Raw genomic sequence first — 288,358 nt, 5'->3', positions numbered from 1 at the left:
TTCTTCTGGAACTTCTAAAGTGCAATTGGTGAAAGCAGAGCCCAGGGAAATATGAAGTGATGATGTAGAAGGAAGTGCTTTTTGCAACTTGCTTTTTCTGTGTTTTCTTCCTCTATTTAAGACAGTTGTTTCAAACTATTACTCTGGATACTAGTTTAATTTTTTTTTTAACTTCTCAGTGGTTCTGGAAGCTCAATAGCCTCAGTGGCAGTATGGTGCTTGTTCCATCTGTGACAAATAAGTGGAGGGTTCTTAGTTCAGTGAAATGCATCGAGCAACAGTGATCCACATGTGGGCCTCAGGTTTAGCTAACACAGCAGGAATTTGTGCTGAATGCCTGTATGTATGGGAACAAATGCATTGGTAAGTGACCATGTGCATTTTAAATGCTGTGTAGATTTATGACCACTAGCAGTCTCCTATTTATTTAGAAGGGAAAGGGAGAATGTTATTTTGAAAGTCTGAAATGGGAATACCTACATCCATTTCAGTTGTTGAATTGCTGATATTTTTGATTGAGACTCTTTTGTTAATAATAGCAAGGATGTATTATCCTAAATACACACAGATCATTTAATCTTTCTTTCATGTGACTTTTTTAAAATGAGGTAGTTTAACTGCATTTCTTAGCTGGGATTTTATTTGGTTTATTTGTTCAGTACCTTGAAGAACCTTGTGAAAGCTGCAAGTTAAGTGTAAAGTTAATAGCATTGTTTCAGAAAAGTCATGAACGTGCTATAGTGATCCTTTTGTGGTGGTGAAATGAGCAGTTCTTTTCGACACACCAAAAAGGTATATGTATTAGGTCTCAAGGAACTTTTTAGCTGCATAACAACTGGCCTTCAAAGGTTTCACATTTGTTTTCCTGTGCCAAGTGTGTATGGGAGAAGCCTTACAAGGTCAAGAGAAAATAAGCAAAAGTCAAAGACAGACTTGTAAGACAAATAGTAACATCTGGTAAATGACTTCCTTCTACATTTGTAGAACTCTTGTTTACTGCAGTGAATGTGAAATGTTTTTCTTTGCAGGATTATAGGTTTAAAGTCTATCAGTCTGGGAATAAAGTTTGTACAGGTTTATAATATTACTAATACACAGTAAGAAATTGCAAGTGTACTTGCATTTAAAACCTGTACATAGTACAAAAAAATTTCAACAAACAGTGATGCTAAGGGGTTAGAAAATAAGTAGACTTTCTTTTTGTACTTTTTGAGTGATATTTCAAATAATTCTAGTGGCTTATACTAGTGCATGAAATACTGTAATTGTGCCCTCTGTCAACTGACTATCATCGTAAACCCATCTTTGTGCTAATTAAAGGCCCATGTTCTCAGTCAAAGAATCAAGGAAGCTAAACACTGCTAGTAATCCAGGCTGAGGACATTGCACAAATTAAGTTTTATATGTCCCTTATGGCATGGGATTCCCAAAAGGGGAAAAGTCTGCTGAAGAAAGGTAGGCGAAAGTGGCATAGATACGTGGTTTGGTGAATTTCTGTGATAGCTTCCAGCTGATTACACACTGTCATCCCTCCTGACAGAATCTTCAAGAAATGGTCATGCAGACCTTAAATTTTATGGGAGGTATCTTCACAGTTGAATGCTTTGCTTCTGGGGGGCACGGGGAGTAGAGATTGTGTAATTTTTGATGGGTATAGGAAACAAACAACTGTCCCCTTCTCCCTCTCCCTGTCTTCTTCTAAGACTCAAATTTTGCAGAAGTTAAAAAAAAATCAGGGACAGCTGGGCTCCTCAAACAGAAGTTGCAAAGTTTGTTCAGTGTAGGAATACTTCAGTGAGTTCATGTAATCATTTAAAGTTTTATTCTCTGGTAATTAATATTCTTGTGGTATTTTGCATTGCTTGGACTTTGTTCAATACTAAATAGTTTACCTAGAACAACAGGAGTTGTCCCCTCCTAGATCAGGACACTTGCATCAAAGGAAACAGAAAAAAGTCCATGAGACTAGCTGATTCGGAGACTAAAATCAGTGTTGTATTTGGCCTCAAATGCATTGTGGAAACTTCTCTGTAGCTTTTAAATAGTTATAGCTGTGATATTAACTGAAGTCTCTAAGGCTTGGTAAACAAATATTTGCTTGCAGAAAACAGAAAAGGGTGTTGAAATAGACAAGAGAGGTTTTCATGTAAAGGTCTTTCTGTAGAATTGTGTGTAGATATGCTTCTAGAGGAGTTCCAAACCCCATTATTGTAACTTAGCAAATATGTGTGCCTGGTATCAAATCCTGCTTGCATCACTTGAAAAATCATGTTGGTTTCTAGAGAACAGAATGTGGCTGTGTTGTCAAAATTCTTTATCTGCAGATTATTTTTCTAGTTAGTTTTCATGCTAATATACCCACTTGGCTGCATTGACTTGAATACAATCTCTCCTGATTTAAACTTGTGTTGTGGAACCTGGCCCTTTGCATTTATATTTATAATGTAGTCTGTTTATTGTCTTTGATAAAAACAGGAGAACTCAGTCTGCTTGAAAGTCAGGGTGAATTGTTCAGTTGTCCTTGTAATGAGGGACAGTTGTATTTTGCTATCATCTTTGATTAATGTGCTCTTCACCACTACATGACTTCCCTATGGATTTCACCAGCCACATGTCAGCAAGTGTAAGAGCCAATTTCTTGCCCTTTTCAAGTCAGGCCAGGGGGAGGTCTTGGGAGCAGAGAACCATAATGGACCATGAAAGTCTGAGAGTAATTATTTCTAGCTAATCAAATACAATAAATAGCAGGAAGCAAGGTTTGTTTATGGAACAGATGTCTACTAAGAAACCTACAGTTATTTTATTTACTACTTCCAGAAAAGATCAATGGAAAATGAACAAAATCAAAGCTCTGAACTATTTGAAAATAAGGACACTTTAAAAATTAGTCAGAAGGGAGAAAAATCTCTCGTGTATTTAAAAAATGCAAGCTCATTGTTTCATATCTGCTTTCTAATGGCATCTTTATACATATATATATATATATTTTTTTTTCCTTAGGTGATAATGTTATGAAAACAATAAGGAAGATGAGAAGTGCATATTTCAAGTTGAGTCAATTTTAATTTATTTTGAAAGGTCATAGTTAATGAAGTTTTAAGGTGTAGAGTAAGGCAAATTATTTATAGTCTGGATTCAGGCCAGTGCAGTGCTATACCAGCCCCTGGGTAGCTTAAGGGGAAATTTCACCTTAAGCAGGAAAGAACTTTATTTCTCTGCATAGAAGAAAGCTGCCCAAAGCTACCCCACTTCAGGGAATATAGAGCATTATCTTCCTAGATACTCTTATCATTTCCCACTGTATTACCATCTTTTTCTCTTTGGGGATGCTGGAGGGGACAATTCGTCCGTGATGTTGCAGTAGAAAGTGTCCCATCCATTTGTGTAACTGCTCATTCCCTGAGTAGACTTTGTGTGGATTGTTCTGAGTATCCACCTGTCCTTTACCTCTGTCACACTATGGGTCTGCACCCGGCATCAACTGTAATCAAATGCAGGCTACTTAGGTTGTGAGCAAAATTGAAGCTCAGACTTTTATTACAAAGAGCAAAACAATACTAATTTTATTATGAAAAATGTGCCATTTATTTGTAATTATATATTTGGTGTGTATTGTGTATTTATTTGGTGGGCTGCATTAGGAGTGTTGCCAGCAATTTGAGGAAGGTGATGCTTTCCCTCTACTCAGCACCAGTGAGATCACACCTGCAGTTCTATTAATATGTGCAGAGAGCTACTGCAGAGAGTCCAGCAAAGGGCCACTAAGACTAGGGGACTCTCACATGAGGAGAGGCAGAGAGAGCTGGGACCACGCAGTTCAGAGAAGGCTCAGGGGGATTCTTACATACAAATACCTGAGAGTGCGAAGAGCATCAAGCCATGCTCTTTTCAGTGGTACACAGTGCCAGGACATGAGACAGTGTTTCCAAACTGAAACACAGTAGATGCTGTCTGAACAGCAGAAAACACTTTTTATTGTTGCTTATAGACAGCAGTGTTATGGAGTCTCCCACCTTGTAGATTCTCAAAAGCCATCTGGTTGTGGTCCTGGGCAGCTGACTCTAGATGGCCATGCTTGTGCAGTGTGGTTAGAGCAGATGACCTCCAGAGGTCTCTTCCAACCTCAACCATTCTGTGATTCTGCAAAGGGTACTTAAGCCACATATATCAAATAACACATTTTCACATTTCTTAGAGCTCAGTGCTTCTTAGAAATCTAAATAGAGCCACACTGCACAGTCCCTAGAATAGGAGAGTCTCCCCTGCTAATCAAAAGAGCTGTTTTTCTCATTTCTTCTGTTACCGTCTGTTCACACTAGACAATCCGTATTAATAAAGACTGAGCTCAGAAAATATTTGACAGAAATCTCCACCAACCAGTCAATCATAGCCTGAAATAAATATTGAAGAACACTAGAATGTCTTGGCCCAACTATCAGACATATCTGGATGCACGGGACCATTTTTTCAAAGGTTCATTGTGCATAACTGTGATTCTGACATATGAATACTGTCTGCCCAGTTTATTAAAGAAAATAAAAGTAAAGCCAACTGCTTATTTTACTTGCAGGTCACTTCCTGATTATGCAGTTCTTGGAGATAAATTCTATGAAGTATTGAATGGTGCCTCTTGTATTTTAAATTAATTCAAGAAAGCATACAGTTATTTATGACATTATAATTACATACAAAGGAAAAGAGGGAAATTTTACTTTAAGTGAAAAAAAGCTGGCCAAGAAAAAAGATTGTGTATGAGCAATTGAAATGGCCTAAAAAACCTCAAATATTTTATTAACAACAAATTAGGGCTTCAGAAAAACATGTATTTTCTAAACCAAAGTTGGTTGAGCATTTTCTACATAGCTGTTTGGTAAGGTTTCTGTTATGCTTCAAATGTGTGGATTTATCTCTGATAATTGTGTCATGAATTTTACTCCCCCATCAATGTTGATCTGATCTGATGTGATGGGAAGGTGGAAGTAATTTTAAAATTTTTCTTTAGTGTCATACCATGTTCTGCATCTGTCTGTGTTAAATGAAAGTATACTGCTCTGCTGGTGGTAAATATTTGTGTTTGTATTTGAGGTGTTTCCCCTGATCTTCTAGAACCTATTGGATTAGATCCTCAGGAAACACGAACCATTACAGTTATATTGGATTTGACCTATGAGTGTTTGTTGGTTTTTGTTTTTTGTTTTTTTTTCCCGCATTACAGCATTTAAGAGTTAATATTACATTCTAGTTTTTTGTTTAAATGGAATTTCAGCAAAATCCTTACTTCAAGGCCTCTCTATAGTAAGCTGCAAGGGAAATGGACCTGTATGTATGCCAGTCTACTCTTCTTTGGACACTGGCTTACTTCCTTACAGTGCACCAGGAAAAATATATGTTAAAAAAAAAATAGTTGCACAAATAATTCAAGAGATATCCATGATGTCACTGCTTTTCCAAAGAAGTAGTATGTAAGTGCCTTACTTTTGCCTAACATTAAGAACAGATGTCTTCTTTGGAAACTGTTGAATAAGAAATTGCACTGGACCCTAAATAACCTTGACAATCTTTAGCCATAATAATTGCAAATATTGTAGCCCTTGGAAATAAGATTAAGGAGAGTTTCTGTCCTCTCTCCCTCACTTGCACAGGCATGCAGAGCTGGGACAGAATTTGCCCATTGGTTCTTCTGTTGCTGGCAGACAAAAAGATAAATTAGTGTTGCAATCTGCCTTTCTCTTTACTTTTTTAAAAGTTTGCTTGAAAGACTAAGCCTAAGATCAAGAGCTTTGCAGATGTATCAAGAATTAATTACCCTTGTGTAAGCCACGCATCGCGTGCCAAACAGCCTACATCCCAGCTGAGGTGATGAGTACAGAGGCAAACTCTGACAGGGAGTATGTCATGGGAGTAGCAAATGTATGTTCAGAAACTAGGAACAAGTATTGGGAATGACTTTTTACAGGGAAGACAAAAGAAGATTAGGGATTCAAAAAAAAAAGTGACCGAGATGTCCACAAAAATGAAAGCTGACTAGTCTGACAAGTCTTGGTTTTTAGTTCTGTTGGTTGTATAGCTAGACCCTAATGGGTCTGTGGTGTTTTTTTTTTTGTTTGGGGTTTTTTTGCTGTCTTTTTAGCTTTCCATTGTTAGTACGAGACCAAGGTATTCTCCTATGCAGTAATTCCTTTGAGTTTTTCCTACTTTTCTGTCTTTTAATCATAGTGAAGAATCCAAACCTTTTGATATGATCCCCTATCATAGGTGAGGATTAGCTAGGGTGAGGGGAATTACCCACTCCATGCTAGACAAGACTGGCGTACAGTTAAGGGAAAACATATATGGAGTTCTTTGTTTCAACTTTTTCTCCATGTGCTACAGACCCTTCTGGAAAATAATGCTTTCTTCTGGGAAGACCATTTTGAGTTCTTATTCATCCAGTGTCAAATTCAGTTTAGCCTCATTAGGAACAAAAGGCGTTGCAGCCTGTGGACAGACTCAAAGAATGTTTGGGTCATGACAGATGAAGTTATCACAGAGGACAGGGATATTAAGCCCTGATTTAGTTTGTAAAACTGTTTTAAGCTGTGTTTAAGCTCTTCATGGTCTGTACCAGAAATTATTTAGAAGTCTTATATTTTTGTGTGTGCAGAAGAGTTGGGCCAGACCAAAATCCTGTGCCTGAAACCTTACTATCAAAACTTCTGCATCAGACTGTAAATCAAAACTGCATGGGTCACACCTGCCTATGCCCTTGAATAAGAGCAACCAGCACTGCAGTATAATAGTCTTTGAAAATGCCAACTAAAATATCTAGGAAATAAAAGACAATGTGAGTTATCTAATTATAAGGCAGACCCTCCAAATAATGAAATGTTATACATCATCAAGAGTACTACTAAGAAAAAGACAGAGGACATTTCTTTCCTGCTATATAAAAATTTGGTTTTGCTCAGATCTTAAATGCCCTATTGTTTCTTTGTCTCTAAAAGGACAGACTGGAGTTAAAGGAGGTACAGAGAAAGGAAAATAGGATGGTTAAGAGCATGGGGCTGCAGCATAACAAAGAGACTGAAAATGCTTGGGACTACAAAGTATGTGGAGGAGAAGGCTGAGAAAGGTGGAATGGATTTTTAGAAACTTATGAAGAAGATGGATCAAATGCAGTCTGTTATTCACCAAATTCTGTATTAATAGAACTAGCAGGGCTACATAATAAAACTAGTAGAGGGTTGATTTAAAATAAAAGAAATTACTTTGCTCACTACATAATTATGGTACGTGCTGCTATAGCAGATGGTGGAAGCAGACAATGTCAATAGTTTAAAAACTTAGATGAAACCATCAATTGAACATGCATAAATAGGTCCTGAAGGGATTAGGCAGGAGGATTCTGTAACAACACCAGTACGGCTCTTGAAGGGGAGAGACAGAATACTCAGCTAGATGAAGTCCACTAGGGTGTCTCTTAGATTTTTGTGGCTTTAAGTCTGTCCCGTATGTTGTCTGGTGAAACTGAAGGCTAAAGACTTTTTTTTTTTTTTTTAATTCTTTGGGTTGGCTCTTCCATCTTTTGTTCTGTACTACATCAGTCTGTAGGAGAGTATTTTTTTTGTCTGTAGGTCAGCCATTTCAGCTTCATGGAACAGAAAGTTATAGTGTTGGGACTTTTTTGTGTGTGGCTCTTTTTTGTTTCTTTAAGACTTCAAATGGTGCTTGGAGTTATGTACAATTACACATAGAGTGGGAAAAGGTGGTACAACTGTGTTGTGCAATTACTTTCGTTTTGGAAAATAGTTTGCAACTACTTATGATTACACTTGATACTGAAAATAATCTATAAAAGAATTCTGGGAAATTTTCACAACTTACTATAATTGTGTGGTATTCAGTAATGGCTTCGTTTTGTTAACTTTGCTATTCTTAATTTGTATACTTTAGTTTTTTGATATCTTGATGGGGTGAGCTGCTACGTCTGACTAAAATTGTCAGAGCTGGTCCCTTTTGGGCGTAACTAAAATAATTTCATTTTAGATTTGAGTCTTTTACTCTGTTTTGAGGAAGGTTGTTATTGTATCATTTTTGGTGGAAGACAGAATTACTTCTCCCTTTTCTTGTTGTTCCTTCATTTGAGTAGAATGTTACTTCCAAGCTTGAGAACATCGAGTTTGTTTCTTTGCAAGCCAAATGACTTAAGACTGTTAACACAGTTAGGTTAAACAGCCTTTCAGATCCCTCTTTTGGCTTTGATGGACAGTCATACCTTTACTATGCTTTCTGCTGTCTGTGAAAGAACTTGAGAAACATCAATTAATGTGAGCCATTTATACACTCCAACAAAAGTTTTCAAGGAAATAATTATTTTGCTAGAACTTGTGATTTTTGCGGGTCAACAAACACTTTCTTGGTTCTCTAAATATCAGCTTAAAACCAATATGGCAAACAAATAATAGCACAAAGAGCTTGGCAATATTTCTGCACCAGAATGTCCATGATGGTATTTCTGTATTATATCTTTCAGCATGAATTACAAGAGTGGGCACAGTCTAAATCACATCTAAATCACATATCCTGGGGTGGACAGTTTCATTGTGCTGTTTTCCCACCTCTGTCTCTCTTATCCTCCCCTGGAAGTAGGACAGGCCTTTCCAGACTAGCCTGGGAGAGGAATAGGCAGGAGGAAGGCTTTACTCCACCTTATTTCAGACACAAACATTAGCTCTCCACCTTTTGCCCAATCAAATGCCAGTTTGTCTGAATTAAGCGGGTCCCAAGCAAGGAGTGGGCAATAGACCCATACTGAGGTGTAGGATCTGACAGTACGGGAGAAGATAAAAGGCTTGGATCCCTGTGTCCCAGTGATGCTTCACATGCCCTCTACAACAAAGTCCTTCTGGAGAGGTCACAGACCCCTTTGTAGCCCTTCCCAGTGAAACCAAATTCTCTCAAGCAAGAGATTTGTAAGAGAAGGAAAAGCCCTATGCCCATCTGCAGATACCTAAATCCTTTTGCACTTACTGTTTTTACAGATACCGCAATAGCTGGCATAATCACAAAACAAATTTGTATTTTTTGTCAGTAATGCAGAAGATTCCAGTGGTGTCACCTAATGCTACCACAGTCATTATCACTAAGGTAATTACTGGCTTTCCAGCCAAACTTATCTCACTCTTCAGGAGTTTCTGGGGAAGTGGGGATGGCAGAGCTGGTCTTTGACAACCTGCACCTGGGAGTGCATGTACACCCTTTTATGTCTTATTGCACAGCGATACCAGCCAAATACTTTCTTTGTGTGTCAGGAAAAGGTGCAGTGATGGGAGCTGGCTGCCAGTATTTGACAAGAGAGTGGTTCAGGGAGAGAATTGGATGGTTAGTTGAAGCTAAGATGTTAAAAGATGTATACCTAGGGCTCTATTTGATGTGGCTATGATGAAAGAAATCAATTACCTTTGCGCTGCTAATGGATCACAGAGTCAGGTCTCGGGCAAAGTTTTACAAAGCCTAGGTTGTAGTGTTTCTTACCATTGAAAAGATTTTGAATTAATGTTTGGAAGGGAGAAAAGTATAGAAACTTTTTTGCCAAATTCCTGTGTGAGTTGTTGTGGTTTGTTTTGTTTTGTTTTGTGGTTTGTTTTGTTTTGTTTGCTTGTTTGTTTTTTGTTTGTTTGGTTGGTTGGTTGTTTTTTTTTTTTTGTTTGGTTTGGTTTTAGTTCTCAAAGCTTTTAGAGACTCAGAGTGGCAACCTGTTTTTCTTGACTTCTGGCAATGTTGTCTGACTTGGCAAATGACTCTGCAGACCTTTAGTCTCTTTTTGTGCTCACTTATGGCCAGGACCTCTTGCTCTTACAAAGACTTGTGTGGGTCAAAATGGCTTAAGGCTGCTTCAGTTATGAGCTTCACAAACAAAAGTTAGCTTTGCTACAGCTACAATGCCAGAAAACAAACACACATACACTTAAAATCCAATGAAAGTCAGGCAAAGTCTTTCTAGGGTTTTTTAGTTCAATCACAACAGCCATACTTAACTAGGGAGTCTAGAGAACAAGTGAAGAGTAGAAAGAAGAGTCCTGCCTGCCTTTCATGTAGAAAAACCTGACTTCATCCTTTTCAAGGCAACGGAATGTCAAGTCAGGTTGTGTTGCCTAAGGCTGCTATGCAGTGAGGGGATTTAAAGGTAACCTCTGCATACAGAAAAAGGAAGTCCCTTAATTCATTCAATATTTTATCAGAAATCTCTTAATGCTGGCCTTATTCCTAAAGGTAAACATCTCAGAGGCTTTTCAAAGTCTGTATTTCATTATTTAATAATCTGTTTTCAGTTACACAACTCCCTAGGTCTGAGCTTCTAAGTCCACAGGCTGGAAATACCAGCAGTCCAGGAACTGTTAAATAATTAAGCCATTGGTGCCTGTAAGTGTCAGAGCCTGAATCAATTGTATTTTATTTTCACTAACTGTTGGGGAAAAAAGGTGCTGTGAAGAAAGATCAGTAGCTCTTTCTAAGAACAGTATGACTTCCATCTACAATGGCATTGTTCAAAACGATAAGATTTTTTTTGTTTAGAATGTAGGATTTACAGGAGAATATTTAGCAGTGAGGCTGTACATGTGTGGCTTTTTGCGTAGAGGAGTTTCACCTATATGTAATAGTGTTTTTCTGTCTTCTGGTCTCACTGGAAATACCCACCTTCATTCAGAGACTAAATACACTTTTCCAGGACTTCTGTATGGCAAGGTTTCTTAAAGAATTCCTGGGAAGAGCCATTGACTGGAAAATAACAGGATAGCGTTTGGCTGTGGAAGTAGGTTTGTGTGCATAAGTGCTTGTTCTTGTGCTTGTGTGTACGTGCATATACATGTGCACAAGCAAATGGGGGAAGTGCCTCTGAAGGCAACTGAAGGCCAAATATTTGGACTACCTGTTTTGACATCACAGTCAGACACTGATGTGGAAGTGGGATCATTTTGAACGCATGGGATATGACGGACTGCTCTCTAATTCCATGCAGATGGAGGCAGGTCTGTCTGCTGATGAAGTTTCTCATCCATGAGTGATATGTCATGATTTTTTTTTATCAGAGAAAGAAGATGAGATTACTTTTATCACAGTACCATTTACCTTGGAGGAGGACATAGTGGCACATTCATGGATATAGTGTAAGAGAATAAGAGTTCAAGGGGGGATAGCAGAGGGCTTTTGTGAGCATCAATTAACCCACACTCCCTCAATTTAGTCCAGCCAGAAAACAATTGAGTAAGCACCATAATTCAGTACAGAACCAGATTACTTTCTTCTGTAGACAGTTTGAATTGAGTTGATATGTGGAGTGAGATGGTTAGACAGAAATGGGGGGGGGGGGGTGTGGAAATGAAATTTTGATTAAATTCTTTGGGATGTGAGTGTGTTTTCCTTGTACTGCTAAATGGAATTCTGGACTTAGCAATGCAGAAAAACAAAACAAAACAAAACACCACAAAAAAACAACCAAAACCAACCAAACAAAAAAAGGGTAACAAACCCAAACAAAAAAGCACCACCACAAAACAAATAGTACAAGGCAGGAAACGCATATGGACTGTCTTGAATACTGGTTTTTGTTTTGTTACCTTTCTGTATCCATCATCAAACATACTTACTATTAAGCTGAGATCTAGAAATAAGTGGTTAGAATTAATGTATCTTTTTCATTGCTCTGTTTGTTTACTTTGGCTTTCTGATATATTTTGGGACTCTTGTGATCTGTAATGGGAAATCTCTCTGCATTCCCTTTGGAGTTTATTTGCTATGTTTACAAGCTTAGATTATATTGATGTTGTTACTAAGGACAATCTAGCTTTTTGAGATGCAGGAAGCTTTAACAACTTTATACGTACATACAAGCATTACAGTAGAAAAAAAAATTAAATTATTTGCTTTCAAACCACTCATAAATTATGAAATATGGGACTTAGGCTCCCCCTACAACCTCTTTAAGATCCTTCTGTCTTCTGCATGTTCATTATAAAATACTTGATAATATTAGCTATCAGCATGAAAATATTTTTTCTGGTAATGTTGAGGAGAACAAATTGCCTCAAACATCTAAATCTTACCAAAAAAATTGAGCTGACTTTACAAATCACCAAAAATTTTAAAATTTCTTTCCTCTTGTCTGGGATTGACTGCACTTATTTGCTGCCTTGATTTCAACATCACATTGACATCTTGTTGTGATTAGCTGCAAAAAGAATGTGGAGATATTAATGATTAGTCAATATCCTGTGAATTAAGCAGGCTGTGACTATTTTTTGCCATTGAGTAATGGTGAACAGCAGGCTTGAAAAAAATTAACCAGCTGTTTATGAATAAGTCAATCAAAAAGAGTTTCTCTTACTATGAAAACATCCCAATTCTTCAATAGCTACAGTTTAATTAGAAAGGAATTTTTTCCAACTGGTTAATGATAGTTGAAAACATGAGTACTGATGCTAAAAAACTTCCTTTCATGGCATCCTCTTGATTATTTTCTAAAAATCAAATCTCTACTTTATGCTTTATTTTTAATGAAAGTTTAGAAATATTAATATTAGGAAGTCAAAACTTTTATTTATGTAAAATGCACCAAACACCCCCTTATATTTCCGTTTGCTTTCCAGGACATGGGGTATCTTATCTGATGGTCATACTAACCTTATCTGTGCTAGAAAGGGAAAGAAGTGAAGCTTCTAAAATGTAGCTTAAATCTGCTTAAATCTCAAATTAATATTTTCATACACAAGCTAGTAAAGAATCTTCTGCCATCACTTCTGTCTTATGGCCCAAGACTATTTTATTATTTCTTGTTGTTTGGTTTGATTTTGCTTTTTTTTTTTTTTTTTTTAATCTTTACCACTAGGATTTGAGAAAATTGCTGTAATGTAATTGTACTATTTTCCAGTATAATGACACTATTGTTTTGAGTCACTACACTTGCTTCAGTGCAGTGGGCACGTTTCTTTGCAGCAGTTTGCAATCTAAACATGAAATTGTTTTGCTGCTTTTTTTTTTTTTTTCCCTCCATGCAGTACTGTAGCAGCAATAGAGATAAACCAAGTGCATGACACAGCAAGTAACTTTTGGTTCTGAAGGACCTAATTGATTTATTAATATGAAAGTACATGTATGGTATTTACCTCAAACTGAGAGGATTCCGGATCTAATGCAATGCCATGTTGTATCAGAGCACTGTTTTAGAGTGCAGAAGTATTGTTATGTGTCTTGTGGTTTTTTTAAAGTCCTTTTAGTTTTATAGAATGACATTATATTCTTTAGTTCTTCAGATGTCCTCTCTGACCTTAGAGTTTGTATTTTAAAACACTAACCAGACAAATGACAGGATGGAAGCTTATGACATACTGATTTTGAGACTAGTACATAAATATTTTGTTCTTTAAATAACACAGATGTTTTCCAATTTGTGTTTTATAATTACCAGAGTGTTATCTCCAGCCACCTCACTAAAATAAAACAATACCTTGTATGCATTGTATTGTTAACCACAGCAGATGACTAATTTTAATGACATTTTGTATTTTTGTGAGAGGAGCAGAAACATTAGTGTGAAGAATGAAAGATTATTTAAAATAGTAATAAGATATTTAATCAGCAACCTCAAATCACCGCAGAATTGCCACAGGGAAAGCACATATACAGGTAGTTATCATAGAGTTGCTAAATGGAGGTGGCTTGTCAAATTTTCTGCCCTGTTCTTGCTTACTCTGTGGCAAATGTGATGCAACTTGCCTCCCTTTTTCTCTTCATTTGGTGATAAAAGGACATTTATAGCAGCAACAAAAGAAGCTGATGCCATGTTTCTGTCAATAGGTAAATTCAGTATTACTTGGGGAATGCATGTCCCTGAAGAACAGAAGGAATAAATATCTCATCTTGAAGGAATATTCTTAGAATAAACACATATATAAATATGAATGATGTAATGCACATTATTCTTTAGAATTAAGATTTCCCTTTGGAGATAGTAGGCAATTAAATGTCAAATTTTATGCAGAAATTGAACCAAGCTGGTAATAGATTTTTCTCTCCGTTGGAACAACTCTCATTTCCTTTTTAAAAATCCAGTTGATTAAGCTGGTTTAGGTGTCACAAAAGGGCTTGGAGAAACAGCTGTTAGGTCCCTGCATTAATCCTGAAAACTTTGGTATTGTTGGCTTACTGTAAAGCACAGAAAGACATACTCTCATGTGTCTGCCCACAAAATTAATCTTAACATGACACTGCAGCTTGCTTTAGGGGCCACTCTTAACATAAAGCAGTTTAAGGAATCCATCAGTTGCACTTAGAATTTCACTGTATCTCTAAAGAAATGGGAATGAAAATCAAATGCAGTTTTTAATGCTTCTTAAAGTGAAAATGTATTGAATTTCATTACTTGGGACCTTGTTGTTTTAAACCGCTTATTTATGACTTTATTATTGTATAATTATTCCATTTGCATATATTACTTATTTAATTGCTATATTTACATTTTATCTATTTCAATTATCTGATAATTAATATTAATCCTTATTAAGAAAAGTAATTGGCTATTGATCATTAACTTTCAATATACTATGAATTTCCAACAACACCTATGCATTTTCAAGACGCCATACTTTATTGGTAATGAATCTGATATTTCATTTAATAATTCTGTTGTGTCCCACTCAGGATTTTTTGTTTATTCATAACAAAGGTTTTCCACTGTACAAAACTTTTCCTTAACTACAGTTTGAATATTTTAACACTTGCTACTGTAAATACTGCTATATAACCTTTCCTCTGAAATCCAGCTGATGGTCCAATGAAAAACTGTAGGAAAGTTTTACCCTTATACTGTCTTGCTCAGAATGAATGTCTTGGGAAAGGACATTAAATGCAAAATTTAGCTCTTAAACCTTTTGCTTTTTTCCAGTTTTATTAAGGAGCAGAGTTCTTTTAAACTTATTATTCCAAAGGCAGACAAATGAAAGAAGATTTGAAGAGATCTAATTAAATTGCGCTTTACAAAAACACCTTTGTGGAAAATGTGGCCTTTCTGGCTTTAAGCTATGGATGACCAAATTCCATGTTAAGGTTTCAGAGAAGGACAGAACAATTGATTGTGTTTTTTGTTTTTTAGTTCATTGTTTAAGTCTCTTGTACCTTGGCCAGGACAATAGATTCCAGTTGTTAAGATTTTGTTCTTTTTTTTCTTGCTGTCCAGAATAACCAGCAAACTGCTAGAACACATTTGAATGCATAGCATTTGAAGATCAGAGAGAAAAATCATAGGTGTATGTAAGGAAAGAAGTGGATTATATAAACAGGAAAGAAAGAGGAAATGGGTGGTTTAGCACATCTCTTTTTCCAAGACATATGGAACGTATGGTGTCTGCTGGTGTTGCAGAGACTGCAATCAGGGACCATTGGGCAGGAATGGAACCCCAGTAGAGTGCACATTTTGTATGTGGTGCTACTGACCCCCAGCTCTTCAAGGTGAGATACTGCTGGCCAGATTCTCTTCTCAGGTGGGCTTATGCAGAAGAGCTCCTCTGCTGGAACAACTCAGGTGGAAGGTACAGCACTTCTGAAAATTCTCAACCATCTTAGCGTGCCTATTCTGGAAATTTAAAGCTCAATTAGTGTGAACATTTGACTCAAATTTAAATTTAAACTAACACCTTCTCTAAACATAGTAGAGCTGTGAGGAGAGCAACTGCTCTGAGCCAATGCTGCACTTCAGATACTGCAAGAAATTTATCAGTATAGATGGTAAGGAAGCACTAAGGGTATATTATGTCTTAAACAGGGTACATTGTCCTAAACCGAGTGCAAGGATATTCTGAACCTTGTCCTGCATTTACAATGTGTGGAACTAATCCTGATGAAGTCTAAGCAAACTGTTTGGATTTTTATTCTAGTAATGTGGCAGTGAAGAGGTTTTTTGTTGTTGTTGTTGTTGTTAGGCATTTTAACTCTGTTAACCTATACTATGATAAACAGCAAATACTGTCAGCATCTTTATAGCACATTTACTTTTGTTCAGTTGACGCTTTTTTTGGAAAATAAATGGAAATATAAATGACGGCCTACAGCATTCCCTTTTGCATTAGTTTGAATGAATTAAGCAGGTTATAGAATTATGTTTTCTTATGGCTTTTTTCTTGAGATAAAATTATTGGTTTTGCCAGATCTTTGACTTCTTTTGTGTGAGGCATGGGATCTCTGCAAATCCACATTACCTCAGGGAGAGTTTAAAGAATTCACTAGTTCCTAGAGGGTCCATTGCTGGGTCTGGCCAATGGTAGACATAAGAGGAATGCAAATTACTTCCATTATACAATTTTAATAAATGTGATTCAAAGATGACTGTTCCTGCAGCTTGTCCAACAGAAAAGACAAATAAGCTCAAGCTAACTGCTGAACAAAAATGCCAGTAGCTGTGATGAAATATAATTAATTTTGGGCAGGAAATGATAAACATGACCTGAAGGAAAAGAAAACTTTAGGCAATGTAATTAGTGGGGGGGGGTGGGGTGGCGGGGGGTGGTGCGGAATTCCCATTAATATTATGAGCTATTGGCTGAACAGGAAACTCCCAAGTGTAAGAAATCAGGTTCAAATTTGCAGTTGTTGGAAAACAAGATAGAAGTGCAGACAGGAATGATGCAGCAAGTCTTGTAAAAGCTAAGGGTCTTCAGTAAAAGTCAGTTTCTATGGTTCTAAATGTTTATCCAGAGAAAATTCAGAAAAATTATTTGATTTCTTTTCACATACAGAAGAGTGCTATTGACAGCCTTAACAAGGCAGCCGCTCACTGTTGCAGTAATGTTTTTGCCAGAAAGGATTACTAAACACATTTCTGCTTTCCCATGCTTGAAGATGATCTTCAGTTTGAGAGCTATTAATTTGTGCTTCTGGGCCAAATCCCAAGCTCAGGGTGATTTGTATAGCCTTATACCTTTCAGTTTGTCTCATCTGCTCTTTCCTCTTCCTCTAGTTTTATAATGTAGTTCCTCTTCTTGATTTCTTTCTTACAAAATATTTCTTACCCTCAAGTCCATGTGAAATGGTTGTGAATAATATCTTGATTGTCTCATTTCTGCTATGCAAGAGACCCTGTGTCTAGGACACAAAACTTTATCACCCAGCATTTCTACATCTCCATTCAGTGAGCCTTCCCTTCCTTAGTGCCACAGTGTGTGTATGTATGTATATGTATATATATATTTGTTTTTCTTTCTCTCTATTCAGACCACGTAAGACCATGTCACTTTCCATAGGGTTAATGCTAGTTATGGGGTCACTGTTTTTCGTGCTTCAGTCTGTAGCTGCAGTGCTCTGCAGGGAGGCATGGCATGCTTTCCATCACTCTGCTAGCCTTAGATCATATGATGGAAAACAGTATCCCAAGGTGGATCCTTGAATGCCGGAGGTAACAATATTTTTAAAGTTAATTTAGTCATTTACCATTTTCCTATTCCTCATCTCATAAGATTTTTATTTTAATTATGGAAGATAGCACAGTCATGTTGTTATCACCGAATTCTAGTAAAATTAATTCTGTGTGTTCAATTTAAACCAGTCTTAACTGTCTACTGGCAGTGAGGTCTACATCTATTGATGTATACTATTTGAACCAGTAACAGACTCTGCAGAACTTAATCCTGCGGTATGTCATAATTTCTGATGTATGTAGATTACAATTCAAAGTTGTTTTGTTGTTTTTTACAAGTTTGTTTCTCACAATATAGAATAAAGTTTGCTGAAATTCAGAGGACATATGCAGTTAAAACCACTAAGTATATTATTTGCTATTTTAGGTTCTTGTTTTTGTCACTATAACTAGTGACTAAGGTCAAATGGGCAGAGACTGGGATTTACAGGAGCTATTATCAATGAGTGGGAGCAGGGTTGCATTGCTATGCTCAGATACATAGCAACGAATAAATTATTTCAAGCAGCACACAAAATATTAGACATGAGTGAAAGCAGAGGTGTGGCCTTTTCTCTGGTTGCCAAACCAGAGAGTCCACCGTTGTGGACTGATGAAAGGAATGTGCTGCAGAGGTGAGACTGGACTTAATGAGACAGCTTCTCTGTGACACTTAGAAAGTTATGACAAGAGAAGAGACAGGGAGCATCTACTGTCTCCATTTCAAGTTTGCTCCTACAACTGCTAAATGAAAGTCTGTGCCTGGGACCTGAGGTTGCATCACTGGGTTCACATGATCCTTCTTGACCCTAGTGTACACCAGGAGTCATTTGCACCATTTATCAATTTTTTCAAAATAAAAGGTTTTTTTAAAGTACAATTGATATGTGAAGGAACCCTATATGTGGGCATGTGCAAGTGGGTGTGACCCTTGAAGGGGAAGACAGTACTGTCAGTGCCAGGCTGACCCAAAGGATCCCATAGGAGCAGCCCACAAGTAACTCCTGGGGTATCCATTAACTCTTCTCCTTCTCTTGCTGGTCTTGTTTCCTGAGCCAAGACCATCCTGCTAAGTGTGGCGCACTGTGCTGTACAGCTGTGTCCTTGCTTTTATGAGTCTGGCAGGAGGATCGCGTTACTTTCTCACCTCTTGTGTTTAGCTTAGGAACCTAGTTTGAGGTGATTACTGATGTCTGCTGAGCCCGATACTCACTCAGATTATCAAAAAACAAAAAAAAGAGTTTTTGAGTGACATCTGAAATTCCAGCTATATAAGATTTTAGAGCTAGAGACTATCTCTTCTGATCCTGTGAGAAGAGACTTTGTATTTAAATGTTGAATATTGGATTAAATATTAAGGACTTGATTCTTCATTGCATTGCACTGGTGTTATTCTAGGATCAGTATCCTATCTGCATTTTAAATGTTAAACTTCTGTCAGGATGGAGGTTGATATTGGGCCTCTGACATTGGGCTCCCATGCTGTTTTTTATGTCACAAGTAATGTCAATTGCCAGAAATGGTGACTAGCAGCAGCAAGAGATTCTGCAATATTCACTTTAATTGTATTCTGTACTTTCAGATGTAATTTACAGTTTTAAAGTGTTGAAAAATGTGTGTCCTGACATGAGTGCTCAGTATCCTGTAGCAAGCCACTGGGAACAGGAAAGATTTTCTTTCAAAATTCAACAAAAACAGTCCCTTACTGTGTGACAGAAACAAGCTGCACCAAACCTGCCAATGATTTGGCATGTTTTTCTAAATTCAAACTGGGCTGAAGTCTAAAGTTTGCAGTAGGGATTCAAACCCTGCAGGGAAACACCAAAGGCTCAAGCCTTTCTCCTAGCATCCATCATGGTGCCAGGTAGGGAACCAAATGAGTAGCAAAACACTCTCTGTGCTAAAATAGCATAACAAATGGCTTCAGGGCACACACAGAGAGGCTGATCCACAGTATTAATTAGCCTAAAAGCAATTAGCAAAATATTGCTAAAAAATCATAAGTGGCACTATTGAGAGAGAGCTGGATGAGTTTTTGAAAAACTGTGTGTAGTAACTGTGAATTTGACGCACATTAGGAGGCTTCAGTGACAAGCAAACCAGTTTTGACTGGAAGAGAGAAACATTGTATAAAATATAATTTCCAGTAGAAACTAAAGACTCTGAATGTAAAGTAAATTTTTCCAGCAAGAAATGCAAGATGGAGAAGAAAAGGACATTACTAGAATTAGTCATGTTAATTGCAGTTAACACTTCCTTGAATTTAACTGTGTTTTTCTAGGTGGAAACTCTCATGATGTGAATCATTCATTTTTCAAATGTGCTCATTATTCAAAAGTTTTGGACAAATATTTATGAGATTAGATTGCAGCACATGGATCATTCATGAATAGCCTATTCTTAGTTTTACTTCCCACATTCAATATTTAGTATGACATCCTAAGGTATGTGATACATCATATGTCTTAAAATATTTTTCAGTTTCTCACTATATTTCTGCACTTGACCAACAGGAAATGAAGAACATGTTCATCGTAACTTTACTAAGCACAATGTGACTGGAGGGCCAAGGCATTACTGACATTCTAATATTTTTTTTCTTGCTTCATAGAATTTGTGAGGTGTTAAGATGGTTAGGACTTCCTATGGGGACTTAAGCTCCTAAATCACTCCAGACTCTTCAGAAATACATTTTCTCTAAAAAGATACTGCTTGGTGTATGCTGTCACCATAGGTCAAGATAGAAAGCTATAGTAGGCAGTATTCTCCAGCAGCAATGAGAGTTCTCCCTTTCTCTACTGATGTTATTCTTGTCTGATGTTTTCAGCAATATCCTTTAACAAGATTTACTATTGTCCTCCAGTGTATAGTTACATCCTCTGGCACATTGGTCCTGTGTAGTTCTGGTTTTGTGACTCTTTTCTTCCTCAATATAACTGCTTGAAATGAAGATTGTCTGGTTTAAATTTCTAGTTCAATCATAGTTTTCCTTCTGCAAATCTAGTTATTAGTATCATGTGTCCCTTTTTTCCTGATCAGTTTTTCCTCCTTCATCTTTCTGCGATTACTTAAAGAGTAGACACCTGAGTTTTTGCAGCAGGTAATTTCCCAGAAATACTGACTTTGAAATCTGTATTACTGTGGTATGTATGGGTCCTACCTAGGTGACATCCAGGTCAGACTCTCTTGAGACATAGACTTTGTGTAAGACTGAAGACAGTTTATCATCTCAATAAATGTGTTGGTGTAAATGGAATATGCAATGAGTTTATCCAAGCTGTCCTTGGGTGCTCATCCAGCCAGGAACAAACACAGAAGTTGAACATCAGCATACAGTTAATTTAATTTAGATTAATTTTGAAATAACTATATGTATTTTACTAACTCAAATGGAAAAAAAAATCTCAACAGAGACATGGCAAGAGATCACAATCTGCTTGTAGGTATTCTTTGAGCTGGAAAGAAGCACAACTCAACTGCTTTGTGAGTTGGTCACACAGCTCTACCTATGACATAATTTAGTGCTGGAAAAGCTTTTCCCATACCAAATGGCATGATGCAGGTGCAAAGTGCTGCTTATGCTAAAGAGGAAATGCCCTATGCTTAGGTTTTGATTGGATCTGACCCAGCTGATTCTTTATCTCATGCTTGTTCTTTTTGTTAATCATCTTTCCCAATTTAAATAACTTTTCAAAAACTTCTCTAGAATTACAAAATTTGGCTCATTTTTTTTGTTTCTTGCTAAAACATTATCCAGATCCTCAACTTTGCACATTAAAAATTCACCTTCAAGAAGAGAAGATAAAGATGCAGGTACTTCTGCTGACCTGCACATACTTACACCCAAATTACATTTGCCTAAGGACACTTATGGAAAATGTCACTGACTAGTATGAAAAGAGCAAATGTACTGCCCAATTATTTTGTATAAACTGGATTGAATGGAGAGAGAAGGGTCTTAGCAAAAATTTTAAAAATCTAGAAATCTTCGTGCAGCTACCAAAGAAGCACTTAATTCAGTGAAATGGTAGTATATGTTGTGAAGCCAAGTGCCAAGGCTCTATTGAAGAATCCAGGAGTGAACAGATGGGTGTGTGCATACAGTAACTTCAGTCAGAAGAAAGCCTGAAGCTTTTTTATCCTGCTGCTGCTGTTCAAAAGACACCTGTGATATGTCTGAAGGAGATACCTTTGCTGAAGATTATACTTTGCAGTATTGTCATTCTTCAGGTGCTTAAAATGCTGTTCGTGAAAGACAAGCAGTTGGCTGCTTGGTTTTGTGACAGAAGTATCCACGGATAAACCAAAATGCCTACTTGCTTTTGTTCTTCATTTACAGTTAGAGCGGAAAAGGGTGAGAGATTCTTGCTGTTGGAAGGGATTTTATTTTTTGTAGAAAACTCATGTTATTGTTGGTCAGAAAATGCCAAGTCTGTTGTTTGTTTGTTTGTGGTGGTGGTGTTTTTTTCATTAGTACCGAAATTTATTGTTGCTTGAGTTACTTGTCTTTTTGCATTAGTAATCCTATATTTGTATACCACATACTAAATCTGTCCTTTTTGGTGGCACATTGTGGAGATGTGTAGTAGCAGATATATGAATGAGGTTCATGCTCCTGGTTTTGAGAAAAGGCATATGAGGATCTGGAAACAGCTGAGTATTAAATTAATTGAAAATTAGATTCTGAATATTCATAGGGAGCAAGTTGCTAAAAAATGGTAAGATACCAAACAGAAGCTCAAGATCATATAAATATATTAGATCTGATATGTTTTATGCATTCTCAAAGATTACAAGAATCAGGAGAAAAATATTTCTGAATTTACTCAAATCTAACATGATTATCAGATTTGCAACACAGAACAATAAAGAGGAAGGCAAGTAGTTAATGGCAAGATAAGGGCCAGGAAAGAAAAAAAGGAATATTTGTAACATTTTCTGTTTCTCCTATCAAAGTTTTCCTTTGAGAGTCATCAGACTAAAGAACAATAGTCATTCCTCAGCTCTACATATATATCTGTGATAATTAAACATTTCCTTGCTGCCTGCTTCTTCTCTTCAGGACACCCTCTGCTGTGAAATACATTGATGGGATAATACATGATTCCAGTAGTGCAATTTTAAGAGGTCAGTAAAATAGGACTAAGAAGAAATTGCATGTGCAGGAAAAAAAAGGAAATCAAGTTATAGTGATTGTGTAGACATAAGTAGTTAGCTTGTATAGCTTGTATCAATATCAAATATGGTAAAAGAGCTTTAAGAGGGAGACAGTAGACACAAATTTCAAGATGGATATGGAGAAAAACAGTACCTGGTGGAGATGCCTAATCTAGGTCCTGGAAGTGAGTGCACTGATTGAACACAGCATTCTGCCAGCCAACCCTTCTGACAGGTGCTGGAAAGTGGGTCTGGGGAGTGTTAAATTCAGAGGGGTTTCAGTTAGTTACATTGGCCGATTTGCTTGGGGCCTGCTAGGTAAAATAGATCTGGCACTTCTAGAACAACATTAGAGACAGCTAAAAAATTTGTCAATTAAATTGTGAATCAATGTCTTTTAATTGTATTTGTGTAAAAAAACAAGAAAACAAAAAACCCAACAACAACAACAACAAAACCAAACAACAACAAAAAACCAAAACCAACGAAACAAAAAAAATGTTCTGGCCCCCTAATATAATCCACTTTTCTCAAATGGTTTTATAGCCTTAGGAGTAGCCATTTATTTTCATTCAAGCAATAGAAGTGGTGATGGTCATCTGATGTTTGATGGGTCTTACTGAAAGCAATTTTATTTACAATTTTTTTTTTTTTCTGGGAAGTAGCAGAATTCCTTAAGTAGCAGCTGTTTACTTTCCATGCAAAGTCTGGAAAGCTATGATGTACTCAAATGCTTTGACTTTGTTACATGTTATAAACGCTCAAACTACCCTGTTTCCTTGAAGATAAGACCTACCCTGAAAATAAGCTCTAGCATGATTTTTCAGGATTTTGGGATGAAAGACCAAGTATAGAGCTGTGGGTGAAGTGGGGTTGTAAATATGCTGTGAAAGAAACTGGCTGTCTGCAAGTAGACGTCTCCCTTCGGAAATTCTTCATGTGGGGGTGGGCTATGGGGCTTCCTATTTGGCTTAGTCATTGCCTTGGGTCAGGGTTGGGGTTGGTAAAGGCAGAACCTAGAACTGCAGTTGGATTTGGGCTGCAAAGGAGCTGTCAAAGGAAGGAGCAGGCTGGAGAAGGATTTCTTTTGCAAGAATATGTGGGACTTCACGTGGATTTTACCAGTTAACATCTGGAGTTCCATTCTAACGTATATTATTCTATGATTATGTGTTGACTCTGGGAAACAATGTGAAATGAAACACAGAAAATATCTATGGTTGTGGTTCAGGTTTCAAAAACAGAAAATTCAGGATTATTCCCCCATGTTCTCCTCAACACGAAAGAGTCTGATGCAGCACTGCATTGGCTACTATCCAGTCTAGTTGGGAGGTAAATTGTAATCCTCCTCCCAGAATCCAGTCTTTACTGCCAATGCCCCTGACCCTTCTTCTCCTGAGAGCTGAAGTCAGCCAAGTGGAACCACAAGCCCTGTGAGACACTGACATTCATAAACCAGTCCTCCCACTCTTCTACCTCAACATTTTCCGCTTGGTTGCTGAATTTCTTTCTTGACCCAAACAACTCCAGGCTAGACAAGTCTTTGCTGTGGCAAACCATCTAACCCCTTTGGGTGTGGAGAAGACAAAATGTATTTCCTAGCTTCAGCTTGCAAACACATGAGTCTTCATCATACCAAAAATTCAGCTGTTGATTCTAAACATGTGGTGCTTCCATCACATATGGGAGAAAGTGCTTGGGAACTGGGAATGCCATGTTTTGAATGGCTGACTGTCCCTTCTTGGGAAGGTGCTTTGGGAGACCGTTGACAGGTAATTTTCTGGGCCCGTTCAAGTAGTTAATCCGGCATGTCAGACCTACCAGATGCTGATTTGTCAGCCAAACTTACTGCTATCATTGTGTGAGAATCCCCTTAGAAAACATCTTCTCGTAAGTTCACAGCTCTCTGTATAAACCAAGAAGTGTGTGTAAATAAGGGTCAAGTCATAGCATAAAATATTTTATTAAGTGCTAAGTGCTGAATTTGTAAGTGTTGCACAATTCAAGGGCCAATTTAAACAACATGGAATTAAGCTGAGCTGTTTACCTTCCTAACACTGCTTGCTATAGCATAATAAATGATGGGGATGTAAGCCAAGGAAGGCGACTGGAGGAATGTTTTGTTTAGACTACTGCAACAGCCAATTCAACATCATGGTAGGAATGCAGTAGGTTAGGAGTGAGCTGAACTGACAGACCTACTTCTCTCTCTGGAGCCTCCAGCCCTCTCAAGTCTCTAGAGAGCTTTCATTACATTATATTTTGTTTCATTGACAGCAGGACCAGCAACTTCAGAAGAGCACAAAGAACAAAGCAAATTTAGCTTACGAAAACACTTGTATCTAATTCAGTGAGAAACAAGCTCCGAGAACATTTTACTTCAGGCCTAAGGAGTCTTGTGATTGGAGAACTGTGATAAGAAAAAGGACTGTGATGCTACACAGAACAATGTACCCTTCTCCCAGAACCTGGCTACCTTTTTCATCATGTCAGAAGGTCACTTTCATACACTTTTCAAGCTCTTTATTACTCCTTTGAAACGACTAATATAGAGTTGACAAAACTGAATTTTCTTGCTATTTCTGATACGCTTGTATCCAGAAGTTTCCCTGCCTTTTAGTTGAGAATTATGCAGATTAAATGAGTTTTGGTATAACTCTATGTAATAAAAATGTGAGTATTTGGCCATAGTTTTTGTAACTCATAACATAGTTCAAATAATCTGTGTCAAAAGGAAGGTTAGGGTGAAGAAGTTGTATCTGAAATATTGAGCCATTTTGCAGGTGAGTATTTACCAAGAGAAAGAATGAGGAAAGACTTTATTCTCATGTTTTACTACTGATTACTATTAAGTATAAGCTTCTCCCAAGTTATGTGTTTATACCTATATGTATTCATCACTCACTTTGCTAATCCTATTTTAATTATTAATTGATGGTGGTAGGTTTAGCTAAAATGAATATGAAAAGATTGCTTATACATGTTTCCATTAATTCTTCTAAGAATATGGCCCGAGTTAATTTTTGAAAATGAGATTTGAAGACAACAAAAAAATTTATTCAAGATGTCTGACTCTTTCTTTTTGGGGGTCATAGCAGAGTTATAGAAGAGAAAACAGTGACCTTACAAATCTCTGGTGAAAAATATGTAATAAAAATGAACTGGTAAGTTCTTGATGTATATTCTTCCTGGTGCTACTGCAGAATACACTGGGACAGTGGTAATTTTGCTTTTCACTTAATTTAGGACTTCTTGTAAAGCTCATTTTCAATAATCCCTACAAATAGAAAATAAAATAGTTCTTATGGTTGAAGATTTACTTAGAAGTTAAAAAGTTGCTTTGAATGTATTTATGGGTTCTTTTAATTTTTTTTCATCATGTGTCACTTATTCACCACAGTTTTAACCAATTTATAGCTTTTGTGTTTCACAGACTGACCAAGAAGAAACAACAACAACAAAAAAACCCACACAAAAAACAGCAATAACACCTATAAGCAATGCCATCAAGTACTGCAGTGTAGTCCAGTAACTAATATAGTTATGTTAGCATTTGATGAGTAACATACACTTATAATAACTTGTGTTAGGGTATGATTTTATATTATTTATGTCCATGCAAACAATGGAACCATGAGGAGTTTCACCCTTTGCTGAAAGCTTGAAATTATAACTGATCCTGTTGATGTAGCATTTTCTGTCTTCGAGGATATGTATGCTGATAAATGTCTGAGAAGGTCATAGCAACAAAATACTGGGTATGCATTTTTATAGCGTCTGAAATGTTTTAAAAAGGAAACAAATTTTCATGGTGTTTTGAATTATTGTTTACAAATATGCTGTGATCTCTTTGTGGCTGAATTCAAAGCTTAATATTTTTTTTGAAGTCTTTCAATACTGCCTGATTGTCATCCGACTTCCAAAAGTGGTCCAGTATTTTTCTTCTGTGCTTGTGCATGTACTTAAACTAGAAGAGCTCTGACATTTCAGTACAAAACTGGACTAATAAGCAGCATTTGGAGTTGTTAGACAAAGCAGTACCATTGTGAGTGCTGAACAATTGTGAATCAGCTTGTTCTGGAACCTCTGCATCCAATCTAACCAATGTAGCACAAATTTGAAAGCCTTTTATTTAGTTTTTGATAAATTATAAATCAAGATTTGGTAGATGTCATTGTGAAAGTAATTGTTATAGAATTAAGAAAACCCATAATGATTTCTGGTACTCACAGCATAAAAATCTGTATTTGCTGAATAAATTACTGTATGACTTTTGCTACTCCCTAGTATGAAAGTATTTTAAAAAAACATGCTTAATACAACATACACATCTATGCCCAGCTGCCATGTTTACTTTGTTAACATTAACAAAGCTGGATAAATACTTAAGCTAGAGCTGATTAGTTTATTCATGGAGGATTTTGTGTTGATTTCCGGTATCGATTGGATAACAGAAAGTAGAATTTCCTTGCTACCATAAGGGATCACTGGGCTTTATCTTTATTGTATTTTAGGCCTGTTTCCTTTCACATCAGCTATGAACACAGACGTTCTGCACCTTTTATTCCCTTCTCTTATTTGCAACCTACCTCCTGGTCCAGACCCCAGAACTAAACTGTTTGGCTGTTTTTCTACCACATACTCACATTGTTATTTGACTAGTGTGGTTCTTTCCTTGATTTTATGCTTTAGATATTCATTATTGATGTCAAATAACTTTGCTCTTAAACTATGATGCGCACTTTGACATAGGAGAAAGTAGAATTCAGTGCAGGAGGAAAGGTGTTCAGTGGAATAAATCAGCAGGGATTTCTAGGATGTGGTACAAAAGCTGAAGGTTGTGAGTCTTCATGAAATGCAATCTCATGAAGCACATTAAATGACACCAAACCTTGCCAAATGGGAGAACACAATAAAGGCTTTTTTTGTCTGTCCTGAATGATGTAAAAATGATTTGATATTGCTCTAATGAGAAAAAGAAAAGAAAAAGGAGAAGCTGATGTAACATAATTCCTTCCAGATGGTAGACTCATAGTGTAGCAGATTATCTTTCTGTATAATACTATGTGATTTTTGCCTTTGAGATTTCCATTGAAGTCCAGCTGCATTATCAGTTTGTCAAGAATACTGAAGTCTTTCTAACTTATTTATTCTGAGTGATGTATCTGCTCATAAGTTTCTGAGATAAAGTTTTGCCTGACACTTTCTATGGCTGGTCTCAGCTACAACGTCCAGTCTTCAAAACAGCTGAGCATAATTTGCTTAACTTTTTCTGAAGTTAAGCAAAGTTATAATCTTCATGTACTCCAAATGACACTTCTATGCTTTCGTAACTCCCACAGCTGTTATAAATCTTGAAGTAGGATTGTTTCATCATCCTGAAACTGGAGTGAAAAACAAGCTGAAATTCAGGAATATGGGTTCATTATTTTAAAAGTTGACATTTGCAAATGCACAATAGAATGTCCTCTTTTTCATTTCTGGTTAACAGAATAATTTAATGTTTTGCACATCAACAAATAGCATATTAATTAAGACCAGCTGAGGTGTACAGGCAGATTGAAGTAGAGATTTATCAAGGCTTTAATTCAACATTCTTAAACTAAGTGTGCTTTAACTTAGGGTATGTTAACTGCAAATATGTTATTCAAAGGACAGTTTGTTTTTTAAATGGCATTATTCATTTTTTATGTGTTTTTTTTTTTTTTTTTAAACAGATATCTTTCTTATGTGTGAGTCAAGAAAATGAGAAGTGATAAAGAGGATTAACTGGGTGACAGTCAAGTACAGTGTACATGTTCTTATTCAGGATTAAAATAGCTTTATTCAGTTTATCATCATAAACTTCCACAATTAATTTGGATAAACACACACATGCAGAGCAGTTTAATGTCATTCTACTAATCCATTTTAGAAGTTTGTTGAGATTGTTTTCCAGAATGTATATGTACAAAAATATCTTAATTTGAAAGAAATTAGAGAACTATATGGAGCAATTAACCTTTTTTGCACTTCCATCATTTTGTCTATGTGGTAACATGAAATTTAATTGGTATCTCTGCCTCTTGGTGTAGCTCTATCATTTTTCTTGGTTGTTTATCTCTAGGAAAGACAGTATCTTTATGGAGAGAGCTGCAGGGAAATCTGACACCAGGATAGCATTGATCACTGCCTTATGGTTGCGAATACTGTGGGTAAAAAAAGAGCTGTTAGATACGTGTCTAATGAGAAAGCAGTAGCAGTGAGATTGGCCAAAGTGATATTTACAGTTCTCGAGAAAATTTGAGAGGTACATTAAAAAGATCAAGTCCAGAGTTTACCCAGGTTCTGAGGCTGGGTCTGCATGGGAGCTGGAGCCTTCACCAGAGGAAGACAGCCTTGACTGAGTTCATCTAGTATGCATGGCACATTGCTACATTGTGACTTTGTGACTTTTAATGACTCTAAAACCACCTCATCACTTGAGGAAGGAATATGCTGGAGTTTGCCTTCACTGAGCTTGACAAGGTGATGGGAGGGATAGATCTCCCTTACATGAAAACACTTGTCAATTGTATCAAATTTGGCAAGAAAAGCACCAGTGTCACCTTGAGAAAAATGTAACTCAACTGACATTGAATGTGTATGTGTATACTACATGTTGCAACACAGCCTAATTTCATGTGATATATGTGTATACACTCTATTTTGCCTATTTTCTTATTCCATGGTGCTCTCTCAGAGCTATATCTTCACTAATTAAAACCAATGGCAGTTTCTTCTCAATTCCTGGTTTAAGTAAGAAACGAAGGCAAATTCTGTGTGTGGTGTTGTATAGCTTCTGAATGTTGCCTGTTTAAGTAGGTAACTACAGAATTCTCTGACGTGTTGTTCAGATTAGTAAACAAACAAACAAAATGGAATGCTTCAGCCAACAGTTTTTGTGATGTTTTAGGATTCCATTTATACTGTTAATCAGCCAGCCGTGGTTCAAAGGATTATATTTAAATAACAGTTATCTGTCCTCGTAAGCACATTATAACAACTGTACTCCTGACGTTTAACACTTCTTTGGTAATATCACAGTAAGGATGCTTTTCTGTTGAATATGATCCTGTTAAAAGCTTCACGATATATGAAAGCTAAAATAACGGGTGCTAATAGCCATACCCTTCACAGGTGCAACAGAACTTGAACAAGATTGATCCTTTATCTAACCCATGCAGAAAACCCCTATTGCACTCCTTCTTAGAATTTTCTAGAAAAAATGTATGCAAAATTAACTCCCTTAAGAAGTAAATGGGATGTATAAAATGGGTCCAGCTCAAAACTGGACCCTTCCTGAGCAGCAAAGTTAAAATGCAGTGTTTGATTCATTTTACTCGGCTGCTGTTACTTATAGTTGGTTGTGGGTTTTTGTTTGCTTGTGTTTGTGGGTTGATTTGTTTGGTTGGGGTTTTTTTTGTTTTGTGTTTTTTGTTTGGGTTTTTTAACAGATTTTTTTTTTTTTTTTGTACTAAAGCATCATTTTATTTGTCACTAAAATTGTCTGTTTATTTTTTATGTTACCACCACTTGTTTCTTTACTTTGGGGGTTTAACTAAATTCTATATTTATAGAGATGTGCTGATCACTTGTAGCCCTCATTGAAAGAAGCTGCAGTTGGCACATGCTTGATACCTGCCTGATACCTCTTTCAATCTGCACAAGAAAGAGGTGAAGAGCTCCTGGGGTTCATGGGTTAAAACTCTTAGAATGAAAAGCATGACAAAGTTGCCAGTTTTACAGGGCGTAAATTGTTTTTCATACTTCCCTTCATCCAGCTATTGCAGACTGAGCGTATCTGTCAAATGCTGCTCTTGACCTCGTGTCTGAGAAATCTTCTGCTTTTGACGTATTTTCCTGTGGGAGCGGCAGCTGTTAGTGCTTGTGCTTTGGCAGCATGTGATCAGAAAGTTTTAGTTGCTTCCTAACAGCTTGAAAATGTGACTGACTAGAGATGCTGCTTGTTTTTGCCTGTATTCTTTCTTCTGTGAGATATTCTGGGTATTTTTGAGTTGTACTGAAAGTGACCCCCCCGATACTGCAAAGTGCTCTATTTTGCTCAGTTGCTAAAGGGTATCTAAAGATGAATTAGAGTATAGAAATCCCCATTTGGAAATGCTATTGAGAAGTAAAAATTAAAAGAAGAATTCTGCTCTTCTTTAATACTGCTATATTAGTTTGAATCTGGACAGGAAAGAAGTGCACAGTAAGCCAAGGTGTGATTTTATACAGCATAAGCAACCCCGTCAGAATTTGCTGTCTGGGTATTTGTATCCAGTGATTATACAAATTAGATTACTACAAGCATTCAGAGACTGGAAATTTTTACTCTGTGGGAGAAAAACTACAGTGTATTAACAATGACTGTGACAATTCACATCCTTGCCTAGTAAACCTTAATTTGAAAGTCACCATCAACATTGCCATTACCTGCTGTGGTTGTATGTCAAGAAATTCAGACAGGAGAAGTCATTATAGCTGGCAGCCAGTTGATTATTTTACAGGTTTTTAGGATTAGCTGTTTATTTAATAAGGATGTTGTGAGAAAGTTCTATGGTATGGGAATGTTTTGTCATCTAGGGAAGATTTTTTAAAGCTACAGGCTGCACCAGGGGTGGAAGGGTCTTTATTACGTGGCTGCTGTCTAGCCAGACTTAAAAATGAGACATATTTGCTTACAGGACTGGAGTTTATCATGCAGAAAGAGTAATTAAATTTGAATTGTGTCAGCCAACTACCTTAAAATTAAGAGAAGTCAATGAATGTTTCTCCAAGGAGAAAGAAGAATGAAATTTTTATTTATAATTATACTCAGTGTCCAAGATAAATGCTTCACACCACTCAAATCTGTTGCAAAGGGAGGAAAAAAATCCTAAACAAAGCATCTTCCATACTTCTCTTTATGTTTAAAATTTCTTAAGCTCGTTATTCCTTATGGAAATCAGAGGGAAACAGACACTACTGTACTATACTATTCTAAGGGCCCTCAATAACTGGGTGCAACTGAAGAGGCTCAGTTAAAAATGCACTTACTACAGACTTCCTGGTTTTATTTTAATTTCGAAACTGTTTAGCAATAGGAGATCAGAAAATATTTGCACTGAAACCTTGACTTGCAGCTAATCTGGAAGTACTTGCATGAACCATTTGTAGAATGTCACACAACACAAACTAAGGTGGTCCTTTGCTAAGAAAACAAAACATAAGATTCTTGTTAGTGTTAAAAGTTGTTAGAGGTGAAGCTAGCAGAGGTGGCTGTCATTAAGGTTACCTAACATGTTCCTTTATGAGACCTTTAAAATGGTAGCTTATAACTTGAAAAAATTGGACTTGAATTCTCCATGACTAGTATCAGCCTTAGGCTAATTTTTTTGGAAAAGGTTTGGTAGTCAATGAGTTTAAGGCAAAACATGTTGTTCAATCAATGGTTAAAAAAAATATAACCATCTTTTTGAGAAGCTGGACAGCCCGGGGCCAGGAATATGTTTAAATATGACTGTATCACAGGCCTCTGAAATTTTCCTGTTGTACAATCTATGGGTGTTTGGCAGCAATAGTCCCTGAAGACTCCATTTGTGCTGGCTGTATGCTAGACCCCAGGGTGTTTGGGGTGAACAAGAGTTTTTCTACCTCCAAATCTACCTATGGCTCCTGTGGTTTATCTATTCTCCCTTCCTAGTGTCTCTGTGGCTCTATTTTATTTGTACTGGACCGAGCAGCGCTGGTGTTAGGAAAGCCAGATAAGGAAATTTGTATTAATGAAGCTGGATAATTATGGCACTTTGGATATCAGGTTTTACTTCCAGTGATACAAGGTAGAGGTCTGTAGGTTTTTGGAATGAGAAACATCAAGATTTGGAAATGGTCCAAATGTGGGTTCTGTTAAAAAAAAAAAAAAAAAAAAAAAAAAAAAAGCAACCTCAAAGCTTAAAGACTAAAGTGACTTTTTGAGCAACTTTGTGAAAAGAATGAAGAGGATGTTCTGTTCAGTTTGAAGGCACAGTGTCACAATGTCACAACAAAGTACAATTGGATGGGGCCGATTAGTACATGAAAGAAGGAACAAATTTTTAAGCCATTGGTGTGGGTAAAGAGAAGGTAAAGAAACTTTTCTCAGTCTGTTGGCCCTTCAGCCCTACATTAAAGAGGTTGCTGTACTTTATACAAATGCTCAACTAGATAAAACAAGCAGCTAGTAGGCCTGCGAGACTCCCTTTTCAAAAGACACCTTTTATACCTTTTACTTCCACAACACAGATTTTAAGAGAGGCTTATCAGGTACTTGGAAGAGATACCTATTGTGGTAGATGAGAAGATAAACTACAACAAGCTCAGAAAAATGCCTTAACTACTTCTGCTTGGAGGCTGAGAGATTATACCGGACAAGGTGGATTCTTGATCTGAAATAATATGGCCATTCATATATTCGAAGATGTCACAGATGGCATTTTTTGGAGCCTAGGATCATTTTTGTTCTGCACAATATTAAGGTTCAGGGGCTTTAGGAAGGAGGGGAGAAGACAATTTTAAATTTTCCAGAGCTGTGAACAGAGCTCAGCTGAGATATTTAACAGAGATTCAGCGATCTTCCCGAGAGCTGTTTGCTGACTCTTGGGTTACCTTCCTGCACAGCTTGGCATTTCTCTGTTGCACAGTTACATTTGCTGACTGTAACCGGTTGGATTACTTGTTTATTCCACTAGGTAATCTCCCATATAGCATATAAATTGCCCTATGTCATGTCTCGATTCATGCCCCTAAAAGATAAATTAGGTTTTCTATTTTAAAAGGTGAGTTTTCTTTCTGAAAATTAAAGTATTTTTTCCAGCCATTTCACAGGCTCAGGAAAAAAAAAAAAAAAAAATCTGTGTATTGTTTAGAACTTAGTAGTTGCAAGTAAATTATGGGAAAATGGCACGATTTTCAGATTTGTTTTGTAAAAAGACTGTAATAATTTCATATTAGATGGGAATGCTGATAGTTTAGGAAATAATATGTATTTACTTCATATTTTTTTGTAATGGTATCTCCCTTTTAAATAATTGTTATATTGATACTCTTTCATTTTGTTTCACTTCCTGGAGTTGTGGAATGATAGAGATCAACTGCAGGACAACAACAGACAATTGTCCCTCCAGCTTCCTCTTTCCTTGTAAAGAAAAAGGCAGGCAGGCAAAGAACTGACCTGGTGCTACGTATTGTGAATGATGTAACAGGGAAGAAACTGTTGTAGTAGTTAACTCAGGAGATGAAGTTCAGTCACAAGCAGATTGCTAATGCCCATTTTCAAGAAAGCTTGTGGTTTCAAGAACGTAACAGAAGGACAGAAAGTATCCTGAGAAGGGAATCTGAGTATTTTTGTTCAGCCTGAGTAAAATCACTGACATAAAAAAATGCTTTCCTAATTGTTACCATTGCTCTGGCCAAAAATCAATTAGACTTATCGAAGATTCTGGTGAAACTTTCCTCTCGTGAGTACAACAGGTGTTCTGTATACTAGGTATCTCCAAAAATTTTGCATCTAAGAATTCTGGCCAAGGATAAAGCATAATTTTACCAGACTAATAGGAACACTTAATTAAAATCTATATAGAAGACTTAAGAAAGAAATCCCTGAAAGTAAATATGGCAAGAAACTCTATTTAGGTCTTAGAAATCATTCAGTCTGAAGAGAAAAAAATTACAAATTTCTATGTCTCTTAATTATCAGTTTCCTTATGTCATCCGTAAAATTGAAATTGTTTCCAGTCTTAAACTACATCTCAAGTATTTGATCATATATCTGCACTTTGAAATGTTATTTGATTTGGAATTGTTATGATTGATTTTGGAATTGTTATGAAGGGAGAAACATGTTCAATTAAATGTCTATTCATTTTTCTGAGTCAAAATTTAAAACAGGAGATAGTCTGAGAAAATGTTTTACTCTGGGTTTTTCTTATGATGAAGTTGCTGTAAACTTCAGATGAACCAGAATTCGCAGGAAATGATGTGACAAAACATTCATAGGTAGTTTAGTTATTCTATCCACTTTAACTAATTTAGATTAAACCGAAGAAATTAAATCCTCAGAGGTAACCATTCATGTAATTTTAATTCAAAATAGGTACATTAGTGCAATTTCCAGCCAAGCAGTGTAAGCACAATAGTGTTTTACAGCTTTCATTTATTTAAAAGCTGTTTAAACATATTAAAACATTTTAGAGGTATTTAAAAGATAATCCATTAGTCATCCTCTAAAGCATGGCTGTCAAACTCATTTTTTACTGGGCGGGGGGGCGCATCAGCCTTGCAGTTGCCTTCAAAGGGCCAAATATAATTTTAGGACTGTATAACATTTACCTAGATGGTAATTCCTTGATCTCCGCACAGCCAGCCTCTTTTTTTCCTCCACAGAGAAACATTTCATTTACTACTAGGTTCTTATTAAAGCTACTGCATTGCCCCTGCTTCAGTTGAGGGAGGTGATTGCTGCCACCTGGGCTCAGGATTTATCATGGCAGAAGCACCTTTTCTCCTCCTGCAGGGACAGAGCTTGCAAGGTGCACACTCTCTCTTCAGCCAACTGATTTTTCTCCATAATAGGTAATTTATGTTTAGAAACATCTTTGTAATCTAGTAAATCTCACAAGACTGCCTAACAGCATATTCCTTTCTCCTCAAGTGTTTTTCAGTTTTGTGATTGGGGTGTTTGTTTAAATTCCCAAATAATTTGGGTTAAGTTCCCCAGTCTTGTAGGGTTTTTTTTTCAGCCTGCATTTCTTCTGGTTGGGGATGTGTTAAAAGGGAAAGCATAGAAATTTTACTGAGAATAAAATGGTCTATTCAAGTCTCCTCATCTTGTTGCATTCCAGGAGAAGATAGAATCTGTCTTTGGTGTTTATGTATTTTGGATGATTTTGCTGACGACTTTTGTTTAAAATTGGGCTTGAAATTAGGCATGGAAGCTTTCTGGATGGCAGAAAGTAAAGAGGTTATGTTCTATACTTAAAAAAATTATAATATTCTGCTTGAACCTTGAGAAGTTAGAAGAATACAGAATTATTATAGAATGGATCTCATTTTCAGTGGCGTTGCCTGTTAGGGTGTGACATCCTTTCAACTGAAAAAGAAAAGAAGCTGTATGACCTAAGAGAGAAAGGAAATAGTATTAGAACACTAAATTTAGAGTTTTCTTTAAAAGCTTGCAAAATAGAACTTTCTTATGTGTTGCAAGTACAGGAACATATTTTTGTTGTGTGATGACTGAAGGGTGTATACAAGTAGTGCTTCCACATCTGATTTTCCATCAGAAGCATGCAGGTGTGTTGTATTAAGTGATAGTACAGGTGCATTGAGGACAAAATATCAGCCACTGCAGTGACAGTTTTTGTGTATATTGGGTATGGGTTTTGTGCATGCAAATGGACATACCCATATGTTTTTCATGTGTTAACTCTGGCCTTCATCATCTTACAAATATGTTTCAAAATATTGCTAAATTTCATGCAGTTAAAAAGAACAAAGCACTAAAGACAATAATTTCATGCTTTGCACAGTATAAACAAAAAAATCCCAGAACTTTCCAGGCAGGGGAAGGGAGTGTGTCATATTAATCTATAAAAGTCAGACAAAAGGACTTTGCTTGGAAAAGAAATGCAGAATGTTTTTAATTAACATTTTGCTTCAGGTCATGCCATGTTCTTTCAGTTAGGACTTTGGTGTATGAAAGACTGTCTCTTCTTAAATGTCTTTAGTCCTTTAAAGGGAAAGAGCTGATCATTTTCCAGAGGTGGTGGAATGGGTTATTTTCAGTGTCTTTAGTATGGGGGAGTGCATATGTTCTGAACATCACTGGGAAGAATCAGGACTGAGAAAATTTAAGTGTTTTTCTTAAACTCTCTATTTTTCTTTCAGTTCAGCTCTCTTCTTGTTTTCTTTAGAATATTTTTCCATTGTAAAATGCAGGCATAAAGAATTTCACTTGATGCTCTAATCACTGCTTTTCTTTAAGTTTCAGTATATCTATTTAATAGTTTGTCTGCAACATTTTACTGGAATGGGAATAAGTTTCTGTGTGTTGTCTTTCAGTGTATGTCTTAAACTACCTGTATCTTAGAGTTTTAGAGTTTGCAAACGCGTTACTCCTTTCTCATTATGACAACATTTTTTTTAACAGTAATGTGTTTGTGTGTGCATGTGCTCTGCAACAGGCCCCTTTTGTTTCTAACTTCCTAGTTCTGGGTGAAATAATGCACTGAAATAAACAGAAACGCTTGCTGAGGAACTCTCCAAGAGCTCCGTGACAATTTCTCCTTAGGTCCAAGCTATAGCCTGCTTCCAGCTGATACACACAGAATGAGCACCATAGTTCCCATCTTGACTGCTGAAACCAAAGCTGAACAAGCAAGAATGATAAACTAGCATACCTCCATAACTAAAGAAGGCCTACCAAAAAAAAAAAAAGTAGAAACCTGATTAATCTTTTGCGCATCCACCACAAGCAATTTTTTAAATGCTGCTAACAAAGATGCTCTATGCTGCCAATCCGTGGGCATCACCATTCCTAATTTTTAGTAGTAAGGCCCATGTTTGGGTGAAAATAACATCTAAACCAGAGGAATGCTGCATGATCTCAGCCATGGGATCATATAAATATCAACTGAGGTCTTTAGTTATGTACAGTATCTATAAAATAGCTAGTCATGCCTTAGTTCTGAATTTTGCACAACTGGAATAGCACTGATGTTCCAAAAATTACTTTATAGACTGTAGATTAGCAGCAGTGTGGGATTTTTTAAAATATTACTTGATTTGCAAACTTAGCCATAAAAATTTCAGAAATTCCGGATTCAGAATTGCCCTTGCTATCTCAGTTTGCAACTTTATGTATTAATCCTACTCTCCTTCTGAGACAAACATCTTGTAGAGAAAATTCATGTGTAGTCCTCTAATCAGACAATATCACAACGTATTTGTATAAGGACATATGGGTAATTGTAAAGCTACTATTTCACAGCTTTTGGCTTAACCTCATAGACAGTGAAAATTATTTTTAGAAATAGTCTTTGAGCTGCTAGGTATTTTAGAAGAGCAAAAAAATTATCCTTGGCACTCTTGATTTTGTCATGCTGCAGCTGCTGCCCCAGCAGTGGTGTGAATCTAGTTCCTTTCCATAGTTAGGGCCATCTCTTTCTTTTGAGACATTACCAGCATCTTTTTGTAGAATGCATGTGGCAGGAGGAGATTGTTTTAGGCACATCCCTCATCTCCAAAAATGGTGTCTTCCACTCATCCTTTGCAAGCAACTTCAAATGCTTAATGAAAATAATGTTAGACCTTCTCAGGCAAAGGTCAGAGGAAGCTTTTAAGACTGAAAAATTTAGCCTAAATGTAGGGTTTGCTATGAGATACCAAAATAAGTGAAAGAAGAAAATAGTCAGAATGTACCTTTGAGTGCATTGGTTTCAGCTTTGGTGCTGGGCATAAAGCTTTCTAAATACTTTAACTTATTAACAGTGGAAAGTGGACAAAGTTTGGTTTTGATGGAAAAGATCTTATATATGTGAATATAAACCATGTTAACTCTTGCAGCCTGTTATATTCAGTTGTCACAGTCTGACACAATCTAATAAACCTGTCATAATACTTTACATTGTTATATTTACAAACCAACATACTAATGGCAAAGTCATTTGATTTTTGAAAATACTGTCTAGAAGTGCCTGCATTATTCGCTACTCAATAGTTGTGAGCTCCTTGATAAAACTTGGTGTCCTGTGCATTTCCTTCAGCTCTGGTAATTGCATTTAAACAGCAATGGGCAGAATGACTATGTTGTTGCTCTCTGAGTACTTGGCTGTTTACAGGCATTTGCCATCTAGGTTAGATACTATTTAATTTTTGCCTGTAGGATACTGTACTTAATTGCAAATGAGACTCAGACATTAAATCAATTTGCTGAAAGTATTTTATACATTCTAGCTGTTAGGAAATGTAATATATTATTGGTGTCACATCTTAACTCCTAGGCTGAGGCAAGTATATTTAATTCTGAGAATTAAGATGGCTGCTAACAATGCACAGTGTTACGGTTTCAAATCTCTATATATTCACTTCCAGTCTGTTTTTAATTCATTTCATGCCCAAGTCAGCTGTTTTATCTGTGCTATAGGAGATGTCATTACGCATACAAAGCTTCAGTGTGTTTTATGCGGTTTTCTAAACAAGTTGGATACATTTGAGTTGATGTATCTATCTATACAAAGAAAATCTGTTGGGATTCCTTTAGTTTTTCTATTAAGAAGCACCTTGAGGGTGACAATTGCATTTGGGTCTCTTGTGTTAATTTGGTTGAAAAATGGAGGAGGTGGAAGACAGAAGGATGGAGTTAACTGCAGAACCAAATGTGTAATGGAACTGGACTCCATTAGGAGAGGGGTGAAAAGAGCTGCTAAGGGGTGCTTTTCTGATTTACTACAGTAGCCTCAAGATCTAGTCCAAAGGGTGACAGACTGCAGAGTTTAGCTTGCTAGAAAGAGGTGAGATCAGGCCCATCACTGGGAACTAATACTCTCAAGAGACATGGCAAGCACAGCTTGACCCAAACAAGTTGCAGTCCCTGCACTGGGAGAGCTTTGACCTGCAGGGAAGCTAATCCCTGGAGATGCTGGCATTGCATAAAAATGCTTTGAACCGAACTCAGCACAAAGAATCTGCACATCTCTAATTGAAACAGCCTTTTGTTGTAATGAAAAGAAAGCTGCAGAAGGGATGGTAAATGATTAAGAATCCTTTGATTTAGAACCCACTATTGCCTTGCTAGTGTTATACAAAGAACATTGTGCACTCAAAGTCCATTTGAAATTTAGTCAAATGTTGCAGTAATAACTAACTGCCAGGAGCTTCTCCAGACCTCTACTGTTTCTTAGTAAGGCATGTTTCACAGTGCAACTTATCTATCTTTTTTTTTTCCCTTAATTTACAATTTCTGTATTTCCTGCTCTCAAATATTTTCATTCTAATCAAATGATTGTTTTACTTAATATCCTTAAATCATGAATTTGGATTTTTTTTGAGATGTAATAATTTTCCAGGTTCTTTAAAATCACTGCTTTTCAGCTTTAATAATTGCTTCCAGGCTCTTTAGAAATAAATAAATGCTGGACTCCTCCATTTGATGCATTAATACATCATTTATCATGAGATGTAATCCATACTATTATTTCTAGTCTTCTGCTTTTATCTTTCTAAATACTGCTTGATCTCAAGTTTTATGACACTGTAAATTAGCTCAAGAGTACACAACTGAACCTTATGAAGACATTCAGATCTGTTTACAAAAACATCTAGTACCTGTGGCTTTTGAAAACAATTAGGGAACTAGATATGTGTTTTTCTCCTTCAAGTTCTGTATAAACATTTGCATGTGTATGTTTGTTTCTATGTGTGTAAGAAATATGCTTACCAGTTTTATGAGAGAAAAGGTTAAATACATTAGAAATACTGCAGAAAATCTGTTTCAAATTTCTCTTATGTTGCTGCAGTTTTCTACAATAACAATTAGAGGGTTTTTGCTGAACCAAAACCACAGGTCGAGTGAAGTGGAATTTAGGGACAGATTTAACTGGTTCTTCTCTCTACAAACTACTTCAGGATGTCCAGCTTAAGCAAAAGGAATGAGAACTCCAAAAGGGACACTTCATGGCCTATTTGTCTTTTCAGGATTTTTTTTTTTTTCTCTAAATTATTTCTGTCTTTGAGTTCTAGCTTTTCTTGAATGCTGTGCGAATGTAAAATGTAACTAGGCCTTGAGTCACTCCTGGACATGTTTTGTTTGTGTACAAGCTGATCCCAGCAGCCAAACTTAAATAAACTACTGCAAGACCCCTGTCTGTCTTACCCAGTCTCCCAGCTTCAGAGATTTTCCAGAGCTTTGCTGATCCTTTTCAGCCTCCCTGTATCTTCTGAAGACACTAAACAAGAGATAGCAGGGCTGCAGCAAGCAAACGTGGAGAAGAAACAGCAGCCAAGGATTATATTGTAAAGATGCAGTATTTTTCTATGTATATGAGGTCTGCAAGGTGTTGGCATCTCTGCAGATCCTCTTGAGCATAACAGAATATAGTCTGAATACGATACATTACCTTTTTCTCCAAGCTTCTTAAATTCCATGATGACTACAGAAATACTTGCAGGGAGAAGGATTTTCAGGAATATCTTTATCCACTATTTCCATTTGAGTTTTGGTTTTAACATCTAAGATGCTCTTACTAGAAAATGTATACTTAGTTTGTTTTGTGGTTTTTGTTTCCTTTAGTCATCTGATGAGATTTTACAAAATCCACCTGGAACTCAATTAGAGGTCTCAAATGTAGAAGGCTGAATTGACCCATGAAAGATCTGTATTCATAAGGATATAATCATGTAAAAGATAAGTCATGCCTGAAAATGTTGGCTCCCACAAGTAAGGAACCCTTTATTGTAATACCATGTCGTTTTTACAGTATTTGAGCTACAGCTAGAATAGATTGGATCAGATCCCAGTGTGGGATCCTTGCAGCTGGCTGACTGTTGATGTGACTTGTTATCACTGGGGAGATCTGGGTTGGAAAAGTGAATGTGAAGTATTTTTACTAGAGCTGTCTCCTGGTAGTGTGAAAATGTAGCACCTGTATGTTTGTATACAAATATCTGTACCTGAGTTCATATGCTATTCCTTTTGTTTGAAAAGGACTGGTTTGTATTAATACTATTTTGTTGCAACTGTCATTGCACAAAGGGGCTTTTCGTGCTGGGTCATAACAGCAAGAGTAGATCACACAAGACAGGAGAGGTATCCCTGTTCTGCTAAGCATGGTAATGTCTTGACTAGAATAGTGTGTCAGGTTTGGGGTTTTGCCTTTCAAGTAGAGGTGGGCCCATTAGAGGGATTCCAGATGAGGGCAACAAAAATGGTCACAAGTCTAGAAACCATGAGCTCCAGGAAAAAAAAAAAAAAAAAAAAAGGAGTTGAAAGTGCTTAGTGTAGAGAAGACTGGGATTGCCAATGTAGTCACTGGTTATTATTAATGAAAGGCTATTGCAGTGAATTTCCCATGTTTGCATGGGGTAGGAGGACAATAAATCCTATGGGCTGAAACTGCAGCAAAGAAGAATTGGATTAGACTTCAGGAAACCTAACAGAGTGGTGAATCACTGGATTGAACAGCCCTGCAAAGTGTCTGTCATGGGAGGCCTTTGAGAACAGATTAAGTAACAGCTGGTCAGGAATGACATAGGTATAACTGATGTTGCCTCATGACAAAGAGACAGTCCAGGAGACCTTGTAGAGGCCTTTTTCAATCCTATGATTTCTCTGAGGACCCAATTTTATTAAATGGCAGGTACTTTTGCAACATGACACAGACTGAATGTTGGCCCCTATTGTTTGCACGTTTGGTGCATTTTTAGAGCATAGTTTTCCAGGAGAATGTGGCTTATTATTGACCAGCAACTGGCACTGCCTCTTAATGGCTTGTGAGAGAGATGCTGCTAACCAAAGGGAACAGGAGATTCTCTAATACCCTGCTTGTGTGCAGCTGTAACACTCCAGGCTTCAAAGCAGAAGGAAGCTAAAGCACTCTGTATTCAGGTATTAAATACATCTGTCTAATAAAAGTTGACTGGAAACACATTTCAGAGGGTCCAGACTCTTCTGTTGGAACTGGTGGTTATCAAACCATCAGTCTGGTTGCCCAGTTAATATATGCCTACTTCAGTTTATCTGAATTTAAGTCTTTTCAGAGAACACTGCTTCTCTATCAGTCTTTTTAGTATTAGTGCTGTTTTCTAACCAAATAAGGAAGATTTAATGACTGTGTGTGCCTGCCAAACTTTAGCTTTTTGGAGTTGCAAATAAAAGGCAGGATGCTATCTGTTTTTATGAGGTCTTTCTGTTATTTCTAAAATCCTCAGCCAGCCAAGAACCCCTCACTTATCCTCCTGTTCTAATCCTGCTGTGTAAACAAAAGGCAGACACAGTCTTGGTTCTAACTCAGCTAGAAAACAAAGCAGCTCAATGTATAAATGTAACTTGCAGATGGGCCTGTTTTTGAGAAATGTGTATTTAAATTGTGTTACTGTCCTCTACAGTTTGAGGAACACCTGAAGAAATGTTACTTTCTCAAATATATTTAAATTTGTTTTACAGGAGATCCTAGAGGCCTCACAAGTAGGATTTCATTGTGCCAGATGTTAAGCAGTGGCTATGCTGAAGAATTTGTTTACTTTAACAGCAGATGAAAAGTTGTCTAAGAAATACTGAGGATTACAGTGAAAAGAATATGATTATGTATACAAATGCTTATTTGAAATAGAGTCATATTTATAAAAGTGATAAGATAAAAACCAACCAAACAAAACTTCACCTCTGATTTGTTTGTTGTGGCCTACTCTAGCATAAGAGGCACCCCAACATTAATTCCTACTAAGTGAATGAGCACATAGGTGTTTGTAAATCTCTTATTTTCAGATGAAAACTCTTGTGTGCTGTTCTAAGGGCTGAGGCTTTCCCTAATTTATCAGCTTGTTTAAATCTAGGGCTTTTAAAAATAGGTTAATGACTTCACAGTACAATTTATAAAGCCTTTAATTTCCTCAAAATATTCTTTCTTAAATTGGTTCTTCCTCAGGCCCTGAAATGTTGTAGACACTGGGATGAAAACTTGAGCAAGTCAGAGGTAAAATTTCCATTTTGCCCTATCAGTATTCAAAATTACAGAAGTTACACTGAGATTTCTGATCTCATTTAAGAAAATAAAGTCTTCCTTTTTGCAGTGAACCTATCTGTGAAGTACCAAGAGAATTACTAGCAGAGTGTCTAGGGAGGCAGGTTATTATTCGTCTGTTCTAAATTGATTTGATTACAAATTGTATTAAGAACATGAGAAAATATTTTATGTCTTGGTTATGTATAGATAGTGTATTGTTGTGATTTCCTCTGTTCCTTGGGTGAATTTAAAGTAACATATCTTTTTGTAGACATTTAATATAGAAGGGTAGAGTTACATTTGTTTTGCTTTCGTCTACAAGTGACAGTCATACTGATTTAAAAACCTGGATATTGCAAAGTTCCTTGTTACTATAAATTTGTAAATGAATGGTAGGTACAGTCTCATAAAACTAAGTAACAAGGTTGTATGAAAAATGTAAAGCAATAAAATAATTAAGCAGCGTCTTGGAAAAAGGTCGTAAAGGTAACTGAAAACAAGGCTTATAAATGAGGTTGATTCCTAAAGTGAGAAAACAAACTTTAAGGTAAACACTACCTTTATTTCAAATTAAGCCAAATAGAACACTATATGAATAGTGAAAATAAGCACATGATATTTTAAAATTATCTAAAATCAATGGAAATAATCAACATCTGAGAAACTTCAAAAAATTTTATGACATAATATTTGTCAGTGATCAGTAAACCTATTTAGTACTTTGTGATTTGATGAGGTTCCAGAAGCTGAACAATTTCAATAGTCCCTGAAATCTTAGAGACAAATATTTTTCGTTGGATCTGTTTTTTGCTCTTCGGTAAGACTTCTAGATGAGTAGCAGTTCAGACTTCAATATAGTTACTTGCTAGGCTTTCTTCTTAAAGGCAAAGAAAGTAATCTTTGGCTGAAGTAAAGCACTATTACTTTGTAACAATGTTAATGCTATTTCACTTAATGCCAGCAAAGGATTTCTAAATTCGTGGATGTTAAAATAAAATATCAAACAAATCTAAAAATAGTTTTAAATCGTTGTCAAACAATAATAGTAGACTGAGATCCACAAAAAAGAAAAAAAAAAACCAAACTAGTTTGGAGGTTGGTTGCTGCCAAGCTGCTTGCATTCAGAAATCAGTAGATAATACACAATAATTATATTTAAGTGGAGGGAGGGTTGTGTTTTTCCCCATGCTGCTTAATACTTGAATGAAACAAACAAACAAAAAACCCCCCACAAAACAACCAAACAAAAAACCAAACCAAAACAAAAAAAAAAAAAACAAACAAGAAACCACTGAAAAGGGAAAAGTAGGCGAGTAGATCAAGCTACTGGCTAAAACTGGTAAGGGAACTTGGCTTTTAAGTGCTGGACTAATTGCATCCATTCCTCAAGAAAAATGGAACCTGACTGTGCAAATGTGAAGATGGACAAAAATCAGGACAAAATGAATCCAAAATATCAATAAACCTATTAAGAGGCATGTGAGAAACCAATCGATAGGGCAGGCAGTAGGGCACAGCTGGTGAACAGTCAGTCCACTTTATTATCATCAGTAGCCCATGGGGAAAATTCAGCCTGTTGGTTTGAGAGCATGAAAGAAAAAGATTAGCTCTAAGAAGGAAAAAAAAAAAAAAAGTACATTCTAAATTCATTGTTTTCAGGGCAAGGTATGCTACTTGTCTTACATCAGAAATAAATTAATGTCTTACAAGTATCTGGTGCTGATTTAAGAGGGTTGTTTATCATGTGCACCAAAATTGAGAAGGGGATGATGGTAATCTTAAGGTAGACTGTTCAGAAGTCAAATGGCTGAGTTCTGGTCCTCTTCAGTTTGAGTGGCAAACATCCAAAAACTACAAAGAAGAAATGGGTCAGCACTTAGCACTGCAGAGCTTATTACCCACTTTGTTTTGTTTCTTTTTTAAATTTGTTCATGCAGCAACATTTTTGGTTTCTTTGTTATTGCAGTCTTAGCAAATTCATAGAGGTCAGTATGCAGAGCTGTGAATTTATTCTAAAGCCTTTGCAGAAATAATTGTGGGGACAAACACACTGATGGGGCTTTTACTCAAACAGTAGTGGTTTGAAGAGGTCCTTCACTTGATGGCTGACTTAAGCTTTGGCTTTCTGGGATATCCCTTTCTCTGTCGTGAGCTCTAGTAATGCTAGAGCTATGACATTACTGTTCCAAGATGCAAAGCTCTCCCTGTGCAAACTGTACTGCCATACATATTTGCTGTTTTCTTTTGTACTATGCTGAAGGTCTTTCAACACCTGTCTTCAACCTCATTAACTGCTCTGATATAGCAAAATGTGATATGCTTGAATTCTCCTACCTGGGCCACTGAGCAGAAGCCAAAGTCAACTTTCTAAAAAAGCAGTGTGCAAAACCAAGTCTGCTTCATTGCTGTGTTCATTCTAGTCAGTGTAGTGAGGTCAAGTTCTTCAAAATCTGGTTAATCCTCTATAATAAGGAGATAAACAGTCTGTGGTTTGCAGCGAGAAGATATTTGCTCTTTCATCTGTTAGAAGTTATGTTCATTTTAATTCCTTGTATCTCCTGCTTACTCCCGCACCCTTCAACTATAACTGCTCATTGTGTCTCAGACGCCCTTAAGTCATATTGGCTAGTGTGTTATTCCTAGGCCTGAGATACTGGATTTTGACCTGACATAGCTTTGCTGTCATCTTGGGTAAAATCCTGTGTTTGCCAATTCGGGTGTGTAACTTGGCTATAATAAAATTTTAAAATTGTTTTTATTGGTGACCATTTACACCTCTTGCTGAAGAAATGCTTGGGACAAACCTATCTGCATCGGCTCTGCAATGTGCTGATTACTGCTAAGTGTGCTCTACTCTTGGAATTATTCTAACCAGAAATGTCATGAATGATGTACTTAATACTGCATGAAGGTGTAAGAACAGCATTATCACCATAATCAAAGTACTGTCTTCCAGGTCAATGGTTGGTTTCTGAGCATAGGCTTTTTTTTTCCCCCCTTGCTTTTAAACTTTAGCATAATGTTTCTTGTTACTTAACCATAGTATGTCACTCCAGATATAGTTTCATTTTCAGCCTCAGCTCAGGTGTGTGTTTTCTTTTTTTTTCCTCCAGAGTTTTGTTGTTTGTCCCATAGTTTGATTGCTCCTTAGCAATTATATTTAAGTGGAGGGAGGGTTGTGTTTTTCCCCATGCTGCTTATGAATATTTTGCTGCATCTCTAGTTGGCACCTGGATGAGAGCCTTTCTGCTAGCTTTGCACGTGTCTGTCTTTTAAAAGTTAATGGAAGGTAGGGAGTATTTAAGACTATCTTAATCCAACATCTGCATCTTTTCTACCAGTCATGATTCAGTTTTATGTCTCTGATTCAGTCTGAGCAGCACTAGATTCCACTGCTTAATTTATTCCAGATTTTGCTTTTAATATTAACATTTTTAATTTGTATACTAGTGGCAATCAGGATAATCTGGCATATTCTATTTTTTTAACCACAGAAAGAACGATCATATTGGATGACTAGGTTTTATTGTCCCTTTCCGTATTTTTGCTCATTTGTCTCCCTTAGGAGAAATCCCCAGTTCTTTGGTTCCTTCTTTCTTTGACAATATTTAAAGCCACTTGTTGCAAATACAGTTTTTTGGAATGCCTTTTTTTTTTTTTTTTTTTTTTTTTTTCCTTTTATGCATTGTTATGTTAAATCCTGAAATAAGAGTTTCAGGTGACTTCATACTTTTCAATTCTTAGCAAGATTTATTTTACTTTACTAAATTTAAAATAGGTCTTATTTCAAAAGGAAAAATATCTAAGCTCTATGAATATCAGAATAAGGCACTCTGAGAATTAATCTAGGTCATCAAAATAATATTTTATTTAAATTTATTAACTTTTAAGAAAACGTTTCTGAAGTCAAATACAACTTATTGACCGAATGTGATTTTGAAATTTTCTGATGGTTCTTGTGCCTAACCAATAAAAGAAAGAACTCCAGATGTTTTTGGCTTGTATCTTAGTTCCTGTTGTTGTTGTTGTTTTTAAGTCAAGGTATTGACCTTGGTAATAAGATGTCAACAGCTGACAAGTCTAGAGGTATGAAAACTTCAGAGTGCAAATCACGCTGGACTTTCAGATCATATCCCAGTTATGCTTTTGTGTCAGTTCTTGCAGCTTTAAAGAAAATGTTAGGGCGCTTTTTGTTTCTGACTTCGTATTTCTGTGATTATTAGTGCAGAATCTACTTTTCTAGGACAGTTTTTCTGTAGAGAAAACTAGTGTCTCCGTCTTGTTTTGTCTTTCAAGCTTGGTTTCCAGGGTTCTCTGTTCTGATAAAGTTCATTTCCCACAACTTGGAATCCATAAGTCCCACAGGACTTTATAGCAACATTAGTAAAAGCATGAACTCAGTTTCTCATTACCAAAGTACTACAGTGAGATCTGTGTCTCAGCTCCCTCAAACCAATTCATTATTTAATCCACAGTAATTTTTAACCTCTCTCCCACCTCACCATTTTCCTGAGATACCTAGATTTTTGCCTGGCTTTAACTTTCACAGTATGTCCAAGATCAGCTAAAGGTTAAAGCGTTCTGTGCTGACAGGACACCCAATATGTCAAATGCAGCTTTGGTTGTTCTGATATACATCCTGCTGGCGAAAGCTGCTAAACATAGTTGAGCTTATCACAGTCCTAGCAAAGGGAGTGTGGCATTCCTGTGATAGGAAGCCAGCACTGGGCACTTCAGATGTGCCATTCATCACTCTCCTTTACAGGGACTGAACTGCCATTCCTGTGTTTATCAGCTAAAATAAATTTTGAAAAGGTGTCTGCCACATAAAATCATTGTAATTGTTTGGCCCAATAACTGCTGAAGTTATCGTGTGCTAACTGGTTAGACGACACTGCAGCAGAAGAGGCAAAACAGGGCTACAGTAATGCAGATAATTAATAGAATTCGTTTGTGTGAAGCTGGACAGCTCTAGCACTGCATGTCACAGTGACCCGTTTTCATTTGGTGAAGTCAAAATTAACCTTGAAACAGAAGGTCCTGCTGAATGTTCAAAACAACAACAAACCTGGGGAGAGCCAGAAGCTTTGAATGATGATAATTCTCTCCATTTCCTATTTAAATCAAAAAAGGGTTTGAAGGCATCTTAGATCATAACAGAATCAGCACCCTGTGGGTGATACAGACTCTGAATGCCAAACCAAAAGCATAACTAACATATTGCTCTGTGATTTTTTTTTTTTCTTTTTCTTTTTTTAAGCATTAGGAGTCTTGGACACACAAGGAGGCAGTTTTGCTTCTTCATTTCAATTAATTTGGTGCTGAATTTGCACTTTTTAAAGCCACAGGCAGTGTAAATGGCAATGGCTACTGTTGCCTGGGGCTTGTCCTGAGGCCCTGCAAGGGCCAGAAAACACACAGCCTGAGTGGTTCAAATGCAGATGCCACTTGGAAAGTGGTGCTGTGAGACTCCATGCAGGGCAATGTTACATAGTTTTGTATTGCAGATGCATAAGTGCAGATTTGTGACAGTGGTTTCACAAATAGGTTTGAACAAAGCCTATTCAAGTCAGACCTGACTTCCTTCAATATTTATCTTGAATCTTAATGACAAGTAGAAATTATCCCATGAGTGTTGTGTGTTTTTTTTTTTTTTTTTACACTGATTCCTGCTTTTCCTATGTTGGTAAATAGCATGAGAGCAACCTAGCTGAAAAGCAGAAATGTGCATGTTTAAACACTGCTTACTGAAAGAAACACATATCTCACAACAAATACTATTTACAATAAATTAGTTGTCCAGCTGCACTATTGTACTTCTGATACACCTCTGCTGGAACCCAGACACTTAAATTTAATTAGCTTTTAATTTTTTTTTTTTTTAATCTGATGAACTAAATTTTTTATGAGTTTCTTCTAGATATAGTTTGTACTTTAGGGGTAAAAATGTAGAAAAAGCTCTCTTTATAATTACCTCCTTTTCTTGAGAGAATCCCTGCTTCACAGAAAGAGGACATAGATTCACACAGAAGAAAAGAGAAAAACAGAAGATTAATCAATATCTAAATTTGTCTTGACTCTTTTCAGCTTCTCAGCAGAGAGGAACTGCTGTGGAGGTGAATGCCCTCCCCTGGGAAAGGGACTTGGCTGCCTCTTGCACAGGGGCTGGCTCCGTTCTAGCCACAGGAGAGGTCCTGGTGCCAGCTACAGAGGTCACTGCTCATTTGCCCTCTGGCTCAAAATGGAAAAAAGGAAACATAGCCAGAGAAGGCAAAAATAAAAAAAAGCACAAAGGAGAGGAGGCAGTGTAAGGCCAAAGGCAAAAATGTGTGTTATTATGGGTATATTGGAGAGGAAATAGCTAGAAAAAGAAATCTGACAAATGGGACAGGACTGGTGGTCCTGGCAACCAGGATGTTGACAAGCCACCCTTAAGCAGGAAAATATCAGAAGGGACAGAGAGTGGTAAAAGGGGGAAAACACAAGGGCAATGGAAATCTTGTACTTGGATGATTATCGATTATCCACCTATTGTATCACAATGTGAACAGCGTTACAGAGAGGGAATATAATATTGTTTCTGGGTCTCACAATACAATATGGCATCCTTAGGCTGTTCTAGCCGGGGTAAGGGAAGCTCGGTTGAAACTAAGTTGCGAAGAGTTTGTTGGTTTGGGGGAATTAAAAAAAAAAAAAAAAAAAAAAAAAAAAAAAAAAAAGCCTAGATGTACGTTTAGTATTGAATGAATCTCAAGAACCTGGAGTTGAGGCTGTAAGATTGTGGAATGCGGTGTGTTCTTAGCAAGCCATTAGTACAGCTCCTGGTGCCCAGCTTTGAGACTGAAGGAAAAATGAATGCCCTGAGAAAGCAAAGAAGTGGATTAGAAATAAATCAGAAAGGAGAAGTAGCAGTAGGTGGAGTGAGATGGGAAAATGCATATTTGTGTGCTTGGGAGACTTAAGCAAATACCATTACTGAGGTCTGTCAGATCAGCCTTTGCCACTTTTATTCTGATTGTGAAGAATAAAAGCCTGGCTGCCTGTTATTGTCTGCCAATGTCCAACCCCTGAAGTTCTCTAGGTGGACAAGTTCTACAAGCATCAGCTCTATGAACAAACTAAGCTTGTTAGTATGGGCTGAATATCTACCTTGGGATGTATTGCACTGCATGTTAGCAGTGTCTGTTCCTTCTGTTGACTCCAAAAGGAATCAAGGTGACCAGCTCAGATGTGAAATTCTTGCACTGCAGATATCTCAAGATATGCTCATATGTCCCAAATTTCATCCATAGCATATTTGACTGTACTCAAATGTTATGGCAGGCAGCCAAATCCATGGGTGCCTAATAAAAATACATGTGTATAACCAGGAGTGGCTAGAAAAAAAGGGTGGGTGTTGAGGGGGTAACTTGCACACTCTGCAGTCAGCCTTTGTTGGCCACTGGTAAAGTGCCTGCCCAGGGCATAAAAATGAAAAATGAACAGCTTCTAGGTGGCATTCATGTTCACTGAAATTAAACTTCTAGAGAGACTTTAGGTTTAAGTGGCGTATGCCTGAGTGTTTGTGGTTGCTTTTTAAGCTGTCTGGCAGTATTGAGCGCTTGGGGAAAAAGACTAGGTGTGCTATTCTGAAATGAAAGAAGTGAGATTGAGGCAAAGTCATGCTGATTTCCCTACCAGCAATACTGACTGGTAATTACTGGTGATTGTTTTTCTGTCTTTTTATAATCTTGTTGGTTCTGCCAGTGTGGTTGTGCTGTGAACCAGATCGGGGAACAGAATTAATCTTAAAGAAAGATTTATGGGGGAGTGGAAGGGAGAAATGTTATATATTATTATCAAGGCAGGTCAGCTCTCCAATCTGGCTTATAAAATGGGCATCCAAATAGCTGTGCAATAGTGATCAGTGGTGTTGGGAGGAGGAGAAAGTGGGATGCACAGGGCAAAGGCCTCTTCAGCTGATATTGCTGGCCAGCGAATGTCTTGTGAAAGCCAGCCTTAACTCAAATGTGTTTCTTCCGAGGTAAAAGTGGCTTTAAAAGTACTTGGCCCCATCTGGTTCCCAGGTATCCTTCCTGCCCCCTAGGCTTTCTCTGATGGTGCACCAACAATAGATGTTAGTATGGCCACATGATGAGCAGATGGGAACTGATCTGGAAAAAAATGCTTTTCTTGTAAAAATGAAGTTAACTGTGTTCTAGGCAATGGACAGAAATAGGAACATGATCTGTGACAGAGCTTGCACAGACATTTGTACTAGAGACAGCTAAAACTTGATAAGCTGAACTCTACCCACCACATCTGTTGCCCAGCCTGGAGGGTCATGTGTGCACTGTGAATAGATCCAGGGGGATAGGAAAGGAAGAACTACAGAACTAGTAGAAATAGAGGTTTCCCATCATACAGAAATCTCTCAAAATAGGTTAGTCAATCCTTGCTGTGCAGGTGTCATGAGGATGATCTTCGAGAGACCCATGAAGGTAAGAGAGAAAATACAAGGAGTTTAAGACATGTGATGAGTAGGAACACAGCTTCTTTCTTCTCTGGTGAAGAGCTAGTGGCAGTGCTGACTACAGAACTGTTCTGTACCTAGGATGGCTCAAGAACTTGTTTTCTGTGGGATTTATCACTGCAGTAGCCCTTCAGGGTGAAAAATAGATGAGACTGGTGTATTTTGAAATGCAAGATAAGTGTGCCTTTAAAAGGGTGAGAGGGAATTTTCATCTCTGCTTCTGTACACTGGCTTATGTTAATTATTATAAAACATATCAAATATAATCAAATCTGTGTATAAACAGACTGCCCTTTAAAAAGGAAACAAAGCTAAAAAAAAATCTGTAAAGGATTGAAATTCATACCATTTTCTAAGCCTACAACTGCAGACTCATCTGAATGTAAGCTGTGGTGTGTTGTTTACTTAGTGCTTTTTATTGCAAACTAACTGTTGTGGAAAAAAATGACCTCCATAAACTTAGACCAGAATCAGCCCAGCAAATGGACAAATATCCATCATGTGAATGGGTGGAAAGCCATCTTATATGACAAGCTGTCTGGTGCTCACAAAGCCTTGATGCTTTCTGTCTGAGGGGTGAAGAAGGGAAGGGACTCTATCTAAATAAGAATCAAGCACTTTGCACAGCTTGCTAACTTGCCTGTAAAAAGACACCATTTGCTATTTTGTGTCCCTAAGACTCCTTATGTGTTCTTAAGAAGCCAACAGTCTTTTCAGCCTTATTCAGTTTGTTTCTGTCTTGTGAAGAAGTCTATTGATTCCTCCTAATTATGAAAATGATGGATTTTTTTTTTTTTTTCGTATTTCTCAAGCTGTGTTAGACTCTGAAAATAACTAAGCAAGATTGCTTAATGGTGCAGGGGAAGAAGCTCTGTCTGTATGTTGAGCTAACCAAAAATGATGTGGATAAGACTAGCACAGTACTGAATGCTAACAAATCCTAAGGGCAGGATTAGATTATCTGTACTTGTAGCAAGTTCATGTCTTTCTGCAAAGTACTATATTCTGTTTCCAGAGAGGGAAGCAGGAACAAAATATGCAAGGTTTTTCTTCTGAAATGGGCTTGTGAACTTTAAAAAATTACGAGTGTGTTACTTCTAATGTAGTCCTATGCCATTCTTCCATGACTTGAATGAATTTTATTTGCTAGCAGCTAAATCTAGATTCTGCGGCTTGTTCAGACTTGCCTGATTAATGGAACTAAACATGCCAAACTAAGTCTTTTCGTGCAATATACTTAAGATATCCAAAACTATAAATGGGGTACAAGTGTCCACAAGAAATTCTGTTAGGATTCTCTATCAGTATCTTTCCCTCGGGCATACCCTGGTATTCATTCAGTGTTAGTTTGAGGATATATTAGAAAAGGCTGGATTCTATAATTCTGTGATTTATATCCTCCCCCACACCCTTTGTATTAGATTGATGATTGACAAATGTGTAAAATGGGATATTGAGCATTCATCTGTGTTCCACTTCTCTGCTTTGCTCTATATATGCTTAGGAGAAGTCAACAGTATTTTTCTAGAGCCTATCAGCTACTCATTTTTGGGGGGTGTGTGTTACCGTAAGTCAACAGATACCTGGTAAAATATGTAACATTTTGGGGAGTAAAAGCCTGTAAAGATATTTGTAAAAGTTTTCTGGATGTTCACACTTTTGTGCAGTTTCTACTAGTCCATAATTGTCATTGTATTGCTTAATTCTTGAGGTGGTTATTTAAAACAAACAAAACAACAATAACAACAAAAATCCCAACTCTTTGCTTTTTCTGTAAGAGAACTGTATTCTCATTGAGAAATTTTGAACTCCAATAATCATAAAACTTAGAAAAATCATTGCTGCTTACTGTCATAGTATCCTCTCATAGGGAATAAGAGCAAAGCCTGAATCTTGGACCTTCCAGCCATCAGTTCAAGTCTTTGCTGTTCAAATTTGCTGACAGATGATCTTTAGTTCAGCTAGAAGAGGATGTTACATATGCTGTTTGTAACAACTTCTGCAAGGCATTGCTTGGAAAAAAAAAAAAAAAAGTTCAATGGAGATCAGACTCTTGGGTTCTGGCCATGGCTCTGCAAGAAAAAATATGACTTAAAGGTAAGGAAAGAGATAATCAATGAATGTTCAGAAGCAGTGTCAATGGAAAGGTGGACCTTGGTCTAAAGACCTGATACAAAATCAGAGAATTTTGACAGAACCATATAATCAAGATCAATAGTCATGTGAAGGTTTGTGGGTTTTTCTCTTGTGTAGTAGTAAGAATGAACCACACCCTGCTATGAATAGCTCTGTTTCTGCTTATAAACATTTTCAAAGATGAAAGTAATAAAGAAATGAGAATCTGTTCTGAAAGCATACAATTTTGAAAGTCTGAAGTGGTTAGGAGAGCTGTTTCAATATAATGCTCTTTTTCATGAAAGAAACCTCATTGTAACCTTTACAGCTTTAGGGCAGAATTCTCTACATTGTTGACTTTGGCATCAGTTTTCTGATTTTTGGCATTCCTAACAATAGTTTAAAATACTAAATTGAACTGAAAACAGACTTTGCTCTTAGTTGTGGAGATTTCCAGTGTATAGATCTATACAAAGTATTCAAAGATGAGAAATTATTTCATTATTTCTGAAGGATGTATTTAATTGTTTCTTTCAGTCAGAAAAGCCTGATGTTCAGTCCACTTCCTGTATTTCTGTTTCCAAAAGGCTCTGAGAAGATGCAAACTGAGATTCCTGTGTTCTCTTCTACCTTGCTTAGAAAGATGCAGCTATTTTGGATGAGAATATTAAATATTGAAGATTGAGTGGATTTTACGTCTCAAAGTGGTGAATATTTTTCTGACAAAGGTGTCAAAATTCTCAGAATATATTTTCTTTTGTTAGAGGATATTTCCTGCATATCTCTCCTACTTTTCCCTCTGACTGTTCCAGTGAAAAAGGAATTTCACAAACCAACAAAACCAAACCAAAACAAATAAACAAACCCAAAACCTTGCCATAAATTCACTGAAGCTTACTTTGAACCTAGAAGGCAAGAAAATGCAAGTCGTAATGAAGCATTTGAAGCACTTGCCTAATTTGAACACGAGCTATAACTTTTTTCCTCACAAGGACACTCCCTTGCTCAAAGTTAGGGACTGGGCTTTAAGTATTCTTGCTGGGTTGCGTCTCTAGTAAACCATGTTCCAGTTGCTGTCTCTTATTTATGAGTACGTGTAACTCAGTAACATTCTTTTTCCTTTAGCAGAATACTTACGAGAGCCAAATGAACTGGTTTTAAATCCTGAACATTAAAGAAGGCTTTAAAGGAGAAAGTGATTTCCTGTTCCCACCCCTCTCCTGGAGATAAAGTAGCATCATCTTTTATCCAATCTGGTTAGGCATGACCATGAATGCTCTAGCATGGTGAGGAATGTGATACATAAGGAATGTTTGCAATAAACCAAACTATTCAATGCAGTCACTCCATCAAATTGATACAGTCTGTCTCTGTTAACAAACCCATAGCACCGCATAACATCCTACTGGTACTCATATACTATGGCATATGCTGTTATTACTGTTATACGATAACTAGTCAAAATTGCCATATTTTTTCATTAACTGGGAAAAAGCACGTTCATTCCATCAGTTTTCCATTAATATTTCTATTTTGGAACATGTTTAGTTGTTTTTCTTTACACTATCAGAAAAAACACTTTTATGTGTTATAGAAGGCAGGGCCAAGGGAGGCTTTTACTGCTGTCTTCACTACCTAATGGGAATTTATAGAGAAGGCAGAGCCAGGCACTTAATGATGTTCACAGTGAAAGACCAAGAGAAATTAACATACGTCACATGAAGAAAAATTCTGATTGTGTTCTGTTTCATTGCAAATGTATCAGTATATCAAATGAATCCCACCACCAGTCTATTTCCAAAAGGGTTTGTCTTCATGCTCTGTAACTATACAGTCTACACTATTTATACAGTCCTAAAATTACATTTATACATTCCTAAAATTCTATTCGGCCCTTTGAAGGCAACCGCAAGGCTGATGTGGCCCGCAGTGAAAATGATTTTGACACATCTGGTCTAGAAGTTATCGATTTTTTTAATGTGCCAGTTTAACTGTTGTATATCAGGAAGAAAAATCTAAGTCTGCTTCTTAATCTAGGATGTGTGAACATCAAGTTGTAGGGAGAGCATGCCTAAAGAAAACTGTACAGTTAAATCCTGAATGTCCTGTGCATGACTGATTAAAGTTGTTTTCATCACCCTGAAAACTGGTTTGTTCTCTTCTGGCACGAAGAGGGAAAACAGCTCAAATTGAGAAGATAAGTAAGTTGTTACATGGTCAGTGTGGGGACTGTGGCTTTGACTCTGAACATAAACTTTTTCCTCATTGCTTGAAGCTCTAAGGCCACTGTAGCTGTTTCAAATGGAAACCATGTGTACGAGGTTAAGGAGGCAGCTTCTACTCTGATAGGCTAATTTGTGGGTGTGTGGTGGTGTCTGATGTCAACCAAAGTTGCACATATATATTGCAGAGTGGGAGTGGTTGGGTTTTGTTTTTCCCCTGTTCTTTGGGTGTGAGAAAACAGCTTATGTTGTTGCTTGCTGTACAAAATTATGTGTTTGGGGTACAGAAGGGTTCTTTTTGCCATTCCACCTCAGTGCCAATAGCTGGAAAAACCTTGCTTTATGTCTGCAATAGACTTCTATGAGGTTCTTTGGCATGAAGAAAATTAGGGCCATCAGTGCTTAGAAGACAAATTCCTGAAGGTGTATACCTATGCTTCCCTTTGTGTCTGCCCTGATTAATAAGCTATACCTAGCACAAGACAGCTACTAACCAGTGCAAGTAGATCTGAAACTTGCCTAAAACTTGATTCCTGCAAGCACCTCATAAATATAGCTTTAAAAATTCTTTTTAAATGGGTCAGTTGATGACTCACAGATTTGAGCACTGTGGTCTCCAGGGAGGGAGCAGCAGAGCACTCCTTCATGTAAGGGACAAAATGTGAGCAGGGTGGTTATCCCACCTTGTATTTTAAGAACATTAAACAGAATACAATTGGCTCCTAGTTGAAGTATAATCTTGAAGTATTTGTTTTCACTGGCTCTCATCTCATTTTGACTGCCAACTATGGAAGGTCGATTGATTTCCCTGTGAAGTTTATGGCCAGCTGTTTGAGAGGTAAATAGTTTTTAAAGTCTTAACAATACTGATGGGGATTCACTCCTTAGCTCTGAGAGAAGAAAATGTCAGCAGTGGCAAAGAGCATTATCATGGAACTGCAGTTTTCCCAGGCAGAATTTCTAGTAAGATTATGGCCCTAACTCGCAAGGTAACCAATGAGAATTACTTGTAGTGCTCTACTACACAAATGCAGTGTTACTATTTTATACTCTAATTGCCGCAATAAGGCAAGTTAAGGGACAGAGTTCCAAAAGTTTGTGAGTTCACACAAACGTGTATGTAATATTAACCAAAATTTGCATGTATACTTAATGTGCAAGTAGGTTATCTGGTTACTAGTGCCCACTTAAATGTCTAACTGTACCACAGATAACCTGGAAAACCAGAAGTACAGCCTGGAACCCCCAAATCCCAGGTTTTAGTGGTTAGGAGTTTGTTTAGCACAAGTTTTGAACTTGGAGGCTTTTAATAGCCATTTAAAGATACATTTGTGTAATAGTGGAGGGGGAAGAACCAGTTGTAGAAAAACAGTTGATTGTTTATTAAAGTTAGTTGTTTTGAAATCATTAATGGGTCAGTGGCAGTCATTGATGTTCCTCAAGAAAATATTAGCATTTCTAGTAAAAGGAGGGTTAGGTTATTTACCTCGAAAGTAAAACACAGAGGTTGAAAAGATCAACTAGATCCCCACAATCTAAAGATTTGCTTCTGTATTTTTTTTCACTAAAAGGTGTTGTCAGGAGCCCAATTAGATGGAAGTGATACATTAATGCTCAGAGTTATGAGTTACATGAACACTTCTTACTTTCAGCAGTATTCACTGTACTCATTGGTTGTTTATATTGTGATAAGGCCTGGAGACTATGTGTATTAGACACATGGAACTATGTTACTGCTCTTGGGATTAGGAAGGAATGAGAAGTAGCAGATGTCCAGGACAAATACATGTGTCAGAATATTGAATGATATAAGAATAAGAAAAAATACTGTGATAACAGCATCTTACTGCATTAGGATGAAACACCACAGTTGACCCCTGACTACGCAATGGCACTAGTGTCCCTAATGGAAGCTACAAGATGGGGTTTGAAACAAAACATAGACAACCTTGCAGCATTGACTCCAGTAAAAGTGCTGCGAGAGAAGACATGAGCATACTTTGTGGACAGATGTAGAATTACATCAACATTGGTAGTGAGTCTTTGTCAGGTGTCACAGCACAACTTGCCAGCTGGTTCTTAAAGCATATTTACTTTGTGTTGTCTTGGTTGAGACTGCCTGTAGGAAAAGATGTTTACATAGGAAAAAACAAACTGGCTTTTAAAAAGTGCTACTGGTAGCATTGTATATGCACTTTAACAAGCTGTCCCCTGCATATGGTTTATCTTCACAGCTTTGTTCAGCACAGACATACAGAAAGAGAGAAAACAGACCATACTGTTAGTATCAATTGTTGTACTTCTTGTGAAAGGGAAAAATACAAAAGCATACACAGAAAGCTGATGGAAAAATGATCTCTTGGAAGCTGGAATTTTTTGTGTGTTCTGGGATGGGTGTCTTTGTTTTTTGCTGGAGTTAATAGATCTTTTCCTCTTGTAGCTATGCTAACCATCTAGAAATGTTACTTTCAAAGGTGGCTTTTTCTTTTAAATTCAGGGTTTGTTCTGTTTAGATAGGCTACTGGTATAATCCTCTTTTGTCCTTTTAGTATATCTGCTGATTATATTGAATGAAGGAAAAATATTCCATGTCTATATCCATAAAAAGGAGTACCAAAAATTAGAATCTTAGAAGAGAAATAAACCCTTGTCTCCGAAGTTTCCTCTTCAGTGAGACGAAGATATGTGAACTGGGTTATCAAAGTGTTATGCATTATGCCCTGAATGATATACTGCAAATTGAAATACAGAATAGATTTACTTGGGAGTTTTGGCTTTGTTTGAAGAGTTCATGTGTATTGTTTATCCCTTTAACACATCTTCAGATTATTTTTACTTTGAAACTGTAATTGTATAAACATTTTTCTAAACATATGGTATTTGGTTGTTCTCTCTATCTAGGAAGACTTGATTTATGCTACCTTTCTCTTTGCTGTTATGTTGAAATTAGAATTGTACTATGGGGAAATTAGCAGACTGAAAATTGCAGTAGCAGAACATTTGTATATTTAATGCAGTGGTCTTTCCTTGGGGGCTTTCTGACCAAGGTAGGTGGCCTAATAAATTCAGGCTGGACATGTGTGTATGACTGGACAGTCTGCATTACATGCCTCTTTAACTGTATGGCAAAAGCAAGGCTTCAGTTTAGTCTCATCCATATCACCTTTTTTTTTTTTTTTTTTTTTTTTGACTTATTTATCTGTTTAGGTTTCTTCTCAAGAACAGTCTTTTACTTGTGAAAGTAAATAAGAATCTCTGATAGCAGATGTGATGGGAGGTAAGATGAGCTACAAACTGGACTAAATTTAGGATGACCAGTAAGAGAATAGAACTGAGGATTCTTCTTGCTCATCAGGTAAATTTTCTCACTGCTGGTCTGTTCTCTGTGTGATGATCTGGCCCTTGACAAGATCAATTGTTCAGGTTGTTGTATGCTTTAGATGTGCTCTGTGCACAATGAGTGGTACAGACCCTTTGCAGATTTAAGCAGCATTCCAGCTGATGTCTGTGTCTGACCACTCTGGGTGTGTACACAAAACACAGGTGTGACATCTGGGAGCTCTCAGGTCACAGAGGACAGTGCCTGCTCAGTGCAGGACAGTCCTGAGCAGGGGAATGGAGTTTGGTGTCCCAGCACTATCTATTGTAACCATAATCCTTGTTAGCAATGATATTTAGAAAGACTTTATCCATTGCATGTAAGCATTGTTTGCTGCATGCACTAAGCTTTTTTTTGTTGGATATCACTAGGAACATACATATGTAGATCGGAACATAATTTGTCTGCTCCTGGAAAACTCTCATAGTGAAAGTAATGTAAGTTTTCCTTGTTTCTGCCTATGCAATGATTGCCACCCCAGTGGGGACATCTGGAGTAAACAAAGGTCGAGTTTGGTCCTAAGTATACAGTCCAAAGTATTTGGCTAAATTGCTTGTGTATGTTATGAATTTATTAGCTTACCCAATGGTATTAACTGACTATAATGCAGTTAAAATTTCATGTCTAATAACTGTCAAGTGACTAAGTGGTTTTCATTAGCATAAATGCTCAGCTTTTTGCATTTGTGTCAGAGAACCTCAAACCACTTTGAGACAGCTTGTATGATAGCTCAGCCTCTCACACAAATGACTTATTCCCTTTTCCCACCTCTCCAATATACTGTTAAATTACAATATTTTAATGCAACTGCTCTATGTGCTTGCTTGCTCTGATTCTCTCCATCAATAGCTTTAATTTTTGAAATGCCACAATTATAAGCATTTTCTCTATGATAAAGCTGAAGAAGTGAGCCTCGAGGAACTGAGAAAATTAGGGTTTTTTTTCTGTATAGTAGAAATCTGCCCTTCAGTTTTCTTGAAGTGAAATGTACCTATTTATATAAATAATGTTAGGCATGGAGTGAGGGAACAGTGCACCATTTTTATTGCACATATTATAGTTGATTTTATATAGTTACTAAAAGGCTTTCTGTTGATATAAACAGTGTATTTGCTTCAAATAATTGTTTTCAGAGTCTGAGCTGTAAATTATTTATAATTATTATTTCTGGCAATATACGTATGCAGTCATATGGGATGCTGCATTAGAAGCAAGACACCAAACTGTGACCAGATTATGCAATAGGTAGGAAAGTGAGAATTACAATATAAATAAGTGATGACTTTACAGTTTACTTCAGTTATATTTGTCAATATTATGCAAGCAAATGAAACTGTAAGATCTTTGTAGTCAATAACTAAAGTGTTGCAGTGATTAAAAAAATACTATTTAAAATACTGATAATGATATTTAATCTGTCCAAAGTATGGGCCATCCCTAGAGTATTTGAGTATGTTTCATGGAGTTTTGCATCCTGTTTGCAGATGAGCGTGAGAGACATAAGCTTTTTGTGACACATGCTTGAATAATCAGTTCCCTTGAGGCTGCACATGAGGATAGGGTGCTGATCTGTGCCTTTGTATTGAACATTAGTGTTGAAACTGGAAGACAGAACAATTACTCCACTATATTAGACCTACTCAGTGAAAGACCAGCACTTTCAGAAACATTGCAAAACGGGTGAAGTGTGAACGGAGAGAAAAGTGATGTTAGTAATAATACTGTAGAAGGGAGTACATGAACTAGGGGATGTCACATAACTCCATCAGAGCCAGAGGTGGTTAGACCTGTAAATAACTTGCTCAGTAGAAATGTGTTTGCCTCTAACTTCTACCACTTGGAGATAATAGTTCACAGTAAATGTCCTATGTTCAGCCCTATAACCTCCTGCTGACACAAATGAAAATGCTTCCTCTGAGCAAAAACACCAAAGCATGCCCTCGCTTACTGAATATTTACAGAAAGGTGCTGTTGAAAAATGAAATTAAGAAAGAAATAAAAGCATTTATAGAGGAATTTTTAGCATTGTGGCTTGAAACTTAGCAACAATTTGGAAAATGTACCATACGAGACCCTAGAAGGGTTGCTCATGGGTGAAAATATTAATGTAGTAGCTGGAGTTTCAGCCCAGGAAAGAAGCACATTACTATTTATTCATACATTAAAACCAGATGAGTGAATGCCCACTAATGCAGCTGTTTACAGCTCTGCTACAGGCTATGGTTAGACCTGAAAGAGCAAATGGGAGTGACCCCTTTGAAATGTGAAGAGGAAGTACAAAATGGAAGAAATGTTGTTGACTTTACCTTTTGATTTGTTCTTTGCTTAAAGGAAGATGTATCAGGTTCCCTTTCTATGTATACATTTCTAAGCAAGAACTTATTTTTTAACTAATGAGGATAAAATTTGCATTTTGAAATCTCTAGGAATTTAGTAGCTGAACTTTATAGTCATAAAGGGACATAATAAATCAACTCTTGGGTAATTCAGAAATTCTGTGTTTTGAACAAACAGGGCCCATTCTTCACATCTACTGACAAAGGTCCTTAGCAGAGGTACCGAGCAAAAGTCCTCTTCTTAAGACTGTCTTCCCCTGCCCCCAAACACACCAGGGTGCATTCATGAGAGCATTTCAAAGTGCAATCAGGAATAAAATAACACTTGTCAAAATGAACAAAAATACATTTTGTTACATATTAGCCTGGGTGGTTTTCTTGGTTTTGTTTGTTCCGTTTGTGGTTTTGTTTTGGTTTTGGTTTTTTCCTAATGTACCTGCTCACTTAAAGGTTGATTTACAAAATTTGTGTGGCTCACAGCAGGACTTAGAATCTCTACATCCAGTTAGAGGGTTTTCTGAAGCAGAGCGCTTCAGAAAGGAGAATTTTTTTTTTTAATCTTAAAAATCAATGCCACAATATGGCCCAGGGTTTTCAAATCTAAATTTTCAACGGGTTGCATTTTTTTTCTGTTCTGTTGGTTCTTAAATGATGGAATTTTTGTACCACAAAGCATGCATAAATTAAAATTTGGATGTGGAAACATGCTTGTGCTGTATGATGTGTGCAATAGTGTTTTTGGAAACAACATTCTTTCACTCGAGTCAAATTTGCAAGTCTTGCCTCTTGGTATGGACCAGTTCACTTCCTGCACTCCAGCTCTCAGATGGTGTAAAGCTGGGGGTTGGATTTTTTATTTTTATTTTTTAAAGTAAGCCATAAGAAAATTGATACCATATGATGTAAAGACTTTTCAGCAGGTTAAATATGCTTATTTCTTTTAAACAGAGATGGATTGAGGATAACATATGTTTCAGATTTCAAGTAATACCATCCTTGCTGTGTCATAGCTGAAATGGTTCCATCCATCCCATTATGTGAAGTTACTTTATTTCTTGACAAGAAAACATTAAGTACAAGACAAATGGGGGCAGGGAGAATTGAAACTGTGTGAAATGCTTAACCTTCCACCACAGTTCAACAAAGTCTGGGGTTTTTTCTTGCTTGTTTGGTTGGGGTTTTTTTTGTGCATTTTGTTTTTTGGTTTTGTTTTGGTTTTTTTTAAGACTTTGGCAAACTGCCTAGATTTTGTAAGGCTACTCATGTTTTGTAAACCCCTGAAGATCACAGTGTTTCTGGCTCGAGACCAAAATCATGTTGAGCCACAGCTGAAAAAAACCTTTCAACCATGTTGAGTAAACAGTTCAACAAACAGCTATTGGTCATGATGCTCTTAAATGTTCTATGTGAGCTGGCTGCCACATCTCAAAGATGAAGAGCGTTCATAAATACATAATTTGACTTCAAAAGCTTCCAGAAATCATGGTGGCAGTCAGTGGCAGGCAGAATATGGTGTCCATTATTTCCATTGAAATTGTGTGATGGGAAAAGGAACAAAAAATGATGAATTCACTAACTGCACAGTACTGCTTCTTAAAATTCAGCTACATAAATCATAATGAAAAAACTGAAGCAAAAGCTTCTCTGTATAACAAGATTTCTGATTCTAACACCATAGAACACAAGTTCATACTTAGGAGCCTAGAAGATTTCATGACTCAAAGAAAAATACTTCATTCTGAGAAATGGTCCAGTGATTTGGCACTACTGATGAAATCTGGTTGGAGAACAGTTAAGAATGTCAACAACAGCCTTTTAACTGGTTGGTTGATTTGCGTGCAGTTTGTTTTTGTGGGGGGGTGGGGGGTGTTTGTTCGCTCCCCTCCCCTCGCTATAGTGCTATCATCCTGTCTCTGAGTGGCTAGGTCGTTGTCAGCACCAGAGTTTCTTAGTGTGATTTCCAGAAAAGCTGAGGCAAGGCTTTAGTGCACAAACAATATCTTTAATTGCAACAACCGATATCACTTGGGAAAAATAACTTATTGGACAAAGGGCTTCAGTGCCCAAAGTTTTGTATATATTTTTTTTTCCGATGGCGTTAGTTTCGCTAATGCGAAGATACTGTTCTTCCTCTCGCTGTGATATCTCCAGACCATCACAGCTGTAATGGTACTTGCATTTAGATGATTCATTTATAAATAAAAATCATGCAATCTTTAGTGCTTGAGGGCAACCAGGGGCCATGAAGACTGCTCAATATCTGATCATCAGATGGGTGTTTTGACATTTATGCAATGAATTTACATAGAATACTTCAAGATACCAAGAAATGGATGGTTGACAGTTTTACAAGCTGTAGTGATGCACCTCAGATTCATGTATGTAGTTGTATAAGTAGCTGCAATCTTATAACTGGCTGCTATTTTTCCTACTGAGGAAGAAATTTGACTCCTTACAAGAATAGGAGTTGCCAGCTCCTTACTTTTCAATGAAACCTGAAATTAGTTCAGCATGCTTAAATATCTAGCCTTGGACTATAGCTCACATTTGGGACCATCCCTATTTTGGCTTTACTTTTGAGACAGTAATTTTATGAATGGATTGATCCTCTGTGCTCTGGAAATCACTGGAACTCTCCAACAATCTCTCTTTTATTAAAAATACAGCATCTTTTCCATAGAAGAACAACTTCATGCCTTATTAAAATGAAGAAGAATGGGGATTTGTTAACTTTTTGAACTTTTAAAAAGTTCATGTTTAGTTCACATTTCAGGATAATATTTGAGATGGCTTATGTTCAACGCAATCTTTTATGAGGCTAGAACATCATGGACCCATTCGTTTATATCTTGCACAAGGAATACGAAGTCATAACACTGGGGCAAATAACAATTAACAAGTAGGGAATGGATGAGAGTATCCTGCTTGGAAATGCAAGTGCCTACTTAAAGGTTTTGATTACTATGCTGACTACTTTTCAATTTTATTGTAAGCTTAGATTTCTTGACAGATTTATTGCAACTGGAAGTAAAATTGTCAGATTTTTTCCTGCAGCACTAGTGTAAGGTATTTTGTTATACTGCCAGGAACTTCAAAGAATCATTTGGTCTGTTTAGGTTCAAACAGGCAGCATACTTGAGGCAAATGCTGTGAAAGTTAAAGGGGATGTTCAACCAGTTACATTTGAGTGAACACAATAAAAATTAAATGAACATTAAGAAGCTTACAAAACTTCTGAGTTTTATTCATCACATGGAAAATTTGCGAATTATATGTATAACGAAGTGAGGTATTTTATGGTGTAACATTTACACATCTTGAGTACCAGAAGTATTTGGTCTTCAGATTCAGCAAAATGGTCTTGAATCCTGCTGCTGTAATGCTGTAATACCTACAGTGTCATAGGCTGTTACTTACAAACCACGTCACAGGATGAATGTTTGTTATTAGCAGAAGTTTCACAGACCAGTTTCACCATCCATTTTCTGGTCCACTCAAATTTAACATTTATATTTTGCCCACAGGCTAGAAAGCTAAATTTGTGTCAGATATTACTATTTTAGCTGTTATAGTTCAAAACAATCACTTTATTTTAGGAAGAACCTGGAAAAATTAATGGAAGAAGGAAAATGTAATTTTTTATGTTTAAAAAAATAACTCTAATAGGTGATTTATACTGTACAACAAGTATAATGTAGTTTCAATTTCATAGCAAATAGTTGAAGATATACTTGAAAAAGTACGTTGCTTTTATAGTAAGTTATTATGGTGGTCATGCCAACATCAAAGTTCTTTGCTTGATTTTAACTTTTCTGTGGAGTGCAGTCAAAGGTTGTTTTCCTGGATAGCCTCCGTATCTGTTGTGATTGCGGGTAATAGTTATGATACCCGATGACGTTATAGGAAAATAATAAGTGTATGAAAACTGGTTATACGTGTTGTCGAAGTTGTGCTGCGTTGGTCACTTCTACATAGTGTTTGAAGTTAAGTAAAATATTTTGTACTGGAGTGTCTCAACTTCATACATACGTAGTGGCAAAAGTAAATTTTAAGAGTCTGCAGCCTTTTCTGCCTTAAGTAGTATGGATTAAAGCTGCTAGCATATGTGCCCAGAAGACGTGTACAGTTTACCACATTGTATCAATAAGTTTTGATCACGAGTGACTTAACATACGTACATATTTAAAGTTCAGGGCAGGTGAGGTAATTAATTTGTGGACATTAATGTAACTGTTGCACTCTGGAAAGCCTTTTAAACTCACTCTGTCCTTGTTTCCATAACAACCTCTGACACTTCCTGAGACTTTCTTCTTTTGGGCTGATGCTTCTCATGTTTCATTTGACCTCTTCGGTTTTTTGGATGAAGAAAATGGAGGAAATGGAATGTAAATGTGTCATCATGTGTATGTTCGTTGCCCTCCTTCTCCCTCCTGGCCCCTGCCTTTTTAATGCATGCATGCGTAGGAGGAACGAAGAAAAAGCTATAGTTCCCTTTACTTTACTTGCTTTCATTTCCTTTCCCAATGTGGAGGCAGAGATTGCAAGCAATACAAATACTCTATCTTTCATTGGGGTTTTATGTTGAAGTTTAAGGGTTTGAGGTCTGGTGTTTGTGTTGGGGCGGGGGCAGTGGGTTCTTTTTTCTTTTTTTTTTTCCTTCCCCCCCTCCCCCCAAAAAAAACCAAGTTATGAAATATTGCCTTTGTAGGAAACACATGTCTGAATCAATCCATCCTTAGTCATCAAAGTCTCATGCAAGAAAGTGTGTCTAACACTAGGAACATTCTTAAACAGTTTGCTCAAATCTTGTTGAATTGCAGGTTGTATTAATTTTGATACAAACGTCACTCTGTGTTTGATCAGGCAGCCAGCCAATTTTATTGTTTTAAGAGTCTTCATATACCTAAAGACATAGGAAAAAATAAAAGGAGTATTTACCAAAAACTGGGCTAGCAGTAGATCTCATGAGATCACAGTGGAGGCAGGCTGTGCTGTACCTGCATCATTCCTGACAACACTTCTCCCATCTGTTCTTGAAATGTCAGAAGCTTTTTAGGTAAACTGTTCCAGAACGTCACTAATTCTGCCATTAAAAAGGAGGCACTTTTTTGTATGTCTGGGTAAGTCTACTGTTTGTTTTCTGTTTGCCTTGGACACAGTGAACGAATTTGATGTTTTTCTTTGTTGCAGCAGCTTGTCTGTTGTTGAAGATTGTTATCTTATTCTTGCTAAGATGCACACTCGATATTCAAAGATTTTTCCAGGTAGTATTTTCAGTAGTTCCTAACTTCCATCTTTGGTCCTTCAGGAAGGATGATGGCCTTCTTCCAAACAAGTAAATGCAGGAAATGGATCAAAAAGTACTTTCAATAACAAAATAGAACAATCTAAGATACCTGCCATCCAGTTAGGTAGGGAGGCTGCCGGCTGGCAGCTGGGTAGGCCAGGGAATGAAGTCTGGGTCCTAACCCTAGGATTATATGCCAGCTGACCATGGAAGAAGTCTAAGAAAGCAAAAATAAACTCAGTAACCAATATCAGTTAAACAGAATTGAACTGTACATAAAATCTTGTAAGGCTTCAGCAATTGTAGCTATTTATTTTAGAAAATAAATAAACTATGTAATAGAAAAAGTAGTCTGAACATGTGTTTTCTATGTAGTAAAGGGGACTCTAAATATGCAAACTAATGCTGGGCCCCAAAACTTTTGGCAAAGCTCCTTTACCAGGTAAAGGCATGTGCATGCAAGCGTGCTGTAGCTAAAGTGGCTACTTCCAGTTCACTTTGTATGAATTTTTAGTTCATAGCCTTAAATTCTTCAGGATAGTAAGCTTTCTTTTACTGATCTGATAAGATACTGAAGTCTAAAACAAAGCACCAAATGTATCTAGGGGTATTCCACACTGTGAAATCTAGTGTGTTCATTGACAATATGACTGGCAAGCAGCTTGATGCTAGGAGGAAAAAAAAAATCCTTGAATATAGTTAATCTGTACAACACACTTGGCTTCCATAGAGCTGTATTGATTCATGCTCTCTGAGAATTTATTGAAGAGAGATTAAGCGTCAGTTTAAAAAAAAAAACAAAACAAAACAAAACCAAAACAACTACTAAGCTGGCTTTCAAAAAGGGCATTTTTTAGTAAATAGTAAATTATAGCTGCTTAGAAGTTCCTCATAATTGTGTGGGGAATAGAGGAAAGTTTTATTTTTCATTAGACTACCTTATCTTTCTTAGTTTCCCATGCCCTTTGGGGGAGATTAATATTTTCATTTCCAGGAATTCTTGTTTCAGACTTCTATCATGTATTTGGAACTGATCTTAGACCAGCAGAAGTCAGGAGTAACAGTCTAATTCAAGTCTTTCAATGCTTAGGTAGAATTATTTTTTTGAAAGTCTATCAGCAGGGGCCCTAGGGGATTAGAGCTCAAGAAGGAGTTGTTTCGTTAACAGAATGCTAGAAGAAACTGTGAAGTAAAGAATTAATTCTTGCAGTAGACAACATTAAACCTGCCTCACTTCAGTAGCACATCAACCCATGTGGAGAGGAATTCTTACAGTCAAGGTAATTCTGTTGGGCGTATGGTCATCCAGTAAGACGCTGACCATTGCCTCTTCATACATGAACCGTTTCTTGGTAATTTCTGTGTTCACTGGTAATGTGTCAGTTCCTGTGTGTATGTTTTAAAACTTGCAAACTTACATGTATCTGTGAAAGTGTGGGATTCTTTTTGTATGAGGGTGAAAATCCTAGGATAAACTGTGATGTGGAAGGAGTATTATTGACTGCAAAGAAAAACATAGCTAGTTAAAATTAAACTGTTTCTGTAATTTAAAGAAAAATAAGTCTTATACTCTCCTTTTCCTCTTTACTAAGATGTACATACAGCCTCATAAAGCATGTGAGATGAAGTTTCAGTTCAATCGGAAGTCTCTACTGCAATCTGTAGGAACTATGTTGATTTTACTCAAAAATAAATATGCTTCTTTAATCTCAAAAATATAAAAAACCATCAACTCATGACTTGTCTGTTTTTACTGGAGATTCCTCTGGGTGACTGGAAAAAGTTGTTCCGAGTTTACGAAAGAATAACATGTAGAGAAAGCCAAATTAATGCTAGAGGACAGTTTAGAACTGTTGAGGACAGATGTTTAGTGTATTCTCTGGGTCAGTTTGGGGAAAAATATGCTGCTGTGGCCCACTCAAGTTCTGTTGATAGTAACAGTTATCTGACTTGTTTCTGGATAAACTGAAAAGCATCATATCAGTTAACAGTAATAGTGGTATTAAAAATTTGTCTATTTAGTCATGATGATTAGTCTGTGGGCAATCAGAAATTGAAGGAAAAAAAAATCCCTGGAGCCCTGTGTCTCTTTAAAACAGATTAAAGAAAATAAAGATGTTCTTACTAGTTCTTTATCTGGACAGACAAAGCCCCATGAAAATGTTGCAAATAATCTCCTTTAAGGTTGCTTTCTTAGGCCCTGCTCTAATGTGAGTTGTACTGAAATTGGGAATTTTCAGCCCCCAGATGGTTTAGATTTAGGAAAGTGTGAAGTGTGCCACCTTCCAGGACAACAAGGTTTGTAATGTCCCTATATGTAGTTCAACATCACATCCTATACCTTTCTCTTAATAAGGGTCAGGTGTGAATGATCTGAACCATTATAGAACTGTGAGGAAGTCAGTAAGATTTTTGTGTGAAAAGAGAGATGAAACAGTTCTCATTATAGTTGCTGTACAAACAGGTCAGAGAGAAGGGTCTGTAGGTGGAGGTGTTTTAGCAGCTCAGAAGCCAGTTGTCTTAAGCTCCTCAAGAAGCACTCTGTAGAGTGCCAAAAATATATTTGGCTAAAGTTCCAGCAGCTGCAGAGCACTGTTGGGATGTCACGGGTTTTACAGAGGCTGGGAAATCAGGAGACTTAGAGCCAACAAAGATGAGGCATTTCTGCTCCCAACAAATGTGCTGGGGAGCTGCAGCTGTTGGCAAATCAGGCAATCTGCTAGAGCTCAGTAGTTCAATCAGGGAGCTATGTGCAGAGCTGATAAAGTGATTCAGTCTGGACAGTGGTGTCTGTGTAGATTATGCAAGTGCTTAATATTCAAATGGAGAAACTGCTTCCCAGTGCTGGACTCTGTATGTGGAAGCAGTGTATGGTGCTAGGCAGGCTGTTCTGAGGTAATTCTTCAATGTTCTGGTGTGTGGCCTGCAAATTGCTGCATTTTCCATATGGGAAGAGGGTGGCTAGAAAGCAGTACCTGACCAAAAGTCAAACTGCAAGGAATCATCACATCAGCATTTAAAAATAAATAGATAATAATGCCTTTTTAACACCAGAAAGTATAGACTAAAAGACAGACTACAGGTCAATTATCAAGAGAACGTATACGGAGATACATGCATATACCCATAGTCACGATGCCAAGCCTCTGGCATGCTGGCTTAGGGAGAGAAGGAGAAATCCCTCTATTATCACTAGTTGCTGCCCCACCTCCCCTAGCAAGCCTAAAGTCTACCAGCATCTAACAGCTGTAGAGTACTGATCCCCCAGGCTAGCATGAGCTAGTCCAAGTTCTACCAATATGTCTTGAAATACTGTGTCTTTCTAAAACTTCCTTCCACAAGTCTTTCCATGCCTGCTTGAAACCTTCTTACTAACAGTTCTTGGAAGACACAGAATTACAGCAGTAAAGAGCTTAATATTGTCTGACTGAACTTCTGACAATGCATAAACTGCAATTGCACCTTGTAGACCAAATGCACACCTGATCAAAAACTGTAATGGAAACAGTGGTGCAGCCCCTATTCAAAAGTAATGGGTATCCAATTCATCTGGGGGGAGGAAACATTGCAGGCAAGAGATGTCTTGTTATTGCCTCAAATTTAATAGCTTGCACAACTGTGCAAGAAGATAGTAGAACCCAAACAAACACCACCAAATAACCCTGCTGAAGGTGTATCTAATCCTCCATGATAAAATGTATCATGTAATGATCTAATTAAGCTGCAAGTTCTCCTTCTTAGCCTGGGAAATCCTGAATCTCCTATAGGATGGTGCTGCATAATCTAAATACCTTGGTTGCAAAAACCTTCTGTCTTTAGGGCTGTCTGCATTGACTTAACCAGTTCTTTTAGTTTTCCTTAGAGAAATGCTTCTTTGATGAACACGTCAACTTCAAACTGAAGCAAAGCACTCTCTAGGCTGTTGTTGACTCCTGCAGTGTGGACTGCCTGGATAAATGTCTTCTGCTGTAGACAAGGAAATACAGACTTTGCATTAGACTTGGAAGACCCAAGGAGACTCCTTGTTGATTTTACAATATAGCGTGTAGTCACCACATTTGTTCTTGAATTTGACACTCGACATATCGACCACTACCAATAAGTGAAATAACTGTAAGAAGCTGGTATTTATGGTAATACTCTGCTCTAAGCAACAGCCTCCTTTGTTGTGGAACACGGACCTCTGCAAAAGCAGTTTGCTCACAACTACTCTCTGAAACAGCAGCTTATTCCGAATACACACCTCCAAATGCTACAGGCAATCCATACTGAGATATTTCAGGAGGAAATGCCATACGTGAAGAAATACCCTTCTCTCTCCACATAGTCACTCTGATGTAGGGATGCCCTATGGAAACCATAGTAAGTGTTTCCTGCTGATGCTGCAGTGCGAAGCTGCTTTCTCACCGGATGATGTTTTAATACCCAGAAATATTTGCAACTGTGGGAATGCTGTGGATTTCCATTGACTCAAATTCTAGGAAAGGGACCTTGTAAGTGATTAATTTATATAACCAGAAAATATAGTTTTAAAAGGATAAGACTGCTCATAGCCGTGTATTCTTACTCTTACCTGTGCTTAGTACAGTGTCTGCTCTGTACTCCAAAGTGTATAAATAGACTCCTGTTATCACAAAGCCTGGCAAACCTTCTGGTCATATCAGTACTGGTGTGGCTTACTCCTTAGTAAGCTAGCTCAATGTGTTTTTATTATTTAACAGACATTGTCAACCATTTCATTAGCAGTGTTACAGCTGTCCTCTAAAGAACCATCTACACATTTTCACAGAAGTTTTATAGCCTTATTTCAGAGCCAGTGATAAATAAATCTGTTCTCAAACTTAGAAATACCAAGAGCCAAGGATCACAGTTTATCAAATCTCCAAAATAAACAAGGCATGTGTCAAACTTGCCTATCCATTGGCAAGGGGCTGCCATGAACACTAGTGTCTGATTGTTGATAAGAGAATGTGGATGTTGTAAAGTGTTGACTGATACAGCACTCAAGGGAATAGAAAAGGGAAAGTTGTGGAAGAAGCAAAAATGTGTCAGCTGATATTCCAGTAGGATTTTTTTTTTCTGGTTATGTGAAGATATCCTTCTGACAGATTGCAGGGAAAGCTAGCTCACAAACTTTTGGTGAAATTACTTTTAGGAGTTTCATTCTAGTTAGTTTTGTGTTGTTACTCTGTGGTGATGAACAGTTTTGTGAGCAAGGCTTTTTTAAAGTCCATGCCAGGTCTGGTTCCCTTGGCTTTGATTTTCCTGATTATGGGTGCTTTTCACCTTTGAAAAGGTATACCCTTGCTATCTTAATTAGAACATCCAAGAGCTGATGTAACTAAATTGATAGATACTTTGGTCTTTGGTTTGTTCTTTACTCTGTCACTTATGAGTAAATAAGGACAATTGTATTTTAAATGGAGGATTTTTCCTTATTTCTTTATTATTTGTTTGGTTTGAGTACCTGTGCATCTTAAGGCTTGTCTTTTCATTCTTCTACTTCCTGTCTAAGAACTGGACTTCTTGTTCTTATAGCTTATGTCAGCTACTCATTCTGTTGCTAGTAAATCAGCCAGGATCATTTCCAGTAACAGAGGCTGTGTGTCACAAGGCACTAGCACTGGTATCCCACAGTTATAAATAGATTCTTGCATAGACCTCAGAAGGGTAAGCAGACATTCAAGATTACTGCAGCCATATAGGAGAAGAATAACAACTTTAAAAACTAATGCCAGGACTCAGTGTTCAGTTATTCAGAGGGCTGGTTTTTTTTTCCCTCAAAGGGCTTGGCTTGTGTAATTTTTTATTGTTGTTTTTTTTGTTTTGTTTTGTTTAAGTTTTGTTTTCCTCTGTTACGTGCACAAACTGTTACAATCCTGCATGTGCTTTAATGGAACCTTTCCTTTTCCTCCTAAAAACTAATAACAACACTATTATGTTTATTTCTGGTTTTCATTTTGCTGTGTTCTTTTCATAGCTTCTATCCACACATATGCACAGCTCTGTGAAAGCCTCCCTGTATTCTGTGTATAAGAAATCTGCTAGTTGAGTCTTCAGTCAGAAGGACTCATCAAGTATTTGAAAATATTTTGCCTGGCCCTCCTTAAGTGTAAGAGTTTCTGGTAGTATATAAAGAATGTGTGTACTGCTTTTAAGAAAAGGAGTTGTGTAGTCAAAAAATGGTACTACTCACTGTGATGTAGATGCGAAGCCTCAGCAAATAGAGTTAGTTGTGGATAGGCCCTGTAATATGTTCTATAGTGGATGTTTTTTTCCAAATACATTATACACAGTTTTCTGAAACTCTTTCTTCTCCCTCCTTGCCATCTGATAGAATAGAGTGAGCCAGGTGGGTGTCTGTAAAAATTTCACTGAGGTTTTTTGACTTGGGGATTTGATAGACAACTTTTGGTGAATCTTTGTGTGGTACTTTGAACTGTTTCCTTAATCTGCAGCTCTCTGTGCTGCATCTTTGCTGGAGGTTTCCTCCCCTGAAGCTGAGTTAAAGAAGCCTTTGAGTCTCAGCCCAGCATTTTAGCTTTAAATGTCGATGAAAAAGTGTGCATTCCCTTGTAAATCAGATTTGGGAGTGACAGGTTTGGAAAGATGCAAACCAGGGCTAGTAGGAATGTGTGGATAGAGCTTAAACCACCACAGCCATATTTGCCTTTTACTAAAGCCTATGATGGTATAAGCCTCCTAAACTTTGCTCTGGTACAAACCCCAAAAGAAGCAGAAGCCTCACTGTCTGTATGGATGACAAATAAACACAGGGCGCATGTGGTCACAAATAAAAGTTTGGTTTCAGCTAAAGAACCTTCCTGTGTAACACTAACCAACGACTTGATCTTGTGTACTGATGGATACATTACATTGAATGAATCCTCAAGAGGTTCTTGGCAGGTACATACTATTTCCTGGTTTTCAAAGGTCATTCAAGTAGGACTACATTTTAGTGAAATATAATTTCTTTTTAGAAATGTTGAGTTGACTTGTATGGACATAATAAAGCATCTGGGGTACAAAATAGAGCAGAATTAATTTCATCTCCTTGTGTAGCTTGTGTAAGTTTTGAAGGGCTAGAGTATGAAGTGGCAGCAATTATGCCTGTTTTGCTCAGCACTCCTGCTTGTAAGTCTCTGTTTTCAACTGAGTGTTGTGTGCCAGGTTTTAACTATCTGGCCTTGGCATTTCCATAGCATGTTTCCCCAGTGTGTGTCAGTTGAATGATGCTTTCCAGAAACAGCTTTCTGAGATAGGAAGGGGAAAAATATTTTTTGCCCTCGTTTTCAGAAAATATATCATAGCCTCTTCATTAGGAAGCTCTTGGTTTGTTTTTGTTTTTTTCTAGTTGTTGATTGGTTGTTTTTTGTTGTGCTTTTTGTTGTGTTGTGTTGTTTGGGTTTGGGTTTTTTTAGATCTGACAGAGGAGTTGTCGTGGTCTCAAGGATTTCACTTATTTTTTCGGAACTGGAGGGGAAAAAAAAAAAGTATGCTGACTGGAGACTTATTAGAGGTTTTTTACGTTAAATTGGCATCTATGGCCAAAACAGGATGCTTTAAAACCTTGTGTCTGTGTGTCTGTCCCTCAGCTCCCCTGCTTTACATAAATGAGGAGTCCCATGTAAAGTAACTTTCAATTGTATCGAACGAGCGATTACAAAATCTCAATACCAAGGTATCTCTCCCTAGAGAACCTCTGTGAGTGTGTGTGTGTCCCGCTCCCATTCCGGCGGGAGGGCCGAGCCCCGTGAGCAGCCACCGCGCTGTCCGGGCGGCGGGCGGCAGCGCTCCAGCCGCCCGCTAGATGGTGCCGCCGCTCTTCGGCAGCGCCGCCCGCCCCGGAGGAGCTCCAAACACCTTTCCCTCTGTCCCAGCACCCTCCTGGGAGCAAACAAGAACCCAGAAAATTAGGATGATTCAAGTTAATCTTGCATTTCTTATTAGTCCAGCCCAAATCTTTGACAGATCTTTGTGCTGCCAGTGGCTCTGAGGTAACACATCAGCTTATGGTTACATCTTTTCCCAAACTGGTACAAAAAGCGTTATGCTCTGATTCAACTTTTTGAGAGTTTGTCTCTTCCCTATAAATTCTCAAAAACTACATATGTGAGATTATCTATAGCATATTGCCCTCAAAAATCTGGATTAACAAAGGATCACTAAGGCTACGAAATCAGGCACATGTTAAATTTAATATTGCCCATGCACCCTGTGTTTTCTCATTCCTACAGAAGTAGCAGTATGTGGTGTTTACATATACAAACACACACCACTTATTTTTATGTCAACATCTTCTTTCATCCTCAGCTCTGATGGTCTTTACTTCATCAGCATTCAATGTTTTATTTTATCTTCATTGAAAAAGATGCGATATACTAATTTTATTCTGTTATGATGACTGAATTAGTAACTTCTTTGTGGATTTACAGTATCCATATAAAATCAAGCAGTGTTACTGAACAACCTGGACTGTGTTGTGAGACAAAGTTAAATATTGCCAAACTGCTATTAATTTTGGTGCTCACGGTGAGATGTCTTGAAAATGCTTTTCAAAGCATACTGTATTAGATATTTAGAAAACCATCATAATCTGTTACAGTTTGGCTGAAACTGTGAGTACTCAGTAAACTTGGCCAGATGTTTTACATGGGACACGTAAAAAGTGACAGAATTAAGTGACCACCCCATTAGTGAAGGTTTCTGTTTGGAGTCCTGCCTCATGTTATGTACAGAGGCAGACACAGAGTCTCATTCTTCAGGCAGCATTCAACTGTCTTGACCCTAAGAATATACTTTTTTCTCCCTCCAGTGAACCCCTTAACTTTCCACTCATTTTCTGCATTATTTAGACAAGAAACAACTACAACAAAAACAACAGAAAAAGAAATGGGACAAAAATTCTTTACTTGCAAGCATAATATTATTTCTAATGTTTTTGTATGGTTCCTCAGATTTTTAGAGAAGAAACTGAAAACACCAAACTATATTTTGTGGAATCATAACAACACCCACAGGGGTCACCAGCAAGGTGGCAGTCTTTGGACACATCTGACAACCATCTGCTACTCAAACTAACTGTGTCATTGACAGCAGTGACAGAGAGTTATCTGAGGAAGAAAGTATATGCATCCTGTGGATTCCCTAACCTATTTCCCATACCATCCAAGTTCCTGGGAAAAGAATCTTGGCCAGCTGACCAGATCCTCAAAGACTGAACCTTTCTGTCCTTGTCTGATTATTCCTCATTTCCCTGCTTCAACCTTCTACCTCATCCTTCTCCCCACCACTGCATTTTGTCCCAATATTCTTCTTCCTTTAATTCTTCATCTCACTTCTTTTTATTGTTCATAGCTATCTCGGCGCTCTCTCTCCAGTTTCCTGGCTCGTTCTTGGTTCAGTTCTCTCTGGTTTGCTGTCTTCTCAGCCCAGTATTCTTCAGTACCTACAAGTATCCTGTTGCTTCCTGATATCACATTCTTACTCTGAGTAGTGCCACTCTGCCTCTCTTCTCACAGTTCTCATTTCTTCCGCTTCCAGTTTGCCTCATCCTATCCTGCACAACAGGCTTCATGCTGAGTTTTGGAGCCCTTGCCCATGGGGTGTTTTCCTGAATGTGACCTCCCTCCAAGCCAAGTTATTGTCCTGCCTGTTTCTAGGTTGGGTAGATTTTCTTTTCAGATCTGATGAACTATACAGCCTTTCTTCAGTGTACTCTTTCCTGAAATAAGTTCTCGGAGAAGATACCTATGTAGCTGTTAAATGAGAAGGGAGTGCGATCGAGGACTGTCTTACATTCTGTCTCAAATTTTATAGTCAAATCATCTTGATTGTATTATAAGGAGGCAGAAAACGGACAGCACATCTTACCAGCTCAGTCACCTCAGTGCTAGGTGTCACAGAATCACAGGGATTAAGTCCATGGGGGATGATCAAATCATATTGTTTGAACTCTTGCATGCTATGAGCCCTTATATTTTACTCTCTCAATATATATATAGCATCTGATAAGTTGAATTTTGACACTGAGATGATCACAGTTCCTTAAACAAGAATTGGAAAGCCTGAGGAAAAATGCACATGTGCAGACACACTCAGATGATAAACAATGTGAATTACTGCCTTTGTCGATATGATGGTGTTTTTCTGAGAGCTGACACGATGGCAGAGTGTAATACAATTATAAACTGGATAAACAGGTGATGTATTAGTACATACATGACACCTTCTGTCACACTTCTTGCTGCAGTATTTTCTTTTGAACTATTTTGTTCTAGTCCATCAAGATACAAGATATGAAAATTCTACTACTACTTTGAGTAGTTGTGTGGTTTTTTTATACCAGCAGAAATGAGGAGTAAACTTAATTCTCATTAAGCTGAATTTTATTTCCTCCTTTCCTAAATAGAGTTGAGTGCCATTTAAATACACTATTGTAAACCTACAGGAAACAAATGTTGAAGACATAAAGTGAAAATGCATGAAAGTTAAGGATTGTGAGTGATTGTGTGTGAGTTAACATTACTATTTCTTGTCTATTGGAAGAGCACCTGGAGACCCCAATTGTGATCAGCTCCCCACTGTGTATTGTATATACACATAATAGCTTTTGATATGCAGGAGGTCTGATAAGAAGGTGTTCTAGTCTTGTCTGGCCTTAGCCTATGAATAATAGAAGATATTTGCTGCCCAGTATTTACAATGAAAATAGACCTGGCAGATGGTGAAGAAACATGGAGGTACTCTCAATTCCCTCTTTACAGGTGGATAACTGAGAAATTGATAACCAACTTGCCCAGCATCACAGATAAAGCTGAGTTAGTACCAAGAATTAGACTAAGCACAAAACAAATGGCTTGGCCACAAGCCTGGCCTTTCTTTTGCAGTCTCTAGTAGTTAACAGAGTGATTGATGCAGAAGGTGGGTACTGTTTCCAGCTCCTCTTTAGTTCTTTTGAGGAAGTAATGCTATTCTGAAGCAATCTTTGCTGTCTCCACCTGAAATGGATGCACCAAGACCCAGCCTTTGGACTGACTGTAAAAGTGCTGGAGCAGGACTTTGCAATTCTTTCTGTACATGCTTAAGGAGGGCAGGAAATAATCTCATGCCAAGCAACTGTTTCACTGTAAAGAAGATGGATTAATAAGTGCATTTAGCAAGTCAAATAAGCTCATTTTATCAGTGATGTTTTAGGTGTAAATTCGCATCAGGAGCTCATGCTTCATTCAGGTCCCTGCCCTTTCGACTGCGTGTGTCGAAATTTTAAGTCTTTGCAAGTCCATACTCAGCCCTGGCCAATTTCTATGTGTACCTATATTCATCTACATTAGAAGTCCCTAGATACCTAAAGCTCTGGATCAGACTATGATCTGAACTGCCTCAAATGGGACAGTACTGGAAAGATGCCTCTCTAAGGATTCTCACAACTCATAAAGTTAGGGTTTCTCTGCCTGTCCCATCTCTGGTGTTCTGTCTTCTGTTCTTAAGAGTAGGCTCTGTAAAATACGTGAGAGGGAAACAAATGTTAGTTTTCTCTTCAGCTTCTCAGTGGTTGTGATGTTTGCTTAGGAAAGCTGAGGTTTGAGCTGACTGAAGTTTAGACCTGTGTTCCAGAAGAAGGCTCTGCTCGCTAAGCTATGGCTCTCTGGGCTGGGACCATGCTCACTTCCCTTAATGTCTCACAAAATATGGTGGGTTTCCTGCACATTATGCTGGGCTTTTTTTTTTTAATCTTATTCCAAAGTATCTACACTTCTCCACATACCAGCATAAGGAACACAGCAGCATTTCACAGGGATGACCAAGTACCTACTGCTGCACCAGCAGTTGCAACAGCTTACTCCTGATCACTGAACTCATACTGGTAGCCTAACTTGCCCAAATTCAAAATGGTCTAACTGAAAACTGGTGGCTTCACTTTTGCTGATTTTTCTAAAGTTTCTTTCCTGGTCAGTGGAGAGAAACTGGTGAGTGCTCTTAAGTACTTTCCAAGGATCAGAGAGAGCACAGGGGGGAGTGCTGATTTCCCACTGGCTTGTGCAGAGAATTTCCTGTGCCTCAGGTTCCAAAATGTTAACTGGAAATAATACACCCTTACACGAGGAAAGGCAGAAAAGAGGAATATTTGTTATTCTTCTACACATATGGAAATCCAGAAAATCGGCTGGAGAGATGAGTGCTTTTACAATAGCTGTACTAAACCCAAATGTTTTTAGGTACTTCACATTCTTTTCCTGCTGTAGAGGAAGAGAGCTGCTGCTTTTTCTTGTTTCAAATCCTAATCTTATGTGATGCAAGTCTAACTCATGCTTTACAGCAAAAATTTCCGATGTAGTGAGAGCGACGGTGAAACCTTCCAGTAATTCCTCATTTGCTTTGTCTGGGCCTAATTGCATTTGTTACAGCCTGAATTGGATGCAGTCTCTTCAGCTGTTTTTCCTTCTGTGTACTTACGACCTTTTTAGTGTTTGATTTTCAAATCCCTGGGAATCCTGAAAAAGTGACAAAGGTTACTTACATGCAGTTAGTGATAGATGGTTAAAGGCTACAAGTGAGTGTCCAAGCTCTGCCTGCCCCAGATTATAGAAGTTAACCAAGGTAAAAACTTCTTTCACAGTTTCTCTTAAACCATGTGTTCTCTCACATTTAAACGACAGAAAAATCTCTTTGTATGGCAATACCAATGGAGTCACAATCAGGACCTCAAATGAACAAATACCTCAACTTGCAGTTTTGAGTAACCTTGGATTTTTTTTTTTCCTGCCCTGTTCTCAGCCAAAATACTGGACTTATTTGCAATGCTTATTTGCAATTTTTTATTCAAGGCAGATATGAAATGTTGTTTTGCCCAAACAAAAATGGATATATTTTCTCAGCCCATGTACTCAACAAATGCTAGTCTAAATGGATAATAAATTTAGGGATTCCTTGTTTGTAAAGAAAATATTAATACTGAAAATAATTAAAATCCATGTGGAAATCACCTTTCATTTTACATGCAAAGGTGAATGTGTATTGTGCTAAACTACTTGTCATTTGATTAAAAGTATATTTTTCTGTGTTTTTCAGTGTCCATGTGTATAGAGGTTTTGCATATATAACTGGTTGCATGCTGATTCTCAAGGATGTAGATAAAAAGAAGAATAATTTGAAGAATACAAAGATATAGTTACAGTATGTACAGGTTTACATACATATTATATATATTTGATACATTAACTCCTGCATAAGACACAAATGAGTCAACCTCTGTGAAGATGGCAATAGTTTGGAGCAGCGATTTAAGGTTCACATACTGTTGTTCTTCAGTCCTATGGAATGTCTTTGGGAAAACATTGTACATAATTCAACTGACTTGTATAGATTCAATTGGACATAGCCTGTGCATCATATATCCACATGCTTGGATGTCAAGGAAATGTGGGTGGCAGATTAGCATTCCATTAAACTTAATGTCTTTTTTTGGAAAAAAAAACATAAAAACTTCTTCATCCACATAAAGCTTAACTTACTTTGACTACATATTTTTGCTTTCAAAAACTGGGGATGCAATTCAGAACCCGACAATTTGAGGAGTGTTAAGTGGTTTTCAAGGTTGTGTGATGTCGAGGTTTTCAAGATTGTCTGGTTGTACTTAAACTGTTTTGTTCAGGGCGGGGTGGGGGGGAAGTACAGAAACATTATTAGGCATGTATTCCATTTCCAGAAGAGGGGGGGAAAAAAAGGGGAAATCTATTATTTAAGAGAGAAATACAGCCAGTGTGATAAAAGTGCCTTCCCACGTCTTCTGGCCAGGTGCTACGTGCATATAAATGTTTCACGTTAAGCTTTAAGATCAAGGAAGAGTCTGTGGGGAGCCTTGTTTCCTGGAGATCTGCTTGCTAGAGCAGCTCCCAAGTACTGACTTCCCATCTTTTATTTGGTTATTAAGGATGAAAGACTACATCATTTTCTGGAATAGCAGTTCCTTGCATACCATTATCTTTGTCCACAGCTATGAAACATGCATTTCCATAAGTTCATGTGGATACTTAGCCTAACTTTGTTTAGCCACTATCACTGCTGCTTTATATATGTTTAATTCAAAGGATGACCTTTATATGCTATCATAGAGTGAACAAAAGATACATGGTTTCATTGGTTGAGAAACTATTTTTTTAAATAGAGCTGAGTACAATGGGTCTCCAGCCTATGTAATGCAGGGTATTCTCTGTTACTGCTGAAAAGGAAACTTTGAAAGTCTAATTTTCTGACACTATTCACTCTGGGCATTATGTGTATGTATATGTAGACTTACATGTGCAAATTGCTAGCATGAAGTTTTACACTCTATCAAATATATACAATATCCATATATATTAAAAAAGTGATTGATATCCATTTGTACTCACTTTGCATCAGCAAATCATCCATAGGATTAGAAATTTCAGCACTTATTTATTTATCACAGTGACCTTGTATAAATATTCCTTTCACAAAGTCAAGTCTTTTTTAAAAGAAGTCTGACAAGATTGACACAGATGTTTAAAATATCTATATAACAAGCTTAGCAAATAATTTTTTTGCTTGGAAAAAAATCATGGTTTAACTACTGTATTTTGTTATTTTGCTAAATTTATATTTCTGGTAAAATGCTATCAACATGAATGCTTTTGAAATTTGAATAAAGCACTTGCAGTAACCTTTTATTGAAAAAAAAAAGTAATAAACAATTTAAGATAAGGTTTTGCCAAATATTAAGTTATTACTAATATTAAATAGCAGAAGTTATGCTCAAGCAAATGTAATGTGTCACTGTAAGAAGGTAAAAGGTAATAACCTTTATACAGAGATATCAAGGAAAGCACAATAGATGTAGCAATTTAGAATGAAACAAAGCTGTGCAAAACCAAACAAAACCTTGTAATTTACGAAGGGTGGGGTTGTTGTTTTTTTCTTGGGGGCAAAGGGTCCAGTCTAGATCTTTCTCTTCCTCTATCCTGCCTGCTTCTATGTCTTGCTCTTTAAAGTGTTTGAAGGTGCTTCTGTTTCATGAGGATGCCTGAAAACCAGTGTCACAGAGTTGCTTGGGAAAAAGCTAATAATGGCAATCTACTGTCTGGGGAGTTTATGCATGAGCATTTTCTCTGACGTAGTACTCATATCAAATATACATTTAACAAGGACTGATCTATATTCTTTACTCTTCAGGTGTTGCTAGTAAATCTATGTCCTGCTGACTCTAGGGAAGAGTAATTGTGTTGCTCAAAACAAGACACATGTCTGGTATTGTGTGGAAAAGGGAAACATATTTTTGCATATACTCATGTTTTGTTTGTGGGACCAAGAACTCCATATGTGTGTATATGTATATATATATATGTATATGTCCAAGTACATCTACATATAAAACTCGTACTTCTAACTCTTCTGATGTATGAATGCTACTGTCTTTCTCTGAGACATACAAACTGATTTCTAATATGTGTGCCCCTTTAAACATCAAGAACATTTTAAGGAAAGGAACATTCATTTGCAAGTAAACATAAATCAGAAATGATAATTTCAAATATATTATATTTTTACATTAAATCACTTTAGCTTTAATTCCCTCTTGTTTGCTGTTTCCAAACCTTCCTGTGACTGTGTTTTTTTTCACTAGCCTTACAGAAAGGGTAATCCAGCTTTCTGAAAACAGAAGGCAACCTTTTGCGCTGTATAAACATGATTAAGAGGTATTTCCATGTGGTTGTATGAAGGTAACAGGAGGAAAAGAGAGCAAGCACAACTCTTTATTGTCTTCATAAAAAAAACAAGACTAAACCACAAGGCTTTGATAATTTGCTATCTGGTAGCGGTATATAATTTTGAAATGCTTTGGTGAGAGTTTCTATAAAAAGCTATTTACATCAGATAAAGATTTATTTTCAGAACCTTGTCTTGCTTTACCTTTCACATTGTATAATGTGTACAGAGAAGACATTATTTTGCTTTAAAAATTGATTATAAGTGGGTTTGTTTTAAGTTGCTGTTTAAAAAAGTTAACATCTGGAGAAGTTTGATTCCTAATTTCTGTGGTGGAAAATCTAAGACTTGGCCAACTAAACTGTACTGGCTATTACCAGCTTTACCAATCCTGTTCTGTTTCTCCATGCGCTCTTATTTATGCCTCTTTCACAGGAAAGAAAATGGTCTCCACAAGAAGTTGCCTTAAGATGGAAAAAATGGGAAAAACTTCCAAGCAGTTGAAGTTAAAGATGTGATTTCAATTAATTTAGTTTAGAGGATAAACACAGATAAAAACACAGTAAACAGGAGACTAATAGCCTTGGCAGAGAAAGGAGGCAGATAATCTGCATCGTCCGTTGCTCTAGCAGCTCTTTGTTGAAATAGGTACTGAAGTTTGAATACTGTTTTTTAGAATAGTTCAGTTAACGAGAGTTTCTGGAAACAGTCTAGGAGTTCAAACAGTCGAGATCTTTTCTCACAGATTTCTCAGACCTGGAAGTAAATATAAGCCATCTGACGTGAACAGAAATGAACGCTGTTATGCTTATGCTCCTAATTTGGCAAAACGCTTGAATATTTTCCTACATCTAAGGATGTGTTTGAAGATTGCATTGGAGAACACATATGAGCTTATGAATACCTTCGTTGAGAAGAATGGCGCATTCCAAGAGTTGTGTTATAAGGGATCTTAAATTGAAGTCTCTGTTATCCTCCACTTCCATATATCTTGTTGGCTTTGTGTGGACAGTTAGCGTGTCAGAAAAGCTAGTGGTAATAAGCACTTTCTGTAGAGTATGCCTTTGATGCATTATTTCGGTGCAGTAAGATTTTGTTTGTTTGTTTGTTTGTTTGTTTTGTTTTTTTTTTTTTTTTTTTTACTTCAATGCTCTCTTAACTAGTTTGTGGCCTGGCATGAACTGAATATTTGGTGGGCAATTCTGAACTAGGCTTCCATAACACAGCCGTCTGTGATTACAGAATGGTTGAACTGGTGACCAATGTAAAGACCTATGTCCTCATGTTACTTATCATTTGCCTTCATATTTTTCCTTTCCTCTGCATGTATTATCTTTCTAATTTCCCAGGTTTCTTCTGCTTTTTCTTTGGGAAGCTTTTCTATTCACTGTGGATATTTAACGTTTTCCATTTTTCTCAGACTTTTATTAACATTAACAGATGTATCAAAGGGAAAGTAAATATTTGTTTCTAGTAATTCCTTATTATTAGTAAACCCTTGTCGTTTTCTTGTTCCTGATTCCATGCTTTTGATTCCATCCTCTTTTCTCTCTGTCCCATATTCTATCATATAACATTTATTTTCCTTCTCTACTTCTCCTCTTTCTTAATTTACCTTTTAATTGTTCCCATAGGGTTTTTTTTCTTCCTCCAAAATAAGGAGTAGTTCTATTTCTCTTTTTCTGGTTCATTCAAACCTGAAAAGGAATTTTTTCCTTTCTTTTTTTTAGGCTCTTTCTCCACTCTTAGGATTATAGAGGCATGAGGTAGAGCCTTGTACTTCCGAGAGAGAATATCTAATTGCTGCCATTTGCTCACCATGAGGAACAAGGACCTACACTCAAAAATAAATAAATAAATAAATTATATATATATAAAATCCAAAGGGAAGAATCCTAGAGAAGCCCCCTTGAGAGATGAAACCCACCTTCTCTGATGTGAAAAACACATAATTTACAGCATTTCTAACAGATCACAATTGCTGTAAGGTAAGCCTCACTTATTGATAATCTAAGTAGTTTTATCTGTTTGTAACTATGAATTTCAAAGCTGTGTACTGAAAGGGAAAGCGAAGTTTTAAAAGTAGAGTGCCTGCTTAGAACGTGGACTCTGACATACACAGAGCTTGACTTCAGTCTGCTGCGTTTTCGTGCTTTCCCTGCAAATCGAAGCACTTGGTCATTAACACAGTGAGTCACAGTAATGTGTTATGATCTGATCTGGCATTTATAAGGAAATAGAGTGTCTCGCCTTGGATACCTCTCCTCCAGGTCATTTGTCCTAGTGATAAAGAGAGTGCTTGCTCCCAAGGGAGAGGAAAGCAGCCCATTATGTCAGCTCGCACCCTGGAAAGGCTACCGATTTCAGTGCATCTGTTTGTGATGTGCTCTCTAAACGGGGTCAGTGTTATAACTGGGAGGAGGGAGCAGTTTCAAGTGAGTGAGTGCTCTGAGAAATGGTATAACTGGCTCTGTCAAAGATAAACACAAAATATAGACAAGCTGGCTTATTTTATGTTCACTTAAAAAAAAATTATTTGTTTTTTGGATCATTGATTTATATGTCAGACAGATGAAAAGCAAAATTTCTATGATGCCTTTATCATTATTCTGACTGCTTTTAAGTTAAGGACTGATAAAGAATGCCAACTTCTGACATTACTAGAACAGCCCTATCAGCTTTAATTTTCTTTTGTTTTCTTGTTGTCAAAGAAAGGCCATTAGAGAGAAATTACGATCTCAAACTGGTTAATCTAGTGATGTGCTTTTTTTCCATAAATTGCCGTAGCTAGATTATAAAGCATTATATAATCTCATTGAGAAGCAAGCTACAGAAAGTAGAAATTGCAAATATCAAACATCGTTAGTCTTTAGACCAGAGATTCTCAAACTACTGGATGACCATGGGTGAGTGGTCCACAGCTGAACCATTGTGTCATATGGCACAGTTACATGTATGAACCCATTTATTCTGTTTGACTGTAGTTTTGTGTGCACAGTTTTCTCAGCATGTTAGAGACCGCTAGAGTGTGCTCAATTATAAGCCTGATAGGAAGCGCACATAGTGGTGCATAGGGAGTGTTCAAGGTTGCTGAAAGTTTATTTTTTCCACTAAATTAGGGAGCTAGTGCTCTTGTCATTATAGATCAATGTTAATTGACCTCATACCATTAGCATCAGCATAGTTACAGCACAGAGTTTATACAGAAAGCTGGAGAATTTAAAACTGGGACGTTTCATTTTGACCCGTCTGAGATCTGAGTGTGTAAGCTGCAGTTTCACACTCTGGGTGGGAGTAGCTGTGCAGATTTTGAAGATTTAATGCAAAAGTTTGTTGCCTTGTATTACAGACAAGCTCCAATATGTTCTGTTTCAAACCAGGTTTTAGGTTTTCTCTCTTTCTTCTCTTTTCTCTGTTCTTCTCCTTTCTACCAATTTACTAGTTTGACGAATGTTCAGCCTCTGTGTTTTCTATAAAACATAATGGACAGCTAATAATACTTTGCATCTCTTTAGCCTAGCATATGCGATGTTTTCAAAACCCATATAAACATGAGCTGAATCAACCATCGCCCGGTCAAGTAGGCCAGTATTATTCATGTATTTTGACAGATAAACTGAACTAGAAAACAAGATCAGTCAGTTTTCTTGTGACCACAAGACTGTGCAAAAGCCAAGAAGAGAACATTTGTCTTCTGACACCTATTTTCATGCTCAAGCATACAATGACTTTTTCATATATTAATATTTATATTATTATAATTATGATTAAAGGATAATGATTAACACTCTTTTGGGAATAGATAATATGACTTCTTTATTTTTATGTTGGAAGCTTTCAATGTAATAAATAATCCTGAGTATGTTATAAAAGGATTGAAACAGAGTACGCTAAAAAAAATCCTCCCTGCAGCTCAGCAGGAGGTTAATACAAATATATAAGGCGATATGTGAAGTGAAAGAGAAAAATAAAGAATTGGAGAGAGAGGTGAAAAGATGCTGATGAAATCAGAAATAAAAATCATGTTTCCTGTCACAGTATGTAAAGACTCTGCTGTCAGTCTTGTCTATTTTTGATGCATAACAGTAAGGGAATAGAAATATTCTGTATGTTTCACTATTGCAATATGATAAAGTTGTATATCAGTGTGTATCACAGCATATATCTCTGTGTTATATGTGAATAGAAAATATTTGGGGAGAAATTCTTCATTTACTAGTGAATAGTAGCATCTCTATAGAAAGAAAGAGCCCGAAAATAACAATGCCATGCAGAGAGTTATTGTAAACTAAATCACCTTTTTTCTTTTTTTCTTTTTTTCTTTTTTTCCTTGAAGTGTATGTGTTTGCAGTATACTATTTCAAGACTTTGGTATCACAGAATAACTGTTAGTGTTTAGTCACTTTCTGCACCAATGATTCCATCTGCTGGGAATTCAATTGATTTTTCACATCTTGGTGTAAGAAGGCCCAGACTGTGCCCTATTGCCTGTGAGTGTGTGGTGGCACCACAGCAGTGAGGGATGTCAAGGCAAATGCTTTTAGGACAAGAGCAATGATGATGGAATACTACAGAGGGCTTTAAGGTTTCATGGAACCTTTTTCTTATCTGAGTGGATCAAAATGTGGATTTCATATAGTAAGAGACTTTGTCGTGTAGGATCTTGCTACCTTATTATTTTTTTTTTAAGTGTGTGTTACTGTTCCTTAGTTTGAAGCAATGTTTCTTTTCCTTTACATTTGGATTGTCAACTCTTTAAGCATGAAATTAATTAATATTATTTTCCTAATCCTATTAAAAGATACTCCTGAAAAGTATCTCTCTCCTGGGAAGGAGTAGAAGGTTAGGGATAGATGTGGAAGCAAGGAAAGTGATGCTATGAGATTTTACCTGCTTGTGCATTGTGCCACAAGGGAGTATATTCGTATTAACTGTACTTAATTGCTATCAGGGCTATTAAAACTTTTGAACAGACTGAAAAGAATAATAGACTCTCCCTAGGCCCTTGCTGCTCTCCTCTGCACCTCTCCGACCTTATAGTTTCCTAAATGAAACAGTAACAGGCAGAGGCCACTGGGACAGAAGTGACAAAAACTGTGGGTAGAGAGCTATAGTAATGGAATATGAAGGCATATTGCAAGGATGGGGGGTGAATTACTTATTGGATTTCCACTAATGGTAGATGTAATGCCTATGCTGCACACATGATAAAGTATAATACTTGTAAACATTGCTTGCATTTATATGCTGTCCCTGTAAAATCAACCCTCATTTCTGTTTAGTTCGTTTGAAGCTCATGAGAACCGGACTCTGCCTTTAGAGAAAGTGACAAATTGAGATGTGATGCTCTTGTGAAGATATGACAGTGTTTGGTCTCTGTGATGTGTGTAGGAATTACGTTTCTTCCCTCAAATACGGGACTCCAGTTAATTTACAGGAAAGATCTTCCTAGGTTGAGGACAGACATGACTCGTAAAAGGAGCTCTAAACTAGGAAGCTGGGAAAGGATGCTGGTAAAACTTCTTAACTACTTAAGTCTGCTACAGACAAGAAAAAAGCAAGAGTCATAGTTGCATGGGGATGAAATGAAGAAAAAGTGACATTGGCATGCTGTCACTTTTTTCTGAAATGTATTTTCCAATAAAGTCAGGTCTCAGATATCCTTACAAGTGAATGAAGGTAGATTTTTTTTTTTTAAACCAAATAATCAAGTAAAACAGCAAAAAAATAATGATGTGTTACGCTTAGTTTCACTGAACAGCAAGATATAAAGGGGTTGGACATAAAAACGAAACTTCGAGTAGATTCAATTTTGTTCAGTTCTCTTTCTGAGAAAAGTAAAAGATAAATCTGTACTTCTGGGGCCCCAGGCAAACTGAGAAACTGAGGATATTTAGTGAGCACTGGGAAGCTTACATATTTGAACATGGAGGAGGCATATAATAACTTTGAACCAAATAAGTTTTAGCAGCAAGCAAGATGACTTAAGTAGGAAGGAGTACAGATCTCCTTGGAATCATAATCTTAAACTATGTGTTATAAGTAAGAAGAGAATCCATAAGGGATGTGAAGGGGATTGGTTAGGAAGAAGAATTATGCCCTGGAGGTTAAAAGATATAGAACTGAAGCAAGAATGGCCAAAAGCTGTTTTAAACCAGACTTTACTATTCATTTCAGTTCTCTGCAGAGCTCTTCAGCTTTGCAAACAAAAATTGAACAAGGAAGAAAAATTCTCATCCTGTGTCTTCTCCAAGGAGCACACTAAGTAGATGCATGTGTGATGGCTTTAAACAACTCATCAGGAAAACTCACCTGATACACCTGAGATCACTTGAGAAGTGCTAAAAGAGGAGTTATAGTCCCACTACTTTCCTCTTGCTTTCTCCCTCTGCCAGAATCTGTGTATTTTGTACGGACCTCTTCAGGGAGCTTGTTGTATTTGCTAATAGAATATCAATAAACAAAGCTCAACTCTGGCTTGCCACTCACAAATTTCTCTGCAGCATATCTTTCATTCATTCTTGTCCCTTCTATGTCAGAGAGAATATTTCAGGTTCACCAATAACCTTCTTGAAGCTGAGAAGATTTTGGCTGACCAGTATGCATGTTTGTGTTTGCAGCTGGGAGAGAGCTAAACAGTTTGCTTAGGCTAAATGGGACTTGTATGTGGCATTACACTTAGTGCAGTGATAAAGAGGAAAAGTCTCCCAGAAAAAGGCAAGAGAAGAGCAGACTTATGTCTGTAGGACTGCTACCTCTTTTACTGTCCCATTTGAAAGGTATGTAATAAATTCAGAAGGAAGTTACGGTACCAAAAGAAAGATAGTAAATGGCCTCAGAGTTAGTGAAGATGAGCTCAGTTCCATAGAAATAATTTCAGTATCAGTGTTAAGAAAATAAGTGGTCATTTGACATCTCTATGGCTTTTAGTCATCCGTCTATAGAATGGGATTAATAATTTTTCTGCTGGTGGAGGTTGTCTATGTGAAAATACATGCATTCTTGCTGTGAAGCAGCATAAAACTAGAGACACAGATATACATATTTTTATTCTTAGTGAAGGAATGTGCAGTGTGTGTGAGAATAAGGTCTGGAATGACCCATTCACTGAACAGTATTTAATATGTAAACATTTGCTGAATAAGGCAGTGATTTCATAGGAAGAAAAAAAAAAAAAGAAGTGATAAATGACATTTAGGATTGTGCTCTACTGGTGTTTCACAGAGAAATTGAAGGTTGTAAGAGTAACCTTAAGACCAGTGTTTATTTTTTTTTTTAAAAAGTATTTTTGTCAGTTGGAGAGCAATGGACTTTGCAAACTTTATATACTGCAGACTTATTTTACTGTATCATATATGTGTCCACACATATGGAGAGAGATGGAATTGTATTATATATGTGTGTACCATAAAAAATATATTACTGTTAGGGCAGGAGTAACCTTGTCTTACAGACTCTTAGCCAAGTGGGTATGGCTCAATAAATTAGCTTTCTACCAGTGAAATAATCCCAGAAAGCAGTCAAAGAAACTATCCATAGACCGAGATTAACCTTTTACTTAAACAAAGAAAATTTTGCATGGAACTTCAGAATTCATGGAAGTCTGAGAAATGAATGCTATGGGGATTGGCAAGTTACTGACAGTTTAGGACCTGGGTTTATCTCCTGCCACAAAATCCTCCAGGAACACCCAGCAAGAGTTCCAGACAGAGATGATGCTACTGGATGTGGAAATGTATGCACAACCCTGTCCTTGCTTGTTCATGCACAAAAACACATTTGTGGGAGGATGCAGGAGGGAAGCTGACAGGTAAACTTGATTACTGACCGTTAATAGCATTTCACTGCTAAAATTCCTGATTACTGTTCCAAGGAGAGAAACTTAAGACTGAAATACTCTGTTTTACAAGCATACATATCACTTAGTGTGCTGTGTCAGCATGTAACTGTACCGTTCAGTCCACCAAGGACTGGGGAGCAAGAGTGGTTCAAACTACAGTCAGTCTTTACTCAAAGCTAAACTGGACTCAATGTAAAATTGTTGAAGTGAAGCCTGGAGGTGCCACATGGTACACTGCTGGTGCTGGGTGGTTTTTGTATCCACAGGGTGCTTCTGAGTGTGAGTCAATGGATATGAGCAGAGATAATTGTTGCTGCAATCACTCTGAGACACTAATAAGCACTTTGCCAATGCAAGTATTCATTTAAAATGTCAATCTTTATGCTACAGTATTTGTATGAGCATCTCATATTGTAATTCTAGTTGAGGGAAAACAGTAAAGTTAAAAGGCTGCAGGCTTTGATAAACAAGGAGCAAAAAGAGAAGGTTCCACTATATTATGTATTATTTCTATAACATTGTACAACAGTATCTTCATGTTTGCCTTATACGCTCTGCTGGGTGTACACCTCAAGGTTACAGCATGATTGTAAATTCTTTTAAGAAAGACACAGCACTTCAGTGGCTCACTGGCTTCCTTCGGTGATATAAGCACAGTTTCTTCTGCACTGATTCTTTTGTCTGTAATGTATCTTTTGTTGCTCACCTAAAAGGAATAGTGGATTAAAGTGAAATAAATCTGCAGAATGTGCTTTGTAAACAGTATTATTTCAGCAATACTACTCATAACACTGAAGCACAGAGTTAGGGATTTGGTTTTCTTTGTTTCTTGTGTTTAAATTTTGTTTTTAACACAAATTAAGAGCTTTTGAGATGATCATGCAAATATCATAGATATCACAGCACATCTGCAGTTCATCCCTTCCATAGCTCCTGTTCCTCTGAGGTTCATACAAAATTTGACTGTTCCCCCTCCCCCCGCCCTTTATTTTCTACCTTTAAATATTGCAAATCAAACAGTCAAAACATCCAAAACATATCATTTCTTTGAATCTCCTAGAGGACTCCCTACTGTGCTTTCTGAATTTTTAAGCTTTTCAGCATCTCATGTGACAGCAAGTTTTCTTCCAATGGACACGTGCAATGTGCAGTCTGTCAGTTTTTTCCCAACTCTCTTGCTCAGAGAGAACTTCAGCACTTGCCATATCAACTTATTTTTGATAGCTAGAAGTATTCAGGTCCTTCTCCATGAATCCTGCAACCATACGTTTTGCACTGGAAGAATAAATGCAAATTATGGTAGCCCCTTGATTAATCTTTCCCCATGTTCAGCGTTGCTTGAAGGCTGGAGTCGCTAAGGCGCGGTATGTGTCAGTCTTGCTCTCTGTGCTCCCTCTAGTGATCCAACCTCGTAGAACATTTGCTTCTGAGGGAGGAGAGCTGGAATTTCCCAGGTGGCTCACAAAACGTTTAATGAAGTGTGTAGCACAACCATTTCATTACAACATATTGTGTACTTTTGCCTTTAATAACTGCATTCCTCATCCAAGAAGCCTCTATAGCTTTCCAAAATGAATTACAGTGGTATTATTTTTCTGAGATTATGTTTTTCCATGACAAGAATAGCACTTTACTAAACTATTGTATTTATTAGCAACCTGTTACCCTCTGACACTACTGTCATTTTCATCAGCCTTGATAAAGCAAGCATCATTTAAAATCTCTTTTAAAATTATTAAACCAGCTTTATAGGTTTCTTTCATTTTTTTTCTTTTCTTTTTTTTTTTTTTTCTTCTCATTTTTCCTTAAACTGTGCATGAAGTAGGGAAATAAGACTCTAAAAATTCAGAAATTTTATTCTCATTTGATGGCAGTTGAAAAGACAGACTAGCCTGAGGGTGAAACAATTTTCCATGGTGGGACAGAGGAATTGTACTGTCCTGATGAAGAACACACTGACTTAGAAGGTGTTCTCCATCTACAAGCTGAAGTGTGCTATTTCTAGGTGGGTACCACTTCAGAGGAGCTTTTGCTCTTCCTGAAAGTTTAGAGGCACTGAATCTGTAAAAACCAAGGCACATACACAATTTTTTGCTTTATTCTTCCTTCTTTGCTTCTGCACATGCTGATAATCTACTGCATTTTCTTTGTCCACTGAGGATGTGAAGATACGTATCAAGGTTGTATATAGATAGGGTGGAAGATGTGGTGCTTACTTTCTACATAACAGGTGAATTTTACCCTGTGAGAAGGAAATAATGATAGTGTAAGGGAATTTATTCCTTGAAAAAATTAGTTTCCACTGACACCTCTTAGCTAAGCTGAGGAATTAAGAGGCAAAGTGATTGAACTGCCTTTTGATCCAGAAGTTGTCCTTCTGAAATACACTCTTATTCATTGGAGAAATCATGTGTGACCTAGTTGCTGTGGACAAGGATAGGATGCAAACTCCTTCCAAAGAGGTCCTTTCAACATGAATGTTCAATCCCTTGTAATAAGTGTCATTATTAAAAGCTTAATCCATTGTGTGATTCAGAGGAGCTAGAGCAAATAATTTAATTTCTCATGTATTTGCATAAAACTATTAGAACAAAAATAGATTTTCTTTTATTTATTTATTTGTTTGTTTATTTATTTATTTATCTTAAGTGTGGCTATATTTCCCGTATCAGTATTCTGTTCTTGGAGCATCACAGAATTGGGTGTTGTGTTCCGTTCTTGACAGATATTTGAACGTAGGCACAGCAGTGGCTGCAGTTACAGCTCAGCTTCCCTTGTTCATAGTGTGAATATCATCTTATTAATTACAGCCAAATTCTGCTCTTTTTGAACAAACTTCATCTTCTCATGAACTTCAGCAAATGCTGAGACTGTGTATAGCAGCCCCCAGTCACTTGTCACTGTCAACATTTTAATAAGTATTTGCTTATTCATGAAGTACGGTATACGACCAGCATCCAGTTTTTCTTGGTATTTCTCAAATCAATGGGTACAGGCCTGAGCCTTTAATTTGTCAGCAACCTGGCCATTTAAATGAACTGTGCCTTGGACAGCAGATTGGAGAGCTGTTCACATGGAGTTTTATTTGATGTACACAGTGACTATGATAGGTTCAAGACGTATTAATCTGTGCATGCAGAGTGAATCTTACTGGCCTGGAAGAAAAAAAAAAAAAAAAGTGGTATGTAATTATTTCATTAGCAACCAGCAATTATACACAGAAACCAGTCTATAGTAAAAGCAATCTGCAATTACCCTGACAGCAAACTTTGACTACTGCCATTATTCATAAATATTTCCACACTTTTTGCCAAAGTCTCGTTTAATTAATTCCTTTAGTTGAAGGAAAAAAAAAAATCTTAGAAAATTTCCTGTCATGGAGAATCAAGGAATTATGGCAAGCAAATAGCGAATGCCCCTGCCTGACTCCAAGAAAACCTGGTAGACTGGATTCCTTCTGCAAGCCAGAGACAAGGGATATGAAAGTAGTGAAAGATTCCAAGTCTACCAAAAGGTGTGAAGTTGCTGAGTGGATTGTTCATATCAGCTAGAGATGAGTTTCTCTAGAGATGAGCAGGCAGGAACTACAACAAACAGCAGCTTCTCCTCATGGAGGGCTGGAGGTAACAGGGCTGAAAAATATTTCCGTAAACTTTCAATAAAGATGACAGTGTAGGTAAGATCTGTACACACGCTTTGCTTGACTGCTTTGTAAAAGGAAAAAAAAAAAGGCTCACGAGTAGCAAATACAGCCAGCCCAGAAAACAAGAAAACTGCACTGCAGAAATCCGCCTGGAGGCTCTGGGATTCATCAAGGGGTTGATGGAGAGGAAACCTGATCCAGAAGGAGGGCGTACTAGCAGAACCAAAAGGGATCCAAGCATATTTTCCCTGTAATCACAACACAGCTATTCAAGGCTAATTTTCAAATTCCTTCTGTAGATATAATTCTATTTTGGAAAAAAAATATATATATTTTTTTTGTTTTCCTTTCCCCTATATTAAATAGGGCAATAGCTACTTTGTCCACACTCCTGTTTGATCCAGGCAGTAGTTTGATATTTTTTATTCAGTTTTTAGCAGCCTGAATGCTTTGCCAAAAGTGGTTGCCACTCCTCTGGAAATCATAAAGCAACTAATCCTAAATTTTCTTCCCTCATTTGTGAGACGAGTCCAGAGAAGTTTTAGTGGAAGCTGAATTTGTTGAGAATGCGCAACCAATGCTTCCATGTATTCGAAGTAAGATAAAGGCAAATTTCTGTTTTAATGTAAATGTAACCTTGCCTCCACCCCTCCCCGCAAACCCCCAAACTGGCAAAGAATAACACAACAGAGAGGTTGATCTTAAGAGTTACATCAGTCAAATGGTGCTCCAAAGCAAGGGAGCAGCTCAAATACAATTTTAGCACCTCTACCTTTCAGAACTCAGTTGGATGTAATGTCTACATCAAGGAACTGACAGAATGAAGCTAACTGGTGTGAAAAAAACCTACTCCTTCTGAAGAAGCTTCTAAATACCCATTGTCTAAATCTATTGATAAGCAGGGATGCATTATTAATGAAGCCTGCAGCCTGCCTAGTGCTGCTCAGATGGTTCAAGCATTTAGTAGGAAATATTTCTGTGAAGTGCTGCACGGAATAATGACAGTGTCTGTCTTAAATCGAACAAATGACTGTAGCAAGCTCTGGGGAGGCTCAGAGCAAGCAGATGCTTTCCAAGTGAAAGGCAGTGGGGTACCACCTGCTGTAGGCAGGCAGGAACAGTCCACTAAATATTGACTTGTTAATAATTCAAGACAACAGGAACCCCTAGCTCTTCAGGCGTGGCACTGCCCCTTCATCATGTGGCTTTTCATCACCCTAATGAGCTACTTGGAGAATCAGACACTGAAGTGTCTTGCAGTTATTCCCCAAAGACTAGGACTCAAGCTGCCATAATTCTGAATAAGAAGTTGTCGGCAGTGCACAAAATCAAGAGACTTTTAAAATTGTCAGGATCAGTGCTCTAGCTAAATATTGCTGTTTGCTACAGATTGCTGTGTAGTGACTCATCTGTGGTTTGTACAGCTCCTGGTGCAGAATGGCTGTCTTTTAGGACATTTCTCTGGCTATATAATTGATATTCCAGTATATTTCAGGTGTATTGTTAGTTTTATTTGCAACAAAGAAAAGAGCTCTATGAAAATCTACGAGAGATTACTTGCAAGTGGAATTCTCAATTAATACTTTCTAAAAAGGATCTGTTTTTTGTGATTAGAATGTGTTTGGGACACTCCCCAATTCCTACCTTCATCATGGATGGTAAATCAGCATTTGCCAATGAATACTCTTTGATTGAAATAATTGCAATGACACTACATATTGACAATGTTCAAAAGTTAGCAAATCTTCTATACAGACTTTATTGACTTCCTGTTACACTGTCAACTCTAGCAGTTTGCCCTGCTTGACGCTGCAGCTTCACAATGAAATGTGGCGGCTCCTGTATTAGCAAGTGATTGTTGCTGTTGCTTCTCTTTCAAGATGCAACCTTAACAGAACTTTCCCATTCATTCCCCATTTTTTGATGTAAGATATTTTTCTTCCCCAAACATATAAGCTCTTATTTATTTTGGAATGATAAAGTAATATTCTATTATGAGATGTTTCTTGTTTGCATGATTTTCCCAGCTGTCAAACAGCTGAGTTATCACTCAGATACCTGACCTCTTGGCAAACTTCATTAGGGTATTTTGCTGCACTTAATCAAGCTGATTAGGACTTCACTCTGTGAATGATCTTAATTCCAAATGGGATTTAGAGGACTGTTCATAAAGCAAGTGACTATCTATACTGAGGAACTTCAACTTACAGCAAATTCCTTAGTGCTGCTATGATGAGGGTGCTTCCTTCATGCCACAACCACTGAAAGTATCTTGTGACTTTCCAGCACTGAACACAAAGCTTTATTTAAAAGAGCCATGAGTGTGCATGACTTTCTCAGTTGTGCTGTCGAGCTTCTGCTTACAGCCTTCCAAGTGTTTGGGCATCTATATGCACTGATAGTGTTTGGTTTTGTCAGGGCTTAGAAAATTACCTGTGCTACCTTACTAAGCTAATTGAAGTTGCTCATGTGTCTCTGCAAAATTTACAATTGGTGTTCTGGTTTTGTTTGGGTTTTTTTGTTTGGTAGGGTTTTGGGGTTTGTTTGTTTGTTTTGAGGGGTTTGGGGTTTTTTTTTGGGGGGGGGGAGGGGAGGGGAAGGTGTTTGGTTTTTATTTGGTTTGGTTTTGTGTGTGTTGGGGCTTTTTTCCTGTCATTCATATTATTAGAATGTCTTGGCAATCTCTGCTGTTCGTTCAGTGGTGGCTGGTCCTTACTCGACCAGCTGGAAGTGATATGCATTAAATCACTCTGTAAAGAAGACCCAGGAATTTAAAACTGCAAACTGCAGTCTTTTCCCAGGTATTATTTTTCTTGAGAAGGTTAGTAGGACAGAAAATGTCTTCTAATTTCTGTATAGGATGGGAATTTATAGGATTTATTTCAAGTAAAACTAATAGCTATCCAGGAAAGTAGTCTTTAATGCATTTCTATTTCCTCTGGTTTATATTGAGGCTGTAGTAGTTTACTTCTGTTTGCATCATTTATATAATTCTTTTGATTCTCTTATCTGCTTCTCAGCTACAGCTGTTGCACAAGTAACTGTGATATTTTCCATGCATCATAAATGATATAGGGAGATGAGAAAAGTCTACTCTGTAAATTTGCCAAAACAGCTGGAGATCATGGTAAGGCTCTGTTGCCCCCACCCCTCTTTTGAGATGGTGAGTAGACAGGTGTCTTCAGCACCATTGATCCATATACTGGTGTCAAATACTCACCTGCAGCTCTTGGAGTGTTACAGCACTGGCTGGCCTGGATTGTTTCCCTGACTTGCTCAGCATCTCTCTCTGAATGAGGACATCAGTGTTAGCAGTGCTCTCTGTTGTCCTTACAGCCATAGATTCAGCTGTTTTTGTGACACTGAGGCATGTATTACCCTTTCTGATTCTCCCCAAACACAACTGCTGCTGCTACACAGAATGGCAGCTTTTTATACACAAACGAGAAGGAATATGAGCTTTTATTGAAGTATTTTTTTTCTTAGATAAAAGCTTATTTTATGACAAGTCAACTGTCTGGTCAGACATTATTGCTAGAGAGTGTAATTTCTTCTGCAGCTTAAAAATCTCATTATCCTGACTGCCAGAAGATAGCCCATTAGCATTTCATTGTAACTTCTAATTTGTTGACTGCAACAGGTTTGGGGCCTCTGCTTAAAGTTATTTGGTAAGGAAAAACAAAGAAGCAGATGATCGTTGATTATTCAGCCTTTTCCTCCAGTGAGTGGTTTTGCTGTGTGTACAAAACCATATGGAGGAGTTTGAATCTGAACACGTTTGTACCTATAGTATTGTAAGAAGAAACCTATCAGCCTTAGCGGCTGATCTAGGATGGTTATCTCATCTAAAGTTGTCCTTTCATATGCTTTCCAAATTGTTAAAGAACAGACATCTCATATTGCCCTTTCATAGAAATTAGTTCTGGGACAAACTTGAATTGCCAGAGCATTGGCCTGCCAGAGTGTTTGTCCCAGATGTTTCTTTCTCCATTTTGCTAGTGGAGATGGCTGGTTCTTCCTAAAACGAGGCATGTTCCCTGGTATGACTTCAGGTAAGACAAAGACAAAAAATGTCAAAACTTCTAATAAACAAATACATACAAAAACAGAGCCAGATACGTATTTATATTAGGTAGATAGCTGTAAAACTTGTAGATACTGGCAGATGATAATGCTTATGCTTACATATTTTCTTGCCTGTTCATTTTTCATGCAGAATATGGAGGTCTGATTCAAATATTTTGGAGGTGACCTCAGGTGCATATATTTTGCAATTTTTAAATTATTTTATATTTGAGGAAACCAAGCAATTAAAAGCCAGGATCAAGACTTAGACTACAACACAATATAATTAGCAGTAGGTCACAGAATTGTGTAAGAAAGTGAGCTGAGTCTAGTTGATAGCTTTCCTAGCAGTTAATTTTCTTGGTGGGAACAGGTCCTGCCTTCCTATTCTCATTGTTCCTCAAACCTGAGCCAACAGGTAGGAATTATAGCCCAGTAGTAGGCTGCAATATGCCTATTTTTTTTGTCCCACTATCTTTCTTCTCTCCTGATGAGAAGTTGTGTTTGTCATAGGAGCAATGATGAATAATTTTGTGGGCTTTATGGACAAATTGCATATTTATATTCAGCAGTGTTTCATACAAAAAGAGAGGTAAAATAGTTTATATTCAAGTATAGGAGACTGAGATAAAGATTGCCTGCCTGACGTACTCTGAGAGCACATAGAAGGGCCCCCCAAAGGAGATTACAGCCTTGGACCAGCCTTGCTGAGATGAGAGACCATCTGTCAGCATAAGTTGTGCCGTTGAGTTGTGCCACTGAATGTTTTTACCTTATGCTAATAAACACAGTATGGATAAAATACAGGTGAGGAGCTGTATGGTCTACCACAAACTAACAGCATTCATTATTGGCAAAACTGAGTATGTGAGCAATATGAACGTACATCTGGTTGCTATAACACAAAGCTTGTGTTTGTATACACTAATGAGAAGGTAAAGTGAACCACCTGGCACCTGCAATCAGCTGTCTGAATACACTCTACTTTGCAGAAAAGACAGCGAACAAAACTGGGTAAGAAATTTTTTAACTCAGGAACTGAAAATTTGGTCCCCAATTTTATTTTCTAATCAGTTACTTTCAAAGTATATGACTACGAAGTGGCAACTACATATTTGTCTTGCCTACAATGGTGTTACTAAACATTGATTGCTTTTCTGCTTTCTAAATTAAATGGTGTAGTAAACAGTCATCTGGTTTTCTCAAAATATTATCAGATCCTGAGATGCCAACAGAATATGTGACACTGTTGAGGAGTTATATGTGTGCACTTTGCATGTTTCAATATGCTTCACTAGTAGAAGAAATAAATTGCAGAATTCCTTACCAACACTGCCAAGTAGACAGGATTTAAGGAGGAGAACATAATAGTGTTATTCAAGAGTGCCTTTGATCATGGGAAGCTTAAGCTTTTGAAATATCTTGCAACTGGCTAGCTTAGAATGAAATTTTTAAAGGCTGCAAGAACCTTAAAGCCTTCAAAGGTATGCTTTCTGTCAAAAATCACTGTGATTGCTCTCCTATGTGAGGCTTTGCTAACAGAAGAAATACTTGCCTTGTATGTCAACATTAGCATATCGGACTGCCAGAAGTACTGCAGTAAATTGGTCCTAAATGCCCATTGAGCTCTGTAGCCATTGGCCTGGTAGACCTGGCAGGGCCCCACCAGCACAGCTACCAGGCAAGTGTGTTGAGGTAGATGCTGCAAGGGTCTGGAGGTCAGCATGGTGGGCAGACAGGACTTCTGTTTGGAATCAGAAGTTGCGTAGCCAGGAGTAGCAGGGACATAACTAAGGCCAAAATAGGCATTTCTTACAATGTTTCACTGTGTTTTTAACAAAGTAGGAAATAAAGTCCTCATTTGCCAGTAACTTTAATATGATCCGAAATAACCTCAAAAAATCTCATCTCCATCAAAACATCGAGGAACCCCAGCACTCTCTTCCCGGTGCTAAAAGGGAACCAAATAAAGTATGCTTTTTTAGTAATTCAGACTTTTTCTGTGATTAAAATGGTAAGTAGTTTTCCTCTATAAAACCAATTTGCCTTTATCTGTAGTTATTCATATGAATGCAGCTTTGACAAAGAAGAAAAAAATTGTTGAGAGTTCTGCATTCTGGTAGTACATGAGATTGCATCTCTGTCAGCAACACTTGCTGCTCTATTGCAGGCTACATCTGTCAGTCCTTTTCAAAAGTCTCCATTTTGCCTTTCCTCATGTCACTGTTTATTTTTTTTCTCCTCTGAAGACAGAATAGTGCTGTAGAATGCAATAGGTTAGTTAGAAAGGCATCTATTCAGTACCAACTCTAAAGCTGATCCCATTTTTCTTTAATTGAATACCTCAACCCTCCAACTGCAAAACCAAAAATATTCTCAAAACTTAGGCCCTTAGATATGCAAATGCTTGTGCTGATTTTTGCAATTAGGTTTGGGGTTTTTTAACTGGAAAATAGACCAGCTGTTCTATTAGGACAGCTGAAAGAACAGTCCATCCTGTTGCTGTTGCCCATCTCCTTCTAGTCCTACAACTGATTTGTTCTATGGCTTTGGACGTGTCCCTTCCCTTCTCAGAGTTCCAGGTGTAGGGCCTCATTTAAGTTATTTTCATTGAATGAATTATATAAGCTTAAATGCACACTAAGATGATAATCTGATTTGCTGACTGTGAAGAAATGAATCACTAAGTGTTTTACATAGGGTTGCTGTAAGAACTCCTTAGGAGAATGTTTTGAAAGGATGTTCTAGGTGTGCTAAATAGTTTTGTATCATGATCAGAACTTATTATATCTTATAGACAAATGTGCAATATCATACATCTGGATCTATACCAACCACTCATGCTTGGTATCTATCAGAATGCTTTTCTTTTTCTATTAAATATATTATTTAAGTTTGCATGTGGGAATAATTTTTCAAATGTGAGTTTTCTAACCAGGAAAGAAATAACCTTGCTTAGTGGTACAACAGTGTAACCATATGGCACAGCATCCTTCGGAATGTCAGACAGCAGTGTCACACAGCACAAGAGTGGCTCCATCCCCATGGACATTGTTTTAACAACTGCCTGTTTCACACTAATTTCACTGAGGGCAAGATTATCTTTTTATTTAAGCTTTTCCCAATATTCTTTTTTTTTGGTGGGAGCTCCTCAGATTTGGCAGGGTGAAACAGCTAGACTACTTCTAAGGTATAATGCCTGGATTTTAGCATGTAGCTTTGTGAGTAATCCAAATTCCTGGTCTGATGTCATCAGCCCCAACTTTCCCCTTCCTTTCCCCACCCCCCTTTTTTTTCTTTCTTAATTAATATTAGATATGCAAATACTGACATTTTATTTGGACTAGCCAGATCTAGGTCATACAAAGAATAAAATGTCAGACCCAATTCAGTCACCACGTGATCTAAGTAACTTTAATAGACACTAGCAATATCATGGACCAGGAAAATAATATCCAGAATTCCTGACCAATGCAGATACAACCATGTATGCAGACAGTTGCAGTCTCAATTAAGTTAGAATCTTTATGTTCAAATTCACCTGGTTTTCATATTTGTTAAACAATAAGTGCTCCTGGATGCTATTCATATAAGCAAAATGAAGCAAGGAAGGTTATGTAGACCAAAACTCTTGGTACCTAGATGTTGTCTGTGAGAACCTTCACAGGATTGAAGGTCTTGGCTTGTGCAGCTTTGCGAGAGTGTAAAATGAGGAAAACATGTGAGACACCACTGAACCCACAAATAGATGGACCTTCAGATTTTTTCTAGCATTATGTGTAGGCTGGAAGGCATGTATGGATATGAACTATAAAGAGAGCAGAAAGCTATTTCCACAAAAGTATCTGTCAAGGGAGCAAGAGTGGGGAGTATGATATAGTATGTCATACAGAATGCATTAGCTTTCTCCATAGATAAATAAGTTTTGTCATCAGCGGTGTTACACCTGTGATGGTCTGAAGACAGAAATGAGGCAAGGCTTGTAGGAAAAGGTATAACAGTATCTTCCATTAGGTCTGCAATACCGTTTGAAAATACAGAGCAGCTTTCAGGTGTATCGACCTCTTCCTCACATGTTCTTTACTTCTATAATGCACAGCTGCTGTCTAGTGGGGAAGATCCTTTCTAGTGAGACCAGCTTGAATACGATAGAGGAGAAAAAAAAAAAAGACTGGATGGGGCAGGGGATTTCCATGGTAAAGGAAGCTGAAGCTCTGTATTTTGAAAAATTATATAAACTGGGATTTATACTTTATTAAAAATCCTTTTTTTTCAACTTAAAAATCTTTGGAGATATCTCTTTACAGTGACTGTGTAGTTTAGTGGAGTTGATTAGACATTCTATTACCTCATAACCATTTTATGTTTTGGATTGGGAAATGCTATTTCCTGCTCCAAAAAATTGCTGTTATCTTTTTCAATTATTAACAAATCACTGCCTTACTATCACCTTCCTGCTCTGGTTTTTAGACAGGGCCTTAGTTGCAAACTATGGTATAACGCAGAGGAAAACTTGCTGGCTCATAAAAACAACTGAAGTATTTTTTTCATGGTACGAGTGGGAATATATTCTTATTCTGAACACATATCAGTTTTGATATATTATTCCTGAGATCACATTATGTTCATTCTCTCCTCTTTTATTTTTTTGTTCAGATTTTGCTCAGGACCATCACTTCATTGCAACATTCAGAAGTGACTGGATGTTTCTCTCATTGAACTGTTCTGTCTAAATGGTCTATTTTTAATACTATCCTTCCTTTCATTAGCAATTTTAGGTGCTTGATACTACATTTCTTTAATAAAATGTTGAGGAAAAAAGGCAAAGGCAATTGGTCAGTAAGAACACAGCCATGGTATTTAACCTGATTCCATGTTCCATTAGAAAATATTTTTACCAGAAAAAGGCCTCTTACTCCTTTTTTCCCCATCTTCCTTTTAAAGAACTAGTGCATTTTTAAGTATATCTTAAATAAGTTTGTAATTTTGGCATCTTAAGGTGCCAGAGCAGAGAAATGAGCCATAAATGAGAAACATCAAAAGTAACTTAGAGAGAAATTTTTTTTAATATTAAAGCGATGAATCACAGGCCAAATTAACAAGTAAAGGAATCTGCCTATAATGAAATCTTTTTTTCTAACATAACACTTCATTATAAAGGGAGTTTTTCTATAATAGTAGCAAGTGTAATTACATTTTTATATATAATTAGGACATTATTATCATTTCACCATATCAAAGTTCATTATAAGACATCTCCAATGCATTTTTCATAGAGCAAAAATAAAAAGTGAACAGGAGTCCTTCAATTAAACTCGTATAAGGACATCCACAGAGACTGAAGGAAGCTGATCAAACAGCTTAGCCCAAAAGGGACCAGGTAGAAACTCATTGCTTCTCTGGCACAGGAAAGTTGCATTTTTCTATATCCTACTTGGTATTAATTACACTTTTCACCCTTCTCATATTCCACTACATTGTCTGGGACACAAAAATGCTTTTAAAGTTTTAATCCACCAGAACTGAACATAGAGGATATGAAATCTCTTTATTCCATGGATTTGGGTTGTGAGACCTCCTTTACCTTCTTGAGCATGTTCCTGTTATGCCCAGAAAGATACAGCCAGGTCAGCAGGAGGACTGGCAGATGGAATCCATGTAAGGTGATCCATTTTCTAGATTAGTCTGAAAGTTGTTTGGGTTTTTTGTTGTTGTTTTGGTTTGGTTTGTTCGTTTTTTCCCTAATTTGAGAAACAATTTCACCCTTTCCTCTTTAAAAAAACCCTTTCTTCCTGAGTAGGGTGAGGATTATGGAACTACTGAGAATTGGTACAAGTGCTATCAAATATAAATCATGTTGATTGTTGTTTTGTCTATTTCTTGAGCACTGATAAAACTATGCATAGTTTGATTATGCTTCACTTACTATCCTAATCCTGAAGGGGTTCATTATCTGATGCACTCATACATGTAAATCCCTGTATGCCCTTCTGATTGCCAGAAAAGGTATATCCTCTGCCTTTTATAAAATGTGTGTGAAAGTTCTCTGCTAGAGCCATAGGATGAACAGCGTTTAATTCTGAGTTAGTGTAAGGCTGAGTGTATTACATGCCATTAATCTGTTGGTCTAGAAACAGGACATAAGTAGGTTAAATCACAAACACAATAGGAAATGGAGTATTTCTAGTGCCTTAAAAACCTTAGTCAGTATTTCTAGTGCCTTCTAAAAACCTTAGTCATTTGTGAAGCTGGGAATAAATAATAAGGAGATCCCGAAAATGTGGCTTTAGACACCGCACATGTACATGTCTTCTGGGATTCAGAAAGGGGACTACTGCAGGATGTTGGACCGTGGTATCTAGTGTTTGTCAACGTACATGCATTCCTTCTCTGAGAATGCAAATATGATATATAATCTTAAGTAGTATATGAGAACAGCTGGATAACTTGAGGACCAATACAAACCTGTGAAATTGATTATGAAAAACAGAACTGCTTCATTTGGGTAATGCCTACTCTCGAGGCTGAAAGCACCTCATCTTGGTGACTAGGTTTGGGAAGTGGGAATTGCCTCCTTCAAGGCAGTTCAGAATAGCACAAGAGGTGCTTTCTACAGAAGGAACACACATTAAAAAAAAAAAGGGGGGGGGGGGGGTGCTGCCTCATACACTCCAGGCTACTTCTACGTTAGAAAAAATTCAAGCCTGTATTGAAAGTGTTCTAAGGGAGGGTGCTATTTCCAGAAGACAGCCCAAAAAAAACTCAAGCAAAAATCACCCCTTTGTTTAAACACTGTATTCCTGGGTGATAAAAGCAGAGATTTGTTAGAGTAGCTTGTGGCTACACAGATGACCTCTGCTGCCAAAGCATCACCTGCTTTGGACAAAGCTTGCACTTCACCACATTGTTCCCTGACACACCTGTGCTGGCAGAAGGCTCAGGGATGGGCAAGAGGGAAATGTGTGTAAGCCCTACCTTCCCAGGAAAACAAAAATGTCTTGCTAGCACTCTGTTCTAGGGATGATCCATATTCAGTATTTTTCTATCAGCAACAAGTAGTTGTCTCAGGTTAATTTCTGCATGTGGTCTGAAGATAATGCCTGGCTAGGTAAGAATTGTGGTGACCCTGAGTCTGACTGCTTTTGAAACATTTGGTGATTGCTAGAACATAGTAGATTGATTGCTTACTCAAATTGGAGGTTTGCAGAGAGCTGACTCTAGTGATTGGCATTTGATTTTTGCTCATCTCAAATGATAGCTCTTGCTGTGAAACAATGCATTTCAGTCCTGTATTTTGGAGATCTCTTCACCTTCTGATCTGCAGGCTGTTGTAACACCTCACTGTGATCTGTATTATGAGGCCTTACCACGTTTTACCTAGAAATACCAAAAAAAAACCCTGTTACTTTCTGGTCTCTATTGCTGCGTAGAACACCGCTGACAATTACTTAGCTTGACGTTCCTGGAATGACTTTCAGAATAGTCTACATGGTTTTTGTGACCACCTGTGTGTCAGGGTCTAAAACATCACCCAAGTGGCACACATCAGGCACGGGGTGTTTCTTCACACTGCAGAGGTTTTAAGTAGAATAACATCACGTGCTGCCAACAGCCCTGACCACCTAAAGAAAGGTGACAGGCAAATGCATCAGTCCCACAGGACTGAAAACAAGCTCATTCCTTTTTTAGAACAATAGTATAACACAGGTATAACATGCCTGAATTAAATGAGATAGATGTTTTTATGTGTCATGTCTTTCTCTTTTCCCTCCTAGCAACTTCCATTAATTATTTGCATTTAGCTTGAGATTATCTCCTGCTTGCTTGTTTTCCTGTCCTCACTTCCTCTGAAATTCAAACCCTTCTATATAACCATCTACATTATTCTCCCAGACCTTGCCAAATATCACCAGGATTTTTGTTCTGTCAGGACAAAAGTTAAACTATAGTTCAGTGGTTACAAAATGGGCTGGTATTTCCCAGGGTTCTGCCAGATCTTCTATAGGACACAAGCATTGCTAGAAGATTTAAAACAGAAAACTACAACTGGAGCTAAAAGTTCTAATCTCAGGTCTGTTACAAATACAACAGGCCTGTGAGTTTCATTACAAATAATTGCATTTACTTTAATAGCTTCTTCATTCCTGAAGGGAAAGAGAGCAACAGCATTCAGGGGGTTTATGTTGTATCTTACACTTTCACAGAGGTGGACTTTTCTGCTCAAGTGAAGTCCTTATGAAATCACTGGGCCCTGCTGGAGCAGCTGGGCTCCTCCCCAGCTTCACTGGGATCTGTGAGACAAGATGCAAGGGAGAAAAGACAAGGCAAGGATGGGACAACAAAATCTGCAGACCACCCATGTGCATATGTAGGCAACTGTGAAATGTAACTGCAACTCTCCACTAACCTCACAGTTGTCTTTGGGGCCTTCTGAAAACATTGCAGCACAAATGACTTTTAAAGCAGGTCTGCAAGGAAACAAATGTGGGGATCTCAGCTCCAAGTTATGTTGCATCATTTAGTCTGGCACAGGTACTGCTCAAGCTCACTGTTAACCTTTTTAATTCTTGCTGCTATTTAAAAAATAGGGAGACTCAGTTCCTTATTTTCCAAGCCAGCAAAGACAAAACCATGAATATATTACCTGCTGCGTGAATAAGATTTGGATGATTTAGGAAATTAAAAACCAGTCAAGTAGATATGCTGTATTTACTGACAGACTTCTTTTAACTGCTCAAAAAAAAGTAAAGCATGTCATTTCATCTTTGCAGCACAAATCAGGTGAATCACCATTTTTAATGTAACATTGCATATACAGAGTCAGAAGTTACATGGATTTCATATTATATTAATTACAAGGATCTTATTTATTTTGCTGTGCTCACAACCAAGAAAAAAACGGTGATGTGGAAAACTCCCAAGCTTCCTAAACTCCTGCTCTGCCTTCTCTCCACAGCACTCTTTACCTTGCAGAGCACCTCAGTCCTTTGGAAAACAAACAAACAAATTAGAGAGAAGACAAGGCCATAAAAATGATTTGGTATAGAGCAAAAATGTGTGAAACCAACCACAGGATGAGGAAGATGAGACTTGTGTAACATTATATTTCTTTATTTCTGAGAGAGTATGCAACAGCAGTTCAGGATATCTCTATGAAGTCTTCACAATGGGATGAGAAGAGGCTCTCCCTGCAGTCTGGGCAGCTGAAGCCAAACAATAACATCACTGTAATGCTGATCCTGACTGCAGGGCCTGTTGCCTCTGGGTTCATCCAAGCCCTAGCCATGGCTGAAGGGTTTCGGTCTGGAGTGATCCATGCCTGATAAGCCTAGAGAATGAGCAAAGTAGGCTCTTTTCTATTTGAAGCGCTGTGGATGTCCCCAGAAACAGAGACTGACTTTTGAAGTATTTATGCAGTGGCTGTTTGCCCTTTGGCCTTTTCAATAAGAGATTTTTTTTGTACTTGCATAGATGCATGGTGGCAGCACCATGAATTTCTGGTACACGAGTGCTGAGCTAGAGGTAATCAAAACTCAAAGATCTGGGGAAGATGCCTAGAGTCCAGCTGTGTGCAACTGAAACTTTCAACACTTGGGCTTCTACCTGAAATGATTTGAGTTTAATTTTCTGTGACACTGAGTATTGACACAACTCTTCTTGATCTTACCTGTAGTTGTGGGTCCTCAGCATCTTTTAGATGAAGGAGGAGGACAGCAGGAATAAATATAGACCCAGACATCCAAAATGCAAGGGACCCAAACTGAAGGCCACTAACAAATGTTTAGTTAAAACTTCTGTCTCATTTTTGTCTCTCTGTAAAGGATGTTAATAATTACATCCCTCAAAAAACGGATTTTAGGGATTTCAGTATTTGTTAAAGCCCTCAAAAAACACTGTCTGCTCTCTTTAATGAAGTTCTTGGGAAGAAAGCAAATTTAATGTCTGCCTGTCCTTTCCATAGAGAGCTATTCCCATCCCTTGCACTTCAAATATGGAAGGTAGAACAATGTGACACTTTGCTTATGGGAGCTTTGCTGTTCTTCTTACTGTCTTCTTGCAGCAAAATAGATGTTTGCCCCCAGAGGAAACGAAACACATTGATAAGGACATCTCTTGTTTCATATTGAAAATTAACCGTTGTTTTCAAATGTGCATTTCACGCCCACAAAAAAATTGCCATTTCAGTCAAGGAAGTGATTGTAGCTGGCAGTGTGGACAACAGAAAGCAACGTCTCCTTGGCACAGCTTCCATCTGCCCTTCTGCTAGATAACTCCATTGGGTTGGTACCTGTGCTCTGGTGCCACTGCCTTCACTGCAACAAGGGAGGCGTAAGGCAAGAGGGAGCTGTGCTTGCCTTGTGACGTGGAAAGGGCCCTGGTACCAGCTCTGTGACACGGCTCTTTTCACTCCTCTGGCCCTGTGGCCCTCAGTACACAAACACTTTGGGTGAAGGTGAGCTTTTGAAGCAATAACTTGAGATCTCCTCTCCCCCAAAAGAGTGGCTTTGTTCTTCAGGACTAATAGGAGTAGTAGTTTAGGTCTCCTCTCTGTTATCCTCCTGCTGGGACAGGGTTTGATTGCCACTTAAAGCAGGAACAAGACGAATGGATCAGTTTTTCTCATACACAAATATTAACACAGTTCTCTGCAAACTTAGGCAGGCATCATTGATTTTATTTAACCTAGATAACATTCTGGAACTTTTATTTACAACCAAGAGTGTGAGAACGATTTTAATTCAACAAAAGGTGTGATTCTGTTGAGCTCACAGAATTCATGAACTTTGACTGTGAAGTACAGGCCTTTAGTTCTTCATGCAGCCACAATGCATACTGTACCACCCAAAGCTGCTCTTCTCTGTGCAGAAATAGACCCCTGCTCAGGGAGGGCAGGATGAATATGGGAAAGAAGCAGCATTCTGTAGCCATCATTGTTTTGTCTGCTAGTTAAGCCTAATTTCTGACATCAGTTTCAGTCAATAAAATTTCCATTGTATTCTTTCTTTTATTAGTCTTGATCTTTAGACAATCTCAAGATAGTGGTAAGAGACCTTTATATTTTGGAGGAGAGGAGGTACTTTTTAAAATTATTAAGGTCAGAGATACAAGGGAGTCTCTAGAACTTGGAAAAGACCCTTGAGATCATTGAGTCCAACCATTAACCTAATTCTGGCACTAAACCATGTCCCTAAGAACCTCATCTACATGTCTTTAAAACACCTCCAGGGATGGTGACTCCACCACTTTCCTGGGCAGCCTGTTCCAATGCCTGACAACCCTTTCTGGGAATGAATTTTTCCTAATATCCAATCTAAACCTCCTCTGGCGCAACCTGTGGCCATTTCCTCTCATTCTATCACTTGCTGCTTGGGAGAAGAGACTATGAACTATTTGATTGTTTTCCTTGTGACAGTAATGTCCTTCTAGTGACTGTTTTTCTTTGGTCCTCCTCTTCTTTCTCTTACTGTCCAGTACAGCAAATCTGCCAGTGTGACACCAGCCAATGAGGCATTTCTCTGAAAATTCCCAAGAATGCTGCAAATGCACTGATAATATAGTGTGAATCCTCACCCAGTTTAGGACCAACTGAATCACTGCTTGACTGCAGGGTATGCATTGCCTCAGTTATTATAATAGCACAAACAATCTGTAAAATAAGCACAGAAGAAATAAAATCAGAGAAAAATACATGCCTTGGAACAAAGCTATTAAAAGATTACTGAGAGGTACTTCAAGGACTGTTATGTCTGTCAGACACGTAGTATTAGAACTAGATGAAATTATTCAACTGATGCATTAAATGCTTTCACTATAAGGAAGGGGGAAAACTCAATGAAGAGACACAGCCCTTGAGTTGGGTAAGAAGCATGACAGCTGGTGAAAAAGCTGACAATATACATTTGCATAGAGCAATTCATTTATACAGGATGATACTGAGATGAACTCAATAACAGATGCCTGCAGTTGAGAAAATAGTATTTGAGTTGACAAAAGCATAGACTGTCTCACAACCAAACAATTTTGTATTAAGCAAGCAATTACCCTAATCTCTACACTGTAGAGTAGAAACGGATGCCTGAGACAGACAGCATGGATTAAATTTGCTGTAAAAGAATATTAATGGTGCTAGCCAAATATTCTAAGAGGACTTGTTGAGATAAAAATCTGGATGATCAGCATGCTCAGGTAATTTGAACGTAGTAGAAACTCAAGGTAGATCATGTCTGAACCATCCTTTTGCTCCTAAGAGCAAGCTAGGGAATCATAACTAAAATAAGGGAAAAACAAGAGAAGCGGTGACTGCCAACAGTGTTATACAAGGGTCACTTGCTGTCAGGAGCATTTCTTGAACCTGGAAAGGCTAAAGCAATGCGACGGCTGCCCATACCTGAAGTAAGGAAGGAGAGACTAAGAGACTTAATAGCTCTGAGTTTTCTGAACTAAATTGTTTCCAAGTATTTAAGGGGTCAGTTGGACAAAGACGCAATGCAGACATAACTGCTTCAGCTTGACATAGCCAGTATGTAATTTTAGGAGCAAGTGGCCAGCTGTTTAATGTATGGATGCCAAATTGTGAAAGTAGGGACAAGCAAATATATCATGCCAATGACAAAGTGTTCGGGCCATTGCTTATCCAAAAAGAACACCAGGTAACTTTCATATCAAACCGGCTGTTATCAATGGAATGCAAATTAAGTAAGTCAGGAACTGGCTTTTCAAATGCAAAATGTGGCCAGTTCAGTTTTCAGATTTGAAGATTATGAATCAACTTGAAAACGAGCATGTGTAACCAGAACTTTTATTAAAAGCAGTAGGAGTGGCTTCAAAATGCTTTCAATGCATGCAGCTAAAATAACTGTGTTATTTTTATGCCACTAATAGGCCCTAATTTATATTAATCCAAGACAGAAAACCTTAAGAACAGCAAAATGATAATATTGTAATAGCATATGTCTGAAAATAGCATATGTCTGAAAATTTCAGCCTGCAAGGAAAAAAACATGTAAAGCCTCCAAATCTATCAACCAGACTAGTCATGAAGCAGTTTTATGAGAGGCTGAAAATGACCAAAGATATAAAAAAACAACTGAAAGTTTGCCATTCTGTCAGTTTGGCCAAACATCAGGAGCCAAGGACCCCATGTATATGGTGAGTTCAAGGAATAACCAGTAACTCCTCACCAGTAACTCCTTGTAATACCTGGCTGACTGAAAACCTGAGCTCTGAAGAACAAGAACAGCTCTCAGATAGAAGTGCAAGTGCTCCGAGGAAGCAGAGTTACCACATGCTGGCCAAACATCTCCCTGGTTAGCAGCAACCTGAGGAGAAAGGAGCTTTACCACTAGCACAGCAAAAGCTGCCACATCTATATTTCTTTCTGGTGTCCAATGTGTAAGACAAATATGAGAGCAGAAAAACAAGAGAACAGGCACAAAATGCATGAGGTGTTGTGTCAAAAAAGGAGGTCTGAACAGATGATTCAGTGGTCTCTGGGCAGCCCTGCCTTCCATAAGAAACGTTTGGTTCTCAACTGTAAAACTGTTTGTGTACTTTTTACTGTAACTATAGATTTCTAATTATCATGAACCATGGGGCCGAGCTGACATTTCCTAATTACTTTTTTTTCCAGTCATCTAAACAAGTGTGGCAGTGCTGTTTAGATTAGGTTTGTTCTGTTTCAACGGGATATTTTAGAACAATGTGATTATGCACAGTTGCACCTAGCTACTACTATCATGACAAGTACAGAAGTTAAATTATGAAGCAAACGTAAGCTTTGAAGAAATTTTTATTTAATCTGTATTCCCCTGTTTCATCTGCTCATCCATCCAGCACAATCTGCATCATTATTAACCACACCATATTTCTAAAAAAAGAGTATAAAAAGTAAGACATCTGTGTTATAGCATTAATATATTCAAAGGTTTTTACTTTCATCTTCCAGGCATTAACACTATGTAAGTGCAATGTAGGCGCAACTTACAGCATCGATGAGATACCACAAGAAAAACGTACTAAGTGGCAAAAAAGAAGGAAAGAAGATACAAGTAGACTGAGGATTATGTAAAAAGAGGACTTTTATTCATAAATAGAGCACTTTCGCCTATTGCTCCTATATACCTTTATTTCTAATTGCTACCACAATTTTTAAGGCACTGAGGCAAGCCTCCAGCAGTGTGCTGAAGGTGTGTTTGTGCTGTTATGCCCTCTGGCTTTGCTGCCAGCCTATTCCCTTAGATCAGAGCCAGAAGGCAGACTGTTTTCGAATACCGATCACCTCACCCGGACCTAATCCTTTGAGTTCTCTTTGGCATCTATTCCTTCTGCCAGTTTCCTCTTCTGTTCCTCTCTTTTCTTCTGAAGTTGACAACAAAGACATCCTCAGGGCCCTCCTTGATGTAAGACCACTCTTGATGTTGTTACAGTGTGGTTTTTTTTTTTTCTGTACCCTAAAGTTGTGCTACTTTTAGATTCAGCTAGCACAATATTTGCACACCAGAAGATAAAGAAAATGGGAATATGTTACACAGAATGATAGTTTCTTTTTTATTTGTACACCTTGGTCTTTTCAGTGGAAACCTTTTTTTCTTTTTCTGTCATTCATCTACATACCTGATCAAGAACCTAAAGGTATCTTTTTACAAGCTGTGCTGCTTATATACCTTAAATTGGCCTGACCTGCCACTATCAATTTTAAAAAGATGGCTGTATGGGATGTGGATGAATATGGAATTTCTATGAAGCACAAAACTTTTGAACGGTTCCTGTCCTCTGTGATAGTGAGTTTTAAAAGGGAAATCTCCAAAGAGCTAATTAGTAGACAAGTAGAGCTCAGGCTGAACAAAGCTGAAAAGATAGCAGATAACTAAAAGGACCTGGCCATAGCTGACAAAAATCAAAGCACTGACAGAGAGCTGGCAGTAACCTTGGGCTGCTAACTGACAGGGACAATAAAAAAAGCTTCTGAGTGTGGCAGAGAGTGACAGCCACAAGCAGAGGCTCTCTAAAGAGCCTGAAACCTCCATCAAAAAGAAGATATAATCTTCTGCCTGGCAGCACCATACACTTTTTCCTCCCTTTCCAAATTGGGGAAATTGGAGCTTGTCTAAATAATTCTGCTGCACGAATGTGAACTGAGAATGAAAATGTCCAAGACTGGCATGCCAACTTCAATGGCAAAGCTGTGGTCTGAGGGAACCTGTCCATAAGTCTGCAAAATGTAACTTTGATTGGGGGACAGTGAAGGTTTCCTTTGCTTACCCTGACACTTTTGCTCAAGTAGCCGCATAGCTGCTTGACTCCTACTCTCTGTAAACCTTCATGAGATAGACATATAACACGAACTATGAAAGACAATTAGTCACTATATGCTTCCTGAAACTTAATTTAAAACTGGAAACTAAATCAGCTTCTCTGCAGGTTGCAGGACAGGGCAGATGCTTATTGCTGCATCATGTTCATAGAGGAAAATGTGCTTAATCTGATTCTAGAAGTTACTTAAATTTCACTTAATAAATTGTGGCAATTCTTTATATTTGTATGTCCTCAGTGATTGTAAACATTTGTTCGGTCATCAACAACCTGTGAAGCCCTGTTCAGCAAGTAATCATTCATGAACTAAGATACTGAGGAAATGTGCACATGTAGAAGGTAACACATTTGGCTGGCAACCATGCAAATGAGTTATGCAAAAAGCCTTGGAGATTGTTTCATAAAACAATAGAGATGGTAATTGCAGGCAAAATAAGGCTGCAGAGTGCAGAGAGCATTTCTGAAGCCATATCAACATTCCTGAAATCACCATGACAAGAGTTTGGGTGTTGCTTTTGGGCATATTCATGTTAAGGCAAAGATTCTAAAGCTCGATTTTCATATCTCTGTATTCTGCCTGCAACCAATTTCTCTCCTTTCATAGAGTGAAACAGGGACTGGTCTTTTTCAGAGGTGTCCAGTTTCTTTTATCCTAGAAGCTATAGTGAGCTTATGTATACTAGCACCCACCATGAGCCCTAGAATACTGTAACGCAATTACTAGGAAATCTCTCTTGTTTTGTGGAAGCAAGGGAGATGATTTTAAGGTTAAAGAAAGGCTGAAAGTTTCTTTATACACTCCAGAAAATCTTGACAGCGCTTAATAATCCTTCGTTTATCTTGTCCTAAACAAGTCACTATGCTGTATTGTCTTGGATATGTATGTTTAACTTGATCTTTCAGCTAAATGGTCAGTTCTGAAACATCATGTGTGAGTTTGAAGCAAGAAATATGGCTCAGAAGTAATATCTGCCCAAGATGTGCAAGAAAAATTAATAAACCTCAGTATTATTATTTTGATAAGCTCAAAAATGTCTGTCCTGTTTTCAAAATTAACACTGCTGCTTAATAGTTTCCATCTACCTGCAAGCCAGACCAAATCCAAAATCTTATAGAAATTGGCATGCAGCTTCTAAATCTCATAAAAGAGATAATCTTTTGCTTCATTTACATCTGTAATTTAGCAACTTCAAGACTTGGAAATTTTTTTAATTTAGAAATTTTAGTTCTAAACCAGAACACACAAAGGCTGTTTAAGATACCCTTTGCGTGGTGGGATGGTTACATGCAACAGGGCATCCTGCAGACAGCCCATAATTTATGCTTCTGTTAATATTTTTGTAAAATTCATTCATCCTGTTTGCCACCTATTTTCATTCTCTTTTTCATATGGCCAAAATAGCTTTTGGCTATGCTCCATTTTTCCTTCTTCTAAACCACGTCCTTTATTTTCAGTCTTTGGCCTGTCCTGGTTCTTTTTCTCTCTTTTATGCTACATGTCTTACAGTCTCTTTTTAAGCCTTTGAGTTCTTCTTCATGGCTCCCCCTTTCTTCTCCGCAGGTGTTCCTCATTCCTTGCCTACATATCTTTCCCCTGTACCCCCTGCACAGGATACATTTCCCTCTCCCTTCCCATAGAAAGTAACTTCAGTCTTCCAAGTACATGTTTTTTATTCATTTTATGACACAGCTCTGTAAAAACATATAAACCAGAATGATATAAAAAGGCCAGCAAGGATATGGCCATTTCAGGCCTCTTCTTTCTTATTCTTCTTCAGTTAAATTTGCTTTGACCATTTTTCCTCTCCTTTCTTTCTCAAACTGCAGTGTCCTTCTCTATTCTACTGTATTGTGTTAGCAACTACCTGCACTTAAAACAGATTTTGCAGCTCCATCCCCTGTTCTTACACTGATAAAGCTGAAGAGAAAAACGTTTAAAATCTGCTTTTGCTGATCTCAGTGGTTTAATTCCTCACTGGCTAAAGGGCTGGTACAGGTTAACATACTAACACGTATATGCACTAAAACCATTGTAAATAGGTTTTTGGAAATAACATTGTACTGCATTATACTTAATGCATTCAAAACGAATACAGTTTGCAAGGGTGACATTCATTTCTGGTAGCAACTGAAACAAAATTGGACCAGTTTAACCAAGATTGACATTAATATATCACTGAGCAGTTAGTTATAACACACGAATTAGATATTACAAATTCAAGAATCATTTGTTATGCTTTTAGTACAAATTTTCCTGACATAAGTGAGATAGAGATAAATAGCCAGTCACAAAGATGTCATTTGGTCTCTTGGGGCTATATTGATGATTCCTCCTGAGAAACTCTAGCAGCAGTTTACCATGCGATAAAATGTGGAACTGGGTATCCATGGTTTTTGTGGGGGTCTTTTATGACCGGTTCCTCACTTCTTAATACTGATTTTTATGACAGTTGTGTGTGTTTGTTTTGGCAGAAGAAACTCCATTAAGAAACTTTGGAGTCTCCTCACTTTAGCTGACATTAAAAGAAATGTCATAAGGAAAATATGAATTCTACTTTGTTACTACTTCCAGTGGCAGGAGAACAGCTGTAGGTAATGAGGCTTTGAGTGTTACTCTGAGAAATCTCTACTTTGCTTTTCTCAGAACTACCTTGCATAGACCTTATGATGTCAGTATTCTCATAGTTCCTGTAATTATCTTCAAATTTTTGATACTTAATTATTTACGTTATCATATTTAGTTATCATAGATTGCTCCTATACTTTTATATTATGTTGAATTGTTCAATATCTTTTGTCCCCAAGGTCTGGGTGAATTTAGCAGCAAATTTAGAAATGTCAGCTTATTGTTCTGGCTCAAGACAAAAATTCTGAATTTTCCAGAATTTTTTCTTTGACAAATATCCTATCTCCTAATTCACCCCAATGTTGACATTGACCTGTGGTCAGGCTGTGTTCTTTCTCAAGTACAGTTTTGTGACTCTGGATCTTGTGGACAGCACTTGTGTTCAGGAAGCATTTCTGATTCTTACAGCCAGTAGGCAGGATTTGTCTATCTGCAGCAGTGCAGCAATCTGCAGTTGCTCTTCCAGCAGACAGGCTGCCTTTCTGGAAACAAAAGTACCTGCTACTCAAAAGGTGCTTGATGGATGTAGTACCCATTTAGAAATGTCCAAATGGAGATGTGTATTACAGATCAGCTCTTTTTATTTATTGTACCCTTGACTGGCATGAGTCTTCCTCTTTAGCTGTCTTTTCCTCAGGTCTATACAGTGGAAATGTGTCCTTTCTGAGCCTCTCTGTGCATACAGAACCCATTGGCATTTATGAATAGCTAGATGTGGCTGTGAGCCTGTGAGGACTTGTGCCTCATGGGCCTCAGCTTGCTCTTCTGAAGCTAGTTCTACATTCCAGTGACGTAAATGAAGGCACCCTCATACAGCTACCAAGAGGCAAGAGCAGCTCTGTGCTTGAAGCGCCTTTCCTTTTAATATGCACTTGTCTTGAACGCTGCCTGAAATGACCAACAGCAGAATGTAAAAATGAAAGCTGAAGCTGCTTCTGCCAATGCAATCCCCAATCATCTCTTATAGCAGGACTGAATATTTACTGAAGAAACATAGTCACAAAATTAAATTAATATGAACAGCGCCAACACAGTCGCTCAGAGAAAACACAGAAAAATCTAAAAATCTCTTTTCTCCTAGTCATACTACACTGAACATCCCTCTGTAGTTTTCTTTCTAAAGTATGATAAAGCTACCAGACACTGTGGGCATACTTTGGTCCCGCACACAGAGATTTTTTTGGAGCCAGGGGTATCTTTAAGCAAGAAGCTACAAAGGATTGTTTTGTGTCTATCTAGTTTGTTGGAACGGTGCCTGAAAAGTGAATAGAAAATTTTATCTTCTCTTATAATTTGGAAATACTTTGTGTTGCATTAGTTGAATGGGATCTTTTTCAATATTTTCATTAAAAGAATTTGCTTTCTTAATCAAAAATTTTATTTGAAAAAAATGCATCTTTTATTCAAATGAAAATCAATAAAATGCATGTTGAAACTATTGCTGCTAAGTGCAGAGAGACAAAAACCACTCTGATGGTTGCTAGCGTTTTTGCTTTTTATTATTAAGAAATGGCTTCTAGTAAAATATACCTGATAGAAAATATGTATTTTTGGTGGGGATGTGTGCAAACTAGGGTTTTGGCTGTTTTTGATGGACAAATAACAACAGGAGCCAAGAGTGTTTTCTTCATACCCTTATTTGGCCAAGAAAAGCACAAATTTTCCTATCAGAGATTCATCTCTAGCCTGTAATGCATTCAAGCCGAGCTCAGTCTGATGTCTCTTCATGTAGTACAGGATGTGCTTGCTTGCTGTGGTGGGATTGCTCACAGGGAAGCTTGCAGTTGCTTCCAGATTGTTTCCAAATATATGAGTTTTATGGTTTGGGTTACTGATTAAAGGTCACTTCTCTATTTGTATTCTACTTTGACACTTCAGATGAGATGAAATTCTTGAATTATAAAGCTCTTTAGGCAGCTATGAATTGTGCCGAGCAGTGAGAGCTCAGAGTTCAGCTCCCTGCTGACTGAAAAAGCCCCAGATTGTTCCCCCAGAAGCTTCAGGCTGATATTTTTGAAGACTTTGTTGAGCCTATAAACCACATTTTTGGAGGAGCCTTTTAATTGACTGTGGATCAATTAGTCTAATGTATTTTAATGCTGTACATGCTTTTAGTTTCATACGCATATTTTATAAATCAAAAGGAAGATGTGCTATTGTATACAATGCAGTCAAATATAATATTAACAGTATTTAAAAGAAAAAATATAGAGCATATAGCAATAAGTATGAAATAAAAATGAGATTACACAGTAACCTCTTCACTTAAAAATGTTCCTCATTCAAATGGAACAGTGTTAACTGCATCGAAGTGTAAACTACAATTCATTATCAACATTCACCCTCCTTATCTGTTCACTGTCTGTGGTAAAATGATTCCTGAGAAGGATCTGGCCTAGTGACACTCAGACACCTGTGCCTGATGATTTTAAATGACACTCGTGATCTCAGGTCACAACAGCCTCGTGGGGCAGTGGGCTGAAAGACTACAGGGCTATCGGAGCTCTCACTGTGCTGGGCTTGTGTCTCTTTGCCTTCCCCATGGATTCATCAGATGTAAATTGATGTGAGTGTGAAAAGTAGCCTAGACAAAATGATTTTCAAGTCATATAATTTAAGTCCATTTTGTGTTTTTTTCATTGGAAAGTTTCATTCCATTTCTTAAATATTGTCCCAACACAAGTTTCTCACATAATTTCACTGTGGCCAGGGGTAGGGGCAGTCAGAGGCCCATCTCCACCCCAAATAGCCATCAGAAAGATGTTTGCCAGAATTTCAGTGAATGCATTAGTTGTCAACCTAACGATTTAATAGTATGGCTGCAGATTAGCTCAGCTAAGTCCTAGATGCCTTTTAGTGCTTTCCCCAAAATTACCCCACATGTATCAAGAAAAAACAGGAGAATTCTTACACTAATTCATGAAGTGCAAGGGAGACAAAAGATATGCTCTGAAGAGTCTAATTCTATACTTGTTTGGTATTATGGCTTTTGGATGCAGAAGCATGAAGTGTTCACTTTGTCACTGTATAACACTAAAACATTAAATGTTGATTCTGTGTAGAAATTTTCAGTGTGCTTAGTCTCGTGGCAATGAACACTAGTAAAATCTTATGAATATTTCATAAGACAGAAAAATGAAACAGTTAAAGTACAAAAACAGTACAGTGTTACACATAGCTTTTAAAATTACTTATCACCTTTCTTTCCAACTGTAAAGTGCATGCTAAGGAAAATATATAATTTGACTGTAGTTATCTGTTGCTAAAGATAACTGCTCCATTTTAGTGGGAAAGAAATAATCCCCTGGCTCTAAAAACACAAGAAAAAAAAACGTATTTAGATTGGTCGGAAAACAATAGGGAAGATAGGAGATGCCATTTACTTTTTTCTATGTTTTTATTGACATTTATTTTAAAGGTGATGTTTATATATTCTGATCCTTTGTGATCTTCAAAGTTAAGCTTTCAGTAGGTACAGGCCTACAAGCATAAAAAAATGACACACATAATAGGGTTTGTTTGCTTGCTTATTTTGAAGTGGTTGTTCTGTTTCAGTTAGGCTGACTCAAAAGGTAACTTGAATTAAATCTGGAAAGGCACCCCAACTAGGTAGAACACTTCTCAGTCTTTAGGAGTGTATGAATTATGATAGCATTTGGCTAGCCATTTCACAAGATTTAGAGCCATTGCATATTCAGTTGCTGATTGTCAACCTTGTCAGAGGACAGAAAGAATAACATGATTAAAGAATCTGCTGTTGTCAGTGGCTTTTCTCAACACCCCTCAAAAACGGGCCTCACAATAAGAAAAGCAGTCAGAAAAACACAGCAGAGATAAGCCTAGAGACCAAAAAATGCTTTCAGTGAGAGCTGTTTGCATCTTTCTAAGATTAGAGAAAAGTTCTACTCCAAGCGACCCTGTCTAACAAAAGAACATCTCCTATGATATAAAAATTACTCAGCACAAAATCTAGACCACCAAAAGATGATGGTTTGGTTCTCATCACAGGTGCGTTACAGTGCTCCTCTACTTGTTTACAGTGACACAAGAGAATTTGGCACGAAAGTTTTCACAAAATATTGACTTTAATGTTCTGCCCTCCACTAGGATAATAGTAACGATGTTCCATTAATTTGCCGGATACATTTAACAAAAACGTGGTGTTCATTGCCCAGTAAGTTTGTTTATATTTACCATAGGCAATGCATCAGCAGTTTCATGGTCAATATTAAAACCTGATTATAATTTTAAGACTTAGGACAAAACCACGATACCTGCAAAGTCTTAAAATTTGCCTGAGAGGACAACTGTGCCAATGAACTAATAAGATAAATTTACAAACATGTAGATATTATTGCATGCTGTAATGAATATGGCAACACATTAATTCCCTAAAATAATGACTTTGCAGACAGGTTATGTTTTATTTATAGACTTATCATTTGTTTTGAAAAATGACTACCTGTATCTTATTTTAATTAGTTGCAATGTCCAGAATCCAGTGAAGGGTACCAGCTGCACTAGAGGAGTCTCTTTTTATCCACAAATAATCCAACACAAATTGCTTTACAGCCATCAAACACTATTTTTCCAGCTTCATTCTTCCAATAGATCTACAAATCCTTAGTAATAGTTGCAAACAGGCTGTGTAAAGCAGAGACACACTGGCACCTGCCACTCTTAAAGCTGAGTTGAAAATGTCTTCTACTGGTCCCTAAGTATTCCAGAAATTGCCTGTCCCCCCCAAAATCAACCCCAATACAATCAGACACTCCAAAACATATGCAATTTAATAGAGACTTAAAGACATGTAAAATAAGAAGTGTTGTATTAAAGTAAGACAAATTGTTATTTTCCTCCTCATCTAATGATGGAGGCATTATTAATTTGATTGCCAAATTTATATCTTTTCCAGTAGCGATTTTGTGCAATGTATGGTTAAAGCTTTCTACCAGTATCAGGGAATTCAGGCTCTGTCCTAGTTCTATCATAACCTTTCAGTATGAGATGGAGTAAACTGTTTTCTTCTGCTTCAGTTCTCCATTGATAAATTAGGTTAACAATGCATTTCACAACAGACCGATGTTGGTGAAAATTCACTGATAAGCCTGGTACTCGCAGGCTAAAAACATGTGCTTTAAAAACTGTCTCCATTCTTTGCTAGTGTTGTTTGTCCTGGGAAATGGGTAACAGATGGTTCCTTGACAGTATGGAGGTGGAAATATCTTTTTTTTCATCTTTTTGAGAGAGTTTTAGAAAAACCTAAACTGGGGGTGGCAGGGGATTCTAAGCAGCAAACAAAGCTCATGAAAGCAATCGTCGTTAAAGAGTGAATGGTGAATATAATAATTTAAAGGAAAACTGAGGCCAGCTGCTTTCCTAAAATTAATCTGTGCTTTTAATATCAACCTCACTGAATCGAGGTTAGCTGTAAAGTAAGGTTTCTGTTACCAGAAGACTGTTGCAGTTAAACCTGCAATAGGTAAGCAGTTTTTGAATACAGTAAATGGTAGCCTTTTCTTGATACTGCTGCAAGCAACCCCTGCAAGGGGAAAAAGTGATGTAAGCTCCTTGCAATTCTTTTCTGAGAAATCATTTACTCTTAATAGTGAAAATAAATGCTGCCTCCTACAGCCAGGTATACCAAGTATCAGACAGTTGTATCTGAAAGACAGCAGACAGAAATGCTGACAGAAAGTTTTGGAAGATTTAACAACTGTCTTTTAAAGAAAATCACCTAAGTGTTGAAAAAATAAAATTGCAGAAGAAATTAAGCATTACTCTTATCTAAATAATACTGTTGATGCAACTAAAGATAATGTGAGACTAAGCTGAAGTGACTCTTTGGGCTGCTTTATTAGCAATAAGTGAATGAAAGGAGGGAGAACATAACAGGCTGTTGGAAGAATATCAGTTCAGTAAAATGGACATGAATTTAATGGAGATGTCAGAGTTCCAGGGTTATCTTTGGAAAGGAAGGCTAATTCAACCGTTTTCTCTGATAAAATCAGATTATGTACCCTCTCACAAACCAGACAGATTACTTGCACATGTACCAAGAATGCGCTGAGATAAGGGACTGACTGGAACAGAATGAAGGGGAGATGGATGTTTCTTGTCTTGGATGCTGCAAAGATGTGTTATTTATAAACAACTGTCTTCAACATAGTTACTTTAAATAGCCAAGCTTAGATTTCTCAAGCAAAACAGTACCAGGTGTACAATTATAGCAGAAGAAAAAGATAAAAATAAGTAGATTAAATTAATGGTTCCAGTCATGTAAACTTACATGTTCTATCTAGCCTGGTGACCTCATTCATCCAGTGAAAGGTGTTGCCTAAATACCCTGGGATTCAGGCATAATTTATTCCATTAAAAATCACAGCATCTATTTCTCTAAAGTGTTCTTGTATATTTACAGATAAAATAAAAGTTATTATCCCAGTCTTATAAACAAGGAAACAAAGACACTGAATGTTACATGATTAGAACAAGCTTGTCCTCTAAGCTAGCAGCAGTTTGGGGCACCTCAGTTTAAGGGCATCAAGGTGTTAGAGTGTGTCCAGAGGAGGGCAACCTAGATGGTGAAAGAGGAACAGCTGAGGTCACTTGGTTTGTTCAGCCTGGAGAAGAGAAGGCTGAGGGGGGACCTTAAAGCAGTCTACACCTTCTTCCTGGGGAACAGCAGAGGAGGAAGGGCTCATCTCCTCTCTAGTGACCAGCGAGAGGACATGGGGAAATAAAATGAAGCCGCATCAGTGGAAGCTCAGATTGGGCATTAGGAAAAGGTTCTTCACTGAGAAGGTGGTTGATCACTGGAACAGGCTCCCCAGGGAAGTGGTCACAGCACAAAGACTGTCAGAGTTCAAGAAGCATCTGGACAATGCTTTTAGTCATATGGGTTTGTTTTAGGTAGCCCTGCAAGGAGCAGCTTCTATGTTCGATGCAGGTTCATATGTTCTGTGATTCTATGAAAAGTGCTCACTGACTCAAGTGAGTCAAGATCAAGCAGTATAATAACTACCATATGTATCATGTATCAAAACAAACTATCTGGAACCTTAGAACACAAAAATTTGCTATGGGGAAATATATATTAGGTTATCTGTTGCCTCCAGCCTAGTTATGACTCTTTACTACAAAAGAGGTTCCTTTTTGTCTTTTGTTATTGTTTGTTTGTGGCTTGTTTGTTGGTTGGGTTTTTTGGTTACCATGTCCAAATGCTTTGCCTTCTCTTCCTCAATGCCTTCACTTCTCACCTTGCATCCCAGCTCTAGTTCCATATTAACATCCCATCTGTGCTGTCATATACTTCTCCCTGTACCAGATTCACAGTTCTGAGGCTTCACATAACTCTCCCTCTTTACCCACCTAAAATAATGGAAGACATAGCACAGTAGTACAAAAAAGGCATTGTTAGGGAAGGGGATGGGAGGCAGAGAGCTTCAACCAGCTTCCAGCACTGTCTCTCCGTTCTCCCATGCCACTACATAAACGCACATCTCTGCTTCTGTTTGCATGGAGGCTGGGAAGGCAGTCACAATGCCCCAAGGGATGCCATGGCTACTGCTTCTCCACTCCTCACTGTTAAATGTTCATATAGGACAGAGTTAAGGAAGCACCTATACAGAACATGTTACACCCTGTTGTTCTCTTCCCGTACACCCTAATAAGACAAGCAAATATAAGTACTAGTTATAAAGTGTATCCACAAGTGTAGCTGTGCTAAAAATACAAATGTTCCATGTACAGTTCCAGTTCCTTCTCAATAATTATTCCATTCATGTCCAGTGATACGTCTCAGATCAGAAAAATAAATTTTGGAATCATAAAGCAGAAAGAGATATGTGTAGGATTAAAGGCCCCACTGAAGTCAGCAGCTGTTACCCACACAGTGCTAACCCTGCATGCTGAACAGAACAGCCAGTCTGAAAACAATATGGGCACCCCAGTGCATTTAGAGCGCTTAGACACTTGTAGGGGCTGAATGTACTAAGCCGCTGTTTTATTAACAACACTTTCTACCAGAAGACATACATAAACCTGTCCAGAAAATGCTTTTCAAATTTGTCTCGTATACTGCATTCATCTTATATTAACTTTGCTAACTTCACTGGTGTTTGCAATAACAGACAGCACCTCATCCTGAGGCAAAGACATTTCAGATCTCTTTTATAATTTACTGCTGCTATTACTCCAAATATTTAACCTAACATCTACTCACTTATTCCTATCAATTAACCAATATAAAGCAGGATATAGGAGCTATAAAATAATACCAAAACAAGATAAGCTATCTAAGCAATGAAGCTTCAGGCTGGAGCTAGATTTTGGCCAAGTTGAGTACTGAGGTTTTAGTCCATAGCATTAAAGGAAAGGCAAGTTTAGATCCAGCATAAAAAATTGGCATAGTGTGGTTCACAGGACTTATCAGGGAAAGATGTAATAATCCATTCTCATTTATGGAAATGTATTTTACAGAATTAATCCAAATGCAAAGAATTGACAGGAATTGGAATATTGTTTTTCCTCTTTTCTGTTAATGATTTGTTTTGTAAGTGAAGAAGAGGAGATTACATTCAGAATTGAATGCAAAACATTTTCCCAATCTCTTTTCCAAATTTATCAAGTAAGTCTCATCTGTTAAGGTGTTTAATTCTGTTAAGAAGGAAAAAAAACAACTCTTTCACATCCTTTTTTTTAATTCTAGAGGGAAGATGTCCTCCCCTCAGCATCGTCTCTTCAGAAGGGCTTATTTCTAGTGATTGTAGTCAGTATTTCCCTTACACACCTTTATTTAGACTTTTTATTTAAATTAATGACCCCATCTCCAGAGCTGAAAAATCACAGAAGTGTCATTAAATTTGTAGGATAAAGCAGCCTCGCTGTGCTTGGAACTAAAAACCCAAGCAGATGTCACTTGTCCTACAAGCTCTGGTGCAGTGTGCAGCATTTCACCCCTCTGTTCAGCTCTGTGCCTTGCTGGGGCAGCAGATCAGGTTCTCTGACTGTTTCTCAGCTGTCTAGTTTCCCAGACTGGCATATTATCTTAAACAGTTCATGTGAAAATGTTTACTCTAAGATGTTGACCTGTGAACTGATGCCCACCAAAATGTTCTGTTCTACCCAAACTGATGCCCACCAAAATGCTACCCATTTGCTCAATAATTAAACCAAGAGCAGAAAGCTAAAAGAACAAGAAGGGGCAGCCCACCACAGTCTTGATTTGCCAGAGGTTATCTGTTAGAGCCTCCCCAAGAATATTCATGGTATCTGCATAACCTAAAGGTTCTCAGGGAGTGGCAACACATGAACTGTTTAAGATAATATGATATGCCAGTCTGGGAAACTAGACTGTCTACTGACAAAATTGTATTACCAGTGAGAAATGAAAGATTGTGGCAGGCAGAGTGATAATGCCTAGACCTTTTGTTTTCAGAGTTTTTTGATTCTGAACATCTACCAAAAGGCAATGCTAACAACACTTTATAAGACCTGCTGATGCAGCATCAGAAGAACTTACTATGTAGGATAAACAAAACACCAACTGAATGACACCAAACCAGAATATTACGATTAAATTCAGGCAAATGAATGATAAGGTTGTCTGGAGAAGATATAATCAAGAATTAGGGGAAATCTATGGAGCATGATGATACATTGTTATTTTAAAGATGGAAACAGCACAGCTAAGTATGTCTGGGATGCCTGTAATTTCCTGTCCTCTCCTGCCCACAAGAACAAGGAGAAGATGCAGGAATTATACTGAACAAGTGCTAAAGTTTCTCATGTTGAGATAGTAGAAAAATTATTCTCTGACAAAAGAAAGTGTGAACAAGCTGTGAGATCTGCCAAGGTCTTTTCAGAGTATTCAGTGACAGGAACCAGTACAGCAGAAATAAGAGGCCTATATATTGTGTATTTACTGCTACACTCTGCTCTTCATAGTAAAATTATTGTTCTTCAAAGACAATACCTGTAGATTGTGGAACATACTGCCTGAAGGTTTCGCAGTTGTCTTCGCATACCTTTCATGTTCTGTTCACAAAAAAAGATTAGGTAACTTTAAAGGGAACAGTAGCACACACAAACACTTATCTATGTTCATGCTTGTTTTGCCTGTCCTTTGTCTTGAATGCTTGCCTAATTTGCAACCTCTTGAGATAAGAGTTATTTCCTTTCTTACCTAAAGTGCTTACATACGAAGTCATTTTTGCAATCATTCTTGTCCTGCAGATTACCTGCAGGCAGTTTGCTAAAATATTTTACTCTTTTTCCGTGGACATTGAGTGATATCATATGCTTACTATTTCTTCACTGGCTGGGCATAATTTGTAGCCAAGTTTCTGGTGTAAATACTAATCTTTAGGAGTCTGTTATCTCTATGAACGTTCCTACGAGAACACCTGTGGAACTCAATTCCTCAGCTGAAGAGGGTGGGACAGACAATAGGAGCCGTCAGATATTCTTTTTATTTTTTCCAAGCATAAATGTATTTTCAAAGTTGCCTACATTTATTCCTTTCACTAACTGGATAATGCCTTCCTCTGTAATTGAAAGAAAGTTAACATGCCATCTGAACATGTTCCTCTGAAAGATCAGATTCATGATGACATTAGTGGGTATATCTGTAGCATTTCAGGGAGCCTATACCTACCCAAACACTGCGATTTCATTTTGCTACATCTGAAGTTGTACTTAAGTACAACCCAACATACAGTCTTCAGCAATCTCAGACCAGTTAAAATACTGCCAAGTAATCGTTGATCTTAAGTGACCAGTGAAAGAACACCATACTTAACCAGTTTCTGTGATTATCACATGAAAAATATAAACATGCTGAGGACAAAGTGCTTAGGCAATATAGCAGCACACGGGACAAAACTGGAAATTTCTTTAAGATTTTCATTATTTTCAAAAGTTACTAAGCCATTCAAATGCAGAGATGCAATTAATCATTTGCAGTCCACAAATTCACATAAGCTGATCCCTCTTTCACGCTCGGTTTGGACAACAGGATAGTGCAAAAGAAACAAGAGTATTTGCAAGATGGGTCATATGTTTCTATTAATGTATATACAGAAATAATAGAACCAGTCCCTCAAACTTTCAAAAAATATTTTTCATCCAACAAATACCTAAACTAAGAAAATTTCACCCAGCAGCCAGAAGTTTTCAGAAAGTTATGAGCTGCTGAAAATGGGATAGTGTGGAAAGCGTCACACAACCTGAACAGTAGTCATTTTCTCCCCTGCTGTAATATGTTACAGTATAATTTATTCATGTTCCAAAGTACATTTGGTAAAAGTAATGAACTCTTAGTGCTAGAAGAGTTGCCTCCAATCCTATAAATGTCAATACAGTTTCTCACGTGTAAGATTAAGGTGGGGCTTTTGCCTCAATTAACTGTTTTCCAGGTGCACTAAATGAGCAAGATTCCATTGTGGTTGGAAATACAAAGTGCTTGTCAAAATGCCATTTCCTACTGAGTTTCAGTTCCCTGCCCTGCAAAACAAACCCTAATAGCTTCTTCCTGCCCCCATTGACTAGCTCGCTTCACATTTTCCCTGCTTTTTGGAATAATTATGGCAATTCCTAAGCATAAAAATGGTTGCTTGCGAAGTATATTCTTTTAAATTAATTCTTCAGACAGGAAAGCTATTCAGAAATTAAAACTTACTGTTTTCTAGCTGTTGTGGTATAGTGCCTCCTCCTGCCTTTTTTGTGATCATCTCCACTTTTCATACTGCAATGAGTTCCTTTTATTGTTCACTTCACAGAATTCTATGGCTTGGGGTTTTTTTTGTTTATTTTTTATACAGAAATTAGATCTTTTCACCCACATAAAAATCAGGATCAGAATCAGGGCAGGCTATCTATTTAGTTACACAGTATATCTTCTTGAAACATTAATGGGTAAAGACAAAGTATATTTTCACAGAAAAGAAGTCCCTAATGTATTTAAATCGATTTGAGTTATTAGGCAGCATTCACTGCAAAGTTTGTTTTTATACTACCTTTTTTTTTTTTATTCTTGAAACCATCAGAAATTTCTGTTTTATGGTAAAGATTGCAGTCTGTTCTAAGCAGGCCAGGACTTCCAAAGCATTATTTAAATGCCTCAGCTGAATACCAGCATTCTTTCATCCCATTTCACACACCAAAGTACCAAAAGGGTAAATAACTTGCAGTATCATTTTTGACTGACTTGACTTTGAAAAAGGCACAATCTCCATAAACAACGGAGCAGTTGTTAGGTGCTTAACTGGATCTCTAAATGATCCTATATGCTAGTCTGCTAATGCTGGTAATGATTATAAACACCGCAGTTCATCATATTAATGAGTTATAGCCAATAGAAAAGGACAAAATCTCTAACTTTTCCACAAACTTAGTTAAATGTCAAGGTTTTTAAAGGCCTAGTTAGCAAGTATATTAGATGAGATATGTCAGTTTCCCAATTTACGACTCTGACTTGTCTCTTGTGATTCCTTATAGCCTCTAGCCATTCTCCTCTTACCTGAGGCATTCTCTGGCAAAAACCTGATGCTTCCAGTCATTCTGCATTCTTGTGTTCCTTCAAAAATAATTGGACAGGCACCTCTCCATAAACAATCATCATTAGTCACATAAGGTACACAGATAAGAATACCACACAAATAAGTTTCAAGAGAATGTCTCGAGCCAAATAATAATAATTTGGCCAGCATGCTAAAAATGTGATTGACAGAGACTTAATGCACTTAACACTTTTCCAGCAGGCTGTTAAAATTAGTTCCTTGATGCTCAAAAAGTCCTGCTCCCAGAAAAGTGACACCGACATTGACCAGTGAGTTTGTTGCTGTTCAGTAACCTGCTCCATTTCCAGACTATATGATTAAAGTCATTATGGGAACTGTCAGTAGGAGGGAAAAAAATGAAAACTGTCATGAGAAGCAACTGTTGGAAATCTTAGGATTTTTTTATGATGCTAAACTATTTTAAAATATTTTTTGTAATTTTAACATCACAATACCCAGCCATATAATATGGATCCATATAATAAATAGAATCCTTTGAGGCTCTACCATAAATGGTATACACATCCTTCTTTATCACGTATGTCGTAGAAAGGAAATTAATCCTTTTCCTTGAAAGAAGAGTGAATTTGCTTACAAAATTAATCCCTATTTTAAAATCTTACCATCATATTTAAATCCTCTAAATTAAATAAATAAAACCAAAGCTGGGGGAGCGGGGAGGGGGAGAGGAGAAGAAAAAAAAAAATTCACAGTTGCAAGAACTCTTTTAAAGGAAAAAGCCTGTCCACAAAGTATTCATTTCTAATGTCAGTCCTACAGAGCCAATTAGTTGCTTCCTGTGACTGTACTCAATTAGAAAGGTAAAAATGTCATAATTTCAGTTTAAGACTTTCCTAAATTTATTTCAATATTTGATGCAATTATATAGGAATAATTTCACAGAATACTTCAGACTCTTAAATAGCTACTAAGCTCTGTTTTCATTGACCCACTGAATGCACTATAAATTGTTGTTAGTTATATGGAGATCACGAGACCTATTACATGCATTGCTCAGATAGATGTAAATTATAGTATTTGTTGCACTTGAATATTTTGGCAGGAGATACTGATTTCTTTTTAACAAATTCACAAATATTTAAATCTGAAGCTGTTTAAAGATTCAGTGTTTTTTTCATATTAACATAAAGATCTAACTCTTTCCTTAAGTTTAAATAATTTTATAGATCAAGAAGGCACTTAAAAGATGGTGTATTTATCTAATACAATAATACCAACACTATAATTTTCTTATATTTATTTTTCTTTTCTCACCTGCTACGCCTAGGTTTTGACATTAAGAATATTGTGTTTGATATTTTCAGCATTAAAAACCACTTTATGCTTTGGTTTCATTTTACTCCCAGTCAGAAAGATCAGAAAAAGCTCAAGTCACACAGTGAGAAACTTTATCCACTGAATGAGACATTATCCATTCCACCAGACTACAAATCAAAGAGTATCTCTTAGGCTGCTTAAAAATTCATTTTAAAATCTGATCCTGATTGTACTTTTATGGTAATTTCATACCATCAATCATCCTTTTACCTTTAGTCTCTAGGTCCACTGCTTTCCCCATAGATCTCATTCACTCTACCTCATTATAATTCTTTAGGTGAGAAAACAGGGTAAGAAACCTTAACAGAAAATGAGAGAAAGATGTAAATTTCTTGAGAAAGTCAGGTTCACTAAGAAGCAAAGCTAATGATATGTTCTGATCTATGTTTTTTTAAAAAAATTAAAAGATTGGGGTGGAGGGGGATACAATAGAGTGAAAAACATATTTCTCATGCAAATAATGTGTTTGTAATCTGTATTCTAACTCAACAATATTGCTTGTACAACTATGCTGTCAAAATACCTACTTAGATGGAGTTCCTTAAAAAAAGAACAAAAGAGAAAATTTTTTTCCTTTTTTTTTTTTTTTTTTTTTTTTGAGCTCCAGAGAACTTTTTCTCATTACAGCACTGAACATCCTACGATTCTGCACTTTCAATTACAACTAAGGCTGACCCAGGCTGACCCATCTTTGCTAACACTATAGATTCTGTAAATTGTAATAATTAGGAAATGGAACTAGTTGTAGAGTGCTAGAAACATACTGATCAAAAGCCCTTTCTTACACCTAAACTTACCCTACATCATTATGTAAAATGAATATCTAACTTCGTTTATTTCTCCAGCAGTGCTGATGCCTTCACCAAGAAACAGCTGATCACAGGAAGGGAAAGCTACTGTATATTGTTCTGTCAACCAGTTCTCAGTGGCAGCTAAAATTCTGGGCAATGGTTGAAATCTATTCTACTTGTGGTGGTTTCTACATGAGTCACACTTTCCCAGAAGTCAGTGTTACAGTTTCACTCTTTTCATTTGCATCCTGGCCATAATGAAAAGAGTTTTTTAGAACATTGAGAGATGTGACAAATAATGAACCCACTACTCGAGACATCTAGACTGGAAGGAAAACTATTGTTAATCACAAGGGAAAAGAATGATTTTTCCAATACTGTGGGCCCATCCATGTTACAGTTCCTAACATCTTTAACAAAATGTAGCCATAAACCACTGAATAGCGGTAATAGCAATAATCCCTCCAAAATGGTTTGTTACCAGCAGTTAGTGACCAGTTTCTTAGTTAATGGCCTGAGGGGAAAGGCTTTAAAAAAGCTGTATTCACTGTTTCCTCTCAGGCAATTTAACTGGCTGCATTAAACTGTATTTTCATTTGGCTTCCTCACATTTGTACTCTGATAAAATTCTAGTCAGGGATGGGAATGAGGTGGAGGCAGAGTATGTCATGACTGTACTTTGTAACAGAAACATTAAAAAAAAAATTATTCCGTGTCTTACTACTCCGACTGATGTTAGGATTTGGTAACGATAGTAATAATAAATATTAAAGTCTTTAAATATAATGTAAAAAGTAATTATCAACTTTATCTGAAGAAAGACAAAAGATCCTTCAGCTTTATGGTATGATACAATGCCCTTGAAACAACCAGGGAATACAAGAAAAAACATTATGCGCTTTCATGCAAAATCAAAATGCTAATCTGAAATGCTCATTTATTTTCATAAACCAAGTAAAAATAGTACCTTATTTGGAAGAGCATCACATGCTAGCATGATACATGGTAATATTAAAAAGTTAATAAAACATGAGGACAGGAGGGCATATAAAACAATTAATATACAGTTTTCATTTGTATTTTACTGAGTTAATACATTGTTTCATAAAGTGCTTCCACCTATGTCATTGATGCACAGGCTTATGCAAGTGGGATTTTTTTTTTAAATATACATGCTTTACCCATACTTTATAAAAAACATTTTTAGTAGATGAAAATATTGTACAGTATGGTGCTCTATCAAAAGGTAAAGTAAGAATATTTTTTGACTATTTTGGTTGTGTAACAAGCTGCCAGTCAGTCAACTACCTAAACAGCACTACGCTGATCCCTCTGCCTGCCTCCACAAGTCACTGGGTTTAAATGGTATCTCTTTGTTTATCGCCTGCATGGATAAGAAGATTCATTAATCAGAAACTTTTTCCCAAGTATGGCAATAAAGTCAAAGGAACGATTGGCATTACACAGAACACTCTGTAACATACACACAGGAATATATGCTCTCATTAAGCACAGCATATTAAAAAAGCCCAAACCAAAATAATCTACATCTTTACTCACACTATATAGGAGGAAGGAATGATAGTGAGAAGAGCCATGCATGATGTGTGGGGAAGTGGGGGTGACTGAAGAGAATTTGAGGTTTCTACAGTCCCAGCCCAAACAGAAGGAATCAGTTCTGGGGAACTCTGACAACCTGCTTTATAGCTTTGGTGAAAGGTTGTAGATGGCCCAATCCTGAGTCAAGTTACTTTTGTGCAAGAGACTGACGTCAGGGTTTGCTGGGGCAGAATTATTCGGTCTCTGCACAGCCTGCATGAGACACTCAAGCAGTTGGTACCGCTACCCAGCTGCATTCTATGCATCAAGACTTAGTGAAACTGGCTTTTCCATGAACTTTGCTTTCCTTAAGGTGCTAATGCTGCACTTCTCTTTGCTGTTTTGCCTCTCTACCACCCACCGAAGGGAAAATCCTATACCCAGTGATTTTGCATCTACTGTAACTACCATATGCAGTAGACGATCATTTTACAGAACTAGCGGTGTTTTATAGCTGCATTCTGATGCTGAGGTGGGCTGTTCATTCTAACTGTATCATCTAAGTACAAAGTCAGCTGAATTATGGTGAGCAGAACGAACTGCATCACACACAAAGATCTGGAACTAAATAGACGTGGTGGTTGTTGGAAGCACAGAGTTCACGCAGTTACATTGGCCGTAGGTTGTCTTAATAAATAGTTGTAATAAGCAGCATTAAAAATGACTGAAATTGAACAATTAGGGAGTAACACTGGAATTTTAATACAAGTAGGTGGAAATGTGAAGGGGACAAAGAAAACTAACAAAAGTGGAGAGAAGGGCTTGTGCTTTGAGAGCAAAGTTTTTCATGGGAAGCAAAAGCTGAATATCCTTGAGAAAGGCCTTAATCAAGACAGACACTTTTTTTTTTAAAAAAAAGGGATTTTATATCACATTCACAAGTTACAACTAAAACAAACCTAAACATTTTTCTTTAGTAAGAGTAACTGCACTTTTTTTTTTCCTCTGTGTGTTATGTATGCATTTGAAAACCTTTGGTTTTTGTGGTTTTCCCAGCCTTCTTAATCCTCAGAATATCAAATGTTAATTCCGGTTTTGCTGGAGGACATCTTTGTGGATGTACCTCCTGTACCTTAATTGAACTGATAAGAGAGAAGGGACTGAACATTTAATAATACATTCTTCCTTCAAAAAATTAATGAAACAAGAGTATGAATCATTAATGGAATTACTTCATGTTAAACTATCCAGAGAAGGCGCTAAACATGAAGGGCCTTGTCATTCAGGTGACTGTATAGGGTAAGCGTTCTGTTTGGATAGGAGCGGATTGGAGGAAATCTGGGCTCCACATTGTTTCATCTCTAATCCCTACAACAGGCTGAGCTGTTACACCCATTTGTCTGAGGCCAGGCAAGATTTCAAAACATCAAACTCAAGGATAGTTCCTTCGAGCTGAGGGACTTCTCAGATCAAAAGCTGAGCATAGGAAGGCAAAGAGAGTGGACTAAAAGCAAGAGAAAGACATGAGAGATAAGGTATTGTATTGGCAACAGAACTGGCTCAGTGGTGTATTATTTGCTTATTTTGAAAGCAGAGTTACTTAAGTGCAATTTCTAACACCTCTGTTCAAAATAAAACAATTTGTGTTAGTTTTGAATAGAAGGGCACCCAGAAGCTGTGGCATTTCTCTTTCAGCTGTAGAAATCTTAATAGTTGTAAAATCCTGATTCTGCTATGACTTTGGATGCAGCGATATTTGTTTCACGCTAGGCTGACAATTTCTGTCAATTTCACCATAAAAGTCATTTGACCTAGGAAAAGTCCCTACCTCTGATAGCCTCTGTAGAAAGAGCTGGACTGGCAATACTGCCCTGATTTCTAGACAATTTTCTTTCACTGATGATAGAGTAACAGCTGATGACTGAGGCGGGAATTCCAAGATATTGTAACTGGTGGATTTTGTGTTTAAGAGTGTTGTGGCAATTTACAGAGATATACAAAGGGTCAGGTACAAAAATAAACATTTTAAAGTTACTTTTTAAAAGTATTTTGCCATAAGGATGACTGTATTACCTATATTACAGGCAGTTGTTTGCTCAGGAAGACTGGCAGAGAGGTGCCCTGCTGGTGCCAGGGAAGTGATTCTTTGCTTACTTGGTTTGTTCCTTACATTCTCCAAAAAAACTCTCAACTTGTTTCACTTCCCAATGTTTTATTTAAATCTCAGTGAGATGATGGAGCATGGGAAAAGACCTCCCTATTTCGTGGCTGATCCTCCTTTCAAATCTCCAGGCTCAAACAGAATTGCATAGTATTATGTGACCCTTTGCGCTGCCTGGTCTGTCAAAGCTTTGGCTGCCAAAGTGGTCAGTGATGAAGTGATCTCTACCATGATTTCTGCAATACTAGCAACGGTGTGAGAAATACAGCTCTTCCATTAAAAAACAAACAAACAAAAGAAAAACAGAGACACACAACAACTTGGTTTTGTTTAAAATCTTTTTCTACTTTGCTCCTCATGCTAATACATTTGTGACAAACATTATTTTCCCAGATGACACTTGTACAGTAGGTCTATAGGAAATGTCAGCCAGAGAAAAAAAACTCCTGCATTAATGTGCATTCTGAAAGCCTTCTCATTATTTCTTATGCCAACTAGGAGCTTACTAAATAACAAAATAGAATGCAAATAATAAAATAATGCAATTAAGCTTATATAAATTTGGGGAGCTCCAGAAATAGCCGAGAAAGTTGCACACAATATTTATGTATGTATCATTCCCCTAAGAAAGATGGGGTACTGATTTTATGCACACTTTATATTCTTATCACTCAAATCGTGAAAAAGAAAACACATTTAGGTGATACTGTGCTATGCAACAACATACAGAGATGAGTACAATGGAATCTGTCAGAGGTCATCTTTATGGATCCTTTCAAAATAGATTTCTGTATGAGAACTGCAGTAGGGCCAAAAAGGACAATTTCAGAAGTATCCCCAAATTTAGGAGGGTTTTTTTTAAGTGAATGAGGATGGTTTCTTAATGATTTTATCAGATTATATATAAGGTTTGCAAGAAATTATTTCCCAAATTTTTGTTCCGAAAAAGACAATGAACAATCATTCCTTAACCAATTTCTTCACACTAGTGATATTTATACGGGCTCCAGCTTGTCTTCTTTTAGTCAACTCTTTCTAGTTTATATAAGCCTTCCTCTTCCAGAAACTCTTCTGTACACTCAGCTGTCTAGATGATTATGCACAGATCCAAGGACGGCCTTCCAGGAGGAATGCCACAGGGAACAGGAGGGCTGTATACATAGTATTAGTTCCCCAGAAAATGACGAATGCCCAGAATGTCTGCCCAGTCAGTCCTGCTCTTAGGAACATAAACCTGTGAAGTTTCATATATGTGTTGGTCCAGAAACTAAAACACAGTATGACACATTATGGAGACTGTGCAATTTTCTTTAGCAAGTCAAATTACTATAATCTATTAAAGGGATTTTTCTGCAGATATTATTTTAATGACAGAGGTTCAGAATGTTTCTGATACCCAGATCAAAAAAGGGTTTAGGGCAAAAAGAAACATTCTTTTAACTGTCTTAAAAACAATCTAATTTAAGCTTAGAGCAAAGAACAGAATCAGAGAAACTCAGTTTAAAAGATTACACTCAGCCACTCAAGGAACAAAAAGATGTGACCTGGATGGCCAGTGAGAGATAGAAGTCCTTCTGGTTTGGAAACTAGAAAGAAAATAATTGAACACCAGCTATGGACAGAACATTATTAAGAAAGATAGCGTAAATAATTTCAAATAAATTAGAACGTGCCTGATGTTTATAAATATGTAAAGGGTGAGTGTCAGGAGGATGGAGCCAGGCTCTTCTTGGTGACAACCAATGATAGGACAAGGGACATCGGATACAAACTGGAACACAAGAGGTTCCATTTAAATATGAGAAGAAACTTCTTCTCAGTGAGGGTAACAGAGCACTGGAACAGGCTGCCCAGGGGGGTTGTGGAGTCTCCTACTCTGGAGACATTCAAAACCCACCTGGACACATTCCTGTGTAACCTCATCTAGGTGTTCCGGCTCCGGCAGGGGGATTGGACTGGATGATCTTTCGAGGTCCCTTCCAATCCCTGACATTCTGTGATTCTGTGAACATGGCCAAGCAGCATTTATCTATATACTGGAGGCTGCCATATCCTGAAGTGGAATTCAGCTTCATATGAATGGCTATAGGTACTAAGGAAAATCCCCTTTTCTTCTATGATAATTTTCTCACCAGTAACTGTTACCCTTAAAATTATGGGGCTCTTTTGAGTCCCTCCCACATATAGATGTGTTATGAAATTAATGTCACAAGCAACTGAATCTCGTTGGATTCGGTAAAATTATGCTCTCTTTATGTTAAAGTCTTCCTTTAGAAAAAGTCCCTCTCTATCATAAACGCAATATCATAAACCTAAGCAGTAGAGAAATATTCAGTTAAAACTATCATTACATACACACACATATCAACACATACACAACATTACAGCCTCTTGCTATTTGTCTTTTTGTTTCTTTAGTGAGCTATCAACAAAATTTTCAAGGGTGATTTTTTTGGAAAGCATGAAGTTGGAGACCCTGAAGTAAAGTTGTAAAATTAAATTAATAAAATTTAAACTTCAAGTCCTTTTATATTTAATCATTAATATATTTAATAAGGAAACAGAAATACGATTCAATACAATTACAGGAATTAGCAAAACAGAGCATATCTAAGGGGAAAATATACTCTTTCTGTAACATGCTACAGATGATAAGCAATAGTCTTTATTTTAAATATTTTTTTTTAGATAATTCAAAGAGGTTCAGAGGCTACAGTAGGGAACAATCATGTAGTAAGACACAATTTTCTCTGCCTTCCAAAAGGTCCCTCTTTATCTTATGCATCCTCCTCACATTTGCTTGTCAGATCTTACTTGTAGCATTCTAACATTTCTTTTAATGAAGTCTGATTATATTTTCAACCCATTTCTTTACATCCTGTTGCTCTTCATCATCTTCAGAGTATTTTTATTCTAGCCTAACATTAAGGACTTAGAGAGGGCATTTTAGAAGCTGTATTAAACTGTAATTTGTTTCTTCTTGTTATTTTGTTAACATGCTGAATGCTGGAAATTACAGGTATTTATAAAATGAAATATTTTTTCTTCAAAACATACAAATGTGCAATACTAGGAATGAAGACTCCTCATGCACCAAATCATGAGCAACATGCCCAGATCTTTTTAGACAGCTCAGAAAAGTATTTAAAATGTCAATGTTCTTCAAAGACTACACGAGTCTGACACAAAGTGATCGCTGCTGGGAAGAACAGCAAAAGTGCTGGTGGTAATTGTGAGGGGTACCTTTGCTCATAAAAACAAGGAAAGCAGAAGACACTGCAAGTTCCTGCCATGGAGTTAGCAAAGGTCCAAGTGGGGGTGATGCACAGGCAGATCAGTTCCTCCGCCCCAGAGCCATGTCAGTCTCCACTAGCAGTGCCCTGGGAGTTACTTTGCTCTCAAGGGGCTGACTGCATGCTTTGTGCTTTCAGCAGCATCACTAGCAAAAAGCATTCTTGGAACTGAGTTTGGTTTTCTGTTAGTGAAAATGATTTCTGATACCAAGAGACTATAGTCAGACGGGAGCTATAATGCTGAAAAGATTAAAAACTTGTTTGGGGCTGTAAACTGAGCAAACACAGTATGGAAGTTAAAGAGAAAACATTATAGAAACTATACTTTTAGACGTTAAATATTTGAGGGAGTGCATGTCTTAGCATAGAGGAAATTTAACATACTTTTCCATTAAGTTTTATTTTAATTTGTCTGTGTATATTTTGGGTTAAATTCAAAATCTAACTCAAATTTGAAAAATATAACTAGCCCCTCTTTCAGTGATATCATATATGATATATCCCCCCCCCCTCATTTTTTTCTTTTTATCTGCTCCTCCTGTTGACAAAATCTCAATTACTTTCAATGTAATGGTTTTTCTAGTGTCTCTCAAATGTGACCTTGATCATCCCTTCTGTTAAGTCTTCAGAACAGTCTTCTCACAGACAGCCATGCTTTTCCAGAATAATAGTAAACAGCTTGAGAATTTATTCAGTCTTCAGTTCTAACTATATCTTTTTCTGCCCCCTCTGATCAATCTGTCTTGAGTGCCGCTTTACCCCGGTGTATTGTTTTCTTTCCTGCCCATATTTCTGAACGAATCTATTTAGATAGTCTGTTTCATCAATTTTAACATCAAACTCTTTCATTACCTGCTTTACCTTAAAAAAAAAAAAAATCCTGAAATCCTGTAACATCTTAACTTCAGAGCAGCTGTCTACCTAGTAAAATAAAGATATAACTTCATTATCATGTGCCAGCATCCCTGGCTAGCTAAACCCAGCTAGCACAGGACACAATAGCCCACAAAGAAGGGTGCAGCACCAGCTTTGCAAGGCAGGAGTCCACAGCACCCTTGGAAACTCTGTGCTTCGGTTGTGGAAAGCCAGCACAGCCCCTGATCTGACCACATAAAACTGAGGAGCTACTCTTTCATGAGGGCATTAATCAGTATTCTAGTCTGAAAACTTGTTTCTTCCTAATTATGTTAAATATGTGCACTGTCTCCGCCACTGTGGACCCACCTGCTATCCTGAAACAAAAGCAGGAGTTGTCAGTATGGTCAAATACTTTGTTAATAATGATTTTTATCTCCAAATACCACATTGTAGTATCATAATTTTTTACTAAAACATTTTCTGCAGTGTTTATGTAGTATCACTTGTTTATCCTTAACAGCATAACAAAACAGCTGCCAGATCAGGCAGAAACAGATGTTTTCTGTTTGTGATAGCATGTCTCTCATGTATAAAAGAGCATATGACATCTCAATGCAAAATTATGACACAATTTTACCCCTCTGAGTATTTCCTTGTCACACTTCCGTTTCCTAGTGGTTTATACTCTGAACCCGATATATGAAGTCTCTAGCCCTTTTCAAAACTGGATAGAGTTCCATCATTAATTACGGTGTCAATAACTACAAAACAACTAAAAAGCAATGCACTATGAACCGTTCTGAAAGTAAAAATATGGTGTTTCCTAAAAGTATTCTTTAACAGGCATAGACTCTGCAACATCCGTTTTCCTGATTTTATTTATTTAGAGACTAAATCTGAAAATCTCATTAATTTCATTTGTTTTTATTTCTATCACATGATAAAATAAGTGAAAAGAGGTCATAAGCCATGTTCTCAGCTGGCAAAAAATGGCATAGCTAAAAAAGGAATGTTTTATGCTAGTTAGGAATCTACCCCCATGTTTCTGAACATTAGTCATTTGCTCTTTTAAAATGTATTTTTAATTTAAAGAGTATGAGCCAATGAACTGTGCTATATATACACAGAAAACTCTGAAGCATGCTGCCTGTTATTACAGGAATGAACATCAGATTAACACCTGATGTTAATTGTTGCTAAGATAATCAATGTTCCCTCTAGATAAAAGAAATGCAAAAGATTTCCTGTCTGCACCTCAGAATGGAGCCAAATCCAGTGCTCCATGAGAGTAACTTTTTACGGTGGAATTTTTACAAGAAAGCATGTGAGGAACTCACTGAAGAGGACATGGCGACATACTATGTTTAAGGAGAAATAGCCAAGCTGAAACGAGGCAATACATAAGATTTGTAAAGTAGTGGTGAGGGGATAAACCACATTTAATACATTCAAAAGTGGTCTTGGCAATTAGGAATAAATGAGTCAAAGCTGAGACAAAGTGTTTTAAACACAAAGAAGGATATAAATATCCAGAGAAGAAAATCACTGAAGGCTGGACTGATTTCAATGGCAAGAAATTTAAAAGTACAAAACACAAAATAACATATTTACGGACTAAATGTGGATAATGTTTCTGCAAGATTTTCAGAATGATTGTTACATAAATATTTAAAGCCTGGGGAAAAGAAGTTGTAATAGGTGGGAATGACACCTTCTAGTGACAATTTTGGAAGCATGAAGTCCAAGGCAGGTGGCACAGGGACGCAAGTTCCTTCCCCTTGGAACAGAGTTCTGACTGGAATCTCAATTGAGATCTTGGACTAAAAGGGATTTTTCAGTGTCCCATTTTTGGCACTTTCCTAAATCACTTTCAGCTCAGCCAATCCCATCTCTGGCAGGAATAAACAGGCCACCTCTGCACGCGCTAACCTGACAGGTTCCCCTCATGCTCTGGCAGCTAACACCATGCTAAGGCATGAGATTTGTAGGGCTTGCTTTGGCTTATCTTTATCCCCAGCAAAACAGGTTTGAACAACTGGGCTGAGCAGCCACTGCTTTGCAGCTGCAAGTCTGGCTACTGGGTTTGAGTGTTTGCTGGAATGTTCTTTATCAATGTCATAATTGTAAATTTTATGGTTAATTGCTCTATCAGCCATAACGGATCATATTCTATGGCAAATAACCTATTACAAACATACAGTGGTATGAAGTTTGTTACAAAAAATATTTGTCACACCAAAATCTTACATGGGGATTCTTAAACAGAAATCCTCTCTTCTCCTTTAATTGTACTTGCTTTGCTGGAATTTCCTCCTCTGAACTTCTTCTTCCATCATCAGTCACTCCTTTATCTCAGCTCTTGCAGTGCTGTGTAGAAAAGGTCATCTCCAAGCAACACTACTTTGTGGCCTTCTCTCTACCTAGTACTGGATGTCTCTTCTCATCTCAGCTGGGTGCAACCGTGCTAGTTTCTCGTCTTTCTGAAGTGGCTTAGGAAGAGCACTCTCCTCCATTGCAGACTCTGCTTCTTTCCTCCATTTTTATTTAGTAAAGCATGAAGCATAAACATCAGCAGCTTCTTCTAACACAGCACAATGTCTCTGGTACCCAAAGATATAAATCAAAGCCACCAATATTAATGTTTTTTGCAGATGAAATGATATGCTAAAAGGATACTTTATGTTCTCCTCCCTTAAGATAAATGCCAGATAAAATCGTTACTGTGTTTCAATGGTGCCCGACCAAAGATCTTGTTAACACGTGGAATAGATAGAGCAATAAGAAGATATTTCCTTCATCAGCGTATTCCCACCTCATATCTCAAACCTACTGAAACTAGCTGAGAATGAAAAGTCTGTCTATACGTTAAATCTGCCCTAGACATTTCACCTTTTCTTCAAAACTGCCAGGTGCTGTACTTGGCAACACTGATATTGGTCCACTGAATAGTGTTGTATTTACTTGCATTTTCACTCTTTTTTTTTTTCTCTCTCAGAAAATGCAGGGCCTGACAGTGTTTTTCCTCTTTTTTTTTTTCCCAAGAAGTTTATTCAAGTTTTTTAATAACTGACCTTCTTTCACTAGCATTAGTTATGCCTTCTTTTCTTCACATTCTAACTACTATCGTTAAACCTTTCATCCTCCTCCACACTTCCTGATCTCTCTTCACTAACCACTTCTATTTCTTTGAATTATCTTTTTTTCATGTTAGAAGTTTATGCTCTCTCTCCTCCCCTTTCAATCTTTATCTCAATGTCAATCTTTATTTCAATCTTTATCTTCTTCTGAAAAGTCATTCTCAGTTTCAACCTACTTCCCTCTACAAAGGATTTCTAATCAGTTTGCTAATCCATAAAGTTATATTTCTTTCTTCCTTCTGGAGATTATTCTTCATTGTTCAGTTCTGCTTACTGTTTGTCTGCATTATGCCCAGCTTGCACTGAGCCCCCCAGCTAGGTATCTGTGGCAGCTGTTAGTTGTTTAAGGCAAACCTATGTATATATGTTGTCATGATATCCAACTAGCAATAAGAAACCTAACTCTTGTTTGCAGCCACACATAAAACATCTTAATGTTTTCTAAAGTTTAAGTCTAACAGGCATAAAGCAGCCAGGAGCCAGGGTTCTAGTTGTGCGGTTGCAGCAGTATGCTCAGGGAGAGCTAGAGCTCTGTTTTACACGGCTGTAGATGTATCTTTACATGTCGTGACTCAGCTGGGGATGAAAAACAACTAGAAGATGCTAAGGACTCACACTTGCGACATCTTTTGGTCTACGCCACCATAAGTTTCAAGTCAGCTCAAACCATTGATGAAAGTATAAAAATTAGCACAAGTACCTATGCAATTGGTTACAGCAGGTCTTGTGTTTGAATTCCCTTCTTGCTTAAAAAGTTCCTTTGCTATATTTAATTACAACGCTGTGAAGTGGCTTAGCATGAACTGACAGCATCAGATGTAGAGGCAAATTATGACGTATGCCAGAGCAGGAGGGGTGAAACCATCTGCCCATAAAGGCAAACTGTGAGTCTGCCCGTTCTTCTGGTCAGATTGGAGCTCTGCAGGATATATTATAGCAATGGCTCCTGCACCTTACGCAGCCCAGCCTGGACATTTTCTTCCTACTAAGAATTCTAGCAGGATCCCACCTGCATAATTAAAGAGCAATATAACCACTTAGTTTTTAATTTATTGGCCATGACTATATATTTTTGTTGCTGGTTTGGTTTTTTTGTTGTTGTTATTGTGTTGGGTTTTTTTTTAATATTAAATCAGGTGAGTCAGTTTTATAGTTTGTGTTATTATAATACAGAGTGTTTCAAAAAGACGAACCCAATTTGAAGTCACTATATCTTTGAGATTGGGTTCATCTTTCTGAAATACCATGTACAATAAAATTCTAGTCAAAATAACCAAGAATGTACAAACAAGGTGAAGACACTGTATCATAGAAGAAAGAGCCCTCTACCTCAGTGAATAATTCATTTGTGAACCATGGAGGTGATAAAAATCTGAGAACAATAAATAAATATAATCACCACCAGAAAGCTTGAGAGTACTGAGTGGGAAGCGACTCACTTGAGCTCAAAGACAGTGGAAACAGTTTGGTTCTAGCTGCCCTGCTGAAAATGCCAAGACTGATATCTACTATGTTAATATTATGAAAGCTGTGATCACGATCTCTTCAACCTCAGGTGAAGAGAAAATACTACAGCAGAAAAGTAGCTGTCAATTGTTTCTAAACCTACTGAAGAAAACAAGCAGAACATGTTGCTAATCCAAGCTGATGACAAGAGTGTGGAAAATTAAGAGACCTTTACGCCAAAAACATCTTCAGTGGCTGGAGGCAGAGAATGTGGGAAATTTACTGTGGGCTGTAATAATTGCTGTCTGCCCTGGGAAATGGCATCAAGGCCAGAGCAGTCATGGCTCCATGCAAGCACATCCCCTAATTATTGAAAAACCTGTGTGGAGTCTCAATGTTAATCAGTCTCTCAGAGACTTCAGCTTTATGTGGTTAGTGCAGATTTATGGCATTTTTCTTTTCTTGTTATTAAAACTGATATTTCACAAGGAAGAAACTATCTCCAGACAACTGTTAAAATGCAAAGTTTCAGTCATAAAAGAGAACTGCAGGATTATTCTGAGACTATTCCACGGAGAACCCAAACAAGAAGGGTAAGGAACAAAACATCAAAGACACAAGGAAAAACGGAAGAAGATGAGACTTTAAAATATTAACTAAAGACGCAACAGTTGGCCTACAGGTTCAAAAGGTTATAGTGTAATTAATTAAGTGCTTGTTACAATTAGGGAAATAAACAGTGCATATACTAATGCAACGTTAATAATACATAACTATAAGAAAGTAAAACAAATTGAGAGGTTTGCATGGCAACATTAGCAGAGTTATTTGCATTATTGTATCAATGATGTCGCTAGAAAACAAACACACACAACTTCAAAATTCTATTACATGGCCACAGTTTGCTTCCTTTTACTAGTGCTGCAGGAATAGCACAATGTAAAATTTCTGATTATATTTTCGTCCTTAATGCTGAAGCAGGTTTGAAATATTATACACAATGGTTCTTTGCCAAATAATATATTTAATCAACGTTTCAGATTTTCTACCAGCTGTAACTGCAAATTTCTGGCAAACAAAGTGGAAAAAGTTGTATGTCTCAAGATCATCTCTCTTACATATTACATCAACCCCTACCTTCCAGAGGTAGCTGCCACTTCATAAATAGTAGAACCCTGGGAATGTTCACAGAAATGAAACCATAAAAATTGCAAACTTGTATGTCACTGACAGGATTTGAGAAGGGTTTGGCGGGGAGATAGGTGTGTTAGTCACACATCATTTAGTTGTTAGTTGTCATCAATTTGAAAAATATGAAATAACAGATCTAATCTTACAGGTTTTAATTTACTAGTGATGGCTCACTGCTCTTCAGTGGCCTAAATTAACATCAAAATAATCTTTCTGGAAAGACACGCATAAATACTGCATAAGAACTGGCCGTAGATTGTATTTATAACCCAGCAACGGCACATTTACTCCGTATAGAAAAAGGCTGTTCAAGATATCCAATTATCTATATGGCAATAGGAAGTTCAAAAGCTGTAACTGGAATAAGCAGTGGGAATGCCTGAATCAGAGCACAAGACTGGAATCAAAAAAGGATATGCAAACTGACACCTGACATCAGCTCTTTATTCTGCTTATGATGCTAATGCTTAAAAAGAAAATAAGTACTAAAATACCATGCATATATGTGCAGGAAAGATGCAGAATAATTGAAAGTAAAAAAAAAATGTATGGAAAAGCAAGCAGTGTGCTCTCATCAGCACACAAAGTTCTTAGATATGAAGACCCCCTAGGACACTCTCTTGGACTAACTTACAGTCCGGAACCCTAACTATGATGGTATGATAACTTAAATCCTATCACGTGCACTCAGAAGTGAATCATAGCTGCAGCTTTTACTACCCAATTTACTCTGAAGATGCAAACTATCAAGTACAACAATCAAGAAACATTAGTTGAGTGCTTTATATTCTATACAGATTATGATGAAGTCCAGCTCACAACCAGAATACATATTTCTTATTTTGGATTGGAGCTTGAACAAAAATCAGTTAATCCTGGGAGGAAACACATGCAGTTGGGTCAGTATTTTATTCCCAGAATGAAATTCTAAAGATCTGTCCCCATATGAAGTAATTTGGCTGCTACCAACACAACTAATACTGCAACAATTGTTTTAATAGCAAATAAAAATAAGAGGGGAAGCACAGAAAGCTGTGCATGCTAGTGTGTTTGTCCGCCAGGCAAAAGTAATTAGATTGAAGATTACCAATTACAGATTATAAATCTGTAAAAGAATAAAAACACTCTGTAATACTCTACGTGGTGTTTTGCATATAGCAGTTTAGAGCTACATATTCTTACCTATATACATTTCTATTTCTCGGTATTAGCTACCACTCTGTGACTTAGTAATAAGATGCATGTCCAGAAAAAACTGAGTGTTTCTCACCCTTTTGTAATAGTATCATGCTGAATTACAACTGTTTGCAGATTATATATAATATATATAAACATAGACATGAAAGTCTATGTTTTCACACTTGTTTATCTACCTGCATAATTGTAACTGTGCACTTGAATTCTTACATGTTTGCTTTTTAGCACATTAATTTTAAACCATGAAAAACTGAGGCTTACTGGATGAAATAGGAAGTGTCACCTTTATAAAATACAGTATTCTACAGTAATTACTGCAAATCGCTATTTTTACTTATGCTGTCTTAAATCATTGCTACAGAAATCCTGTAGTAATATTAAAAAAAAAAAAAAAGTGGAAAAATTCTTGATTTTACAGGTAAATGTAATATGCATCCCCAAAACTGTTTTATGCACAGGAAAATTAACAACAGGTAGTCAATTCAACTTTCAAATCATACATACAAATATCAACTATATATACCCTCTGCTTCAACTATGCAAACATACAAAAGTTTACCCTATGACACATTTTAATCAATTACTGAAAATACAGCTACCGGTATCAAAAATATGAACAGAAAGTGAACTTTTCTAAAGACTTAGTTCACTGCTTTTCTAATCTGCCACTTACTAGTCTTATAATAATGAGAGATTATTCCACCTTTTAAAATACATACAAGATTTTAGGATAAAAAAACTAACTGAACAGAATCTTAAAAAGTTGAAATAAAAATTGTTCCATTAAGTAATCAGTGGCTACATAAGAATTTACATGTGATTTGCATTTTATTTCATTATTTAATGAATTTTGCTTCATTTTACTTTATAAGCAAACCAATTTTATGTTGATATCCTGCTTTTGCCACTACCTGTACTACATACCTGTCAATGGTGTCTTGGTGTGTTTTCATGTACATAAATAAGTTATCTGAGATGGATGTGCCTTGACTAAATCTTTCCTGGGAAGAACAAAATAGAGAACTCTTATTTAACCTCCACATGGAAATGACTGTGCCATAAGCAGTACGATATGTTTTTCTGGGCATGCCTGGCTGTGTACTCAGTTCTCAGCATTTCTGGGTGTCCCTGCAGCCCTGCTTGCCTATTCCCTGTCTGTACAGATACAGAATTTTGTCCCTCTTCAAGAGATGATGTAAACATGCTGAGAAAAATCCAAGATAAAGATGGCAAAAACAAGGGACTGCTCTCACAGGAAGGTCTATTTTGCTATGAGTTCAAGGGAGAATGAAGAATTAGCTGTAAATGAAAGAAACATGAGTACTTGAAGGAAAACACTAGATGCAAGCAAGGAGAATGACTAGCTCTTTAGAAATGTCTGTTTGAAAACCAGCCACGTAACTATCTGTGTCACACATTTTTGTCCAGCTCTGTTTATTGTTAAAATTAAAAACAAGTGTAGGATCTCTGCAGTGCCTGTATTTCATACACTTCAGTCATCACATTTCTCTGCTGTGGTACTTAAAGAACCTACGCCAAGTAATTTGCAGCTGAGAAAAGAAATGCTCATTTCCTGAAGGCACTTGGAGAACTTATCTTTGTAATGAGTCCTGGTTGGACAGCAGGGACCCAGCTTGCAGAGGAGTGGGCAAGACAGAGAAACTGCACGGTAGGGCTGTGAGCAGAGACCGAAAGGCAATGCCTGCACGCTGCTCAGGTTGAAAAGAATAAGGATTCGTTCTGAGGTCTTAGTGAGAGTTCAGATGCCAAGTTTACAGGGGACAAGAAGATAGCTATTAAAATTACAAAGTTAGGTCATTAAAAAATTAGAATGTAGATGATTATAAACGCACATTATGCAAGATTCTTAGCCCTGACCTTTTAAAGATGTTACAACAGAAAAGGCTGGTTCTCCAAAGCTCATAAGGAGGAATTTGTTGATTTCCAAACTTGTTACTCAATACCACCATCCCAAGCCTATTCTACCATTTTTCTTTGGTTAGCCTTGGTTTAACAATGCAGTCAGCTGCTGCCAGTTCCAAAAATGCACCCAAACCCTTTTCCCCATCAGACTGAACAGCTCTAGCTAGTTCTTCCCATTCTGTCCCAAGCAACAAGACACTTCATTCTTTGGGATGTCATCCTCTGGCTTTACTAGTTATTGACCAGTTACTTCAATGAGGCACAGGCACATCCTGGCTGAATCCTCTATTCTGGGTTTTGGAGACCAGAAATTCCTCTCAAAGAATCCAAGATCAAAGGCAGCTGTGTACATTACAGTGTATCATCCAGCAGGAGACAATGTTGAATTTCATTATGCATGTTAGCTTCTAATCTTTCTTGCCGTAAACTCAAAGTATTATCTTGAAAACTGCCTTAATCTATCTCCCAGCTGAGCCATATTACTAAACTACAATTTCAGCGCAGCTTGTTTCTAGACCGAAATATTATGTACTTAGCTGAAACTGTTTAAATAACATTGTTCAAAGGAATTATCATTAATCACCCTCTAATAGCATATATTACTATCTAACAACATTTAAGACATATCTAAAGACTGATGTTGTTATGACATAATAAAATGTTACAAAGGTTTTGAATTCACAGTCAAATTCCAAGAAAAGGAGCTATTAGCATCATCCTCTCTTCTTTCTGGGGCTGAGAGATTTAAAATTCAGAAGGCCTGTGTATTTGTGGAAAAATGATGGCCAGGATAGAGCAAGGTAGACAATATGCCTGATTTCTTTGAGTCTGAGGAAACTGTGGTGTAAAAATGCTAGATACATGTGTACTACAGTTACAATACAGAAGAATCAATGCCAAGAACATCCATTTTCAATAAACAGCATGCTCTGCCAAAACCTAATTCATAAGAAACTGTATGATACAAACTTCTGTTTCATATTTAGAAAAGAATTTGACTCAATGTTTTTGGCCATGTGGCCACCACAAGACAAAGGCATTTACGTCAAAGCCTACTGCAACTGCACATAGATCCAAGATCAGCTATTACCATAGCAATATGTCTTTTTCAGGATTCACGGTCCTAAACTGTCATTGCCAGCAGCTGCCTTCAATTTCACTCTCCAAAAGATGTTACTTTGACTAGATAAGCAAGAAGAAAAAGGGCAAGGCTTAACTGGATCAGTATTAACTCAAGTTACTCCTGCAAATTGAGGGACAATATATGTCACCTCCACCACCACTTTCTTTTGAAGCAGATCCATAAAGAATGAGTGAAGCTGTTCTAGGGACACAGGGACAGTGGCTTATGCTGGCGAACTGCTGCTTCCCTGTTCTGGACATCTTGCAACTAGTTAAAAATCTTCCTCGTCTTTGCATGGTAGTGAAGAAAATCAGGCAAATGTTACTGATTCCAGTAGCATATCATTCCAAAAGAAGCTCTGTGCTTCACTGAATTCTCTGGCTTCAGCAGTTCAGCTGTTATTTTTATATTATCTGGTAACTTAGATACAGTTATTGTGGGTTCTTCAGCCTGTGTTAGATGTTCTCTATCCTCCCCAGAGTTTTGTATCCTGTTTTATACTTCTTCTCTTGTTTTATCAGTTGTCACCTATTGCGCCTCAGTATTTTATTCTCAGGTGCTTCAATTATATATGAATGTGATGTGCTTCACAGCAGCACGTTTTCATTTGCCAGCTAACGATCTTTGTACATGAATGAAGTAACCTACATTTAATTTCACAGGCAGTTGTGCAAATCTACTGTATTTCAGCTTTTGGGGTTTGTTTTTTTCTTGTGTGTGTTTTGTTTTGTTTTCTGCTTTTGTTTGATAATTGATTTCTAGCTGGTTTTCCTCCACTTTACAAATCTAAAATAATATTTAAAAAATATATATACATAGGAAAGCAGTCCCAGAGCCTATCCCTAAACCTAAAGGGAAACTTTGAGATATTAGAGGGCCTACCTGACCTAGGAAGTTTAGCCCTCATACTGGTTGCTTTGGTGGAGTTCATGTACTTAAGCTCAGGAATTTCTTAAAAAAATATCCATTATAAGAAATAGTAGCCTGTGTGGTTTAAAAATCTTAGCAGTAGCAGTTATTAGTTGCAACGCTTTAGTAGTACTCCACAAGACTGATATTCAGAAGTGTTTTCATCCCACAATTAAGTAGAGGTTGTCTTTCTAGTACTCCTAAAAATAAGGCAGTTTTAAAATAGAGAGGCAAGATCCCTGCTCTGAGAGTACTACCTACACAGATAATATCCAGGTAAAGAAGAAGACAGGCGTGTGGACTGGCATTGATTTTCAGAAAATATTTGCAATTTCTGATACACATAAATGTGTTTCATAGTTCTGTAATTTTTTTACATAAATAGAAGTACACTGAAGGTAAAATCAAGTACACCACAGATCATGCTTCCTTATATACTACCATAGGATAGTGAAATAGCATTCAGTATCAAATACTTCTGAGTGTGAGCTGTAAGTCTTAAAATCATATGAAATAAGAATCGGTGCACTGCGTTATCAAAACCATCTTTCTTTTTGTCAGGTAGTTTTGTTTTCTTCACCTACTCGTCAGATATGTTTGCCTCAGTCTATGTTATTCAGAAAATGTAGTGGGTAGATGACATATGCTGAAGAAAAATGACCTGCCCACAAAGCTTATGACTGACCATGAGTATTTTAAGGGTGTTCCCACTTCTCAAGATTACTTCACAGAGCAGATAATGATCTGTTCAAGCCCATGGAAAGTATGTGGCCTTTTAAGGAAAATTGGATGTTAAGACTCATAGAGCATTTTGTTAAGCAGTCATCTTGTTGCTTGAATCTTAATTTCATACTCACAGATGCATTTAATTTGCCAGTGTTCAGAAAAATGTATAAAAGAATAAGCATGTATTCTTGTAGGAAAGAAAAAAATTCTCAGTACTAGAATCGAAAACAGCTGTATAGGGACAAAAATAATTCAAACAGAAACCCTCAATATATAGCAATATAACATTGTATTTGTTTTGATCTTTGTCTTTCTGAATCCCATGACCACCTAATGTACCTTTTAGACTATTTTGGAATAATTTTAAAAGTAAGTAATTCGATAGAGCTTTTAAAATCAATTGTTAATCCATTATTTGAGTGGCAGTCCCACTAATCGGGAAAGCAACATGAACAAGTGGTAAGTAAATACAAATCAAAATGCATCAAGAAACAAATGTTCAAAAAAACCCCAGCAATGCACTAGGGGATTTTCTGACTTCAAATCTGTGCAAATACAGATTGAGCTTAAGATGTGTGGTTATTGGTTAAACAATTTTTAATCAAATCTAAAGACCTATGTGCTCTTAAATGGATAATTTATGTGCAATGTTATTGTCTCTCAAGGTTTAATTAGATGTTTGCCTTGTGGCTAATCAGCTACAATTAATAATGAAGCCTATATTTATGTCACTGATAGGAAATGTTAAAATAGCCTCCACTAGAATTTCAGTATCACTTTTGTGGCTGGTTGATAACAGCAATGTAATGTACCAGAAATTTCCATAAAATAATTTGGTAAGAACACTAAGACAAAATTACATTACTATAATGCAATGGTTTTAATTACAGTGCATAATTTTAAGTTCAGTTTGGAGGTATGTACCTAGAAGTACTTAATGTGGAAGCGTATTCTGTATAAAGTGCTTTTCAACCCCAAAGTTTCCGAAGTTCAATTTAAACATCTACTATACCTAAAAAGAGCAACACTTCTTAGCCTTATGGATACAAAAGAGTTTGCCTATGGGAACAAAAACATCCATTAATCCCCAGACCTACTGAACCCAAAGGATTTGATCTATCTCTGGCTTGATACGCTAAATGTTTTAGGACTACATAACAACACAACATTTGGCCTTTCCATGCCTCTTTCACTCCTGCTACTTTAAGTTATAAACCTCAGTGAGTGAGTATTTAAAATGTAGGCAAGTCTCTGCTGAGTACTCTCCCACATGAAATACAATATATAAACCACAGGCCAACAGAGAATGGGCCAAAGGCAATGCTGGCTGTCACTGACAGCGTTCCAGAAGTCAGCTAGAAAGAGAACTTCAGATGTCCTGACCTCAAAAGACATCTGTTTTATGCAGTTAACATTGTTATTTCTCATTTACACTGCAGTAGAACACAAAGGTCTCAGGGCTAGGCCCCATCATGAAATGTAGTTACTTGTCTGTGTCAGTGTTTGAAATGAGAGGCAATCAACAGGTGTGAACAGAACTAGAAAACAATTATGGAAGAAGAGTTTAATAGCTATTAAGAACAAACGATCTTCAAAGACCAAGTGCCAAGCTTTAGTGTTCCAACTTACTGGGGGAAAAAAAATTATACTACAGTGCAAATTAATATTAGCACTTTTTGCTAGCAATCTTTCTGATTATCTCAAATGACTTTTCACCACTTTAAGCATGATCTATCAGAAGAAGAAGGGAACTGTACAGGATAATTCTATTGTCATCACTTAAGTCATTCATTTTGATCGCACTTCCTTTGATTTAGTTAAATTCTCGTTCAGCCACAAGTCATACCACATACAGAATGAAAATCACTCAGAGGAATCTGGAAGGCTGTAAATAGTACTGTTTTAAATTAGTATAAAGGAAGACATATTTAATTAATGTACAGTAAGGATATTCACTGTATATTTTGTCTCAGAAAATGAAAACTTGTTTAAGAATAACTTACTTATCTTGGTGTTGTAAAGACATCTTTATCTGTAAGTCACTGTTCTTTTACATAGGTTTACATGGATTACAGAATCAAGACTATACAAACTTATGTATTAGAGCTATTTTGCTCAGTTCTCCATGAAACAAAGCTTGTCCCAACATACACCAGAATAAACAGACAAATGACACACTGAATACACAAAACACAGTAAAATTTTCTAAATGTGATTACAGTGGTTGTTTCTATCAGTTACTAATATCAGTTCTCCGCATAAAACATTTTTTTAAATGCTCTATACTATAAATGATCTTAACCTAATTCTGATTACTATTTTCCATTCAATCATGAAGGAGACCTTCAAACTCACTTGCCTGAGGCACTGAGAAGCTCCAGGTCTTTGACGCTCATGAAAGAAAGATAACAATCACTCTTCTGGGGAGAGAGATCTTATTATATGTACCCTGTGGGGTTTTTTTATCCTTTATCAAACTGTACTTTTGTGGGCCTTTAATTTCTTAATGGGTTGTTTATCCTTTCCCCCATAATTCATGATGATAAGCTACATGTCATATGGATATTGTTATAGTGATGAAAAAGTTGTAGTGATGGGCCAAGTCAGTGATGTAGTTTGATTAACTTTTTATATAAATCTTTCTAGACAGCTTTCAAAAGCAGGCAAAACAAATAAGCTGATAATGTACAAATGTTTCAGCAGACGAAAATATATCCAATGCATACCTATAAATCTGTAAGTACTAATAGGTGAAATAAGTAAACATTACCACAAAACCAGGAGGAGATATTAATGGGATACATTTTGGTTTGTTAAAGAGAGGGCGTGGGAAAGGGAGCAGAAACAAACATATGAAGTGTATGCTGGGACAGTTTTCTCTGTAATGCATGTAAAATATAGGACCTACAGTGCCATGATATAAAAGATTTAACAGCATGAGTTTTGGAAAGCAGTATTACTTGCAAGTCTATCACGCATAAGGTGATCACAAGCAAATGCTAATAAAACCTTTGTACAACGGTACCTCTTTGTTTATCCTGTATGTGTCTCTCAGGTGAAAGAAACACTCATTGAGACACCTTTGAAATGTGTTAGGTTACCCTGAATCCAATTATCATTTGTTACAGCCATAAAATCGAAGTACAGTATCTCTGAACCTTCCAGACTGCAAATGAATGTTTCTACACTCTTTTTAACAACACAAAACTCAAATTTCTACGTATGCAGAACAATAAGACCTGAAGGGGATAATTTTTTGCCCTTTCAAATATTTGGCTCTTTCCTGAGCCTGTTGTGCCAGCAATGGAACTTGACAGTGACCTAGTATATTGAATCATAATTATAACGAATATCATGCTAGAGATCCTTATAGTAATTTTTACATTGAACATTTGTTTGATCTTCCTCAGCACTGCTGTCTCCATCTCATCACTCAAACAGAAAACTAGAAGCGGAGATACATGATGTAGAGGCATTGCTGAAGCTGGTTAAACAAGATGCAAGTGCTGCATTAGAAAGGTAGTAGAAGTCTTTAGTCAGTGAGATATTATTCAGATCTAAATATGTATTTGCCATAAAGAAAAAATCAGAGTATTTCACTTCACATGAAAAACAACTGTAGTGCCACAGTCAGCTTTTGGTTAAAGTTCATGCCAAACCAGCACCTACCATAGTGTGCCATCCAAGGTCTCAAAGAGTTGCAGAATCTTCTAATTGGAGGAGGAAGTTTGACTAAAGAAAACCTGGCAACTTTAGAGATTATTTCTATTCCATCAGCCTGTCATGTCTCCACACCTGCAGCCACCGCAACCAGCATTAGCTTTTGTACATCTATGTACATTTATTGCTGCCCAGTAGCATCATCACTGTTGCCCCCCTTCAGTGCCTTGGTTTTGTATTTTTGACACTTCAACCTTTTCTCCTCATTTGCTTTTTTCATATTTTTCTCCATGATCACTTTAGTTTTCACCAAGTCTTTCTCTCTTTCCCCTCTTCTAGAGGAGTCAGGACACTTCAATTCTTTTTCTTTTTCTGCAGTGGAGAGATTAACAGATAATAGGAAAATCAAAACTACCAGGGACCAAAGATGAACAGTTGGGCAGAAGTCAAAAAAAAGCTTGAATAATATTGTGCTGCCTCCAGTACTTTAATTTAAAGCTGAGGGACAATTTGAAGATGAGGAATGCCTTAGGAAATTAAAAAACCTACAAGAATCATTACACTGTCTTTTATCAACTGTAGTGCCATTTACTTTACATATACATATATATATATATAGAGAGAGAGAGAGGGAGAGAGGGAGAGAGGGATATAATTAAAGTAATAGTGCACAGATCCTTGACTAGTGTTATGAGCAGTATTCAAGAGTCTCCAGATATGTTCTGGTAAGTTTTTGGCATTGCTGCATTTAAGCTCAGACAGTATATTAGCAATTACATTTTCATGCAACCATTAAAGCTGCACAAACACATTTCCTAAGGGTATCAGTTGCTCAGAATGATCAATATATTGCACATTTTGCCTCTCCAGATTACATTTTTGTATACGCCAACACGTGAACATCAACTTTTACTCAAAAAAAAAAAAAAAAATCACACAAACAGTTTTTACAAAGTTGATCTGCTATAAAATATTACCCTTCCTTGGACATTATCATTGCTTACAGGATTGGAAGAAGACCTACCCCAAGGATAAGAACAAAGCGTTAGCAATTGAAATTTTTTTTTTTTTCCATGAACAGACACTTTTTCCCCTTCAGGACTTGCAGGCCAGACATTTCTGGACCAATTATATTGGTGCTACAACACAGCATTGTAACAGGAATTGGTTTCATCCTTAACCACAGAAAGGCCACTGCCTCTTCATATTACTATATAGATGTAGACTGCCTTTTGTTCTTTGTTAAAGAGTGTCCTGTCTAAGTTACATAATGTTTGGCATCCAGGAACCTCTAAACACATCTCTATTAAAAAAAATCTTAGTTCTATTTCAAGTCAAATGATTTATATATGCTTAACATGGAAGATGTAGCCATAGTGTAAAATGGTAGCTTGTGAAATACTTGAGATATCATTGCAGAATATCACCAGTAGTTTGAAATCTGCTGGTTTATGTTTTCAGTTTTTATAAGTTTTCTTTGTAAGTTTATGTATAGGATACAAATAACTGTATCATTGAAGTGTTTCATCCAAAAAGCCATATGATAAGTCAAATGCTTTACTGAAGTCTAACTAAATTGCACCAATATGCGAACCTGCAGCCCCATTAAGAAAACAAAGTCTGTTTGCCAGGCTCTATTTTTCTGCCAGGATATATATATATTTAGCAGAAGCCCAGGTTAACTGGAATTATCTGTCTTCTTTTAAATTCTGAGTTAACTGAGTTTTATATTGCTTGTTCTGTACTTTGCCTGTGACCAGTGCCACATTGACAAATGCCTGTTACCCCATTTATTACTTAAAAGTATTAGAACAATACTAGCTTATGCCACTTTATGTAAATGTCTTGGTGTTCCAAGACCTTCTGAATATGAAAATTGATAGCACATAAAACTTTTTGACACGTTCATTCAAAACTCTCTGATGCCAGCTTTCTATTAGCAACTGAAGTTGAAACGTCCTCCTGCATTATCATTGGATATAGAAAACAACTCTTCAGTACCATACAACATAAGTATATCAGCTGCCATCTTCCCAAATGCACACAAGAAATATGTAGATGTTTTAACATTCCAAGTTTGTCACTAATTATGGTTAAAGCTGACATCTTCATCCCTTAATAGGGTGTGCTCACTATTCAGATAATTTCTTACATCCTATACTTGAAAACAAGTTTATTTTTCCTCATTTTAACTCTGTTGACCATATGTATATTTCCCTTACAACCTTTTACCTCCCACAGTACATTTTTTCCATGATTCCTAGCTTCCAGTGTACATGTATGATACCACATCCCTTCTTCTGTTTCATGGATGTTTTACTTGTAAACCACCATGGCTTTTCAGCAAATGTATTCCTTAGTTGTGGGATTATGGCTTTGGGGGTACCTAGGCTAACATCCTTAAATGGTTCCAATTATTCTTCTCCCATTTCAGATCAAATTCTTTCTCTCAACAGATTTACCTTACAATAGCTTTCACCTTTACAAAATTAGCCCTTTCAAGGCAGTAAGAATATATATATTATTGCTTTGGACTTAATTCTGTTTGCACATAACAAATGTGATCAAATCATTATCAGTTAATTTTTAGTTCCATGATCAGTTCCTTTTCATCTATCAAGATAAGGTCTAGTATAGAATTCCCCTGTGTTGGGTGCAACACTTTCTGAGTTGGGAAACTGACATCGAAAATATTTTGAAATTCCAAGTACATTTTAGCACTGGCAGCATGAGAACTCCAGCATATGTCACTCCATTTGAAATTCACCTCAGTACAGCAGTGTTTTCCCTATATGTTGTAGATGGATAATGCATAGGTCATGCTGTTCTCTAGTGTGATTTGATATCAGCTAAGTACCCTGTCAACTTCTGACTTAGCTGCTAGAACATTGACCCATAAACATTGAAGATCATTTGCTTCCAATTGCCATCAGCTCAGAAACAGATAATGCCATTTTTCAAGTGCTTTGTGTCCACTTGATCCTTCCAAAATAGATTATAACAATTGATTTTGACATTCCAGTTTTCCAACCAGTTTTAGCAATAAAAACTAGGTCAAATCTGTGCTAAAAAATGGCCTCCTCTGCTGGTGTCAAGTTTCCAACAGGAGAATAGAGGCTACTGAAAAATCTCTGGTCCTGAAGAACGTTGGAGAAGATCCTGAAAGAAAAAAAGCCTGCTCACTGCAAGCGTTCATCTGTCACCTGAGTGCCCACCAGCCTTCCTTTTAGCATCAATATGACATTGCCATCGATTCTTTGCTTGCCAACTTCAGAAAGTCACTTAGCTCTGAGAGACATTCCCGTTTGAGCTCCAAGCAAGCACGCAAAGACCTGCTGAGCACCTCCAGCTCACTTCTCACATCCGCCGCCTTTGCTTTAAACCCGGCTTGGCGGCTCCCCTGGCCCGCACGCCTGTGCCATGAGAGAACCGCTGGGCTTGTTCCTCAGAGCTGCCTCACCCCGGGACGGCCTCGGGCGGGCGGCTGGGCCTGGCGCGGCCGGGCTGGGGGCAGCCGGCGGGCCGTCCCTCAGCGGCGCCCGCCCCCGTCGCCTTGGCGAGGCCGCGGGCGTCCCGCGGAGCCGCCCGGCTGCAGGCGGCGGCACCGTGGCCGAGGCGGGCCGGGCAGCGCGGGGTCGGTGCCGGCGCACGGGGGCAGAAGGGGCCGCCACCGGCTGCCCCCTCAGCGCTGACCGGCACCGGCACCCGCCGCTAGCGGCCCCGGGGAGCAACGGAGCCAGTAAAGGCCAGTGCGGCGGGGCCGCCGGGGAGAGCTCGTCCAGCAACCAGGAACTGCAGCTAACTGGTGGGTGGTGGTGGTGCGTTTGGGGCTTTGTTTTCGTTTGTCTGGTTTGTTTGGGGGTTGGTTTGTTTGCTGTTTTGTGGGGTTTTGTTTGTTTGGTTTCTAAGGGGCTTAGACAGTAGCAGGACCAACAGTTGAGGGTATGTAGCATATTGGGTGGTTCACAGGTAAGGGAAACAGCTGCCTGTGCTCGCCACAGCCACAGCGCTGGAGGAGGTTCAGGATGTACGGCTTGAGCGCTGCCAAACCAAGCACTGGTTGGGGCTGTGAACTCCTCCAGGTTATGTGGAACATATTACATCTGTAATACTGGCTATAGACTTTAAAAATGTATTGTGTTTTTCAGTCAATCACAACAGCACTTTCAGCACAATAATGTGGTGCGTCTGTAAGTCTGTCTGACATCCTTTTATTTTGTGAGGTGCAAGACAGCAGCATGTGTGTCTGCAAAGGTGTGTGGATGTAGCCATGCCTGCTTCCTACACTGCTTCCCTTCCTGGGAAGCAGCCTCTGGTGAGAAGGAAATGTGCAGGAAGAGCTAGGTGGCAGCCAACATGTTTCCTAAAACATGCTGGGGAAGGCCGTTACAATCAATTTGCATTTTACCTTTAGCTTCAACTCTGTTGGGGCGATTCCAGCCTGCGGGGAGATTCCCCTGATCATGTGATTAAATGTAGCGCTTCGGTAGAAACAAACTGCGCTGTCTTGGCTTTTGCTGAGTTCTGTGGATGTTTGATTAAGTAAATGAGATTGTGGCTTGGGACTTGCGATAATGGAGCAAAATGTAAAGGGGTGAGCAATCTCTAACCGATCAGCAAAGAAAGTTATGTGAATGTAATAGCAAATATTTCGGAATAATATGTTTGCTTATACCTCTGTCACGTGCCTCTGTGGTTGTAATTTACCTGTGAAGATTAGTTACCTTGGAAATGAGGGAAAACACCATCCATTTCACTGAAAGCAACTTCCCACCTCTAAAATAAAAATGAAATTGATATTATTATGGTGTAGGTTTTTCGATGTGGGTTGTTTGTTTTGGTTTGTTGTTGTTGTTGTTTGTTTGTCTGTTTGGTTGGTTGTTGTTGTTGTTGTTGGTTGGGGTTTTTTGTTGGTTGTCGTTGTTTTTCCCCAAGCTTTGAGTTTGAAATAGGAGTCAGGGCAACAGTTTTAATCCTTGTGAAGCAGTAATGGACTCAAAAAAATGTCTGCATATTTCTCATGTTAGTGTGAGACCCGTGTGCGTGCCAGCCTAGCTTATCACATACTTGATCTCTGTGAGGTGGGAACCTGGAGCATGGGCCCAGCAAAGAGCTATTGGATGCTCCAGTCAGGTCCCATGTGGGAGCAACCTGGAGCCTCAGACCTGTGCCGTGTCAGAGACCACACCTTCCCAGCAAGAGCTTTTTATGGTTGCAGTAGCTCTACCAGGGCTTTCAGGGCTTCCTTTCAGTTGCTTTCCTCTGCGTTTTTTGCCCCATGGCTACTGATGGTCAGCTCTCCTGTATTGCCAGATTCAACAGCTGCCTTTAAGATATGGTCTGTTTGCTTCTCCTCACCTAATGCTTCAAAACCAAGAGGCTTGTAGAAAGCTTTTGATCTTCTCTGAGATTCAGTATTGTTGTTCCAAAGTTTATTTACTATTTCTCACTGAATAGCATTTTCCTAAAAGGAGATTTTCCTTTCTAAATTGCTGCTGGATACAAACCTGTCATTCTCTTTAAAAAGTATAATATTTCATAGTGATGAATTACCCATATGTTTTCATTCTATTGATTTTTTTTTTTGGTGACACTTGTGTAAAATGTTCCTGTGTCTGATTGTAGATCAGTTTATTTATAAATAATATTTTTTTTTCTGTAACAAATGTTATCATTAGTACTAAGACCTAAAATAAACATCATATCCTCTCATCTTTTTAACCTAAAATTGTCTTTGTTATTCCAGTCTAAGTAATACAATTTTAAAAATTGCTTTACACTAACTGTAGCAAAATTTTTCATAAATTAAATGGCTTTTGATCCCAGGAAGACTAATATGTAAAACATATGCTGCTCTGATGCTGATCATTCAGTATCAAGATGATTCATATCTAGCATTTAGTGAAAGGAAATATATTTTGCAGGGAATAAATGTAGCAAATAGTTAAATTATTCCCTCCTTCCTATTATATTCTGTTTTCCCATCCCTATTAAAAGTTTGTGCCTTGAGGCCTACCAGCAGGGCATGCAATACCTACATTAAACCAAATTTAAAAGTAAGGGTGCTCCTGCTGCTAACGTCCTCAGATCACAGACATGCAAAATGAAGGAACTGGCAGCTGAAACTTTAATGGTAGGAAGTGTAGACTGAATACTTGGGGAAAAAACACAGTAGCTCTATGTGACAAAAAAGTCCTATTAGCATTTATGTACTTCAAAATGACGAGCTAGACGATTCTACATACCTGTGTGGCTTTCAGCTTTTGCTTTAAGTAAAACCTTGTGTTGTAAGAGTAGTATTACTTACATTTTTTTATTCAAAGGATTGTTACTGTTACAATTATGTATTATTTTGAATGTTAATACAGTGCCTGTTGTTGCATTGCATACTACATGTTCCATCATTCATGCTCTTATGTATTAAAATATTATTAATGCTTGGACCGAGATAGCTTGAGGAAGCACAGGGAATCACATGCAAGAAAGGCTGCTGAATCAGGTGTCCCTGTGCAAATCAAGAGCACTCCCATGAAAGAGAGAAAACCATTGAAAGTAAGATCATGACCATTCCTATGCATTATATCCTAGTGAAGCAGTTCTGAGGCCTGACACAATTTGTGTGGAACTGGAGTCCAGTTCTACACGTAAGGCAATGGAAATAAGAGTTGACTGGGAAGCAGCACAAGAAGGATAGAAACTGCATCACTGGGAAGACACTGTTTGAAGTCATGTTGGTTTTGTTTGTTTGTTTTAGTTAAAATGAATGTGTTGCCTCAAGCGATCCTACAAAGCCCACGGGAGCATCCCAGGTTCCTAGAGCAGACTGCTTGCCCCTCATCAGACTTTGCAAGGTATGTACCTCTTTTCCTTCAGAGTATCATTTCACTGTGAATAGCTTCAATCAGCTATGGCAAGGTGACAAATTATGTTTGTTTTTTTTGCAATATTTAAAACTGCAAAAATCAGAGGCAAGGAAAAAATCTCTCTTAGGAAAGTTTCATAATTAAGAAGGGAAAAAATAAAAAAGGAAATGTGTTCTGTTTAGGGTAGATATTTCATCATCATTTTTCAGAACCCTTTCAAGAGCTGTAGGAAGTTACTTCCAATTAGCAAATATTGTCTTGCATTGATACAAATGTAGGTCACTGAAAATGTGCTTATTTGGATGAAGAGACAATTTTTTTTTAAATTCAGTTTATTGTGTCTTAAAATATAATGAATAAAACTGATTTGAAAAACATTATCCTATACTGAATAACTGAGAGAGTTAACAACAGTGCCATACTTGCAAGCCATCTTCTTTCTGTAGATGCCTGCATGGCTTTCCATTCCGTTGTACTCATTCCTTCTCTCAGTTACTTGTATCCATACATTTTTGGCTCCCTCACCGAGTACTGGTCTCCCAGTTATCACTCTGCCCCAGTATGCTCTTTTACCTGAAATTGCCTGCATTTCAGAAAGAATTGTGGCTGTTTCTTAAAGTTGCACAGCTGCATGTCCATGTGTAAAAGCAGTAAGGATCTAGAAACATGGTATCCTTGGGCCTAGACTTTCTGAGGGATCTCCTACTGGTAGGTGTTCTCTCACATGTTGATAGAATAAAGACATGCAGTGATGTCTTGCAATTTATTTATTTATTTATTTTAATCTTTTATGGCTGGAGCAGTGCTTTGCAGCCATCCTTTTTTCCAGTAACAACATTGCTGGAGAACTCACCCCAGAGATAGGAGGCTCATTTCGTTCCTTTGCTTGGGGAGTTCCACGTTCTAGAAGATCATTCTGCAGCAGTCCTATAGAAGTTGTGCCTATTTGCAGAAAATAAATGTGTGATTCTGTAATGGTCTAGACTATGCTGTACGTGCATAGTGACTGGAGCAAGAAAAGCTCTGCCACTTTCTTCAATAGGAAGTTTTGAGCAACTTGTGTCTGAGTTAAGAGAATAGGCACTGGGGATAGAAAGTTGTGTGAGAATCACCTTGGTCCTTCATATTTTCTGCGACTTTGTACTGTTCTTTGATTAAAAAGCCCAGTGTATTTATCAGTAAGTCTATTTCTAGGAAAAAAAAAAAGAAACAGTATCTATTTTTTTTTCTGTGTAGACTGGTAATAGAAATAATTATATGTGTAAAATGTTAACTATGGGATAGGTGTCCCTTGGATTAAAATACATTTCTTTTTAATAAGTGATCAATTTAAAATTAAATAGGAGTCAATTTACAGGTGAATTCGACTCTTTTATAAACTATTTATGAAATACAGTGAGTCATCATGGAAAAACTGGAGAAATAAGGTTAAAACAGTTTGGAAAAAGCAAGTGGCAACTTCTGGAAGAAACAATGCCTATTAGCCTGTGCCATCCGCACCTCATTTCACTATTAAGAAACACTGTCCATGCTGAGTCACGATCTCAGTTATTCCCATTAATTACTTTTATTGTTTTTAATTCTCATTGCATACAACAAGGCATTTTAGATAACGATTATTTGAGGTGACGGAATTTTCTACTGTGTATTTTTTCCTATCTACCTGTCTTTTCTGGTTATTACTACATTAACATCATTAATAATAACAGCCAGGATGAGAGAAGTATTCATTATTTTCAGTAACTTAAATTCTTTATGATGGATGACCATGTTTATAGTTGCATCAGTCCAACACAGGGTATTGCAGAACTTACATAAACAGTAATTGGTGTGCAAGTTGTTGCTTTTGGTTTTTTTTGTTTCCAGTCAGAGCTCAGAAATTTATATCTTGTCTATAAGGTAGGTGAAATTTTAAACTGTATATAGTTCTGGGGGCTTTTCCCCTGAATTTTTTTTTTTTTTTTTAATTATTAAAACATCTTTAAGAAGATAGTGAGAAAGCATCAGGCTTTCCTTTGTTCCAGCTTGAGATGATTTTTAACTGCAGTGTAGATTAATTTGCAGAAAGCTGACAGTGATGCCTAGGAATTCACTTGTAGTTATTTCAGTTTGGGGGTTTGGATTCCCCCCCTATCCCCTCATCTGGTGTGTTCTCTAGATGCTACTGATGTGCTAAAAGCTCATTTTTGTACTCTTAAAACACAAAGGTCAGCCACGGAGTCATTTTGTGTTGACTATTGAATAGTTCATATTTAATTACCCAGAGATACTGCTTTTCAATTTTTCTATTACCTCATGTAAACCTATTGTATCTCAAAATATGCTTTACATCAGTTTAAAATATACGATAATTACCTTATCTTCAGTATCGTAATGACATTATGTATCTTCCTAAATTGTGACTATTTTGGTATGAAAATTTTTATATTGATTCACTTTTGGTATTGATTGTAACTGAATTTTTATGACAATATCCATTAGCCGTACATTTTTCTGGGATTGTGTTACGTGCAGCTTGAAAACAGAAGCCTCTGTTGTTGCAGCTCAGTAGTAGTAAATTCTGGAACAAATTTAAGTGCCCTATTTGTGCCGGAAGTTTTCACTATTACATTGTTTTAAATACTGACATGTCAAAATATCTCTGCATTGCTTAGCTATTCTGTTTTCATTTAAATGAACCTCATGAAGCGTCTTCAGCATTCTCAGAGCAATAAGGAGCATGACGCTTATATTAGCGAACATTATGAAAAGAATTTACTCTCATCCCTTTAATGAAAGACAGCAGCATAATACAAACAAAGAGGAAAGTAATAGATTTATGTGGAACACTAATGTTGAATTTCTTTTATCTTTGAGTGATTAACCAGACAATCTTTATCCTCTTTTAAAGGAGAATAAAAATAAATTCACGTTACTTTTAAAAAGATAATATTCTCTACTGTGGCACTATCAGAATCGATATAAATACATTTTATGGTCAGTAAGTGCATATAATCCTTTGAAATTCAAGGCATCTCTTGTGCGTCAGAATGGAGATGCGAAGAGATGACGTCTCAAGTGAAAAGTGAAATGATGTACAGTTCATATCTTAACATTAGATCCATGCACCCTGAAATTTTTAGGAACATTGCTGTTTATTTTAATGCCCTTTGGATTACCCTCTTAGTGGACTGTCTTTTGCAATATGATGCTCAAACTGTGAAAAGCTGAGAGCAGTCTTAAAAGTCTGCATTGCATAAAGGAAAACATTTTGAGTTGGGTTTAGGATTTTTTTGTCAATTTTCTTTATATTAATTTTGAAAAAGTTAAATAGAAAATAGATTGGACCACCCCAGTCCATACTGATTATCAAAAATGTAAAGGTTCTGGTTTAGAAAACAGTTGAAGTATGGATAGCTTAATGAATTATTATTGATTTAGCTAATACATATTTTTTTCTAGATTAGGCATAAATATCAGATAACCGGCTCCTTGAAAGCTAATACTGACTTTGTTTTCTTTCAGAAAGAAAGGCTTGAATAGCTATAGACCAAAAAATTTAAAAGATATTTGTATATGTTTATAGAATGTCTGATATATTACTTTGTCAATATTTCAGTATTTAGCTCTGCTTGGCAATACTAATATATTATACATGCTGCAGAAGTCTATGTTAGCACCTCACAGTTTTCCTTTTAATTTTTTTCATTTAAATTTAGGATTCATTTGATCAAAGACAAAGATGGCATAGATGATTATTTGGTGAAGAATATCAAAGGGTTGTCACAACAAGAAGCTGCCGCGTAAGTTGGCTTTTTTGAGGCATTTTAACATCCATAAGTTTATTGTTTCCTTTGTTTCTAGTCATCATAATCATTTAAATTTAAAGTGCTCTAGGACCTACCCTTTTTAGTGAAACTTGGCATTTAAAAATTGAAGTTGATATTAAATAATGATGGTTCATTCCTCCTGATCTTAAATATATCAAAGCATTTAGCTTCCTGGTTTTACTAATTTCTGTATTTACCAAAGTATTATATCACATTTGTAACATGATCATTAAGATTGTGTCAGTAATTATATTTGAAATTGTGCTACTTTTAATTTTTTTCTGAGCCTCTGTGAAACGTCCTCTGGGGTGGAACCTTCGTATACCGACATACATGTTCTTGTAATTTTGAATTATTATTTAGCCAAACCCGAGTGCTGACTTCTGCTGTGAAGCATTTAATACACCATTAGTTATTTAAAAACCCAGTGAATGAAAGAAATCTAGATAACTTTTGATTTCTTGCAGCTGAAGTATTTACATTTAGAAGTTACAAGAGACTATGACTGACTTATTCTTCTGGAGTCTTTTAACAGATCCGAGGTTCAGCACCATCAAAATTAATGAAAGAATTCTAACAAATCTAATTGCTGGTTGCTTAAGTGAAATGATTTATTTATTTCAATATTTAAATAATAAAAAGATGCATATACAAGGACTCTAGGCACCTGAACAATTAATATTGCAGGATCACCCTCGCTGTATAAAAACATTCCATCAACCAGACAGGAATTTGACTAGCTAGTTTCTTGCAAAACATGTTTCTTTTCTCCTTCCTAGCCTAAGAATGTACCTGTGAACATTCCCTAAAAACTTTCAAATGAAAATCTAGAAAATTACCACATTTGAGTTGAGGGGTAATAACCTTAGCAGTGTCCTGCATCCATACCATATAATAATCAGCCAGAAGTCACACTTTCTTTTAATGTGATACATGTCCAATTTGACTTTGTTTATATAATGGTAACATGGTAAAGCTAGTAAGTGTTCTGACTGTCACAAAAAAAGATTGTAATATATCTGGTCTGACGATCTAATAGAGCAATGTGTTTAAAGCACACTCCTGCCCACTTTTATTTGAATTAGATTAAAAAATGGACTAAAGACTAGTTCAATGATGGGATTGGGCAGGACCTTCTCACCAAGAGAAACAAAGGAACAAATTGAACTTTGGAAACCAGTGAGAAAATCCACAATGAATTGAGAATTTTATCATCTGTTCTGCAATACATACACAAAGTGGGGCGTTTCCTTAGTGTTTTGTAATATGCCGTTCTTCACAGTTATCAAAGCTTCTTAGAAGATTAAACTGAAATATCAAATGTATTCTGTTTTATTTCTATGCAGATTTTTAAGTACATCTTTTAAAAGATTACATTCATGTTCTGTGTATTTCATTATTTTCACAATTCTAGTTTTTGATAGTAGCTCAGCAGTTACAAAATTTTTGTAGTATGTAATTAAGTAATACTGTTCTATAAATCTGATACAATCATGTGAGAGCAAATGAATGATAACAAACTAGCAGCTACAGTGTAATTACATTAGTACTAGGCTAATCTAGTTATAAAAACCAAAATGTGTCAACTGTAATTTAAAACCAATTTATTAAGTAAGGCAATGCCATATCTGTAAATGATCTTACTGAAATCAATGTAATGCTTTGTGTGCCTCAGCAGACAACAGATGTTTTTACTAAAAAAAGTGTGAGAAATAGCTTATGATATGCTGTGTAGTTTTTAAAATAATGTTTCCATTCCAAAAGTAGGCTATCACACTTCTTTATAAAGGGACAGGATACCTTCCTTTTGCCACCTAAATACCTGCACTTTCGTTAAGATACTTAAAATATTTCCCTAAATAGAAATTGTCATAATTTTAAATAATGTATGATGAAGGTTTTGGTGTTTGTTTCATTTTCTCCAGAGAAATTATCGCTGAGAATGTTTTAAAATCAGAACAGAAAAACACCAATGTTAGGCAGTGTGATAGCATTATAGAGTTTGGTCAACAAAATAGTTTAGCAAGACTTTTGTCAGAAATTGACTCTTTTGAACTAAACAAATTCATCCACATTCATTTGTGCTTATGCTGACAGCAATTATGCACATGGAGGTCAGTGGTACTCTATGTTTAGATACATGTTGATTAGTATAAGAATGTACTGATAAATAGATTCTCAAATTAGGTGTGATGAGTCCTGCATCCTCTGTACTGGCAGTTACTAGGGTGTGCAGATGGAAGAAGTCTGAGAATTTTGGAAGTGGAAAAATCAGCTGGTGTGCTACTAGTAATATACTTACAAATATGAGTTTATTTACTGTCCTTTTCAAAGGACAGTATTTTCAAGCTATTTGGTGCTCATATGGAGGTTAATTTAATGATAAATAATTATTATTTAATAAAAACTTAATAATAATTAACCTCTATTTAATATGGAGGTTAATTTAATAAGTATGTCATTATTTTGTCAAGACAAATTCTTGTAGCCACATTCCTGCTAAATATTAAACACTCGTAATATTTTTTGGTGCATATTAGGCAGAAAACAAATTTATTACCTTCTAAATAAAGGGATCTATGGGCAGTATTGCATTTATGGAAACAAGCAACATTATTTGAAGCCATTTTGTAAAACAATATTCTGCACAATATTCTTTAAAATTAAGATAAGCTAGTTTCTTCATAGTTGGGAAAAAAGCTTGCAGTTGTTCTTCTATCATACAGTACTGGACTCTGTTCCAAATGAAAAGAATTATTTTAAGTGTGCTTATGTGATAATCTATTTTTTTTCTGTGGAAAAATATAGAGATGCTTTTAGGGTTTTTTTAATTTGTAATAATTTTTTGTTGGACGATGTGATAGAAAATGAAGAAAAAACAACGCTTAAGAAAGATAGTACTTTTATTATATTAAATCAGGCTATTACTTTGTTTTCATTGATTTTTGTTCTGTTGATGTGTTTCACCACAAATGAATATGGTGCAAGAAGATGGAAATGGAGAAAAGTAAAGGTTCCCATTAATGCAGTATGTGGCTGCTTTCTTGCTATAGAATTAGGCATTTGTCAGCTTATGAGGAGGTTGGCTGACTTCACTTGCCTTCAATGTGCTGTCCCTGCTGCTTTCTGTTCTTCGTTTTGACTCACCAAATCACTGATGGCTCAAAATCAGGTTGCAGTAAAAATTTAAAATTGTCCTTATGACTGATCTAAGAGTCAAAAGGTTCAGGATGAATGGTGAAGTAAGGCATTTTCCATCAAAGATTTATTCCAGGGTTGATTCTTCAAATGAGATTGGAGCCTAGAATGGCCCAGAATTTGATGTCGTTCCTGTTTCCTGGTCTTTTTGTCAGGACTAGAAAGATCAAGCAATAGTTCTCTCCTCTTCATACAAATGGAAATCATCCAAACAATACCATATCATCAAGAAAGAGTTAAAGACTAGAAAGAGAGACTTCGAAATATTTTTGATGGGAAGAACAGCTGTGTTTAGTAGTGACAAAAATATTACATTCGTGATTTCACTAGATGTATTTCTGTGAATCAGAAGATGAAGTTCTAAGTTCTCACTCAAGATTCATTGGTAGTTAGATGACATCTGAATTATTATATAGATCTGGTACTGGCTGACCTAGATATGCAGAAATTTGGTGTTTTCTGTCTTTTGAGTGGTGGATTGACAGTTATGCCTTGATAAATTTATCAGTGAAGACATGCTCTGATATGACTCTTTGAAGCAGGAGACAAGATTATCTTATATGCATTGGGTCAGATGTTTTTGAGATATAGTGGGTTGTTCTGCTTAGAATTCACCAGAAGGCCGGTCCACTTCAGGATAATCTGGAACACAAAAAGGCAAAGACTTTCAGTCTCTGGTGGACTGTGATCTCCCAGAGCAATTGCCAGCCATTTTAGCTAATACTGGGAAGATCAATCATTAAGCTACTCTGCAGATTGTATACTGAAAACTGGAATATAACTTGTTTTGCACTAGGAGTGATGACTGGTGAATATAGTAGCATTCATTTGCTTCCATAAACCTTTGTCCTTCCGTGCAATAAGAGCAAAGAAGTTTTTACCTACCCTCTTTCCCTGAAAATAAGACCTACCCCGAAAATAAGCCCTAGCAGGACTTTTCAGGTTTTTTGAGGATGCTCGAAATATAAGCCCTACTCAAAAAATAAGCCCTAGTTACAGTTCATTAAAAAGTCAATTTAAATAGTGTCCAGGCAGCTATAACTGTGAAAAAGTAATACGTTTTGGAGCAAAAATTAATATAAGACCCTGTCTTATTTTCAGGGAAACAGGTTAAGTTTAATCCGTAGAACTAGGTGAATCATCCGATATGATCAATGAAAATAATTAAGAATACATAATTTGATTGAGCCACAACTTTTAAGATTTAGACAACTGCTTTAGAATAAGGTAAATTACACTTTTGAATTTCTCTTCGTTGCCGATATAGAGCACTTAGTGTGACCAGGTTAGATGTAGACACAAAAATTTGCAGCTGAGTTCCACACTGGAGAACTATTGAATTTTGAAAGCTTTAAAAAGGCTGAGGTGCAAGTTTTGGAGCATTGCATTCACTGATTCCTGAGGCAGCATTTTTGCAAGAAGTTGTCAAGCCTAGAACAAAAGTGACCTGGCATCCATTTTAAATCTGGTACTGCCATCTTATAGAAGATCATTTTTCCATTCTTCAGTGAGAGAATAAAAAGGGACAAATTATTAACTGACCCCCCTCTCACCCACTTCTTCCCCAAGTTTCTGCTATTTTGGGTGTCAATATCTACTAGGTAGAATTATGGAAAAAATAGTCAGAAAATTAATGAGAGATTAAGTGTTAGTGCTCAAGGTAACTGCAGACATAAGAGATTTCTCTTCTAAATCCTTCCTTGTTCTACCAGTTGGTCTCTGAATATTCAACTCCACCTGTCTTCCAACACTAAAGAGGATCCAGATGTCACCTGATGAGAGACCAGGATGATCTGGAGGGTCCAATGAGGAAGAGGAATGGGGTTGGTGGGCTGATGGAAAGGAGAAGGCCTAGCTTGAAGGGTGATTTATTCTTTATTCTCATCACAGCCATGACAGACTAGTAAGATCTAGCATTAGACTTGACTTCTGATCTTGTCCTCTGTTTATAAGTTATTTAATTCATGAGAGTTTTGGTACTTAGGTATAGATTTGTTTTGTTTTCTATTTTTCCATATTCTAGTCTTTAGCATTAATAGGCCAGTTCTTTAAGGAAGCTAAATACGAATAGATGACTGGGGTTTTGATGAATCCAGACTTTTGAGTAGCTGTCACCTCTACCAAATAGATTAGTAAGGTGACTTCATAGGTGACCTATTAAATCTTTTGCTCAACAAATAGATTTGGACCTTTTTCCATTGACAGCTTATCATATTGCCATTTTGTCTTTTTGCAACCTGAAATCTTTACTGGGACTTTCCAATTTGAACGTGCATAATTTAGACTTGAGAATTTTGTGTTGTGAAGTGGATTGGGCCATTTTGTGAGGCTTCCAAGGGACAGGGGAGGAGCACTGCCAAGAATAAGGGTTAGGAAAAATATCTTGTTGGCATGGTGTTTTATGGCACAGAAGGAGGAGGGGTAACTGCTCTTAATAGAAAGCTTGCAAAAGGCAATTTCAGACACAGACAGATAATGCATAGGTGCAGATTTTGGTTTTTCCTTGTATTTCAGTCCTCAATTGCACTGTACTTGGTTCTAGTGATGCACTGATTTCAGCTGCTTCCATATCTTCTTTGTTTATCATTATGAAGACAGAAGAAGAGAGGAGAGCTCAAGGCAGGTAAAGAAAGACATAACAGCAAAAGGGGAAGGATGTAAACCGTGCTTTCCCTTTCATAATCAGGTCGTAAAATCACAGAGTGGTTTGGATTGGAGGGGGTCTTCAAAGCTCATCTAGTCCAAACCCCTGCCATGAGCAGGGACATCTTCAACTAGATCAGGTTGCTCAGACCCTCATCCAGCCTGGCCTGGAATGTCTCCAGGGATGGGGCATCTACCACCTCTCTGGACAACTTGTTCCAGTGTTGCACCACCTTCATCGTAAAAAAAAAAAAATTCTTCTTTATATCTAGTCTAAATCTACCCTATTTTATTTTAAACCCATTAGCCCTTGTCCTGTTGCTATAGGCCCTCCTAAAAAGTCTGTCCCCATCTTTCTTGTAGGCCCCCTTTAAGTATTGAAAGGCCACAATAAGATCTCCTCAGAGCCTTCTCCAGGCTGAACAACCCGATCTCTCTCAGCCTTTCCTTACAGGAGAGGTGTTTCTTCCCTCTGATCACTTTTGGGGCCTCCTCTGGACCTACTCCAACAGGTCCATATCTTTCCTGTACTGAGGGCTCCAGAGCTGGATGCAGTACTCCAGGTGGGGTCTCACCAGAGTAGAGGGGCAGAGTCACCTCGCTTGACATGCTTTTCACACTTTTGATGCAGCCCAGGATGCTGTTGGCTTTCTGGGCTGCAAGTGCACATTGCCAGTTCATGTCCAACTTTTCATCCACCAGTACCCCCAAGTCCTTCTCTGCAGGGCTGTTCTCAATCCCTTCATCCCTCAGTTTGTAATGATAACAGGGCTTGCCCTAACCTGTGTGCAGGACCTTACACTTGGCCTAGTTGAACCTTGTGAGGTTCATATGGGCCCACTTCTCATGCTTGTTCAGATCCCTCTGAATGGCATCCCATCCCTCAGGCGTGTCAACTGCACTACTCAGCTTGGTGTCTGCAAATATGCTGAGGGTGCATTTGATCCCCCTGTCCGTGTCAATGACGAAGATATTAAACAGTACTGGTTCCAATATGGACCCCTGAGGGACATGGCTTGTCACTGGTCTCCATGCAGACATTGAGCCATTGACCACTACTCTCTGTATGTGACCATCCAGCCACTTCCACTGAACAGTCCATACATTGAATCCATATCTCTCCAACTTAGAGAGAAGGATGTTGTGGTGGACCATATCAAAGGCCTTACAGCAGTCCAGTCTTTCCTTGTCCACTGATGTAGTCACAACATCAAGTGATGGAGTTCCAGCAAGATTTGCTTTTTTTGCTCATCTCAGTTTTTGGATGTGACCCATGAACACTCTTTGTCACATTACTCTGGTTGAAAACTGATGGCATATTGTGTCAACTCATTTACATTTTATAAGGATATTTCTTCACTTTTAAATTAAAAACTATGGAAAAGAGTAAATTGAACCGAAGAAATGTCCCCTTTCATAGTAAAATAAATTTTAAATTAAGGCACTCTATCCCAAACTCCCTGCTGATGTGTTGCTTGTGAAAAGGGAGATGGCACAAGTTACTTATTGAGCTAGAAGATAAATTTTAAATTTATTTCACAATATTATTTAAATATGTATTTTTTTCTGTCTGAATAATTCCTAACAGTCTTGCTTGCCTTGACCAGGATTCAATATTTATTAATCAACTTTCCAAAAGAGATTTCAGTACTTAGAGGCACACATTCTTTTTGGTCAAATGAATGATCTCTGTGAATTTCGAGTCTGATAAACATATTATTTAGTGTAATTAGGCAGCGATCTAAAGAACAGAACTGTGTGGGAAGTGAATGGTTTGCATTTCCTAAAGAAACTTCTCTGTGCATTTGCGTAATGTGAAAGGTTTTTCTTGAAAAGGTTAAAAAAAGTTCTAATCAACTTCTGTACATTATGTAGAACTTCATTTTCTAAACTCTGCAAAAGAAAGTTTCATATTTAATGGGAAATCATGAATTATTCCATTTATTATCTACTTCCTCCTTTCAAAGACATGATCTGGATAAAAGGCGGGGTGAATAATTTCAAAAAATACAATACATTTTTAATGGGAAGGTGCAAACTACAGATTCTCATGACTATTAGCAAGTATAGAGGAAACAGAATTTTACTTGCAAAAACTCATCAAACTCTTGCCAAGATAAAATACATGACATACTTTAATAAAGAAGAACACAGTGAGCTGAAGTTTTTCTTTTTTTATGTAACTTGTTGTTTTTACTAAGTTTGGTCGTACGGTTTTCTAGTGCTTTCATTTCTCAATAGTTGAACAATATTCAGTACTGAAGGTAATGGACAAGCAATACACAACTGACTTCTGTTTTTAAAACACTCCGTTGAGTTGAAGCCTCTCTAACGTACAAAAAGAGTCTGAAATAAAGAAATACAGTCTAATTTGCCACGGTACAATTATGACTTCCTAATAATTCTCAGTGAATCCCTCTGAATTGTGTACAATCCTTTATTTTCCTCTTAATCTCTGTGTGGTCTGTTTGTCCTTGGACTACTGAGTAAATTCCGTTGAGGACTTGAATAGGATATCATAAACAAAAGCAAAAATACTGTGGGAATTGTTCATAGCAATAGTATAATAAATGCATAGCCTTGTATAGCATTTTATGATAATTCAAGGCATCATCTTGAGAAGATATAGAAAGTAAATAATTATTATCATCTTTTTCAAAGAATAATTTTGCACACTCTGAAAGAAACCTGCAGAGAAATCTAATGACCTCTCCGATATCATGCAAGTCGAATGCAAAGGGTTTCAAACTCACAAGTTCTCGCTCTTAGTCCATTAGGTCAGCTTTGAAATAAAAGGGGAAAGTTGAGAAATACTTCATTTTGATAAATAATAGTCCATAAAATATGGTTGAAATTCCTTTTGTTAATTAACATAATTGATTTAGAAAGAAAGCAGAAAGATTAATGAAGAGAATGGGTTTTTTTTCTGATTATGCTTGAAATAATAGGTAAAGATTAGAGGTGTGTGTGCCCTTGTATGAGGAATATTTTTGTAAGGGTAGCACTTTTATCTTTTTTTAGTGCTTTCTTTGCATTTATGTTTGGGAACAGAATGTTCCAAAAGTTCATTGCTAAATTTATATTTCCATTTTCTGTGTTAATGAGGTTTCTTAATTATTACAGTACTTACATTCATTTTAAAATACTTCATCTGTGTCATCCTTTGATGTTTATAATTGATTAATTTTTCATTTTATGTAGTGTTAAAGTGGCAGCGTAGCTTTGAACAAAAGGAAGTGAGTTCGATATATATGTTCTTTACAGGATCCTACTGACAGGTTATGCATCCACCTTTGATTGCATGATTTAGGTTAAAGTGTGGTTTGACAGCATCTGGAGTCTGTGAGGCAGAAAAATACTGAATTACTTATGCTGAAAGTTATTGTACCTATATATGTGATATAAAGTACTGATGTATTTATTTTCTGATATACTTCATTTGAATCTTTCTATTAATAGTTCTGAAACCACAGCTCTTATTTAACAAAAGATCTGAATTGTTACAAAAGTCAATTTTAAGTAGATGTTCTTCCCTCTCATTATATATACAAATAGCCATGCAATATTTTTTATTTACTATTTAGGGAGTGCTTTTTATAATATTTGAGGCTTTGCTGAATTTTATGCTTTTTGTGTTAGGACATTAGCTATTTCAGCTCTATAATTTGGAATTAAAAAACATGGATCCCACCTCAATATCATTTAATTCTCGGCTGTAGTAATCAAAAATTCTGATGTGTAAGCTAACTGTCTCTTACTACTTAATTGCATTTACTGTACTTTCATATCTTTCTTTAATAAGATTACTATATTCTACAATTTAACGTATTACTCTCCATTAAATATTTCATTAAAAGAGAAGTATTTAAACGGACAGTCTTTAAACCAGGATTAAAGAGGTCTGTATCCCAATTCAGTTAAATAGCTTTGTATCGGTAGCAGTATGTGCTGAAAATGTTTTGGGTATCTTGCCCGACTGAGGTACTTGTCTGAGTCTCTGAGGTCAGTGTGAAAATTCATAGACGTGACTCAGTTATATTTTCAAGTAAGCTGTTTACCTCACTTGGCTGGATTGCAGCCCAGACACGTGACAAGGTAAATTTCAACAGAGTACCTGGTTTTATACCACTGTAGCCTGGATCACAGCATCGCTGAATGCGATAGTCAAATCTTAGCTTCCATATCTACCAAGTATTTGCATAAGTGCTTTTTATCTTTTACAATGCGCTGTGTTAAATATATTTTAGGTGTGGGTCGCTAATGGTGTTACCAAACTGTTACAGTTTTTGTCCGTCAAACTATAGCTAAATAATAATTCCTCTTTTGATTCTTAGGCAGAGTAGCCTGAAATGATAAAGCACACTTGGCTTTTTAGTGTGTTGTATAGTATTTGTTTTCACCTAGTGCATGTATTTTTCAAATTTCAGTGAGGAAATTCTCATGTCTCCTGGTTTATGGTGTGTTTGTTTAATGTGTAGGTTAAATACAAAGTATCTAAGTATTCACACACTTGAAGTGTTTTTAATTTTCTTGTAGTTTTATAGGCAGGAAATGTGGAGAGGGGAATTAATATATATTTGCTTAAATAAACTGAGGCAAAAATATCTTGCTTATTTTCTTCACAATTTTGCGATCCTTATCGAAGTCATTTATATCAGTCACTGACTTGGTAACTGCACAAGGAAATCCCAAGTGGATGAATCTATTTGAATAGTTTCTAAACATCATAATAATTGGTAATGATTTTGTTGCTTAATCCATACCATTTTGTGCTTTACAAAATGGGATTGCTACAGGACACTTGTAATCAGCTGTTGGCATTAACATGTAGTACTAATTAAATCCTACAAAGTCTAAAGATATGAACGAAAACCACACAAAAAAACCACCACACCAGACAGGAGGCATGGAGATTTAAGCTGATGATAAATAATTCTGTTATGCTATACTAACTATTTTGATTATTTCCAACACCAGTACCTGCCACTTAGCCTCTAAATTTCCTTTTTTTTTTTTTTTGTTTTCTCATTCGGTGTAAAGGTTAGAATGCAAATAGCCTTGGTGCGCAGGATTATAAATTAAAGGGAATGTAGAATGGTACTGTCCTGGTCTCCCAGCATTGCTTAAGAGTCTTGTAAAAGTACAATACCATAACATAGTAAATACCTTGAGATTGAAACAAGAATGTAATTTCATTAGCCTCACTGAAGATGGGTATTGATGATTTTTGCACTGGTAGAAGAAGATTAGAATCAGTTTTCTGAGATTTCTCTGCATAACTCTAGATATTTTTAGAATAGCAATGATAATAATAAAAGAAATCCATGTAAGAAAATTATGTAGGTAGCTGTATAATGTAAGAAAAGTAAGACGCCTGTAGCAATACCTAGGTACATTTAAAGCACAGTGTTAACAGTAGCCGTGCTTTTTCAAGCTCACAGATCCACATGCAATAGCTGCTTCCACCTCTGTGATATTATACCACATGAAATCATAATCTATACCTTGGTACCACTAAAATGACAACTTTTTGGTGGCTATTTATTTGCTGTTGAAACTTCTTCTGACACCCATTGCCCCGCTGCAACACACAGCAGCAACTGCTGCAGTGGGACCAATGCAGGGTACCCAACCAGATCCACTCAGTGGGCCTCATTTAACTGTTTTACCCAAGTTGCGTAGACTAACATCTCACAACATCAACAGGGTTTTGGTAATGACAGAGATGAGCGTACAGTCAGAGGAACAGTGGAATGTCAGCATCATCTATGTTGGCATTAAGTATTATGGTTTTCATCTGTTGAATTTCATGGATTAAAAAAAATGAAATAAAATAAAAAGAACAAATATGCTGCTTTAAATTTAGAACACATTAATCGGTCTCTTTGTTTTAATCATAAATACATAGCTATGCTCCCGATTTCATTGAAAAATAATTTGTTTTTAAAAACCCATCTGAGATGTTTTCTCCTAGCGTGCACATGTGATCATTCAAAGGGGATAGAGGACTTCAGGTTTATATTCGTATCACGGATGAATTTTAAAATTAACCACAGCTAACATGCCAAAGCCGCCTGCTCATTCTAATGGGACTGGCGCAATTGCTCGCACGCAGTGAGGCCACATGGGCGGGTTTCTGCGGCGGCTCCGCGGGCCGGGTGGCGCAGGCTCCGCGCAGAGCGCTCGGGGCGCGCTGGCCCGTCCTTTGTTCTGCAGCCTCGGCCTCGCCGCACCGGCTGCGCGCTGAGGAGCGCGTCCCGGCTGCAGTTTGCCACATTGCCAGTAGATGCCCCCAGAGACCACTAAACCTCTGGAACGGCTCCGCTTCCAGCAGATGAAAGGCCGGTCTTTCTTCATTTTGCTGCTCGGAGTTAACAGGATTGTTCAGAGGAAACCTGCAATCGGCGTGGACGCGATTTAGAAAAACAAACTTCCTTGTTTAATAATATATCATAATTTATTAGCTAGGAAGGTTCAAAAGGTTTAGTTTATTGATGTAGTAACAACATACTGTTAACAGTTGAATCAAAATAAATAATGTACATTTAATTAGGTATCAGTTTTTTATATTGATATTAGGAATAAAGTAATCTTCGGTTATGTTAAAAAATAATACATTCTGTTTAACCTCTCCTTTTACATGCTGCATGTTACAAAAAGCAGTATGAAAATGATTTTGAGGATTGAGGATGTATAGTTTATCTCAAGATACCATGAAAAGTTTATTCCTGTCACCTACACTGCTCCTCTATTCAAAAGCACTGTTTGCTGGGAAAAGGACACTGGCGTTTTCATTTGGAACCACTTTGATAATTGAAACAATTTCAGAACTCGTTGCAGTGGCAGGCTCTCTTAGGTGTCTCAAATACCATTCATCCCTGTAATGTCATTCATTTCTAGCCCTATGGTATTGTTTATGTGTGTGATATGTCACTTGTAACTTATATATAGTGGAAACTTAAGGAAACAGAGTATTCTTATTTTGCTCTTTGTGTATTTTCTCTTTTTAAGTATAAATGAGAGAGAACTTCTATCTTTGCCTTTAAAATTTGGATGGTTAGACAGTAGATAGCCCCACTGCATGAGTTAAAATCAGTTATCTTTGCCTAAAAAAAAAAAAAATGTGCGCTGTACTGTATGATTGCTTCAGCATTATTTCGATTTCTTTTTAAAACTGACCTGTATTCCTGAATGTTTTCTATACTGGCTTGCAAATAATGCTGTCTTGTGGAGAAAATGTGCCTTGACTTCAAGTAGAACACATCAATCTACAGCAAATAACATGTTACATGGACACAGGTTTTCTGTTAGTATAAATATTTGTACTGTGCTCAGTGAGTGTGCCATGAGTGTTAAAAATGAACTGAATATTTTGTTTAGTCACTGTCAAGACCTTTTATCAGTGTTTTCTTATTTATTTCCAATACATCTAATGACCTAATGCATAAACACATGTACACATATGTAGATCACAGCATGTAAAATAAATATGCATGTGTGTCTGCTATGCAGATTGTTATTCCATTGCTGTATTAATATAATATCTTTACAGTATTTTTAAGCTTTATACTGTTTATCTGATAGATGACAAATATAGCATCTTCTGGCAAATTAAAATTTAAATGTTTTAAGATATTTGTCATCTACTTTTCTAAGATAAATGTTGCAAATGTTTTGTGGTACAGAATAGTTCTATCTTTTCCCTTGTCTGTGTGAACAATGTGTGCTTTTTAATCTCAAAACCCACCTATTTATATATTAAACATAAATTCAGTACTGTCTAGTCTAAATTGTATCAGGATTTTGTAATATTTTTGTGTTCAGTTCTGCAACTGATATGTAAAAAATACCTATGAAGGATTACCGTGCATCTATGTAGTAATTAATAGATTTTATTTTACACATATTAAATATTGCAGATTATTTACTTATTACATCTCACATTACGGTTTATTTCAGTGACATCTAGCTAAAGAGGTTTTTTACATCACTTCCGTCTTATTAGCTTTGTTAAAGAACTACAGTAGCTCTTTTTAGGCTGAAAGTATTAGTCTCATTAGGGCATTGTTTAGCATGATGTCATCTGAATTTATTACATACACCATAGACAGCAGTTTTCAGAATTCCATATTTATTTTAAAGCTGCTGAGAATTTGATGTTAAAGGGATTTTAATCTAAAAATATGTTCTTGAAAACAGTTTGGAAACATAACAGAAGATGCGAAATAAAATTAACGCATTTGTTGGGCCCTTGCCATTTTACTGGTACAAAGGTTTGTTTTCTCACACTAGCTACCTACGCCTGCAAACCTTTACATCTGTACTTTAGTGTTGCATGCAGTCCCATTGGACTCATTGTTTTCTTCAGGATAGGACACAATGATTGTTTTGTGCCACATGAAAAAAATATTTTGATTATTTCCATAAATAATGCCTCAAATGATATATTATCTCTTGAGAATATTTGATGACACAACTTTTTGATATGAATATCTTATCAGAGTTTACGAATGAGATAACTTTCATATAAATTCATTGTTGTGTCATTTGATTTTAAAATTAGGGAGAAATTATCAAACTTTCGCATCAGAAAACCAGTCCCAGCTGAAGTTCTGTGCTAAAGAGAAGTAAAATAATATCTAAAGATTATGTTTCTGGCATAGCATTTGTTTGACATTTTAAACCAAGCCGTTGTCTCCTACAGCAAAACTATTTAACATATACATTGTTTTGACATGTGGAATGTGCCTCATTTTTCCCTGTGCACTATTTTAAAGCAAACTAAAAGTTCATTGTGTTTTCATAAAATAATGTAAATCTGTTTGTTTTTTTTTTTTTTTTTGCCATCAGCCAGCCGTTTTTACCAATACCAGCTAAAGAATACCAGTATATTTTTTAAATGTTTTCAATACATGTATTGGTATTTATTCCCCATTGCCACATTTACTTCCCTGGGGTATGACATTCATAATTGTATTTTAGTAGAATGCTTTTGGAGCAGGTGAAAAAAAATACCTCTTCCACGCTGGGGAACTGCAGAAGTCTCTTCTTGAAAGCTGCTTTAGCTATCTGTACTGATTTGGTACGGTGGAGAACAGAATACAGGTTTAAAGGCTTAAAAAATCTGTCTTTTTCTTATTCCCAGGCACAGGAATTCATACAAGAAGAACATCTGCATAGACATGCTGCGCCAGGGTTATCACGAGTCCTTCTCGGAGCTCTTTGCTCTGATCCAGAAGTGGAATGCCTTGAGGGAGGCTGCGGGGCCTGGGTCAGCCATATGGCAGCAGAAGTCCCTGGAGGAGCAGCCTGAGAAGCTGGAGCAGCTTCACCACTTCCTGACCAGGGCGGAGGCGGCCGGGCGAGCAGGTACGCGGGGGATTGCGGGGAGCGGAGCAGCAGGAGCCGCAGCCGCCAGTGCCTGGGGGAAGCTTCCAAATTGTTTCATGTATGAATTTGAAGCATTACCGCATCTTAGCACATTTCAGCCTTAGTCAATTAAGCTGTATTTGTGGAATAAATGATTAGGAACTGCGGATAGCAGGAGAGGTTTTGTGAAGGGGAAAAAAAAAAAAAAAAGGAAAAACATATAGACTGCATTATATCATCAGAAAAGCTTTGAGAACATCTCAATTATTTTCTCATCATTTAATTATTCATTGTTTTTCTCTATTGATTTGTGTAGCTGGTTTTGTATTAGAAAAATTTAATAGGTGAAATGCTGTTTCACAGAGTAATAGTTTTATAAATCTGATTTTATTAAATACCCTGTCTGCTAATTGTGTTTGGATTTGTGACTGACTCATAAAGGATTGTGAACGTGTCAGATAAAATACAGCACAGATGTAACATGCTACCTGTGAATTACTGAATATTAGTGAAGACATAACTCCAAATTACTGTATTTTCTCTATTGCCTACTATTTACTAAGCTCGTATTTATAATTTAGTTTTACTATAAATAGTAACATAACTTACTCTGTCTTTCTCCTTTGAAATAAATGTAGATATGGAGGCAGATAAAGCTTTAACTGCAATCCTGTTTCATAGCTGAGCTGATTTCAGTATAGTTGGCTTCTTTTGAGTTACATTCTGATCATTACAAATACGAAAATCTACATTAAAGATTGCGAGTTTGGAACGTAAGCTTTTTGACTGAAATTTAGGAACACGCAACTTCATTTAAAAAAAAATAAAAGGAACAGCAAAAACCCCTACCTTTCAGCACGTAAAAACATATTCATTTAAGATGTTTGTTTTGTGTTTACTGTGTCAGTCAAAAGTTGTGTTTATTTAATTCACTGTATTCTAGGCAGGAAATCTAGTCAGCCTGTGATTGGAAGGAATCTTCAGATTTTTCTGGAGTATGGTTAAAACCCGACCAGGCACTCCTGTAGCTTGCAGGAGAACAAGAGAGAAGTTTTGCACTCCGCCTGCCCTGACAGACACATTCTGCCAACATTTAGATGTTCAAAACGTGGTAGATGTGGCTTATCTTGGAAGACCTGCTTCCTGCACCTGCTGGAGGAGGGCACTTTGCCTTCCTTCAGTGCAAGATACTTTTCAGTGTTACAAACTGATGTGTGACAACAGAGCTGGTGAACATGCTCCCAGAGAGTCAAGGTGCTGCTGGCTGTGCAGCTCCCACCCCTCAGAGAGGCCCTTTCTCTCTCTGAATCCAGCGCTCATTGTGTGCTGAGCTCTGCCAGTCTCAGCTCTCACTGAGGCGAGATACCACCCGTTGTCTGACTGATGGCATCTCGCTTCTAGGAGAAAAAAATCTCCCAACTTTGCCTGTTAAAGTTGGTTGAAATGAAAGAAGAGAAAAAGAATGAGAATGTGCCAGTAGAGCTGGCAAGCATCTTTACTGAATTTCTAGATCAAGGTATAGTTAGTTTTCTTTTTTTTTCACTAGTTTCGATGCAAACCTTTGTACAAATCGCTTGTTTGTTTTAAGTGAGGCTTGAGTCACCTGGCTTATGAAGGGCTGGATGTGAATTCATGGTGCAGGTGTTAGAGTTAGGAGTGCTGTGAAGATAACATACGAATTATACAGCTCATCAAATACTAATTCGGTAGTTCTGCTTATCCGGTTACTTTCTGATTCTAATCAAATTGCTTGGGGCTCTGGCTTATGATCTCCTGACAACTCTAGTTGACACCACTTAAGAAGTGTTCAGCAGTTCGTCTCAGCTGGAACTTACCATGATGTAACAACAGCAGCTGACCTGCATTTGCTCTTCAGTGGCCACAGTTCAAGCTTAAAAGGCTGAAAGTAGTATTTGGGGCTGTAGACAGTGTGGGTTTCACAGCATGGCTGATGTTGCTAATATTAGGCTAGCTGAAAGTCTCCCTCTCTCTGGTCTGGTGTGTTGTCCTGAGCTAACAGTTGTGTTGAAGGAGAGATAGCAGGTATAAATTATGAAAAAAAAAAAAAAAAAATCTTCATAGCTTTAAAGTTTTTTGACAAATATGAATTTCACAAAGGGATTGCTTTTGAACCTGAAGTGGTAAGTGGAAAACAAAACTTCACTTACTATGTCAGTAGATAACTTTCTTATTAATTAATTTTTCTCACCTGATAATTTTGTATCATAGAGTGTTGCTGTCTTAATTGTGAGTATAACTTAGAACTGCTGCTCCTAAGTTTAGAGTTTTATAATTGCTACCGCAGTGCATGGAGAAAACTAGATATCCGTTCGCTTTCCATATTTATTGGTGAAATATGTGGTTTATAGATCTATATAGCTATAGATATAGTTTGTAGTGATATGATGCTGTAATGCTGGATGTAAAGTGTATGCTTGGACAGAATCAGCACCATCCATCACAACGTGGAGGCTGATCAATATAATCATAGAATGTCCTGAGTTGGAAGGGACCCACAAGGATCCAACTAATAGTCCAACTCATGTCCCTGTGTATGATACCAAAGAACAATTATTTTCTTTACTGTTGGGTTTGAAAATAGAAACATTTTGTTTACCAGCTGTACACTGTACTTTTAGTGTACATTGTACAGACTGTTTACCTTAACATACACCAGTGAATGTTCTCTCCATTTTCATTTTTAGCGGAACATTTTGATTGAACTTCAAACCACGGCAGAGTCCAGGAGCCATCTTTTCTTTTTCTTTATTTTTTTTCTTTCTTTCTTTTTTTTTTTTTTTCCAAAGGCTATTACCAGTATTATACTGTGTGCAAAGAAAATATCTTTTTTTCTGTCCAATTTAATCTCACTGTCATTGTATTTGAATATCTCCCAAGTACTTAAAAATAGAAAGCTAGCATTAATCCTTGAAGCTTCTCAGAAAAATAGCTGACAGAGTTATTTTGCCCAACATTATTCCAAAAACACTGGCAGAAATATTGGCAAAACGTGACTGCTCTCCTATTCGGTCTTTTTTGATGAAAATAAATGTTTCTGACTTAAAAATTCATTTTTTTCTAATTATTTCTTGATCTTCCTTCTTTATCATGGTCTAACCTCTCTTTGTACTAGTTCTGGTCTGAGTAGTTTAAAAATAAAAAAGGAGTATTTTAGCTGTTTAAATATGTATAGTTGTAGGGATTTTTGCAGATGAATGTAGGATAACTGACAAAGCAATGTATCTACATAGCTCAGCATTTGATGCATGCAGTTATTTTTTGACATATTTATGAAAATGTTGGGTTTTCTTTCAAAAACGAAGTTATTTGGAGGCCATAGAATGGCCTTACCTGATTGCCTGCTTGATTGTACTGCTCGAAGTAATTTCACTTAAAGATATAACTGGCCTTTAAAGGTGTAATACAGCGCTGGCAGGTTGTTGTTGCTCTCCCTGGCCCCTGCTCAGTGCTGTTCTGCAAGTTAGCAAGAGGGAGAGTTTGAAGCCACAGACCATCCTTTTCTGCCATTGAGGGTTACTAACAAAATATCCTTTGGCTGCTGACACCTCGTGAATGAATGATGACCAGACCCTACAGAGATGCACCAACTGAATAGAATTCTTTTTGTCCATTTTATCTAAGACTCAGACAAAATTTGACTTTATATCTCTGTGTCTTTGGGTGGGTCATGATGAAGAAGTAGGAACAAAGGAGATGCAACTAAAAAGTCTTTTTTTTACTTATATTTTGGAATTTTTGAACAGCACCCAGTTTACTGTGTGCCTGGGAGAACAGCTCATTATAATGATGAATGTTGCTGTTTCTCAGATTAAAATACTAAAAGTGAAATTAAAACCTTTAAGCTGGTGTTTCCACAGATTTTACTAAATGAATGTAACTGATTCTTTAAATCACTTGGCTGTTACAGACTCTCTTATTGTTTCAACATGCATTTCTAATTTATTTGTTGGGTCTGTATGCTAATTAGGCTAAGGCACTTCTTTGAATCATCTCACCAAAGTATTGTGTAGCTGCTTTTATTTCTTTAATTAGCACTGAGCCTACCAGAAGAGCAATTAGCAGTGTGCAGATTTTACTGCAAGCATCAGTTGGGTGTTTTAGACGGAGGCCAGCCTCTCAGTGGTAGTGTGCCCAATTTGTTTTTTGTCAAATTAGAGGTCAACTGTCCTATTATTATTTGAGAAGTGCTTGGAAATTGTTGCTCTTCAGATTACATCTGAATTACATATTAAATGCAGGCCTGAACCCTAACTGAATCCTTACCTAGGACTAGTAGAGGCCCTGAAGAACTCATATGACCAGTGCTTACCAGAGTGAGCTGGTTTACTTGTATTGTACAAGTTGAAGGGAATGCAAGGCACTTTACAGCTCAAGAGCAATTAAAGGAAGAGACATCTCACCCGTTGACTCTAGTTTGCCAGAGCAGGGGAGCAAAACCTGGGAAAATGCCCCGGTTCAGTGGCTGCAACGTGTAATGAGCAGTCAGCACCATCATGGCAGATCACTGTGTTCACTGTGCCAAAGACGATGCACAGAACTAATATTTGATATGAACGTGCCTTCAAAGGGACAAGACACTGCTTATTAGCTGAGCATCGGGTCAGCTGGTGGAAGGTAGCAGTTAAGACCTGGGAACCTGGCCTTTTTCAGATTTCATCTGCTCCTGGTACCTAACCCCATGCAAGCTTTGCAGTATGCTGTATGCTAAATGATGAATCTGTGTGTGTACTACAGGCTACTGACCCTTGTTCTACAGAATATCAGATACATAGAATTAGAAGGCAGTGCTAATTTGGCTCTTTTTTCTCTCACTTCAGCATAGGGAAAAATTTCGACAGTATGTGTTATCATTTGTTGTCGTTGTAAAAGGTGACTTTTCATAAACTACATGAAGAAAGCATGAGTATTTGATGTGTTTGCACTGGAAAATCTTTGTCTGAGGTAGTTAAGGTTGAAAACAGAGTTTAGCATTTTACAGTGCAAAGCTTTTCTGTAAGATTTCACACTTATGCCTTAGGCTGGGCTAGAAACATTGCAATAGCCATATTACTCATGCTGGTTTGGAAAAAAAAAAATGAGAGAGGTTGTGCATTAAAAAAGAATAAGAATAAACATACCTAAACCTCTTTTAATATTTGCTTGGAGGAGGCATAGCTTTGTTTGGTTTTGGGGGCATGGGGAAAATAACACTTCTATTTTCTAATCAGGTTTGTCCTTCCCTACTTAATATTGTATCGCAGGAAAAAAAGCAGTAGTTGATAGTGACAAATGGAGGAGATTATTATTTTTGTAATGATGTTACAAAAAGTGAGGTGTTTCTCCTCAGAAAAGAAGCCAAGCCTTCTCAAAATGTAGTCATTTGTAGAACTACCATTGATTTCAACAGAAGCAGCATTTATTGGAACTTTTAAGTAGTGTATTTTCATTGCAATGGCTTGGAGCCCCTCTTCAGCATCCCAGATTACTAGTTAATTGCCTTATGTCGTTATAATTAAATAGCTTTATCCTTCCTTGGCAAAATTATATCCTGACCATTTCCGTAGCATCTTTGTATAGATTGTACTTTCATTGAATATATTCCCCTTATGTACCTAGCAGCGTTCGGAGGGCTGAACTCTGGGTACATCCTGCCTTGTCGTACCTGGGAAACAGAGGCTGTGCCTGAAAGTTGGTGGTGTCAGCATGCTACCCCACAGCAACCTCTCTTCAATCTGTGTGAGTTTGGCTTATGGATAAACTTTCTGGAAGAAGGAATGAATGGGTGGTCCTCTTCTGTAGGTGCAGAGGCATGATTGCCTCAGCAAGGCTTCATAGGGATACTTTCCTTTTGTGCATAGGCGCTCAATTTCAAAGCTATTTTCCATTACAAAGGACTACGGAAATAAAATATTTTTAAAACATCAGATCAAACAAAATGAAAAAGGTCCATTTTCTGTAATTTATATTCTATGACAAAATCATACAAATAATAAAATATTATAAAACAAATACTGCAACATATCATGATCTTTTGTTTTCTGCTTAATTTTTGTCAAATATTACTGCCTGCAATTTGGTATTTTGGTATGGAAAAAATCTTGTGTCAGATAATTGCCCCTAAGATGTGTTCTTAACCCCTGCTTCAGATCTTCAATTAAGTCCAAAACTGCAAACTATCAGGCCTTACTATCTGCTCCATCAAGTTCTGTTTGTTCTATATAGCTGTCTATATAGCTGTCATTTTGGTAGATGTTCATCTTTAAAGTGTTCTCACAGTTGTGTGGCTTAACTGTTCTGGATTTAACTTCTACTGTTTCATGAAATTAATGTAATTTTTGAAAGATTAATGGGGTTGACCTTTAAATCTTTATCTATATGCTTTCTTAATTGTTTCTTATTTTAAAAAAGGAATTTGTCTTGCAGGAACTCTTTTACAAATGCTTGTGTGACTCAAACTTCTCTTTTCTGTTCATTTAGTGCCACATTCCAGTTCTGTCATTACCTCTCTGATAAGTAGTGTACATATATATATATATATATTTTTTTTTTTTAATCAACAGATGCACAAAGATGATTTGTCTACATATAATATATTATCAGATGTAGAGAACTTACTATCCAAAATCAGAGAGGTCAAAGCTTTCATGACTGAACTACCCATGGGAGATTTATAGAAGAGAGTTTTTACCTATTCTGTTTTTCTTCTCCTGTGGAGGTAAAAGTTCACTTTTACCAAGTCTGACATGCTGGCTTTACCACTGTCAGAGTAACATCAGTGAATTTCTTGATTTGTAAATCAGAGAGACTTTGAATCTAGAAGACAATATGACTTTAAAAAGTCTATCTTTTGACATTTATTTTGTGACCAGCATATCTGGTCAGCCACTGTCCAAGACAATTACAGAGAAATGGTTGTCTTTGTGTACATCGCATTGTTATTCACTGCCAGGATAGTCATCAGAGGGTCACATTAAAGTTCATTCAATCAAAGCTGTGGCAGTAGCAATAGTCTGCCTCAGGTCAGTTCCATCTCTTGAGATTCGTAGGGCACTACCTGAAGTTATTTGCATAATTTTATGTAGCATTAGTGTCTTGGTACTTTGTAGCAAAGATTTCAAAGGCAATGAATCTGTATCTAGTGTTCTACCCCAATGACAATCTAATCATCTTTACTGTGTTATCGTAAAGACTTGTAAGTATCCTCTGGTATCTTCTGAGTTCATTTTCACTTAGTTGTAGTTAGTATATAATGTGAATTGTTATCTTTGTGTTAGTGAGTATGATTAGGTTTTCTATTTCTCTGTTCATGCAGTGATTTTTTCGTGTACTTCTAATTGTCCTGGGAACCTGTGCCTTTTACTTTGGAGATAATCTTTAAAGGTGTTGCCTTGTGCTGCAGTAGATGTTTAAGTTTGGATGAGATAAATCACACCCAAGCAGTATCTGCTTTTCTTCACTGAGAGTGAAGTAACCCACAGCTGTATCTAAATTGGTTAGTTTGGATGAATCCAAACTGTCTTGACTTTTTTTATCTATACATATGTACATATGTGCTTACATATATGCATTTTTGTGTGCATGCACACACACAGACAAACACACGTATGTACCTTAAGCCCGAACCAGTTCTGTTACTTGCATCATTTGCAGAGATTTTTATGAGGCTATTGTACCAGAATAGTCTTAATTTCTAACGTGTGAAGAAGTGTTATGTGGTGTTCCCTCCTGCATATTCTGAAGAAGTACTTTTTCAGCCTTAAGGGGGAACAAAAGACATGAAAACTCAGCCATGAAGAATGTTCTGATCAGGAATGCATGAAGTTTATATTTTGATAATTATTCCTCTCAAAACCAAATTTCTAAACATAAACTGATGCTTTGGCATGTTTTGATATCAAACCTTATATACAAATGTTGAGGTGATAATCTAGATATAATTCCTGGGGTGCTTCTGTTTTGGTGATTTTTGCCTAAGGAGATTGTGATTCTAATTGTGATCCTCAATTGTGATTGAGATTCTAATTCCTTGGAAAGGGTGTCATCTTATTTAAAATACTAGAAATGGAAATGTATGTGTAACACAAACTTGTTCAAAAAGAATAATTTCATATATTTCAGTGAAAACTGATAAAGGAATTATTAAAACAGTGGAAGTATGAACTACCACCTAATGGAGGAAAAACTGAGAAAATAAATAGGAAAGCAAAGTAATAAATAGAAAAGCAAAAACAACAACAAAGCAATAATAGAAAGTCTTGCTTACCATTAAAGAAAATAAATGAGTTTGTAAATCAAAAGACAAAACCAGAAAGGTTTCAAGAATGGGAAAAATAAAATTTTAAGCAGAGAAAATTCAGCCAATTTTCTCAAAAATGTCCAAGATAGATGAAAAAGTGAAGGGGAAAAAAACACTAGCTAAACCTGTTGAAGACTGTACACATGATTAAGTGGTTACAGGATTCTTTGAGAAGACAATAAAGTTCTTAATGTGTTGTGCAACACGCTAGAAGAACTTTATCAAGATGTTCTGAAGTCAAAGAACTTAGTCATGACAACAGACAGAATAAGAGATTACTTCCATATGTAATTTGTCATTTTTAATTTGGAAACAGAACATACTGGAGATGAGGCTGAGGAAACAATCTCTTCTGTGGTTTAGTGATGCATTCGAAGTACTTTATTGAGTAATTGCTGTTGTTTGTTCCAAACTATGCAAGTGACTCAGATGATAGAATTTACAGTCAAGCAATTAGTCCTTTTTGAAAGTTGGATTTTCCGCACTTCTTCTGTAGATTAAAATAAACAAACAAATGGAATTTAACTGCATACTTTGATCGAAGTATTTTGATATGGTATCACTGTTTTAAAACATTTAGAAAATATCTTGACTTTGAGTGAGATCTTGCCTGTATTGAAATCAGTTTTTTCCCCCAGCTGATTTCTGTGCTCCATACCCAGGAGTAAAAGGGTTTTTTTTTCTTTCTTTTCTCCCTTCTCTCTCTTTGTAGAGCAAAGCTTACAGATTACAGAACTCCTGAAAGCAAAGCAGTTCTGTTCTCACATCAAGCTTAACCGAACAGTCTCTTACCTGCTGCAAGACTTCGGGTTCTTAACTCCTTCTTTACCCAACTGCATGAAAATTCTGATAAGAACTGGCTGTTTGGCTTACATTCATTTAGCAGCCACAAACACACTATGTAACCAACCGAAACTGCACTGGAATTTTAGCTAACTATTTGCATTTACATCTGACATGAGCAAAGTTTGGAAAGAAAATTCATTTAGTTTTGCCAGCGACAAATTGAACTGTGAAACGTAGAAGTTTATGCTGCTCTTTATTATTTTGGATTCTTCAGCATCATGTGGGGAATATATATTTCAAATCCCCCTTAGGGAGAAGCAGTATGATAAGAGTTGTCAGGGCAGTTTTAGATATCTATTCCAAATTAAGATAGTTTTAGAATATTCTGAGAGAAATAAGTCTAATTCCGTAGGAGCTCTCATTCTGGAATTTTAAATTGTGAATAATGTATTTGTTGATAATATGGCAGTGCTACTTAGATTTGGGACTTGAGGTACTTTTATAAGTTTTTGGGATAGTGTATGTTCATTCAGCTGTTTGAGATGATAAAGAGTAGGAACTAGTTCTTCAGATCATAAAGGAGATCTGTGACTTTGAGTCTCTGCTGCTTTCTGCATTTGTTCTGAGAGCAATACCTTGGTGAACTGTCATTTTCAGGGGAAGGTGTACAAGTTCAGTCTAACCTAAATTTCTAAGAGCGATAAGGTAAAAAAACTGGGAATGTACATGAAAACTCTAAGCCTTTCTTGTTAGTTTTATTTTGAATGTTTAAAATGGTATGAATTAATAGGTTGTGTTTGCGGGGGGTTGTGTTTGCTTCTTGGTCTCCATCACCACAGTTGCTGCAATAGACCAGTTTTGAAAGCTCTCGGTGCCTTTTGAGGTCTCAGTGGCTCCAACAAACACTTCTCCAGCAGTGACTGGTGCTTTTTTTGCTCACTCTACCTCCTCTCTTTTGACTAATCGATGTCTTATCCAGGTTGTGCATACAGAAATGAGCGCACTTTATTGTGGTTTTGCTAAAATAATTTTCAGTTCTGCCTGATTTGGAAGTTTGTAATTTTCCCCTTATCATATTTCCTTGACTGGATACGTGGGAGAACTTGGTGGTATTTGAATGGTGTAAATACAGATAGCCCTTAATTTTAATTATATGGTTATTGCTATAATGTGTAAAATTTCTGAAAGCTGATGATAATCTAACATTTTGATTGTATTTTTTGTTTTTAAAGGGCACTATGAGGAGGTGTATGATAACCAGCTTAATTTGGCCTACTGTTTCAATGACCCTGAGGAAAAATGGTTAAGTAATTACTTCTATGAGCAATGCTTTAACACTGCTAAACTAGTAAAAAATGATGGTGGGAAAAGAGAGGCACAAGCACATGCAAATATGGGCCTCATCAGTGAGGAACAAGGTAAGTCACTGAGATCACAATGCTACATTGTATCAGCATTGAGACAGTCATATTTGGCATTTGTACTTCATCACAGAGCACAGTGTTTCAGTGTAAAACTGATTTGCAACCATAATTTAAAAGAAGTTTTAAAATGGTTGCAGTTCTAATTTTTGGAGCATCTAATAGGAAGACAGGTTTATATTCACCGATGTGTTTCCTCTGTTGACAGTCTGCCTACAGTTGAAAGTACTCAGTCAGATGAAAAACAAAAAGTTTAAAGGAAGCATGTGTTTAATGCAAAGGTTCTTTGGGTTTGACTTTATTTCATTTTTCTTGTTTTTGACATTAGACTGGTAATGCTGCCTCAGGCCAGGGATGTTTGGGTAGGATGGCATCTGTCGTTACACAAACTGGGTTATTTTAAAAGAGGTATGAACATATAACTTAGTTTAATCCAGCCTCAGCAATAGAAAATTTGCATGTGGATAACACAGCCTATATTTTTATGTTCTTTTTAAAAACTACTTTCTGGTTCTCTTGCCTGAAAATGACACCCCGTTTGTTTGTACGTGGCTGCCATATTGGTGTTTGCTTCAGCTTTATACCTCACCATGAGCTCCATTTCTCTATTCCTGTATCTGTATCCTCAAATTGTGAGTCTCTGAAATTAGAAAAGAAATAGAAATAGAAATAACTAGAGAGAACTAGAATCACAGAACAGCCCAGGTTGGAAGGGATCTTGAAAGATCATCTGGTCTAACCTTTCATGGGAAGGGGAGCCTAGATGAGATCAGTTGGCACCCTGTTCAGTCCCATCTTGAAAACCTCCAGTGATGGAGACTCTGTCATATCCTCAGGGAGGTTGTCCCAGTTAATGATTGTTCTCACTGTAAGAATTATTTCTTTCTTATATCAGTATGAACCTTGCTTCTCTATTTAAAAACATACATTACCTATCATGGCAGAGAGGGTTTGTGTGTGTGTATCAGTCTAGGTATAAAAAAAAGCTCGTTTTCTATGTTTGTACAAAATCCTATCCTGTTCTGGGAAGGCAAGCAATGAGTGAACCTCTATTAAGTGAATAGACTAGTTCTAACTCTTACAGGTACTTAACATCTAATCATTGATTCAAACATATGTGATTTGTATTGTCATTACATTTTTGTTTTTAAGTTTGACTTTGTGGGTTAAAATAGTTTCAACTTTGATCTCAGCTTGTGGCTGGTTTCTCAAATAGAATGGCTTTTTTTCAGGGACAAAAAATAAAATTCACATATATATGTGTGTGTGTGTGTGTATATATATATATATATATATATATATATATATAAAGTAGTGTAATTTCAGTCAATGACTGACAGAATGGGTGTGTTTTAAAAGATGGCCTAATTTCCCAGCAAAAAACGTGGACATAAAACCTGCAGCCTTTTTTCTTTTTAATTGAAAGTTTGTTGTCCTGTTTTTTTTTCCCGTGTTCTCTTAAAGCTGAAACAAGAAACTTATATCAATAGTTCCTCATATTTTCTAGACTGGTGGTCATTCACAATGTTTTCCTCTGAACTGTTGCCGTATCTTTCTTGCCTGCAATACCCAGAGCTGAATTTAGTTTTAAAATTTGTCTTCATACTGGTGATCAATAGAATGGAAAGATTACTTTTGGTACAAGTTGTATTTTTATTTGTTTTCAGGTATGACATTGACATTCTTTGTTTCAGCATAAATTGCATACTCAATTCATGACCTTCAGTAATCTCTAAGTTATCTTCTGAAGAACTGCTTACTAACTATTCTGTTCCCTGCTCTGGGATCACCAGTTAGCTCTGCCTAAATGCAATACATTGCTTCCTTTTGCACTGAATAGCATCCTGTGTTTTTCAGGTGGTTTCTAGAAATTGTCAAGATTGCTTTGAATTCTGAAGTTGTCCTTGAACATGCTTTCTCTTCTTCCTAGTTCAGTATCATCTGAATAGTTAATAAAGCAGTCTTCCTATCCTGTAATTCAGATTCTTAATGCAAATACTAAGTAGAAAGCTGTCCCTAGGACAGGCACCTGTGGAACCTCACTGGGTGCCTTTTCCATACTGACAATGGACTACTGATAACTAATGTCTATATGGGATTCCCTGTCCCATTTGCACTCACCTAACAATAGTTGCAGGTGAACTATGCTTCCCTAATGCTTTACGAGAAAGTTGATAACAGTGCGAAAAAAAAATCTCTAAACTTTACTAACTTGAATAGAAGATTGGTTTGGTGGCATTTACTCTTGATGTATTGGCATTGGCTATATTTTCATGTTGCCTCTAAATGCTTGAGAATGATCTCTTTGACCTATGTATTTATTCCAGTATTGTTCCAGGAATTGAAGTTAAGATAAATCCAGTTTCCCAGCAGATAAGAGAGCTCTTGCCTTTAGCCTAGCCAGTTATAATAAAGTAATTTTCATTTTGAGTGAAAAATGCTTAATTCAGTTATCTGTCTGATACTTAATAGAATAAAATTATTGAAATTGCTGAATTTTTTGCAACCTTTTCACTTCGTACTTCAATTACTAAAAAATAAAATTCTAAGAAGATGCATAAAAGCAAACATCCCTATCTGTTCTTAGCTTCAAAGGCTCATACTGAGTGTGATTCGCTACTGTTATCCAACCACTGCCTAAAAAAAAAAAGTAGCGTTTCCTACTTTTATGACGTCTTAAGCAAAAGTTGAGTACTTAAATATATTTAAGTCTGTTACAAAAGTGTGTAAGTAAAGTTATGAAATAGACTTTAAGATGTTCAGAGGAGGGGAAATTTCATTTTCAGACTGTAAAATATTAGAAACTTAGAGAAGAGAGGCTTCTTTATAACATTGGTAAGGAGAAATAAAGCAAGATGCATTTTCACTGCCCAGGGTAAAGCTCCACTGAGTCTGTAGGGTCTGTCCTTTGCAAATATTGTATTTCTATAGAGACAGGCAAAAAAACGAAGAAGCTGAGAGGGTAAGCATAGGATTGGCTTTGAGGGACCACTGAGAAAAAGAGCAGATGTATTCCATGCACTTTTTATTTTCAGCAGATTAAAAATTAAATCACAAGTTCTGATTGCAGAAAAAAAGTGTAAGAGCAGATGTTGACTTGGGATTGTATAAAATTGCATGAGTATTAATGGTCTTATAAGTAAAATTTAAAACATGCTAATTTTTATATTGTAAAAGATAGATATCGCTTGAAAATTAAACTTCTTGTTGTTGTTCGGTTATTTATAATGCTGTGATCTTATTTGTTTGTGAACTGAATGCATCAAATGCCTGCTTCCTATGAGGATATATACAGGAATAGATACATATGTATATGCTTGTATGTGTGCATTAATATATGCATATAGGAATAGGTATGTGTATCTATACAAAGACAGAGAGGTGTGTGTAGGTATGTGAATGATGTCTAACATGTATGTGATGCTTTCATCTGATTTAAATAATTATATCTATAATTATTATCTTGATTCATAGTGCAGCTGGGAGGACGGGAGGACTTACAAGACTGAGAAGCTAATCTTACAGACATTCATGTGTGCATCCTTTTAGATGTAAATATCTTGTCCCAGTTCTTTTCAGTTCTCTCACACAACAGTGTATTTTTTATTACATGTGAACAGAAGCTGTCTGTATATGCTTAGGACTGATTGCTTGGGAGTATAAAGTCAAACATGTACTTGTAAAGATTGTTGTTTGCCTTGGAAACAAATCAATATATTTGCTGAGTAATTTTTGTGTAATCAAATTTAAAGTTCTTTGACTTTCAGCCCGGTCTCTGTCCTGAAGGCTGGATATAATCTGATGTTCATTAATCTTCAAAGCTAAATATTTGAGGTGTCGACAGTGTAGACTTCAGTCATGGTATTTGGATGCAGGTGATTAGTGGCTGTCAGCACATAGTGGCTGTCAGTACATAAGGGGAAAAAAAATAATAATTGAGTAGCCTTTTACAGACACAAACAGAACATTCTGCTTGGAGCAAACGTGTTTTTAGCAGCAGTTCTTTGCAGAATGAGATTTTAACCGCTTCTTTAAAAAGCTGCAAGATAAGGTTTCTGTTTACAGGTTACCCAAATGAAATGCTACTTTTCAGTTATTGCAGGAGTGTTCAGGTTATGATCCTTTTCAATCAGCTGTGCGTGCTCCATACTTTGTCTTTGCTCAGGGGGTTGATAATAAGTTGTATTATTAATTTGGTTACTGGTTGTTTTCCCATATAGCTGTTAAATATGCCAATGGTGCTTTAAACACATTGAAAAAGCAATGTCATATTTTCTTTTTTTTTTCCACATTAAGTCCAGCATTAATTGTCATCCAACTAAGCACAGGCTTTGTGCCGGAATCTCAGGAAAAATAATTTTTAAAATATTTTTGTTCTTGTGCTTTGAATGTGTTTTTAGAAGTAATATCAGTAATTTTCAACGTGTGTATTTTTCTGCATATCAGAGAATAAGAAAGTTATTTTAGTCTGTGATATATTCATGTAAACTCTGCTGAAGTTAATTGTGAGCTTCAAGTTTACACTGTTGTGTCTTGCAGAAGAAACACGGGCTGAGTGTATTGATAAACATAATGGTTGGTTCTAGTTTGTATAGGTTCTTACACTGCCAGTGCTCATTGTTACAGTGCTTTCTGTTTTGTATTAAACAATTAACATCTAATATAAATGAAATTATGTAGAACTTAAATATATGCATCCCAGAGCTTCTAATAACTTAATTAGTAACAAAGGCAGCCCGGGGGAAACATGGAATTTGTACTGGTAGGAGCTCTTTGCTTCAAATACGTTATAACAAAATTAAATATATTTCTGTATTATCAAAAAGCATAACAAAAGCAGATATCTGAAAGTGTGCTTGTTCTAAAAGCAACCATCAAGGCCATTGTAAGTAATACAGGTGTTTGTATAAATGTGTGTATATAGATGCAAACCTACGTACATGTATGTGCACGTACACATCTATATATGCTTATAGATGTGTACACACACTCAAATTTAGCCAGTGCTTTAAAGCCAGTACTTCAGATACCAACGTTTCAATCTTAATGTCAAGCAATTCTGCATTTGTGAGAGAGGCTTAGAGACGACCGATTAACGTGTCTGATGGTGTTTTTCTAATACAGATGCATGACTCTTGTTTCCTTAAGGCACAGCCTTACAAACAGACAGGTTAGTGCTACGTTATCTGTGGGACAAGGAAGCTGGATCTGTGATGACAAGAATTCTGGAGGAAGCAATGAAAACATCATCACTACAGTCTTACTATAAATCTCTATGCTCTCACTCTAGAATGATGCCAGGATCTGAATGTGTACCTTTCAGACAATAGCAGCAACATCGACGTTCACAGGCCATGGTTGCTCTCCTGCATAAGTAAATTAAGCCATGTGCAAGGATGTCTATGAGCATTGGAGCACAGGCTAGTGCTAAAGTGGTGTTAATAGTCCTACACATGCTTTTAGCTTGTGCTAACATGAACTCCCTGCTCTGCAGTTATTCATAGGCACAGTTTGGTAATTAGGAGTGTTTCAGGGACTTTTCATAATGGGCAGTTTGCCAGCAGCCACGCTGTTTTGAAGGCCAAGGGAGTTTACTAGGATAGTTGTACCTTTCCATACCTGTTGGTTGCAGTGCTTGAAAGCATTTCTGAATAAAACTTCCACAATGAATTCCAGTTGTAAATCAGTGCCGTGCCAGAAACTGCATATTCACTGGTATGAGAGGAGTGAGATGTGTGAAAATTATACCATTAATCTCATTGCACTGGTGATTTAGAATTAGCGGTCAGATTTATATTCTGCTAGCACGGAAGGATCAACAAAAGTGGAAGCAATACTTTTTCTGACATGCTTACAGACCAGAAGACTACAGACAGGCGGGACTACTGAGAGAAAGGTACAGCATGCAAAGCAAATAGCGATGTTAGATATCTCAGTGCTGATTCCTATAACGAGCAGCTAACCCGTAACCCTCGATTTTTGTCTTGCTTTGTATGTTTTTTTAGGGTGCAAGTCTTAAAGAATTCTAGATCAGGGTCTCCTTAGCCCTTTCTAAAGTAAGTTTAGACAGTTAAAAAATATACTGCATTCTGAAAATTAATGAATGGGTTTTAAGTGTTCAGTCTTAATCCTGTTCTGCCTTGATTATAAGTAATGTTATGCTCCTGTTGCTTTTCAGTCAGAGCAATGTTATGTCAGAGCTGAGAACTTCTAATCCCTCTGCATCCACCCCAAAAATATTAATAAAAGGGACTAATTTATGAGAAAGGTGTAACTGTTCTGTCAGTAATCATGGGTAACCTACAGTATTTTTTATATTAGAATTTGATGTAGTTTTTTTCTAGATGAAAGGCCTACTGAACACAAGGGAGTTGTAAATAAATTTAATTAATTTGTTGTGGAAAAAAAACCCCACAGGGTTCTTACAGACTTTGACAATCTGGATTAAGACTGAGGAGTAGGATTCTACCTATCATTTTACCATACTGTTGAAATTGAAGTTTTTTATCAAGACATTATGGAAGTTGGTGGAACAATTCCTATTGAGTTTAATGGGCATTTTATTTGAGCTTTTGAAGCTTAAGTATTAATTACTAGATATATTTGGTAAACAACTTAAAGAAAGTTCATAATGTCATCTTTTTGCTTTGCACATAGAAAGTGTGAACTGATCATTTTCTTGTTCTTAGCAGATCCTATTTAATGCATTGCTAAGAAATTATTGATTTTGTATTTTGAATTGTTTATGGCAAGTGTTTTTCAATTAAAAACTGTAATGTATAAACTAAGAGAAACTTGGCATACATTCGTGAGTATCTGTGCAGGGTAAATATGCATGTTGAAACAGAATTTCCTCAATTGGTTTGCCTTCAGGCAAAAATAATTTATATTCAGATTAAAAAAAAAAGAAAAAAAAGGTTAATATTGCAAAGTGAAGTACTAAAAAGGTTTAAAAGGCAAAAGTTAAAGTTCCATGTCAATTTTTTTTTATGCTTTTCTGTGTGCACATTTTAATTACAGTAACGTGTAGTGTCTTTTACTAGGAGATTCCTAAGTATAGCTAGAATAAAATTCCCCTGTGGGATGGATGGCCCACATGCACCTTCTACATTAATAAAACTTTATATTGTTATCTGTGTTGCAAGTCTGCCAAGCCCATTTAAATAGCAAATCGTCATTGTGCTGTATAATGTAGAAATGAAAAGTGCTGCTTTACAATTTGGTTACAAAATCAGAAACAACTGGTAAAAAAAAAAAAAAACAAACAAAACAACAGTGGGACATTCGTGAAGAGCAATAAATTTCTTCCTTACTAGCTGGGGAGTGCAGAACTGTTCATAACAACAGTATTGCTGCATTTGAACTCTCCAACCTGCCTATTTAATGCTGTTATTTTTTCACTATAAGGTGTATAGCCCGTGCAGGGGTGTCCAGCTCATTTTCACCGGGGGCCACATCAGCCTCGCGATTGCCTTCAATGGGCCGAACGTAAGTTTAGGGCTGTGTAAATCTAGGAGTAGTTATATTTATACAGGTGAAAATGAGCTGGACGCCCCTGCTCTACAGGTCTCCATGCTGTTGTATTCACAGTGCAGGTCTGACGCTGGAGGAAGGCAGCCTCAAATCAATCCCACTTCTCTCTTCAGGAACAAAAGACAAAACAGCAACTCAAATTACCAGCTAATAGCTAACCAAGGCCTTTTTGGTTGTGTCTATCCTTGTGTCTGTGTCAGAGCTTCCTTTTTGTAAGCAACTTCTTTTGATCTAAAATGATACCCAGATAAGTGTGTGTTTCTTGATAAAAGATTAATCTCATGATTTCCTTTCTCTTTGTTTTTATAATGGTATTTTTCATAGTGCAGACCAAAAAGAGAAAAGGGATTAAAAGATATAAATGCCTATGTATTTTTTCTCATAGGAAGCCTGAGTGTTAGTCAAAATATGGCAATGATCTAAAGGAGAGTCTCAGTTCTAGAGATTTAGAGAATGTGTATCCTTTGAGGCAGGAGTGACCTTTTTGTTCTCTGTGTTTATACAATACCACTTCCTAGATGCTTCTATTGCACTTGCACTTAGTAAGGTTCCATGTGTGCTGTGACAAAGTAAAAGCTGTATGTGGATGTTCTGCTGGCTGGCCCAGCAGCGTGCTGCCCTCTGGAATACTTACAGCAGAGTTCTACCTGTCTTTCTGTCTGGAATTGGGATCAATCTCTATCCTCAAGCTACTAATTTTCAAAAAACTGGTGGGAACTAACTGTCCTACAGACTTCTAACCACTTATCAAATTCGGTTAAAGTTCACAAGATGATCACATAGGCTTGTTTCCTTTGGAAACTAACCTAGAAATGTCTTTTTGTACTGTTCATCATTTGGAGAAAACAGAGAGCATGTTTCATTTGATTCTTTTAATTTTCTCTGTATGACAGACCATATCCAGTAGTAACCATATATCATTGATTTGTCATATATCCCCTTTGCCCCAGGTTGCATATCCTAGATTGCTAGATTTTAAGATTATTCCTACCTGTGATTATTCCAAACAACTTCGTCAGAAAAAGGAGTGTAGGGATAGTTCAGACCTGAAAACTTCCATGTCTCCAAATTCTGTGTCTTTGGCTACATATACCTATTGCTAAATTTAAAGTTCATATAGAGGCAGATACTTTACATCAGGGAACTTCAGAGACAAAAAGATGCCTTTCCATAATGGGACATGGAAGTCTGCTTATTCAGTTTGACCATTTAAAATTATTTTCATCATATTTACTGAAGCTAACTCTTCTTTGTTCTTCTGCACTAACGCGATGTCACAAAGCAGTTATGTTGTTTTGTTTGTTTGTTTGTTTTTTCTGAATATGTAAGTGAGCTGGGGAAAACTTGATTGTAGAGCATAATTTAAAAAGAATAAGCAGCAAATTCCTAGGATATAAGGTCTTCACACATGATGCTTGTCTTTGTCAGTCAGTGGCAGACAGAAGCAGACATAAATCCAGATACATTCTTGGGGAGGAGAGATTTAAACGGTTTATTAAATAATTGAGGTCATCCTCATGCAAGTGCAGAATGTAGTACCCAGATAAATGATATCTTATTATTACAGGGTTGTTACTGGTGTTGAACCAGTATGTACCATATTGAATTGATGTTATAGAAATTAGGCATGTTTTCAATTCAAATTAGTATGCTCTTAAGAAAGTCTGAAAGAAGCTTCTGAACATCCAACAAGAAAACAAAAAGGACCCGTTGAATTAATCAGAAATATTCTCCATATAATTAATTTTTATTCTTTTTTTTTTTTAAAGGTGTTGCTTGGCAATGAAGATGTTTTGAATAAGAACACTCAGGAAGAATTCTGTAGGGTTCTTATTTTCACTTCTGAAAAAAAAAAAAAACACTGTGAAAATGGAAAACGTGCTTCATGCTTCTCCATTAATTGATTTAAATCAAGGTTTATTTTTAAGCACAGGGAAGTAAATAGTATTTTTTACACTATGAAAAACTAAGCAGGTTTGCCAAAAGCTTTCTTAATCCTTTCACTGTCACTACTGGTTTCCTACCCTGCTTCTTCAAATTGAGAATCTTTCCATTTTGATGTAACACCTGGGGACAACTCTGTATTCTTACTTTGTAATGAGAAGCTCTTCAAAATATTCACAGCAATGCAATCGTGCTAATTGTAAACTTTGTAATTTTTGTTTTCTATAAAAGTATGATGATACATGCAAAAAAAAACCCTTAAATTAGTTTGTGTTCTTAGGTATTTGGTGAATGCAAAGTTCATTTTCAAATAGTTCATAAAATTACTCAAAAAGTGTTGCTATTGTTTACATTGAACTGTGAAATATACAGTTTCAAAAATATTTCCGAAAAGAACTTTTTATGTACGCTTGAGGCGTAGCACTCAAATGAGTTTTTTATATATACCCTTCTGCAAGAAACATGTTATTTCTTGGTGGTTTTGGTATCAAATGTTCCTCTGTTTTCTTTATGTGCACATTCATGAGGATATGGCATTTAATGAAGAGATCTTTCTAAAGTATTGATAGCCATGAGAAAATTATACTATGTTTGATCTGTGTTAAAGATTCAAAGTCCAAGGTCTTTGAATAGAAGTTAGAATAAAAATGTAATTAGGTTACATCCCTAAAGTCTGATATATCTTTAAACAAGACTGCAAATGAAACTTTATTAAAACTTCAAATGAATTATTTCTTTGCTTTTTTAAATTCTTTTTCCCTCTCTTCTCTTTCATGTCTATTACTGACATTGCTGCTTGTATTTTACCTGTCTTTTCCAGGCCATTTTAATTATTTACTGCTTAATGAGTAGTACTGAGATGAAGCTTCATTCAAAGCTGCCCGCTCACTAACAGATTTTTTTTGCTTCAAAGCTTTGCAAGGTCTTGGACTACTGCAGCTGAACCTGCAGTTGTCATCATAAGCTTTCCTGGAGGCAGCGTTTCCTTTTAGTAATTGCTGGGGGAGCTGCTGTCTCCAGAGGTGCCTTCTCAGTGGGACTGAGAGTTGATGGGGTTGCATGTCCTTAGCCCTTATCAATTATCTGTAGAAGTCATAGGTAAAACAAACATTATGAAGCGATTAATAGAAAGATATCTTACTCTTCAGAGGATCATAGGATAACTCAAGTTGGAAGGGACCTCAGTAGGTCGTTAGTCCAACCTTGCTACTCAAAGCATCCTTCTGAAGTAGGTTATTTGCACAATAGAACAGCTTCTGTGCTGGAGCATTGCATCTGATACTGAATTTGTTACTGAAAGCTGTGAAAAGCAAGGGAAACGGGTAGAATATGAATAAATGTTACTACATTCACATACATAAATCACTACCAAAAAATATTTAAACTGAGGGAAGCATTTGACATGAGTTTAAAAAAAAAAAGGTAATGTAGAGCGCAACTAACCTGCTTCTGTATTATTTTCTGTTTTTTATCTCTATTGAGCTAAAAAACCAAACCAAACAAACAAACAAAAAAAACAAAAAACAAGACCAAAAAACCCCACCACAAACCAAGCCCTGAAAAATAGAATTGCATACGTAGCGTGTACCATTGCTCACTATTCCTCGTTACATTTTCACCTCCTTCCCCTCTCTGCATTTGGAGATCTGCCTGGAAACACTGCAATATTTGTGAAACCTGAAGTGTGAGCATCCCACCAAGCGCAGGCCGGCCCTTACTCAGGGCCTGGAGCCTTAACATTGTCAGCTTCCTGAATACATTTGGCATCATAGGTAGCCTCTGTAGATAGGAAGCACTTTGATGCAAACATGAAAGGAGAAGGTTTGAATGTTATTGTGAAGAATTCCATTCTCTTTAAAATGGGTATGTTGTCATTCAGCTAGTGTTCAACATTGTTTGCAATGTTCTCATCTTGATTAAAATTGACATCCATCAAAAAGTGTTTATACATAAATGAATCAGAAGGCAGCATCTGACAAATGTTGCTTTCATAAAATATGTTAACCTAAAAATATAAATTGAAATTGTAAACCAAAGTTTCTGTGTTGATTCCTTTGACTATGTATGTAGGGCAGAAAAGTCAGTGGAATTTTCATATGTGACCTGTCCAGTTGTGTTGTTTGTTTGTAGGTTTTCCTGAAGTTGGGCATTGATCTTGTAAGAGTATAGTTTTTATTGTAGTTTGCATGTCAGCAAAATGCTGCTACAACAGTTTGTGCAATTACAGTGTTGCAAAGCCTTCAGAGATTCTAGATTTCACCTCAGACCTAAACTTCTGTGAAAGTACCTGGAAATAAGAACTTTCTTTCCACAGTTAAGCCTAAAACAAAGGAAAAAAAATCAGTTTTACAATGTAGTTCAGATAGTACAAGAGTAATTACAGGTATGTTTCTAACTTTCAGAGTTAACAGTTACTTAATGTGAAATCACTCTGGTTTATTATTGTCTTTCATATATGTCCATATGTTACGTTTTGAATCACTCTTAAAGTGTGTGTGAGCTCTCTGTGCTTATAGTTTTGGTGGAAATCATGTAATTGACACCAGATTTTCTTTGTAGAGTTACTCTGAGTCGTTACAATCAGTCTCCAGAATGTGTGTATATCTCTTAGAGAAAATCTGAGAAAGGTTTTATGTAGAGGCAGAAGCAACTTAACAAGGCTGGGAGGTAACCCAGAATTTTGAGGATACAGTGGCTGCTGTAGTAACTGGAAAAAAGGATATTTGTTAGGATATTTGTTCCAGTCACCCCTACAACAGTGTGTGTTCCTCCTGTGTTTACTCTTCATGCTTTCTTGTAAGAATTAGAGGATTTGTATTTTTCCCTGCAGTTCCTCTCCTGGCAATGTGCTCTTCAGCTAGTTACAATTTTTTTTCTCTTGCTGGTCCACAGTAAACTATCCCCAAAGCAGCTGTCGTTTCAGCTGCCTGTGGGAAAGCCTGCCTTTGCAGTTCAGTAGTGTCGGCAGCAGCAGGGGAAGGGATTAGAGAGCAGACAGGCAAGCAGCCAGGGGAACTGGTCTTATGCCTAGCTTGCAAGGTGTCTCTTAAAAAACGTTTAAGCAACATCATCTTAGAGCATTTTTAATATCATAATATGTTCATGATGAGGTACAACATACTGTGAGCAGTCCTACTGTGGGTGCCACAGTGCACACTGCCCTCTAGGTAAGTATATTTTGAGTATTTGAGCTTTAGGGCAAGTAATTTAGGTCATCAGAGAACCAGACTATATATGATCTAAGGCTCACTGGATTCCTATAGTTGTGTTTTTAGATAACAGATACTTGGTTAACATCAGCAGAAGTAATATGTCATTGCCTAAACTGCAATACCAAGGATTAGCTCAGCAGTTCTTGACCCAGATGAAGGAACATAAAATACCATCTCTTTGCACAGCAGTCTCAGTCCATCAATGCCAGATCTCAAGTTGTGTGATGCTCAACTTTCCTTTTATCTCCCTTCTTCTCCTTCATATCCTCAAGATTTCTCAGGCATACTTTCAGTTAACCTTGAGCAGCTTAGACTGTAGAGAGAGATCTACTGGTGTCTTGTCAAATTGGGGAAATTGTCAGAATGCCCCATGTGGAGCCAGCATGTTCATTACCAATATTCTTACAAACTGTCTATGTCATTTTGCTAAAACTCCCTGTGGAACCTTTCTGGAAAATGTTATCAGCTCCTGTATAGTAAATTAAAAATATTTTTTTATCCTTTATCTTAAAAATGCTCACCTTGACCATTGTCTGATGTTTGGTTGTGTTCTCAAAGAATCTCATGGAGTTATGGAGCAGCAAAATTTTATTGTAAATCTCTCTCACAAATTTTGTCTTGCTTTTGCAGATGGCTGATAAACTCAGGTTCCTGCATCTGAGATCCATCCCAGTGATTTCTGTGCAGTTCGTTTTACCCGAGGAGACCAGGCTTGCTCAACTATTTAGTGAATGAGAGCCTTGGTTTACGATCCTTGGGAGCTTTTTGTTCCATCTCCCAACATATCTCTGTTAAAGACTTATAACAACCTCTGTAGACAGTTGCTCACAGTGGAAAGTGTGACAGATTCTCAACTATTTCAGTGTGAATAGTGCCACTATAATTATTGTAGTGGAGCAGAGGAAACTAAAAGTTATACAAGTAGTTTGAGCAGTTACATTGAAATGTAAGCCTGTATCTTTAAAAATAGTAATAACATTTTTCTTCTTTTTTTGCCACCATTAACTGTTCACAGAATCACAGAATGTCAGGGATTGGAAGGGACCTCGAAACATCATCCAGTCCAATCCCCCTGCTGGAGCAGGAACACCCAGATGAGGTTACACAGGAAGGCGTCCAGGCGGGTTTTGAATGTCTCCAGAGGAGGAGACTCCACAACCTCCCTGGGCAGCCTGTTCCAGTGCTCTGTCACTCTCACTGAGAAGAAGTTTCTTCTTAAATTTAAATGGAAATTTAAATGTTGCTTCAAGAAGATGTTATGTCCACGTTGTACAGTGAAATAACTGGTTACAAAAGATGCCCTAGTTCTAGATTAAAATACACTATAATATACATAAAGCTTTATTGTTCTATTTGGTTGTCGTTTTAAGCTAAAGTGGAATATTTTGTAAAGTCCTCAACAACTGTTTACAGTTTGTAATTAAATGTGCTCCCTGCTTAGACTAGTGCTGCTGAAGAAATGTACCAAATAGACTTGTCACTTTTTTGTGCAATTATTTCTGTAGCATTATTTTCATTGGTAAATGTTGAGCTGATAGCAAAGGAAATCATTAGGTGCTCTCAGGATTGCTGAGCCATGGAGCTAGAACAGGCCAGTCACTGCGTTTTGCAGATCATGACATTTTAAATTGCCTGTATGCTACTGGAAGCAATCTGTGGACCTAATTAACATCTCATCTAATTAATGTCAGGACTGGATACAGACAACTTTAGATAGCTTTGCTCTGCCTTTGTTTATTAAATATCACATTATTCAAATTTGCTATCTTTAATTTCAGTACTGAAAACTTCAGATTTGTGTGCTGTTTTCTTAAGTTGGAGTAACTTCTTTTTTTTTTTCCTCCTTCAAGTAATCAATGCACTGCTGAATGAGTTCATTTTAATGCACTCAATCATGCCTCTAATGTTTGTAGCTTACGGGCGCAAGCATCAGTAATGCAGGAATGTTATATGGCTTTAGTTTGGGCCATTTCATAAAATATTCATGGAATCAAAAATGTGCATCAAAATAGCGGCTGGGAGAATTACATTTATGTGCCTGCTTTTATGGCAGCTTCACATTTAAACCCATTTGTGTTAATATCTAGTCAATCTTTCTACTTAAATAATAAAAAAAAGGGCAAAATAGTAGTCACCATATATACCCCTTTTGGTTGATATCTATTCTGATATAACAAATGTATGCTTTTGGAGTGGGTTTTAGAAAGGGGGGATTATAAAGGAAGTTTTAGATAATGTAAAAACGTTTCTCTTCAGCATTTACAAAATTACATTCAGTTCTTTTGCTTGAATGAATAGATTTTTTTTTTTACTTCTAAGCAACTCAATGAAAGCTGTAGCACAAATCTTTGCATACATATGCAGTTGCTGTGAAAATAAGAGTAATTTCTAAAATTTGATACTGTTAGTGGCAGAGTAATGTCTTATATTCATAAGGGTGTTTAAAACTAATTCTTTACTCCCAAAATTACATTGTGATGATGTTTAGCTCACTTATTTAAGGTTAAACCATTGTTGATAGTGTTTATTTTGTTGTGCCCTGAGCTACATTAAACTATAACATTTTAGTACTGCTAGTATATATATTGTAAGAGTTACAGTTCTGGTTTTTGAATCCTTTTATAAACAGGGAAGATATATCAGAGATTCTCAAATTCCATTTAGTATACACCGAGCTAATTTCTGCATGGCCGTGGGAAAAGCAATACGCAATTGCTCTTGATGTTGCTATCTGAAAATAGCTATACTGCGTTGTGTAACATTTTGCAAATAGATTTTTCTCAAATATGAATTTCCTAGAAACACTTTCTATTTTTTCTCTTTGAATTCCTAGAGATATAAAAGATAGACTTTACAAACTATTCCAAGTTATTTTCCTACCCATTGTTTTTCCTCTCATTTTGCTTTCTTTTTGATTTTTTCCTTCTTTTCTTTCAGTTGATAGTAAAACCCATTTAAAACTCTGCTTTGTCACTGCTCAGGTGAGATAAAAATGGATTTACTCTCAGGAGTGTTCTGTAATTGGCTTATTACTTTCTTTTAAAGTTTTTCAAGATTTTTCAACAGCATCTAACTCTGCACCTGATAGTTGCAGTAGTTCAGTGTTTAAAAATTGGAATGCACTGGACAGGTCAATTCCAACTGCAACAACTCATCACAGTGGGTAAACTCGCCATCCTCCTGAAAATATTTCCCACAACATTTGAGGTGCACATTAACATTATGGGTTAAATAAATAGGCTGATCTGCCCTTTGCCAATGAGAACAAGAGATTTCAGATTATTTTGATGGAGGAATGAATTCCAAAATCTAAAATGTTTTACCTTCCATGAATCTGAGAGTCTTCAAACAGCTAGTATTCCTTGAAGGAGTCTTCAGTAAGCAAATTCGCAGCCATGTAAGGGCTTTCAGGACAGGAATTCCATCGCTCCCTCATTTAGGAAACCAGCAGATGCTGTGTGTGTGTGTTTGTTGTCCCAGCATCTTCTTTTTGGTATTTGTCTGGGCAGATTGTATTACTTTTTACACCATAGTGGTTTTTGATAGTTGACTGAAGCCAAATGTAATTTGGTTCCATTTGAATACTCCTGAAAATACTGTATTTCTTTTGTATTTTGAAGCTTGAGATAGATGGATTGTTTCTAAAGAGGTTTTGCCAAGATCGGGGAGAAAGGATGTAAGGTTGTGGCTTTAATGGTTAGGTCAACTTTTAAGAACTATGAGGTACATGGAATATATGAGTTCAATTTCTAGTCTGACAGAAACTTTCTTGAGGGGTTACTGCAAACAAGTAAGCATGGGTAAGAATTATGATACATGATAGTTCTAACAATCTAAAAAATAGTCCTGAAGGATGTACATATTCTTTACCTGAATAACGTGTCCCACTAAGAGATTATATTACAAGTCCCAAATTACCTATCCAGGTGATACCGTTCATTTGTTTGCTATTTCCCATTCTTACTAAATGTTTTTGAGTTACACATGAATCAAACTCTATTACTCTAAAGAATCCACTACACATGTAATGAAACTAGATCACATAAATGTATGGCAATGTCCTTTCAAAAGGATAATCAGTCAGTCAATAAACTTTGAGAATTCCAAGGAGGAATCTGTATGTGCTTATGAGTATCCAAGTGGATACAATGCTAGGTCTAGCTATTAACATTACATTTGAACTCAACTTTCAATCATTTATCAACTTGGATAACTGGAATTCTGTTGACTTCCGAGTTGGAGTTGCCCTAGGAAGTTAGCTGGACTGGATAGGCAGAAACCCAAATTCAAATTGGAAGCCTCTTTAAAGTGGAGAAGAGTTTTGATCTGGGTTTAGCAAGTCTGTGTCTCTGTTTTCCATTAGATGTACTGTCAGTGAATCCTTAGACAATTTGTACTGGTTATGATAATTTCACTTTGTTTTTCTTTTTGTTCAGTCTGATGTTAATACGCAATATTTTTGAAAGAACATGTAAATCTTTTCCTGTCTGTTTACAGAGTCTGACAGTTACTCTGGCAATAAGATTTTTTTTTTCCAACATTTTTGGCCATCTCCCCAGTACCTGTCTCTAGCTAGAGTGGAACTGAATAACGTCTGCTGTCTTACCTGTCACCTGGCCCTTCACTCTTCAGCACTTTTCGTTGTGTCTTCTTGGACTCTTAAATCAAACATAGGTTGTAGAGCCCTGAAATGAGTTGTCTGTGAAACTTATTTAATTAATTGCTTTTTGAAAGAGAAGTTTCTTGTGCTTGTCAGATTTAGTTGGACTCATGTTAATCATCAGAGAAGCTTAATGTGAACATAAATTTAATTCTAATCAAGATAAGAGTGATGTTTTGTATTGCAAATTTTAAAGCATGATTGTACAAGGGCAACATGTGCAAAAGACAAAACTAGATGAAGAAGAGGAATCTGTCATAGCTGTTCTGCTACCTCTGGGTTGACTGGAGAACTGGGAAAGTAGCCTTGTTTTCTTTCAGAATGCTTAAAGAAGGCCCTTGTCCCAGCTTCTCTCCCTTTGTTTCCTACAACTGAGGAAAACTTTTCTCCTTGCTGTTTGTTTGGTTTTTTTTTTTTTTGTAGTTTGAATTCAGCACCATAAAAATGGTCTGGAAAATAGTAGATGTTTCAGAAGAGATGTAAACTGCAAACACATGTAAACAAACTTAGTTTATGGTTTGCTTCAGCTTTTAATGAAAATAGCAATTGTTATATTGATAATCCATGAGGCAAGATTCCTCCATCATGTACAACAAACTTACAAAGGAAGAGTCACATTCAGAGTTCTCCCTGCTATAGAACATTCTTTGCAAAATGTGACCAGAATGCCTTTTGTTGTTGTTGTTTTTTAATGTAAATGGTCTTAGCTTACCTGTTTCATGACAGTTTTTCTGTACCCATGTGTATGAGGAAGAACTTTTCTGTTCTTTCAAGGGCTTTGAACTTTGACTATCCAGAAAGTGTGAAAATCTCCTAGCTTGCATGTGTACACAGAGATAAATCTATCTGAAGATAGTGGGAGGGAGGAACTTGAATGTTAAAATGAATTGAACTTTATCTTCAGACTTTCTTTTGCCTTTAAGATGTTTGAGTAACTTACATTTGAAGACCTTAAAGTGTATTACTTCAGGCTCAGTAATTAATCCATTAGTGGTTAATGCTTTTCTGGTAAATTTACTACATAAACTCACCAGAGATGGCCTAGTAATAACTGTTGAATAAATTACTTTGCATGGTAATTCTTTTCTTTAATCTATTTATTTGAATAAAGATATTTTTTCCCCACAGTTTTGATACCTCTATTCTCCACATTTCAAATCTTTCAGCACATGTTTTCATTATGAAAAAAGAAACTTGAGGAACAGTTTGAATTGTGATTATTAATGCATAGGTGTGATTTTGAAATATAAGACCCACAAAGGCTGTATTCATGAATTTCTAATAGATATATTTTCTAGAAAGTTCTGACTTTCCATCCTTGAGATCACATACTCCCAACATTGTGAATTTACAAAGGAAAGCTAATTTAAAATGTGATAAGTTTAAATTACAGTGTTACTGGTACCTGTGAGGTTTGGAAGCATTTTCCAGTGATCTGTAAGTTATATATTGAAGTTGCTTGAGAAATCTGCGAAATTATTGGCTGCAACTTACTTTCTAATGAGAAAATTATTATAGGCTAATGTATTTTAAAAAATTTGTTGATTACAGTGATTGTAATTATGAATGACATTTTTCAGGTCATGTCATGAAAGCTGCTAAACATTATGAAGCATTTTATCAGCTTACAGAGGGTCTGCCATGGAAGGATGAGACAGGCCATACGTACTATTCACTGGCATGTAAGCATCTCTGGAGAATTTATACATTACTGGCAGACAAAATGCTAGAAAATAAAGAACACCAACAGGCCATCAACATGCTAAGAAAAGCTTTAGAAGTAGCCAAAAAAGGTAGGTGGAAAATAACACTTTCACATTCCTTTATTTGATGTGCACGCTATGATTTTTCCAAGGCTAAAGTAGAAATTGTCAAGTGTGTAACTGGGTGATTATTTCCTATGAAATTCAAAGGCAAATGCTATCAATACACCTCCAGATCTCACTAAAGCAGAAATGCTTTCTTGGTGACAACAAAGGCTCTCTTATATTCCTGAAAGCTTTATATCTAAAAAAAACAACTTTGTGGGAAGTAATAGTATAAAAAAGTAAACCCATAATCAGAAAGTGAGATCACTCATGGAAGTTGAGATTTTGATTGGCTAGGCACTGTTGATTTGGCAATTATTTCAGCAACAATATCTGCTGGATCACTACATCATCACTCTACATAGTAATTTAGTACTTGCAATAAAACAGTTTTCTATCATAATTAAACAAGATCTCTTCTCTGTGTCTTAATACCCATAAGTACTTTGAAACTTGAAGAAAACTGCAGAATTGCAGAACAGCTGAGGTAGGAAGGGAGAGCTGGAGATCATCAAGTCCAACCCAGGCAGGGTCAGCTGAACCAGGCTGCCCAGGACCAGGCCTACATTCAGTCAAGTGTGTAGTAGCTCTGGGAGTGCTGATTACTCCTGATTGCCTTCTTGTTCTAGATCAGAAGTGGGATAGAAAGTCTCAAATAATCATCTCTTTTCATGCACAGCAATTCAAGAGCCTTTTGTGGTATTTGTTAAGGGGCATATTTTGTATATGAATTGCACATACAAGTGATATACAATATTAATTCAATATTTATCACCAGATACATTAGTTTTTAAAATTTAATAATGTATGCCCAACATTAATCTGTTAGCCAGTCTTTGAGTCGTAGTTGTGATAGAAAGAATTAAACTGTCAAAAATGGCAAAAAAAAAAAAAAAAATTTTCTAAATTTTAAAATAAGTTTTGCCATGAATAAAAAAACAGCTATATATGTAGATAGTAGAACAGAGCAATTTATAGAAAAGTATAAAATGTTAAAATGTATTCAGTGAAGCAAAGGCAAGTTCCTAAAAAGAAGTATCTTTATTAGACCAGCAGGTACTCTTGGAAAAAGTGAATAAACTTTCAGGCATCTATGCCCATGTGAACTTTGCAATTTATTATTTTTAGAAGTGTCAGTAAATTATTTCAGGTCCTTGATTATATTGTCTTTTAATTATATTCATTCTAAAGAACCAAAATTTCTCATCTTGCTGATCTCATGAAGAGTAGTATTTCAAAACACATTTGAAATCTAAATGCTTTTGTATGGTGTTTTTTTGGGTAATAAACCAAACAGGACTCTGGGGGCAAGAATTCAATCCTTTCCATTCCAAATGTTTAATTTGTGATGGTGTATGATAGTTTTTGGCAATTTTTTTTTTCCTTTTAATTAAATCACTAAATAACCTATTTTAGTTTTATCTGCAATTTGCATTAGTAGATCAGTTTTGTGAGTTGCCTATTTAGATCTTTCCTCTTGGGAGTATGTACCCAAATACTGAGAATGCCAATACAATTCATCAGCTGAAGAAAGATGTGTACCCAAAAACTTGTCCATCTTTTCCAGCTGCATCTATTGGTCAAATACAAGCTTTTTGCTTTTTTTTTCCTACCGCTATTGTCTATAATACCTGCTTAAGTCATAGATACAGTAAAACTGTGCTACTAATATTTACTGTAGTAACTAGAAGGACTGTGTGTGCGGCTGGTGAGGTTTCCCATCAACTTCTTCTTATCGCTAGTGAAAACTACTTGGAATAAAGAGATTGTCAAAGTGGATCTGATGCCTTCCCAAAATTTACTTTGACTAGGCAGATGTTCCAGTGACCTTACTTCGAATGGATCACTTTCCATAGCTTCCTGAGACACGCAGTACATATCACTATGTCAGGGTACTCACCATTGTTCTCTTGAAATTTAAGCTTTAGAAGCTCCTTTCAGACAAGTTCCCATAGCCTCGATCTATGGACCCCAAATTTAACAATTGAGTTAGGCCCATACTGGCTCTGGGCGCTGTCTGGAATATCCATTCTGTCATTTTGCACCATTGTCTATGTTCCTGTATTTCACGAATTAGGATTAGCTATTAGCCACTTCAGACTCTCAGACTGTTCTTCAGTGAGGAAGGAAGTTTTTTATATCTACATCAACTTTTCAATTATTATTCCTCTGTGAAATTGTACTTCTGTATCCTTCTGCCTCCTTATACCTTTTAAGGGATATTGACTATTGGAAAAAAACAGCAGGTTGTTGAGTTACAGGCTTTTCAGAACTTTATGTGATGTATTAAGTGTCATGGACAGAACATTACTATGGCCTTGGCAATTATAACCTTCAGAGAGATTTAGAGTTGGATGAAGGCTTCTGTGTGTTTGGACATAAAGAATTTATTAGGCTGGTAATTGTAAGTAGATAATATCACTTTTCATTACAAGTCTATTTACAAAATAAATAAATAAACAGATAAATTTAATCTGTTTATTTTACAACATACCTAGATATGCAGTTATGCTTCGGGCTGCTTTTCCACTATTGTATTTAAGCAGATGGATATTGAGCAACAGAAGGACTAGATTTTTGAATGTTTTCAATATAATTTCATTTAATTTTTTTTTAATGGATACTCATGTTCTGGAGGGAAATTTTTGAATATAGTGTGACACAGTAAGCATTTCTGTAATTACTTTATATAAATTTTGGTACTGGATGGAAGATTTTCTGTTGAGGGAGAAATAGAAAAAAATGACCAGCAAGCAGCATTTGTTAGATCAGTGTTAGTGAAATAAAACCTGGCCTGGAAAAGCGTCATGCATGTCAGTGGGCCTATGCAGAATTTTGTACAACTACTGCTTGCAAGTGTAAGTTGTCCCTTTTTTGAGCTATTCTAGCCTGCAGTAGCTTGCAAAATAGCCATGAGAATAAGAATTATGAACCTGGTCTACTGATAGTTACCTCTTGATGTTTCACTAAGATTCATGTTAGCAAAATGTATGGATCAATATATTTTGTGTTTATATATTAGGGTGTTTATAGGTTTGTAGGTACTTCTATACATGAATACGTATAGAGAGACTGCTATGATTTTCTAATGTGAAGATACTCTATTATTAAACAATTAATGACAGAGAACATTACAGCATGTTAAATTAATTGCTCTGCATCACTTACTGGAAGATATTTTCTCTGAGTTTGTTCAACTTTCTTGTTGAACTTAGTTCAGATCCGTAGCCTCTATTTTAAATTGTCACTCTATATATTTTTGGAAAGAGATAAATGGCACCAGTAAGAAGAAGGAAACAATCACTAAAATATTTAAAGATCTGTATGTTATGTAAGAACCTGCAGGAACTGTCTGTACTAATATAGTTTTGCTCAGACTATACTGGTAACTGTAACTTTAATCTTTTCTTTAGGAGGCGATATGAAGATCGAAGGAGAAGCTGCGTACTGCTTAAGTTTAGCATATGATTTTGCTGGAGAACAAGAGAGCGCATTATCAGTAAGTATATTTTAAAGTTGCTGTAGCTTTCCCAATGCCTTTCTTTGCCTCCTTGGCATATTCCTATGCATTTCGGAGAGTGGAAAAGACTTGGAGAGACTTGGCTTATGGTCCTTTTGTAGCTGTATCTAGTTCCATAGACAGGGATCCATGTGGCTTAAGCAATTATGGTTCCAATAAATTTCAGAGCTGATGTAGCCCAAGTTTCCATGCTTAGATCTGTAGAAATAATACAAATTGACAGTTCAGGTTATATATGACTAGCTTTCATTTTCGTGCATAGATAAAGCAGTTTTTATTTGTTTAGGTTTTTGTATAAAACACCAGTTTTTCAATCTAGTTTGATATGGAATATTTGTGAGCAGCAACTAAAAATATATCAATCCACATGTTGAGCTTTTTAGAACATCAGGAATTTAGAAGAAATATGAATTGCTTTTGGTGTGAAAATCTGTAGTGCTGATGCCATCCCTTCTGTTGATACTTGAATTCAAGCTTCTTTCTCATGTTTCTCTTGGGCCTCCCATACATCATAATTGTAAGACAATGAGAATTCTGTATGTGGCAACTCTGGAAAGAGGGTTCCTCTAGTTCATCATAGATCAGTGTGAGAGGAAAGATAAGCATCAACTTGATTTGTCTGTGCCAGCCATCAGATAAGTCAAAGACTTCCATGATCCTCTTCAAAATGTTGTGTGGAAAATGAAGTTGTTTGAATATTTTGTCCATGATTATTGTGATTAATCAGCTAGATAATTAATATTTCTGTTTGTTCCTTTAACTGACTCAGTATTTTATTAATCAAAATATTTTTGAACATGTTTTATAGATGTCATTCTGTGTTCGTTTTTGTTGGTTGGGTTTTTGTTGTGGTTTCTGGTTTTGTTTTGTTGGGGTTTTATGTTGTTGTTTGTGGTTTTTTCTTTGTTTGTTTGGGGTTTTTTTGTAGTGGTTTATTCTTTTTAGAAATAGACCAATAGGAGTCACAAGGTGAATTCAGAATAGGTTTCAATATTGCCTGCTTGGCTTCTGCAGTATAGGAGGCATTCTAGATTTCTCTCTTGAAATATACTTACATGCTTTTAATTATTTGTGATATGATTTATCCAAAAGTTATTGACCACCTTTATGACCACCATTCTTCAATGTTACTAGGCCTATCTTCTATATAAATCAACTCAAAGCTGGGAAGTGTGAGCCTGTTCTCACATCAGTTGCAGTCAAAGTCTGTAGCTGAATGTGTGAATATTTCAAAATTAAAAAGCTACATATAATTGTATAAAATGATACCTAATGTTTGCAACAGCAATGAGAAGAGGATATTTGGTCTCTTTCCAGAATGTAGTCTGGCAGATTAGACTAGAATTTTTTGTGCTGAAATTTGTCTGCATTGTTTTTTAACTGAAAAATGTGCTGGCATTCTTGCCTGATCAACTTATCTGTTAAGTTTCTGCAAGTTACAATAAGCTGTGTGGATGATGAAGAACAGTAAGATAAACCAATGTGCTAAATAAAGAAGCCTGCATGCGTATTTGATCTCAGGAGAAATTAAGTAAGGAACAAGACTGCACAGTCTCCATGTTATAGAAAGTATCAAACTACCCTTGAAAGTGTCAAAAATATCAGATGTCCTGGCATTGTTTCCTCAGGATCCATTTTGCTTATATTTTATAGCTACTGCTTTCCCTTCATTGCTCCCCCATGCATCCTGCCAGAAAGTTACAGCAATCATTTGGAAGTTCTTTTTTTCACATGCAGAATTATTATTTTTTAAGGAGGATTCTGAAACTTTGATTTGTGTAATGTACTACTATTAATTTAAAATATATACATAATACATTGTGCCTAATGGTTTTAGTCTCACAAAAACACCTGACAGGTAATGAAAGCAATGTGCATTGTTGTTAAAAGGGAAAGTCTCTGCAGTGCAAAATATAAATGGTACATTATATTAAGAGTATGCAATCTTATTTTAACTGTAATGAAAATACCGATACTTTGCAGTGTAAATAATATAATTATGTTATAAATAGTGGCATTTCCTAATATAATGACATTTCCAATAATGTTACATAGCAAATCTATGAAGTACTTTCATTCCAAAAATACAGTTTGTGTTATGGGACTAAGGAAAAGGGGAAATTTTTTATTTCCTTTTGTCCTTAACAGTGATCAATATAGACAGCAGTAAAATATCAATGGTTGACAGTACTGTTGAGCACAAGTTGTCTTCACCCTCCAATTAGAAATCATTGCCTAAAATTTACCCTTCTGTTCTCAGTTTAATGGTCTCTGTATCCAAGGGGAGCTCAGATGCTTACGGAGATGAAATCATTGCATCCTGGTCCCAGGGGGCTCCTGGTTATCATTACCCATAACACGCAGACAATACTGCTAGGAGCCACTTTGCCTCATGGTAATATGTAGTTCATCACCAGCTTCTGTAGCATGCTAAAGAGGTCTTGCCACACAGTTTGGGACTATTCGGGTGTAGACTCAGGGGTCTCAGCAGTTATTTTCCTGCTTTGCATCAGTTTTCATCTTCTTTATCCTTTTGTGCTGTGGCCCACCTCGGGCAGTCTCCTTCTAGGGGAATCTGAGGGGAGCAGCTGTTTCAGACGCCGTTTCCTCCAATTGTTGCGGCTCGGTTCCTTTTGCTGTTTAGCTGCTCCTCCCTCCCCCAGCGTGCACACACAGCAGCGTGCATATAAACTTGTTTCGCTTTCATTCATGTCTTCTAGCAGGGTGGAGAAGCATATGTTCCAAATATTCATTATCTGATGCAGTAATTAAAGGTTGGAATGATTAAGCTGCAGCCTACTATATCAAAAAATATGCAGTCACTTTGTATTGAGTGGGCTAGTTTTGCTGAAGGTTTTTTTATTTGCTAGGCACTTGGTGTATAATCTAACATAATTTGATTTTGTTTATAATCTGTATAAATTGATTTAATTTTATTTGATATATATATGATTGATTTCAGTGGACCTACTCAGATGTAAAAATATAAGTGTGTGCAAGTTTAAAAGCCTGAGAACTAATTATGTTCAATAGCAGTGGGGTATGTTCATAATATTTTTCATATCATCTGGTTTATAATCAAGTTAATGGCTTTTCCACAATATATGACACAAAATATTAATAGTTCATATTCTGTAGATTTATTTTATCTTAAACATTATAGATTTTGTCAGGGAGAGTTCTCCATCTAGGCTAATTTTAAAGTAAAAGTTGCTGTCTATTTGTTTTTCTTCAGACTTGCACAACAAGGTAAGTATTAAGTAAAACACTTAGGTGTCCTTAGAAATCTTGCTTAAGGTATTGTAATCTATTGCTTGATGTAGGAGGCTGGTGTTTGGTTTTTTTTAAATGAGGCTTTCAAGAATAGCTAAAGTTGGCTCAATGTATTTTTTCTCTTTCAGTTAGAGTTGCATCCCAAATCATCAGGAAAGTTCCAGTCCTCATCCTTTCTCTGAGCACTACATATTTTCTAAGCATTCCTTTATTTTGTGTTTTCAATTTGGTGTTTCAGATACGTTACATATTTAAATAATAGAGGCAGCATTCGTGAGTACTGAGACTCATGCCAAAATAAATGTAGTAATTTATGACATAATACTACATGCATGAATTGTCAGAATTACAATATACAAGCCACAGGCATAAAATTATCAAGAAAATTTATGAACATACAAAGACATCTTCACATTCAAAATGACCCTATTAAAGTAATCAGAGGTGATTTATGACTATAAACTTAATGTCTAAAAAAGTCGATGTCAAAACAGCTGAAAATTTTTTCTCAACTCATGCATCTAGAGAGAATATAAGTAAATGTATCTGGGATGCAGATATTCTAAAGTTAGTGTGCACAGTATATTTTATCTAATTATATCTATTATATCTAATTATATAGGTTGTAACCATATGTATGTATGAATTTGGCCAATCAATTAGGATCTTAGCAAGTAAAAGAACTCAAAAAGGTAGACTGAATGTTATGATCTTTTCTCCCAAACATGGTGAAAGACAGCGTCATTCTTTTGATATTTGCTCACTATTGCAGTGCTTTGCTGGAAGGCTGAACTTCTTTCTGTCAGTGGTGTCTGGGTAGACCACGGGGTTTAGGTTTAAGCTTTCTGTTACTACAGAAACACTTAAATGGACACTTGCAAAACACATCAAAAGATACTATTCAGTGGAAATTATTTCAAACCCCCCTCTTTTAAATCAGCTGGGTTGTCCTTTGTTCATCTACAACTGATATTTAGACAATAGTAATGAAGTGTAACATTGTCACCTGAGCAAGTGGCATCACATGCTTGAAAAAACATTTTAGCATACAAGTTTAAGAAAAGGTCTCATCATTCCTAGAGACTTCACTTTTATTTAAGGAATTTAAAAATTGTTCTTAAAACTGTATTTATGTAGAAATTTTGTATTTTTAATATCTGAGGGATTAAAAAAATAAGCAAAACTCTGAGTCATCTTTGAAGGTAAGTTCATCCAATTGATCTTGTCACTGACAATGGATTATGTGCAGAGAAAGGTTTCCTTATTGAAGAAACTGATTAAGTTTGATGTTTCTGAAAGGTTCCACTGCTACTAGGCTGGTGAAGATAGTACAAACAAAATTGTGTGAGAACAATTACTACTGGTAGTGAACTTTGCCCTGACAAAATATACTGACTCAAATTAAGAATTAAGAAATTTGAAATTATTTGTGTTGAGAATCTTAAAGAAAACCTGAAACTTCAGGAAAGAAGTGAATGTCTTATCACTCAATGTTTTGTTGTTAATGTAGCACTTAAAGTAAAAGAAAGATCTAACTTTTTGTTTGGATATGAAAGTTAACAGTCTCTTAGGGAAGGAAGGATTTCTTCTGTTGGTTTAATTTAGATAGCCCTTCTCCTATCTTAGACAGTTTCTTGAAAACCTGGAAAGAAAACAGACAAACAAACAAAAACCACACAGGGAAAATGTTCTGAATAGCCCTGAGATGTAATGTCTCTGTTTTTCTTTACTACTTTTCTGTTTAGCGCAGATTTGCACCTTAGTGACATGGTGTCCACTACAATTGCATTGGAACATGGTATCATTTTCCTTTTGAGTCTGTGGTTCAAATGGCACTTTGCTTGGTTAATGGCGTCAAAATAACTCCCCTCAGTAAACTGAAGTTTTGTCAAAATAAATGTACCACAAGAATACCCTTTGTAAGAAAACACTCTTAAATGCAGTGCTGCTGCAGAATTATAGTAGTCAAGTTATACAAAAAATGTAGAGCTAGAGAAACAAATTATATTAAATACGTTAAAAAAAATCTATTACTTGATGACAAGCAAATAAGAAGATTATCAGATTTCCATGTTTTCCCATAGCAACAATGAAAATAAATGCACTAGTAACTTGCCGACAGCAACCCTACTCTTCAGGAGACTCATGTTCCATGAGACTGGCTACCAAAGTGCCATAAATGGTCAGACTTTCATCTCATCCAGTACAATTTTAGATTTAATCATTCACACATCCCAAGAGTGAGACAACAGCAGTGAGCTGCAGATTTGACTGCATGCTCCATTAGATAAAGCTGTAACACCTTTTCAGAATTTTAGGACTATCTGACCACTGGAATTCTCAGGAATCTGAATATGAGTTCGTGACAAAAAGTTTAAAACCCAAATTTTGGGGGCTATGTGTGGAGGACATTGCTTTGTGTGTTTGTTTTAAAATCCCGAACAGCATGAGAGATGCTGGGTTTCTGTATATTTATATATTTTATGTAGCCTTACTTATACATATATATATATATGTATTAGACATCCTGGATTTACAAGTCATGGCATTTAACACATCAGATGTGGTTTCTGAAAATTCAGGCTTTATTTTTTGTAAGATTTTGACTCAAGGTATCTAGTACCAAATGACAAGTTTTACTGTTACCTTATACACACATATACTTGGGCACACACTCTCTGTATGAGTTTTCAAAAGAACTGGAAGAGGCTGCAGTGCAATATTAATAAGAATATTTACACACTTCTGCATTAATAATAATAATAGGTATCCTAATATCAAGAGAATTCTTTGTATGATTCTGAACCATTTCCATGAAATTGTTGCTAGATATTATGTTTGAACTTGAAGCAAATTTTCCCTTACTGGAAGTTTGCTTTTCTCTAATATCTTGAGCCATAAAAACGCAAACTGTTCTGAAAGGCAATCAAAATATCTTTGCATCTATTTTTTGCCAAGGAGTGGAGGGCAGAGCTCTTGGCAACCATGGAGCCTTCACTCTGGTCCTACTTTTGATACAGCCGATGGGATGGAACAATCTCTGCTGTACTCTGCTGGGTATGGCTAATAGAGGTGACTCTTCCTTATGTTTTCCCAGGCAAAGCACAAGCCAGATTGTGACCACAGCTGTACAGTGTCTGTTTTATGGGATATAAGGTTAGAATTAGTCCGCTTGCACTGCCTGAGGTTTCTAGACTTCTAATAACTCTATTCTATCAGTTAAAAGATGTGATTTAGGCAAACATTTTCTACTTACTGTATTGAAACTTTTTTTTTTTTTTTAGAGTAGCTAATAAAATATACTTCTTTTTTTTTTTTTTTTTTAAATAACTGCTGATATACAACTTTCCACTCATTTCATTCCTACAGGCTAGGAACAAAAAAGACAAAGCAGTACACAACCGTATGTTATGGAGGTTATTTACTTCATGTACTTTATACTGTATTGGATTTCTATCTTAGGTGTGTTAAACCTTGGAACCTACATACTGTATATAATTGAGCGAAAGAGATAGTTACAGCACATCTGATTTTGTAGCTTATATTATCTGAGAAACAATAGCATGAAAGATCTTAAGAACTGTCAGTAGTATTTCCATTAGTGAAACTGTGCGTATTATACCCAGACCTGCAGCAAATGGCTGAAAAACTGTATGAGAAATTTTCTAATTCAGTTAGATAATATACTTACAGAAGTAAGAATTTTTATGTGTTTTGAGAAAAGAAACATTTGTACCCACGCTGTACAAACTCGAGAATTTCAGTACTTGAATGCAAATATATTCATAACCTGAGAGGTTTTGTTTTCCTTTGGAAAGTTTAGTTCAAATGAACAGGCTTTAAAAAAATTCTATAATGTAAGGCTTTTAAAATTAAATTGGTTTCTCAAATTGGTATAGTTCAAGCTGCAGCAATTTACTCATTAAATACATGTTTAAATTTCAATACCGTTATTCCTATTGGCTTGAAGGGGACAACTCATACTCAGGTGTAAACAAATGCTTAACAACTTTGCTTCATCAGAACTATCAATGGCTAGATTGGAGGAGATCTTGATTCAGGCATCGGATCTTAAGGAATTTAAAATTTATCTTTTGATAGATAAATAACCTGAGAAGTTAAAATACTGAAGCATGCCAGCATAAAACCTAGAGCTTGCTGCTTCATTGCTAGAAGCAATTTGTTTTGCTGTTTTGCTTTCAGCTTATGTATTATTTCAGAGCTGATCAAAAGAATTGGTAGCAAAGTGTGAAATAAATTGTACTTCTAAATAAATCGATTTAACATTCTATGGTGCTTTAAGTGATTTTAGTAATATTAATATTTAAAATGTTTCTGTCTGAAATCTTTTTATGACTACATATGGCAATAATGGCCACCATTTCATTCTGCTGTTTTTCGTATTAGAATATTACACAGTAAACATTGTAAAAATACTATCTTAGCACTGAAATGGATGCAAAAGATTTCAAGTGTCTATTTGCATGTAAATGACTCAAGTTTTATTCAGTCAATAAAAAGAGTCTATTAATCCTTTTACTATATTTCTTACATGAGTTCAAACTTAAAGAATATGAGGGTTTCAGCTGAATGAGAACTTTTCCTAACTTTCATATAGGTATAAGAAAAATAATGGGGTTTAACTGACTTAATTTTTTTTATACCTTCTTAGTTTGCAGATTTATTCTGTTGTGTTCTGCAAATCTAAGGGTTGGTTTGTTTGCTTTTAGCTAGGAAAACTTTGTGTAATTAAAAATACCTGTTCATGAGTGGACTAAAGATATTAATAAGCATGAAGCAGAATATTTACAGGTGCTTTGTCTAAGAAGTAACGGGCATTTAAGCATGCACATACATACAGGATGATATTAAGCTCTTTGGAGGCTACAGCAATCTGACAGCCAGGTACATTCACATAGACATACAACAGTGTAATAAAAGCACTCCAGACATCTGGATCACAGTGCTGCTATACAAAACCATTTCTGAACAATTCACATTATTGCACTTACCCAAATTTCCAGTCTTGTCCACCCATTTCTCGTTTCTTTCTCCACCTCTGGCTTTGTCTTTTATGTACTCGCAGAATCTCATTTTTCCTTTACCAGTCACCTCCATCTGCTTATGTGTCAGAGTGGCCCTTGTGCCACACATCACGTTGAGGAATTCTCAAGATGAAGGGCTGTATTCACATCACTACTTCTGTCTCAGCACTGTTTCATGCTTGTCACTGCTCAGCACTCAGCGCCACACTGCCTTGTTTTGTCAATAACCATTTATTTGTTGCTGGAATAGTAGCAACCATTACATCTGACCTCCCTGTTTCATCAATTATGGATAGATTATTGGATGTGAACATCTGCAAAAGCTTGCTGTTGAACTTACCTCCTGGCTGGGATTAGATAAAGTATTAAACTGTTGTTTATTGTCAGGCCAAAACTCTACTGGGAAGCCAGGGAATTCCAAGACTAGCAGGCTCCCATCAGCAAGCACCAAAAATTGTTTAGCATTGCCACCATTTCCCATAAGATCGTAGCCATTTATTATTTACACTTATTACTAGTTGTTATAACATACTTGATAAAAGCTCTTGGCAGGCGCAGTGTTTCCAGCTATTGTCACATCTGTCAGGATGGAAAGGATACATAAACTGTTTTTTCCTCTTCTGTTGCTGTTAAAGGGTAACAGATGAAGCTTCTTCACTCCAGACTGTTAAGCCATGCTTTATTTTGAAGAAATATGTCAACAATGGCTGGTTTGGAAAACATTACCTTCCCATACTAAAAAAAAAGATTGCAACAACCTTTACTAGAGTAATGTCTCTTGCAGTAAAGATTTCAAATTGTACTGTAATAACAGACTAAAATGTCTGGTTTTGATGTTTGCATAGGTTTTTGCTCTGAAGGACCTGGCAGATTTTTATTTTTATTTAGATAAAACCCTTTATGAGCTGTAGTAAATATTAAAATGATGACTGCATTCCCACAAAGTTGTAGGTATGTTATAGAGAATAATAATATCATTGTTAGTGGCACAGAAGGCCACAATTAAGAACAGTAATACAGAAATTAATACAAAATAAGTAAGGATGGGAACAAAAGTTAACATTTATTCAATGATCTGTACATTTCATGGCTTTCAAGTTTCCTATGCAGCAAAATAAAGCATACAGGGTCAACTTCTGACCTTGTGGAAGCCAACAGAAGTTTGAAATATCTCTGAGGAAAGGAACTTTTTCAGTTAGTTACTTGGATTTACATATCATCCATTCAGAATCAAAGCAATGAATATTACACAAAGCATCCAAGTAAGAGTTGACACCGGCAAAGAACCCTTCCTGTAAAGGAATGAGTGAAATTTTTGTCTTCCCTTCTCTAATCCTTCAAGCAGATGCAGACATGAGTACCTTGAAGCATCGATTGCTATACAAGCTTATAGAGCATTGAAGTAAACGTTGCACTTGATAGCCAAGTATAGAGGGGAGGGAAGCTTGTGGGCTGGATGGAGCAGTCACCCAGCAGGGAAGGTGTCAAGGAAGCAACACCTCGGTAGTGGCCACATCCTGGCAAGGGCCTGTGAAAGGTCTTGAACAGGTGTTTGATGTTTGACTTGGCCAGACGTTCCCTCCCCAACCCCTGTCCTCACTTCCCTTGCTCCAGGATGCTCTCTTATGCTATGTTAAAATTAAAATCCCTGGAACAACAGTTTTGGAACAGATCAGATTGCCCAACAGCAAATTCTTTCTGTCTCCGTAGGAGCAGTGCTACAGTTTGTACATTTGGGGGGGATGTTTGCTTGGCGGGGGGGGGGGAGGTTTATTTGTTAGAGGTTTTTTCCATTTATTTATCAAAACAGTATAGTCCAGTGTAATTGGATGTGGCTAAAGACAAGAAGTCAGCATTCACCTTTACAGAATTTGGGTTGGTGGATTCAAGTTGTGGGAAAAGAGGGAGAACTAACAGTTCTGGCAAATCAGGGACAACTCCCTCTTTCCTCAGCATGGCACCCAGTTTCAGTATCCCTTAATTGTGAGTGTGCTGTCAGAATGCTGTACAACTTCTACTGGGGTTGCTCAATATGCTTGAATACATTCAGCATTTAACAACGTGTGGGCTGCCATTTGGTTGATACTGGAACTCTGCTCATTGTAATCAATGCATTATATGAACAATACAATTTTCTTGTTGCTGTCCAACCTTTCTTACTCTGTGTTTTGGACAAAATAAGAATACCTCTGGGTCTGTATTGTGAAAAACTTATTTGACCTTACTCCAGATGGCCACAGGTGCATTACTACTCCACTATGGACTTTTTAGGCATGTATAAATACACATTTCTTAGGGACCTGTTGGAGAGCATTCACTGAACTGCAAAATGCCTATGCATGTAGTTCTGTTTTCTTCTGTTTTCACTGGACTGCACGGAAGTGATTACTTAGTGACTGTCAGAGCTACGTGTTTTTTCTGAAAGTATTTAAGAGGTACTAAGTGGTATGAGGCCAGTAGTTCTCACTTGATTGCACTGTCTGACTACCAACAGCTACTGTTGGCTCCAGAAAAATATTGTCAGATGCTGCTGGCCAGGCTGGGCCTTGGCCTGTTACTGCAGCACCTGTCAGAAATCATTAGCTAGTGATGTCTTTGACTAATGTTGCAGTTGATTTTCTGATTCACGTTCAGGAGCTGTAAATGAGGCAGAAGCATCTTTACTGCTCACCAGCTGTGAAATGGCTAAACACAGCTAGATTTTCAGAAATCAAAATAAATGTATTTCCAATAAAGTCTGACAACAATATCAAGTGCAAAGCTGAGAGCAGAACTATGTTTTTGTATTTTTGAAGTTACAGTATTATAAATCAATATTATCTCATCATGTTTTTGTCAGAGTCATATATTTTACCAAAATGATAAAATACTGATTGTAGCATTAATCTTGTGTTGAGTTGGATAGACATTCTCTATTCAGCGCAAATTCATACCTTTGATTTTTACTCTTGTGTCCATTATCCTCAGATGTATCAACGTTCAGCACAGCCTAAGGCTTTTTGTCTGAATCCTCAGTGTATGCTAATGAGGTGTGTGCATGTTTTTATGTACATATAAAAGAAGTACAGGTGTGACAACAATAAAAAATAAAGGGTGGGATTTGGGGGAGAGGGGAGTCTTCTGGGAGGAGCTGGTATATCTGTTTTATACTACTGGAATAACCCCAGGGGGTCACACTGGCACAATGCTGAGATAACTGAGCAGCAAATCTGGCCCTGAGATCTGACTAATATTTTTCTTGGCAAAGGAAGTAAACATTAAATTCATCACTATCTAGAGAATTAGTGCAAGAACTATACCACAAATAGGCTCTAGTTTGAGGATTTAAGTAGACCTTTTTATTTATGCACTGTAAATACTTGTCTTTACAATAGACTTACAAAGACCAGGAAGAGAGTTCATTTTGTAAATAGGTGCTCCCACAGTAGCTATCCTCCTTCCATGTGCACCTGCATCCAGTTTTTTGTGCTCAGCAGGAAAACAAGGGAAATTGTAGACTGTGTCCTGAATTTTTTCTGTTTCTATTTTGGAGCCATGAGAACTTTTTTTCCTGAATACAACAAAATACTAGTGGATGGCATGTGAGACAGTCATCTGTAATGTGGAAGACAAAGTTGAACTCTTCACCCTGCCACCTTCCCACGTCCTGCACATATGAGAACAAGTGACTGAACCCCACTGTTCATTTTTGTATTAGACTTTTTTTTTTTTTTTTGGGGGGGGGGCGGGGGGAAAGGGGGATGTTGTGGTTTGGTTTTTGTTGGTTGGGTTTTTTTGCTAGTATTTCTACTGCAGACTCTCAGAAGTAGGAGATTTGAGACAGTCAGTGTGCTTGGCCGCATAGAGCCAGAAACTGATTTTTGACCAAAATCAGTATAGTTTTTGTAATTTTTATATTGTTAAACTTATGTTTTCATTTTAGAGGCAGAAAGAACTGTACATTATTCTAATCTGTTCAACTGCATATACAATGATGTTTTTCCACTAGTTGCTAGGAGTATCCAATCCTCTTTGAAAAAGTACGGAAATTTTATAACAGAGCCAAGCATGATCAGGAGCAATCTATTGCAACAGCTTCCTACCTCACAACTTTTTCTTTCATCAGAACTTTTTGTACATATAAAATTTTAAAAACAGCAACAACGACAGAAGACATTTTGACTCTTCAGTAACTCTAAATCTCTGAAAACTTTGTCTGAGTTTTGAGAAGTTCAACCACATTCTTATAATGCTCAAACCCTCTCTTTTTACTGTAGGTTACCAGTATAGATTCTTATTTAGTCCCATTCAATACCTCTTTACACAATGTTATATAATTTTATTTCTGTTTCATTAACATGAAGAAAATTACCAAGATGACATTTTTGTGTACAATATTTAGCATAAAATACAGAAGCAGATGCATGTTGCCCTAATAAGTAGACTTTTGTTCTGTTGTCTAAAAGAATTTTTCCATCCTTTTTGTTTGTATAACAATAGCTGTATTCTCTTAAGACCATAAAGGCAGCAGAACAACACATTTGTATAGGAGCTTTCAGCATTAATTATTGACATGTTCCACCTCTTCCTTGGATGTCACTGTCCTCTGCACAGATTGGTCAAAATATATATAAAAGACTGATTTCTAGCTATGCTTCTGTCTAAAAGTAAAAAAACTTTTATAGGGGCCTATGAAATCCATTAGGTCCAACTGATAACAAGTTGGATAAGTTCCTGATATTTATCCACTTGTCAAAGAACAAACAGATGACTGGCTCAGTTGTGCCCAATCAATGCTGTCTTGCCACTTGGGTGTCTTCTCTTACGTAGCATTCATAGGAACCCAGTTAGATGTGCTGGTTGTTCATACCTCATTGTCGAGGGTTAAGATTGCGGGGTGACAATAAAACCCTGGCAGATGTATTGTTAACCCCCTCCCCCCCCCACTTCCCCTTTTTTGCCCCTCCCTCTCCCCCCTTCCCACTCAGCACAGGCGATCGGGAGGAAAAGAAGGACAGAGAGAAGAGAGTTGGAAAAATTAAAGATGTTTTACTAATGCTACTAATAAGAATAGAGAAAATAATACAAAATATACAAAACCAATCTTGAAAGTCTCAGCAACAGCAGAGCTGGCACCCAAGGTCCTGGATTGGACTCCGCAGCCAACTGGAGCTGGATTCAGTCTCTCACTAGGCCTCAGTTCACAGGGATGAGTAGCAAGGTCCTCTCCTAATGTCGGCCATAAGGAAAAAGGGAAAAGGGACGAGATCCTCGTGATCTCCCACTTTATATGAAGTATTCACGTGAATGGAATGTTATACACAGTTGGTCAGTTTCTTAGTCACTTGTTTCTCGTCGCCCCTCTCGCGAGATGTCCATTTGTGCTTATCAATAAGTTTGCATTCCATTGCTAGGTTTACCAAAACATGTGTCTGGTTCTCCAGGAAAATGCAGTTAATATGAAGGCTTTAGCTGACAGGGAAATTCACTGAAAGAGAAACTTGTTTTTAACAAAACCAGGACACTCACGTAAACAAAGAGAAAAGTTTCCATGTCCTTTGGTTGTTTCTAGTCTGCTTACAGATTCTAACAGACATGGTGTCAATTCCTCTTGATTTGCCAGTATGCAAGCTCTGTAATTTTTCATTTTAAATGAAAATTTGTGTTGTATAGTTACATGAAAAAGTGTGCTGTGGTTGCAGGAGGCTTTGAGTGAAAACCTATAATACTTACATGTTAACCCAGCGTTTTATCCTGCCCTACCTCTTCTTTTTCTACCCTGAATGTTGGAGGTGAGGCCTGCACTGCAGGGGAGGAAGCCTCTATTCACTTCTTCTACATAAATGGATACTAGGCGATTGTAGCGTACAGAGGCACTACACAGCGCCTTTCCATCAAGAATGTGTCCCTACATAGTATCTGAAGCTGGAGGAGTTATTTGAAATGCAGACATAAAGACTATGTTTTCTATTGTAATTTATCAAGATTTCCTCCCTTTCATGTAGATGATTTTACTATAATTAATTAATCATTTTTAGAATGAAATATCTGATTTGTATACAGTAGCATAGTAACCTGGGACCAAAATGAGTACTTTTCATCAATATGAATGAGTGGCTTTACTTACTTCTTTCTAGCAGTTGTTGCGGAGATGTAGTGAACCAACTTCTTACTTTAGCTAATTTACTTTAGTTAATAGCCATGTTTTCACCTTGGTTTTGTCTGTGCTTTCTAGGCTTTGTGATATCTTTGATAGAAAAAAAAGTACAATAATCTAAGCCTTAGGTCCTGAAGTAACCTTTCTGTGCCAGATAGTAACCATTAGAGCCTCTGTGTCCTAGTTCAATGTTGCAGAGGCCCATTTAAAGTGGGAGTAATTTTTCAGTCCAGTACATAAAATTTTGAAAACTTCTAACACTTATGGCAGGTTTTCTCATGTGGCCATGATTATTACAGCAAATGTTGTAGGAAATCTGAGTTAAATGCAAAACCAAAACCTGCTTCTTGGACAGTTCTGTGCTTTTCTGTTACCAGCCTGGGTTATTATAATAAAAGGACACCCTGCAGATCTTGACAACTTTGCATATGCATTCAGTTTAGGGTGAGTTCTGAATCGATGTGACAAGTTCCTAACTGAGATGCCTTCACTCTCCTTTTGTCATATCTTATGCATTGATAACTCAATTGACAATGACCTTCAAGTAAAGGATGCAATGTGGATGTACATGAGAACATAACTTGTAAGTACTTGAGGGAAGATAAATAGTGCAGTGCACATTAGTCAATGCTACTTCTTGTGCACAGTGAGCTTCTATAACTAAAAAAATAAGAGCCCTGTCCAGGGATACTCCTGAGTGTGGTAAGACTCTTTCAAGGACTAGGAAATCTGAGCCGTGGAAACAGTGACTGAAATGGTGACATCCATAGCTTTAGCACACACAAGTTGTCTTCTTTTGAACCACGCACTTTGCCAACGACAGGGGATGCACTCTTAACAGAAAATGCCCTATCTTTTACCTCGGTATAAATAGGCATCTGGGGGCATGCAGGATACTGTCGTATGTCCCTGGACGTCTCCCATCCCCCTTCAGAGCTGGTAAATGACATTCACTACTCCCTTCTTGGAAATGTGCAAAAAGGATTTCCATAGATAGTCTTTGGAGATTTCCTGTTTTCTCATGTGTGTAATAGGTTGGGTCAAGCAACAAAGAGGAGGGAGGAAAGAATAGGATTTAATTTTATATGCACTCTCCCATCATCACCATTGGAAAAAAAAAAATGGATGAAAAGCGAAATTATGCAATATAGATGATGTCAGTGTTAAATTAAATTAATATCATTTAGTTTTTATGCAGCAGCTGTAAGCATTCAGTTATGGGAGGGATCATGATAATAGAGTACATTCCAAACAAATGTTAACAAGTTGCTCATGTGCATGAATAATTAGTCACAAAAATAACAAAATTATCTACAGTATTTTCAGCCAACATAGTTTAAATGTAGAACCTGTAATTTATTCACTTTTCAGGCATCTGAATCGTATTAAGAAAATTTGTCATAGTGACAGATCAAAGAAAGAAAAATAATAGTATGTTGTGTTTCAGCATATCATTCTAAAACACTGAATGCAAAAGATCCCATCTTAAGGTATTAATAAGAAATTAATAAAAGCACAAGCCCTTAAAATCTTATATATATTTATCTTGCAAATCAGGTAACATCTCTTTGGTTTTTACAAAGTGCCAAAATACAGGGATTTAAATGCAAGTTATACATTTTAAATTTTTAATTATTGAGTAGTTCAAACCAACTATAAGTAAAGATCAGAACACTAGTCCCATTACAACTGACTAAACAAGAAATGTACAGGGGGGAAAACCTTTAATTTTGTGTTTCATATGGACACAGAGACTGAAAAAAAAAAAAAAAAAAAAAGAATTGGAAATTCTTAGCTTTGTATTTATTAGGTTTTGTTGATTTGGTTTTTTTTTTCCTATTTCACAGATTTTGAACACCTCTGTAAAAATCTTCACAGCACTTAGTGATTCTTCTGGCCTAGGCAGAGCATACGCAGCTATGGCCAAGATCCTGGTAAGGTAGGTTAACACATCCTTGTCTGGCTGTCAGTGCAGATTCATTCAACTGTGAAAGACTTAAATTGTTAAGAGGTCTGTCGCTTCCCATTACTGACTGCTTAAATTTTAAGCAGTGCCCTTCTTGCAGTAAGCGATCCTTTCATCAAAAGTTATTTTGAACTGGTACACGTTTTTTAAAGTGTGTGATCCAGGATTTTCTTTACCTGTAAACTATAACATGCCCTTGTTTTCCCACATTTTGGGGGCATTTTTTTTTCCAGCAAGTTTGGGTGTATTAGTTTGAAATGACTCCAACTTCTTACACAAGTAATTTTGACATAAAGAAGCATAATGCAATTATCATATGAAGGAGGAATAAAAAAAGATATTAAAGTGAAGATTGCAGCTTATCCTTGATTCATCCCGTGTTTGAGGACTTCATTGCGTATGATGCATGGTAGAGACTGGCAAATTGTTTATGGAGGAGGACTTGTTACCAGATTTATTTCGGCATGTGGAGCAAATTCTCATGTTTGAGTTGGATGCTTTGCCTCTTGGCCTTTCAGAGCATGTAGAGACCAGCCACAATAACAGCTCTCTTCAGCTCTCTGACACGTAATTCATGGCTATTCATATTCTGGGCATCTTAAATAAGCATATAGGTAAGATGTTCAACAAGTCAAAGAACAGACTTAGAATACACGGTCCCATTTTCAAAAGTGTCTTCAGCAAAATTAAGATTTAGTTTCTGGGATACCAGCTGTTGCAATGAGTGACTTCATTATAAGTGCAAAGGTGTCTGAGCTCTCAGGAGCACTCATAGCTTCCTTGTGTTCACAAAAAGCAGCAGTCTGGTTAGAGGGTGGCCAAAGACAGACAAGAGCACATTCCTAGAAAACCAGGTATGTTAATTTCCTCTCTCTGTGATTTAAGAATTTTGGAATGAGAGCACATACATTTATTTGCTCAGAAGTTACAGCTATGGAGATCCTTCTGAAGTCAGGTTGCTAATCTATTGCACAGATGAAGACACAGCTGTAAACCCTTCCTCTGCAAAATGGCTGCTGCAGCTTTTTTTATAAAACCCATCCGGTATTTATGTCGTGAGAATAATAACCAAATTAACAGCTTACATATGTGCCTGCTTTGAAGAGCTTTAGGTATGCAATAGGCATTAACTGTTCAGACCTGTAAAATATCGTGACGATTCTTGGTATATTTCAGCCATTTGAGAAACTTTTATGTAGAAAGGTCTGGGCACCTATGACTCAACTGAATTCTGACATGCAGTTGACCAAAAATTCAAAGAATCGCAGTTCTGGATTTGTGCTCCAAAGCTTTAAAAAGTCACAAATAAGATATGTAAATCTGCTTTTCTGTGTGGGCCTTATGTCTTCTTGAATGCTTGAGCTCCATGACTGATGGTCATAGAGACTCAGGAAGTTTTCATCCATTGTATTCATAGGGAAATTTTGCAAGGAGGTATTGCAGATGGGGAGATGCCATTCCGTAAAACCCATTTATTCATTGTTTTATGTAGAAATGGAGAAATTCCATGGTTGCTTTTACTACATCGCAAGCCGCAAAAATAGCTGAGTAGACCATAAAGTATCCTTGACATGGGAAAATAGCATAAGCAATGTTTGAAACGAGTGTTGAAGGAGTTGGCCAAAGTGAGACTGCTTTCAGTTGTCTCTGTCAGGTTGTGGCAACTGGGGGAGGTTCCTGAGAAGTGAAAGGTTGCAGATGTCACTTCTGCCATTGAGAAGATCTGGGAAACTACAGGTTGGTCAGCCTCTCCTCAATCCCTGAGAAAGTGAGGGAGTGAACATTCCTGGAAGTGATTTCCAAACACGTTGAGAACAGGAGTGTGACTGGGAATAGTCAGCATGGACATAAGACGGGAAAATCGTGCTTCACCAACCTGTTAGCCTTCTACAACAAGACAATTGGCTTGGTTGGATGAAGGAAAAGCGGTGGGTGTTGTTTCTCTCAGTTTTAGCAATGCTTCTGACACCATCTCCAACAACATCTTCATACACAAGTTGATAAAGCATGTCTTACAGAAACGGACAGTGAAGTAATGTGAAAAAATACAAATAAAGAAGAAGTGATCAGGCTGTCTGAAGACTCTGTCACCAACAGTAATTATTCTGTATTTGTATTTTTACCAGATCTAGACTAGACTTGTGCAAATAATTTTAAATTTGATGGTTAATATCTTTACAAAGAAAAGATGACCTGTGTTTCCCTTAAAATAATGCATTATAACCATAATGCCTGTGAGAATCTGCACTGATTGTCTTGTGACAAGTTGGAGAAAGTAGGTGAGCCCTCCAAAATGACTCGGAACTTGTCTATGGCTTTGGAAGTTTTTGTGAAATCTTTGCTACAGATGTTTCCACAGACCACAGGAAACTGAAATTCTCTATCATGTGCATTTAGGTATGTCATTTTCCAGGGAAAAATCTAACATAATAGCATAATGTTCTTGACTTATTCTGCCATTGTCCACCATGGTAATGATTTCTTGTGGACACATGATTTATACATCCAATTCAATCACCTGAGCAATCCTATAAAAGGTGCATATTTTCATAAAAGTCTAATAGGGGTAAAAATCTCATAGGGCATTTTAGCATGAAACTGGAAAATGAGTTGCTGTAGATATGTAATCTCTTCTGCTGAAGTCATCATAACTGTTCTGTGGGATCATGAATGACTGTATCTTTAGGAAATGGCATTTTATCCATTTAGGAGGGTGATGTCTAAGAAGATAGAAAGTATATGGCTGTATAAAATAACATGTAGATTTTTGATGGAACTATAAAATATTAGCCCTTTGAGTGGGAAAGACCTGTTTATCATGTTACCAGGTCTTGTGCAGGATAAAGTGTTTCAGTAATCCTTCTAGCATACTTTAAATATCTCAAGCCATAGTGCTTTTAGAAGTACTTGCTTTGAAAAATTGTTAAACTGTACCAACCAATTGCTAGTTGGCGTATGTGAAGTTCTAACAGTAAGAAATATCTTTCTGATATGTATCAAATTGATTTCTTGAAAGAGGTTATATGCCCTAACAATTTTCCTATTATCTATATGTGGAGCGTAGGTTTTTATGTGAAATATAAAAAATGGCCAAAAATACATCAAAACATTTCTATTAATTCATGAAATTAAGAAAACCTTTTTACATTTTCTCCTGTCACTGATTCCATTTGCTTTATTACTTTCAGCCTCTAGCCCACAAACTTGGTGGCACAATCAACAAACCCCTTAGTGGCTGTTTCATCTCTGCTCTATTTGATTTCTCCACTCTGAGTAAATGATTAAGTTTTCATGCATTGGCTCAACCAAAATCTATGTTCACTCAACCACATCCTTTATTGATTACTTCTACTGCAAACAGTAGGCCAAGTGTGATATACATAATTGGACAGTTGTCAGGGGATGTGGGTGTTAACAGTCCTGTTTTCCCAATTGGAAACTGGAATCACCTTGATACACAAATATTCTGCACTGTTTCATTCTCATTCCTTGGACCGAGGAGTCCTTTTCCTCAGAATATATGTTTTTAACTCTCAAAGGTCTGGTTGAATGGATTTAATGATTATACCATATAATATGCTCTTCGAGTTGCACCTGTGCACTGCATATAGAAAACTAGAAAAACTGGAATTAATATTTGTCTAACACTTTAACCTTGTCCTTTAACTTATATAAATCATATGCTGTATTTCTGTGGGGGCACATTTGATTTTCTCTTCTTAGAGAAAAAAATAGATTTAAAAAAGAATCTGTTTCTAATTCTAAAATTTAGAAGCCTTTTGACATTTGGCAAATGTTTACGGTACAGTATATTTAATATTTTGTGATAGTAAAAAAATTAGGAAACTTTAGTAAATCTTATTCTGCTTATTGACAACTAAGCCTTACAGTAGCATATCCTTCAACATTTCAAGCATGTTAGTTTGCAGTGTTTTAACATCCTTTTGTAGCAATGTAGTTCATCTCAGTCACATATAGATAATCACTGCAATACTGTAAATTTGCAGCCATGCTTTGGTGTGTGTCCTGGTCTGTGGCAGGCTGTTATAATTGCTCTGGTATCATAAGACAGGGAATTAGAGACTTCTGCCAGATTTTGCAAGTGCATACCCCTAGTATAGTTTATAATAAAAACCATAATATAAATAAACCCCAGTCAGTCATTTGCTACAGGAATATAGTTTGAACGTGCTTTAAAATAGTGAATAAATCACAATTCTTCTGTCTTCTATTTCTGTGCATTTCTTAATTAAGACTGGACATTCTGTCTTGCTTGGTGGCTTGACATTTAGCATGCTGCACTCCTACATTAGTGACTCAAGTTCATGGCTAATATTGAGGTCAGCTGCAGTAACACTTCAGCCTTAAAGGGAAAAAGAGCATAATACCTCACAAGCAAACCCACATGTCTATCCTATATTTTGTAATCATGCTGCAGAAGTCTTATATTGTTAATATGACCGGCTTTATTAAAAAAAAGGAAATCTGCAAATATTATTGTCAAAGTACATTAGCCAATTTTTAACTTAGATTCAGCTATGACCTCAGGTTTATCTGATCTTGTGGGATTTGGGGGTGACACCTGCAATCCACAGTTATAGGTTTGCCTGTGTGACTCCAGCAACCTTTGCACCAGCCAGCCAAAGTGCAGCATCCCACTCAGGGAAGGGCTGCCGTCCCCAGACCCGAGACACAGCACCGTTGTGGAGCTGCCGCTGTTCTACCAGGCTTCTAGAGCAAGAAGTGGCAGCTCTGAATGACAGCAGCAGAAAGTCTTACTGAAGAACTTGCCTTCTTACCTCCTTCCCCTATTTTGTCAGGATGTGAAGTCCAGTTGTATTGAAAATGTTATCAGCTGCTCAGTAGAAAAAAAAATATAATAATGGAAACTCCAAAAATCATACAAAATAATCACCTGCATTTTCATTCTTGGCCTTAAAATATGGCACAACATTCTGAAGAAGAATGTTGTTTTATTTCACTCAGAGGATGCAGTTCTGCCCTCAGAGATTCTGTATGGACTAGTCTCGTTGGACTCAGCACAGGCAGTACCTGGACAGCTGTCCTGGAAATAAAGCTCAGTCATGGCTGAGTCACCACAAAGTAAAGTTAGTTCAGAACAGGGGGATTAGATCTTCAGCATTTGGAGAGAGCATCTGAGTGAATACTTAATTTTGTCCCTGTCCTTTGCTTCAGTCAGGGAAAAGCAGATGAAACTGTTACATGCCTGGGAGAGTTTATGAAGGCTGCTGAGAACGCTCATCTAAGCCAAAGCCAGGTGGATGCACGTGTATTACTTGGGAATATCTACAACGAAAGAGTAAGTACTGGTTGTAGTAATGATGTAAAACAACTGGGTTTAATTAATGGTAAAAATCTGGTTTTCCATATGAGGTAACCCAGAAGAATTGGATCTGGGTGTTGTATCTTACCAGAGTTACCAAAGGAGAAGATACTGTGTGACTAAACACAATGAGCCTTAAGTTTTTGGGAAAGGTGAAAATTTCACACCCTATTTTACACACGGTTTTGTCCTAGAATTGGTAAATAAAAACTCCAAATTCTGATCATGATAGACTTTCAATGTTGTGAAAAATCAGGATCCAACTCTTCATATGCCCAAAAAGAGTCATCAGTTAATACAAACGAAATTTTATTATCCTAGACATTGAAAAAATGTGGGGTTTTTAAAAAATGAATGTGTACAATGTTGCATACTAATATGCAGTTTTTAATCTCAGCTTAATTTCTTCACTACATTCAGACAAATTTATGAAATGAGTGCTGGCAGAAAATAGTATGGCTAAGGTCTGTATTGGTAGTGGAAGGGCTTTCTCTTCTATGTGCTTCCATCCAGCCTGATGGCTTTGATTTGACCTATTTAAATCCATAGGTAGGCAGTGATGAACAATGTTAAGCTAGAGCTAAGAAATACCCTTTATTGTAGTTTCTAAGATCTTTTGAGGTGCTTCTTTCTGACCTGTGTGCCAGTCTCTGAATTGTTCCTCTGGGGTGGACTCTGTCCAGGTGGTGGTTTCCAATCTCACTGTGACTCTCACCACATCTGGAGATACAGCACTTGCGCTGCAGGAGCACTTGGGTTTTGAAATTGGAAGGGTTAAAAACATTACTGTAGGGTGATTCACGTTGAGCCTTTTAACATCTATGTCAGTGTTGAAATGCTACACAAAATTATTTAGACACAGTAAGTAATAAAAATAATTTTTCTGCAGACCGGACAATGTGGAAATTAGGAAACACTTTCACTATGAACAAAAAACAAAACAAAATTACGCTTTCTAAATCACCCTTTGTTGCTTCTGTTGCCTGTGGTTTTGTCAGAATTTCTTTTCTATGTGTAATATCACTTTATCCCAAATTCCTTTTTTTTTTTTTTTCCTGGATTCCTCTTACAATGAACTCCCACTACCAAAGTTGCTGGGCTGTTTTTTGTTTCATAAGCATTAGAAAAATTTCCTAGAAAAATTAGACTGTGTGCTTTCTATTTACATATGTTCTTTGGCATAAATGCCAGAATTCCCATTGAAAACTAGGTTTTAAAGTCTCCAAGAACTTCCTGAAGTAACTTTAAAATGGATCTGCAACTTAGAAGAAAGTAGTGTGATGTGAAACTATGTGTAATTATTCTACTCCGAATTTGAAAAATAATTAACTAAATTTTGTTTAACTACTTTTATATTTCACTGCTTCTGCCACCATTACTAATAATCAGTTCTGTGAGAAGTGATATTTTAATTCTTAACTTCTTTTTGCTTATTCTCTAAATTATCTTTCTTAGTTCAGAATTTGCTGCCTCAAACTGGGGTAGCAGTGTAGAAGGGAAGAAATATAGACACTTAATCTGATTAACTTACATAAAATACATAATTTAAATATACTAAAAAAAAAAAAAGCTTAAAGTTTTATGATTCCCTATTTTCTATACCATTTTTTTTTCTGCAAGGTCAGCAATGTTTACCAAAACTGAGTCTAAATTGACATTTCCTTTCTTGGATCACTGCCTGCTTGGTGTCAGCTGTCACTGACAGTATTCTCTAAGTCATTATTCGGGTATTTTTATTCAAGTCTATATTTCCCACAGTGATACAATTTGCAGTAGTGCTGTCCTTCTCATCAAATTAAATATACTTCTATTTATATCCAGATCTATCCCTGGAGACCTTTAGTAAACTGGGGATATAACTTTTACTGTTCTTCCCAAAGTGACTAAGACTGAGTGCACTTTGCTCTGTCCACACTGTTGCTGTATCTCTGCAGTTCTGTCACCTCACTGTTCCATGACCATCATTGTCTTTCTTTAATGCTGTACACTCCAGTTCCCGCTCTCTAGTCATGATTGTTTTACCCAAAGGTTTCTTGTTTCCTAAAATGCCTGTGTTTGTATTATGCGTGAGTATTAGGTCTAATTTTTCCCAGTTTGTTAAGCAGGTTACTTACTGAACATGCAACCTCTGATGGAGTTGGCATGACACTCTCTGTCATTTCTCATTTCACTTTTCTCAGATGTCTTATTCTGAGCTGCCTCACTCCTCTCACTAATTGCATCACTTAACCTATTATAGTTCTTAGGAGTACGGTAGGCAGATGTTTGAGCATTTTATCTGTTATACTACTACTTATCATTCTTTATGCATTGCTGTGTCCTCACAGACCTAATTCTTCTCTCCTGCTGTATTAAACAAACCATAAAGGCTACCTAAATTTCTATTACTCTTTTCTCCTTTTTTATTACAGGCATATTTTAGCAATCATAGAAATTTTGATCTCAAGTGCAGCAAGTATCAGTTGGAGTCTCTCCTTCAGGTCTCTATGCAGATGGGAATTTCAATCTTATTCAATCAAGCTGAGAATGAAAGGATGAGACAGCTCTAAGAATGTTTTCAGTCAGAGAAGTTTGCGCCATCAGGGCAAAACTGGAAAACTGGAAGATATCTTCCAGAGAGCAGGCAGGCTATAATTAGTATTAATGACAGACATATAGAAACTGCCACAAGAAGTTTGTGTCTAGCTTTGACAATAGCCAGAATTAATTCCTTCAGAGTAAGGTAAATGATGAAAAGCTCCATAATTACTTGCTCCCAGGAAGACCTATTTTTGCCTTGTCGTCTTTGTTGGTTTTGAGGGGTGTTGTTTGCTGGTTTGGTTTTGGTTTTTTTTTTTATCATAAGGATGTCCAACTTTCTCCTTAATAGGCTTGAGATCAAGATTGTCACCATCGGAGAGAGCTGTAATTATCCATAGATTTCTTTCACCACAGTTATATTCAGTTCATCCCTACTCTTCTTTTGTAGTTGGTAGCAATTTTCAGTCTATTTCTGGTTTATATTTGCTGTTTGGCTTATATTCACTTTGTCCAGTTTTATGAATATACTGTTTATGTAAATAAAGATATTATATTTACTCTAGCTCTCTCCACTGCGTTCTTGATGCATCCTAATATTTTGCTTGACCTTGCTAGATATTAGAGCTGATTTGCATTTAGGACAAAGCACTGCAGAGCTGCCCATGTTATTTCAAGGCCACCTTCCTGAGCCTGAGTTAGTTAGAACCTAGTTAAAAGTTACATATACTTCAGGCAGTATGAATTACCTCTCCTTTTCTAAAGAATTAATTTCATCTACTGTCAAATAACCACTCAGGTAGTATTATTAGGTCCCTTTGAAATTCGTCAAACCCTTGAAAAAAATCTTCCTTTTTTACCATTTTAGACATTCTTGGCAAAAAATGTCACCTTTTTTTCTGCAGTAAAAAAACATTAGACGATACTGATACTAGAGCAAAAAGTTGTTGCATGCTGCCACATATAATACCAATACAAAACGTACTACCTTTCAAACCTGGATTATACTATCTAGTTTTAATGAAAGCTGTAATTTATTTCCCAGCTATTCAATCTCTTTGTCTTTAGATTTCTTCAGATCTCTTACCTACACTCTGTTGAGGTGTGGTGGTATGCTACTTTTTAAATTGGAAGCTTGTTTCTGCAACTCTTCACTCCATCTCTGAGTTCAAAGTAGCTCCATGGCAAGTAAAAAATATTCAAAAGATGAAGAAATACACCAAGAAGTATTTTAGCTTTCCAGCAGTATTGTTCAGCCTATCACGATTTTCCCTAGTTCTCTCTTTATTCTTCTTTGGTCAAGAAGTTCAGGGGATTTCTTTCTATATCTCACATAAAAATTAGTTCTTGTTATACTTTTTTTTTTAATTCCTCTCAAGGTATTATCTGCTGTAGTTTATACTCCTTTTTACTGGATTCATGAATGCTAGATTTCTGTATTCTGCAGGATAAAGAGATAAAAGCTTCAAGTTTTCTATTTAGTAACAGTTGTGTTATATTTCTCCCACTGTTTCTCTTTTTGTGATTAGGATTATCCTTGGGTTTTGGTATACCTCTTTTTTCTCCACAAATCTATAGGTTTTTAATTTCTGTTCTTTTCCATACTTCATGTCCATCATTTAATCCTCCTCCTTTTTCCATTTTTAGGTTTTCTTTTCTAAAATTTAGTATCACAGTAGTAAATCAGGACCTTTCCTCCCACAAAGGTGTTAAACTTTATGAAACAATAGTGACAATTCCTAAATGGCCTGGCTGGAATCAGTATTAATACTTGGCATTGATACAGTGACTTGTATGTTCAGAATACTACACAGACAACCGAAAAACAATTCAGTTCCTGAGGAAGATGAGTAGTGTTATCTGGATTTCAGAAGTTAGGAAACAATGATGGAGAGTGATTTGCTTAATACCCGACCATGAGTCATTCCGTGGGCTGGCCTCTCAGCTGTGATGTCTCTGAGGTGCGAGAGGAGCAGCCTCTAATGTTGAGATAAAATATAGGTGACTACAAGTAGTTTTTACAGTTCTTTTCTTCCTTTTTTTCTTTTCTTTACTAGGGGAACTATAATGAAGCCTTTGAATATACCAGTCAGGCTTTTGAAGCAGCAAAAGCTTTAAATAATTTGCCCTCAGTGGGTGAAACAAAGACTTACCGTGGCATTGCGGAGGCTCATAAGCTGATGGTGGCATTTAAAAGCCATATAGAAGCAGAAGATCCCGTCAGCCTCAAGTACCTGCTGGAATGGAAGGAGAACAAAAGTGACATGTGCACTGACCCTCTTACAGTCGGTAAGACATTGGTTATGAAACGCATTAGTGCTGTATTGTCCTCTACAGTTAAGTCGTTTTTCTTGTAGAGTTTTATTAAATTATTTCCTGGGTTTAATCCTTGTGTTGAATGGAGGTTAGATTTACTCCTTTGTGTGCTTATTTTATAGGCTGGATTAAATAGGTTTAAATACAATATAGCAGGGAGAAATAGATATGCTATGATTGGTAACTTTTTTCAGTGCTGTTTTCCAAAACATGACAGTTACAGGCAAGCAGTGTGTATTTGTTTAGTCAAATATCATTATTTTAATCTTTAAAAATATAATAATAATATTCATTGGCAGTCGGTTTTTCAAGTGCATCCAAATACAAGTTCCCTGTTACTAAAAGTAAGAAGTAATTTCTGCTTGACATAGTGAACATAGTTCTGAATTCAGAAGAACATGCTGTTTTATTTTTGGCATCCTTATACTCGACATTGGAGGTGAAGAGAAAAAAAAAAAAGGCAACTCTGATTTCTTGACTGTGTTTCCTTGTCTCAAATAAAGAGTAGAGGAGGACTTTGGGTAGAGTAGACCTCTTCCTTCATGGGTTAAATTTTCTGTACTTTATTTTCCCCTGTACTGTATGTCCATACAAGACAAACTGAATTATGCATTATCTCCAAATATTAATAGTACTTAACTGTATTGTACTGGGGAAGGAAGAGGGATAAGTCTACTCCACCTTAGAACTTTACTCTCTGCCTTCCTGTGGAGCACCTGAATCAGGAGTACATTGGAAATAAATTACAGTTGGGCAAAGTTGTAACATGGAGCTTCAGAGATACTGTGTCCAAATTCCCTCTCATTTATCATACTCTCAAAGAGCTGCTTGTCTGTCCTTTCCTTGTGTATCTTTTCCTTTCATGGAAATGAAACAACTAAGTATAGCTTCAATTGTGACGTTTATATATAAAATAAGCGGTTAACAGCCTGGTAATTGAAGATGTTAGGGGCTTAACAGGAGCCAGGGCAGCAGAGGCAACACTGGAAGCAACTAAGAATTGTGGAATAAGGCCGTTCATTGGCATGCCGAAGAGAGAACAAATTAGCACTCTGTTTGGAGTTCCAGTAAGGGTAACAGGGCAGTTCTTTCTCAATGATAATGTGTTTCTTTAGCAATGACTATATATATTTATGATTTTTGCCTTAATAAGTTAATATCCAGCACAGTCACAATCAGATTTTGTTGGCCGTCAGAGTTAATTGGGTGCGTGTCTCCTGCGAGGGATAGTAAGTTTCTAGACCTGTAGGGAAGATGCCAAGAATTCCAGTGGAGATGGTCAAAGAAGAATGCAATGTCAAGCAATTCTATATGCGTTTCATCTGAGGATCATTAGCTGTAGCTGATGTAAATTGGAAGCCAACAGAAATCAGCAATGACAACAGGAAAAAAAAAAAAAAAATAAGGGCCCCCGAAGAGATAGGATGATCTTTGTATCTTCAACATGTATTTTACTTCTTACACCTAAAGAAGTTTTCTATTCAACTTTTATATATTGCTTTCTCCAGACTGTTGCGATACTCATTTATATCCTGAAATGATGTGTGCCCCATTAAGCTTGAGCTTCCATGCTGCTCTTTAACAGGACTTCAGGGATAAAAAGAATATGATTAGAAAAGACCTTTATGTCCTGGCAAGCGTGGTACCAGAAACAAGTTTTACCTGCTGAGATTCTCTTCCTTCAGCATTTCTGCCTAGTTTACCCTCTGTTACTTTTGGTACTGTGGTTTTCATTTCAGTTCCAGTTAACTCCAGGAACCCTGTGGCTACTGCATATTTAGCAGCTCTTCCAGTTCAGTATCATTCTTCTCATTAGTGCACCAAGCTTACTCTCAGGATACCCAGATTACATCCAGGAAAACATAGTGTCACACTGTCAGCACAATCTGTAACATTCTTCATGCTTTGTGTGCCAAATCTCTATCTAGTACTGGCATTACATTTTTAGTATCTGTGTCTGGCAAAACGTGACCTGGCACCAGTTCAATATCCGGATTCACCAGCTTTGAGGTTCAGGTATAGCCTTTATCCTACCTTCCAGCAGAATGCCTGTGTATCCTATAATGAACTCATCACTTTGGAAATTCCTGCTGTGATAATAGAACAGTATTTCTGGCTCTTTCAAACAGCTCAACTTCAATAATCTACTAGATTTTTCTCAGTCTTTTTTGAGGATAAAGCAGCTAAAGACAAGAAACAATGGTAGTTCCTGATCCGCAGGGGAGTTTAATGAAGGGAAGAAGGAAGATAATACATTTTTAGTTCTAGCTATTCTGACTGGTTAATTTTGCTGTGACAAAATAAATAAGAGTAGTTTCTGTATTCTTAGGCAAAAGAAATACTTAGGCTAGTGGAAGAACAATGACATTTAAATTCAAGTGTTGCCAGATACCTTATGTCTTTCAGCCAAAGCTTATCTTCTAAATTAATCATTTCAATAACCAGGCAGGAAGAAGCATTAATTACTCAATTTACCTCAACATTATTACTAAAATGGACGCTTTGACCAAAGTTGTCATAGACAAAAGGGATGGAGTTGTCAGAAAACAGTGTTTATAAATGCAAAGGAGAATGTGTTTCTATCTGCTGCATTTGACTCAGTCACCTGACTTCACTTACAAGAGAGTTATTTATGCTGTTGTGAGATGCCACTGCAAGAACAAATACATTTTTATTGATCTTCTTACATTTAGCTAAACATATAAAAAATTATTATCGGCAGAGTCAGTAAGCAAAAAGGCTTGTGACTTCATGTGAAAGGCTAAAGAGGAACTCACAGCATGAGTAACACTGTCTGAAGAGAAAATATTTCACAGGTCTTTCGATAAATAATCTCCTGACTTGCCACCTTCTAGAATGGAGACTAATAATTAAAGGTGCTGAAGGCAGGGAAATTTTGGATCGGATTTTGGGTATTGATTACATGAGACACTGACCAGGAATTATGTTTTCTCTAAGTCTGGTGATTCTCTGTCCAGGTCATTGCAGCTAGCAGGGCTGTGCCTCAGCAGGAGACCTTGGATGCTTGAAATCATCTCAACGCTTTTAAGAGTAGATTGAAAAGGTGTTATTTTCATCATACTAAAAAGTCTTCAGCTGTTTTCTTGAGAAATGTTATATGCTTTTGACCATAATTTAGTATTTTTGGTGTTGTTTTGGTTTTTTACTAATAGCTACAAATGCAGCATAAATTATTGTTGTACCTATATCATTAATTGTGAAGTCTTATTATCAATGGCATTGTCTTGTACCATCAGCTTTAGCATGATCAGGACTATTTCTAGCATTCCATAGCTGAGCAGCCTTCAATGTGATTTAAAATGCGTGCGCCAGCTAAAACTAGAGCTTGGAAAATAAACTCTAATGAGCTTTTGTTCTTACTCCCTAATATGTAGTCCCTCAATATTCTTTTTCCAGCTCCCGCTCATGGATGTTACAATGATGCATTCCATAATGTGAACGGCTCCTTTTTGTTGTGTAAAAAGTCAAATTGTAATCCTACCAATTTACATTTTAAAAATATCTTTAAGGTGTCTTATAATCGTTTTCTTGTAAAAGATGTGTCTAGCACAAAATTGTTAATGTGTTGAAGAAAAGAGATCTTCCCAGGTGCATTTTAGATTAGGCTTGCATGTGACTCTGTCATTCATTAATAAAAGGATTATCCCTAAGAAATGGTAAAGTCAGAAGTGAGATATGAGATCAAAGATTACACTAAACAAATTCTATTAACATTTCTCTACTGTAACTTGCCACGGCCATGAAATTTATGGGCCATTTTGGTAATAGTGTCCAACAGTAGAACAGTCTGCTACATAACGTGATAAACTGCTTTTTTACTGTCTCTTCTTTCTGAAGTACACTAGTTCCAGGAAAACTTCTAACATTGCAAATCTCGTCTTTCCTCCATTAATAAATTATGTTAGTTACCTCAAATGCATGCTAATAAAACTGTTCTACCTTGGCACTGTACCCAAAATGCTTGACTGTACTTCAGCAAATCAAAACCAATTTTCATCAGGAAGGTGCATTATAAATTATACTTTGTATTTGCCCGGTAAATATTCATCAGTGGTAGCAGATTTTTTGATCTGAGAATATTTAAGAGAAAGAAAAGATACGGTGCCGTGATCAAAACTACAAAAATAGCAAGTCTTTGTACCTTACACAGATGTCCATCCTTAAAATAGTTCTTATATGATGTCAGTGGAAAGGCAGAGGCTTGTGTTAGAAGGTTCCTTTCACTGCTTATTTCTTATCTAAAGCTCTGTCATAGATTTTGGCAAATCATGATACTGATGTGAGACTGCCGGAATTGTGCACATGCTCCCTCAGAGCCCCTGTTTGTGTGTCTGTTATATTGTTTGACTCGTTTATTACTTAATAAATTCTATTCTGCAGTTAACATGTACAGAAGGCAAATATATAGGCTTGTCTGGTGACTGAAATTATCATGCAGTCTTAATATTTTCTTTTAATGTTCCTCCTTGATAGTACATTAGTGGGTTTTGTAACTAACTTGTTGAGTAATGATAATTAAAGGTAAATGTTGTCAGTGCTGAGGTAGCTAGACTGAATTTGAACAGGCCAAATGATGGTTCTCTTCCCAATCGCCGTGACTTACACAAACTGAGAGTTTATTCAATTTTCAGAATGTATTGTTAATATGACCAAAAATAATGAGAAATAGAAAAGCTTTTAGAGACAGATTTTTGTATTTTCTCAGCAAATACAACTGAACATGAAAGAAGGGAATTATACACTTGTTCACACTGTTAAATAAAAACACTGATTTTTAAATTATGGAAAGAGTATATGTGACCAAGCACAGGCTCCAAGGCTGTCCCTGTGCCAGAGGCACAAAGGCTCACTTCTTAATAAACGTGTTTCAAAAGTAGCTCAAATGCTTCAGTGTCTCCTATTGAGATTCACAGGATGGCATCTGCACATTTTTGTGGGCTTTATCAAATAGGATAATTTGCTCACTTCCGGGAAGGAAAAAAACCCACAAAAGTGTAGTTAGAAATGCCAAAGTGTATACATTTAGGAAAATTATCAGAAAAAAATAATAGTGATGGCTAAGTCATGATCTTTTTCTCTTTGAAATTTTCTAAACTTGTATTGCCTCTTCTTATTCACATAACCTAGCACTCATCAATTGCTGAATTTTAGCTTATCTCACTTTCAATTTAAAAAAAATCTCAGTCATTTTTTGTACTACTGCACCTTTGAAATTAATGCAAAATACCTTTAAGTAAACGCTGGAAAACAGCGTGCTTACATATAGGTGTTGATTACATGGAACAGGTGTGTTTCAGAAAATCAGCTTATGTGGTACGTGTGTCTTATTTATTATTAACTGGCGGTTGGTTATAAGTATCTGACTATGTTTGCTTAATGATATGCTCTGATATTTTTAGAAAGTGAAAGTGATTATTGCTTGGACTGCAGAAAGAATCAGTTGTGAAGAGAAGAACTGAGGGTGACAGGGAAGTTATTTAGCACATTGTGATCAGTGGCTGGCCACACCACATTCCCAATGAAGAGTCTGAGAATGCAGTTTGAACATCTGTGTCAGTTTTGTTTGGAGTGCAGTAGCTTCTCTTTTCTGCTGATGGCTAAAGTTTGTCTGAAAAAAACAAGGGAATGCTGATATTCAGTGTTCTTATGCTTTGTACAAATGCACTATCCCATTTTTTCAGCTATTATTTCTTTCTCAATACTGCCTTAAATAACTGGAAATTGCTAGACGGGATCAGATCTAGGCCAGGTCTGTGGATTGGCAGTACCAGATTTGAGAGAAGGTTTTGTAGAATATTTTAACGTTTAACCATGGAACAATGTGTTAGGAGAAGTTCCTTCATAGTCTTTGCCAAAAGTTGGCAGTTCTTATATGTCTAAGTGGTATTATGACTTCCTAAGTTATCGTCCTGTCTAATGCGATTGTGAGTGTTCTTGTCATCTACAGTTATATAAAAACATCTTAACCAGAGGAGAATTTGGATCTCATTTAGATTTTTCTGCCATCTGATACTTTCAATGGAAATGTCTAAATCTCACCATGCATTTGCTTTAGACACATCCCATGCTAAACAGTGTTGGCATCCAGCTGTGTTTTCTCAGACAGGCTTTCTAGATCAGCAGAAAATGGTTCCCTAAATAAGGCAAATTGCTCTTTCTTGTGGAAAAGAAATGTTGGAAGTGGTGTTCAAACTACGGTACATTGTCAGACCCTTTAGTGTAGCTTTATGCACTGAAGTAGCGTAGCTTTACATATGGCACTGTCAGTACTTCTACCAAAAGTGGATTTCCTTACCAGTTTAAAAAGTAAAATTCTTGAGGCAGAAGCTCAGTCCTGCTCTGATCTCGTAGGACATGGGTTTTATACTCTCATTCTCAAAAGGGAAATTGATCTTCAGAAAGAACCAAAGAGCAGACTTTCATGTTTTTGTTTAATATTGAGGAGGTTGTTGTCACTTAAACTTTATCAAGAACCTTTTATTGGAGCTGTCTGCAAACGTGCCAGAGAGATTGACCTGAAGTCAACATGAAAACCGTTCTCTACTGCAAACCCTTCCTTACCAAAAGTTCCCCAACAATCTTTGGATGCAGAAAATCAAAGCCGAGACAGAGAAACTGTATTCAGTGCATATTTTCTGTAACAGAACCCTTAGGTCATCTCAGGAGTCACAGTCAGTGTATCAAACACCTTCTTTTTCCTTAGTTTCCCAAGCCAGCTTTCTTCTCTGCATCGTTGAGGGTTTTTATTTTCTGAGGCGCCTTCCCCTGTCTAGACATACTGTTTTATGTTTCTCTTATGTTTAAGTAACAAATTGCTGTTTTTATTAAGACTCTGTGGTCTAAAGATAGTCAAGGCTGAAATTATTTACCTCTAGAATGAGCCAATCTATTTTTAAAAAGTGAAGTGTCATACTTCCTCAATTAATGTGTTTATGAAACTATACTTCTTTTGCCCCAAAATACACCTTTTTTTTTTTTTTTCCTGTAATCATGAGGAATATTTTGTGATTTTTCTGAATGGTTTCTTTTTGTTTTCTTCCTTCACTGTCTTTTCTGTGCCCTACTTCTCTTCTGTTGTCTCTCCTGTTCTTCCCCTTGAAATTGCAAATTATTCTCTCTCCCGTTTTGGCCTCACACCTTCATTCCAAATCACAATTTTATGTATGTTTTCATAGTAGCTAGCATGTCAATCTATACCTCACTAGGTAAATATTTTGTCCTTATGGTAGAACCAATATGGGTTTTTTAAGAGTGGTGTTTCCATTTTTTCACATTTACCATGTTGGCACTGTTCCTCATGCTCTGTGTTTTCTATTTTGTTGTGATCAGAGAATACACTGGAAAGAATGACACTTCATATTGGGTATCTTGGTAAGCCAGTTAATAGAAAATTGTGAAGTATCAAAGTAGCCTTTAAAGAGATCTTAATCACCTGTGTGAATGGATTGACTAAGTTTAAGTGTACAACTAGGTGATTAATTAGTCTGAAGACCCAAATGCATGCTTAAGTAGATGACCATGCCCTTAGGCTCATACACTTGTTTGTACTCACTCAGTTAAGCATTCAATTTTATCTGTAATACAGAATATTCCCATTTAAGGGCTCATCCAAGTCTTGCCATGGAGCCAAGTAACTGTACAGTATTTTCCATAGTGTGTCATACAGGTACATGATTTTGAACATGTAGCTACTACCCTGTAATACTGACATTAATAAGTATCAGATGCGGTAATTGATTGGGGAGGGCAATTTGAAATTGTTCTGAATCAAATTTTTTTCATATTTTTTCCACAGTTGCTACAGTATTTTGATACAATTCCTTTTCCTGAAAACTCTGGCATATTTTTTTAACTTTTGAGGTCTAGTTGCTACGGATGTTTGTCAAATGCACTGTAGCTGATGACAGCTCCTGTGAGGAATAAACCTTCTGCAGCAGTTTTTGAAATGGGAACTGCAAGTGCCCAGCACCTTTGACAACTAAACCTTGTGATTATTTGTGTGCTAATCATAATGTCCGTGAAAGCTGATGCTCAAACCATGGGGTTTTTTTGTGAAAGTGTTTTTCATACTGCCTGATATTTACAGATCACATGTACATAGATATTCAGCTGTCTGGTTGTGTCTATGCATCTCAACCGGGCATCTAAGTGATAGTGCTGTGCCTTCAACTCGTTGCTGATGTAAAATTGAACCTGAAAAAGGGAAGATGAGTATGGCATATAGTAGTCTTGCTCAGCTCATGGTGTGCACCCAGGGAATTTGAGGAACAGAAACTTTAGATCATGCCGTAGTAGCTGGTGTCAAAGAAAATCAGAATGTTATAGATGGTAGGAATGAGGAGGGCAGAGGGATGCATACTGCGGGGAGTTGGTACTTCTGGGATATCCACTGACTTCTTACCCTGGGTGCAGCACTTGTAGCCCTCTGTTTATTTCCATGCTTTTTTTTCTCCTGGTAGAAAATGTGACTTCAGGATGCTGTGGAGCCCAGTCCTTTGGCTCCAGTACCTTTCAATCTGCTGAACAGCATCTTGAGATGTATAATTCCCCAAGAGTGAGTTTATCCTCACTTGTACCTTTAGCTCAATTTTGAGAATAATATAAAAGAAAATTATTTTTTATTTTGTCGAGATTCATACAAGTACACACACTTTTGCTGCAGTAAGAACAGAATTGAGATGAAACATTGACGATTTTAAGCATTAGGGAATCAGCTGATATATTAGAGGATAACTGGGTTTGTGTCCTTGTCATCTCTCATATATCTTGAAATGGCTCACTGTTTACATGAGGGAAAGCAACACTGCAGTTGCTGTATTAAAGTTGTTAATAATGGCTGCAACAAGTTAGCTGTGATTACCAGAAAAAGGTGGTATAAGCTAATGATTTTGAAATTTGATCTAGGTAAATTTGATGTTGTTTTGGTTCAAAATAAAATATTTCTTTCCCTCGCATACTTTGCTAAGTTTTTAATGATTGTACTGCAATGATGTTAGCTGTTTGGAAGGCAAATGTGCATGTGGAGCATATGTACATGTACATGCAGAGAGAGAAACTGCATGGCAAAGAGAGTTCCCATTTCCATGTTGCAAATATGCTAAAATTATGGGCCGAATATTGCTTTTTGTTATCCCCATAAATCTTGTTGATTGAGGAGTGGGGAGAAGGGTGTATCGCAGAAGTGTAAGTATGAGCAGAATTTGTCCCTTTTATCTGAGATGCATTATGAAAAACTTCTAGGTAAGCAGAGGTTCAAGTAATTGGGGGTATTGCTAGGTATGATATTCGTGCTGGGAAACATAACTGAGATAGGTGGAAGGTTCAGAATGAAGGCATTGTAATAAATAGATGTTATTATCTTTTGTATTTCTGAAGAACAATGCTTGAGCATTTGTGTTGAGAAGCACTGGAATATGTATTACTCACTAATCATAGGTGTAGTATGTTTAAGGAATGATCTTGAAACTAAAATCTGGAAGATGCACAGAGCTCTAATACATCCATAGGAAAATACGGGGTTAAAGTGGACTATATTTTAAGCAGTGTTCAGTTGACTTGCTGTGTGGGGAGAGACTGAGCAGTCCTGGCTAATGACTTGTAGGTACTGAATCCTCAGGTCTCTCAGGTGGTTTCACTCGACCAGTTTCAGCAGAATGATGAAAAGGTTGAGATAAAATAAACTGACAGTTGCTACTCATGGCAGGCAGCAAGCTGTACCCTGGCAGATGAGACCCTGGGAGCCCTCTTTTTTAAACAAAGGCTTTCACTGCAGTGAGCAATGAACTCCACACAAAAAGGGAAAAGGAGAGAGAGATTGGCAGCTGGTGACCGACAGGAGGAGGGAAAGGAGGGAAACTGAGAAACACAGCAATTGTTGGCTAATTAGAAGCCATTCCCACCTACTTAATACCGACCCATTAAGCAGAAAACACTTTTCATCTTACTCTCGCTGCTATACATGACATTATACTCCAATCAATACCCTCCCACTGGCTGCCCCAGTGCCCACAAATGAATACACTGCAGTTCAAGAATGCAGTAATTGAGCTGGGGCAGTGAAACTGCAGCTCTCACAGTCAAGATCTTTCTCTGAAGATACTAATGTAGGGTTTGTGATGCTTGGATAAAGAAGTCAAATCCCTCTATTGACAGCTGTCAACAATTGGCAAATGGACAAAATCAACAATGAAGTCATTTTAACCTTTGATTGAAGAGAAAATAAGTGTTTCTTTTCAGACTATTTTTTCCCAATTGAGTAAGAGATCTAGGGGCTTTGCACCCAGATGTTTAGATTTTCCAGGGTATTTTGAACTCTGATCTTCAGTTACACCTACAGAATATATATATATGCACATCATTATATACACACAACAATACATCCCACAGGCTTCTCTGTTTTCTAGGAGGTTTTGAGGTAGCCCTAAGCTTTTAAGAGGATTTACAGCTGCTTTTTGTTTGTTTGTTTGTTTGTTTGGGCTTTTTTTTTTTTTTTTTAATTTCATTTTAAGTCCTACTGTGATTTTTAGGGTGTTTCTTAAAATGCAGTTTGGACTGTCTCAACAGATACATTGTGCATCAGATCCAGGATCCTACTTTTTGACCATTAGGATCTTAACATTTAAGTTCTACATTTAGATTCTTGCAGCTTTTTTTTTTTTTTTTTCAAATTAAATCCCTCATTCCCTGAGCCATCTGTGCACAGTCTGCAGCATAAAGTAATACTGTGCGGACTGCAGTAGAATTCCTTCTTCATACCAGTTTTGTCACCACAGAATCAAAACAGCAGGACACTGTGGCTCTCCTGTCTTGGTAAGAGTGAGAAAGACATCAGCGTGAGTCCTCTAGAAGTGCTGAAAGGAGATTCCAATGCAGTACATGTTATTTCTCCATCCCTTTCAATTCCAAACTGAACTGACTACCAACTCAGAAACTTAGATTCCTTACAGTGCAAGTTTGAAACCATCTTTTCAATGCAGGTAAATTGTGTGTACTGTGACATTCGACATTTGTAGAAAGAGACCACCATGTGCTATTCATTGTCACAATAATATTGTGGCATTTGCAGTGTAGTATTTCTTCAGATGGTGTTTGCTAAAGTACTTCTTACGCACATAACTGTAAAATGTGCTGTTAACTCGCCCGGCTGAGCCTTGAACCCTTGAGTTAGATAACAGGTATGTGCAATAGCCTAACCCCTTACCTGGGGCTCTCACCATTTAACAGCTGATCTGTATCTGAGTAAGAACAGTTAAAGCTGAGTATAGTCAATAAGGCTGATACAGTAGAAAATATTTTGCATCCTTTGAAATTGTAAGCCAAGTAACAACAAACTGCTACTTTGTTGCCTTTTGCCAGTTGTATGGTAATATTTCCCTGTAATGATAGTTACACTAATAAGCTTAATTTGTTTTCATATATTGTAAAGCACCTTTCAGCCACCCTTTTTGTGTGTGCTCCCTGGGTTTCTTTTGATACATGTTACTGGCAATCTTAGAAAAATATTTGTCCTCGACGTGGTCTCTAAATGGGAAAGAATTGTCTTCTGATGGAGAAAGCTGGAATCTTTACCATTTATGAAGATGTAAATACCCAGGACATGGGAGCTGGATATGATAAGGCAGTGGGACAGAGGTTTTAATTCCTTAGAGATACTTGGATAGGACAATCAAAGCTAAGTTCAGTTTCCACATAGGTACAATCTGCTTTTTAAACTGTAAACTATGAGACTTTGATTCATTTCAACACAGAGGTGTAAAAGCTCAGTTGTAACTTTGACTAGATGCCAGTTAGAAGAATCAGAAGCAGGCTAGGGAAAACACAAAGAGCAGTTGGCAGTCCTTCTGTTTCCCAGTGCCAAAGCCTGTGGGGTTAATTTGAAGATACTCAAATCACCTTGGCAACATCATCTCTAGTATTTTCCAGAACTGTGTAATTTAATGAAGTAGGACAATAAACATTGGATCATAGAAACATAGTAATGGAAGGGACTTTAAGAAGTCATCTTCTGCTCCAAGGTAGGAGAAACTGTATTTATGTCATTTCTAAGAGAAGTTTGTCTTGCCCGTTCTTAAAAATACTTGCAATGGACCTTCCACAGCATCCATGGACATCTGTTCTAAAGGGTAAAATGATGCAGAAAAAGGCAAAAAGCTAGAAGGTTTTTCTTTTATGTCTAAAGGGGAGTGAGGTGAGGTGCCTGTAGTTCAAACTCCGTATCTGTTCTTTCCATTGAGGACTTTGAATTCATTCTTTCTATTTTTGCAGTAACATTGGAGAAAGGAATTATCTGACACAAGCTGGAAGAAAATTTTACAGTGTTTTCTGAAAATAATAGTTATGAGGATTGCTTAATCTAAGTATTGATTAGATATGATGGAATGTAGTTCCTGCTTATGAGCATGATTGATGGAAGGAGGTAGAAAGAAGATGCAAGGATAATGTTTCCTTTTTATGTATTTTCCAATTATATTGTCCAGGAGGATTAGTCCATATCACTCATCTGAGCACAGCAGGTTGGTATCTGCTCCAGAAGGGCAGGAAGAAAAAGGGCTTCAGCAGCAAGAACGAGACCTGTGCAGAGGGAAGGGTTGCTGCTTGTTCTTAAATGGTCTCTCTAAGTGCTGGGAAGCTTTGTTATTCAAAGTCTCTTACATAATTCAGGACTCTTACATAAATTTCTAAAGCAGGAAAGCAGCTAAATTTCTGAATTCCTTTTATTGAGTTAATCTATTCATACTTCAATGCTAACTAGAGATGCAGCTGAACTCAAATGAAATGTTTTAGATCCTTATTTATGATTGAGGATGTTTTTTCTAGAAACCCAGACGTGAGATCTGAACAGTCTCTATATCCATTCTAGACTGTATGTTTTGATACTTCAAATAACAGAATCAGATATTTCTCCAGGTTCAGAGTTCAATAATTGGATCCATGTCCTCAAATAAATAAAATTACAGTACTGACATGTGCCATCACAATTCTCAGTTCTCGTAAAGCTGTACTGAGTCCCGTTTTGCCAGTCTTTTGTAAAGAGAAATCAAAATATTTACAACCCAAATGACTCATCTTTTGAGCCTTTATTGAATGCTTTTATTTCCTTTTCATCAATTATTTTTTATCCTCCCATGGCAGCTTAAGGCTTTTTTGCCTTTTATTTATCTTGGAACCCCTTCCACTAGTCTTATCTGCAGTAGTTCCCTAGCTCCAGGTTCTCAAGTCAACTTATCTAAATGTCACTTCTCTTTCTATCCTAAAATTTAAACATAGCTGCCTCCGTTTAGTAAGAGCTTCCTACAGAGAAGCTTCTACCTAAGTTAAAGTCTGGCAAGGCTATTATTTGCGTAGGATTCATTCATGAAAAAAGTCCAAGGCTATATTTGTCTTCTGCAGAAGATATAGCTAAAGGAAGAGAGCACAAAAAGCATCCAGTTTCAAACAGATCAAATGATCAATAAAACACACTCACATTCCATCCAGCAAGCATTCAGCTCAGGGAGACACTGCTTCAGGAAAATGACTTCATCAGTGTTGAACAGAAAGAGTATCCTGTGGAAGCAGTTATGGCCAGGCAGTTAGCTGGTCTTCTATACATTCTTTCACTCCATGTGAAACAGAGGTGGGTTTGATTTTCTTCTACCAATTTCGGTCATCTCACTCTGCTGTGAATGTTCCAGATAGATAGATGTACCTTCTCCTGAGAAAAAGGATGTTTCTTTCCTCTGCTCACATGTACATTAAGCACTGCAAAGACACACGCTGGTTTGTTTTTTGTATGGTGAGAAGCTGCTGTGTTTGGGAGTGTTTGAGAGAGGTGTGTTCCTAATGGAAAGAAAAAACTTATCTATGAGCATTGCCTACTGTCAGACTTAAAATGAGATGTTGTCCATTCCTGATTTCCATAAACTTCAGCTTTGTGTTCCAGTTCTAATAATCATTGACTGTTCAGTGCCTCGCTAGCTGTAAATGTTTTCAAGTATTTGTCTCTGAGGATGTATGTGTGGGACCTGCTAATGTGCAACATAAACAGTCACATGTAGTTACAGGGAAAGCATTTTGTCCTGACTTTGTAATTTCTGTGTACACAGAACTTTGTGGTCTAGATAGTAAAGAGGCTGTTGCATTTTATTTAGACTGGACTGGGGTTCCCTATGAGCCTGAGAATCTCGGTGCCCATGGATAGAACAAGGATTTAAAAGTTTCTGAAGTAATTATTACTTAGAAGACTGAAAGATTGTGTTCTACAGCTTCCTGGAAGCTGATGAAAAAACTTTCCCTCCATCAGTGTAGTTTTAATTGTGATTCTGAGATGTCAGTGGTTGATAGATGTTTGGTTGGTGCAAGAGTCAAGTGAAACTTTATTTTTTTATTTAATATTTTAAATTACAGTTTTCATTTTAAAATGGATTATTCATTCCCCTTGCCAATTCAATTTGGGTTTTCATTAATCCAAACTCTCCTTTCCCTGTTTCAAAGCCACCTACATTTGGTGCGGATCTCCAGGCTGTACCTTCAGACTGCACCAAAAAAAAACCTAAAAAAAAAAAAAAAATTGGCAGTTGTCTATGTGGGAATCTGACTGTTTTTTATATCTGCTTGAGACCCATCGCGTTCTTTCATGTTTGCTTTGCTATACATAATTTTATTTCTCTAGTTTGATATTTCAGGCAGCTTTTTCTATGCTAAAAGTAAGATTAACAAATCATTATTAGTCATTATTATCACCTAAAGAAATGGCCCTTAAAACAATCTTGAATTAAGTCACAGTGGCTCAGTCTCAAGAGCTGCGTGGAAGGGCTGGGTTTAGGGGCTGAGGGTGTGTGTCTCTGCATGGTGTACCTCCAACAGGGTACCTCTCCGTATCCGCACAGTATGAGACAGAAGTGAGCAGCACTCCCCTGTTGCAAATTCACTCATTCTTCCTCGTTTTTCCTGTCATATTAGCCATACTGTAAGCAGAAATACTTGAAACTACAAAGTGTGTTTTTTTAAAATCAGTTTTAACTGAAAGTACAGCCACTAATGGTAATCTTTTATGTAGCACATGTCACTACACGGGAAGTGGGAATGTTTCTGAACCTTCAACAGCAATCTTTCTGTAAATTTCAGGTTCTCTTAAATTTAACCTTAAGGTAATTCAGAATTTCCTGGCTGTATTATGCTCAGAGGGGGGATAATTTCCGTTGTCATGTAAATGTTTTTATGCACAAATTCCTGATATGAACTCAGCCTTGATTACACCAAGTGCAGTTGTATACATGGTTGATTGCAAACTCACACCTGAAAATTTGGTCTGTCTTGATAACCAGAGAAAACTATGAGATAGTTTAAGACCTTACATGTGTTTATGACCAATGCATGGTACCCTTTTGAAAGTCACCATTTTTGTTAATCATTGTGAAAAATAAGAGCTTTAATAGAAAAGTGTTTCTTAGTTAACATAATACTGTCTTGGAGAGCAAAGTCTAAGAGATTTAACATATGATAGTATTGTTCTGAGGGAAATTTTGGTACTTTAAATCAATACTTCATGTAATTTAGACAGAAAAAAAATAGCTTAATGCTGTTATTGCCCCTAATTAAATGAAATTGGTATTCTTTCACACAGAGGCTTTATTTAGCAGCAGTGAGGTATGAGGATGTGAAATATGAGAAAATAAGAAATAAGTTAATAAGTTGAGGAACAACGTAAATGAGCATGAGCATTTACAAGTAGCTTTGTCTTACCTAAATGACACTTAAAGCACTGTTAATTTTCATTCAGGAGTCACTCTGCATCATTACATTAGAAATATTTTGTATTCAGAAATTGTGTTTGAGCAAGAACCACAGGTTATCAAATTAGAATATACACCTCTTTTCCTCAAAACTGAGGGAGCATGCCTTTTGACTCCACTTCCCCTATGACACAGAAGTGTAGGATACATTTTTCTTTGAAGTTTTTATGAGCTTCATGGCAGAGTCCAGTGTGTGTAAATTGGGGCACTTGCTATAGGCAGGGGTAAGAAAATCTTACTCTTCATTTTTATGCACCAGTACTATCCTAGAGAGCAGTGCTATGCAGGATGCACTTGCAAAAGAATGCTCCTTTCTAGCATTTCACATCAAGACACCAGCACATGAGTGGTATTTTTAATACCCTTCTCATGACCGTCCATAGTGGTTTTGTTTGCAAGAGGTGACCTAGGGCCAAAACCAACCCCGGGGTAGGGCGCTGAGGGGAGCAGGTGACTTGCAGCCGTGCCTGGAGCTGCATTCCGCCTCAAGAGAGTGCGCTCACGTCCCGCCTGGTCACACAGCGACTTGCTGTGACAAAAGCCGGTGAGCGGGTGGATGTAGCCATGTCATGCGTGAACAGCAGCGTCACACACCAGCAGCCGCTGGTGAGGCTCTCGTCTCGTGCAGTAAACCCCTTCGGCTGTTGTGCGCGCTGTGTACTCTTCGGAGGTGGAACCTGCCTCTTTTTTCATTGAATGGGACGTTAGGTATTCAATCAGCATTCAGATTTATGCTTTAGATGCTCACGAAAGAGGACGCTTTCCTTCGTGTGCCTGTCAATAGTGATGCTCGCATGCAGTTTTTATATTTTTGGAGTTATTTTCTTAAAATATTAACACAAGCATCCTGCCACATAGACGTATCTGTGGAGATGCCAAAATCTCAAGAGTTAAGCGATTTGCAACATTGGGCTTTATTTTACCCTTTGACTTCCTTATAAAGCCTTTTTTAAAAAAAAAAATGTGGAAGGTGTCTTCAGGAACATAGCTTATCATTTTCCTGTGATATATGTGTGCTTTAAAAGATAGGCTAAATTTGCTCACAGAAAATAAAATTCAAGATCTAGTAATATAGTTGCATTCAGGACAGAGTAAAAGGCTTATATTACTACATCTGATTCAGAACAATGGCTTAATTGGCCAGGAAAATGTAGTTATCAGATGATAAAGACATGAAGTCAAGGGCAAGATATGCCTGAAAACAAGCATTTTCCTGCCTAAAATTAGGCAAAGTTAATAGGTTAAATTTTGTTTATTGAATAAGAGAACCCAAAGTTGATTGATATAGTAATTTCAGTGTTTGCTATGGCAAATATTTAGCTCATTATCAGTTTTAATAGCATTTTGCAGAACAAGCCTTTTCTTGACATGCAGAAAATACTATTAAATTTCCCTGCATAGATACATTGTTATGACATGCAATAACTACTTGAATATAAAGGGGATTAATAATTTAAAAGGTGTTAACAAATTAGGGCCATCATTAAAAATAGACTTTGAACCATTTTGTAGAAAAATCAGATTGAGGTAATGCTCTGCTCTTATGATAAAGAATTACAGCATTAATTCTGCAAAGTGAACTTATTGCTCCTATTCGTCTCCAAAACCCTGGAGCATTAAAAGACAGGAAGAATGAAATGATCACTGCGTTTTTTCAGGCACAACAGCTCTAATATTTCCATCACAGTTTCACAGCTCAGCTTGCATGGTTGTGCTAGAGGAAAAAGCCCATAAACGTCATGCTTCCCTTTGTTTTGTTTTTGCTGGTCTTATGAAATCGGGTCGAATTTTTACAGACAGTTTATATTAATATACTGAGAATTTTGCTTGTACAGCATCCGTGCAGAGAATAAAGCAAACATTTCTTCTGTACAGAAGCTATTCTTTTCTTGATTTTTAAAATATAATCTTTAGTTTTCTTTTGCATTTTGTTTTTCCTTTCTTGCAACCATTAGTGACCAGAGGCACTTCAAGCTTGAATTCTTGTTGGTTTGCAAATTATTAATTTGTTTGCTTTTCAACTTAAGATGAACAGAAATAAGATCATTTTTGAAGCCTTTTCTTCATTGTTTCATATTGCATCCATGAAGCATGCAGAAAAATGGATCCAATTTGTTTTGGCATAAGTGTATTAGGAAATGTGTTTGTGATTCTTACTCACGTGAGGAATCCCTGCCTATGTGAGTAGTTTCATTGCAGTAAGGGTCAGGAGTGGACCCTTATTCAATAAATAGTTCAGCTGAAATATTGAGACAAGCTTTAAAAGGTTAAGCTTTGATTTTTGCTTCATTCCCCTTCTTGTTTTCTTTCCTAAGTGTTTTGGAGAAGATAAAAATAATTTCTGGGATTGGAGTAATAAATTTCACATTTGAAGGACAGTGATACCAGGAGTTCTTTCAGGCCCTGAAGGTAGCAAAATATTTGTACTCTCCCTCTCTCTTATTCTCACTTGCCGTGGCAGTCATCTTCCTTCATAACATTTCCCTCCCGTCCCCCCTTCCTGAGTTTTCCCTCCCTTTCTCCTTGTACTTTCTGAGACCGCAGAATCCAGATGGTGCCCTCGCTGTTGCCAGGCCCTGGGGGAACTGTTTCTGTGATACCCCCATCTAAATAGCTGTACTTAGAAACATGCCAAAAGTCCAGTGCTGAGATGTGCTTAATTTTGATATTATTTCCTTTCCAGTGAATTTGTTTGTCAGCACCAATTTTTATCCCTAAGCTCAAGTCTCCAATATTGGCAATGGTGCGATGTCGAGTTTAAATAAAACAATGAGTTTCCAGTCACCTAGTTGTGATTGTAGCAGAGTCAGATGCTGTTAAAGAACCAATCAATAAATGGTTAAAGCATTGTTTATATAGCACCTCTGTTCCTGCCAATACTGAAAAATTCATAACACCATGATATTTTTCAGGCAGAAGGGCGTATGTTGGTGCACACAAAAAGAATATCGCCTTTTATGTACCAATATACCACTGTTTGATTTTTTTAATCACACAGAATGAAGTGTGATGGAGGAAGAAGAACATGTAGCAGAAAATATTCATGTTGTGATAAAGGATAAAATAAGAGTAACTGTGGTAGAGATAGAGTTAGCAAGGGACATCAAGGATAGCAAACTATTAGTATGTTATTAGCCAGAGGAAGATCAAGAAGAGTATTAGTCTGCTATACAACAAAGGGGAGAAACTCCTAATAGATGACCTAGAGGAGTCCAATGTGCTTTAGTGCTTTTTTTGTTTTATCTTCACAGAAAAGGTCAGCTGGGATCATGTGGCAAAGAGAGTTTATATCTGCCACAAAAAAAGCAAGACCCAGGGCCAGAAGAGGAGAAAGTAGGCTAGAGAGTACTTAGAGGAGTTAGGTCTTCAAATCAGATGGGCTGCAGAAACTTCATCTTACAACACTTAAAAAACTGGCTGGAACCATCTTGAGGTCATTAGCCATTTTTGAAAACTCATGGAGGTCAAGTCAGGTTCCAGAGTGGTGGAAAAGACAAACTTGATGCCTGTTTTTAGAACGGGAAAGAGGAGGAGTCAAGGAATTTCAGATCGATCAGCTTAAGATCCTGTCATGGAAAAATACCAGAACATACAATCAGATGTTTAATAGATACCTGAGAGAAAACAAGGAAGCATGCAGCAGCCTAAACGGATTTGCCAAAAACAAATTGTGTCAAGCCAAAATAATTAACAGGGCAACAGGACTTCGGGGTACAGAAGTTACAATAAGGAGAATACACATGGTGCTTTTGACATAGTATCATAACGCCACACTTATCAGCAAGTAAGGAAGCATGGACTACATGAACCTACCATCAACTGGGTGAATAGTGATTACAAAAAAAAGTGCCTCTAAAAAGCTATCAGTGGCTGTTATTAGAAATAGAAGGCTGTTTAGCACATGCGTCTACAGGGATCTGAGTCTGTACTAGCTTGTATTTGTATTCCTTATCTGGAGACTTAAAGAGAGTCTGCTTGTTACATTTGCAGATAACACAAACGAGGGAAGGAACATAAGCATCCTGGTTCATGGTATTGCAATTCAAAAGGACCTTGACAAATTGAGAAACATATATTGTAATCCTCTCAGTGTTAGTGTGTGTGTATGTCTGAGTATATATCATCAAGAATAATCAAGTTTGTAGTTAGAAAAAGGGAGCAAGTACCAGTTCCGTAGAGAGAAAAAAAACCTCTAGACTTGCAGTAAACCACAAGCTGAACCTGGATCAACAGTGTTAAGCTGTTGTAAAAACTGCAAACATCCTACTAGGGTATTAAAAAATGATGACTCATGAAGTAGTCCTTCTGCTCTACTCAACATTGATAAGGTCTCAGTATCATAGCAGTTCTGGATATCATCTTTATGAAGTATGCAGACAAGCCGGAGAAAACTCAGAAAAGTTAAAAAGGAGCTAAAAATGATGACACAAAAAAACCCATTAATTTAAGGGCAGACTTTGAGCTTCTGTGTCTACAGAAGAGACCCAAGGAAGACACAATAGCAGATTTGAGATATGTAGAATTTAAAGTGGGGGAGAAAATAATTAATGATCTTTTCTCTTTGTCCATAATAGGTTGAACTAAAAGTAGAACACTGGAAAAATGTGATTACTGGAAGAATGCTTCTGATTAGCCACTGGGAAAAACTTCATAACAGTTTGAGGAATGGACTAGATGATGTCTATTGTATCCACATGTTTTAATGGTTAATGAGTTGCCATTATGATGAGGCTGATTTTTACATATATTTGTTCATTCATGTCAGAATACGGACAGCAGTATTCTCAACATGCTGTAATTCTGGAGATAAGGCTGTGAAATACCAGTGACAGGATCTTGCGGTCTAGTAGAGACAAAAACAAAGAGCAATTATTTTCTGGGAATAAAGAAACGTGCATTTTCCTTGAAAATAAATGCTCATCTCCTAAGAGAGGTTGGGTAAATAATTTCATTTCTTTGTGCCTCAGTTTGACCATCTGTGAAATCAGCTTTAAGATGTTGTTACTTTTTATAAAATAGCTTCCCAAAATACTTCTTGACTTAAAGAAAGTTAAGAGGGAGATATTCCTTACCTACCCCTTTTCATCCTCTCATCCTTTCCTCCCTGGAAGCTCTCCAGTTTTTTCTTCTCTTCTTATCCCTGCTCTTCTCCACAGAAACCATTTCAAGACTACCAAAATAGTGAATTTTTTCGTTCCATAGATCCTTGAGGCGACAGTATTCAGTTCTGCCTATTGCTGAAAAGCCTGGAATCAGCTTTGTATTCAGATTCAATCTGAGGGAAGGCTATGAAGACTGAGAGTGAAATCCACTTTTGCCTCTTAGAAGGAAAGTTCACAGCTGCAGTTTATACTTTTCTCTCCTTCCACTGCCCATTTCTCCTTTTCCTGGCTAGAAAAACAAACGAGCCTTTTCATCCTGCTTGAACAGGCATCACCCTGTGTCCATTGTCCTCTTCCCAGCACAAGGCCATTTCATCTCTTCCCACTATCAGGCTCTGGGCTGCCAGGACTACCAGTACTAAATGCGGTCACATTTTCAGCTTTGTCTCTGTTTCCTTCATCTCTTTGGGACTTAAGCCATGTACATGACCTCACATTAAGTTGCTATTAATGGCACTTTCGTGAACATGCTGACTACACAGTACAAGATTTTTGTTGGTTTTGTGGGGTTTGTGTCCTCAGGTACAGAAATTTTCAAATGCGAATATTCAAGTGAAGAGAACTCACATACTCTACATCCACAGCTTGTCCTTTTGCTATTCCCTGGGCTCCATGCCCAAAAACTGACAAGCCGTTCATGAGGGAGCAGCAGCATGCAGTGCCTTCAACATCCTTTCTGCATAGAACCTGAAGGCCGACATGGACAGCTTTGGCTGGAAAGGGTGGGAGGCTTGAGTGTCTGGCAGTGATCTATATTCTTCAGGGTTTTTTTCACATGAATGGTTTGATTGTAAACAAAATGGGAGCTATAGGGAGCTATAGCTATAGCTATACTTGCATGTGTGTATGTGTGTACATGTTTTTTTCTGCAGATACTGAAAAACTTCCACCATGTGAGAGAGAGAAGTGCAATTACCAAATGCTTTCTAAAACACCTTTGTGCTCAGTCCTAGTATTGTGAGGAATACTGACCCTTGTGTAGGAGTTATTTATGAAAACCTTGATTTGGCATCCCTGTAGAATTGAGACATATGTAAGGGGGGTCTCCAGTGCTAATCATTCTGGAGAGTGACACACAGATCCCATTTAAAAGACATCGAAAACAGCTTACAAGTAGTTTTAGGCTCAAGAGTGGCTTGCAAGTGAGAATTTGGGATGGAAGTTATTTCCTACTTTCTTGTTCTTACTTCATTTTATGAAACTACCCTGCTTCTCCGAGGGCAAGTCAGTTTTGTCTTGACATTTTTTCCCAATAATGCACTGCATAATGACTGTTTTAAAGCTACTTCAAGGTAAAATGCTCTGGTTATACCCGTTTTTGAGGTCTAGAACCTCTGCTAATTAACATCTGAAGATTATTCTTAAAGAAGAATTTTTTTTTACAGTGAGGGTGGTGAAACACTGGCACAGGTTGCCCAGACAGGTGGTGGATGCCCCATCCCTAGAAGTGTTCAAGGTCAGTTTGGACAGGGCTCTGAGCAACCTGATCTAGTCTAAGATCTCCCTGCCATGGGTTGCAATAGGTAACATTTAAGGGTCAGTTCTAGCCCAAACCATTCTATGACCACATGCTGCAACTGGAATTCTTGTTTGCACTGGCTTCTATCAGCCGAAAGCTGTATTTTCTCATTCAGCATTTTAAATGCACCCACAAAATTGGTTTCTCTTGCTGCCAAATCTTCTGATATAGTATGCTTTTCATCAAAATTTATTTTTTCAATTTAAAAGTGTTTCCATGTCAATATAATGTGGTTTTCAACTTCAGGTGTAGGTAACTAACAAGTAAGATGAATTTGATAGAAATTCTACCAGATCTGTAGTATTTTCTCCCTCGACTCAATATTAAGGCGTCCGTTACCCAAGAAATTAAGGCTTTTGAAGGTAAACTAAGCAAATAGAAAAGGGGGATGGTATGTTATAAAATACTATTTTAAATGTTTGAGCATTTGTCCATGTCTTTTGGCCTCTAGAAATGACAAATATTTATAGATTTGAAACTCAGACAACTATTTGAAAAATGAATGAAGACTATAATACATTATGGTTAAAGAGTATTTATAATTTCACCAGTTGGCTACAGGGTTTAAACTATTTGATTGCTTACTTTTTGGACGAGGAAGGAAAAGAGAAAAGGGCTGGGGAATGATGGAAGTTGGTTCAGAGTCTGACTTAATAAATGTGCCGATCAAATATGAGGATTTTTGGGAACAGAGCTAAGCAGTGCTAGCCCTAAGGCTGAACTTAATGTCAAAGAGGGTGTTCATGCAAAGTAAAAGAGTGTATCTAGTAAACTAGAGAAATATCATCTTTGGAGACAAAAAATCTCTAAAGATTTTATGCCACTTTTAACAGACATCAACAAAAAAGGCCTATCTGTACCTCAGGATATGATCAGTCTTTTTGAACTGAATTTGTTCAGTGCTTTTTTTGTTCTTCAGTGCTGTCTGCAAGCATCCCCTGCCTCAGTCATACGGCTCAGAGTTTGGCAGGTTTATTTCTTTGTTACATTTTCTTCATGTGAGATAAAAAGTCACAGATGAGTGATATAATGGAAACAAATGTTACCTGTGTTTAAGCAGGAGGAAAAAAGCACTGAACTCATCCTCTTATTCTTCCATAAAATTATTTGAATTTATTTTTTTTTTTTTAATGATAGGTGATTTTTGTTTTTCTTCTCTGCTCAGCCAAAGTGCCTCTTTACCAGCAGTGAAGTTCAGTAGCCACCTTCGGAACAGCATTTCTCAGGGTAGCTGAGGTTGATACTGCTGTGAGTACGATGTGTTGGGGCTCTGCGGGAGGGGATGAAGGCTGCAGCGCTCTCCAGTAGCCCCGGGAGGTTGGCTCCGAGCAGCAGCGCAGCTTTGGAGGAAGCTGTCAGCCCTCTGGGCTACAGGCATGTGCTGGTTTTAATAAGTACATTGCACAGGACAGTAGCTCTGAGTTAAAGGATATTTTTATCACAGGAACAAAACAGTTCAAGATGTCTTAAATGTGAATAGAGCCTAAATAAAATATATTCTACAGATGGCCAGTTTGGCTCATCCCTTGATTAGATGTTTGAATTTGAGCTCTATTTTTTTTTTCAAGTTGTGAAGGAGTTAGTTAAAGATATAAAGATAATTTCATTCCTTTCAACAGTGGCTTTTCAGCTAAATAATATTTAATTTGATTAGTCAGCGTATTCATTTTTGTGAGGGAAGAACTGAGGATAAAGATAGGGAATATCAATAAGTATGCATTTTCTAGATATCACAAGGCCACATATATTGCAATAAATTGCTTTTCAGAATGTGGAATGCATGAGATTCTGAGGCTATTGTGTGTAACTTGTACTTTCATTCCTTGCTTTCGTGTTTGGTGATGGCACACACTTAATATATCATGTTTCAGGTTTAGCTATAACACTTATGCCCTTTGTCCGTTAGTTATTGAAATATTAGGCTTTTTTTATTGGACACATTGTAAGTAAATACATCAAAAGACTACTCAAAAAGTAAAGCTGGGCATTATGTTGTCAACATATTAAATGAAACTCACGTGTTCACGCCAGCAACTGAGCGAGCTGAATCAGACACTACTTTAAATATGACACTGATCTGATAAAGAGTCCCTTGTATTTTCTTGTACTTACTTTTCATTACTATAAAATCTCATAAATCTGGTGTTCATAGGCATGATTCACTGACTTGCTCATTGAATTTGGGCAGTCGTAATCAGAAAGTCCTGCAGAACATAATTCACAAACTGGTCTAAAATGAGACTGCAAGGTTGCCTAGCTTTTTATTTCCAACAAAATGCATGTCTGCCAGAAATAAACAATGAGGTTCTGGTTGTCCTAAAGTTATTACAAGTGGGAGATTACACGGACATATATGGTAGCGATGAATAGAGATCAGAGAGACCAGAACATCAAGAGGAAGGAGAAAGGGGAATAAAGAGATCAAAGATTGTAGAGAAAGTGGAGAGAGACTTGTCTTTGTCTTCTCTGCCAAAAAAAGGTGTGCTTTTGTAGTGAAAAAACTAACAGTAGTGTTATTTTGCTGTAGAAAACAACAAAAGCTCTGTAGCTTTTACTGTCATGGAGCTGAACAAGTTCAACTGCAGAAGTGAACTCTAACACCTCTGCCCCTTGCCTCCCTTTTTACTGAACAGTAAGATAATTTTTAATTAATGAAGAGTGAAAAAGAATTACTCTGAATTTCTCTGTTTTATCTCACTTAACACTGTTCAGGGAGGAAAAGCTTAACAATGAAGAGCATCCTATTTTGGACAAAAATGATGGAGTCTGATTTTCATACTAAGCAACGTTGGACACCATAGGAAGGACTCAGACTATCAGAAAAGCACATAGAGAGTAATACCTGGAGAGGATAAGGCACAGAGGGTTGTGCAGTATGAGATAGCAATTCATTTCCCTCTTTGCCACCGATTTGCTTTGTAAATGTTGAAAACTCACTTTTCCTCTCTGATATGTTGGGGTTTTTTTTCTTGTTTCTTAAATAATCACAGGAAAGCACAGTTATTCATTAATTCGTCTCTTAATCTTTCATTAGTCAAGAAAAGAGCCTACTGAAACCTAAGGTCAGATCTCTTTAATATTGGCTATTTATAATTAGGCAGTGAAAGCCATACCTAAATATTTAAATCAGTTTGAGATGTTGATTACCCATAACTCCCAATGGAAATACACACTTTATTTATAAGAAGCCTAGGGAGAGAATGAAATCTGTGTATCTTGGGAGGTTTTGAAAGTGTATGTTGCAGAGGTGTCTGTCCAAAATGGTTCAGGTACAGTTGATTCTGATCAAAAGTATCATTCCGGGACCATTTTTTTATTATCTTGTGCTTCTTGGATTTCGGTCAAAGATGTGGCATTAAATGCCTAAATATAATACTCCAGTTTTAAAGACACTTTCTACAAACTATAGCTTATATACTGTCTCATAAAAAATTACCTGAGACTTTAAGGAAGCTCATCTACAATTTCCTACATCTCGTCAGCAGTAGACAAGGCTCTGTCAGAAATCTTTGTCTAAAGAAGGAGCTATGAGAGCACACTTCTGCTGGGTTGTATCCTAAGTTTCCTTTATCCTACAAGTTTCTGTAGAAGGAATTTGCACAACACGTTGGTAGATCCAGCAAGAGTACAAATTAGTAGAATTTCTCATGCATGAGTTACATTGAAAATAATTGCTTCAGTTTGGTGAATTACTTTAGTTTTGTTAAATTTTCATCTACAAATGCGTAGATGAAGCCAACTTATGTACTGCCAGGTTCTCATTACTTTCTAGATAAAGTAGTGTATAATTCTCAATTTTAGTACCTGAACAAGATCAAGAGAAAAACTTCCTCACTCCCAAAATTAAAAAGCAATAATAATACAGCTGAATTATAATACTTTTATTTTCTGGTCTTCAGGATAGACCTCATAGGATTATCCTCTTAAATTCACAGCAAAAGAATAATTTTTTTAAATAGAGTAAATTTTCCTCTAGGATTATGTGTTTAACAGATGTCTTCTCTATACCTTGTCTAGGGAGTTGATTCTTTGTTTAGTATAAGTAGCATTGGGATCACAGGAGAAGAGAGGTCTAGTCTCCTTTGCTGTCTGCAGACTAGATTGCCTTAAGAGACACTGAGACCAGGAGAGAAAAAAAGAAATTACACTGATCCAATAGATATACTGCTGAGAGGTTTCTATTATATTCTTACCTCAGACATTGTACCGCCATTAAATTCACACTTTCAGGCCCTGGGAATCAGGTCAGCATGACAGAGAAGTTTGGCTAAAATGAATCTGCTATATTAGTTTTTGTGAAAATGATTAAGCTCTGCGGGTTCAAGATCAGGACTATTTTTCAAGCAGTCATGGTTTCAAAGCTAGGCAAATAAACCCTAATATAAAAGAGAAATGATATGGAGACAGACAAGGATGAAACTGAGCAGCAGAGTAAACAAACTAGCTGAATTCATGATCTCAAGTACAAAACAACACCAAGTCATTTATTTGGAACAGTTAAAAATCAGCTGGCAGGCAAATGTTTTTTTAAGTATTTTAAGTAGACTGCCCATCAAATAAGCATAATTATAATCAAAATTCTTACAACGTTCACAAAATTCCTAAAGGCAATCAGCTCCACTCAAATTAGTAACTTGGATAAATCACCATTAATTAGCTAATATAAGCCAGCAGGTGGTTTTGAGCCCAGAGAGATTCCCTAGTTATTTAAATTATGTATACTACACTACACCAAAGATAGAATAAGTGAAAGGGGAACAACAGGCTGTTTGAAAAAAAAAAAAACAAAACAACCTGTTTGGGGATGATGTTCAGCTAAAGTCTTCTCCAACTCCCACAAAAGGAATACAAGGTGGATTTGACTCTCAGCTCAGATAATATAATCCAGGAATATTCTGCGTAGTTCCTGTTTCAACACTGACATTTGTACACGAAACAAAATCTGCACTGGAAACTTGCTTGAATAGATTTGTTCTATGGATGCTGTGATTACTAGAGGATGGACATAGCAGTGACTGTGTTTTATAAAAATATATCATTAAAATGTAGACATTAGTTACAAAAACAGGGGGCAATTTGTTTTGGGGAGCTTGAGGTAGGTGTTTCCTATAAATAAATAAAATTTAAAATGACATCATTTTAGGAGATTAACATGCAATCTTCTGTGACCAATGATGTCATGCTCAGTCGTGAGCAATAACTGTTAGGAACCAAACTGAACATTTTTACATTAATACAGCAGAAGAAAATTAGAATTTCTAAAATACTGGTACCAATAACATCATGAGATCCAGAGATTCTTTGAAAAATCTGACCCAAATCTGCATGCCAGTCTGGTGGCTTGCAATAATTTCTATTTGCATGTTGTGTTACACTAAAAATCCAAGAGATTGCCATAAAGCCTTGCCATAAATTAGTGCTACCCATAAGACTTGCACTTGGTGATCATGCAAAATCAAAGCTCAACTATATTTTCCAGTCTTTGATGGAAGCTAATGACATTGTGTGGTAGGAATCAGTAAGAACAATACAAGTATTTGTCCCAGTGACAGCATCTCTGAAGTTCTGGAATGTGATGCAGGTACAGTACTCCAAAGGATTAAAAATCCTGCCAGCTTTTAGTGAGTGATGTGCAGGTCTGGTAGTAATATTTAATTCCAGTGATTGCTCTTGGATCATCCATGCTTTTCACATTAATCAACTCATTGTAATGCTCTGTCTACGAAGCACTAAGGTTGCATATCGCATTGTAATACTGATCCTGTGTCTAGCAGGCTCACTGCTGGCATCTGCTTCATGCTGGATGATATATCTTAATGCACTTGTTTTCAAACATTTATACAGGTTTCTAGTCTATCACTTCCCAATAATAAATATATTATAAACATATTATCCAAGAATTATTTAGCATTTCCATTCAAACACAAGTTTCTATGATTTGAGTCTGTTCAATACTAGAAAGAATAGCATAAGAAGAAGGTTTTTTCGTTATTGTATTATAACCCAGATCCCAAAGTCCTTAGTGTTTTGCCTGAACCGAGAAAATAAGAAACCTGTACTAAGTCCTCCCCACTTCTACGCAGACACATAGGAAATAATCTTATTACATGTAAATGGGGAATCAAGGCAGTTCCTGAGTTATTTGAATTGTGTAGCATTGTCAAGCCTCAAGATGTCTTGCAAACTACTGTGCAGTTTTTACAACAACATTTCAATTAAAAACACTGTTCTGTGCACCATTTCCCATGGCCTCATAGACCAATGTTCACTCACTGAATCAAAGTCTCCTGGTTTCTGGGCCCCTCAGTTCAAGAAGGACAGGGAACTGATGGAGAGAGTCCAGCGTAGGGCAACAAAGATGATTAAGGGAGTGGAGCATCTCCCTTATGAGGAAAGGCTGAGGGAGCTGGGTCTCTTTAGCTTGGAGGAGACTGAGGGGTGACCTCATTCATGTTAACAGATATATAATGGGTGAGTGTCACAAGGATGGAGCCAGGCTCTTCTTGGTGACAACCAACGGTAGGACAAGGGGTAATGGGTACAAACTGGAACACAAAAGGTTCCACTTAAATTTGAGAAGAAACTTCTTCTCAGTGAGGGTGACAGAACACTGGAACAGGCTGCCCAGGGGGGTTGTGGAGTCTCCTACTCTGGAGGCATTCAAGACCTGCTTGGACACCTTCGTGTGTAACCTCATTTAGGTGTTCCTGCTCCAGCAGGGGGATTGGACTAGATGATCTTTCGAGGTCCCTTCCAATCCCAAACATACTGTGATTCTGTGTGATTCCCTCACAGAAGAGGACAACAGATACACAGTAATTGAAAGCGTGAAGATGAGTGCACATTGTCAACTTTCCAGCTGTTGAGAGAGCACTGAAAGTTGATACAGACTAGAGCTTTAGGCATTTTCTAGTGGACTTCTTTACCCATCACCAGTCTCTCTGGTCCTGCCACAATTGCTTTAGGTCACTCTGCCAGGAATGAGGGACTCTGAGCAAGAGCCACTGTGTGTGTGAAGGCCTGGACAGCACAGGAATACACCAAATTCAAGAGTAATTTTTCCTCATTTTAAAAGGTTTTCTCAGCTTTTGCTCTAGCCTTTCACTCTTCCACTGAAAAAGAGGGCTGGGTCGTAAACAATGATTTCAGACCGTATCCTCAGTCAAATGCAAAATATGTAAAAATAGTAACATTCATCACTAATTCAGTAAGTAAAATTAATTCCATGTATACACAAACATAATATCACTAGTTTTTAAAATGTGACCTGCATTGTATTTTAAACTACCTTAAAAATTCTTTTGTTCTGGGCATAGTACAGAAGTGTACAACTGTTCAGGGAAGAAAAAGTGCAGACTTGTTGCTCAGCACATGCAACAGTGCCCTTTGATATCTTTTTTTGGACTTTGTAATAATGCTGTGACTACCGCTGTTCACAAATATTTTATTTATAAAATCTGTCCTCCCACAGGGCTGCTGCAGATGATCTGCAAGCTGAAAACTAGCCTGTAAACTCCACTCACTCTAGAAATGGTGCTCCTGTTTTTAAATATCAGTGCTTGGCTTGGGTCTTCTAGTAAGTGTGCTCCCAATTTCAGTATACAGAGCAAAGGATCTAGCTCTTGGGTAAAGTGTTGAGATAATAATTTACTGTCCAGTCTTTCTATGGCAGTGCTGTTATGCTCTGTTGTTGGTAAAAAGCACTGAAAAACAGTCTGAATGCCTTAGCACAGCAGGTAGAGTTAGTGTTATTTTTGCAAGTAAAAATAGTTATTTGGTATCTTGGAAAGATCAGTGCTCATAAACCATAATTTGTTAGTAGCTTTTGAATGGAAGTTAAGTAGGTGGTAATGCTCAGAAAATGGCAAGTTTAATAGAATGAGTCTTACTGGCCAAACCCCCAAAATTTAAAGAGAATTGAAAACCCTGGGATAGCATTTAGCAGAAGCAAGTTAAGTCTGTTTTCATACAGTGAACAATTAGGAGAGTTCCCATGTCACTTTTTTTTATGTTAACCCTTCTCTAATCTCCATGATTAGAAATCATACTTTCCTAATAGTAACATGATATACCAAAAAAATTACTGTAGTAATCCAGATCAAAGGTCCATCTAGTCTGGTATCTGTCTAGCAGTGGTTAAGAGATGAGGAAAAATATAAGAACGGGAAATTAGGAAGCAATACTTTGCTCTGGTACTCCCTCCATGTCTTCAGCAGCCTGCACGTTAGGGACTTTCTGAAGAAGGTGAATGTAGATCCCACTGTGTTTAATGGGCTTTCGTTTTCAGTTGTTGCCCCTCAATTTTTGCTTCATGAGAAATAGTGAGTTATCATTTCCCACTCCTTTGCTTCACAGCACTCATGAAAATAGGTACATCTCTTTATATCCCACCATGTTTCCTGTCATCTTTCTATGAAGCTGACACTTGCAATCTCGCCATGCATAAAAGACTGTTTTTACATGTGCATTAATTTGCATTTATCAACACCGAATTTTATCTGATGCTTTATTGCCCAGTCACAAAATCTTTTTGAAGTTCTTCAAAGTTTTGATTACTCTGTGTAATTTTGTATCAGCAGTAGATTCTGTTACTTGGTTGTTCACTAACATTTTGTGTTCTTTTTTTTTCATGTTGAACTGTACAAATTCTGCCTCAGATCCCTGTTGAATTCACTACTGATCTCTCTTCGTAGTGAAAATCAATCCATCTATTCTTACCTTTGTTTCCTGCCTTTAACTAGTTTTTAATCCAGAAAAGATATCTGAAGCATTCTGGGAATCTAATCAACCAGGTAATATTCATCCAGATCATCATGCTTTCCTCAAAAGAACAATAATCTCATGAGACCTCTACAAAAGCTATCTTGATTTCTTTTCCTCATTATAGCATTTTAATTCACTTGTCTATCATTACATCCTTTATTAGAGTTGTGGCTAATTTACTCAGTTTGAAAGCCAGATTTTTACTGTTTTCTCCTCCCATCAGGCATTATTGTTTTTAATTAATGTCTTGTTTGGTGTTTAATATTATTCTGGTATTGAGGCTGATTTAAGAAATATCCGTGTATGTGTCCTTTTTTAAACCTCTCGAGCAAATACCACTTTCATGCCTAATTCATTTCTCAGTTTGTGCTAATCCATTTTGCCTTTCTGCTGTTATCTTTTATTCCTTGGGTTCTCTTTTATCTCTTTTTTTAAAACAAACAAACAAACAAACAAAAGTATGCTTTTTCTCACTGTTTTATTGTAAGAACACAAATAGCAATAGGAAAATAATGCAACCTGTGAAGATGTAGGACCTGAAGTCTGCGCTCTGTTATCTTTGTGTGAGCTTTTGTGTTATCTTTGTGTGAGCTGCATAAAATAAAGCAATGGGCTGAGTTGTATTTTTATGCCTGTACCCTGAATCTTTCAGCTTTTATATTTTAGAAAATTGTCTCTAGTATCTTGGCATCGTGAAAGTCAACATTAGAGTTCAGTTCAAAAACATGTAGTCATCAGCTATTTGTAGGTGCAGTGACGGTGTCAAGTTGATGTTCTTGGGTTGTAACAGCGAGCAGGTTTCTGTGTCGGTGGCAGATGAGCAGGATACAGAGTGACTGCAAAACAGCTACATTCTGTGCTATCCAAGGGAATTTCTGACGGGCATGGCAAACTACAGAGGTCCTGATTCTGCTTTTAATTAAGAGCTATATGATAGAGACACCTGTACCTTCTTTCTTACACGCTGAAAAGTCCAGGGGAAGCTTCCACAGTAATCAGAGCCAGAATAAAACCTTACGTGGTAACTGAATTTTTAGCGACTTACTATTATTTCACTGTATTGTCTTATTCATTAGTTGTTTGAAAAATATTGTTGCATTGTTCATGACCATTTCCACTCTTTGGTCTTTCATCCTCCTTTTCACATTTTAGCTATCTTAAGGGCTTTCTTCCATCATTTCCCTGTGTTTCTTCGCTCACAGGGACTTCAGTTCTCACTCCTAGTTCTTTGCTCACAGCACCAGTTAAATAATCAGAGATTAAGTTTGGCTTGATAGCAAAATGTCTTTATTTGAATTTAGAGATAACATCAAATTGATAAATCAAATTAAGAGCAGAAGAAGCAGCTTACTCCTCAAGGGACATCTCTTCAAGTTGTCTGCCAGCTTAGGCAAATACCACTGCATTAGTTACTGATTATTCAATGGAGGAAAAAATTGAAGCCCTTTGGGGAAACAAGTGGAGAAAATAGTTGAGTGAAGCTATCCTAGAAGTCTTTGGGTACTTGAGAGAAAGGGAGAAAGAATTTGGAATGCATAAATGTAGTGAAACAACAGACAGCATCAGGACTCAAAGAAGGAAGGATTTGTATCTCTTTGTATCTTTTAAGCATTCTTCCTGATCACCCAAAAAGGAGGGGCAGGGATTGGAAAGAAATTCAACGTTCAATTCGTGATCCTTTACTCTTTTTTTTTAATTTTTATTGATGGGGAGCTGATCTTCTGCTTGTGAAGATGCCCTGAAAGGTTCTAGGCTTGCTAACTTGTTTTGAACATTTCAGAGGATGTGGTGTGTGCTCTGTGGTACATTAGTATGAGCTTTTCAAACTTATCTTTAAAGCTGGCATATTACATTTTTGCCAAATTACATTTTCTCACAATTATATGATATATGGTTGAATTAAGATGTCATTATTTGTTTAAATGTTTGAAAAAATTTAAGGAACAGAAAATGACAAAAACATGTTGTTGTTGTTTCAACAGCTTAGCTTTTAATCTTTTACAGTGTTCTAGGCTTGCTGGTTTTTGTGTTTACTATCTTTACATAGCCACGACCTACATGTAAAAGAACAACACATGAAAGAATGTAGGCAAAAATGCTACCTTAAATTGAGATTATATAAACTTTTTGAATTAGGGCCTTGTCTGCAGATGTAAGGCCTTTTTGCTTTCAAGTTAGGTAAGTAGCATTATAATGCAATATTAAAACAAACAAACAAACAAAAAAATCCAGAAAGATATCCTTTTAATCTTGCTCGTGTAAGTCCTGCATACAATGGAATACTTAGTGCATGTTCCAAATCCCACCATAGTTAGCAGAGTGCATACACACTCACAAATGAATAAATACCAAGTTAGAAGACTCTTTAAATTAAAGGATAATGTTAACACAAGAACAGACTTCTTTGTTTTTTCTTTTTTTTTTTTTTTTTTATGAACTGGATCATTGGTAGGTTTAGGTCAGGAATTAAAAGTAGTGAAGTTTTGAAGAAACCCTCAAAATAAAGCATTGGAGACTTCTGTTAAGGTAGACCTTAATACTTCAATGAACAAGATTATATTATGTGAATGCTACAGCTGGATCATGACCCTAAAAATTCGGAGGGTATTGAGTCAAGCTTATAACCTGAAAAGCTGTAAAACTGAGATTCTCATCCACTCCTTGATGCCTGATTTAGTGATTCAGTTTTGGGAGAGCAGCTTAGTGTTCCCTTCATAGATCACTTGCATTGAAGATAGTTCTTTATGGCCTGTTTTAAGACTATTGAGGATCTAGTTAGTGTGCTTTTCCTTTCTCCCCACCACCATTTTTTTTTAATATAACATTGCTAGAAGCAAGGTTCAACTTCAATCTTAGTATAGTTGGGGAAAGATGGAATACAAATATATTTTTAACATTTTGAATTGCCTTGTTGACTTGAGTGTGAGGTAGAAACCTCAGACTAACACTTTACAGAAAATATCTAGCTGTAAAAAAAATATGTCATTAAAATCACCATGTTTCACTTACCATCACTGGATGAATTCAGTTCATATTATTAAAATTACAACCATTTAGCAAAAATCCTCCCAGTAGATAAAAAAGAGACTCGCGAAGTTTTATAAACTCAGGATTCAGTCCAGACCTGTAACATTAATTTGGCAGTGATGTAGCTCACAATAAGATGTTTATTTACCCTTGCAAATGTATTATATACTAAAATAATTAATTAGCATTGTCTTAATGAAATCAGTTGTCCATAAACAGATTCAGAACTCTTCAAAAGATATGTCTCATATTTCACAATTCAAGCTTCTCTACTAAAATGACTTTTAAAATGCCAGTAGCTGTAGTCTTTATTTACTTGTAAATCCTCTGTGTGTGTATGTAATTTAACTTCAGAATAAGTTATCATAAAATACTCTGTTTTGTTACAGCACTACTTAAAAGCTCCCAGGGAACCGAGTTGTAAATATTGCTCTCTGCAACATGTTTTTCCTGTGAAACAGGAAAACTAATTTCATACTAGCCTTGTCTTTTCATATAATTATTAATTGTGACTTTTTTTTTTGCATTAGAAACAATAACATGAATATAAATATATCAAAAATATGTGTATTTGATAAGCCTATTCTTTTAATATAGGTGGATTTACTTAGCCATCTCTAAACTAACAATGTCTGAGAAGACCACAGAATTATTCCCCTTTCTGAATTTCACTTAGATGTCTAGAAAAATTAATAGTAAGAAAGACTGACCAAAATTCAGAAATTATTTGGCTAATATGCAGACTTGTCTCCATGGATGTAGTTGTTCTGGTCTGAATCGGGTAGTGTTATCAATAACATAAATAACACATCAAAATTAGATGTTCATTTGTGCTTGAAATCAAAATCTCTTGGTCTGTGCAGATCACTCACATGTTGCTGCCATTTGGCACCATCTAGTCTGATCTTTCCCCTTCACGTCTCTACCTGGGTGTTACAAAGAATTAAACAACATTAATCCTTGTGGAACTTTCCAACCAAGAGGGCTGGTGCTGGGATTGTGTTATTCCAGGAGTGCCCACTTTGGGGAAAGATTCAAACTGTGAAAAAGTCTCATTGTTGACTTATTTTTAACTCCATCCATCTTGTTGAGGTGAGACAGCAATTTTTGGTAGTGTCAAATGGTGATGAGTGGTAAAAAGGAACAACTTGTCTGTCTGTTCTGTGTGTTGATAAAAGGAAAACAGACTTCAGTGCCTCACAAGCCATTTTGGTTCCATGTTTTGACTTAAATTCATACTGTAACCAATCTCTAAGAGGAGCTTCTAATTATAAGTTCCTTGTAGTAAGTGAATATGGCTTCTTACACCAGCTTAAGAAGAGGTTTTGGAGAGAATAGTACTTGGCTACAAATGATGTATGCAGGTTGGAGACCTTCAGTGTCAGTCAAAACCAGAAGAGAATATTCCTTTTTTGAAGAAGTACCGTTTATCTCATCTGCACTCAGGAAGGAGTAAAACCATACAGAATACTAGTAATAATGGTATAATTAGTGTCCATATGAAAGAGTGCACAAATTGGTATATAGATTTGGATTAGTATTAGAAAAATAATAATTGTGGAAGTTATTTTATTTGCATATTAAACAATCACATTAATGAAGAATACTATTAAAACAAATGTGTAGTTTAAGTTCTTTAACCAGAAGTAGAACACAAAAAAACTTACATTGACTTTCTTTTCTATTATTTCAAGTACGCAAATTTGCAGAAACGTTCAAAATATTTGATTTAATTACTATTAAAATTGAAGTCAGTGACTAGAAATGGCATCTAGTGAAAATGTGCATTGCATCTTACTCTAAAGGAAGAAATATTTGGGCTGATGAAAGCAACCTATAGAGAATGTGAAATAACAGCCAAGAGCTGGCATTTTAGAAATGTCTGTTCATAGATGTACAAGTTTTATTTCACATTGTCCTCACCCTTCTCAATAAGAATGACTGATAGCTTCACTTTGTGATTTTCCAGCTTTTAAGAGTCTATTTTTATTTATTTTTTATGACCAACCTTACACTTGTTAAATGTAATTTTTGCTTTATGTAACATAAAAAAGAGCACATCTGCAGTATGCTGTCCCATGAATTAACAAGAATGACTGGACATAAGACAAGAAATCCTTTAAAAACATATGTTCACATTAAATATCTGGGCTATCTCAGTAAAGGAGGTCTTATGGGGTCATTTTTGATGCAGTGCAAGTAAGCCATTTCTGTTCTCCTGAAATAGTTTCTTTCAGGTTTATATTGGAGCTTGTATAAAGGCACATTACATAAATAAGGGCTTAGTTTGTACATTGGTCTTTTACATCTTGGATTCTTACTAAATCCTTGTTTTTACCAACTTGACGCTTAAGAGATATTGATTTCTGCTACACATGTCTGTGGTGTTTATTTTGATATGTCTGGGATTAAAAACAAAATTAACACGCATAATCAATTTTCTTGGAATTAAAAAGGGTGCTTTGGTACCTTTGGCTAAATTCTTCTGAAGAAAAAGGAGAGTAAAAGAGATGTGATAATAAAAGGATTGATTTATTCAATCACTGGCTATAAAAACATTAGCCCTGGGAAAGAGCCTTCCTCTAAGAGCTTTAGCCGCCCAGTCTCACTTGTGTGGTACAAAATAATTTACATTTTTAGAGAAATTTCGTGTCTTCTGTGAGCTCTAGTGAAACATGAATAAATTGCTTTCTTTTCCTCTTTTTCTGATTTTTATAAAGCTGAATCCATTAGGGGCTGAGTCAAACTGTAATGAAAGGAAGGCAACAACTAAGATGATGGAAACCCTGGATTAGATTTCTTAGTAGTCCAAGCCCAGCTGTCACGGCCTACGTGTCAAGTTAGTGCTCTTTGGGGAGGCCCGACAGTACATGTGAATATTTTTTTTAACTGCTGTGTTACAACAGGTCTCTAAAGCAGATAGGAATTAAACAGAGAAGCAAAGATTAAGAATTAAATAAAGCCACAGCAAGCAGTTCACCAGAGAGATTTACAGTCAGGCAAGTAAACCTTTCCAAGACTGTTCGCCCGCTGCCGCCTCTCTGCCAGGCTTGCATGTGACCCCCTGTGCTCCCTTGGTGCTCGCTGAGTTATTTATGTGCTCGCTGAGGATGCGTCTCAAGGATACAGTTGTTCTTGTTACAGAGTGCACTGGCCTGGTGCTGCTCTAGCACGGTCTGTCGAGTTCACCACAAACCAGCTCAGCTCAGATAAAGCCTCTGCGAAAGCCTGGCATTTTTATTTTTCATGTTACAAAGATTCTTCTTAGCTGGTTCATAATACAATAGGTACAATCAGAACACAGGAGAAGCTAAAGTACAGTTTCTAGTTTTATGCCTAATAAATGAATTTGCACACCAGGATCAAACTGGGGCTCTGCTATTGGAAGAAAGGCAACCTTCAAAATTTGTGCCTATGAAATATTACTTCTGCTAGAACAAGGCTTTGAAGACTCTTAAACCTCCAAGCAGGAGTGTATTATTGTAACCTATAGCAAGAAATTTTGTCTATTATACTTTGTGATGAGGTTGGAACATGATTTGATCAGAACAGTCAGATTCCAGCATGGATTTTAAGAGGAAAGCTATGTATTTATTTTTTTTATCAAGAAGACCTGCTTTCCTGTCAAAGCACCAAACATTCATCTGAGTACGGCCTGGTGTTACATTATCAAATTGCTGTTGCCTAGGTCTTCTACCTAATGTGTGGAATTTATCCAGCTTCCCAAGAGACTCTTTCTTCCTCCCGTGAAGGGGGGGGGAGGGTCCCCAGATCTGTATTAGATTCAGATAGCTGAAATCATGTTAAGTTCCACATTCACTTTGTGAATTCGGTGAAATTGTGTTATTTTCAAACCTATGTTAATTTCAAAACAGATTCCCTGAATTGTGAGAACAGTTAAGGAAAAAAATTGAGGGGGGGGGGGAAGGAGGAGGAAAGCCTGCCAGAATCCTTCTCAGACTTGTGCCTCAGGGGAAAAATTCTTTCCTTATTTCTCAGCTGGTGACTTCACATGATTTAGCACATCTTAGGAAGGCATTTCAAGCTGGCAGCAGCTGCAACTGAAATGTTGTCTGCCTCCTCTTCCACTGATGCCTTTGTGAGGGACAGGACTGAGAGTCGAATCTTCCCTTAACAGCCTAACCTATGGCAGCAACCCAGAAATAACCCTGTTTCCTTTTCTTCCTTTGCAACGTGGTTGGGGGAAAGGTCCTAAAGAAACTGTCACTGCAGTCGAGGAGTGGAGTGGCAGGGCGGCATCTTTTACTTTATGAAGACGTTTGTTTGCCTGGCGGATGTTTCTAAGCTCTGCTGTCCCTACGGCAAAACAAAGTGATTGGTATGGCATTATTCCAATTGAATTTTAAATTACCAAAATAAGAAGTTTTCTAAAAAGATCTGTTTTGAAGTAGTTTGGTAAAGCTGACATGACCATGCTCACTTTAGGGAAGCTGCATTCGTTGCATCACCTGAGGATTGAGCCTAGACTAGCCAGAGCATTTATTTTTAAATTCTAGCTTCTACTAGCATGTTCTTAAAAATATCTGTAGTTCTATAACTTTCTAAAGTTGCTCACAAGTCTTATGCTGACTGCAAATCTGTTTCTCAACAGAAGTGGATGACTGGCTTGAAAGCTGGAGTTTTCTGTTTATCTGTAAAGACACAAGAAGACAAGTAGTTGCCTTTCAAGTTGTCCTGTGTTGTCTAGAAGAACATGGCCTTAAATCCAAAAACTAAGAGGGAGAATCACTCAACAACACTGAGTGATGCTCTTACCACCAAAAGTATTGTTCCCAATACCTGGTGAAGAGAAATTGATCTGATTGCACTCTGTTGGTTAAATCAGCAAGGAAAGTTAAGACAAAGAAGCTTCTCCAAAGTGTCCATGGGAGAGGTATCTCACAATAGCATTATATCTATGTCATCACATGTGAATGCAAGGACCCCAACTGAACCTGAACCTTAATTTCCAGTAGGGTTTTTTTCTTTTTTTTTTTTTTTTTTTAGGAGAGGAGAGAAGTAGGAGCATTTTGCACCAATCTCAGAGCAGAACTTCAGCTGCTACAGAGGATGGTATTCTCCCTAGAAAACCTCAGTCTCAAGGAAAATGATACTTCCATAAGGGATTCTGTATCTTCTTTTTAAAGAACATAATCTTCCAGATGCTTCCCCTACATCTCCTTAGCCAGAGAGGATGCACTCATGCCTAAGATGCATTAGAAGATGTAAAGCTCAAGTCAGATAAGGAGAAAAAAAAAAATCTCCCTTGCATCCTTTTTGTTTTTTTGTAGCAAATGTATTGCTGAATTTTCTCTGCTTCACTGGCTTCAGCTTCTGTATTCAGAATATACCTTTGGCTAAGCTCTTGGAAGACAGTTTCCCAAGTGAAGAACCTACTTTTTAGAGGCCTCAGATGATAAGCAGTTTGTGAGCCACCAAGCAGAGCAGTCACTGGAGATGCTGAAATAAAGAAGTCTCAACCATGAAGAAGTACTCCTACGTACATTTAGAAGGAGTAGGTAAGCCTTCTGAGGCCAGAAAACCACAGAGCCAAATCAGAATATAAAGAACGAGATCTGCAGAACAAGAAATTCTCAACAAAATTACATACAGCACTCATGTCAAAATACAGAGATAAAAGCAAAAAGAACTGAAATCAGAGCTTCTAATCAGAGCAGTCCGACACTATATTTGAACCTCAGTATGCTAATGGCATATAATTAAGCAAGAGGACGTGTTTAACTAATCTGAGCTTTCCAGCTTTCCCTCCCTTTGGGACACCTTTGAGGAACGTGAATTGCAGAGAAAGGGGTGCTAAGCACTCTCTGACCGCTAGATCCTTTGAAGGCACATCAAGCTGCATATTCATAAATAAATATCACATGCTACCAGTGATTTTAGTACTGAACTCCTCTGTTCAGTGACATATTTTGCTCAGTGGGTAGAAGGTGGTGTTTACAAAATGCAGTTATGAACTGTCCTGCTGTCCTGTCCTGCAGTTTTTAATTGGGCCTTTATGACAAGTACTTAATAGACTTGATGCAGTATGTTTATATGAGTAAAAAATAAGATATGAGGTTTTATGTGTAGCCAGGCAATAAGGTTGCACAGTAAGTGCATAAAGTAGGTTCTCAAGCAGAGTATTTGAAAGTTTTACAGGACAAGGACTGTAGTGATTTGGGGGAAGACAGCAAGAATTTTTCAGTCTATCAACTTGGGCATGAATTGGTCTTAGAATCACCACTATGTTTGAAATCTGTATTTTCACATCTACTGTACTGTTATTATTTCCTGAGCACTTGATATACCTTGCCTTGCTGTACAATGAATGTGGCAATGATGATTCTGCACACAAATTAGGAACAAATATGCTGCTTCTGTTATGATCATTATGTTGTCTAAAACACCAGTCCACTTACTGCTTCTTTGCCTCTTGCAATCATATTTGATTTCATTCATAACTCTAAAGATGCATGTTAGAAACTTAAGATATGCACATTTTTGGAAAAGCCTGGAGGAATATCTTTTAAAATGCTGGCAAATTTCTTCAGGACTATAAAATACCAGTTCTATGAGCAAGATAAATACTTCCTTTCATAAGGATTTTTAAGTAGCATTTGGGCTCAATCTTTAGTGGTGGCTCTCAGCAGAGAGGTACAAGAAGTACTTTTATACTGCTTGTATGTTCCCTCCTCACAAACTCCTCGAGGTAGCAGAGGGTGTGTTTGGCTTCTACGAGGAGAGCGAGCAGCCCCTGTGTGCTCAGAGCTTTGCTTTCTCAGGAGTTCTCGAGGGCCATGTCCTGTCTTTGGGAGCGAGCAAGCAGGTTCCACTTGTGATCTTTATTCTGCAGCTGGGCGGGGGTGAAGGAAAAGAAACCATTCTCTGGGCCTTCTGGGAATTCTCCTTTGCACCGTGGAAACCTTGATTACCCAGCTGGGCAGATGCTCAGCTTGCTTTGCCTTTCTGGAAAACTTTGCCTTAAACTGAGAAAGTTTCAAGATACCGGATCTGAAACATTGTTTCCTTAATTTCTCCCTAACCCGGATTGGAGTAGAGCCAGAGATGAGATGCTGTATGGAAACTTTAAAATAATAGTTTGGATTTCATGTAAAAGTTTTTGACAGTAAAGGTAAAACTATAAACTAAAAACTGTCTGCCATTTTGTTTAGGTTTCTTCATGTTTGAAGAATTCCTGATGACTGTGTAGAATTTTTTGATGTATCTCTGATTTCCAGGTGCACAAAATACAGTGTTGTATTTTAGCCTTGAGAAAATCCCGTTTTTCTACCTACAGTCAACAGTCTGACCTGACAGAACTGTTATTTAAAGTTGATACTCAACAAACGGTTTATGTAAGAGATGCTGCTATACTATATTGTCACAGACTAGCATATAATTTTCACAATTAACAGAACTGAAAAATGTAAGATCAAGAGAGATTTCCATTGTTGTCCAAAAGTCTGACACATGCCCAAACTATGTGGGAGAGGAAGATTAACTTGTCTGAGGACTGTTGAATATGGCTAAGTAAACAATGGAAGTTATTAGAAGGGAAAAATTCACTTTTCCTTTAGTTTTCTTATCCAAACCAGAAAAACCTTGCTCTTTCATTACAGTGCCATAGTCTGACTCTTTAAAGGCATATAAAATAAATCCCACTTCTCATTCATAAACTCACCCTTCTGCAAAGCCTTTATTCAGAGAAACCTACCTGCTCAACTGCTTGCTGTAGTTCATTAAAGGCTCCCATTTGTACTCATAAAGATTCATTCATTGCCCTGAATTATATATACGGTATACTGAAAAGAGAACCAACTCTCGCTTTTACAATCTAAATTAAACAACTTTGTCTAATAAAAGAAGCACTGTCTCATTTCTAACTAGGCCATACGCCCTAAGGGTCTTGCCTGTGTGCATGCATTTATTTATTTTTGCCAAATTGTCCTACAAGGATCAGAAAGCTTAACTGAGCCGAGCAGACTGAATTGTTTATCTTTTTGGGCTGGCTCAGAAAGACTGAAGGAAGCATGGGCACAATTGCAGTGAAGAAAATACCCATAAGCTTATTCTCAAATGCAATTGGACAGTCTTCTGTCCTTTTTCTCAGTCCCACTTTCTAACCTCTCTAATCTTGAGAGTTCTTCTCCTTTATATGTGGCTCTTACAAATGTCCATGATTAATAACTGCTGTGATTCATTAGCCTGTGTTGTTGGTATTGTTTCCCCAATGGGAGCATTTGCTATCCAGGGATAGTCCATGATTACTCTGCCTTGTGGAACAGTAAGATGCTTTCAATCTAATGCGCTGTCCATGTTTTAGCATAAAATAATATTAAGGCATCCACATAATGGAACCATCTGAAGATCCATTTTATTAAGCAGTGAAAGAAAATGTGTGTGTTTGTATGTGCAAGGAAAATGTAATCAGCAAATCTTTTTCGCCAGAAACACCATTTCAGAAAGCATTTCACATAAAGATGCAGCTATTTTGAGGTACAGTTCTTTGGATTTGAGGTTGAAAAAATACTCTGTAGCCAATATCTTACCTTGTACAATTAATTTAGTCAAATTGTATACAGCCTACTCAAAATAGGAAAAATAGAAAACACAGGTAGGTTAATTGTATTTATTTGATTTTGCAGGTATTTCTTTTAAATGCAATCTACCTTCAAGTACAAAGCTGTAGTGCTCTGAAAAGATTACTATTTCAAGTTTCTTCACATACCTTAACAGAGCGTGTAACCTTTTTACATTATATGATCAACTTTTTTGACAGTGTAGGGCCAGCACAGCTAATGGAATAATAGCCTGCAGGGTCCAGCTAAATGATATACGAATATAATCAACCTTTGTGATGACTATTCAAAAGTAATCCCTTTAGCTTTCAACTGCAACATATATTTCAACCAAGCAAAGCCATATGAAGAAAATCTCTCCAGACTCCGCTGATACAATATGGCCTTCATATCCCCACCGTGTGTTTGCTGCTCACAGTGAGTTTTAAATTTAAGGTAATGGCTACTGTATATTCATGTGAGCATAGAACAATACCTTTGATTTGTTGGAGAAATGTTACATTAGCTACCAAGGGCCCTATTCAGTAAACTTTGACACAACCCTTATATATGGTTTACTGCTTATTCTAAATGGAATATGCCTGATAAAAATGCTTTGCATGCTCAAATTGTACAAATTCATTAATCTCTATGTTCATAAAACCTCCAAGTACAACTGCATCCATTCCAAGTGAACCTGGTCAGGATACATAGCTAAACATGTTGGCCCAATCTGCTTTTTAAAAAGTATTGCATCGATTTTCATTTATCACAACAGAAAAAAAAAAAGTAGGAAGATCTACAAGTGTGGGATGTGCATGGTGTTGGCAGTCATATTATTTGCTGCTGGATTTGCTTTTTTGCTACTCCACTACGTCATTCTACAGATCATATAACTGAAAACAGCTGCATGACCTTTGAAAATGCAAGTAATTTTTAAATTACAGTAATGGGTTACATCTCATCAGCTGTGTTATGCCAACGTGATAACGTAGCACACGCTGCCAAACCATGAGGAGGATGTAAAGAATATGGTGAGATAGTCTTGCTTTTTCTCTGCCTTTTGTGACAGAAATACAGTTTTGGCTAATAGTGAGTCTGAATATGTGGAATTAATTGTATTAAAGGAAAATAGATGTCACTATATTGCTGTATGTTACTATTTTTGCATGTACAATAGAGTAAGAGTTCACTCACATTAACAGCAGTTGCAAATGTGGGTTTGTTTGCAAATATGTGCCTAAATACATCTGAAAACATAATAGCACTGTTGCTGTCTTTTGTTTGAGGTGTTGTATTGCTGGATTTTATGCCACTTAAGCAATTTAGCTGTAGTGGAAATGTAGGAGAGGATATGGACTTTTCTTCTGTTTGTTCACCATGTCACTTCTTGAGCCCACAGAAATTAGGGCAGCCTTAGCATCCTGCAGCAGGGAGTTCCACGCATGAGTTGGCAATGCACAAAGAACCTCTTCCTTTGTCTCCAAGCCCACCACCTGTGACTTTGAGTATATCCTACCTCATTCTTTTATTGGAAGAGGCAGTGAAAAATGGTTTCTGAGTCACCTTCTGCATACTACTCTCATTTTTACTTTTCTTGTCCTCTCCTCAAATTATCGTCATTTTTTTTTCAAAGCAGTTTCAGCTCCCCCAAACAACAGTCTTCTTATGATTCTTCATCTGTTCATGGAGCTCTTCAGTGCAGCTTTTGTTTCATAAATTCAAACAGCCTCTGAACAGTGCAAAACTTGGATTTGAATGCTTTCCCATCGCATGGGCATGCAAGCTCAGGAACATGGGTGTTGCCTCGTTTGTTTTCTTTATAATGTTTTGAGAAAGTAGTGCCTAAAATTCCTGTCCTCTCTGGAGTTAGTGATCATTTTAGCTTCAGTCTTTGTAGGTGAGGCCTTCATTATTTTATATGACTTTTCACTAATTGTACTGTGTAAAGGACTAGCAGCTCTGTTTAGCTTTCTCCCAAGAGCAGGATGAAATAATGAAATTTTTAGAAGTGTAACTATCTACATACACACATGTAAACAGCAAGAACAGAGATGCCAATTCCAGCTACACTGAAAATTTGACTAGGCAACTTCAATTATATTTTATCAACAGCAGTGATAATATGTCAGGAACATCTTATTATGATTAATTACATTTACATACTATTAATACATATTAATGTTTATTTCTGCAGTTGCACAACACACGAAGATAGAAGGAGAATGCTTGATGATGTGATCTGTGGTGGTATATGTGTATTGTCATTCTGAATATGAGATGCTTTTATTGTTCCCATATAGCACTGGACAAACAAATGCCAGGGCTCAGTGTTCCATCAGTTATCTTTGATATGCTTTGTATTTACTGGGAGGGTAGAACCGTTAATCAGACAACAATAGCTCAGTGTCCAAGTGTGAAGGCAAAAGGCCAAAAGGTGCATGAGAAAAGCAATTTATGCTATAATTCCCCATCTATCATGCGCACATCTCCACTGCTTTTTGCATGTGTCAGTGTATGTAAGATACACTGCTGTCAGAGACACACTTTAATGTGTTGTTGTTTACTCACAAATACATATGTTATTCTACATACCTGGTCACATTTTGGGCTTGAGTCACCCACCACTTTTTCAACAATGAGCTTCCATAGGAAAAAGCAATAATTCTGTACTGGCGTGAAGCTGGGGTGGGGAGGGGTGTGTAGTTCAGACTCCCTGTTAGTACATCTGAACTGCGTGAGGCTCTCGGCTGCTTCACTGCATTTGTGTTCTTAAGCCAACCTGAGAAGTTATAGACTTTGCAGCCATGAACAGAGCCCCTTTTGTTCAATTAGGTTTTATTAGATTGTTTTTAGACATGGTCTGCCAGTAAAGTAATTTCCATCTAGGTACTTTAGTTCTGTTTTCAGAAAATGTTACCTGGAATAACTGCATTGTTAAATACAGAGTTAACTGCTAATGTACATGTTGGCCTCATACAAAATGAGACTTCATCTGATAACTTACACTATTTCTTAGATATTCTTCATAGGTCTACTTATCCTATTCTTACTTGCATACAACTATAGGTGAAGTCCTAGTTAGCCATTATACTTAATAAAAGCCCATGATATGACGAAACAAATTTTATCTTGAGTGGTCCAGTAGTTCGCATCTGTGTCAGACATTGCACCAGCAGTGACACTGCTTTGAACATTATTTTTCATCTCCACCAGAACTGGATCCATATATTTATTTTAGACATAAATTAAATCCATATGCCGTGTAAGCGCCATTGGTATTGCCATGATTGAAAGACAGAGTTCAGTTTGAGGCATCACAGTGCGAAGGGGTAGTGACAAGTTGAGGACGATCCAGCCAAGGATTATGCAGACGTCAGAAAACATGAGCGCCTTTCAGATACTGAAGAGACTGTGTTTGCTTAGCCAAGAAAGAGAAGATTAGGGGAAGGAAAGAGTCTCTCAAGCTATAAAGAGTTATTATAAAAGAGGATGGTGTTCTTTTCCTCTTCATGTCTATCAAAGGTAGAACAATAAAAAAACCCACAGCTTGATTAGCAACAAATATTTATCTTAAGTATTAGGGGAAAAACTGAGCTATATGATTATGAAGCACTGGAACTGCTAAATTAGGGATGTGGTAAAATGGCCTTCATCAGAAGCCTTTGAGAATAGATTTGACAAATAGATGTCAAGGATGGACTAGATATATGTGCACTTTCTTCATTTGAGGAGGCAAACCAGATCAGTAGTTCCCAAAATAGGAAGCGATCCCCCAGGGATCTTGTAACTAGGCGGGGAGTTGCTGGGAACAGAGCGGAAAGTGCAGCTCAGAGGTGGGAGTTTGGCGTGGAAATGGAGCAAGGAAGGAACAAGGCTGAGCATCACCCATCACAGGAGCAAAGGGCGCGTGTGGCTGCCAAAAGCTCTGCAGTTAAGCCATTGCCTCCCAGCCACCTGTTATTTTGGTCACGTCCCATTAGGAGAACCCCACTGAGGGATGGCAGTTTTACTTATCCAACCTCCTCAGCCTGCTCGTGTTTGCTGCACTGCTCACTCTTTCCCCTGGATGGTCTCCTTGCCGCCTGCTATCTTTCAGTGCTGTCTTTGCCATCATCTTCTCCCAAATGCATCTTCCTTGTTGGGTCCACAGCTGGTCCCACCTGGACCTATCCTCCAAAACCAGCCTGGTTGAGAACTGCCACACAAGGGTGCAAGAAACAAGAATAGAAATCCCTATAAGTTCTGTATTTCTGTATCTTATGTGGCTCACCTCTGTGTTGCCTTAAGAGTTCCTTCTCTTGTTACTTTTTACTGTATTACATGTTTTTCAAATAAAACAACTAGTTTTTTTTTAGTGTTAATAAGAATGTTGTAAGCCTAAAGCATTAACACTTTTTTTTTTCTTTTTTTTTTTAATAACAGAACTTGATAAAGAAGCACGTGCTTCAAAACCCCTGTGATCTTTTTCCAAAGACACCAGTTCTAGATCCTTTCTGGTACAGTATTTGCTCTTAATCCATAGACTATATACCAGTATGCAGATTTTTGCAAAATGTCATTGGTATCAAAATTTAACTTGATTATGACAGGCAATTGTACATTATCTCTGTTTTACTTTGTCCAAATGAAAATATTTTTCCTGTTCGTAAATGAACAAAATTACACTTTCTTCAGATTTTTAGCTTGTTTTCCCAGCTTTAGAATTTAATTGCCTTTGATCATGTAATTGCTTTTAATTTACAGAAATAACCCTTTGAGACAGAAACAAATCTGTTAACCAGGTGCTGAACCCAAATATAAAATAGGTAGCTATCAAAGTGTATATAGAAACTTACAACGTTTACTATTGGTTATTTGCTGTTTTCATTATAGAGAATGCCTGCTTGCTGACAGAGAAGCTGACAGATGTATAATGAGTACAGGAAGATCTTGGAAGAGTCATGCAACAAATTAGCAGTTTCGGTAGGAATTTTGTCATTTAAATGGGAGCACAGTGTTGCAGTATAAATGTCGGAGAACTCTAAGTTCTTTTATGACTGAAGTGTGACTTCGAAGTGTATTACACATTTTTATAAAAAATAGCTGGTGTCATTGAAATAAATACAAAAGAGTAATATAGAATAGAAAGTCTGCGCTTTGTGCCTCTGATGCTTATTGTCTTCCAAAGTGTTGAGATCCTCCTATTCAGGTATTAAACATCCTTTATGCCTACTGAATGGGAATCCAAGATGCTCTATACCTTGTAAGATCAGGCTCTAAATGTGTCTGGAGAGTTTTCTTTAAATCCCAGATTATTGTCCCTTTCAGAAAAAAATAAACTACAAGCTTGATGCCTTATTTGTAGGGCTATCGGTGATTTTAGTACCTGTGCTTAACAGTTGTGGTTCAACTGTAACTTGGATAGAATAGATCCAGCCTGGAGGGCACACTATGGTGCAGTTTTGATCTAATCTATAACACAGGTTGGGCCCAAAACAAAACTAATTTTGTTTAAAATCTGGTTGAACACGCTCATGAAACTGTTGCAAGCCTGTACAATCAAGGCATTTGAAATGCCATTGACTGTCCCAAGTGCAACATCAATCTATAGGCACAGCTGAAACAACTATATTTAACAGTAAAAGTG

The 288,358-nt window shown here is 37.0% G+C and overlaps 1 protein-coding gene across 2 annotated transcripts; it reads left to right on the top strand.

The window, feature by feature from the left end:
* The first annotated feature begins 139,272 nt into the window (after nucleotides 1–139,272).
* On the top strand, nucleotides 139,273–287,837 carry TTC29 (tetratricopeptide repeat domain 29). Of its 2 annotated transcripts, XM_082050592.1 has the most exons (12): nucleotides 139,273–139,329; nucleotides 161,002–161,098; nucleotides 164,809–164,892; nucleotides 179,906–180,129; nucleotides 190,444–190,629; nucleotides 209,562–209,774; nucleotides 213,203–213,288; nucleotides 229,611–229,702; nucleotides 234,926–235,049; nucleotides 239,648–239,879; nucleotides 287,155–287,228; nucleotides 287,605–287,837. In XM_082050592.1, the coding sequence occupies exons 2-11, from the start codon at nucleotides 161,007–161,009 to the stop codon at nucleotides 287,190–287,192; spliced, it is 1,371 nt and encodes a 456-aa protein (XP_081906718.1). In that variant the 5' UTR covers nucleotides 139,273–139,329; nucleotides 161,002–161,006; the 3' UTR covers nucleotides 287,193–287,228; nucleotides 287,605–287,837. The 2 variants fall into 2 exon arrangements, with proteins under 2 accessions (XP_081906718.1, XP_081906719.1); XM_082050593.1 differs by lacking the exons at nucleotides 287,155–287,228; nucleotides 287,605–287,837 and adding an exon at nucleotides 242,885–242,965.
* Nucleotides 287,838–288,358: the final 521 nt, after the last annotated feature.

This window comes from Streptopelia decaocto (genome assembly GCF_964273445.1).
Source record: "Streptopelia decaocto genome assembly, chromosome: 4".
In the NCBI taxonomy this organism is placed as follows: Eukaryota; Metazoa; Chordata; class Aves; order Columbiformes; family Columbidae; genus Streptopelia; species Streptopelia decaocto.
This window is presented reverse-complemented; position numbering and strand designations above follow the sequence as displayed.

Bases quoted from the DNA above. Each gene is read 5' to 3' on its own strand.
- TTC29 (XM_082050592.1), top strand. From the start codon at position 161,007: ATGAATGTGTTGCCTCAAGCGATCCTACAAAGCCCACGGGAGCATCCC. The intron at 229,703-234,925 runs GTAGGTTAACAC...CCTTTGCTTCAG, and splicing joins ATGGCCAAGATCCTGGTAAG to TCAGGGAAAAGCAGATGAAA. The intron at 239,880-287,154 runs GTAAGACATTGG...TTTTAATAACAG, and splicing joins CACTGACCCTCTTACAGTCG to AACTTGATAAAGAAGCACGT.